Source organism: Dipodomys spectabilis, unplaced genomic scaffold (assembly GCF_019054845.1).
Source record: "Dipodomys spectabilis isolate Male_0828 unplaced genomic scaffold, ASM1905484v1 ptg000207l, whole genome shotgun sequence".
In the NCBI taxonomy this organism is placed as follows: Eukaryota; Metazoa; Chordata; class Mammalia; order Rodentia; family Heteromyidae; genus Dipodomys; species Dipodomys spectabilis.
In genome coordinates, this window is record NW_024870884.1 from 5592146 (window position 1) to 5857283 (window position 265138).

Here is a 265138-nt window from a genome sequence, read left to right on the forward strand (position 1 = left end):
GAGCTTTTATCATTAGTGTCACGTAGACTTTCACCGAAAAAAAAAATCAGTACTCATCATTATGTACAATTTCCATCTACATAGTAAATGTAATGCCTCCTCAATCTACTTTTTATGCTATAACAAAACACCCTAGAGTGAGTAGTTAACAAACAATAGAAATTTATTTTTCACTGTCCTGGTGGCTGAAAAAGCCAAGATCTATGTGCCAGTAGACCTACTAGTGAAGGTCCTCTTTTTAACTACAGATGATTCTCTCTAAAGAGGTAGAGTGATAAAGAATTCCCTCATGTCTTAAAGGGCTTAAGTGTCCTAAAGGTCTTAAAGGGCTCTACCCTCAGGACCTAATCTCTTCCCAAAGGACTAGAAACATCACCTAGGAGGTAAGGATTTCTACATAATGAATTTTGAAAGAATATAACCACTGTGGCTGCAGCATCTACAAAGGATACAATATCTGTCCATGCCCCACATATTGAATGTTTTGAATTGCTAGTTTTATTAATATAGCTGTGGGAGAGTGAAAAAGAGTACAGTCAACTGACATTTCTGCTCAGCCACTAATGAGATGTTAGATTTTTGGATGTTACTTAAGTTCTGTAACTCATAACTTCTATATTTACTAAATGAAGATAATGGAGATATATACTTCTAAAATTTTCTCTGGTCAGAGAAGCGGGGAACAACATATCTAGTATACCAAAAAAGGCATAAAGTCTAGCACATGGTTTAAAATTCCACAGTAAATCTATTTTTAATAGCAACTATGTAGCCATTAGAAATAACAAAATCAAAGCAATGGTGACTATAAAATTAACATCAAAAGATGCTTGAAATAATTTTAAAGTATTTAAAATATTCAAATATTCCAGTGTTTTTCTCTGTGTGCTTATCCAGGTGTATATTTATTCTGATTTCAAGTAAGAAAAATTATAAATATTTATGACCAAACAGTAACAACAATAACAAAAAAAACCTTAAACTTTGAAGGAATGAGTATTGAGAGGCACTTTGGAATAGAGGTTCAGAACATCAGTTCTGAAGTCCACTAAACTTTAATCCGTACTAAATCACTTCTAACTATCTGATCTAACTACATTCTCATAATTCCATGCCTCGGTTTCCTTTTCAGAAAAAAAAATGGTGATTTTAATAACACTATCAACCTCATTGGTTGGTTTAGCTACCTCTAATATTTAGCAAATTTGCAATAACTAGTACTGAGGTTCATGTAATAGGGGTATGAGTATTACTTTTACCCTTTAGGGAAGGATCTGTCTTTGTGCACCTATGAAGCTGTGAATAGTCAAATGAAAAGTACATTCACTAAGTATTTATTGTCTGGTTTCACTTACTGTACTGTGGGAACCATATAAAGCAAAGGTAGCATTACCACGAGGTTGCCCCGCCAATGCCCAGGCACACCTGGGCAGCTTTTAAGTGAACCAGGAGGACAAAGCTTCACCTCCCACCTGGCACAGTCGAATAGGACCTAATGATCCAAGTGCTTTTTTCTTACACAGAACAAATACATCTTAAATATCCCTGGGCTATGCATCTACTACTGCCACTTCCAATTCTACTTCACAGTTACATTGAAACCCTCTTCAATTTAGGCTGCTTTTATTTGCATTCAGACTAAGATAGAGTGTGTGCCAGGGGACAACTTGACCATTAAAAAAAATTCTATTTGACTACATATATTTTTATCAATTTGGGAAAGCAATCAAAGCAGGCATTTTCACTTAAAAGCTTGGAAATAAAGCTGATATTATCTGGTTGGGGAAGGGCTGGGGAAATCACTGGAGGGGGAACCATTTTTGTGTGTCCCATTTCATGTAGCTGTTGTCATGTACAGGATGTATATTCAAATGTGTCTGTGTATTTCTAAACTGATCATACATCAAAATTAGAGCCATATTGTTCCTTTTACAGTGAAACTGTTTATATAGGAAATATTGTACTGAACATTCTTGGTCTCCACCCTGGGTTGTGACTGATTGCAAAGCAAGATAAAAGCACTTATATCCACACACTCGACAGAAGTCTATCGAAAGAAATCGAAAGAAGGTGTGATTTTAGCACAAACACTATTATCAACCAAAAAAAAAGAAAGAAAGAAAGAAACAGAAAAGAAGCAAGATCACTGTAGTTTATGCAAATTCAGAGAAAGCAAAAAGCATATACTCACAGGCTGATAGATTGAAAATTAGGGGGTAGATTAGATCAAATGAATTTAGTTTGGTGTGGTTTAAAACAGCCCTTGGATGTTGTTAGTCCCATGTGATCAACTGAATTAGAGTCATTTACAAGAGACAGATATGGCCCACTAAGGAGAATTCATTTTCTAATTTACTAGAGGAAATAGTAATTTGAAGCCGGCTACTTGGTTCTTTGGTTATATTTTGGAAGGCTTGAGTTGATTTCAATAAGCTCAGTAGAATTTTCCCTCCATACTCAGCCTTTTTCTCCCTTCTGGTCTTTTTGCTCAAAAGCTTGGTCTAAGTACAAAGGGAAGCAGGAAGTTGACAATTATCCCATAAATCTGGGTCATGTTGTTAGGTCAACAAAATTGTAGATTTGATGGAGCTTAGACGAATTTTAGAGATTATCCTGGTCCAAGGCTTTCAAACTTGGAATATTTTGTTAATGAAATCCTATGTCGAACTCCAAAGTGTCATTTAGATTTGAACCATGGTCCACTAGTAGCTATTGGTCAAAAGTTGTAGAGGGAAAGAAATCAGGTGACAGTACAGTTATCAAAAGGTACAAGAAAGGTGGGAAGATGGAGTAGCGTGGGAATCCAGAGCAGGAAATGATTACTTCTGGCTTAGCTGATCTGGCAAGACCTCATTTTCCTGATATTAAAAGTTGACTATAATTTAAACCTTGTTTTTCCTCCACTCATCCACCCTTCCTTATCAGAGCTATCGGCTGAAATAATGATCTGCATCAAACTCCATCACAGGAGCAGCCCATGGGAATCTGATGTTATCATTAGCCCATAGAGTTGATCCTGACTTAGAATCCATTGACAAAGATTACTAGCCCATCCGTAAACATCTTTCCTCTTCTGAGCACAATTATGCTTCCAGCCTCCTTTATATTAGCTGTAGTCATGTGATTGGATTTTAACAATAAGTAGAAAGAAGTGTTCCAGGACTGGTCAACAAACTCCCTGAGTATCCTTTCTTCCCTTCCTTCTCTTTTTCAATGTTGATGTACAATATGACACATGTCCAATATGGACTGAGAAAATGACAAGTTGAGGATAAAGAGCCTCTATTAACTTGTATACCTGAATAGTTTCATGGAACTTACACACAGACACAGACACACACACACACACACACACACACACACATTACCAACAAAAAAAATCTACAATGGACTTTGCATGAGTGAGAAATAAAATTGTATGGTATGCAAGCTCTGGCATTTTAGGATTTACAGCAGCTATTACAACTTTAATACAGACTCTGTTCTGTATTATAGCCATTCCATTCTTCTCTTTCTTGAATATCTTTGAATTGTTCCTGAGTACTTTTTGCACATTTCTAATTTTTTGTGCATTAGAAATTGTATGATCTCCAGAGGACAGTTGTTCATAAAATATAATCCAAGTCTCTGTGGAGGAAGAGATCATGTTTCCTTGTAGATGTTTGATTGAAACTCCTCTGGGCCACAATTCTTTACAGCATAAAACGAAACAGTCAAGTCCCTTTGTAGTATAAAGAATCTACTTCTATGATGTGAAGACAAAGTTGTCTGAGCCAGAGCAGACACTGAACACAAAAGGATACCAGCTTCAGAAAGAGAAGCCCTCATTCCAATAGCACAATCTCAGACACACCCTAGAAGCTCCCATTCTCCTTATTTGTAAAATAAGGATACCTGCTTAGGCATGTCTACTTTGCAGATGACATTGTTTATTCATTCAACTGTATTTTGGAAACACCAATTCCACTGCAGTGCTACATATGTGCATTGTAAACCAGCAAGAGTTAGAGTTGAGGAGAATGTTAGCTAACTAGTTCCCTGGAATAGTGGGCTCATGTGTAAAACCTGCAAAGAAAGGATGAATATACAGTATCATTTTATCCAAAGGATTGCAAACTAGCCTAAGGATTGCAAAATATCATTTTATAAAATTGGTCTCCTGTGTCTTTAATTTCTTAGATATGTCCTCAACTTAGAAATGCTAGGTTTTATTCTCTCTATAAGTTCCAGCATCACCAACACTAAGTCTCTTCCTCAGTTATAGACTCTATCACACTCTACTACATCAAACAAACAAGAAGTCGAATTTCCAACAGCGGTGGGCAAGGAGCAGCTCCCTGCAGCCTGCAGTACCATGCCAAATTACCTTCAAAGTCCATTTTTCACTCACCAAAGTAGTTTCATCAGCGTTAAGTGGGCAGATCTCATCTCTCCAATTCTCACTAGATTTTGAGGTCACAGAGAAACTTGAAACTAGAATGGTGTTCTGTCATGACCACCAGTCAGTGCTACCAGAGACATTTTACTAGAAGGCCATCATCTTTGCCTGTCTCTGACTTGGGACCAAGGAGAGTTAGGACAGGCTAGAAGAGTAAGGCTGCTTGGCTATTATTTGATTCATTTTGTTCTTTTCCAGAGAACATTTCAGCCTCAGAAAGAGCTCTACAATGAAATAGCTACATAAAAGTTTATAAACCTCAGAAACAAGTGTCATGAGACAAGTGACAAACCTCAATTTTCTCAACTGTAAAGTGTCAGTAATAATATGTGGGGTTTTATTTTTTGCCACATGGGGGATTGTTGTAAAGTCCAGATGAAAGCATTTACACCTTGAACAGGTGCAGGAAGTATTATTAGTAGCATTATTATATTTAGAATTATCTTATTGGAGACCAGCACCAAGACCTATATCTCAAAATCATGCCATGGAGAAGATATAATTTTAGTCAAAATCACTGGATGATACAACTACAGCATTTCAGGTTTAAAATACTAGGTACCTCTTTGAAATTAATACTCTGAATAATTAAGTCTTGGAAACCCAGATATAACAAATTCACAATTTATCACTCATTGGAGCTAAACTGAAATGTACCTTTATGTATTAATTATGAAATAAGGACTTGGTGTAAGGCTTTGCAGGGAATACTAAGCCTATGTTTGAGTAAGTCTTCAAAATGTCTTACTCAGAATATCAGGAAAAATTTTCAAAACACCCATTTCCTTGGGGTTCATTTTTCTTAGCATCATCTTATATAGCCATATTGTATATAGCTTTTGACCTTTTCTGCTTGTCCTAGACATATACTAGTTATTGCATATAAGGGAAACCATTGGACCTATGTTTCTTTGGGCCTGACTTACTTCACTTAATATATTTTTTCCAAGTCTTTCCATTTCCTTACAAATGGGGTGGTGTCATTCTTTCTGATAACACAAGTGGTTTTATCTTTCTTGCTGTTGTTTTTAATGTATTTATAATGTACCATGTGATTTTTTTTGTTTCTTTTGTATGTTCTTCCCCCATGTTATAACCCCTGTTTTCACTGTATTTGATTCCAGTACCCTGTATCTTGTGTATACATTTTTCTAATTTGGGGAGGGGAAAGGAAATAACAAAAGGCTGAAATAAGGTTACAAGCTAACCCATTGTAACAATGAGATGAACATGACACTATGTAGAAAACAAACCTTACAATTTTGGGGAGTGGGGAGGGAAATGTTGGGGAGGTGGGGAAGGAAAGGATGGTAGGAGAAAAACAAAGGAGGAGGTAACAATGCTCGATAGGAAATGTACTTATTATCTTAGTCATGTAACTGTAACCCCTCTGTACAATATTTTTACAATAAAAATATATACAATAAAACACCCTTTTTCTGTAAGTAAGTGATAAAACCATTCTGAAATATTCTTTTTTTTTGTGGGGGGGGGTCCAGTCGTGGGGCCTGAATTCTGGGCCTGGGTGCTGTCCCTCAGCTCTTCAGCTCAAGGCTAGCGCTCTACCACTTGAGCCACAGTGCCACTTCTGGCTTTTTTCTTTTTGCTTATGTGGTGCTGAGGAATCGATTCCAGGGTCTCATGCATGCAAGGCAAGCTCTCTACCACTGAGCCACCTTCCCAGCCCTGAAATATTCTTATATCTTTGTTATATGAGTACCATAAGTGTCTACTCATGAAGACTTTGTTAATGTAGTTTTCTTAATTTAAAAAAAATCCACAATTGCTTTAAATACTCTACAATCTAACTTTATACTACAAATAAAATTTCTTTCATTGAATGTTCACTGATGCCCATATACATTGTCTCACTCACCCTCATGACAAATCCATGATAACAAAGTTTCCTTGCTGAAAAGCTAGGCCTAGGGAAATTAAGTAACTCATTCAGATTCCTAGAGCTGGGAAGTGAAGTACAGATTTACAAGCCAAGATTTACTTAATTTCAAAACCCTTTTTCCTAAACATTCTTTCCACTTGTCTCTTAGCTTAAGATACTCATTTATCTAGTCCACCTGATTTAGTAGAACCGTTGCTGAGTGAACAATGCCATCTTCAAACTATCCACTGGCATAATCCTAAAAAAGCAGTAGCTAAATCTTTATTATGAGTCCATTTAGTTCCTCCAGATGCCACCATCTCTAGCTGTCATGAGAAGTTTGGTACTCAAGTCATGGTCAGAGAGCTGGTAAGCATCTTCCAGAAAATGAGAGTGGGAACGGAAAGATGAACTCAGTGGAACTACTGGACTCATCTACCTATTTCCTTTCATTGTCTTCTGACACTACTCCCTAGGGCAGCACTAGCTCTTAGAGAGATGGTAAAGAACAATAAGGATCAGTCTCTCTTGAAGGCTCCCAGGAAAGAACAGAGGAGCAGCTGGAAAATGCCAATGCAGTTGTCTCACACTAATACAGGCTTTAGAAGGAGTCAGCCCCAATGTCAGGAATGTGCAACTCTATCCGAGGCTGATTTTCTCCCCAAAGAGAGACCCTTGGAACGTAAGCTTCAACCAAGAATTGGATTTTTCTTACAATGTCAAGAATTACTGAGTTATTAAAGAAAAATTTGTGCTGGAGACAGCAGATGGGCACAACTGACGGGCTGAGAGGAGAGAGCGGTGTTCCAGGTAATGGAGAAATTGTTCAAGGACAATTTGTGTGTGAAAATATAAACCCCATAAATCTGCCAGAGTCAACAGAGCTGAAGACAAATCACTCACAGAAATGTGTCTCTCCCCAACAGAGCTGACCACAGACTTAATTTAGGTGCATGCCTCATGTATGCTGGCTTTAAGACTTTCTATTCGAAGGGAGAAATGAGCAATAATGATGTAAATTGATATCAGTCCTCCTACCTTGCCCTGTTAATAGTAATTTTTTTGCCTTCTGTTATATTTAGAGTTTTCCTTCAACATAATGAAAGCTATGCCATAATCCAGGCTGCTTTCCTGTTGATAGTAATTTTTTGCCTTCTGTTATATTTAGAGTTTTCCTTCAACATAGTGAAAGCTATGCCATAATCCAAGCTGCTAGGTTGCCTTGGCAGTACAATCCCAGCCTGGCAGTAACAGACCAACTTTCTACCCCCAGCACCACCATATACTTTCTTGTTCTTCTTGGTATGCTCAAAAGAAGTGGAAGACCTAAACTATCATTTAGCCAGTTGAGAATGGTCTATGTGGTGCTTTCAATCCATTCATAAATTGCATTAGGGCAAGGATTTGTTTGTTCTTGCTCCTTTTCAATCCTAAATACCTGAACCATAACTACTCCATAGTAAGAGGTCAGTCACGATTTAATGACTGAAACATCCATTCATTTGTGCACCCTCAAAGATTACTGTCAAATAGATAGAGAGGTTTTTTTTTTTCTTGTATCAAGTTGAAAATGATGCTCATCTCATTTAATTTCTGGGATGATGAGTAAACCACTGACATTTTTCCATATAAGAGTAAATGCTGGTGCTGGGAAGGTGGCTCAGTGGTAGAGTGCTTGTCTTGCATGCATGATGCCCTCGGTTCGATTCCTCAACACCACATAAGCAGAAAAAAAAAGCCGGAAGTAGGGCTGAGGGTCAAGTGGTAGAGGGCTAGTCTACAGCTGAAGAGCTCAGGGACAGCACCCAGGCCCAGAATTCAGGCCCAACAACCGACAAAAAAAAAAAAAAAAGATTAAGTGCTGACCCCCAACTTTGAACCAGTAATACATCACTAGAAATATCTACTACCTTATTATTACAGTAGTCCACTTTCTTAACTTCATGTGTTCACCAACTTGCATAAGATAGGTTATACACAATTAGACGAAGAGGTGTGCTCAGAATTATTGCTTTCTAAATTATCCACATTCTGGTGTTACTCCACCAAACTTTTCTAAAATCAAATATTCTGTTAACTTCTCAAAGGAGGTTTTGAGAATAAAAGCCTCTGGTGGGACCTTATTTAAGTCATTTCTTTTTCGTCTGAGACCATTTTCCCTCTAGATAGAATACAGCTAGAGCAGGTCAGAGACAGCAGTATGACTTTACTCAGAATGGATGGAAAATACCATGTTTTATTTGATTTGCAAGAGGGCTTTAGTTTGGCCCCCCAACCCCTGTTCCGTGGTATAAAGAGGGGAGTAGTTTTGAGATGAAATATAAAAGGGTGGTTTTTTTTGTTTTGGGGGGGGGGTCCGGTTGTGGGGCCTGAGCGCTGTCCCCTCAGCTCTTCAGCTCAAGGCTAGCACTCTACCACTTGAGCTACAGTGCCACTTCCGGCTTTTTACTTTTTTGCTTATGTGGTGCTGAGGAATCGAACCCAGGGCCTCATGCCTGCAAGGCAAGCGCTCTACCACTGAGCCACCTTCCCAGCCCCTAAAAGGGGTGTTTACTTACTGATCTATAAAGAAATTTTCATCTCAAAACTCCTCTATCAGTTCTTTTCTTGTTATTACAACTAAATATCCAAGACAGGCTAATTTTATAAAGACGAGAGATTTATTTAGCTTACAGTCTTAAAGATTTAAAGTCCCAATAGAAGGTCAGAGGCTCTTGGGAGGGGCCCACTTGACTAGATAACTTCATGAAAGATGGCAGTAGGTGCGGGTACATGTCAGAGAACAGCCATGTACCAAACACGAAGCCAAAAAGAAATTGGTGTCCTCAAATCCCTTCTTAGTGCAAACCCACATTACCCTGAAGAACCTTCCCCTAGATCCCACTTGTTAAATTTCCATCTCATCTCATCTCCTGGGCCTGTGGCCTGAGCTTCCATCACCAACCACATTGAAACCATAGAAAATTCAAACAGTCCAAACTTCTTCCTTCTTTTTACAAGTCAGGATGCTACCCTGGATCTGAAGTCTCTAATGGGAACATGGGGGAGTTGTCCCTGAGGAGAGCTCTGTCTCTGGTTCTGCCAGTGTCCCCAGGCCCACATCATGAGCTTATTCACAGGCCAGGTGGCCTGTGAATAAGCAAATGCTGCCTTCTCTTGTAAACTGAGCATTCTGTTATTCTAAAATTGCATCAAATACTGTCAACTGGTATTGAGTCACTAATAAGCATTTAATGAAGATGTGCACCAGGTGAAACTCTGATTTGTGGTGAAATAGCATTTTTTAATGTCATGGGGACATTAAATGCTCAGAATTTCAATTTCCTCAACAATAAAGAAGAGAATGAGCTGATAAATGAGAGACTACTGGGGCTCAAAGGTCCCAAGTCATCCATTGGCCTTACTTTGAATTTAAGGCTAACAGATTAGAATGTTATCTCTCTTACTGCTTCTGATATACACCCATATATTAACATTGAATGACTATAAACTGTGAGAATTTGATCATTGACATTCTTCTAGTCAATGAAGTAGATAATAGAAGACTTAAGAGGGTACATTTTCCCCAAGGGACTCCATAGAGCTATTTTTACTTCAAATGGAAAATAAATACAACCCAAAAATGTTGTTTGTTTATTTTTCTGAGTAATGCCTTTTAGTTCTCAAATTCTATGATTCTGTGTTTTAGTATGCCTTTCTCCACCCAGGACAAAAAATTTTCCAAAACCAGTGATTCTCTACAAACATCTTATTGGTTGAAAAGAATAAGAGAGAAATAGCCTAGGTGTGTACTAAATGTTTCCAATATTACTGTATTTTGGCCTCAAACAGCCTATGCATTAGATAACAGTCACTTTTACTGAGAGACCAGAAAGAGGAAGTGGCTCAAGTGGTAGAACACTAGCCTTGAGCACAAAGAGACTTGGGGACAGTGTCCAGGCCCTGAGTCAACCCCCATGACAAACAAAGAAAGAAGAGAGAAAGGGAGAGAAAGGGGAGGAGAGGGAGAGAGAGGGAGAGACAGAAAGATGGGGGGGGAGGCAGAGAGGAGGAGAGAGAGATCAAAAAGAGCTAAAAGTAGAAATGTTTTTTTTACCATACCACACCACTCCTTGAAAAGTGTTTCCAGTCAGCACTGGTGGCTCATACCTACAATCCTAGCTACATAGGAGGCTGAGAGCTCACTATTAAGAAACCAGCACAAGCCGAGATTCCTATCTCAAATTAACCAGCAAAAAATCAGGAATTAGAGTCAGGGCTCAAGTGGTAGAGCACTATCCATGAGCAAAAAAGCTGAACAAGAAGTCCTAAGATTTAAGACCTCCTCATCCAAAGTCAGTTTCCCAAACTGATTTTAGGTGAAACTAAGCACCAATGAGTTAAATTTCCTTCTATTACTGACAGTGAATAAATAGGTCCATTCTTCTCATTAAGGAATTTCTTAGAGGTATAGAAATTGGTTCATTTGTCGAGTCTATAATTAATTGCTTCTCGTTGTTGGAGTTTATTTTTTAAAAAAACTTATTTTGTTCTCATTGTGCTTACTTTTACAATTACTATTTACTACATATGGATATTGATTTTTCATTGATTCATCATTTCAAAAGTCATTTATTATAAATAAATAATAATGGGAGGAAAACAGTACAAGTGGTAAATTGATAAGGTAAGAAGTTCCTAGCAAGAAAAAGGAAGCCAGGAAAAGGAAGTATTTGGTCAGGATTCCTGGGCGGGTCTTACTTTATCTATCTGGTAATAAAAGGTAAGTAGCCATTTTGTTGGTTAAGTATGGGAAAATTTAAGAAATGAGAAAGTATAAACAGATAGATGTTAATGAAAAAGTCTCTTTGTCTTCTTGATGTTTTTCCTCAGTATACCCTCCTCCCATTCTCATCCTCTAACTCCTCCCAATCCAACATTGATTATTTTTCTGATATTCAGCTCATGCATTTTTAAGTACAACCTAATTACATACTGACATACCTGGCTTCTCTCTTAATCTCTTGATCCAATCAAGTAAAAACATTATTTCCTTCTCAGTACTGCAAATGCAAGGTATCTACATGCAAAATATAAGATAAATAAACAAAAATATCTTTAGGAAAGAGCATAAAGAGAAAACAGAGTCGAAAATGCCAAGTGTTGGGGAAGACAATATAAACTTCACTTTATTTAAATGGTCCAGTTTTTGTAATAAATTCTTAATAGCTTAGGAATCTATTTTTTTTCTGCTAGCAATTTTATTCTTGCCTACCTGGTAAATATTTATTTTTCTTCTTTATCATCTTCTTTTCTGCCTCTGTTACTCCAGTGAAAAATTTGGGGATTTGGATACAAGGGTCTTTAATTATGAACTACTACAATAAAAGCATCAGTTCTGTACTGGTAATAACACCAAGTATAAAGAGCTAGATTGCTATGAATTATTTTGGACAGATTATCCTTTTCATTCTCTCATAGAGCAAAAAATTCAGAGCACAGAAAACACACAAAGTCTGTGAGGATAGTTTGTCTATACTGACATCCTTTTATAATTTATAAGACCCAATTCCACTTACCTTTTATATGAACCACACATTACTCATTGCTTAATCGTTGAAGAATTGAAAATGTGTGACAAATGTGCTGTAAGTGCCCCTCAGCCCACATCCATGGAAGACATTACTAATCAACCATGAACACTTTCCTCCTAAGCACTAGTCAGACTCTCTTTTTAGGATTAGAGAGGTAGCAGAAAGGGCAAGAATCTCTCCCATTCATGATGTTTCCTTCCTGTGGAGGAAGTGCCATTGTCCTTCCTACTGTCACTCTATCTCCTCATTTTTTTCTTTTTGATGGGAAAAAAATACATAATCTGATTGATGAGTTAGAAAGTCAATGTTATTTAGGACATCTGCTAACCTCTAGATCAAACCCACTGAGTAACAGCTTTTTTATCACCGAGGCTCTCAGACTCCTCAGTGTTATCATCATTGCTACAGATATGATGATCTGTCCCAAGCAACTCACCCAACTAATCAAACTCATAAGCAACTCTTATATACTCCTGATAGAACTGAAAATTGGTACCATCTTTTAGGGAGCTAATTTGGCAGGACATAGCAAAATTATAAATTTGCTTAGATGTTGTCATGACAATTCCATTTCTATATATTTATCTCACAGAATATGCTCACAGAAAAATAAATGTCAAAAATTATTGTAACACCTATTGTAATGATGGAAAACTGAAGCAACCTCTCTATGCCTAGCCATAGAACGCTGGTTACATAGCTATGAATATTATGGACTGTCATCTAGTCATTTTGTTTTCCAAATGTAGTGGGTCTGTACTATATATCATTAATATAGGGAAGAAATAAACAGTTTTATTATTCTGTGTTTCTTCCATCTGAAGTGTTATATGAATATATATTAATTTTGCAATTAATTCATAGGAATGAACACTTCTATAAACATATTATGTGTGTGTGTGTGTGTGTGTGTGTGTGTGTGTGCGCGCGCACCACTCCAGGACCTGAGCACTGTCCCTGAGTTTTTGTGTTCAACTACTGGTGTTCTACTGCTTAAGCTCCACTTCTGGATTTTTATTGGTTTATTGGAGATAAGAGTCTCACAGGTTTTATTGCCTGGTCTGGCTTCAAATCATGATCCCCAAATCTCAGTGTCCTGAGTGGCTAGGATTACAGACGTGATCTACTGGTGCCTGGCTATAACCATTTTTAATTCCATAGTCATTTTCTTCTCATATGCAATTCATCTTTTAGGCTGTTGCTCATTGTCACTATCTGTGGAAGTTGAACAAGTAATTGGAAAGTGGTGGCTGAGCCTAAAATTGGGGCAAAGGTAGTGGTTCTCTGAAGTGGGGATGGGAGATCTTTCCTAGACCTACACATTCCTGATCAGTCCCCTCCTTTTGCTCCTGCCTTCATAACAGAGACCAACTTAATGGACACCAAAGTTCCATTCATTGTGCTAATCAGTCTGACAGTGCTGGATAAACACTGGATTCCCACTTCAGAAACTCTAAGCAAATCATGGACATGTATTTCAGCCTGATCTAACACAATGGGTTGAGTTTCAGCTTTGGTCAGGTTGCTGCCCTTGAGAAGATTAAAGCATGCTGTCTCTCTGCCTTTTGAAGAGTCATGTTGGCATTCTAAAGTCTGTGAGTGAAAATCTTATTTTTGCTCTGTCCCATTTTTCTTCTTAAGAATCTTGTTTTACAGATCAAACTTTAGATAGCACTATAGATAAAATTGCCAGAGTTCCATTTTCAGCAATATTAATAATTCTCCCTTGATTGAACACAGGCTGTCCTCCTCCTCCTGTGACCCCACAGCCACTCGGGCTTTTCATTTCCACAGATAGTTGGTCTCACTGATCACATGTAGATCCTAGGTCTAGACTACCCATCCTTATAATTACTATCACCTCTGCAACACAGGATTGGATTTGTTTTACAGTAAAGGCAGGTTATTCTTTAGTTTTACCTAGTACTTTTAACTATTACAGACTTTTTCATTTCTATTTATTTATTTTTCTAGCAAAAAAATATTACCTTTGCCCAAATGACAAATGATAGAACTGAGGTTCCAAGAAGTAAACTGAGAATATTTCTTATTGAGGACAGAACCAAGATGACAGCTAATGTCTCTTAGCTTTGGGGTTTGGTTTAGAAACCAACTAACTTCATGAACAGAAAAGGTTCTTAATGTACTGGACTTTTCTAAACACTGGAAGCCTCATGGACTAAAGGCTTAGTATGATAGATGTTGACTTTAAGCCAGCAGTCTTCTCTCTATTGCAATAAATAGACTAGTATCATGGTTGCTGTTGCTATTGTTTTGTCATTGTTTTTTTTAATAGAGCTCCTTTCCTGAATACAACTATAAATTTATTTTGAACATCACAGCCAAAGGAAGCAGTGCCAGCTTCCTATAGAGTTCCAGGTACACTGACATCATTCTCAGTTTGTAGCACCAGAAAGTTCTTTGTCAAACAAGGAACACTTGAGATGGGTTTCAATCAATGGTGAGGGAGAGGGAAGATAACTAAAGACATTAAAGTAATATAAATGTCATGAACAGAGGGAGATGCAGTCACACAGGTTTTTCTATCCTCTGAGATAAAATATTAGCTACCATCAAACACAACAGTGGAAGTTACTTTTCTGGGTCTGAAGATGCCCTAAAGTTAGTCAGAAACCCAAGTGTTAGAACACTGGGAAAATTTTCATTTTGGTAGCCTGGTTTCTGGTTTATTGTCTCTAGTGCTACATCACTTTCCAGTGGACATTCTTTGACATACACTATTGATGTTTCTCATTCTTATGCTAAGTACCATGAAAATACAACTTAGAGTGCCTAAGCGCCTCTCTCTAACTATCCTATCATCTTTAGGGCTCTACTGTTTCAAAGATCTAGAATTACCACCCCATTTAAGACTTGGAGGTTTGAATTTGCTAGCCAGTAAATGGTAAAGAACAGCAGATAGTAAAGATAGCGAACCCAAGGCTTTAGGAGGTGGTTGCTTACAGAGACAAATATTTGCAGGGGGGCGGGGGAGAAATAAATGGGGAGTGCTACCCCAAGCAAAATCTCTAACTTACCCAAATTGGATTGAATTGAGTTGCCTTATTTTTCAGGTTAGTCCCCAGATAGAATTTCCTTTGCATTGTATCCAATTAAAAGGGAAAAAAAATAGTAGTAAATCACTTTCTCTCTAGCACAGAATTTGACTGCTCTGTCAAAATCACGCAATAGAGTTATTTACTTATTCCAGTTTCCTCAGGCCTCAAACTGCATAATGAATAGCTTTATCTTTAACTGGATAAATTGACCCTCTATGATAAGGTAACTAGGTAATATTTCTTCCCCCAAAAAGCAGTGCCTTAATACCCAAGAATCTTTATTCATTCCTTTGTAAATCCTACAGATTATACACATCTCCTTAGAAACTGCCTCGTCGGTGAACTTGAACAAGTTATTAAATCTTTCTGTTCTTCAATTCCTTCAACTGTGAAAGGGAGGACAGGGAGTGCTTGCATCATAAGAGCGAAAAGTAAGTAACTCGAAGTATTTAGCAGTTTTTCTAACATATGATACGTGCTTGATAAATGTTGGTTATTAATTTTACTTTGAACTTACTCTAGTTGGAGTCACTGCTTATTTGTATACATGCAAAAAGCTTTCCAGTGACCAAGACAAGGAAGATCAACCATTTGTTTACACTTTATTTATGTAAAATATATTATATAATATATATGAAATTATATAGAATATATTATATATAATAAGTAAGACATTGTAGAGAAAAAATGGAAATTACCACCCAAATATCAAAGAAATTTTCAAGTTCCTTAATCCCATCAAAATTAAGATTTTATGTTTTAAAATCTTTCCTTTTTTAAACTTAACATTATTTTCAATGTGTGTCCATGACAACAGACATGTTTCTATTACATTCTTTATTATCTGCATATTTTCCATATTAGAGTAGTGTCAGTGATTTATTTACCCAGCCTTCCTATTGTTAATTATCTATGCTGTTTCCAACTTTCTACTATGGTAAACAATGTTTTGGTTTTACTTTTGTACATCATCATTTCTTTGTAAACCTAACCCAAAATTCTTTTAGGCATTTTACAAAGGTGAAATATCTTCTCTTCTGTAATGAAAAGACTTACTATATATCGAAGGGACTTACTTGCACTGCTAAATTGTCTTTCCAAAGGACTGTACAAATTGGCACTCCTACCAGCTGGGCAAATTCCATTTTCTCACTTCCTCCCCAACACTGGATCCTATTTAAAACCTTTGCCAAGTTGGTAAATCATAAATGTAATTATATATTTTAATTTATTTTTCTGCCAAAAGTAATGATGAAAAATGTTGATAATTCACTCATCAGACACTTGAATCTTTTCTTCTGTGGCATCCTCAGGAATGTCATCAAAGAGATGGGAAAGGCGTTTGTGAAGAAATTGCTTACCTAAGTTTGAATCCAGACTTTGCCTTTGGATTCAGTGGCTTTAGAAATTCCTCATCCTCAGGTCTCAGCATCTCCATTATAATAGGAACAGTATTATTGCTTACCACATAAAGCTAGACATGGATGAGTACTTAGCTACTGCTACCGCGTGCCCATTTTTCACTTGGCATGTTAGACATCTTTACGTGGATTTGGTAGAGAAGGCAAAGTGAAGGATATACAGAAGTAGTGCATACAGGGACACAAAGTATCATGCCATGTTATGGCCTTAAATTTGAACATTTTCATGTGTTTTTGAAGGATGAAGAACAACAATGCCTTCATGAAAATTTTTTTGGGGGGGGGGTTGGTCTGGTTGTGGGGCCTGAACTCTGGGCCTGGGCGCTGTCCCTCAGCTCTTCAGCTTAAGGCTAGCACTCTACCACTTGAGCCACAGCGCCACTTCTGGCTTTTTTCTTTTTTCTTATGTGGTGCTGAGGAATCGAACCCAGGGTTTCATGCATGCAAGGCAAGCGCTCTACCACTGAGCCACCTTCCCAGCCCTTCATGAAAATTTTCTACTTCATGAAACCTAATTGAAGCCATGACAAAGCATCAACATGGTTTTGTCACCTTTGCTCCTAGATTGTGCTTTTACCTCCAACAACCCATGATAATCAGACATGAAAAAGTATAACTGTATTTGTCCTAGAATCCCATGGAGATAAGTTCCTGTTTTCTCCAATGCAAATTACACAAGGATACTTTTCCATTATGAGCTCAGCAGAGGATTATTATAACCCAATATGATGCTTTAATGGTGTCCTTGGGTTTGGATGATAGTATCTAGAAATTATATAGCCCCATTAATTCCATATATGGTCAATAGGAGTTGTGGAGTCATCTAGAACACTCTCCTTTTCATAGAGAAAGTTCAAGATCATGACTGTCAAAATAGATCTGAAAATGGGAAATAGACTTTCTAATTTTTGGAACTTGGAACTCTTCTGTGTCATTTGTTTTAGCTCTTTCAAACCCAATTTTTGTGTTGATTTAGTCAAGTAAAGAGGGAGGATCTACAAATCTCCTACTCAGATCTGTCTACAATTCTATCCAAGAAGAGCTTGAGGCACTTTTGGAAAGTGAAATTCCACACCATTTATTTAAGAATGATTTGTCTAAAGGTAATCAACCTTCTCTTCCTTACCAAGCCAATGTCCCAAACCTTTCTTTTCTCAGCTTTGCCTTACATATTTTTGCTAACTTCACTTAGCATCTCAGTTTCCTCATAGCTAGCATGTTCTTAAAGGCCTTCCAGAATTAAACACTCCATGATTCCATTTGCGGACCAATACATACTCTGAGAATATACTTCCCCCAAACTTTGTAACTACAAAGATGTGATCCCTCTTTCATAAGTACTATTGTAGAAAACTAACCAGAGACTCAGTAAAAAACACTCTTCCAGGCATAAGACCCCAAGTCAGGGCTCTTCTTCCCTGGTACTCCCAAAATGAATACTATCTCAAAACATCAAAACATGGCCACTAACAAGTGAAGGAGGATGTAAAAAATAAACTTGCCCTACTTTACAATTGAAACTCTTCAATACTTCCATATAAAAATATCAAAGCAGACTTTAACATCATCTTTTCTGGCTATAGTCTACTGATCTCTTTCTATGGGGTCACAGTTCTTAGTGGAGGAGGAAGATGGGTGAAAGACCCTCAGTATAGGAGCCTAAAAACTCTCAAATGAAATAGTCTAATCATCTAAATAAATTGCTTCCAAAGTGAGGTGAATAATTTATCAGCATTCCAGAAAAATATTTCAGAATGCCTTCATATATTTTTACCTCAGTCTTCTAAATTTATTTGTAATTAGGATCTTTGGGTACATTAATATATATTAGTATATTTGCAAAGTGCATTGGAAAGTCATAAATATATAATTTATAAATAAATGCATATTTATCTGATGTGTATTCAAAATCCAGGGTTTTGTGAAGGATGTCTATGCTTCAAAAGTTTAAACCTACACAATTCCCTGGGTAAGTACTGAGTTTACTATGTAGACCTTGCTTTCATTATGATGTTCTTTGTCTATTGTTAGCTAACTTCTATATCATTATTTGTATTTCATTGGTGACATGTACCTTGTCTTCCAAAGTAGATTATACAGAGTTTACATGAAAATCTCTGTCTCCTGATTTTTAACTCTCTTTTATAGCTTTGTCATGGTGTTAGAGCTATCTAGCTGGCTGTCAAACTTTGAACAATTCTTAGTTTCTTCACTCAAAAAATGTCAAAAATAATCATACCAGCTTCACACTATTATTATGATTAAAGCCAAAACAGTTCCCAATACATGTTATGGACTCAATGAATGAGAGCTCTTTTTACCACTCATTGAATTGAATTCTTACATTTCATCCATACAGAATACTAGATACCATGTTAGGACAGAAGGAAGAAATGTATAAGATATAGTTTTCTTTGAGAAATTCATAGTGCATTAACAACAAACAGACATTGAAACATATAATCATCGTTCCATGCAAAAAAAGGGGCTAAGAATATGACTAAGAGAGTATGAATAAGAGTTTTTCTGTAGATAAAGTAGGGGCATACTCTTGGAAGGATAGCATAAGCAAGCACATATAGACCTACTTCTCAGTGTGGTTGGGGCATCTGGGGTAATCCTTGAGACAATTGTAGGTGGACAATTGAGTCAGAACAATGATCATTATACTACTGAGACATTATTTGTTTTTCTCATTCTTAGTCTCTCACAAAAATACAATGGAGCTTTCCAGAAACTCCACAGTGCAGAATATATAGCAGATTGAATGCAGAGTGGCTATGAAAATCTAACTAACTAAATTGCAGTCAAGTGACTCATAAAAACGTAAAATAATGCTTCTCTTCTCTCCAAGTTTTATTATTTTGAAAAGTTATTTTTATTAAAAGAAATTCTTCTCAACATGTTATGGGAACTTATTATTTTAAATTAAATTAATAAACAACAATTTTAAATATTTGCATTCTAAATTATCATACAGGCTCTATCTGTACCTATATATATACATAGATAGAGATATGTCTCCACTATAAACAAAAGCATTTTAAGATACTCAATAATTTTTCACAGTGAAAAAGAGACCCGAAACCACTTGTATAAAGACATAAAATTGTACACTGTGTTCAAGGAATAAATGAATAAATGAATATGTGCAGTTACTACATTCAGGTTTTTTTGGAAGCAGACATAGTAAATTATATATATGTATATATATATATATATATATATCATGCATTCATATACAATGAATATGATTACTATGCCCTCTCAGACTATGAATAACAGATAAAATGCTGAGAGGGTTAATCTGAGTTTATTAGTGATTTATGAGCAAGGATGAGGGAGCAGATTTAGATAATCCAGTGGAAGTCATCACATATAAATTTGCAAACTAAAATATTCCCTGGGCTGAGGTCATGTGTTTAATTTTAGCAAGTAGCATGAATATGTTTGGTAGATATTTCTACTAAGCAGTGGACTGAGATAGAGATGGATTTGAGAGTGGAAACAGTGACACAAACCGTTATTATTTTCAATGCAAAAAAAATTGAACTATTAATGTGATGTTCTGGTTGAGAACTTAAACTCTCAGAAAATTCTGGAAATTCAAAGTCATGGTACCCATAGCAACCATAACTCTGCCCCCCTGCATGCCCAGTGTGGAGTATTTTGTATTGCAGTACATGCTGTGAAATCTATGCCTAAATGTGCTATATAGCAGAGTTACAGTTGCTGTGGGAACTGTAACTTTGAATTGCCTGCCTTTTGTGTCATTAAACTTTCAGCTGAAGTATTGCATTAAAGGAATTTTTTTCCTCCACTGCATTTCCTCATTTAAAAAAAATTGATTGGAGTTTTTTTTTTAAGAAAAGATATAAGTGATGTTAGTTCAAATGGCTGGATAATGCATTTAGTTCCTCAGATACACACATGGATATAGCGTTATTGAATTACCACATTTGCATATTTCAACCTGCAATAACAAGTTATAAAATAATCCTTTCTCTCTATATATAGCACCTTTAATCCTGAAGGGTCTCATCTCACACACACACACACACACAGACACATAGTAACCAAACCAGTTTGGACATGAAAGCTCAACACATATTTAACAATGCCCAACAAAATTATACAGTGCTTTAGGACAAGCAATAAGGAAGAAAGGCCTTGTCATCTAGTAGTTGGAACAAACCAAGGTGTGAGAAATCGGATGTTCCTTCTCTACTTTTCTGGCAGCATGGGCTCTCACCCTGATACTGGGTGAAAGATTTGATTCCCTCCCAATTTTATTTTCTCTTATTTCCTCATATTCTATTTTCTCTGATTACCAAGAAAGTATTTCCAAGGCTAATGGCAAGAAAAGTTTCAGGAGATAGCTTGGTTGAGTCTACTCCTCTTAGCCTAAGGAATGTACCTCCTTATTCTCAAACAGGAGTCAACAGTCCTCTACTACAAAGGGCAAGACAGTATTTTTGGCCTCAAAAGGTGTTCAGTCTCTGTCCTCACTGGTCAACTCTGCCATGGCGTGCAAAAACATGGCAATGCAAAGATAATACCTATAAACAAATGATCCTGGAGCTCATGCCAATAGCATTGACTTACAGACACTGAAATTTGAATCTCCTATAATTCCTATATGTCACAAAATATTCTTCTTTGAGGGAATCTTTAATTGTTTAAAAACATAAATCATGTCCATAGCCTATGCCCGTATAAGAACCAGTAGGAGGCTGTAGTTTGCAAATCCCTGTATCAGACATTTTGGCTACAGGAACTGTTTAATGCAGAGGGGCTATGAGAATCTAACTAATTAAATTCCAGTCAAGAGACTCATAAAAATGTAAAATAATGCTTCTCTTCTCCCTAAGTTTTATCATTTTGGAAAAGTTATTTTTATTAAAAGAAATTCTTCTCAACATGTTATGTTTCTTCTTCTGTATCTTCTATTTGTTTTTGTTTATATATTCATTTTTGGCAGAAATGGAGTTTGGACTCAGGCCCTCACACTTCCTAGCCTGGCATGATACCACGGAGCAATGCCTGGAGCCATCAAGGCTGCCTTTAGACAGTGATGGGCTTCTAAATATTTAACAGTATTCCCTCACTTCAAAAATGTGTTGTTTATAGATAGATAGATATGTAGATAGAGATGTAGATCTCTATATGTATATATGTAGATCTAGCTGAATAAATATATGAATATAGACAAATATACAATGTATGTGTTCATAAGTTTATTATACATTGTGTTTTTATATAAATATCATTTAAATAAAATATCATTTAAATTACACAAATAATAAAATATATATCCTTAATAAGATAAATACACTGTTCATTCTAAGTTACATATAGCTAATTGATCCTGGTGGGATGCTTTTGTTGCTATTAGCTGAAGTCTGGCATCTGTAGCTAATCTATAACACAATTAGCAGGAGTGTAGTCCAATATGAATATTGGTTGATACTTTCATTTTGAGGAAGGAATTCAAGACAAAAGTGAAAAACCAAAAAAAAAAGTGCCCGGAACTCCATTCTTTCTTCTATGACACAAGCAACTTCTTTGCTGGCATTCGATAATAACTTTCAAATATTTCCTCCATTTTTGTGGTACTCACAAAATAATTGACAAAGACTCCAGCACATTTTCAAGTTTAATCTACATAGTCAAGGTTCTCTGGTAAAAATAGAACCAATAAAACCTGCATATACATGTGAATCTATTTATGTTTGTGTTTATGTGTCTATCTGAGCGTTTGTGCATCTATGAGTGTATGCACGTTTGTGTGTAACATGTGTGCATATATACAGAGATCATGTGATTGATTACTAAAAACAAAACTGACTTGGGTGCATGATTGATGATAGATTCTAAAAAGTAAGCAATCACCAAACTGAAAACTCGGAGAGTGGATGTGTATTTCTAGTCTGAGTCCAAAGACCTCTTGAAAACTAGAGGAGCCAAATATTTCAGTGTGAGTCCAAAAGTCTTCCAAAAAACAAAAACAAAAAAACAAAAAATGAGTGCTCCAACTCAGTCAGGTAGAAACAGCTCCCTCAATCTGTTGGTCTAGTCGTATCTTCCACCATTTGGGTGAGGTCCAGCTCCATTAAGGAAAACAATGTGATTTACTTCGTTGGCTGAAACAAATGTGAATTTTATTGTAAAATCCCTTCAACCCATACCCAGAATAATGTTTGACCAAATATGTAGGCATCCCATGGCTCAATCATTATCACAATCTACAATAGTATCATTTTCCCATTGCATTCTGTGTTATTTTGTGTTCTGTCATTGTGACAAATACTCCAGAAGAACAACTTAAAGTAGGAGAGATTTATTGTGGCTCAAAGTTTCAGTCCATGGTCCATTGGCTCCATCACTCTGGGCCAAAAACCATGGCAAAGAGCATATGGAGGAAACAAAGCAACTCATCTCATGGCAACAGGGAAACAAAGTCCTGGAGGGGCCAGATTCAAGATATGCCCTTCAAAGACACACACCCCCAGGGACCCATTTCCTTTCTGTAGCCCTCACTTTTTAAGTCTCCACCACCTCCCAATAATGCCATCAAATTATGACTCCATCAATGGATTAATCCACTCTTCATCTAATCACTTCCATCAGCTGAAAAACAAGCCTTGACTAAATGAACCTGTGAGGGACATTTCAGATTCAAGTTAACATTTTCTTAAGTCAAAACTATAAACAAAACAATAAGTCATGCTCTGATTTGTATTATTTATTGAGTTCTATGGTCTCAAACCACCACTGCCACCAATTTCCAAGCTACCAATGTTATGTCAGCGAATACAGGAGTATGTACAGATGTAGTGTGTTGTTCTTTAGAAGCATTGTGAACACAAAAATATAAAAGCTATATATAACCTCAAGAGTATAGATAGCAGTAAATTATAAAATATTTAGAAAGTGATGAGGCTTTAGTATGCATTAACTTTGTTTTTAATATAATATATTGGTGAGCTTATATAATTTCATATTCAATAATGAATGTGTTTAATAGCCTGCTTGCAAAATTCTGAAAAATGCACTAATCAGCTCTGGGAAGTTCACAGGAACTAGTTCTAGCACACTCTTAGAATGGTATAATGTAAGTCCTGGGAAAGTCATGGTGGTCCCTTACCTTCCACACAGAAAGCCTAGCCTACTTTTCTTTTGATAAAAGGAAAGATAGAGAACAAACATAGAGAACGAAACAGCCTCATGATTTCTTCTTGGTATTACTATTTTGTTCTGAAATACATGCGTCTCTGTATGCCCTTAGTAATTGACCACATTTACATATTTCAACCTGCAATAACAGCTTAGAAAATGATCAGTCTGTAACATGGCTGGACATATGTGGAGGCAGCCAAGGGACTTGCTGGTGCTCCCATGGATTTGGTTGACAACCCATGACTAGAGGCTGCCAAAGGAAGCCTGGATAATTTTGCCATAATCATCTAAGAAACTCTTAACAAAGCTGGAATTAGGGTTTGAGTTTTGCAGATAATTATAGCTATAGACATAGACACAGAAAACCAGTGAGAAATGGTTCCCTTGACTTTCAGTCTAGTGATTTACCTACCATCCCCACACTGCTTCTAAATAATGAGTTACTTAATGCTTGTCAAGTAATTTTATGTTGTAAATCTTCCAATACAAGGCATCATTAACATCCATTTGAAACTGTACAGAGAAATCTTTAGTAGGCGATATTCAATACACAGTCCCTCAGCAAAGCCAAGACTTCATGTCTGTACACTTTCTTGGCTTCTTTTTTAAAATCCAGTATGGCAAGATATTTTAATAACCCCAGATGGCTAGGATCTCTGTTTTGTTTTGTTGTTGTTGATGTTATTACTGGTGGTGGTGGTGGTGGTGGTGGTGGTGTGTGTGTGTGTGTGTGTGTGTGTGTGTTATTATGGTTGGAGATATCTGTTTCCAGAAATTTCTTTAATACCAGTTTAATCCAATTATTTATTAATATGTGGGTCATAAATAGTTCTGTTTAAGAACAAGGAGCCTGTGAGTCACTACTTTCTGCTAGCACCCTGCCCTTTGAGATGAAATGGTGTAGAAATGCAGAATGAAAGACAAGGTCACAATTTATTTAAAAGTCACATATGTACTCCTGGAGTGCAGACTTTTTGTTAAAGGAGTTTAGTTATTTCTACACTAACTCATAGATGTCAGGGGCATTTACAAACAGCGAATTGTTCAAGGTTAGAGGTGTTTGGGTGTGTTTGTGACTGGGGTGAAGGAACAGGACACTTTTTTTTTTTGCAAGTCCTGGGGCTCAAACTCAGGGCCTGGGTGTGTCCCTGAGCCCTTTTGTGCTCAAGGCTAGCGCTCTACCATTTGAGCCACAGCGCCACTTACGGCTTTTTCTGAGCAGTTTATTGGAGATAAGGGTTACACGAACTCTCCTGCCTGGCCTGGCTTTGAACCCTGATCCTCACATCTCAGCTTCCTGAGTAGCTAGGATTACAGGCATGAACCACCAGCTCCCGGCTTGGGCTCCCTTTTAATTGACAAATGAGAAAAAGAAAATATAGACTCGGTATGGCTATTGTCACTGGAAATGACTTGGGCAAATTTGATCCAACTTCCCTGAGAATATTTGATGAATCTAAGACGGATGGAAATTTGAGATAAGACAGCAAGTTTCCAACAGTACTGGGGGCAGAGGACCAGTGCCCACAAAGGGCATCGCAAGTCCACTTCCTAGGCGATCGCTTTATTCAAGTTCCCTATTTCACCTAGCGTCTGCCTCCAAGTCCATGAGGACTCTATCCGCATCCTCAGCCCTTCAAGAAGCTGCCAGCCTTTACTGCTAAGACCTGGGTTTAGGGTTCCACCCCACCCCCACCACAGCCCAGGACAAACAGGCCCCAAATTTAAGGTGTAGCTCAACCTTTGACCACTAGAGGTCTCCTGGAAAGCAATGACCCGAATAACCCGGTTTATCCTCCTTCAAACCAATAGACTTGTTGCACTGAGACTAGGCAAGCCTGCTCTGCGGGAGGCCGCCTTCTTAACATCACCACCCACCCCACGGATCACGATGGCGCCAGGCCTGGGGTTGGGGGGCGGAGTGTGTGTGTGGGGGGGGAGCCTGGCGGTGGCTGACTCTCGTGGCTTTTTTATTCCACTTTTGATTCTGCGCACTCTAGGATGACCCCCCCCCCCCAGAACCCTACTTCTTCCCCAAGAAAGAGGGGAGAGTGATGCCAGGTGGGCAGTGCAGAGTCCCCTCGGACTTCCATCTAACCACAGGGCAGCCAAAGACCAAAGTCCAGCATCACCTAGCATCCAGACCACCAGGATACCCGCCAGGATCTTCCGTCCCCTCCCCCCCTCCCGCTTCACCCCCACTTATTTCCCGCGGCCCCACTCTCTCCCTTCCCTGGATTTGCCATGGGATCGTCGAAGTGGCCCTAGCTTTAGTCCGTGGACAGACGACCTAAGAGAACTATTTCCCATCCCTGTTTCGGATCCATGTAATATTTTCCAGAAAAATTAGCGTCTAGCTGGAAGAGGAAAGGGGGAGAGGGGAAAGGGGAGCGGCAATGAGGGCAACAAGAAAGGAAGCAGCCAGGTTGAATTCCCAGTCTTTATCAAGCAATTGGCTCACCAATGAAAGAAAGCTGCAGTGGCAGATTCGAGCCACATGCGGTAGTGTGTAGCAATTAGTAGATAAAATGCTGACTAAAGTGCTAAAACATGAAGTATTATTGTAGCCAAGGTCAAAAATGCTTCAGTTGTCTTTTGCAAATTGGGGGGAAGGGAGACCCAAGGATTCGCAGAGATTTGCATTTTCCAAATGGTGGCCTTCTTCCTTCAAACTGTACTTTTTTTTTATGATCCTTGTTTATTATAGTCCAAGCTGCCTAATTATGTCACTGCTGGTTTTTGCAACTAACTTAATCCTTCTGATCCTTTATGAAGCGATTCACAGACACTGAATAATGTGTCTCTGCTCCCCCACCCATTTGAGGAGTGAGAGTGATTTTTTTTTTTTTTACCTTGTAAATATATCAGATTACTTAAAACAGAGAGCTGGGTTTGGGGCTAATAAAGCAGCAGGAATATAGATGTGTGGATATAGGGTTACACTGTATTTCACAAGAAAGAACCCAGAAATAGTGGGTCGTATAAACAGATACTGCCCACTCCCCCCCCCCCCACAGCCACCTCCTCCTCTTTTATACACAGCTAGCCTCAGCTACAAGCTTGTTTTTTTATATAGATAAATAAAGCAGTTGGTTTCATGATTATAACTGTCTTGAATGGATTGTCTTCTTACAACATTCAATCTGTTTATGAGTATTTACTTTACATTAGCCCAGGGACCCTGCACTGCAGGAGTTTTGCCTCTATTCCCCCTGGGTGTCGGTGTCTCAAGTCTTACATCTGCTCTGTGATTGATGGAGCCTGAATCCACGTTATTACTCTCTCACAAGCAGAAATCAAACAGGCTATTAACTGCATTACTTCAAAGAACTGTTTCAATACAATCTCCTTATCTTAATTGAAACTTTCTTTGTATGGATATTTGCTACACAGATAATTTACCAGGTGCCTATCAAACATCACATTAAAGAAGAGGTAAAATAGATGTGTGTTTTTGTGGGGGGGGGGGGGAGTGTACCACTCTTGTTATCTGTAATTTTAAAAGCCATTCACAATATTGGAACAAGGTTTGATTGATTAGATTTATTATGTTTATGGGTGCTCATGGTGCTGTCAAAAGAGGGGAAAAGATACCCCCTTGTGATTCATTTTGAAATTTAACATTCATCTGATAACTAATATGTATATATTCAAAAAAATATTCAGACCTAGGTCCCCTGCAATTGTTACCATCTCTAAAAAACCTTATCGAAGAGATCAGGCAGCCTGGTGCAGTACCTATCTTAGAGAGACATGGAAAAAGATTTCTAATTAGATGAAGGCGGTTACAGACACAACTTACAGCACCAAAAAGCAGCAGAAGTTGCTTAAATGCTGTTAAGAGCTGTGTATTTTTAAAGAGAGAGATTTAATATATAATGGAGGGATACCCTCAGGCATTCTGTTGAGGTTTCCTGCATAAATGCTGCTGCGTTGGTCATACAGGAAACTGACTCAGTCGATCTCAAATAAGATCTTGTCAAAATACTGCCAACTCAAGTTTTTTAATATAGGATTTCTTGAACTGAATGGTATGTATTTACACTAACAGTACAGAGAGTAACAGAAGCCTGAGGCGTATCTCACGGATTTAAAAGAAAATATGTAAAATGTCCTTCAGCCAAGCCCATTCATATGTTAAAAAAATGAACAAAATGGGTTATTCTAATCAAAACGTCTGCAGTGTGCATCATAAAGTTAAAAGGAGAGCTGTAATTTCTCTTTGTAACCCATGTTTATAAAATAGGAAGATCAGATGAAATTTCAAGGAAGATAATTAAAGAGTGATGTGCAAGCCATAATTTGGCTAATGCAAAAGATGGGAGGCTGTGAATTGTTACATTGTCCTCCTTCATGGAGCAGAGTTATGATGGTACTTTAAATTATTAAAATAGTTTTCCACAGCTTTCAGAATACCTTCTCTTTGGCATGGGTTTTTTATTACTTATTGTAATTGAAGGATCTGCCATTTTCTTTCGTTTATCTCTGTGTATAGAAATGAGATAGATCCTGCCTTTTATGACTTCCCCATGTTCTGAATCAAAATGTGGTTTAGATAATGTTAAATGCCCTAATTCTTACTGCAGCGGGGGGACACAGACATTATGAAAAAAGCATAAATACACACACACACAGGGTCTTTCCACCTCAAGTCACTGATTTTGAAACATTTGTGCTTTTCCGGGTGTATTAACTTCAGCCATGTGAATATAATTTTCATTAAAGTAATCCTGTTTCAACTAGATGCTGTGACTAGAGGTGAAACGTTGCGAAAGCGTTAAAAATAGCTTACTAGTAATTTCAACATCCTGTAATTTTATCACAGATCAAGTTTCAACTGTCATACTATACAGACCTTATTCCCCATATAGTACATGTTTACTTTTTTAGCATGCCAGACCCACTTTGAAAGATTGGTGCCAATATAATAAAAATCGCGCGGGGTGGGGGTGTGCTGGAAGAGTGGGAGGAGAGCGGGGAAGGGGTGGGGGAACGTGGGGGAAGCGAGTACACCATTTTACATCAACACTGCGAAAATGCAATCTAGCCTGGCGGAGGACCGGCAGCTGGGTCGGAGCGAGCGAGAGAGAGAGAGAGAGAGAGAGAGAGAGAGAGAGAGAGAGAGAGAGAGAGAGAGAGAGAGAGAGAGAGAGAAAGAGAGAGAGAGGGAGAGAGAGGGAGAGAGAGGGAGAGGGAGGGAGGGAAGGAGGGAGGGAGGGAGGGAGAAAGAGAGAGAGAGAGAGAGAGAGAGCTTTGCAGTCTCTGCCTGTTCCTTGTTCTGTCGCTCTTAAGTTTCTCTGTGTTTGCATAATAGCCGTGCACGCAAACCTCGCAATGCTCCAGGGCTCCAGAACAATAAATATACACATTTAAAGCCTTTATTGTCTTACGGTTCGTGCCCCCGGTTTTCAACAGCTTAATTTCTGGTTGTATTTAACTAGTTTGCAAATGGATTTTTTTTTTCAAACTATTATTGAGGAAGCTCCCCCTCCCTTTTTTGGCCGGGGTGGGGGTGGGGTAGAAGTCGGTATATTATTCCTGTAGCGCTGGGTTATATAAACACATTATCATTTGAGAGCGCCCTTGGCGTCCATCAGCATTGTAAACACGTACTAGTGTATATACTTCAAAATTAAAGAATGCACACGCAGAACCGGGAGCCTGAATTCATATTCCGAGCAGACTCGCGGCTCGAATTTATTGATTTATCATGCATCGTTTATTGTTCCAGTCCCTAAATGCAGTCACTGTCCGTTCAATATTGTTTGTAAAATCCTGAGATGTGTGTGCACTGCTCACTTGTCTTTCTGTTCTTTTTTTTTTGCTGAGTATTTTTTGCGAAGCGAACAAATGCATTAATATTTATATGTTTATATAATCGATAACCCACTTTTCCCTTCCATGTAAATAGGCATCAAAAGATAATTTAACAGATTAGTTCTCGAAAACATGGCAGTGAGGAAGCGTAATTTGACTATCAAACAAATCTACATGTCTAATAACAGCAAATCTGCTAAGGAGCATTAGAAAGAGGAGCAGCGCCCCGGAATCTCTGCAGGAAATGTTCTTTATATTAGACATATACAAGCAGGTCCTGTCAGATACACAGCGGAGCTCGCTAGCCATAGGCTTCTCCAAAAATCTCTTCAGACGATACTGTTAGACAAGGGCAGCTAGAAGGAAAGAGATCTTATGTTTAGACAGTTTTATGGTGGATTTTATTTTTTATAGGTCTTCTTGTCTGTTTTATGCCTTGATCCATTCGCTTCCCGCCGAGATCGGACGGAGCCTTTCTCCCGATTATGAATTTGATCAACCCTTCTTTGGAAAGAAACCCACCTAGTTTTGACAGGAGCTAAAAATTGAGTCGTCAGAGAAATATTAGGACATATTTTCAATCATTTTCGTGCCGAAAGCGAGTCAAGAGGTCAGTTTTATATTGAGACCTTACGCTTGCTGAAAGCAGAGAATGTTTTTCCCTGCCAGGACCTGATGCAATCCATTCAAGCCAACAAGTTTGGAGAGAATGTTGAGTTCAATCAATTCAGAACGTCGAGATGGAGCCCAACTCACTCCAGGTATTTCGCTCTCCTCCGCTCCTCCGCTCCCAGCACCCCCCCGCGCCCCCCAGCCCCCCCCAACTCACCCACACCTTTACACCCACCCACACCCCCCACAAACTTTTCACCAAACTTTTACCCTCTACATCCCCCCCAAAAAAATTTTTATTGTTTAAAAAAAAAACAAACCCTGCACTGATCATACATACATAATGTAATTTTGCCGCCTCTGGAGGGGAGGTGGGGAGGGGGAGGTCTGGGAAGGGGAACCCGGAGTGGGTTTGTTTCTTAATATTATTTTATTTTATTTTAAGGGAGGCAGAAATGTTGTGAGCTCTTACGATTCCCCCCCCCCCACACACACACCCACCCACCCTGTGTTATATATCTGTGGGTTCGTCTGCATTGAGTGTGGATGTCTGTGTGTAAATCTGTCTGGGAAGAGATGTTTGTATTCTCCTGGCTACATTATTTATTTGGTGCCTTTTTTCCCCCCCTGCAGTGGGTCGGCTCACCGTGTGGCTTGCACGGACCTTACATTTTCTACAAGGCTTTTCAATTCCACCTTGAAGGCAGACCAAGAATTTTGTCCCTTGGCGACTTTTTCTTTGTAAGATGTACGCCAAAGGATCCGATTTGCATCGCGGAGCTCCAGCTGTTATGGGAAGAACGGACCAGCCGGCAACTTTTATCCAGCTCTAAACTTTATTTCCTTCCCGAAGACACTCCCCAGGGCAGAAATAGCGACCATGGCGAGGTGGTAAACCGGTCTCTCCCTTTCTTCTTTCTTTCTTCTTCTTATTTTTCTCCCCTAGTAATGCTTATTACTGGGCAAGCTTGAAAATACTGTATTCACTTCTGCAGGCGAGCTGGATCGACTCCTTTTTTTTTTTTTTTTTTTTTAAAGGGGTAGCGCCACTAGCTGGGGCTCGAGTATTTTGCCATTGTCAGAGTTTGGCTGTCAGCTTTACAAAGAGGATCCAACTGATTTTAGTCAAGATCAGATAACTTGTTCGAGAAGGATTTTGTTCAAGGGTGTGTGTGTGTGTGTGTGTGCGCGCGCGCGCGTGTGATCGGTCTCTTACTGCTGCTTGAACATCACATGCTATATGTGTGTGTGTGTGTGTGTGTGTGTGTGTGTGTGTGTGTGTGTGTGTGTGTGATTTTTTGCCTTTTGAAAATTCACCTTCATGTCTGGCTTGGTCGGGGCTGGCTAGGTTTTCTTTCGGTGGGTTTCGATATTGTTCACGTTTTTTTTTTTTTAAAGTAAGTATTTGATATGTTTAAAGAGGGCGGAAATTACGAAATGGAGGCAGAATGAGATCAAAAGCTATTGAGTTGGCAAAGACGTGTTGAATAAAGTGATAAATGACAGGTACTGGAATAATACATTCAAATAACTTGCAGATCTGCCCGGGCGGATTTCAAAGCGGTCGTGTAACCGGCACAAACACGTTAAGCATTAACAACTATCTCTCGCCCACTCCCCCTCCTTCCCGTCCCCCCTCCCCGCCCCACCAAGCCATTTGATGTTCTAGTTTTCAATTACTCCACGCAAAGTGGACGTCTCCCAGCGCGATCTTTTTTTTTAAGGGTGTGTGGGACGGGGTGGGGGGGTAAGGGACACGGGGGGAGGGCCGAGGGGTGTGTGTGAGCTCCCTCGCCCACTGTCCTGCGGGTCCGGGTCCCGGGTGCCCAGACTGCGCTCCGGGGGGAGGGCGGGGAGGGACCCAGCCTCCCGGCACGTTTCTGGGCGGCCGCGGGGGCGCTCGCCGCGCTCCGGGGGAGGACGCCGGAGGTGAGCCCGCTGTCACCGGGCTCCCGGACAGCCTCCTCCCTCGGGCTGTGTCGTTCTCTTGTGTGACCCTCAGTTCTGCGCGTACCCCATGTCAGCCGTCCGACCTCGGCGCCGTGGTACCCACTGTGGGTGGTGGTGGTTGAGAGGTGGAGGGTAGGGGCTGGTGGGGGGGGGGAACGGACTATTTTGGGGAGTCGGTGCCCAGGGCGCAGCGGAAGAGGGAGGGCGCCCCGCCGCCTGGTTAGGCTTTTGTGTTGCCAAGGCGAGAGCCGGGGAACCAAACTCAGACTTTTTGAGGGCAGCTAGCTCGGTGCCAGGCTCGCGAGCTTTCGAGGTAGGTCTGAGGATCTTTTTGTTAAATGAATGATCACCCCCCCTCCACCCCACCCTCCCCTTGAACTCATCCTGGTGCTAGGAGCTGCCAGTCTTTGCAGCATTTCTGGATCCGGCGGAGTTGAGGGCACTTTTGGCCTCCGCCAGCTCACTCCCTCTCCCCGGGATCCTATTACCCGTCAGGTTTCTGCCTGTTAATTACTGGAGTTCGTCAAAAATGCTCGCCCTCGAATCTGCCTTTTCGGAAATAAGCCCCTCCCACCTCCCCCGCACACACCCCTCCCCCGCCCTCCCTCCCTCCTTCCCTCCCTCCCTCCTTGCTTCCCCCCCCTCCACCTCCCGCTCCCTCCCTCACCGGGCAGCTTTGGGTTTTAAACATTCATATTTCCCAGCGACCGCCTGCGATTGTACAAAGGTGTTGTTTGGAAATACTGTGAAAAATCCTGCAGCCTACCAACAGGTTGAGCTCTTTCCCCTTCCCAAGGTCTCGCTGGGCCCCCTCCCCCCGACCCAACTTTCCTGCGCAGCTGTCTTCCTCCCCCCCACCTTCCCCTCCTCCTCCCGATTTCTTATTATTTGCTTTTCAAATTTATTACTTCAACATGGCCTGTGATCTGGAAAAGGGAAGGATTAAATATCCAGAAAAGAGCTGGTGCCTAATAGACTTCTGACTAAACCCAGGAGGAAATTATTCAGTATTTTATGGGATATTTTGTGGTCACTTTTTTTTTTTTTTGGAAAATTGAAATGGGAATATGGTTTTTTTTTTTTCCCTACAGACCTCGTGTTGACCCCCACTGGGTCCAGTTTAATTTTTGTTGCTCCCATTCTGATTTAAGAATAAAAGCTATGTTCGCCGGAGATTGTATCTACTAGAACTATGAACAGTGAATAGATATATTTTTAAATACACGATCTCTTTTTAATTGTTCATTACGGGGAATTGGAAGTGAACCATTGTAACGATCTGTATATTTCGTCACTGCTATGAGCCATACCTGGGAAAATTAATCTTGCCATTTAAAAGTAAACTCTAGGGCTTTGGGGGAGGGAGATAGCTCTATTTATAATCCTCAGCTGCATATACATCGTCTAATATTATGCATGATTTGTTTTTTAATGCTAACATGGCTGGTAATTAGCTGTATGATTATACTTGTATATTTCATTAGGACTTTGGCTGATGTCATTGTGAATTATTCAGCCATATTAAAACAATTTTCAATTGAGATAATGACACGCCTCAAAATTATGCAAATACAGGCTGCATTGTGCAAAATAATTATGACAAATGTAAAGCAGGTAGAAAGTTTCCCAATGCAGATCGGTTTTCCACTCTGGTGATGTCATTTTCCCCCTGGCCTAAGTTAGTCATTCATTAGCAGAAGAGCAGCAGCCCTCTCCTCTGGAGGTGAGGTACCAGAAACCAGCCTTTACCGTTGGCACCTACAGGGGGTGACAGGGCTCTCTCATTAAGAAATTTGCTTTGTTTTCACTCTCTCTGTTAACTTGTTTATGTGCATTGAAATGATTTTTATTATTGATTTTTGAAGAGTTCTGAATGATGCGTTTGCAATGTGGAACTGAAACAGAAAGGTTTCTCCGTGATATGCAGTGTTTCTTGGAGAAAATGTTCAGCATATTTAATCAGCCAATGCAGTGTATTTTAAGTAAGCAAATGGAGGTTAATAATTTCTTGATTGAGCTGACATCAGCATCCATTTCAAAAGGACAGCCAGGACTCAGTATGCTTTTTTTGGTTTTTATAAGACTCATTTTGCCCTTTTTTTTTTTTTTATGATTTCTTGAAATGTAAAAGACGTCAGTTCTAAAAGCAGGAAAATGATCATTGTCCAAGTTTAGAAATAGCGTCCCTGTGTGGTTTGCCATGATTTGCAGAAGGTTTTTTTTTTGAATTATTTTCTCATTGATCCTCGCAATCATTGGAGGAGGATGAGGAAGCAGGATTTTGTATACCCATCTCACAGATAGGGTCATAGACTTGGAAAGGTTATGTGGCTTGTCAAAGGTTGCTAGGAAGCCCCCATCCCTCTTTTAACTTTAAGGTTGTTTCTACCCCAAACCCAATGAAATCTATCTTGGAAATCAGAGTCTGAATTAATCACATTTTGATTCTAGAAGCATGAACTGAGGTGGACAGCCCCTTGTGTAATCCGCTTTGCCAAAGGTCAACAGATATTTAGGTAGTAAAATAACCATTCTTAGTCCATAAACTTCTAGGCAATTGTATACTAGTAATACTTTAATATTATTTTAATATTATTTAAATAATCATTAACCATGCATTAATGTTGATTAGTCTTAAATAGTCTTCATGCTCATGGTAGTGATTTGTATGCTTATATACACTACCAACATCATCTATTTCCTGTGCTGGCAAGGGCAACAAATGTTCCATAAAGAGGTTTATTATGAATGAGCTTACTTGACCTTAAACAATCCTAAATTATTTGAGCCTCAGTGTCTTCAGCTGTAAAATGGGAACAATCCTAAGCATGACTGAATTGTTGTGAATATCATATCAAGAGGCATTATATAGGTAAATGTGCGTTATAATGTAAAGTGCTTAAATAAATGTAAGGGAGTTATGATTATAGTAGTGGTTGTTCCACACCCTGTTATCTTTATAAACAATACTGAAGCATAACAACTTTTATGTCTATGTGGAAGTAGTTTATGTCTTAAAAGACCATGCAAGTGAGTAGCAGGTCCACGTGCAAGGAGTTAAGTGTCTGTAGTAATTACCCAGTTGCCACATGGAGCCAGTAGCTCTTCAGAGAAGGAAAATGGCAAAGTAGGCAAGTAATTGGTTCTGTTACTGGGTCACATCCGATTACATTCATTTTCAAATTGCCAACCGCTTAATCTATTGGCCATATACTCTCTTAAAATAGATGGATGAGCAAGCTTGGAATTTAGCCCAACCAGCAAGGGTCTGGCTTATACCCAGTGGTTTGCTGGTTATCTGGAACTGTGACTGGATGGCTGAGACTAATAATGTCAAGTAGTCAAGAGCCGACATTATTGGGTGTCACAGATTCTAGCATGCATTCAAGATTTCTAGTAACAGTTACTTATAACCACCTAAATCTACCATGATTTAACTTATCACCAGTATACCATCCATTATAAACCATAAATAAACATCCAGTTAAAGGTTGATTTTAAAAAACCATATTCTTGCAGTCATTGAGAGTAACTCAGTTGGAATCTCTGGGATTGGGCTCAGGATTCTAAGTTTTAAACATTTTGAACTAGTTGTATGATTTGGGGTAAGTCTGAAATCTTCCTCCAGACCTCAGTTTTCTCATCTGTAAAATGGAAATGCAATATTTTCTTGGATGAGTTTAAAGATTAAATGAGTTCATACATGAAAAGTGGACATAACAGAAGTTGACTCGCAGTATATACTTCATCAATGATGGATTGGCTTTACCATCATCATCATCATCATTATCATCATCATCATTATTATTGTGATTGTTTTCAGTGAAGTTGGAACTTACTGAAGAAAGCTTTCCCTGTGAGAGGATAGTGGCTGGCTTAGTTTGCTACAATATGCAGCCTTCCAGGTTCCTTCGACTCAGACTGTTGTTCCTCTGTATTTGGGGCTTATCTGTGTAACCAAAATAGCTTCTGAAGAATTTAAATTTTGCTGCTGAGGTATGTTGACAACTGGATCAGCAGGATATTTTTTTAAATTACTTGAGTTGATCATATCTAGGCTCAGCCAGACTGGTTTTGGACTCTAGGATGTGCTGGCTTAACCTTGCTTATCTCTTACATATAGTTGGTTTTTAGTTTGTATCCATAAGTTGAGGTTTTAGAGATTTTTGAGACACCTTAACTGACTTGCTGATTTTGGACTTGGCTTTAACTTTTCTGAACCTCAGTTTCTTTATCTGTACAATGGATTTAGTGATCTCTATTATATGGGGATAATGATTCATGCTAAGAATGAAAAAGCTTTGGCATCTAACCTAGTATCTGTAAGAACTCAACAGTTGCAATTGTATGCATGATTATGTCTTGGTAGTAAACATTTAAAACTCATTTTTACCCTCTGCCTGACAAGGTTTACAGAATAGGATAAGAATGAAAGAATGACACAGAATTCATTAAATGGTGACAAAGGTTAGCCAACTAAGGCCTTCAGGGCTAAATCTAGGCTGAAGTCTGTTTCTGTAAATAAAGTTTTATTGGAATGTAGCCACACTCATTTGTTTGTGCATTGTTTATAGCTCTTATGCTACAGCAGCAGAGTTAGTAGTTTTTGATCATTAACATATGACCAGTAAAGTGGCAATGATTACTGTGTGGACTGAATACAGAAAATGTTTGCTGACCTTTGGCCCACAGAGGTGATCTGAAAAAAGGTTCATGATTGTGTATCTGTTTCTTTCCTTCCCCCCTCCCACCTAACTCTTCTGGCTCTTTCTGTTCCTCCTCTTCATCCCCTTTTGGGGGAGGGATTGAACCCATGACACACATGCTGAGCACAAGCTCTACCATTGAACTGTAGCTTTCTACCTTGGGTTTAGAGCAGTATTAATAATAAAGAAAATATCCAGGCACCAGTGGCTATGCCCTGTAATACTAGCTACACAAGAAGCTGAGGAGGAAGATAAAGGTTTGATGTCATCAAAGGCAGGAAAGTCCATGAGGAATCTTATCTCCAGTTAACCAGCAAAAATCTAGAAATGGAATTGTGGCTCAAGTGGTAGAGCATCAGCCTTGAGTTATAAAGCTTAAGCCCTGAGTTTGAGATCCAGAACCTAAAAAAAATTAGAGGAAATACAAAATATTATGTCACTGGTATTTATATATACAAAGTATTATTTCAGTATGATATCTAGGATGTTAAAATTTGAGAATGAGCAAAATATATATTGAAATATATTTTGATGGCTAAATCCAAACACTAGTGAATACTAATGCTGCCTATCTTGAGTTAATAAAAACAAAAAAGCTACTTGTTGAGTGCTAATGGTGTGTTCAGCATGCTGCTAGGTAAAGAGATAGATGCAAAACAGTTGGTGATTTGGCCCTTTTTCTTAAGAAGTTTATCAATCTTAATAAAAGAGATGACATCAACACATGTTTAAAAGGGCAAAACAATATCAGATGCTATGTAATGTGTGTGTAAAGTGTGCTGACAATACAAGTGAGATATATGTGTGCATGTATATATATACATATATATGTATATATTCAAAGCTTACAATTGACATATTAGAACAAAATCCCATAATTCCTCAGAGGTTGATTCACAGCCTTGTATCCTGCCTTATAGTAAAGTTACCTGACTTCTTTTTGCTTTGCCTTGCTCTGTTTACCTATGGCCCCAGAGTAGTCAGTGAGTACTGAATGCCTTCCCAATATAGTTAGATATCTTTGTGCCCACAGTCTGTCTTCTTGAAGCTTAGCCCAGTTGCTTTCTGCCAGAGGGCAAATGATGAGTCACTTGCCTGTGGACTTGCCCTACTACCCCTCACATACTTTTCTTTCTCTTCAAAAATGCTTATCCTTTTTGTACCATGGAATGTGAAAACATGTGAACTAGTGCTTTTAGTACACCTCACCAAGCAAATGAACCAATTATTGGGGAGTGAGTGGGCAGGCACCATCTTTATAATTACTTTTCCATTTACTAGCAATCAGATTACTAACATGGGGGCTTTGGGGGTGGCAACCTGTGAAATGTAGACTTCTGCAAAGAAGAGTCACTACTAACCTGAATTTTGATTGGTTTATTCATAGACACCACAGTATATTTCAGCCTAACAGTCTTAGCTAGTTTAATAGACTCAAAATTGTAAGCAATTAAAACCTCTCTTGACATTTAGATTGTCAGGCACATGCTAAGGAAATGTTATTTTTTTATGAAGTACAAGAGTCCACACATGTAAATACTTAGCTATTAATTATTAATAAAGCACACCATTGTTCATAGTGGCACCTAGTGATACATGACTCCAGCTCATTTATCAAAGTCTAGTTTTAACCAATATCCAGAATATAATTGCTCAAATCAAATGCATTTGCTTGTCATTTTTTTTATAGCCAGAGTGTTTGGATATTTGCCATCTTCTCCTCAGAATAATATTGTAGCTAATGATTCCTTCGTTGGCTTGGCTTTTAAAGAAATTTAAAGCAAATTTATCGATTGCTGGCTTAAGGATGCATTCGCCTCTCAGAGGTGTAGTCATGGATTCCTGTGTTCCTAACAGAATCTGCTCCTGTGCCCTTGTGCAAGGATAAGTATTTCCAGGCCATTACTGTTATCGTTAGTTACCCTTTCTGTCTCACTGGAGATTAGAACTTGGGCTTTGGCCTTCAGAGTGCCTCACTCCCATGCAGGACTGGCAGCATCAGTATCGACAACACATTTCAAACATGCAGAGGATGATAATGATAGAAAGGGTGCTTTAGAATCATGCTAATGACATCCATCTCCAGCACACACTTTTGTAAATTAATTCTGCCTTTAAAATGAGATGCACTGTTAGCAGCGTTAAAGATGGATATTTGACATTTATCACGCAGACTAAGACGGCTGGTTTAATCATGTGAATTTTCTTTAGGCACTTTGGGGCTGTGTACAGACACAGGGGCAGATATCCTTGGGCACAAGACCCTCGACAACATAGTCCCATCTCCAATCCTTGTGCCCCAGTAAGAAAAATAGGTGGCAGAGGCCACATGTTGCTAGTTAATCTAGTGACCCCATAAACACTATCTCCCCTTTTTTCTCATGACTCCGAACACACAGGGCTGTGCAACACCCTCTTTTCTTTACATTGAGCTACAAAGCCTGATCAGTGGCACTAAACATTAAACTCTTGTCTTTGAGAATAATAGGCTTTGCTTTCTACACCCTCAAGCATGTTGAGCTACTGTGCAAGCTGGAAAATAAAAATGTTCTAATTGTGTCTTTTAAATAAGCATAGGAGTGAATTAATTAGACCATATTTTGTCTTTAGTTGCTTAGTTACACAATAGTATTCCTGAGCACGAGTAAGATAAATTGCCTCTTTTTTTGTGCTGCTTGTCCCTTAATCATAATTACTGTATTGCTTAGGAGAGTAAAGCATACATAGATTTTTGAATTTTTTATTAATAGTCAAAATATGCATATGATATATAAAGTATATGCTGTTCAACCTGTTTTATATGCTTTTATGTGGGAAGAAGTTTTATTGTGGTGGTAACATTTGCATTAGTTGCTCAAAGATGTAGTTCTGGGAAATACATAATTGAAATGTTTTTGAATTGCTTTTTCTGGCCTTTTCAATCTTATTCAAAATAATAGTGCCTCCAGTCCTAGAACAGTCATTCTCATTTGATTTAACATCTTTCTTTTACTGCATACGAGGAGCCCAGTTTTAACCCTACAGCGCCTAGAGGAGGCTCAGTGATTCATAGGTCTCAAAAATTGTGTTTTCGGGGTTTTCTTTTTAGCTTATGTTGTAGGGGTTTGGAGGCAAAGAAATGAGAAGAGTACCCACATTCTTGGCCAGCACGGTGATGCCCTTCGCCCTGAGCACACTCTCTTATTTCTGGGAGAAGGTGCCAGGGTTTGCAATGGCAAAAGTCGGTACGCAGACTTCTGTGCTTGCTTTCTGGGGGCTTGCAAAATGGGATGTTGTTACCAGAACTTTGAGCTTCCAGTTTCTCCTACCTCGTCCCCGTCCCCACCTCCCCCCATGCCCAAGCCTCCACCAAAGAGGGCAGTGAGAAGAAAGACAGCTTGATATAGTTATTGAACAATAGAAGAGTCTGGTTTAAGATCCAGGATGCATGCTTGGTGAACGTATGTGAAAACTGACCCCATTGTTCTGTTGTGTTTGAAAAGCAAGTAAATTATTTACAGATATTTGCTAATTAAAGCACATGTTGTTTCACCAGCACAAAAGAACACAGTATAACTGGAGACAAAGAACTGAGTGCACATAATTTAAGCTCAATAATTCCATGTCTTCTTTTTTTAGGAGGAAATACCTTTTAAAAATATGTTTATATAAGCTGTGGGGGCTATAGGGAGGGAGTGGATCACTCACTAACTTTCAGTTATAAGATCAAGTCTGGGATCTCACAGATGGATCATTGGTTAGTAAATTATACTGTATTATATGTTTGGAATTTGTTAAAGAATAGCTCTTATATGTTCTCATTGACCCCTCCCCTCCATGGTAACTATGTGAGGTCAGAGGTGTTACTGAACATTTCAAAATATATCAAATCATCACACTGTACATCTTACATACATATACATATATAATTTTATTTGCAATGTACCTCAAGTCTGGAGAAAATACAAAGATAATACATGTTCATATGCATATATACATACAGGCATTAAGTGTGTGTGTGTGTGTGTGTGTGTGTGTGTGTGTGTGTGTGTGTGTGTGTTGTTGCATTACCCCTCCTCAGGAGGCTTGGATGCTACAGAGATAACAGGCCAAGTCACCCCTGAGCTGGTTGTCACCAGGTTGCCTTAGGCTCTCTATGGAATGTTAGATGGAAGCAGTTTTGACAGAATATTGTTTTCCCTTTGCTTGCTATTATCCAGTTGGAGTTCTGTTCAGAATACCATTAGAAATAAAGCAAGCTGTAAGGGACATTCTAATGTGAGATGAAAAAGATATTTTTTATACTGAGTGTATTTAAAATGTAATTTTAATACACTTTACTATAACTTGATAAATATCCACGCTAAAAATTTAGAAGTTGAAACTAACATTTAAAAAAAAAAAAGAAAGAAAGCAAATTGGTAACATATTGTATCAGGGAATACAAATGTCCTCACTCACATAACATTTTTAGGCTTTTCTAAATGGTACTCATCCTAGGTGTAGAGTTAGTTAATTTGTTCTACTGTGACTACCCAACTTTAGCTGGTCAGAAATTTGCATTATGAGGTAAAGAGGCTGATGGTAGAAGACAAAGGTCAAGAAGTGAAAGTCACCAATAATGTTTCTCAGACCTGCTACTGTCTGAAGTAATGGCCTACTCTTGGTGAAATTGATCCCTCTGGCTGTGCTATCCATAGACATTTTTGGTTTAGGTGAACTTGTCTGCAGTCCTTTGGTATTGTTAGTAAACTAATCCAGAAGATTACCCTAAGTTTTTTTTTGTTTTGTTGAGGTTCAAGTCTAATTTGCATGGATATTTTGATAGATATAGAATAGAATAGAATAGAATAGAATAGAATAGAATAGAATAGAATAGAATAGAATAGAATAGAATATACAAGGTTGAACACAATGGTTCTATCTCCCTATATTTCACAGATGTACATCCTAAACCTAGAATGTTCACATCTTATATACATACTCAGAGCTAACAAGTGATTGATGTAGATCTAGATAGAACCCAAGGCCCCCTAATACAACAGTTTGGTCAACTACTTTGGGGAAGGGACTGCTCTCTTAAAATAGATAGTTGTATCACATTAGCATGTTCAGGGCAGGTCATATCAGTGTTATCTTACACCAATGATGGTGTCCCTAAAGAACAATACTTTAAAAAAATAATTATGAAATCACTAATGGAGAGTGTGGACTTTATTTAGATGAGAAGATAGGGATCAGAAGGCCAGTGGCTTTGCAGAAATGAGGCTTCATATTCAGGATTCCTAGCTGGACCTCACCTTCATTCCCACACTCTTTCCTGAAATTCAGAGAACCCTCTGGTAGGGATACTTATATTGGCCTAACATAAAGTTTATCCAAAGGTAGCAATCTTGGTGAAATGGGATTGTAATTTCTGCTAACATCTGGTGCTTATTGTGGCTTGCTCCATTCATCCAGAAGTGTTTATGGAATGCCTACTGTGTGTTCAGTTGTTTGTGCTAGAGATAAAATAATAAACAGTAACTAGTAGGGAGGCAGACATTTTCCGTTCCCATAGAGCTTAGCTTCTATTTCAAGGAACAAGAAGCAATTTGTGTGGGATGCCTGTGGCTCACACCTATAATCCTAGCTACTCAGGAGGCTGAGATGTGAAGAGGTTTGAAGCCAACTCCAGCAGGAACGTCTGTGATATTCTTATCTCCAGTTAGCCACCAGAAAACCAGAAGTGGTGCTGTGGCTCAAAGTGTCTCAGAGACAGAACCCAGGCTCTGAGTTCAAGCCCCATGACCAGCCAAAAATAATTTTAGAAAAAGGAAAAGAAGCAATTTGTTTGGTTTGTCTAAAATGGGTATTAAACTATCTCCATACATCTTAGTGTTGGAATCATGTTCATACTTCCTTCTAGAATATTCTCCTCTCCCTTCTCTATGTGTACACAAGCCAGAGAGAAACTTCAGTTTTCTCTTTTCCCAAACCATATAATTTCATCCACAGTGTTTTCAGTGAAGTCAATCTCAATACATTTTCCATTCTTAGAACTGTTATGGGTCAGGCATTGTATGTGTACTAATATGTAAATTAAATATAATAGAATACATAGTCCTTGAAGATATTCTGTAAGGATAAATCCATCTCTTATAATGATGGGGCTGAACCAGGAGGCTAAGTAGCTCACCTGAGTCACATGTAAGTGAGACTCAGACAGGATTGAAATGAAGCTCTCCCCAATTTCATCAACAGGTGCTGTTCATGGGTGCCTCCTGATAACTTTCTTTTTTTTTTTGGTCGGCTGTGGGGCTTGAACTCTGGGCCTGCTCCTGATAACTTTCTATAACTGTAGAATATACTTGGCTTGAAATTTGGGACTTTGATTATACCCTGACCTACTCTTTATGTGAGCCTCTAGTAACTTAGAGCCAAATTACTAGTTGACTATTACATGTCAATGGTAATACGGTGCACCTGTGTCATAAAATTAAAAGGACTCCTTGGAGCCCAGTAGGGGTGTCTTTCTCACATTTCAGAGGCCAGGAGTCTTTACCTCAACACCTCTAAAGTAACATAGCCTTATATGTCAAAGCCCAGTGATGGGCCCTGGAAGAACCAAGTGGAAATCCAAGCAGATCCTGCCCCGGAGCTTGGAGAGAACGCATATTTAATCAAATTATTTTCTTAAAGGATCTGTTCTGTGGTAAGGTCAGAGTGATGAAAGGAAAACACAGGTATCGATGACAGAGTATCTGGTCATCTTGGGAAGGTCTGGGAAGTCACTTTGAAAGAAATAACATTTGAGTTAATGTCTCAATGCATTATGGATTATAGATTGGGAAGAGCCTTCTATACAAGACATGATGGCTTTTGGTCTGGGACTGACCTTATGAATCCCATGATCAGGTGCCTCCTGGTGCCCTTTGAAGACATCTATTGTTGTGAATATCATTACATTGTTTGGCTATGAAAACAGTAGAAGACTAGGAAAATCAAGGCCCCTGTACCAGATGTAGCTTGTGGCCTGTCTTTGCAAATAGTTTTATTAGCCACACCCAGTTGTTTACAAATAGAGTTGTTGCAAATAATGTTTTCTTTGCCATACTCGGTTGTTTACAAAGGTTTCTTGCCATTTTCACACTGTATGGCGACAGAGACTAGCTGACACACAGACCCTAAAATACTTGCTATCTGGTCTTCTATAGAAAATGTTTGCCGATTCCTGGTTTAAAACAGTGCTATTAAAGTTAATTGTAACACTAGGTGCTGACAACTTTCTACGTGGCCTTTTATTCCTCACAACTCTAAGCCATGTGGAAAGTTCTGCTGTCAACTCCTTTTTGCAGAAGCATCAGCTGAGCAGGGAGGTAAATTGTCCAGCTCTCCAGCTTTATTCCTCAGGTGAATGGCAAAGAGAGGCTAAATGGGAACTCAAAGTGTCTCAATTCCAAAGAACAGAAAATGCCGATGGCAGAAATGTTATGCTGGCCTGGTTCCAAGTACAGGAAGCAGGTGACATCAGAAAAAGGGGATCAAATTAGTTGAAGTTCCACTCTAGGAAGTGAGGCAGCCCAACAGCAGTATCCATCTCTCAAGGGCCTATTCAAAACTGCTTCCTTACCAAACACCATGGTTCACTCCTGTATTCCTGGCACTCGAGTTTGGGGTAAGAGGATTGCAACCTGGACTCTGTGGGAGTGCCAGGCTTGCCTGGAGTACGCAGAGAGACTCTGTCTCAAAATAAAACAAAAAACTTTTTTTTTCCTTTAAAAATCTACCTCCTCACATGAGGTGAGGAAGGGGCAGGACTCTGGAGAATTGACTAGGCTGTGCTGGTAAGACCAGTGATGAAGGCATCCAGTTCTGGGAGACAATATGATGTTTGCGGGGAATCTGGGAACTGAATGCCTTTTTTGAGGTGCATCTTACAGCGTATTATTCTTGAAGTCTTATCATTGCCAGGCAGGAATGTCTACCAATATAAGCTGTCAAATCTTTTCCGTTTTTTGAGAGAATCCAGGAATCCAGGTTTTTGTGTCATTTTAGTTGGCTACTTGATCCAATTCTTAAAATACTCTACATAGGCCAAAGAAAATGTCTTCAGTCCAGATGTAGCCCACAGGCTACCACCTTGCAAAACTTTGGACTATTACACTTTTTTATAATGTTCTCATATTTGGCCCAGTTTATGTAATTAAAGCAAGAGTGCCAGGTCTGCACACCTGTAATATTCACACTCAGGAGGCAAAAGCAGGAGGATTGAGAGTACTAGGCCCACTTTTGAGCTACACAACCAGCACTTATCTCAGAAATTCAAGGGTTAGAGACATAACTCAATGGAAGAACCTTTGCACAAGATCCTGGGTTCCATCCCTAGTACTGAAGGTGGGGGAGGAACCAACTAAAACAACAACAGAAAACACAGAAGGAACCGCTTAGTCTTTTTTTGTGTGTGTGTGAAAATACTGTGCAGAGGGTTTACAATTACATGGGCAAGATAATGAGTACATTTCTTATCAAGCATTGTAGCCTCCTCCTTTGTTTCCCCTTCCCATCCTCCACGCCCCCACCGAATCCTCCTCTTCCCCCCTCCCCCACAAAAGTTGGAAAGTTCATTTTTTGACATAATGACTTGTACATATCATTGTTGCAATGGGTCCCCCTGTATCCCTGTTTTAATGATTTGTTTTTTCCCTTCCCCTCCACAAATTATACCAACATCATATACAGTGAAAGCAGGGGGGATACCGTGGGGGAGGGACATACAAAGCAACAAAGAAATCATCTTATAAATATGTTAGAAACAATCGCATGAAAGAAAAAAAAAACATTTGAATACTTCTCTTAGGGTTCATTTCCCTAACATCAACTTATCTGACCATTTCTGCTTGACTCAGACATTTACTAGTTATTCCAAATAAGGGAAACCATGGGACCTATGTTTCTTTGGGCCTGGCTTACTTCACTTAATATAATTTTTTCCAAGTCTTTCCATTTACTAACAAATGGGGCAATGTCATTCTTTCTGATGGAGGCATATATATATATATATATATATATATATATATATATAACACATTTTCTTGATCCATTCATCTACTGAGGGGCAACTGGGTTGGGAACCTGTTAGTCTTAAAGAAGCAACTGAGAAAGGGTGGGATCAGCACAAAATTTAAAGCATCATGCTATTCTCAGTAGGCAAGTTCCAGTGTTTAGAAAGATGGTAGGAACAGATGCTCAAAAGAGCTTGAGACCCACATTTAGGTGTAAGGAAGGGTCCAGAAACTGGGATGTGAAGGAATATATGCGTGTACAGCTGGCCACAGCTGAAATCTGGAAAAGTATCTGGAAAAGAAGAGCATGTGGTAAAAGGGGCCATAAAATACAAGAGCTTTCATGGGTAGAAACATCTAATTCATTGAGTGAGATGGGAAAATCCTTGACAGAAAGCCAGTCATGGCCAAGTAGGAAGGAATCATAGTAATGTATATGGGTTGATTTGGTAAGAGAACATAGATTTAGAGAAAAGCAAGACTATGCTGACAAATAATTTCACATCTGTGTAATTGTAATTCTCTTTCTAGCTATAATATATATGCTTATTGTGGAAGTCTGGTGGAATAAAGTGTGATTATTTATTCTGCCAGTCAGTACCTGTGGGTCATCTTGACCAACTTGCTTCCTCTTCTTGGACTCTTAGTTTCTTATCTGTGAAATGGGTTAATATGGCTGGATGAATGAGATATACAGTGTATTGGGATCCAAGCCAGGAACTGGCTTATCCCAGGCCCCTAGTCTATGTCACTTAACCACACTGCTCTTTTTAGTTAAGGACCAAATCCTAGCTTTTGAAGTCTGCCATGGTGCTAGGCAACATGTTACTAGCTCCTTTATAAGTAATTTATTAGTTGAGTCATTGGGCCATTGTTTGAAAAAGAATAACTAAGAAAACCACCATTTTAAATAAGACTTAAGCTTCCTGGTTTTTGGTCTCTCTCAAGAGTTTTATTAAGTACAAAGTTTTTGATCCATGGTTGAGGTTTTCGGTGACAGTGAAGGGGACACGTTCAAACCCATTCTGTTCTGGCCCATTGAACTCTTAAAGGATCTGCCCTGGGCATCTGTGCCATCAGCCACAACAAAATAAAATGAGATGGGAAGATGATGGACTTAAGGGACAAAACCTGCATTCCAGATGTTCTTCCTCAATATGGCAAATGCAATTCAGACCTGTTGCTCCTCCCTATCCCTAACAGATGATACAACCACCAGAAAGCCTGGTGCTGATGTGCTGAATGTACATACATTGAATTTACTTTAAATTTGCCCTCTTTTTCCTCCCTTAAAAAAAAGAGAAGTCTCTCCTGTTTTTTACCCTTAAAACATTCCTAATTTCAAAATTGGTTGCATTTCCTAAGTGCTTCCTCTTCCTCCTCCTCTATGGCGGTAGTGGTGGCGTGGGGGAAGACGTATATTCCAGTTTTCAGTCTTTCCAAGATAACAAACACATCCAGCAAAAGGATGTAAAGGGAAGGGTCCCAGCCAAATGTCTGGGAGATCTTAGAAAATGAATCTTCAAAATAGAGACTGCCTGCTGGGCCATTAAATCCTTTTGCTTTGGGTTAATCCCATAGTGTATATCAGTTTACTAGAATTCAGATGGAAACATTGCTGCAGTACTGTCTCCTCACCAGATCCTTCCAAAATACATGGCTTATGAATACAGAACCTAATTGAATTTTCTATGTCTTAAGTGAAGTAATCTGTTCCATCCTTGTTTCTTGTGAATATTCTCCATAATAGTCTAATTGTGTTTTGTGCTCCTAAGGGCTGAATATGTGTTCAGCAACAATGGATTGGGTTGTAAAATAAGCATCTCTGACTCAGGGCAGGCCAAAAGAAGGTTCTAGTAAACCCACCAAGGATATTTTCTAATGCAAATTGTATGACTCACAGAAAATGGTAGTGCCTTTTAAAATTATCAACAGGCTCTGCTTTTTAAAATAAGTATTATTCTTCCTTTTCAGTATAGATCCTTTCTTCCATATTTTTGATGTTATTAGATCAGTAATTCAATAGACAGCCAAGCAGGTGTTCAGATCATGCCTGACCCTAGCATTCTTTAGGTGACCTCTTAAAGTAACAGACTGAAAGCATTCTTACTGTGTCAAATACTGAGATTTCTCAGTTGTCTTAATTTTTTTTTGTTGGGAGGAGGATTTAAAAGCTTTTTTTTTTGTCTTTTCCCCTGTTCTTTTCTTTTTAGCAAAAAGAAACCTTGCTTGAACTTTGGCCATGATTATTGTACAGTTGTGTGTTTGTAGAAATTGTAGATTGTGTATTCTGGCTGGTCAGCCGTGCCCGGAGTTCTTAGAAAATGATTCTTGAGGGTGGAAAGAGGAAAAGAGACATGAGGTTTATGAAGTTTGGAATTATTCTGAGGTAGCCTAGGGCAACATAGTACAGTATTGCCATTGAAAATGGTAACTTCCTTCCTTCCTTCCTTCCTTCCTTCCTTCCTTCCTTCCTTCCTTTCTTTCCTTTTTTCTTTCTTTCTTTCTTCCTTTCATTCTTTCTTTCTGTGATGGTGGTTTGAACTCAGTGCCTCATGCTTGCAGAAAGGCACTCTGCCATTGGAGCTATACCCTTTCTGCTTATAGAAAATGTTTCCTGAAGGCTGATTTCTGACCACCATCCTATCTCTTGCATGGATTACAGTTGCAAACTCTCACATCCAGTTTGTGTTTTGAAATACTAACTTTATTGCCTAGAATGGCATCACACCTCTATCCTCTTATTTCTCCCTCTAGCATAGCTGGGATTACAGGCTTGATTCACCTCCTGGCTCTAATTTAACTAGAGGGGTGTTTTGTGGGGTTTTTTTGGTTTTGTTTTGTTGTTTGACTCCAACCTTTTATTAAATTAAGTCCATTCACTATTTATTAGTATACACAAAGAAAAGAATAAGATTATTCCCTTTCTCTCTAGTTGCTTGTAAAACATGCAAGTTAGTTGTACTTGACAATATTATATTTTACTTTGCCCTTTTCATCTTGAAAGGCATATTTACATTGGTAAATAGTTCCTGGAAGTGCCTGTGAATGTCCCCAAAATAAAACATCTCTTGAACATGCAGCTGATTTGAGACTTAGGAAGTTGCATGAAGCATTTTTCTATTGGCTTGTCACCCTCTCGGCAGAAAGTAATCTACTTTCCAGGCATAGCTGAAAGTAGTCGTTAGCATCTTATTTCATAGATGTTATTTCCTTGTTGTACAATGGTGTGTAAGTAAATGGGTCCCATGCTGAAGTTTGGTGTATTAGTGATCTATTAGTGTTGCATAACAAATGGCTCCTATTGTAGTATCTTAGAGCAGTTTTTATTCTCTGTAACTCTGGGTCATGGTTCTGAAAGTGGCTGAGTTCTGGTGTCTTGGGGTTGTCTCTCAAAGCTGTAATTAAAGTTTCAGCCTGGGCTGCTGTCACCTCAAAGCTCTGTTGGGGAGGGACTCTTCCCAAGCTCATGCCCCTACTTGATGACAGGTCTCAGGCCTGTGGAGCTATTGGTACTGGTGTACCTCAATCCCTTGGTGTGACACACCAGCTCCTCAATGAGGCAGTCTCTCTCAGAATGTAGAGCCAAGTGAGAGCCATAGTCTAACCTAACCTGAGAAGTAGTATCTGATTCTGCCTTATTCTGTTTGTTAGAAGTGAGACATTGTTTCTAATCTGTCACCAAGAAGAAGTTATGGCAGACTGTGGATAGAAGAACTTGAGGAATCTTTGGGGGCCATCTTACAGGGGGGCCTACTACAATCAACAATAGAGCCCATCAATGTAGTGGAAAGCTCATCTAATGAACATTGACTGTATTCTTATTCTGTCTTTCTTTTCTTGTTTTTTCTTTCTCCCCTTTTATTATTATGCAGTCTCCTTGGGCAGTTCTTCCAAAGCACCTCCTCTCTCTTCTGGGCATATAATTACAGATGACATACACAGTAGACAGCAGATTGCTTTAATCTTTTAAGGATTTGTTAGTCTTACAGCATGTCAACAAGCCATATTGAGCCTTTTTAAACCTAATGTCTTGATCAATGAATTTGGAGAGTTTTGCCAGAAAGGCCATTGTGTCTGGGATGATGATAAATCCGCAGAAAGAAAGAGTGGGAGGGACCTGTAGCTAGTCCAAACAGGCTTCTTACTGCATACGAAAACAAAAATGTTTCGTGCATACATAGCTCAGGTGGGGCATTAAATCAAGTTGTCTTTTAAAGAAAATCTTAAGAACCTGATTTGTCTTTTCACTGAGCCTTTCCTAGCTGCCCTTGGACCTTAGTCATATGTCAGGAGAGCAGCTGGCCTGCCAACTTTTAAATTCTGTGGAAATGAGCTGTTTCATGGGCAAACCGATCTATTTCTCTTTTCGGAAGGAGACAGCGTGGTGTTCAACAAAGTGCTCAAAAGACATATATAGGTAAAGGCTTGAGGAAAAGTGCTTGTGGTCGGTTTGGAATAATGGAAATGGATTCATGACATAGTGTTCATGTTAAACCTAATATGAATTTAGAGAAAAAGGGCTGGGACTCAAATTGAAGTGTGTACCTCAACTACAAAATGTATTGTGGATGGGGCATGTTGTCTGCTTTAGCTTTTGTGTGTGTGTGTGTGTCTTTGAATTGGACAGTGTACCACATGCCTTTGTATGCTGAATTGCCTTTGCCAAGAATTTTCCCTGACCATTCAACTATCCTTCATTCTATTCTTGTATCTCTTCTAGTTCCTTTGCTTCCAATTTTGTTTACCATCTGGTACTTTTCTCCTCTTTCTCTCCCCCAATTTATACATACGAACCTAACCATGGCCATCAGTAAAATAGGAAGTCTTTTTGGTCTCCTTTATTCCTAGCTGTAATACCAGTGCTTAGCACCTAGTTGATGCTCAGTATTTGTTGGATGAATACAATTGTTCACAACTACTTCCCCTTATATAAATGATATTTAGCTAAGGCCTGACTGTTTACTGTCCATCTTCCCCATTAGACTGGTATTGCATGACTCAGAGACTTGCTCTGTAACGCTTCCTCTTGCTAAGCATAGCTAAGGGTAGATGTTTAGAGCATAGTAGAAGAGCACTGCAAAGTAAGTAATATTCATTTCCCAAGTAAGACTCAGTTCAGTGCCTGGTACATAGCAAAGAGTCCAGACTAGTTAACTGGATCAGATTGAATTGAGTTGGAGAAAGGACTAGAACAAAATCTCTCCTGACAGGGTTGGATGAAGCTTGGCTTGTGAATGTCTTAAGGGTACAAGGATGGCATCTTCAGGATTTCATTCTGTGACTGTTTTGTCAGAGTGGCCAGTAGCATTCATTCACTCCTTCGTTCATTTATTCCCAAGCTCTACCATGAAGATATTGGGCATGGAAAGCCAAATATGTTTTCCACCCCACCTTTAGGAAGTTTATTTTGGGAAACCTAGGCTTTATTCTTTGGTTTTTAAACCTTCCTGAGGTTGCAAAAGAGTTGGAATTAGATGGTTACAGTTGCTTGAGTCCACCCTCTGTTGCTTCTCCCTCACACACAGTCTTTGAACAGGAGTAGAAAGGTCACCAACTGTGGTTGCAAATTGGCTCTTGCGTTAATCCTGGCTCATTCAAAAAAACACTCAATATTTTTCCAAACGGAGTGTTGGGCTTTTGATTGAAGCCTGAATCATTTGCAATGGCAGAATATCTCACTAGTAGAGGAAAAGCTAAAACTTAAAAATACAAAGCCCCTTGAAGTAATCCAATATAGGATAATTACATTATTAAATAAAGCTGTGGGTCTCAAATTATTCCACTGCCATTGTACATGTGACGATAATAATGTGAACTGTGCTAAGTGAACAGAGGAAAAGAAAAGTTTAACAGAGGGAGCATGGCTAAAATCAGATGTTTATGTTTAAATGGGCTACACAAAAGAGGAAGATTTCCTTAGTTTCTGCATGAAGGTGTTGTGAATGGTATTTCAGTGATGTGAATTCTGTTTTCCTTATTAATGACAATAGTATATGAAAACTCATGACAGATGACCAATATAAGCTTTAGTAATTTGGCTGTCTTATACCATGATCATAGGCCAACAAGGACAAGACTTTTTGTTTTGTGAGTCGTTATACAGCATTGACCCAGCTGAACTGGGTACCTGAGTATGAGGGTCCAGTGCTTGCAAATTGTACTTTAAAAAAACAAAACCAGGAGTTGTAAAAGTAATAGTTTAGAGTCATTAGTGTGATAGAACAGCTGGATTGTGTGGTGATTGAGTCTGGGTTTATTGTTATTGTTTTTGTTTGTAGAGAGTGTCCTTACAGGTAGTTAAATTGAGTTGTAACACTGGAATTGGGTTCATTTATTTTGTGTGTGTGTGTGCGTGTGTGTGTGTGTGTGTGTTGGTCCTGGAGATTAAACCCAGGGCCTGGGCATTGTGCCTAAGCTTTTTTGCTCAAGGCTAGTGATCTACCACTTAAGCCACAGCTCCCCTTCTGGCTTTGTAATGGTTAATTGGAGTTAAACCTGTCCAGGCTGGCTTTGAGAGATGATCCCCAGATCTCAGCCTCTTGAGTAGCTAGGATTACAGGCGTGAGCCACCAGCACTTAGCCTTCATTTATCATCTTTTGTTCATGTTTTAGTGGCCAGAGCTAAGTATTTGAGTGCCAAGCTAGCTCTTCCTATGACAACCTGAAACTAGTTTTAAAGCATAGACTGTGGAGTGAACACCCAATTAATCTGGCCAAATGTAGCCAAATCTTCTTTATGTATCAAATGCTTTCCTGTTTAGAGAGCAAATATCTAGGACACTGCAACATAATTTCTTGTTCTGGGTGTACATTGTCTTTAATTTTAGGAAAGTAAAAAGGATTGTGTATGTTCTGTTTAAGAGAAAACAAAAAGATCTGGGTGTTAATGAGAGGATATTTTGGGGGCTTTTTTTTGGAAATGGTTTCTTGGTCCAGGAAGCAGGCTATAGCCTAACAGGTTTTAGATTAGCATGTATTAAAAATGTATTTAGGAACATAAAATATTTAGGATTTTTGAATGACTTGTTTGAGACACAAACGCTGTTGGCCATCCCATGAAGGATGGTCACATTACATCTGACAACTCATGCCTTAGAGCTGTCTTCTGTTTGCTTACTCCCTCTAATTGTGCCAGGATAGATTTCCAGAATTTATTAGGCCATGGGCTTCACCCAAATGTCTAACAACATGGACGGGAAAGGTTGGAAGAGGAGGGGCTAGCTAAGGAAATTGGAACTCAATGCACTTATGAACCTCCATGGCAAAAGTGTTTTATCACATTAAATCTTAGTATACTTAATAAATGATCTTTTCTGGTTCAACAGAAATTTCTTCATTTTTTAAACTAGCAGACAAATGTATATTCTGAGTCTGACTAGTAGAATTTGTTTTCATAATGATGAACTTAAATTATGAAAGCTAGCAATGAAAATCACTTTTGTTGTTAAATGAGTGTAAATCCAAACCATCTTACAGAATTGGCAGATGGAGAAAGTTCAGTTATCATAGGGTAATGAGTAGAGTAGTGTATGAATATTGACCAAAAGGACTTAAGAGGCTATTCCCTCAGAAAAAGATGGAGTTATAAAGCTTGTATCCAGATCCACTTCAGTTTTCTCATTTTTGAAAGGGGCATAAGAACACATACCTACTTAAGAGTCCTTTTTAGGGACTTGAAATACTGTCTGCTACTTCCATAGATTACTTCTGAATCAAGTCTAACATCTCAGTGTAGCTTTAAGAATGGAAGGGAACGTGAAGCTGAGAGATTCTTAATGGTCTCCAGCTCAACTTTCCTGCTGGATACCCAGAAGCTACACATTTGTTCCCAAAGAATTAAGAAGAGATAAGGTCACCTCCAGTTCAGAGGAGACAATTGAACACCACTCTCCCATGAGCCTTTAGTCCCTCATTTACCATAGAAGAGATACTATATGATCATGAAAATAGCTATTAGTATATAATCATAGAAATAGCCATCATTTCTTGGATGCCTATTCTGTGTTGATTATTGTACCATAGCCATTGCAATATCCTAACTATGCCATTCATTTTTTTAGATGAAAACGTGGAAATTCTCAAAGTTCACATGGACATTAAATGCAGTAGAGCTACAATTGGCACTTGGGTCCATGAGACCGTTATGTCTTAGTCTCCCCTAACATGGAACAGCAGAGTTGGTGCACCATGACTGTTGTATGCTTTAGCCCCAGCATGATCCTGCCTTGAGACCATTAGTGGCTCACACCTATAATCCTGTGTAGTCAGGAAGTTGAGATGTAGATTGTGGGTTGAAGCCAGCCCAAGCAGGAAAGTCTCTGTGATTCTTATCTCTATATAAGGAGCAAAAAGCCACAAGTGGAACTTTCGCTCAAGAGGTAGAGCACTAGCCCTGAGTGAAAAAGTCAAAGGACAGTGCCTAGGCTCTGAATTCAAGCCCCAGTACTGCACTTCCTCTTCCCCACTTCCCATAAAAGTTTTTCAATCTAGGTGTTCACTATGGAAGGCCAAATTCTGCAATAAAGATTTAACTACAAGCCACAAGTAATAAAAACAGTAATTCCCAGTGTAGGAACCAACATAGCATTGATAACTTTTTCTTTTGCTTCTTAAGGACATTAAAAACAATGACTATTACTAGCATCCTCATTTCCGAGGAGGAAGAGGATACTGTAATGCCAGAGGAAAGGAACAAGGAGAAAGTCTTGAAAGGAGACTATGCAAGGTCTTTCCATGTGAGCCCTGGTCATTTTTTCTCTCTGCTCTCTGTTCTGGAAGGAGAGTGATGTGGCCTCTTGTGATTTCCAGTAGGATTTAGCCATAGAAGGAAGGAAAAGAGGGAAAAGGCAGGTGTTCCTTTCCTGAGAAGTCCTTCCAGGCCACTGGTGGTGGGTGCTCCTGACCCATCCTGGTAACTACCTATGCCCCTTTTTAAGCTGTCTGGCCTCAAAGGTGTCCGCTGAGCTGCTGCTAGCCCAGGTTCCTGTACTGTCCATCTTTTAGGCTTCTTTAATGTCCCACCCCAACTTTGTCCTCAGTCCTTTTGTAAGCATGCCCTCCTTGGTTATCATTGCTCAAGTCCTCTGACTGCTTCTTACTGGGATCCTGACGGATTCATGTGGAGACTTTTAAAATAGTAAATATACCCTTAGAAACCCTCATTTTTCTCATTTCTTCACTGACGGGTGACAGCTTCACCTTGGTCGTCTTCATCCCGGATCCTGAGGTTCCTGGGGTTTTTAGTGATAACCCTATACCCATGTAGAGAAACCTTTATAGAGCACACTAATTTTAAAAGCGAGAATGCCTGGGCCCTTACAGGTGCCTCACGTTCCAGTGTGTCTGAGAGAGGTTTGGAATCAAGGGGACGGCCCAGTATTGCCAGACTTGGAAGCCACATGGTCCTTCTGCTGCCCTGAATCCACCAAGACACATCATAGGCCTAGCCACGATGCTTCTGTTCCAATGCAAGGTCAAGTGATTGCAGTTAGTTATTCTAAAATTTGGTACAACACTTTTTCTTCCTTATTATTAGTTTCCTTATTATTAGTTTCCATCTTGATGAAAGTTTCCGACTCTTGGGGAACCAATTCAACTGTTATTTTGGTTTCAAAATTTATTTATCTAGCCTGCTGTATTATTGTGTTATGGGTTCCCAACATATATCATCTTTCTGATGCTACAAATCAAAGCATTTCTAAACACGTTCATGCAAGATTGAGGTGAAATGCTATCCTTTCCTGTTTCCATCCCTTCTCCTTCCTGCTAGTGTTCCAGATACTGTACATGTGTGTTCAACATCCCTGGGACCCAACCAATTGTAACTCTGCTTATCCATGTTCTGTTGTTGGGCAGGACAAAGTGTATAGATTCTATTCATGCTCTTTTTCCTGAGGGCTAGTGCACTACATAAACATAGATTTGGCTGTGGGTAAAAGAAACTATAGTTCATATTTGTTTCAACAGTTTCAGAATAAAAAATCTCTCTTCTGTCACAGCTTGTAGGTCAGTGGTCTCATGCTAGAATGATTGTTAGGGACCAGGTCTCTTGTATCTATTTCTCTCTCTCTCTTTTTTATGGCCCAAAGCCTTATGTGTTCCCTTTGAGGTTATGTTCTGCAAGGTGTATCTTTCACTAATGTGCATAAGTTAGATTACAAGCTGGCTATGCCTGGATGTTTATTCTGTTCACAGCAGATTAGCAGTTTACCATTAAAAGAAAAGAAGACTAGATACTAAAAAAAACTAACCAGCAGTTTCAGGAATTCTAGGTCAAGTAAGATAGTTCCTTGCAAATGGAATGTATAGTTCCACTGAGCTTGTGTTGACTCTGAGACAATCTAATTGATAAGAGACTGGGTTCTGGATGAATTTTTGGAACTAAGCTTCAAAACATAAAGGTGAGGGGCTGGGAAGGTGGCTCAGTGGTAGAGTGTTTGCCTTGCATGCATCAGGCCCTGGATTCAATTCCTCAGCACCACATAAGCAGAAAAAGTGGGAAGTGGCTCTATGGCTCAACTGGTAGGGCACTAGCCTTGAGCTGAGGAGCTGAGGGACAGCGCTCAGGCCCAGAGTTCAGGCCCATAACCAACAAATAAAAAAACAAAACTAAACAAACACATAAAGGTGAGCATGGAACTCTCTAAGAAGGATGATTTTGATTTCTTCAAGCAGTGAAATGTAGAACAAGATCTGGATCCAGACTACACCTAATTATACCTGTTTCCTGTATCCTCCCCATTGGGAAATGGAATGAAGAAGAGGAAATGGCCAATGTATAAGTGATAGATATCAAGCAGGTGTTCTCCCGTCACCTCTTGCTTATGTGAGCATCCTATGAGCAAAGGCACTGATCCCCATCGCTCTGAACCATCATTCCAAACACATTTAGGTAGTGAACAGCCTTGAAGCAGGTATATGTTGTCTAGTATTAAAGATTTGGTTCTGTAATGCACTGCAGCTGTTATATAACTCCCTTTATGTGTCCTTTTAGGATCTGGCTATGGAAAAAAACTAGCTTAAATGATGGATTATTAAGTGCTATTATTGTTATGAGCAATAAACCATCCTGTCCCTGTCCAGGAGTCTCATGGCTTCTAGAAACACACATGAAAGTTAAATAGTGCAGTGAAATCACAGACCTATCTCAGTTTTCTAATACAAAGGAGAGTTTCAAGCCCAACTCAACCAAGATGTTAAGGGAAATAAAGAAAATAACCTTGATTTAGTCAAAGAGTACAGTGGTCTTAAACTATGGGATTCAGGATCCTATACTGAAATTACTGAGGGTTAAAAAATGCTTGTTTCATAATTTGTATCTATGGATATTTGTATCTATGGATAATTTGTATCTATGAGGTATTTAATTCACTCAAAGTCACACGTCTTCTTATGACATCCACATAAAAAATGAATATTCAGCTAAACCTCATTACCTGCCACAAAACTGAATAAAAATGGATCGTATTTCTAAATGTAAAATGTTAGAGTTATACAACTCTTAGATGAAGACAGAGAAATTCTTTTTGACCTGAAAATAGCCAAAGAGCCCAAAGGTATGAAAGCAAGAGCATATCCATAAAAGAAAAAAGGCTGACTAGTGGGACTTAATCAAATTCACAACCTGTGTGAGACACACTGTTAGAAGAATGCTCCCAAGTAGAAGAAGATAGATTTTCAAGCTATATATTAAAGACTTGAATCCATAAGTTACAAGACCTCTTAAAGGTTAACAGTAAGAAAACAGTCCCGATTTTTAAAAAAAGATTTAAACATGCAATTCATCAGAGAAGAGGCACCTGAATATATTTCCAATATCATTAGCTATTAAGGCTATGAAAACAACACGATCAGAAACCACCAGGTTCACATGAGACTACTCATCACTAACTAGCACTGACAGTATCAAGGGTTGGCAAGAACAAGGAGCACCTGGAACTCCTATACATTGCTAATGGGAATGATATACCCACTTGAAAAATAGTTGGGCAGTTTTTGAAACACTGCCATATTGGTCCCTCTCCTGGGTATTTAGAGAACTGAAAGTTATGTGTTTACACAAAAACTTGTGGGAGTTTATAGGAATTGGGTTTGTAATCACTCAAATGGAAACAGAACAGATGTTCCTGAGTCCACAAATGATGAACAGAGTGTGATAGCCACGCATATCTTGGAATATTACTTAGCAATAAGTGAACAAACAGAAAACAAAGCTGCTAATACATGTGGCAATATGAGTGGATCTTAAAGGCACTGTGCTAAGTTGAAAGGAGCTGTCCCTAAAGGTTTCATATGGTTTGTTTCGGCATATGATATTTTTAAGAAAGAAAACCATAGCAGGAGTGGATCAGCCATTGTGGGAAGGTGGTGAGGGATGAGAAAATATGATAACTTAGAAATGAATGATAGAAGGGACTTTGGGGGAATGATAGACTAGTTTGTATCTGATGATCATGGTAATGGTAGTAATATGAATCTATCCTCACATTGAAACTCCTGGAAATGTGCTGGGCCTAGTAGTACATACCTGTAACCCTAGCACAGGAGAGGCTAAACCATGAGGATCATGATTTATAGACAGCTTGAACTATATAATGAGATGCTGCTTTGAAAAAATTATTTCTCTTAAACAATTTATAACAAGCTTATTTTTAAAAAACTCATACACCAAAAATTTTTATTCTATGTGAATATTTAAAAAATAAAAAATAGCAAGAAAAGGACATTATTGACATGAAACATAATTCTATGAAAATTAAGTATATTCTTAAAACCAAAAAAAAGATTAATGAAAGTAAAACATGCGTGTTGTTTTGTAAATTTCTTCATAGTCCAACTTCATAAAGAGTTAGAGTCTCACATGTACTTCTGCATTTGCTGTGGTGTAGTATCACATGTATCAATCTCTGGAAAATCCCACTGTACACTGGCCAGAGAATTGCTGTGACAAACAGCCAATAATGTCTTAGGGTCCCTATGGTCACCACATGGACCCTGGGGACCACCTGAAATTGTCCTGGGAATTTCCCAGGGTTCCTGGACTCTTGCCACTATGAGAACCTCAGATACAAAAAACATGACTCCAAATTTTAGTTGTTTTCATAGTAACTTGGCATCCTCGCCCCTTCCCCTGTATCTTCATCCTCTTCCTCAGTGTTTACTTAATGGCTTTGTTCAAAGTGATCTGTTGTAAATATATTTACAAAGGAAACTTTTCCCCCTGCTACAAACAGAAAACCAGGATTTCTTTCCCACAAATATGTTTACCTATGGCCCAGCGGACACATGGCTCCCTGACACACTTCGGAAAACACCAGCATCAAAAGTGATGACAGATAGCTAAGTGTTGACAGGTTGAATCACTTCTGTCTACCTCTGAATACTAGGCAGTACTAGATAGGTTTATTATCCTTTATTTTCTTTTGTAGTTCCATAAAAAAAATTGAAGCACAGAGAGACTCAAGAAGTTGCTCAGTATTATGTGGCAAGAAAATTTAGGGCTGGGGATTTAAACAAAACAAAATAAAAAAAAAACAACTCTGGTACTCCAGGACACAGAATCCAAGATGTCATGCTAGCAGATAGAAGATCCTCATAGAAGTCCTGACATTAAGTGGCAATAAGACTCACCACTGAACTTCACTGCCCCCATCAATAACACAGGGGAGGTGGAATAAATCAGTGTCTATAAATATAAATGTCTGGTTAAGTTTGCAGGGCCAAGGCTGTTCAGGAAAATGTGAACTGAAAATAAGGTAGGAGACAGTGGTAAGGAGTTCACATATTACCTAAAAAAATTTGCTGCTCAGTTTCAAGTGGTTTTTATTGTTGGTTTTGGTTTTGGTTGTTCCTTCTTTTGACTTACTTTTATTTTGTTTAATAAAAGATTGAAGTCTGGATATTTTGGGGATAAAAATGCCCATTTTTATACTCGCAGGGGTAGACTACACCCATGTGCTCTCTGGTTGGTGCTTTTTCTCTGACTTACAGGATTCATGGTTAACTAGGCAGCTCCTGTGCAGAGGTAGAAACAAAATCCAAATTGCAGAAATAGTTTCCAGCCTGGTGAAAGAATAAAGATTTAGTGTCTTAACACAGCCTACATAAATATTGATTAAAAAGCTGGGCTAATTGAAAAGTCAAGGTACATTAATAGAGTAACAAAGTGTTATTTCTTTGGGCTCCTTTTGTGTTGTATTAGAGTGAATCAGCAATATTTATCCAGTACTAATTCTCAGTTTGCAGAGAGCTAATGTAATCATGAGATGAGCTTATTGAAATTCTTTTCTTAGACATAGAGAAGAGAGACTTGCCCAAGATTGGTACATATTAGGAATTTTAGTCAGCACTTGCCTAGAATAGTAAGAACATGTGATTTATGCCATTGTGTGTACAAAATAATGTTTCCTGAGACATTTTCTCTGTGTGTGTGTGTGTGTGTGTGTGTGTGTGTGTGTGTGTGTTGGCTGTTTTCTTTAAGGGGTTTAGTTTGTTGTTTTCCCTCTTCTGCTTATCAGATTTCCTTTTAAATCCTGGCATCTGACAATGTTGCAGGGCCAGTTTCTCTCTGAATCCACAGCAAAATGCGCTGGTGGTTTCACAATTAATCCAAACTTGGGCTTTTGGTTAACATGTTTATGTGAATTCCTGCCTTTGTGCATGCATGCCTCTGTGTGTGTGTGTGTGTGTGTGTGTGTGTGTGTGTGTGTGTGTGTGGTGAGGGGGGGAAGTGAGAGAGAGAGAAAGAGAGAAGTCTGGATGCTATCTATAGACTAAATCTTGAAAGATGAGATTATTCATCAATGACATCATAAGGATTGTATTTTCTCTTGGTTAATAAACTATTTGTTTGGCGGGTGTTGAAAGCCAGCCAGAGCTAGTCATGCTATTTCTTGGAAAAGATCTGAAGCAACTGGTAGTTGAAATGATAATCATTTGATCATAGAGCTATTTGAAAATAACACTCATCTCCAAACTTGTCTATTCTAGGAAACCTTATTTGGTCAAAATGTTGCCAAATTCCATCTTCACTAATTTTCAGGCTAGTTTCTTATGCTACTTAATTACTTTTCAGTACATCCTAAACTTTATTTTTGATCTGCCCTGTGCAGAAGCTGTTACCATGTACTTTGACACAATATCCAGCCTCACATTTAATAATCACCATGGAATAGCTACCCAATGCATGACAACTCCAGATCTTTTATTCCGAGGAGATGGCGTGGTGAATCTGGGTGAAGTCATCTGTTGAAATAGTACTTTGTAATATGCCCCATTGTTTATAAAGTATTGAAATTTTTTTCTGAGTAAAGGATAGAAACACAGTTTCCACTTTGTCTCCCTTTTACTGAAATTCATATTTGATCACAATAAAGGAAAGGATTTTATTACCAAAGCTTTACTTTTCATTTTTGATTGTTATTTATTACTTTACTTCTGCCTAAGGAATTTTTTTTCTCAGAAGCACTTGGAACTAGATGAAAACTGAAATTTTAGATCCTACTTTTTAAAACATTAAAAAAAATACAAAATCCAGGGCTTCTGATTGCATGAGAATGATTTTAATAAACTCTTTTTTTGTTTATAGTAGTGGGTGGAGGATTGCCTGAGTGGGGTGTGTAGGTGGAGGAAGGAGGAAAGAATCATGTTTAACAGCAAAATTAGCCCAAAACAGTTGTGAATGCCTTTTGTTTAATAGCTTAGAGACATTTTCCTGTTGTTGTTTTATCAAAAAAAATTGAAGATTTTGTAAATTTAGGGGTTTTCACAGCTAAGCTTTCTACAGAAATGTGAAGTAAAACAAATGAAAGAAATCAGTTCAAGTTAAAATGTCAAATGCTTCAAATAATTTAACTTAAAGCTCAGAGAGATGAGCTTCCTAAGTGTTTCCCAAAGAATCTATGAATACAAGCCCTCGCTTTGTTCCATGTATGGCTATCTAGTTAATATCTTGTTGGCTTCATTCTGAGGCAGGAAAGTTGGTTGCTTCCTGGAAGTCATTAGAGATGCTTAAAATTCAGATTTATGATCCATAGGAGAAATTTAAGTTTTTCTTAGATTCAAAGACTTTCTCCTCAGTCACCCTCTCAACCCTTTACCCCGTATGTATTAAGAGAGAAAAAAAAATTCAGCTCATTTCTCAACTTACAAAGTTTTGGAGAAACATGAGAACGTGTAAGTTTCTTTCAGTGGGAAACACATAACATTTATGAAGTATTTCTTTTGGGATTACATCACAGTTTTATTTAATTTTTAGGACAAAAGTTAAATTCAATATTTGTGTATAAGCCAAGGGAAAATGTACCATAAACATAGGAATTTTAGGGGTGAGTCAGAGTTCCAAGAATCCTAGATTTACTTAGACCATTTATATGGAGACAGGCTAACCATTAGTCATCTAGCCTTACTTTTACATTTGCAATTAATTGCACCTTAAAATTAGCTTTCACCCAAATGGTTGGCTAGGCAGAATGAGCTTTGTAACTAGCAGTCAAAATGGCTGTTGGAATTACTGCTCTATTTTTGGATACTTTCTAACTGTATAACAAATATGTCCTATAAATTATTCTTTAAGTAACTCGCAGTGAAGTGCAGTGAGTTGCTAGTAATTTTCTGGTACTCAAAGCCACATGCTGTCTGTTTGCCTAACATGAAACCGCTCACTTGGCTTTCCAGGTGGGCTTTGCTAGGAATGCCATTTACCTCCAAGCCCTAAATCATGTTTTTGTTCATCCCATATCTTGTAGGATGAAGTCATTGCTGTTTCCGAAAAGGTGATTGTGAAGCTTGAAGACCTTGTCAAGTGGGTACATTCTGATTTTTCCAAGTGGAGATGTGGCCTCCGTGCTGGGCCAGTAAAAGCTATGGCTTTGGGGAAAAATGGACAGAAGGAAGCTCTGCTGAAGTACAGACAGTCAACTCTCAACAGCGGACTCAACTTCAAAGATGTGCTCAAGGAAAAGGCTGACCTTGGTAAATATGATTTATGCTTTGAAATCTAATGGGGTGGGCTCAGGGAATAACTACCCATTTTCTTTAGCTGCAGGTTTTTAGGGAAACCCTGACATTCATATGAAAATTTCATAAGAACTTAAAAGACTTGTATATTATTCATATCTACTATGTTATAATATGAATTGTATGTTATATTAATTCGTATTTGACTATATTATTACATAATATAGAATTATTCATAAAAGTATTATACATGTATATATGATACCCTTTTTTTTTCTTTTGGTGCTGATACTGGGGCTTGAACTCAGAGCCTGGGTACTGTCTCGTAGCTTTTGCCACTGAAGGCTGGAATGCTGTCACTTGAGGTGCAGCTCCATTTTTGGCTATTTGCTGGTTAATTGAGCATAGAATTTCAAAGACTTTCCTACCCAGGTTAGCTTTAAACCTCAATGCTCAGATCTCATCCTCCTGAGTAGCTAGGATTACAGGTACGAGTCATCAACACCCAGCGTCTCTATATAATTTCTTCTCCCTCAAAGAATATGATTGGTGCTATGCCTGGTAGAGGTTGGAATGGATGTTACAGGGATGGATTACAGGGTCTTCTATGTAGAGTCTTGGGGTGGCTAATAAAACACATGGTCTTACATAATTTCTAGTGTGCTAGCAAGATATGAGGAGACATGATTTAATTAATTGAATTAATGAAGAGATCCGTATTTTTAAATAAGTGCTTCACATTTTACACTGAGTAGAAAGAAAAGTTAGGAAGAAGCTGAGTCTCTTCATGTGAAGGAAGAGAACTAGCTCAAAGCCAGGAAACTGCTGGTTGGCAACTTATGTCAGATTTCCTTAAGCTTTTAAGCATTCCATGATCACTATCAACTACGTATTTTTTTCTTTCCTTCCATACACTCTGAAGTTTATAGAACTTGGGGTTTTGGACTCACTCATTCATGGTTTTGGAGTAGTTTGGTTAGTGTGTGAAAACTAACTCTGACGCTTAGCTGTATAATCTTCCTGACTCAGTTTTACCTTATGAAAATTAGGATTAATATTTGCTGAAAGATCTTAAAGGCCTAACCCAGTGAAGACAGGCATAAGAGTTTCCAAAAGTAATTCTTTTGCTTTAACACTTTTTCCTCCACTGATTTTTACCCCCTCCTAGTCTTGCTTTTTTGTTTCTGGGTCCTGTGGCTTTCCCTGACTGGCTCTTTTCACATAGCTCAAAACTGAAGTTGTTGACCTCGAACTTAGAGGAGTTACTTCCTCTTTAGGTAAAGAGGAACTTCACTTTTAACATATTAAGACATCTTTTTTATTCTAGCACAGTGCTGATTTTCATAGCCTTATTTTATGTCTTAGTGTGACAACTTCCTGTTTTTTTTTTAAAAAAATAAAACTAGAACTTTACAATTACAAGAAACCTAGACAATTTATTTTAATTGGCATAGAGACTGAATAACACCAGGAACTGACTGTGTCTTTCATGTGATTCTGGTTTGTGATGAGTTATGCTGTGTTTGGGGACTCATATTAATGTTTTCTTGCAGTTAAACAGTCAACAGTTTCCTGGCATCTTTTGGTAGATGCCTGACAGTAATATTTTGGACACATTAGCCTGATTGTCATGTACACAATTAAAGAAAATTATTAAACCAGTGGCTTTCCTTTTAAAGCCAGAAAATTTGTTAATAGCCTTCTTAGATATTCTGTTTCACAGACAGATTTTGTGAACACACAATGGCTACTTTTTATGATGTGTGAAAAAGTGTGGCGTTTCTGACTTCTGATCTCAGTTATATCACCATCGTCTTCTGTTTGTCTTAACATGAAACTCTTTCTTTGTTTGATTTTTTTGAGTTATAGAATATACTGTTACTAGTTAAAAAAAAAATAAACAGGAAACCCACAGGGGACAAAAGGATGTGTAGATGGTTAAGCTTCATGTCACACATGTAAACAAGAGTATTTATAGCAGGGTTGTTTTGTATTTAAACGGATAACTAATCAATGAGCACAGGAAGAAACCCAATTTCTTAATTCCTTCTGAGTTTGATCTTGGATTTAAAGACTGTTTGATCTTGGATTTTAAAAAATGTCTATAATCTACCTCTTTAAAAAAAATTGATTTCAGAAGAAATAGGTTTAGAGTGAGTAATCAAATAATTGATAGGTGGCTTGGCAAATCTACATATAAGTCCCTTCTAAATCTAGTGGCACTTTCAATTTCCTAGGGGAATTTACAAAACAATACTGATTGCCCAGTCCAGTTTACCCAGATTCTTATCAGACTGACTGAGGCTAGGCCAAAGAATGTTTACTAATAAATGTCTTCCTGAATGATTCAGATTATTATTCTTAGTAGTAGTTTTTATTTTATTTTATTTTATGATGGAGAGCTTTCAGGTCTCATTTAGGTGACTTCTCTACCATTAGTGCTAAGGAAAGGATGACTACAGAAGTCCTGAATCCTATGCTCTCCAGGACAAGAAACACCTAGTACCTTTTCTTTTCCTTTCTTTTAATGTAAAATACCCCTTTAAGGATAGAATTTAGAGCCTTGAAATTCTACTCAGCTGGTATGAACTGTGGGGAATTTGAGACAAATAGCTTTTGTAATTGGAATGCACACTGTGTTGTAATAATGTGGAAAGAGAAACAAAAACTTTCCTTAATGTAATGAGTTTCCATTATCTGCCTGATCTAAGGTTTGCAAGTTGCCTTTGTCAGGATTTCTACTGGGCAGACAGGGAGTTTCTTTTGCAGTGTACAATCCTGTCCCAGCAACTTTTTCTTCAGGGTCTTCCTTTCTCTGTGTGGAACATCATCATTTTTGTTGTCTGTACTTTTTTTTTTCTATCCAATGTTTTTCTTATCTCTTTCCCTTGGCCACGCTGAAACCACCTCCAATACCACATTGTTAATGGAAGTTCACACACTTATTAGGTTTATCCTTCTCTAGATCCCTTCCAACTCCTCATTGTTTTTTTCCCAAAGAAAGATGAACTGTGATTACCTAAGACCTTCCTCTTCCCCTGCCCCCACCTTGGTTGAAGAGTGGCAAGATCTCACCTTTCTATGGATAAAATAAAACTTCTACATCCTATTACTTGTTAACTGAGCCCTTAAAAACACTGTAATAATGAAAGAATTAAGTTGTTTCTTAGAGAAGGAATTTGATAATATAAGAGCTAATTAAAGAATTAAATAATTAAATAAATGCCCTTAAATTCCAATTTCTGTCACTTCCTGTCTCTGAATAGTGAAAGAAAAAAAAGAAAGAAAGAAAGAAAGAGAGAAAGAGAGAGAGAGAGAAAAAGGGAGGAAGGAAGGAAGGAAGGAAGGAAGGAAGGAAGGAAGGAAGGAAGGAAGGAAGGAAGGAAGGAAGGAAGGAAGGAAGGAAGGAAGAAAGGAAGGAAGGAAGGAAGGAAGGAAGATCTCACCAATGTATATCTGCTAATAAATTACTCCACAAAGAGAAACTCTGCCCCAAATGGTAGCGTCCAATAACTACAAACTCAAATCACAACTCTTTCGTTTTTAAAAAAAATTCCCAATCCCACCCTGAAAGAATACTCTGAATACTATTTGAGGATGTCCTGAAAGATTCTAAATGACTTCTGACTGAAACTATAGACTTGGACAGTGGAAAACTATTAATCTCTTTAAAAGCAAACAACAACAACAAAAAACCTTGTGAAATGTGATAATATACATGCATTATATTCTCTCTCCTTTATCCTTTTCAAAGAAAGTCTCATATGAACCCAATGCAGATTGTGACTTTTATTGAGTGAGATGTTTTATTTGACCTTTTTTATGCTAAAGTTTATTTTTTTTAATGAAGAAAAGTAACTATGTTAAAACAGAAGGGTTAAGGAATGTATTATTCATAAGCATAATGAACACAAGAACCTGTTTTTCCAGAAGAATCGGGTTGATTAAATCATTCACAATGCCAGCCTCTAGTTATTTATTTTTGTCTGTTGAATTACCGTACTTGAAGTGGACCTGATAACCATATTTGGTATGCTGTTGGAGCTAGTCAAATGAAGAATTCTTTCATTTTACAAGATTTTTAGCAACTAATGATATAAATAATATCAGTTAAACATCTTGAAGTTATGGGTGTGTGTGTTTTTTATTCTTTGGGCAATAGTTTGAAAAAAATCAAATTATTTTATAGAACACTGCTCCTTACAGTGTTTCTTTAAGTGAAGTATGAAAGCTACAGTGTAAGCTTTATTGGCCTATAAATATGTCATTATAGTTGGACTACATTTATATGTTTTGGATTGTTGTTTAAGCCAAGAAAATATGTCTCTACAGGTTGACTTTTTATTGAAACCCTTTGAGGCATACAACAAAATGTATTTTAGGCCAAGGTTATTAAAACAGCATTTTCATATTTTTGCAGTAGACTTGTTGTCAATTTCTCTGCCACAAACTGTCTGTGGATAGGCAGCTATGAATGGTTTTATCTCAAAGCATGTCTTTAGAAACAGGAATAAAGAAGAGAGGAGACTGAGCTGAAACCAAGAAAAAAGACTAAAAGAGGGTGGAAGGTGTGCAGGAATTTAGTAAAAAGAGGTTCCCTTCGCCCAATTTCTGTTCCTAAATCCCACCAATCAGACAAAGCGACCTCTTCTCTCCCTTCTTCTGCTGGGGCTTGCCTGGGTACTGTGGTGAGGAGACAGCAGTCTGGGCTCCAAAAGCAGTGGATGGGAATATCAGCAGAACCTCGGCTCCTTAGAGGCAATTACTAGAAGTCACTTTAGACTTAGACTTTCAAGTTCCTTGTGTGTGAAATAGACAGTCATACAGACCTCACTTTTACTTCATTGGATTTTTTTCAGAACATTAATGGAAAACAAATGGCCTAATACCTATGGAAACACTTTTGGTTTAGAAATCTAAGGTAGCATTTTATCATCATATTATTATAAGGAAAACATTCTATGATAGGGAACTGTGTGATACAATGTTAGCTTGTTCATTTTAAATGCCCCTAGTCACATACTCTTAGTGATTATTTAGGTCAGGGTTTGCTCTCAATACTGTCTATTACCTCACTAGAAGACTACTATTAAGGTCTTGTGGTTCTTGTTTATCTTTCTAGCAACTTATCTATTATATGCAATTAATAACTGCATTATTTGCATGCTTTCAAGTAATGTGCCTATGTTACATATTATTTGTATAATACACAATTGACATATTTGATTATATATTTTACCTTATGTAACTTTTTTCTTCTTGAAAAAAAATCTGTCAGAATCAGATGGGCCCTATGTAGCCAGTTGGGTATATAACTTCTCAGGTACTGTTTGTTACAAATAGACTGTAGTCTCTTACTTGGAAAAGTTTGAGGCTTTGCATTTAAAATGATTATTTCAGATCACTTCTGAGTTTGATATATCAAGCAGCTTCTCAGGGAATCACCATGGAAAGGATTCTCATTCTTTGTTGAATAAAATGTGTAAGTGTTTTCAACAGTAGCATGTTATCATTTTGAGATAATTTATTTAGGATTGAAAGCTAGTTGTTCTTTCCCTCCCTTCCCCTCAAATCCCCTCCCTGTACATAAAAGAATGTTGAGCAAGGGTGTGGTAGTAAATTGCTTGTAATCCAGCACTTGAGAGTCTGAGGCAGGAAGATCCAGAGTTTGAGGCTAACTTGGGATACATAGTGAGACACTGTTTCAAAAACAAAAACAAAAACAAAACTCACACTCAAGCAAACAGATTATTTCGAAAAGATTTGTTGTTTGTATTTTGCCTTCAGTTGCTGGACCAGCTAAGCCATTGTTAAAACACTGAAACTTGAGAAGTTTCTTGGATGATATAATTTTTCCAGTATTCATGATTATTTTGAGAAGTCTCTATAGAACAGTCTCCTTACTAAAACAAATCTAGCGTTTATAATATCATTAAGTTTAAAATAGAAATCAATTACATGTGAGTCTTATCAAAAACTTGTAAAGATACTTTCCAAAAGATTTTCTCACAGGGTCCTCTGGCAATATTTACCCTGATTCTTTAAAGAATCTGAGCATAGCACAATTAGCATTGGAGAAGCATGCTGTCCAAGTGCCAGCATTGCTATTCGAGAACAATTTAAACCAGCAGCCCAGAGGACCTTTAAGAGAAACAAGTTCATAGAGTTTTCATCCAAGACATCAAAGTTTTAGCATTTTTTTTGGTAGCAGGATAATTAAGAATCTGGGAACTTCTGGGTGCTGATGGCTTTGGTTTTCTTAGCTACTGAAGAGGCTGAGATTTTAGGACTGAGGTTTGAAGCCAGCCCAGGCAGACAAATCTTATAGGCTAAAAAGGCTGGAAGTGGAAGTATGACTCAAGTGGTAGAGTGTCATTCTTGAATGGAGAAGCCGAACATGAGCTAAGGCCCTGACAGTACTGACATGCACACATGTGTACATACACATGCACACATGTGCCTGAGTGCGTGCGTGCGCGCGTGCGCACACACACACACACACACATACACACACACACAGAAAACCTAGAAACCCATAAGCTTTTAACATATAAAGAAAAAATAGTTATTTAAAGATAAAATGAATAATTTTACCAAATTACTTAAAATTGAAGTAAAAATTAAACTCAGGTATCTAATCAAGCACTTAAATATTGTCCTGATAAAATCATTGAACAAATAGTCTGTATCTGGCTTGTCTTCTGGAAAGGAAGTCTGCAAAATCTAACCCTCACTGAACCAGTCAACAGTAGGTCATTGACACCATTTCCCAGATACTTTAGTCATCTATCATTAAGGCTCATTCCAGAATAATACCCTTCAATTTGAAAGCTCTGTGGACTTGAATATTTCCCAATATTTTCTACAATGATGAATGCTTTTAAGAATTGTAGATTTATTTGCTCTTTTAGTTATTAATAAAAGATGGACAATCAACTAAAGAGAAATTAGTAGAATTTAGAAATGAAAAAGTAGAAAAACAGTAGTAGTAGAACTTTCCATGCTATGTAAGGTATCCAGGTAACCAGTATTCACCTCTAGAATAAATTCATGGACAGAGAAAGAAACCCATTTTTTTTTTGCAAGCCCTATATAGAGTTTTTAAGCTGGAAGGGATGTCAGGGATTTGGGTCCAGTTGATGTCTCCTTCCTGCTTTCCTTGAAACAGTCTTTGGTTCTGTCTTTGTTTGACTAAATGACCCAGTGTTTTCAATTCTTCTCAGGATGTGGTTTTAAAATCCCTCAACCATCCTGATTACTCATCTTAAGATACACTGTGGATGTTTTTACTATACCACTTTACTCATTTATATTATAGGGTCTCCGTTTTCGCTAAGAATCCTAGAGCCAATGTAGGAGTGGCCTTCAGAAGAAGAGAGGCCATAGTGTATCCACCCATCCATCCATCCATCCATCCATCCGTCCATCCATCCATCCATCCATCCATCCATCCATCACACATGGTCAGAATGCTAAGGAGCTGGCTTGGGACATCCTCTAGATGTGATGTGACATGAGCAACATTATTAGATTTGTTTTTAGAGCTGGCCATGGCTTTTCTTTATCTCATGCCAGAAGGAAATGTTACTTTACTATGATATCTCTCTGGAGTATACTTATCTGGCTTTGTATGGGTTTCTTTTTCAGCATTATCAAGTACAAATGATTATCTCATGAATAGAATTGTTAATTAATATGGTAACTACTGTTAATATCAGTGCTGCTGTGCTTTTAAAGCTCTACAGCCCCTGTAATTGTATAAATCAGCATTTAAGAGTTAACTAGTACAAAAATGGGTTTTGGCAGTAATGACCCATGATTGAAGAATAACTTAGGGTCCTACTTGTTTAGCCCACTGGTTTAAGCAAATGAGATGAAGACAGAAATACTAATTACCGTCTCTAATATGGTAGTTTAATCCATCTCATCCTTCTGGACTTCATGTATCATTGTGTCTCCCCATCCAAACTCTGTCCTGGATCAGGCACTTTATGGTCATTTCTGTGGGAAGACCACAATGGAGATGCCAAATTCTACTTTCTTAGTGAGGTGTGTGCTGGTCCAGGGGCATAAGCTCAGAGCCTACAGGCTGTCCTTGAGCTTTTTTTCCCACAAGGCTAGCACTCTACCCCTTGAGCCCCAGTATTACTTCCATGCACACACATGCACGCATGAACGTGTGTGTGTGTGTGTGTGTGTGTGTGTGTGTGTCCCAGACTTTCCTGCCTGGGCTGGCTTTGAACTTCAATCTTTAGATCTCAGCCTCCTGAGTACCTAGGATTATAGATGTAAGTCACCATTGATGAGAAGTGTTAATTTCACAATGAATGGTCTTCCATAATCACCGCCTAAATGGGAAAATAATCAAAGATGAGTGAATGCATTCGCTTGTGGAATTTCCTTGCTACACATGCCTTTGGTCTTATGCTGCATAACTTAGGAAAATGCATTGGCTTCATTCAAATTCAGAAATTTCCAATATCATAGACAAATCACCAGACTTAGGGTCAGTGACTCAAACTTGCCGTTGGTGATATGACTAGTTCTACTACTGTAAAGAACAAATTTATTTGGTCCACCATGGTTTGTTAAATTTTATCTCTTGAAAAAAAATGCAAGGTGGCCTGTTCTTCAGGTATGCATTTTCAATGAGATTTGATCATCAGGTGCCCCTTTCCACTGGAGTACCTGATGTTTTCCTTATTTAGACTCTGCATTATTTTTCGTTTGTTTTCTCAGCTCCATCTGAGATGTAATCTCCATGATTACTTAACCTTGGCCATGATTCTAGCTGTGGTCATGATAGTACCACCTTAAAACTCAAACACATATATCCCACATGTGAACTGATGTAGCTTTTTCAGAGGGTTTTTTCATTAGCAGATTTGATTTGAGCATTTAGTCTTAATCCTCCTCAGTATTGATACTCATTCTCCTAAACAGCCTATTCATCTTAGAGTAGTTTAAATGTGAGGTTTCATTGTAAAACATTAATTTCCCTGTATGTCAAAGATTCACTCCCTTTCTCTCCAATAACATTACGGGTTTAAGTCACTAGTTTATACAGGTCATTGTGGAGGAAAGCTGAGCTTTAGACTTTCAGCCCATTTTAATAAATATATTTATTTAGGACAGGCTAGAATAATAGTGGGTTTTTCAAAGGCTTTGCAAAGTACTTCACGCACAGTAGGGGCTAAGCAAATAGTGCTGCTGATTGGGGTTTTCCTGGTTACCTAGCTCTGTGTGTTTTCCTTTGGTTTGCAGGCCAGGCTTGATAGTATGCAGTATGCTTGCTTTCTTCCCTGGCTACCCCAGGACTGGGCCTTGCCTGGTACTCTTCCTTTGGACCTTCTCCCTTGCTCTTTAAAACTTTTAATCACTTCTACTACTTTTTACACTTCTGACCCACTTTAAATACTGGCTTCCAGCTTAAAGCAAACCTCCATTTCTTTGGTAATTGATAAAAGACAAATGTGGTAAACAAGCACGCAGCCAAACGTTGAGTCAATTCCAGCCTCCATTTCTTTCCTTTTAGATTAAGAATGTTCATTTTTATATTAAGAAATGTCATTTTCTTCTTACAAATATTAGGCTCACTTTGGGAAATGTAGGCAATATAGGGAAACAAAACAAAAAGATATAAGTTGCTTACTTTCCTTCAGCCTACACATAAGGGATATTGGCCTTGATACATGCGCCAGTATATAAATAAGCAGGAATTCATATTCATCACTTCCCCCTCCCTTCTCCCATAAAAGTAAAATCTTCTGTTTGGAAACCCACCTCATACTTAATTTTATATACCTATATTGTGACTCTGCCCTTTATTTTGCAAAAGACTCTTTTCTGGCTGCAGAGTATTTCACAGTTGAGGTGTTTCATCCTTTAATTTTTGTTGGACTTTTCAATCATTTCTGATTCCCACAAAAATCTATGCTTGTAGCTCTGCGCAGATCCACCACTATTTCTACGATTGTGGGGACTTGTGGGGGATCGTTAGGTCCAAGAATGTATAGAATTTGAAGGCAGCCTATTATTCTCTCTGATCTCTGTTCCTCACGTAGGCTCTCTGTCTTAGCCCAACTAGCTGATCTGCTTGGTCTCTCTCTCTCTCTCTCTCTCTCTCTCTCTCTCCTCCACAAATTCCTACTCCACTGCTTTCCCAACTCTCCAGCGTTGGCTGAGTGGCTCAAAACCTTTCCACTCTTGGAATGTTTCTTCCAGGACCCTCACCTGTGGGAATTCTCCCCCAACTTTAACACTCAATTTAAGTTGCTGAAATCGTTCCTAGCCATGAAGCTCACAGGATTTTTCGGCTTTATTGCTTGTTTATCTTATCACACTTAGTGTTCCTCCTACTTTGTTACTGCTGCTCTACTCTCTAACTACCAGTATTATACAGTATCTTTTTAAAAAAATGTGTTGGTCTTATCTTCCCAATAGCAATCTTCGTTCTGTAGTATGGGCTGTCTAACTTCAAAGCTGTCCCTAGTAGGCTAAGTAAACACATGCTTTTATGATCAGCTTTCTCTGAAATCTTTCAAGTTTTATGTTCTTAGTCTGAGATAGCCATGTGTCTTTGCAGGTAAGTTTGACTTCATTATAGCACTTTATCCTACGTTTCCCCCCCCCCGCCCCACCTTGAGGATAGGCTGTCTCATTAGTAACTGATGGAAGAGGGAACATACTTGGGGTATTTGGTTGCCAACAAATCTTATCCTAGTTAGTGGTCAAGCATCTGTCATTCACTCTGCAAAACTTTTTCCATACATTTTTTTTGGGGTGGGTCGGTCATAGGGCCTGAACTCTGGGCCTGGGCGCTGTCCCTCAGCTCTTCAGCTCAAGGCTTCCACTCTACCACTTGAGCCACAGCACCACTTGCGGCTTTTTCTGCTTATGTGGTGCTGAGGATTCGAACCCAGGGCATCATGCATGCAAGGTAAGCACGCTATCACTGAGCCACCTTCCCAGCCCTCAATACATTTCTTGAAGGTACTTAATACTAGCCTGATAGCCAGAGAGGATTGGTGGTGGTGCTATAGTTGTTATTTTTGTTTTGTTTTATTTGGTTGTGGTTGTGCATGTGTGTGAACATATTAATCTTGGCACTTGTTAATGGTCTCTCTTTCTCAATGGAATACTTTTTTCATGCTTCAGGATTATAGCTGAGGAAAAAATGTGCAGGCAAATAAATCTAGACTGGACTTGTTCTTCCTTATCTTTTAAAAAAAATTATTATCAGTTTGTTTGCAATCTGTCTCTTTGTAGGTGACAGGTTATTAAGGAAATAGTATTAGCTCAACATCTAATGATTCTTTTTTTCTAGGCAGTTGTGCTATTGTAATCCTTTCTTCCCTTAAAATGGTTACTTGCTAATAGTGGGGGAAGGCTTTCTCCACCTTCCCACTACTCCCTTGGTTCACAAAGAAAGGGTTCTGTTAGGCACTGCCAAAACAAAGCTTCATGCCCGGCCTGTTCTCTCAATAAGAAACAAAACATTGTTTTCATAGTAGTGCTGATAATAAGGCAGAGTTCAAAGCATGATGAAACATATACTTTTCCAGAAGAGAAAAACCTATAGTTACCTGGCTAATTATTCATCACATGGTGGCTCTGTGTATAAATACAGGCTTTTCACATGTGCAGCCTCTGTGTGGGTTTCTTCTCATCCTTTTTTTGTAATTTAGAATGTTCATTTAATTCTCATTGTTCTCTATTAGTGTTTTCAATCAAAGGTTTAGGAGACTGAGCAAAGTAACTTCTTCTTGACAACTGTCCTAAGCCTTGCTAATCACTTTGTTGTAATAGGACGACTGTGAACTTTAAAATAAGACAGAATTGGATTCAAATCCTTGTACTGTAAACTATGTGATCTTATCATTTTAATTCTGTTCTGGTGGCTTAACTGGAAACAGTAGTAACAACACGTGACTCAAAACTGGGAAAGATTTCGTTAGGTCATGTGGAGTGGGCACCCAACACAAGTGGGAGCACTGGGTTAACGACTTGAGTTTGTTTCTTTTTCTTTTTCACTCCAGGCTAGTACCACTTGAGCTACAGCTCCACTTCAGCTTTTTGCTAGATCATTGGAAATAAGTGTTATACAGGCTTTCTTGCTTAGGTTAGCTTCAAATCACGATCTTCAGATCTCAGCCTTCTAAGATTACTGTTGTGAGCCACTGGTGCTGGACATGTTTCCTTGTATCTTTCCTTTGGGAAAGTAAACCTACAATGCTGTTTTACCCCCCTTCCCCAAAATAAAGCTGATAATTATAAATGAAAAGAGTACAAAGAGATAGCTAATCATAGTGTGTGATCTCATTTTATTTAAGTCACACATACTCAAATGATCTATTATAAGGCATTAGGCATTGAAATTGGTTCAAGAGTAACTAAGCTATGATCTCACTTCTCTCTAAGGCTTTGAGAAAACACACACACACACACACACACACACATTTTTAAAGCATATGGAGGTAAGAATCCTACTTTACCTCCTTTCCAATTCCACAGCTCCCAAAAGAGCACAGTGCTAACAGTTGGTGCTATTATTCCTCTAGTTGTGGTGTATATGTGTGTATGCATACATATGTGTGTGTGTGTGCTTGTGGGTGTGTGTGATCTGTTTTCCTAAGAAAGCAAGATCTTACTTTGTGCATGAGTTTGAACTTGCTTTTGCCGGTGTTTATCAGGAGCCCAGCACTTGGCTATGCAGCATGGAAACCACCTGCCACAAGTATCTGCAGTGCCCTTGAAATGTAGCTATGGTGACGGAGAGTCTGAATTTTAAACTTTATTGAATTCTAATTCATGTCAATGTAAAACTAAACACTGCAGCAGTGTAAAAGTATTTTATCATATATAACTTTATTATTTTTGTATGACTAGATATCAATTTAATTATTGAATATTTAGTATGCAGTTTGGACATACCAGCAGTATAAAATACACTCTGAATTTTAAAAGTGTAGCATAAAAAGAATATAGATCTAATAATTTTTAGGTTGGCCTTACATTGCAATAACATCTTTTTTGGATTAAGTATAACATATTATTTCAACTAATTCAACCTCTTCATTCTGTTTTAATATAACTGAGAAAACATGTGGCTCACTTTGTGTGTGTATGTAAATATCTAGCTAGCTAGCTAGCTATTTAGCTCTCTATCTACATACATTGGATATCACTGAGCTGAAGAAATTTGGACAGGTGCTATATTCAACTCAATCTTTTATTTTAAAGTGGTGTCACTACTTTATACAATAGCTGCTAGAACATTGAATTTGGAGTAGAATGAATTCAATTTTTGCCTGGTAGGTGCTCATGATGTATAGGTAGACAGATACAACTAGGCTATGAGGTAGAGTTCAGCCAGTATATGGATGAAGGCATAAGTAAAGTGCATGAACATGGATGAAAGTTCTAGAGACCTTGTCATGCCTGTGATCAAACTTCTAACTTGCTTGAAGCCATTTTGGGGCAGAAGTCTCAGGTACATGACTGTGGCATAAAAGAGGAGATTTCTGTGGCCTGTGCTCTTTGTATTCTACTAGAATATTACTAGAATGTCTACATCTCAGCTCTCAGTAATATCCTCATAGTCAGCTCTTAGGTATTGCTGAAGGGTTTCTTCATCCTACTAGAAACTTGAACTTAGATCAAACTTGGCTTTTCAAAGAGAAATGCTGTGCCTGATGTCCAATAATAATATTGTCTCATAAATACATGAGTGGTAATCAACACTTCTTTGAATTAGCAGAAGAAATTATATATTATGTATTCTTATTGAAATGATTAGTATTCATATTCCTGGAGCCAAAGCTGTTCACCTAGAAGGTATTCTTAGATGTCAAAGGGTCCATCCTTAAGCATAAGGCTCTTTCTTGATTTATTTGGACTTAATGAGTTTCATTTGTTTCAAAACTCTGAGGAGTCTTCATGCCAACCAGTGTGGGCTCACACAATGAAAGATAATCAGTTGAATTGCAATATAAATCTTTCATCTTTTCCTTATGTGTCAGTGATTCATTGCAGAAATATTTTCTTTTTTTTCTTTTTTTTTTGTCGGTCGTGGGGCTTGAACTCTGGGCCTGGGCGCTGTCCCTCAGCTCTTCAGCTCAAGGCAAGCACTCTACCACTTGAGCTACAGCGCCACTTCCGGTTTTCTGGTGGTTTATTGGAGATAAGAGTCTCACGGTCTCTCCTGCCCGGGCTGGCTTTGAACCGCGATCCTCAGATCTCAGCCTCCTGAGTAGCTAGGATTACAGGCGTGAGCCACCAGCGCCCGGCTAGAAATATTTTCATATCATATTCTTAGGGTATAACCTACAAGATAAGAACAAAAAGTTCAAACTTTGAGATCACAAATGATAGAATTGTTGCATGAAAATGTCAACTTTCTGCCTAGCTGCATTATCCATAGTTGCAAATAGGGCTAGTGTGGTTAATCAAGTCAATTCATATATAAGCATTTCTCCTGATGGCAGCATTAGTGATAAAGCTTATAAAATTCACCTTGGGCAGAACTTTGGGGCTGAATAGGATTTCTGTCATATCTTTATCTTGGCAGTGAAGGTACTAGGAATGGCAGATAGTGGATTCAGGGGTTAGCAAGTAGCATACTGGAAATTGCTATGATTTTTCCTCATGTCCAATAAAAAGCCTACTAACTTAGGCCTTAAGTCAAGTGCCTGCAAGTTCCTCTGGGAAATAACCTGAGTCATGTGGTTCTTAATTAAGAGCTGATAGTTCAATTTTCATGGGGATGCCATCTTTTCCTAAACCTACATGCAGAATTTAGTATGATATGTGTGAATGAATATACATTTCCTATGTCCTAGCCTTCATCTGATTGTTAGAAGGGTCTGTCATGATGCAATGACTCTGAAATAGTTATAAATGTCTAAAATCAATTGGTTTTCTCCCTAAAAACCACTCAGGTATTTCAACTAGTTTATTTTATTCTATATTTCTAGTTTTCTATGCACACGTGATGGTGTGGACAGACAGCTAGGTTCCTCTGTCCTAGTGATACTTTATATTTGAAGAGTGGCATAGATTTCAGAAAGCTAAAGAACCGTAGAAAATATTGATATTTTGAATCTGAATGGCACTTGATTTGATTCATGTTTCACCTCCTTGATTAAAGATGGCTGGGTTGACTCCTTTTAAGAGTACAGCCAGATGCCCTACCACTGTTGAATGGAGGAAGCCAATATGGTATACCATATATATTACACAGTGAAGTATTATTCAGCCATAAATAAGAATGGATAGGGAAATGGACAGCCTAAATAAACTCTTCCTCCTCTCGTATCTGTCAGGTGTTTTGATCACCAGTATGCAAAAATAACTAATTTACTACCCCTGAGTAAAACTGAGTTCTGTAGAAAATTGCCTAGCCAAAAGTGATTTTCTGAGCTTAGTTTATTTGGATTGGATTAGAACCAGTCCTTGTTTAAGTATGGAGCTCTAAGCTAAACATAAAGAAATAAAGACTGCTTTAAAAAAGAGTATACTTGGGCTGGGAATGTAGTTTAGTGGTAGAGTGCTTGCCTAGCATGCATGAAGCCCTAGATTCGATTCCTCAGTACCACATACGCAGAAAAATCCAGAAGTGACACTGTGGCTCAAGTGGTAGAGTATTAGTCTTGAGTAAAAAGAAGCTCAGGGACAGTGCTCAAGCCCTGAGTTCAAATCCCAGGACTGGCAAAAAAAAAAGAGTCTACTTTAACAGCATACATTAAACAAAGGTGAAAGCTCATATCTGTGTTGTGCTGAATAATTGATAAAAAACTGAAGCCCTCCACAGATCCTCATGATCCACGCTGTTCTTAATCATCAGACACATACACCTTGCTTTAGGAGACTTGTCCATGACTCCATGGGTATATTAGTAGTCCAAGCATTGCATGGTGGTTTGAGAAATGGGACTGGACGGAATTGCCAGATAATCTGATTCCAACTGTGTTCTGAAGGCTGCCTTCGATTTGACTGTGCTCTGCTCTGTTATGCTGTGAAGAAAAAAGATGATTCAGCCAAGCATTCTGCCATGGGCTAGAAACACCACCGCTCTGAATACAAATGTAATAAAGATAAATGAATCATTAAAAGAACAGTAGCATAAAATACCTGACAGCTCCTCGTTTGTACTAGAATACATTTTTCCCATCCATGAGCAATACATTAATCCATTGACTAATAGTATTAATTGTCCATTTAAGTCACTGAAAAACATTTATGATCTTAGAATAAGTGATTGGTAATTATGACTTTCAAAGCTATAAATACCTGGAGAGGGGATTTGACGATATCATCATTAAGCACAAGAGATACTTAACTGGTTTCTTTTTACTTTTTCTTTTTTCTTTCTTCCCTCCTTCCCCGCCCCTACCCAGTCCTGGGGCTTGACCTCAGGGCCTGGGCTCTGTCCTTGAGCTCTCTCTGTGCTCAGGGCTAGTACTCTACCACTTGAGCCACAGCACCACTTCTGGCTTTTTCTGTTTATGTGGTACTGAGGAATCAAACCTAGGGCTTCATGCATGCTAGGCAAGGACCCTAAAGCCACATTTCATCCCTCAAGTAGTTTCTAATGTAAATAGAACTTTGAAAAATATTTAGAACCTTTTTTGTAGCACCACAGTTGGATTGTTTTTTAATTGAAGGGAGTATGGAATTGGCATTTTACAAATGTGTGTGTGTTTGTGTGTATGTGCACAAGTCTTTTTCCATTAAAATCACTGGGAGTATCCTGACTGAGATTAGGCCTTTGATTTATATAATACATAACCTTTTTAGCAAATAGAAAATATACTTATGAAAAATTCCCTCCCAGGTCCCTTTTAGTTTAATTTGTAGTTTCTTTCCTTTGAATGAGCTTTTCTGTAAGTGAAAAAATACAACATCAAAGGATTTCAGGCCTCACTCTTCCTTGTCCCTGGATTGACTGGCTTATCTTCTAGTTCATAGTCTAAAAAGTAAAGTATTAAATATTCTAGCTGGCACTTAGTTCCCCTCCCTGTTGCATCTTGGCCTGCTTACTGAAAGGGGAACTCACTCACACAGGCCTAGTGGCTAGGCCACAACCAAGAGCAGCCTGTGAATCAGGCAGCAAGATGGTACCAAAACAGAACCTTGGGACATCACAGTCACATCCTAAATGAAGAGCCAGACTGACCGCTGATCTCCAGACCAACGTCCCTGCCTTGTAGGACCAGCGTTATAGAGCATCCTATATTTAAGTAAGGAACAAAATAATTCCTTATGAAGACCATTTTAATGCCAGAGTTCGTTCACAGAAAATAATGCATGTCAAGCGTCGTCAAATATTGAGAACTGTTCTGTCTGTACTCCATTTTCAGGAGATTGGGCTCATCTTTGACCTATGGCAGTTTTTTGAGCACCTTCTGTGTGTTTACTACTACTTGGTATTTAATATGTACAGGTCTCTGGAAAAGAGACACCTTGTGCAGTCAGCACACCTATAAGCTTTGTGGCAGTAGAATCAGACAGTTAAAGGAGCCGCCCTTCAAGAACCCTTGTGCCCAGTGCAGAAAAAGTGTGGCCATGATCTGCCCTACAGTAATTTGATTTTTGCACATTTCTATAGCCTTCAAATCCCTTTTAGATTTGCACCTTTCCTGATTTGGTGGTTAAATACAAAGTCCAATTTATGGGATAATCAGATGGGGGTTAGAAGACTGTGGGACCAGCACATTAACAGCTGGAAATCAGAGGTAGGCACTAGTCAGAAGGAACCCAGACCTCAGGGCTCCCACAGCAAATAGGGATCCCTAGTATGTGCCTGGAATTAACACCTTAGTGCCTGGACAGTGGGGTATCTTCTATTTCTCAAGGAAGAACCCAGGGATAAGAAGAGAGGCAGGGAGCCTGGAAGAAAGAAGGTGGGAACAGTGGCTATTTCCTAACCTGCATTTTAACCTGACGGGTCCCTAAGTAGAAAGGAACCAATTCAGGACATCCCGCTCTGTAGTCCTGGGGTCAGCAAGTGAACACGAGTTAATTTTGCCTGGGTTCTGTTCATAGCTTACTGAAATCCACCCTACAATGCTTAACTGAATAGTGCTCTTCAAAATGCACTGACTAAAAATAGTTTCATCTGCAGTGTGAACATAGTTTCATATTTATACTAGCATCTGGCCTAAGGAATTGAATACTCAATTCTTTAAATAGCTTCACTCCAGTTCTGGATTACTCTGAGATGAAAATCTCCCCCAGTCAAACACCTTGTTTACATAGCCATGTTTAAATACAAACAAGCTCCCTTTCTTAAAATGCAGAAGAATATTCATTTGAAAGTTAATGGTGTTTTGGAATCATCTTTTGGGAGAAGGTAGAAGAAGGGGAGTTAAATAGAGGATGGAAGATTTCTGAGACATGTACTCTGTTTGAATTTTTATATTTTCCAAAATTGATTCACAGACATGGAATTATGTGTGTGAAGATGGAGTACAGTACATAGTATCATCTGTGAAGCCAGTTAGAATAAAAAGCTCTTGGGCTGAAAAATTTATGCTGGTGCTAATGCCCAACAATAATAGAAATATAAGCCTAGATATACTTTAACTTTCTCTACCAGAAAATGCTTTGGGGCCGGAAATCATTTCTAGCAGGCAATGAATGTAGTTTTGTTAGTCTTAAGGGGGTACTAATGGTTAGTCCCCATGAAGAAAAATGTGAAAATAACACACTAAAAGGTAAACATTACGAATGGATGGCTAATGATTAGCTGTTATAGTCCAAAGGGGCAGGGTTGTTGTTGTTGTGGTTTTTTTTTTTTATAGTTTTATGACCCTTGCCCTGCCTTTATTGAAAGAACATGGTATATTCAACCATATATTTCAAAACCTGTATGTTCTTTCAACATCCTTCTTTAAAGATAATGGAAAATATTCTCCACATTACATTATGCATAACACACACACACACACACACACACACACACACACACACACACACACACACACACACACTACAGAGACAAGAGACCAAATGAATATTTTAACTATATACTGGTTTTAATTATATTAAAGAAGAGGAACAGAAAACTGCCTTAAAAAATCCAATTCAAGAGCCTATACCGTAAGATATGACAATACATCTTTAACCTCCAGCCACCTCAGCCATCCTGAAAATTAGCAATTTTTCAGCACATTTTGATTGTTCTGTCAAGTAGAGGAGTTTGTATTCAGTACCTTACTGCTACAACATAGTTAAGATATGTCTTTTTTCGGAGTGAATGGCTTTTGTGCATTGTAGACTAATTCACATTAAAAATATTTTTTTTCCTATTGAAAACAAAATTGGCTTTTTGGAATCCCTCGGGGCTCTAGGTTTACAACTTAGATTAACTACTTTAGTAAATAAAGGAATGTCAGTAGATCATTGGCCACTAAAATGTTAACATATGGGTATATATTTGAGGAGTAGAAGCATAAAGGCAATTTTTTAGTCATTGATGTTAAAATTAGATTTTGAGGCCAAAATCTCAAAGAGGTAGGCCATGGGTTATTTTTCACGGTCCACAGAAGTAGCGCTTTGGCTGAACTAAAATTATGTATATTCTCTTGGCAACACTGAAAGTCTTAATTTAAACATTACTTTCATTTTTCACCAGTGGGACTTTTTTAGATAAAAATCTAATCTCATTCTAAATCATCCTTTCAAAATGTTTTTCCCCATTACAAATTTTATTGCAGAAAATAGAGATATGCATAAAGAAGAAATAAAAATCATTCAGAGTCCCACTACCCAGAAGCTACCAGTGTTATTTTTTTCGAGACTGGAAGGCCCCTGGTTATCCGGATGCATCATTGAGTTTCACAACACCTTTTGGGAAAGAGGCAATAATTTTATTCCAAGGACATAGAGAGTTTCATACCGATTTCAGAAAATTAAAAAGTAGCAAAGAGAAGCCTGGGAATTTTATTTTCAAAGGCCAGTCCCTACCTTCCTTCCTCATAAGCCATAGTTTTTCCTCAGTTCTCAGTTTGCCTAGCAGAATCATAAAGAATCATAAAGAATAATTCATTCTAATCCCATTGTACATCCACTCCAGCAATCCTATCTTTGTTCCCCACAGTGATATGGAGCTTCCTTACCTTCTGCAACTATAGATTTTTCTTTCATGCTCTGAATCTTAGAATATTGTTGCTTTATGCTAGACTAAATACTTCGGCCCACTGGGACCAGTTCCTTTAAGGTACCTTATAAGTAAAAGATGTAAACTCCTTCTACACAAAAATCTTCCTGTTACCTGAAGGGAAGTCTCTCTTGCTGACATCTCTGTTCCTAACATTTTCCTGGTTCTTCTGAATTCTTTAGATTACTTGATTACTATCACTTCCTCTCAAGTCTTCCTTATCCTCCCTTTCTGTCTGAGTGTTTCAGTTGACCAATACCCATTAAACAGTTTTTGTCTTTAGACCGTATGTGTGATCTAACCAATGTGGAATATAAGGTTATTATATTCTTTATGGAATATGTTATATATTATATGGAATATATATTCTTTATGGGCCTGTATTTCTATGAATTCTGACCAGATTTTATAATTTGTTACTTACTAGCAATACTCTCAAACAGAAATTATAGCTAGGCCTTTTTTGTTTGTTTCAAACAAACAAAGTGTAAGACTAAGTAGAAGACTATATTTTCTCTTATTAGATTTAGTATTAATAATTTCAGGTAATTTTTCAGCCTTCTAAGAGCTTTTTGCCCTCAACTGACAAACATTTGGATCATATCTATCAACTGTGCTATTTGCATGTTTGAGAAGTTCTATATCTTTTTTTTTTTTGTTAGTCCTGGGGCTTGAACTCAGGGCCTGGGCACTGTCCCTGAGCTTCTTTTGTTTAACCCTAGCACTCTACCACTTGAGCCACACCACCACTTCTGGCTTTTACTCAGTACTTTATTGGAGATAAAGTATCACAGACTTTCTTACCCAGGCTGGCTTCTAACTGTGATCCTCTGATTTCAGCCTCTTGAGCAGCTAGGATTACAGGCATGAGCCACCAGCACCCAGCTCAAGTTTTATACCTTTATTCAAATAAAGCAGATTAAAATAAGCAACCACCAATCAAACACTGACCACTCCTATCCATGTGACTGCTACTACATTTCCACTTAAAATTTTTTGAAGGTATAGATTCCTAAACCAGTTAGGACTTCCAAGTTAGGAATTCTAATACAATCTTATAGGAGATAATTTATCTTATTGGTCAGTGTTTATATTACCCAAAATTTTGAGTTCAGAGTAAATCTTTAATTGAAAATCAATGGTTAGTGGATCATGTGTCTACCTTGCTCAACCACACCAAATGTTGTATGTTAACAAAGAGGAAGTAAGTCATGTAAAACAGCACAGTGAATCCAGCTGGAACTGCTTCACCATGCCAGGTACCTTAAAGCAAAGAAGTCTTTTTCTTTCTTACACATGAGTTTTGTTATTCAATGACAAGCAGAACTAGTTGATGGATAAACGCTCATCTTTCATCTAGATGATTTATACTGTGTACACAAACTGCCCAAACATTTAACTCAATTTTTCCCTTTCCAAGCAGATGTTTTCCTATAATATAGACACAGCCTCCATAGATATATTTCTGGCCTGAGATGTTAATGTCTCTGTTAATGTGTGCCATTTACAATAGAAAGAATAATGCTGGCATTTTATTTCAACAGAATACACAATGTATAGCTGAATATTATGAAGTCCATTTGACCATGCCTAGGGAGTACTTCATGTAACCTTTTGGTTTAGACAGACAGGCTTGACACATTCGTGCAGACTGACTGTTTATACAGTTATATTTATTTATTCATTCATGGGATTATTCTGTAAACATGAGCCTATGATATCCAGGCTTCTTTAGACTTTAAGCCTTCTTTTAAAAAAAATTAGTGAAAATGCTAATTTTTCTTAGAACATAGCAGCTTGGGGTTGGCTCATTTCGAGAAAATTTCTTAAGTAAGAATTAGTATAGCTCTATAAATATACTTAATCTAGTGTTCTAAGCAATAATGAATTTAACATGGCAAGGCAATACAGAAACATTTATATAGATGAATGGATGTAAGTATGTACATGTATATGTGTAAGTAGTGTATATATATGTATATATAGGGGTATGTATGTATGTTTGTGTTTATAACACAAACAATAACCTCACCAAGAAATATTTACTCTATAACTGATGATGTTGACATTTTCTTTTTATTCCATTTTTTTAATGGCTTGTTGCTACTCACCTAATTGGTATTATAATCCTTGTAATGGGCTGCAAACTTCAATTTGGGAAACACTGACTTAGAAGTAATCATTTTGCATGATGTCTTCTTTCTGTTTAGACACACAATTTCCAATTTTAACTGTTTATGGATCTGAATTTGGCTAAGTGTTACTTAGATTCTCCTCAACCCTATAACAATTCCAGCTGACTTCTCATTTCTTTTCCAAAGTCTAAAAGTGATCCTTTCAAGGTGTCTTATTTCTAAAGTACCATAACTAGTACAGTTTTGTGTTCTTTTCAGTAATCTCAAATCAAATATTTTTATATGTTCTTAAGCTCATGTACAAAATATAAGGAACATCCCACATTGCAAGTCCATTTATGATACAGTGCCCTGGATTTTTCAAAATATGTGCCCAGGTTGGCCACTCATTTCATGTACAGTGTTCTTAAAGGAATCCATCTTTTAAGGCATTGTCTGAGTTTGTATATTACTCCATGGTGGAGAAAGAGCAATAATTTCCTGCCTTTTTGCCTGGACCTAAGAGAAACTGCTTTTCAACATCCCAAAGACAAAGAAAAGCTGCTATTTATAGGCTTCTTGTGGTTTCTAAAGTTTTAACCAAAGTGAATAGAACAATAATAAATTGCTTTCACATTTCTGCCCATAGAATTGTTTATTTAGCATTTTCTGTAAAACAAGAGACCTTCCATCCGCATGAAAAGACTGTATTTTGATTGCCTAGGAGATTCAAAATGATTTCTAATCTTGCCACAACTGTCTTCTGCTGTATAAATGAAATGTTTCATTTTCAAAGAGACTGTCAGGATTTTCTGAAGACAGTTCCCTTCACTGCTCTGCATCCCCCACCCCTTTAAAAATAAAGTGCTTTGCTTTGTATTTTCCAGGAGAACAATGGCATTATTTCTTACGTTGGGAGATATGATTTTCAGCAGCTCCGAAAATGCTTATTTGCTAGAATTTTCTTTGTTTCATAAAGTTGCACATAGGAATATCTCCTCTGATTCATTTACTACGGAGAGTTGCCAATTTTGTGGGATAATCAAACAGGATTGTAGCTCTGCATATGGTGGAAAAAAATAGAGCCTAAACTATGCTGAAAATTTATTTTTTTCAAGGTCAGATTGATACAAGTCTACCAACAACAACAGCCACAAATCAACTCCTTTCCTTTGTTGATATAGAGAACTTTTTTTCCTCTTGGCAGGTGGACAAGCCATACCAAAGGACCTACCATGTCATCAAGGTGTTCAAGAGTGAGGATAAAGCTGAGGTTATTAATTGGCTTTTCTTGACCCTTGCGCATTTTCAAATTATTTATCTTCTCATATACCTATATGGCTTATCTCCAGGCCTACCATGACTGTGAAAGTGGCATATCTTTTCTGGTTGTGGTTGGGGCAGTGCTAGGGAGAGAACCCAGAGCATTGCAATGCTAGGCAAGTGTGCTCTGTCACTAAGCTACATATGTAATGTTGAAACTTACAAAATGACAGTTGACCTAACCAATTTTCACATAGGAATAACACATCCTGTTTTTTCACAATCAGAACAAATTTAGGTGTTTTACTTTAGCTTAGAATGGCCTGATATTTTATTACTTAACTCAGTTCTTCCTCTTCCTCCTCCTCCTCCTCCTTCCCCCCTCCTCCCCCCTCCTCCCCCTCCTCCTCCCTCCTCCCCCCCCCAGCTTCCTCCCCCTCCCCCCTCCTCCTCCCTCCTCTTCCTCCTCCTTGCTTTGTTTTGTTTGTGAGGCACAGTCTCACTGTATGGCCCAGGCTCTCCTCAAACTCATGATCCTTCTACCTCAGTCTCTCAAATGCTGTGTCCTGTCACTCTTGGCTTAGAAATACCTTTATGTTTCTTTGTTTTTCTTTTGTGTCTGTTGTGGGACTTGAACTCAGAGCCTGGGCACTGTCTCTGAAGGTTTTTCCACTAAAGGTTAGTGCTCTACACTTGAAACCACGGAGACACTTCTGTTTTTCTGGGTGTTAATTGGAGCCTCACAGAGTTCCCTGTTCCAGCTGGCTTCGAACTGTGATCTTCAGATCTCAGCCTCTGAGTAGCAAGGATTACAGGCATGAGCCACCAGAACCTGGCTAAGCATATTATTTTTATAATTGTTTTTAAAGCATTGAAGAGTCAAAAATTTAAGCATAGGGTAGCTTTCCATTACTAGACATGTGACCAGCATCCAAAAGTAAAAACAGCCAGTTCATTAATTATGTTCAGATGATCAAGTCTCTAAGATACATTTAATCAATATATTCTGCCTTGATCAGCCCTACTGGAATACTTGAAACCCTGAATTATAATAGGAAATTGCAACATACTTATAAATGCCAATAGCTTTCATTTAGAGTCAACAGTTGATGAAAAAGCTCTTACTTAAATAAATTGACTTTGAGTACAAGGATACAAAAAGAAACATAGTTCATTCATTTTATAATTGTTCCTCCTGCTGTGGGCATTAGCCTCTGGCATCTGGTCTTTAACCATAATCTATGGCTAGATATAGCCAGGGTCGTGGAGGAATGTTAAGGTGAATTCCAATTCAATAACATTTGAGAATTCCTGTTAGACTACAGTTGACTGCCATCTAAAACCCTCAAATATAGACAAAGGAATTGTTATTATAGATTAAATGTATATAGAAGATAGAGAAGGATTATTGTGTCTGTTTCAGAAGTAATTTCATGACTGAGAATTTACATTGAAGGAAAAATGGTCTGGATCCCATTAGCCAAAGCTCTGTTTTGCTGTCAGTTTAATTAAATGGAAACTGTTGGCAAGAGAGCTAGGGAGGTTGATAGAAGCAATACTATTTTGTATGTTGGAACAGGAAACTGTTAGGTCTTCCAGTTTGAAAAGGATATAGAAATGAAACCTGTGATTCATTCTTGTTTACAAACTCCCTCCTAGTTTACAATGACCTTAGTGATAAATTAACCACAGTAAGTTATGTGTAGTACATAGGACAATGGCTTGATCCCAAGATATGAAATGCTAATCTCTAATAAGGAGGTAGAACTTATTTTTATGTGACTTTCCTCCTAAACAATGGATTCTCCAACAAAAGTAATTGTTTCCTTTAGTTTATTTTTCTGTAAGTAGATTGAGAAGGAGGGGGATGTTATTTGGCTTTTAAAGTAAGTATGTGTGTGTATGTGTGTGTGTGTGTGTGTGTGTGTGTGTGTGTGTGTGTGTGTGTGTAGAAGAAAGAGAAAGAAAAGAAAAAGAAAAGGGAAAAAGAGTAAAATAGAGACCATGGAATAGTGATTTATCTGTTAAGTGTGTTTGGCACCCTGCCTTTTGGCTGGAGATTTTGAGAGAAACATATTTGGTTTACTTTAATGGGCAAAAGCTCTGAACTTAATTTGTAGGAGAAAAAAAGAGCATGCTTTCTTTTCCCTTTTTCAGTTCAAGTTTGTTATATCTTGACATTCTTTCTGTCTTGTAATTGAATAGTAATTCTAGATTTACAATGGAGAAGAAAGAAATTTAAGTCATTTTTTCTCCTCTTCTTCCTCCTCTTCTTCCTTCTCTCCTTCCTACTAAAGTTTCAGAGAAGATTAGGTGATATCAAGTTTTATCTCTTTTCACAAACATCCTTTGAACTGGCACCAAAAAATATTGAATGTTTAATTTTTCCAAAGCTCTGTAAATATCTTTGTACTTTGTGCTGAGGGCTGTTAAGACATTTGTGCTTATTCTAATAATGCAAATTCAGATGTGTTATTGGAAGAAAATTTTCAATCCCAGTTGAAATATAGTTAATCATGAATGTATCCTGTATGCTACTATACAGTTTTATCTGTGACATGATGCATTTGGCAAGACCTATAAAACTGTACAATACGGAAAATGAACCTAGCATAAATTATAGGCACCATGAGTAATGTGCCAATATTGTTTTACCAATTATAAGCAGTGTACCACACTACTAACATGTTATTTTCAGTGAATGTTTTCTAAGAAAGATTGAACAGAGGGAGATTAGCTTACTTTTAGTGTGTGAGTGTAAGGTAAACAAAAGAAAGAGAAGGAAAAATAAAGAAGAAAAATAAAATGAAGATATCAGTCAGTGGCATGTAAACACAATCTAATTTTTTTCTCTTAATTTGGTGAAGCTATTTTATCATTAATTAAATATATTTATTGGATTGTCATCTCATTAGGAAATCTCTTTTTATTTCAGTATTCAGAACACAAGACCTTGGGGCTTGCTAGGCAAGTGCTCTACCATTTGAACTACAACTCTTGAGTCATTTTTTTCTTAATTATTTTCAAGGTTGGGTCTTATTTTATGCTTAAATTGGCTTAGACTGTGATTCTCTTACTTCTGCTTCCCTAACTGGCTGGAGATGAAGGGTATGTGGTGCTGTATCCAGCCCTGTAACTGAAATCACAGGCACATAGCACCTTGCCCACACATTGGTTGAAATGGAGTGAAACAAACCTTCCCCTCCCTCCCCCGCTGGTCTCAGGGATCCCCCAATCTATGCCTCTGTAGCTAGGATTACAGGCTTGAGACACAGTCCTGGCTTGTGAGGTCTTTTGAAGGAGGTTTAAATTTAATCCAAGTTAAAAACAAACACAAAAATTGCATGTTTTAACAAATATTCAACTCATCTAACATTGGCATATTTATGTGGGGCTTTCTTCTCTGGCTATTTTTTTAAAAATAATTTCTTTTGATTGTGCTAGTTTTATTACATGGGTAATCCATATGTAATTACTAAGACAAATACAATTAAAAAGAAGAATTTAAGAATTCTATCATACTGAAATATGATGCATTATATGTTTATGGTTTAGCATTGCCTTTTTCTTGCCTAGATATAAGCTTTAATTTTTTAATTATATGATATCTCCATTTTGTATCATGCTTTTAATAACAATGTTCTGTTTTACACAATAATCAGTCATTTGCAGCATAATTTTTGTTGATGTATTTTATTATGTGTAAAGTGTCACAATATAACAGATTATTCCCGTTTGTGTTTTTCCCCAGCTTTGGGTTGCATAAACTTCAGGGACATCCTTGAAATTATATCATTACTTTTACCCTTGATTCTTTCCTTTCAATAAATTCCTATAAGTAAAGTCAAAGCAGAATTCTGAGGTCTCTACTAGGTTCTGGTCATAATAGAATTTTCAGTACATGTTGGAAATCCTTCATTGCTTAGAATTTAAAATGAGTATCATCTAGTTTCAAAAGAAGTTGACCAAACTTGCAATAGAGCCAGTCTTGGATTGACTTGTCCTTTATGTCAAAAACACAGACACACTGGGCGCTGGTAGCTCACGCCTATAATCCTAGCTACTCAGGAAGCTGAGATCAGAGGATCACGGTTCAAAGCCCGGGCAGGAAAGTCTGTGAGACTCATATTTCCAATTAACCACTAGAAAACCGGAAGTGGCACTGTGGCTCAAGTGGTAGAGCGCTTGCCTTGAGCTGAAGAGCGCAGGGACAGCGCCCAGGCTCAGAGTTCAAGCCCCACGACCGACAAAACAAAAAACAGAAAAACCCCAAAACAACAACAACCAAAACACAGTCACAGATACTCAGAATTCCATCCCAGCCCTCAGATGATGCAGAAAGACAAACCAGCTCCAACAGAGCCTCTACCATTCCTATATTTACCTGGTAGAACCTACCATGAAGTCCCTTAGTGCCTGTATTTGCACGGACATTTTGGTGGAAGACACACCCCTAACCCTTTAGAATGTTCTGGCTGTGTACTAGGTGGATAGGGGGCTGAGCATTCACAGGTGAATATAGGGAATTCATATTTAGAGAACCTGTAAAAAGGTTGGCATAAAAGGCCTTTGCAGCCAATGAGAGCTCATCCTGATGACATCATAATGATGCTATCAGGGGGCTGAGGGGCTTCAGAAAACCTCACAGAGCTGAAAACTTTCATCCTGCTCTTAGTGGTTTTGGAGAGGCAAAACAAGAATAAACTGAAGTATTAATAAAATAGGGCTTCATTTGTTACTTTGGGTTACTGAAGATCATTATTTTTAGTTACAGTTAAATTAACACACACACACACGCGCACACGCACACACACACACACACACACACACACACACACACACACTTCAGAAGCCAGCATGAAAAATGAGCATGGGGAGGAGGGAGAGCTAATGTTTCCTATTGGTTTTCTACATGTACAATTTTATCTAAAAAGTATGATTTACCAGCTCTTGTGGGGCTAAGTTTTAAGGCCAATAAAAAGCTTTGGTTTGGTTCTTAGAAAATAAAATGAGATATTCGAGCAGCTAGTTTATTTTAATTTCTTTTCTTTTCTACTTCATGACAGTATTTTAAATAATTAGGTTGATTTATGATTACAGATAGCTTTAAGATGTAGGATGCTTTAACAGTGCAGGGCTGGTTTATTGTATCTGGCCTTATCCAATTATAAAATTGAGTTTAGTCATGTAATGATTCTCTAACTAAAATATCCATCACGGTGAATGGACTTTGGCGATGTATATAGTGTAGGCTATTTCGAGCATCTCCCTGCCAGGCTCCTACATCTGAATATGCTTAGTTGGCTTTACTCCTTAGCATGTAAGAACACATGAAACTTGAGGCTAAATTTAGCCTCCCGAGTCAAATGCACATGCTTGGTGACAGCAAAGAGGGGGGTTTGATGACGAGCAGGATATGATAGACTAGAGTAATTATTTCCGCCAGAAAATGAGCATCCTACATTATTTGTACAAATAACACAAGTGATTATTTGGCTGTGCCATTGTAATGAAACAATAAAGATCATATTTAATTTAAAACAGTATCCCCAGGGTCTTCCTTTTTATTCATAGCATTTTTTTGGCTACTAAAACAAACTTGAGTTGCTGCTACAGTTAACAACAGAATTTTAAAGGAGGGAAAGAGGAAGAAAGGGAAAGAGGGAGGGAGGACGTGAGGGAGGAGAGGAGGGGGAGGGTATGTCAGATCTTTTTCTTTCTTTCCATTAAATCTAGCATTGCAGAAATCACGATAAGGGCATGTAGGACAGGGATGTTGAAATAAGTCGAGTATTTTTCTATTCTTTCCATATTGTTCACATAACCATTTATTTACAATAATTTGAGTAATCTCAGAGTTCCTCTTAAAGGCTTTTTTTGGCCCGGATAAAAAGTGCAGCTTTAAGATATTTCTCCTAAAATAAATTTGAGACGGTCTCATTTATAGTCAGCAGTGCCTTGATTACTTGCAGACACACTGGAAATTTACATGCGCTTTTCTCCTTTATAAAACACGGATCTGTTCATATCATTAGTTCCCTCATGACTAGTGCTTGGCTGCTTGCCAAGAGGTCTAAATCTGTAGTTGTAAATCGTGAGTTGAAATAGCAGAAAGTGGATTTGTAACTTAAAAAGTGTAAACAGTTTGGAAAATGAAGTAATTTTGGAGTATGATTGATTGCCTTGTGATTGTACTTTAAATTAGCCTGGGGTCTCAGGGGCAGATATGTGCTGTAACTGCTTATTATACATTTTCAGTTTTCGAAGGAATAATAGCATTGTTGGTAGGCTTTTAAACAATGTATGCATCTCCTGGAGTGACCTTTTAGGAAATGAATAGTTTTATTGTGTGTCCATTACTTTGCCTGAAACAACATTTTTGAGTTATTAATTTGACTTGTTCTATAAATAAAGAATTCAAAATGCAAAGCAGCTGTGTGACCCAGAGCGCCGTATATCATTCTCGTGCTCCACGACCACTGCTTGAGATGGATAATCCACAGAACAAATGGTTTCGTGGGTGATAAATTAATAATGTTTCTGGAGCCTATGGTTACCCAAGATTTAACCCTTCAATATGGCAGAGGCTAAAATTTATTATGAGGGAGGATAATCGATTAGTAGGTCTCCTGAGGTACTTGAAGTGATCTCAATGCACTAGACAACACAGATAGACTGAAGGAACAGCCCAGTGAGAGGTTCCTAGATATAATGAAGCTGACAGGAGAGAAGAAAGACTTAGAAAGCCTAAGGCCAGAAGGCCTTTCCTCTGATTTGGCCAGCTAAGTCATCCTGGGCAAGTCATTTAAGTCTCTTATCCTTTATTTTCCCTGTCAGTAAAATGGGTATAACAATTACAATCACACAAAATGTTTTGAGATTCAAATGAGAGAAGGTGCGAAAGGATTTCAGAAATGTAAAAGGCTCCAGTCTCCTTCCCATCTACCAAATCATTAATTCATCATGAATACTACTTCGGTGATTGTATGTTGTTATAACATGGACTTTGGTAGCTTTGTCTGCCTGTGAATATTATGAATGTCTCATGGTGGTATATTTTGAGCAGCAGTCTCATTTATTCATCCTTTGCTTTCAGAGAGAGAGGTGTAGAAATATTTTTTTGTTCTAAAACTAGAATAGCAGTCTTTATTCATGGAAGTAATTTGCCCAATATAGCCCCTTTGTTACTTCTTTCTTGCCTAGTACAACATTTTGAGAGGATCATATTTTGTCTCTGTATTTACAGATGATAATTTTAATTCGCTTATTAGGGGTGTTTACTACATGTCAAGTAGTTCCTGTGTAGGCATCAGGGATAGCAAAGAAAAAGAGATCTAAATATTAGTCTTGCCTTTCCTAAACTTTCAGACAGCACTTACTTGCCATTGTAAGGGTTTTGTTGTTTGTTTGCTTATTTTGTGCTGGTATTGGAGCTTGAACTCAGGGTCTGGGCATTGTCCTTAGCTCTTTCACTCAAGGATGGCGGTCGACTATCTGAGTCACCCTCTACTTCTAGCTTTTTGGTGGTTAATTGGAGATAAGAGTCTCATGGATTTTTCTGCCTGAGCGAGATTTGAACCATGATCTTCAGATCTTGGCTTCCTGAGTAGCTAAGATTATAGGTCTTAGTCACTGATGCCCAGCTATAGTAATGTTCTTATATAGAAATGTCTTATCTCTAATAAGACACACATACATGTGGCTATTGACCATTTGAAGTGTGGCTAAGGTGACAAACTGAAATGTTCACTTTTAGATTTTTAATTTTAGTTAATTCAACTTGAAATAGCCATAGGCAACTAGCAACTATTGTACTGGGCAGCCCCGTTGCAGAGTAAAATTTGCTGCCTTAATGACTAGGTTGTTAGGTAAAGGTAGTTATTTTGAAAGCACATGAAAACTAAATTACCCATGTCAATTCTTCTTAATGAAGCACAATGCCAAAGCTCAAAAAAAAAAAAAAGAAACAACCTAATGTTTGAGAATGCCAATGGAAAGAAAAATCCTGGATAGATTACTTTTTAGTGTATATGTAGTCCAAACAAGGAATTAGTGCATACTGCTGGGAAATTAATGAAATATTCAAACTGCTTAAACCCTGGCAAAGATGGTCATCTTGTTAAAATACCACTGCTGGCTGGAAGGAAACCCTGGCCAAGCCAGCTTCATTACGTTCATTTGGTGAGTGGGCAGAAACTTGGGGGCATCAGGACATATTTGTAAGATTCACAAAAGTTGAGTCAGAGTAAAATAACTCCCTTGTCACCCCCCCATTCCTAAATGAAGTCTCTGAACATTTTCCATTTAAGTTATCCTGATTCTTTCATGTCTATGGGACAGACACTTGCAAAAGTACTAGGTCTGAAGTGTGGCCATCTAATATTTAACCTATAGAACATGCCTGGCTTGTTCCTACTAGGTGTGGCACCCAAACTCATGCAGCATTGGGCAGTTATGTGCCTTTGCAAGCCACCAAGTTCCTCAAAGACCTTTCTTAGTTCCTTATATTATTGAGTTTTTCCTTTGGGAGAGGAAGCAGCTTTTGGCATTGTTAGTTAAATATTTGTGGTGAAAAGTCTAATATTAGAGTGGGAAGAGAAGGACTTCAGACATCATGGAATCCAATCTCCTTACTTTTTTTTTTTTTTATTCCACATTCCTGGTAAGCAATGTTGCTCCTAGGATTTCACAAGAGGAGACAGGAAAGATGGAGGAAGGGGGGGTTTACACCTCCCCACCACTTATGTTTACTGTCTGTCTAACTGATGCCCAATTGGAGGTCTCACCTCCAACCTTCTTCCCCACAGAGCCCTTCTTTTGTAGAACACCTCTGGGTCTGGCAAATAAAGGATCCACTTTGGTACCTGACAGTCACAGCAGGTTCACTGCTTAGGATCCACAGTATTTTTAAAGCGTCCCCTCACCCCCGACAAAAATTTTCTTTTCTGGTAGAACTGGGGTGGAGAGTTCAGCTCTAGGTCCTGTGTTGGCATGTAGGTGTTCTACCACTTGAGCCACACCTCCAGCCCCTTTCACTTTAATTATTTTTTAGTAGTGTCTGCATATTTTTTTCTCAGGTCTGACTGTGATCTTCCTGTCTATAGCCTCCCAGGCAGCTAGAATTACTGGCTTAAGCCACCAGCCCTGACCCCCAAAATACTTTTATATTTTTAAAAATCAAACCAAATTTTAAGATAAGATTCAATGACTATTTTTGACACTGGAAGTGTTTTAATAGACAGCATATAATATATAATATATAATCTTGCAATGTATAATATATGGTGTATATTATATATAATCTTGAAACATTCATTTTGTTGTAGTTTTTAGTCTGTAATTTATCTATTTGTTTACTTATCACTAGTACAGGATGTGAACTTAGCACCTTACACTTGCTCAGCTGATGCTCCACCAGTTAAGCTAAGCTGTTAGCCTTTTGCTGGTTAATTTACAGATGAAGTCCTGCAGACCTTACTGCTCACTCTGGCTTTGAACTATGATCCTTAGAATTCAGGTTCCTAGTTCCCTAGGATTACAGGTATTAACCAGCTAGTCCTGTTGTTAATTCATACACTGTTACTTTTCTGCTGGCTTGTTGAAGAGAAAGTCTGACAACACGTACCACATTCCTGTCTGTTCAAGAGGCTGGCCATAGAAACTCTAGTTTCTGCTCACCTGAAGGGTATGCCCTAAGAGGTGATCACATTACGATGTTCATGACAGCCAATGCTAGCTTCTCTCTCCGATGCTTGACATCTTTCTGCTCTTGGCTCCACCATAGATCTCAACACAAGAACAGTGGTTTCCCACTGAATGCTATAGTCAAGGCTGTCCAGGCTTCAGTACTTGCTGATCAACCATTGCTATTCAAGAAGACTCTTTTCATATCCTGGTTCTTGGCCTTAGCAGTTTGTATTGGGTCCATTTTCTTCCTGGAAGGTTTTATATGAGAGATTTGCATCTTGATGGTGGTTACAGGGCAGATGATGGGAAAGAAAGAGCCTCACACTTGATGTTAGGTTTACTGACATCGCTGATGCCTACGTGTCTTATGTGACCACACAAAACACCTGGCTAGGTATTTATCTTTCTACCCAGGCAGTCCTAAAATATAAATTTTACTATTTTTTAAAAAACATTATTCTATGGAGGAAGGGGCCGGGGGTGTGGCAAAGGAGCCTCTGGTCCACTTAAAGTCACAATGTAGGCAACCCTTATTTGGTTCGATCTTTCTAGAAGGTTTAACAAAGCAGGAGACCTGAAACCCAGATACCCCCCAGTGAGAGCTGGCACCTGCAAACACATTGCCTGCTTCTCAGTCTCCTTCCCTAGGCTGCTGCTTCTAGGACATGATGGTAATTTCTTCTTAAAACGATTTATTCTAGGGCTGATTCTTTTCCCCAGTGGTAATACAATTGTACTCTAATCAATAAAAGAAAATTTTCCTGTGGAACAATGGGCGGGGTAGGGAGGAGAGAAGGCTAGCAAATGTAAATTGTTGTTTATTTGTCTCTCTTAACCAATGTTTCACTTTAAACCAGCTGCAAATGAAATGAATTGTATTATAACCATCTTGGAAAATACAGCTCCTGAAAAAAAATAGCTCCTGATCAAGTAAGTTTGTTGAGATTCTGGCTTCCAAAGGCTTCTCTTAGAGTCATAATAAGTGTTGCTCCGCTCAGTAAATACCTGCCTTCACTTAGCGGGCAGAGGAGAAATTACAGTTGCAAAACCAGAATGAACCATTTCCTGCCTTCTCTGAAGGTAAAGGTTTTTGTGATGACTTTAAAGAACAGAAGGGTGATGCATCCCAGGACAGTTTCTCCAGATCTTGTTGCCATATAGTGCCCAAACGTCATTGCACAACCAATATGTTATTCCACGAGGCATCTAGCCAAGCACACAACTCTATTTTCAGCTTGCTTCAGTGCTCTCTGCCTTGACATCAGTTGTTTACCTAGGCAAAGTTCTCTAGATTCTGTAAGCAGTTGCTATGTTCTTCATCTTTGGAATCAAACAGATTTCTGACACTAGACATACGATATCCCTAAGCTTCTGTTTCCTCATCGATAAAATGGAAGCAATAAGCATATCCCTCACAGGTTACTGCAATGAAGGTCCTAACACTTGCCTGTCTAGAGTATATGTTTAGAAAAGGGGCAGGAGAGTTAACTGAATCCTGGGACAGGTACCCTGAAGGCTTCCACTTGTGGCCGTTATTATTATTTTCTCTAGTTTGGTATCAAGAATTGTGATGACGGCAGTGTTAATAAACATCAGAAAGTGTGTCTGGCATGTTGCAAACTGGACCATATCTTACCTGTCCAGTGGTGTGAGATCTTAGAAAATATTTCCCAGACAGTTGCACGCGAGTGTTGTCAGAAGTGAAGCAAGTTCGTCAAGTTTAAGATCTTGAAGCCTGCAGCATCTTTCTCTCAATACAGGTCTCTTAACACCTGTCGGTTACATTATGTTGGACATGGGAGGATGCATTAAACAGAAAAGAAACACCTGACCCTGAGTGTTACTAAATTCCATTATCCTTCTGTCAGAGGCCCACAGAATAAGGGACTTTGGTCCCCACTAATCTGAATTTCTGAAGGGTTTCACTACCTGTCTTTTTATAGTCTTGTTGGAAACAAATGTTTTTTTTTTCTTTTTGCAGGTTTAGAAATCTTATTTAAATCAGTGTAATGAGACACTTTCAACAAAATGTAATCATTCTCACTTCTCCATGTGTTGGAAGAAGCAGTGTCACAGTTGGAGAGGGGGGTGGTTATATTGAGCTGGTTATTTTCACACACACTCTCATCCTGGCTGTGTGTTCTGACTTGTCACAGTGTACCTATTAGGTGGGATGCATTTGTGTCTGTAGTAAGCAAATTATATTTTAGAAGAATTTAGAGGGCTGTTATTTCATGGAAATTTTTGAAAGAGGCAGAAATCTCCGATGGAGCAACTCTTACCCCTTGTTTGAGAAAGACAGTCTTCAGTCTCACAACTTGAGAAAGATGGATCTCTATGGCTTGAGAGTCTGGATTCTGTTCATTGGGAACACTCTATTGATGAGGAAGTGGAGGTTCCATTAAAGTATGAGGATTAGCACAGTTCAAAGTATAAGCCGGGTGCTAGTGACTCATGCCTATAATCCTAGCTACTCAGAAGGCTGAGATCTGAAGATTGCAGTTCAAAGCCAGCCCAGAGAAGGAAAGTCCATGAGACTCTTATCTCCAATCAATCACCAAAAAACTGGAAGTGGAGCTATAACTCAAAGTGGTAGAGTACTAGTCTCAAGCACAAAATCCCAGGGACAGTGCCCAGGGCCTGAGTTCAAGCCCCTGGACGACCACCACCAACAACAAAGTGTCATCATTTTATCCTTTTACAACAAAGATGCATTTATACTTCAGTTCTGATTTGGTTTTGTGCTGATACTGGAGCTCAAACTCAGGGCCTAGGCACTAATCCTTAGTTTTTTCACTCAAGGCCAGCTCTCTACCACTTGAGTTACAACTCTACTTCCAGCTTTTTGGTGTTCCATTGGAGACAATAGACTCATGGATTTTCCTGTACTGGTTTTTAAGGGTGATCTTGAGCTTCTCAAGTATGTAGGATTACAGGCATAAGATACTAGCACCTGGCATTTGTTCTGATTTTTTTAGAAGTTAGTTTTGAGAACACTTAAGCAAAGACAAAAGAATTATCTCAGTTCTTCTAGCAAAAGAAACATAGTCACTTCTTAGCTGCCCATGAGAGAGTAATGCATTGATACTTACAAAAAGAGCATTAACACACTGATACTTACAAAAAAGAGTGTTCTAACCCAAGATACCAGGCAGAGGGGAATGTTTCTGGAGGAGTCTTTTCCAATGATAATGTGAATGAGAGCATTGTCCCAGCTTTAAAGACCCCTGTGTAAAAGAAAGGGAAGAGATTTGATGAGCCGTTGGAAATGATAGCATTAGAAATCCCTTGCTTTTGTATTCCTTACTGTACAAAATAGAAGAAGAATTATTTTCAGATTTCAAAGCATGAGCATGACTTTAAGGAAAAAAACTATCTATGGTAGCAAATGGTATCATTTAGTAATGTAGACATGGACCCGCTTAATGGAAAGAGCAAAAGAAGAATTGAAGTAATCAGATCAATTGAGAAATGGTGGGATCCAATTAACTTGGAACTTCTTTCCTGGGTGTATTCACATTGAGGCTTCTTCAGGTACTATTGGTGTGGGCCTCTGATTGAATCCCTAGAAAGTCCTTTAAGTTGTTGTTGAAAGTTCTCAAAGTTATTAGATTTGGTTACTAGAGCAGTGGCATCCCAGTTGGTTTGAAATAAAAATAGGAAATCTTAACAGTCAATAAAAAGGAAAGGTAGGGAAGGCGATGTTAATTTTTTTGAAGGCTCTGAGCTCAAAGTCTCTATCCAAACCCTTTCCTTACTGCTCTCATTTAGAATTGAAGAATTGTAAGGCTTTGCCTTATAAGGAGGGCTGGCATTCCTGTTAGAGGAAAAGTGAAAGATGAAAGTTTTATAACATGTCGTATTCATTGGTATTTAAGAATACTTTGGTGGTATCTTGGCTGACATTCAAAGACTGCTGAAATCATCTTGATTGTGAAGCATGGCTAAATGGGGCTGTTAAATTGTGCCTCAGGATTTGCATTTAGTGACAGCATCTCAGCTCATCTTGGCCTTGTGAGTGATCACAACTATCATCTAGATGTTCTCTGTCCACAGCCCACCTGAGGGAAGAAGTCAAATCGGATTTGAATTTTAGTTAAGGCAAACTACATTAGCAATATCTTTCATCATTAAGAGACCTCAGCTGAACACATGGTCCAAAAATACAGTTTGCCCCTTCAAAGATGAGGTGAGCTGAGTATGAGAAATATTTTTTTTAAAAAAAGAAACATTTAAATTTGGATGTGACATAGTTCATGTAGTTTATCTTCTGCATGAACCTGGTCTTGATCCAAGTTGCAGGTTTTTAGGTCAATCCCCCATCCCTAGTGTTCCAAACATTGCACTGACCATCATTTTTAAAAGTCCACACTGAAAGATGAAATGTAAAATGTATTTTTTTCAGAGCTGGGAGATAAACACTTTCAAATCTCCGAGCAGTAGGGAGAAGGGGCATTTTAATTCTTCATCCCTGGACTCTGGAGCCCCTTTTGGAGCCATTGCTCTCATCTTCCCCTGGAGTCCCATTGCTACATTTTCCATCATTGCCACACAAGCTGAGAATGCCTTGAATGTGAGCCTTGCCATGTTCAGGATCTGGCCCTGAGTAGAAGTCAAGGACAACTGCTTGAATGAACAACAGAAACATGCCCATCATTCTTGTATATCTGGTTCCTCAGACCTGTGTCACCTTCCTGAGATCTGACCCTTGAACTCTGGACTGCCTTCATTCTCTGTTGAAGAGACTTGGTTGGGACAGTGACCCTGGTTCCTCTTGAACGTGGGCCAGTGCAGATTATTCATGCTCAGGGACAGGAGAGAAAGGCACATCCATCAACTGAGATGAAAGGGAAATGAAGGCCAGGGTTGCAATCTGGCTGGCCTTCAATATATCCTCCACTCTTACTCCTTTCTGGATTCCGTGGAAACCTGACAGTATGGCCCCTGATGTCCATTTTCAGCTCCCAGAGGGCCACTCTGCACTGCCACTGCATCACTTTAATCCCATTGTCCTCTAGGGTTCATTCTGGCTATAGTCCTAGAGACTAGGGATGTTCTCTCTGCTCATAAAGTAGCAGTCATGGGCTCCAGAGAGGCAGCTATTCTCCAGGCTTCTACAGAACTAGGACAAGTCAGTTAATTTCTTGGCATCAGTTTTTCCATCTGAAAAATAGGCTAATGGCACTAATTTCTTATAGCATTGTCTAAAGCAGAGGATGGGAGGTGCTGGGGGAGAGTGTGTGTTCAGTGACTGACACTGGAAAGACTAGTGAATGGTTGCATTTTTACCGTCTTTTTTCCCCTGGGGAGGCTTTCTTTGATGCTTATTGGTTCTAAGACCATCTCTCTTGCTGTCACACCTTGTCAGGATCCTAATTTGTTTATTTATTCTCAGGTCCCAACCTCCCTCCCCCATCCCTCTGCTAAGATTTATTTACATCCTTGAAGGAAAGAGTGGTGGTATTTTGGTCTTCATCCTGCCTTCACCTGCTGCCTTCCTCTCCCACAGGAAGTGCTCCTTTAAGATCTGAGCAGTCAGTGAATGGATAGACATTTTGGCATTGGCTGTTGTTATTTTGTTGGTGTAGATGGGGCAGTGGTGTGAGCTGTGTATGATGAGAGTTGAGTAGTTTGTATATCTTTGTTCTGCACCATGTCCAAAGAGGCTAAGAGTCGAGAGGTTGCTGGTGAAGGTATATTATTCCATGATTGCTTCTGTTTGAGATTCCATGCAAGGCAAAGCAAGTTTTCTTGGGGGATTGTTTTGAACATGAGGCTTGAAGGGATCCTTTAATAGTGTAACATGAAATTAGAAGTTTGCCTCTCATTAATTCATAAAAACACAGGGATTCTTAAAGCCACCAGTACTGGGGTTTGAAAGAGTTGACTGTACATCATGCAAACCTACCAGAGCTGCTTTCGGAGGTTTGGGCTCAGACAGATAGCAGCTGGACTGAGATGGGAACAAATGAGACTTGGAGCCAGATGACCTATCCTTGCTCCTAGCTGGGTGACCTTGGGCAAGTCATTTGCTTCATTGAATTTTTTGGTGGCCTTCTGGAAAGTATTCTTGAGAGAACTCAAGGGGGTTCTGGGAGGAGCATGTAAACTTAAGCATACAAAGGTTTTTGTTTTTGTTTTTAAATAAATTCTGAAGTCTTCATGTAGATGAGTGATTATACTGGTCACCATAAACTACTGCAATCATGCAGTGTTAAGCAGAGTGTGTAGGAAGGGGGAGAGGGTGGAGGGCCAGGGACAATGGTCAGAATCAACATTTAGGTAATATTACATCCCTAAGATGTAATCAGAGAAACTCACTAGCTTGTTGGGTGAGCAATTAAATGACCAAAAAAAAAAAAAAAGGCAGGAGGTGGGGCAGTGGAAAAGGGAAAAAGAGGATTTCATGGTAAAATAAATTTAGGAAAAGCAGCACTCCATCTTATGTAGATTAAAATTTCTATTTGCATGTTAAAGGTTCCAAAAAGGCCTTCTCTATAATGATCTGTTAAACTCAGTGCTGATCCTACCTTGCCTAGGTAATGACCCTCACTTTCTCCCCCAGGAATCTGTGTTCTTTGAAATCCTTTGTGAGCAACCTGTAAAGTGTGATTATAGGGAAGATCTCCTGAAGAGTAGACCCTACATTAGCCTAAATACTTTTCACCTCTTAACGCAAGAATCCTTCCAGCAAGTCACCGTTTTTCATCCCATGTGACAGGCGGAGGAGCCCAAAGCACTAAGTGGTTATCTTTTCTCAGATCACACAACTGGCGGTAGATCAGCATAGGACTCTACTGCTGTGTCATTCACATGTGATATCTTGCTACACATGTTGGACTATGGGCACTCAAATGAATTGACTTTCAGGCCCGCTGTAATAGTGGGACTGATAGATGATTGACACCAAAATTGTAGACATGCAATATTTAAATGTAGAGCCTGCTTTAGGGTGACCAAAAGAAATGATTAATTTCTGGTAAGCCTTCAGCACCTCCTGTCTCCCTGTTTTTAGAGGTGACCTCCTTCTCCAGCTCATCTGTATTAATACATGTTACTTCAGTACCTGTAAGATTCTCTTCAGAGAGAATATGTTCCCTGCTTTCTCATTTTCACTATGCCCCCAAATTTCACTATCTGTTCCAGGAAGTACATTGGAAACACCTAACGGCCTTGTAAAGTACAAATCCAGAGACCCAGATATCTTTATGAGCATGGCAGGAAAGAGTCCCAATAATCTTCTTAGAGAAGCTCCTCAATGGTTCTGATGTTCCTGGTTCTCAGAACACATCCTCTCTTGGGTTTCCTTTGACAAACTCTGAGAGTGGGGACCAGACACTTTACTGAAGTACACGAGTAGAGTTCAAGATGGAGGCAGGAAACAAATTTCTATTCAATTCAACTGAACAGAGTTTAATCCTGGAAAGATTCATAGAGCTGGGGTGAGAGTGAAAAGAATCAAGAAGGCCAGTTGAGGCAAGCACAGACTGGTGACAACAGAAAACCAGTGGAAGAAATAGACTAGCTGGTTAAACCCAGGGTTATAGAGTTGCGGCATCTGTAGAGGTGGAGCCTGAAGGGTGGAAGCTGAGGAGAGCGGAGGAGACAACCATACCTCAAGTTCTCTCCTCTTACATCTTAGTCCCTGCTGGCTGCACCTAACTGAAGGCAGCCTGTAAGGGAGCCCACTGATACAAATTCCAGAAGTCACAGCAAGAGAAAATGAGGTATGGATCTTGGACAGACACCTGACAATGAAAATCCAGACCAAAAAAAAAAAAAAAAGACTAACATTAATTGAAAATCTGTCATGTGTTCCCCTGTTATCAGGGAAAACCTGGTTTCTGCTCTTCTAAGAACTAATAGTCTGAAAAAGAGAGCCCACCATGAATAAGTACTTACAATCAAACGTTACAGGATAACTATGTCTTAGAACTTAAGATTCTAACAGTGGTCCAAATAGCAGGTTTCTGTGAGCAATAATGTCATCAGAGCAAGAGCAAGCAGAGCTGGATATTAAGTATTTTAAACGTGTGGTTCATAAGGTATACAACATGGCAGCTATATAGCTGTGCCATCAGAGTGCAAAAGCGGTCATAGAAAGAATGCACGTGGCTGTGTTGCAATAAAACTTTATCTACAAAAACACACCTCAGCTTGGCTTTACCAGCCTTGCAAATGTAAACCATCTCATGGAAATATCTACATCATACTAGAACTGATTGCACTGATGGTATGAAGCTACAGAATTGTAACTGGAATTCAGATATTAGTCACCAGCATATTGTATCTTTATGAGAAAAGTTAAGTCAGTTTGGATATTAGAGATTGGGGCAAAGAGAACATTGACGGTGAAAATGATTTTCAGAGGCTGACAGGTATTCTGGGAAATGTGAATCACATTTCTGATGTAAGGCAGAAGGTTTATCACCTTATTCAGTGCCACAGTATATGGATGGAAGGAAAACAGAACACCGTTCTAATCATCAGGCACCTCCGGGGTGCCTTAGAAGAGCATATTAGAAAGTTCTGGAGTTTTTATATGACTGCATTGTCGTGAGATTAAGTTGTGGTTTCAGTTTTCAGTAGGTTTTATGTGTATGTTCTTTCTATGTTAAACTGATGTTATTCTTGCATACACTACAGCAAAGAGAGCTAGGGAAACCATTCTGAATGACTGATACTCTCCTGGAATCATGAGAACAAACAGAGCAGATGGTTTGTGGGAATATCACCGCTAACCTTATAGCTAGTTACAGCGGAACAGGCACAAGCAGAGGAAAGGGCTCTGATCACATTTTATGGTGGAGGCTTTATTTTTTAAGATATATTTTATTATTGTAGAGGTGATGCACAGAGGGGTCACAGTTATGCAAGTCAGTGTGAAGGTTATTTTTTTTAAGTATGATTTTACTTTAACTTGATTTTGCCCTGTCAAGAATCTCTAATTAACAGCCACATATTGCTGTTTTGACCTTTCTTAAGGCCTTGAGTATCAAACAACATCCTAGGGGGGTTTCCTCCTGTTCTAGACTCTTTTCCCACTTGGAATTCTGAATCTCTTTCCTAGACTCACTAAGTTAGTGAAAAGTTAGGGGCCCGGCCATATACCAAGGAGAGCCCACTTTCTCCAAGGTGCTCTTCCAACACAGGTTGTCTAACACAGTGGTCTTTAAATTCCTTCTCTGATGGACATCCTTAAACTTTGTTGTCTAGGATGGTAGCCACACATTACATGTACCTGTTAGGTCCTCAAATATGGGTGAGCTGTAAGTGTGAAATGCATATCTCAAAGACCTAGTATAGAAATTATAATGTGAACTAAACCATTACTTTCTTTTTGTTGGTCACCTGTTGAGATACTATTTTGAGTATTTCAGTCTAGATAAAATAGATGATTAAAATCAATTTTACATTTTTACCCATTAAATGGGTAAAGTTACATATTTGACTACATTACATAATGTAATCGATATACATTATATAATGTAATCAATAAAATAATTATATATTTGATTCACATTATGTTATTATTCAATAGTGCTACTCTGAAAGACTTTTGCAAAATTCTATATTCATTTGCCCAATTTTAAATGAATTTGTCACTTTTTAATCATGAGTTTGAATGTTTTTGGTTAATAGGTAAAAATATGTTAAACATGATAGAGAATAAAATAAAGTGGTGATAGAATTTAATTAGAATAAATATTACATATGATTTGATATGTTTTAAAGTTTTATAAAATGTGTACTTAATAAAACATTAAATATTGTAAAACAAACATGTAAAATTGTTATCCATCAGCTTATCTAATCTATGTCACAGAAAATCTGGTAGCTCTGCAGAGTACTCTAGCTACATTTTAAGGGATCAGCATCATTAACCTTTATTGCTCTGGCTCTTCTGAATTCAGAACATGTGAACACAGGCCCAAGTAGTACTCTATTTCTACTGTCACACATTGAGAGAAGCATGTAGAAGAAAGGAAAGCTCAGAAGCCTGTGCCTTCACCTGCAATCCTAGATACTCTGGAGGCTGAGCAGGATAGTCTGAGATTCTTATCTCTGATTAACTACCAAAAAGCCAGAAGTGGAGCTGTGGTTCCAAGTGGCAGAGCATCAGCCTGGAGTGAAAAAAGCTCAAGGTCAGCACCCAGGCTCTGAGTTCAAGCCCCAGTATTGGCACACAAAAGAGAAAACACTGTGACTTGAGCTTCCTGATATACCCATAAAGGAAGCTTCTCCAAATCCAATGTTCATTTTGCCTTTTAGTTAAATCTGGTAAGACTAGGGATAGATGGTGGGTAAGGGAGAATGGCTATATTGCATTTGAACGCATCCCTATGTAGATCCTCCTCAGAGAGGAGAGTTTCCTCTGGGTAAGATTCACCAGTTTGAACACTAATTTAAGATGAGTCATTGGAAAAAGAAAGAGGCCTTTGCCCTCCCTTCCTGGTTGAGCCACTCCAAGAGTCCTATGATAAGATAAAAGGAAATAATGTGATCATGCAGCTCTCCTGTTACCTTAGGGTATGAGCTCCCAGAAGGCAGTACAGTTGTTTGGACACAGCTCTGAAGTTTGATGGTGAGATTTAAAAATCTCAAGGACTGAAATGATGAAACAGAGAATTAAATGACTGCCTATATTCCATGACCCTTCATCTGAGAAGGTCTGCCAGCTGATATCAGGGTGACTGTTGGGTAGATATCTTTTTTTTTTTTTTTCAGATTCCTCTACTGTTTTAGGAAGGGTTGTTGGTCCAGAGGCTATAGTCAACTCTGAAATGACTGCTTTTACTCTTTGATAGAAGGGTCAGATATTTATTGCAACACTATCTGTAGGCTACTATACCAGGAATGAGGGCCCCAGATTCTGTGGCCTCCAGTAGTTTAAATTCTCATTACTGGTTGCAGAGACAACTCTTTTGGTCTCCAGAAGCAACAAAGAATATATACACATGGAAAAATATAACCCTCGTCAGATGTCCTCTCTTTCTGTATGAAACATAAAATAGGTTATTGGAGCCATTTTTGAGTGTACAGTTCAGTAGCATTCACAATATTGTGTAACTCTCACCGCTACCTATTTACAGAACTTTTTCATCTTTCCAAACAGAACTTTGCACCTGTGAAGCAATAACTCCCCATTTCATCCAACAGCTCCCACCACTCTCCTCACCAGCACCTAGCAACCACCAGTCAACTATTTTGTCTCTATGAATTAGCTCTCAATATATACTTTTCTCTCTGTGCATTCACACTCAACGTAGCATTTTCTAGATTCCTCTGTATAGTAATGTATATCAGAACTTCTTCTTTTCAGAACTGAATAATACTCCATTGTGTGCATAGGCTACGTTTTATTTATATGTTCATCTGTTTATGAACAACTGGCTTGTGTCTGGTTTGGGGCTATTGTGATGATTCTGATAATGCCATTCATTAGTGCTACTTGGTGTGTAAGTATCTACCTTTGTTTGCAAAACCTTTGGATATATGCCTAGGAGTAGAGTGAATTACTGACTTGTATAGTAATTCAGTAATTAACTTTGAAGACTTCCAGACTCTTTTTAACTATTACACCAATCACATTCTCACTAGTGGCATGTAAGGGTTGCATTTCCCGACATCCTCGCCAACACTTTTTTTTGGTTGTTTTTTTTTTGTTTTTTTTTTTTTTTTTGGTCGGTCATGGGGCTTGAACTCTGGGCCTTGGCGCTGTCCCTCAGCTCTTAGCTCAAGGCGAGTGCTCTACTGCTTTAGCCACAGTGCCACTTCTGGTTTTATGGTGGTTTATTGGAGATAAGAGTCTCACGGACTTTTCTGCCTGGACTGGCTTTGAACCATGATCCTCAGATCTCAGCCTCCTGAGTAGCTAGGATTACAGGCATGAGCCACCGGCACCCAGCTTACCTCGCCAACACTCAGTGTTTGTGTTTGTGGTTTTTTTGTTTTGTTTGGTTTGGTTTTTAATAATTGATAATCTATTACAGGTGGACTAGATTTTTAATTGTAGTTTTGATGTTAATTTCCCTAATAACTAATATGTTGACCTTCATGTGCTCTTGGTGTATATTCTTTAGGAAAATAGCTAGTTTGGTCCTTAACAATTTTTTAATTAGACTGTCTTTTTGTTGTTGAGTAACTAGACTTCTTTATATATTCACAATATGAATTTCTCATCAAGTACATGATTTGTGGATATTTTCAATTATTCTGTGTCTCTACTTTTTTAAATTTTATTTTATTTGCCAGTTGTAGGGCTTGAACTCAGGCCTGGGCACTGTCTCTGAGTTTCTTTTGCTCAAGGCTAGCTCTCTAGCCACAATGCAACTCTGGCTTTTTCTGTTTATGTGGTACTGAGAAATTGAGTCCAGGGCTTCATGCATACTAGGCAAGCACGTTATCACTAAGCCACATTCCCAGCCCACTTAATTTATTTTATTTGGTGGTTTTAGGGTTTGAACTAGGGTGCAGTTACTTTGGAAAAGAGTATGGCAGCACCTCAGAAGGGTGCACATAGGTGGGTGTGATGTTTCACAACTGTAATCCTGGCTACTCTGAAAGCAGAGCACATTAGAGCTTGCAGGAAGCACAAATAGGAGGCCTGTGGTGCAGGCTCACCTGGGCATAAATGAAAGACATTATTTGAAAAGTAACAAACTTATAAAGGGATAAAGTGCACGTTAGAAATGGTAAAACACACGTGTAGCAAGCACAAGGCCCCAAGTGCAAACCACATTACTGCTAAATGTATGCATGAATGAAAGAATTAATGAACAAATGAATGAAAATAATAAACAAGGATTTCCTATATATCCCAGAAATTCTACTCCTGAATGCTTACATAAAGGGAAGTATATACTCACTCATGTGATGTTTTTCACAAGTGCTAAGATTGTTCATAACAGCTACAATGTGCAAACAACTTAGGTGTCCATCAATAACCAAACAGATAAATAACATGTGATTGATCCATACATTTGGGATATTAGTCACTGTAGAAAAGAATAAGGTTTTGATGTATGCTGGAACACATGGTTGAGCCTTCAAAATACCATTCTCGGTGAACTAAGCCAGTCCAAAACAATGCATATGTGATAATATGTGATTATTTTGTACAGTTAACATATTCTAAATAAAAATTAATGCTATATAATATACTATTTCATTCATAATAAATGTCCAGAAAAGGCAAATCTATAGAGACAGAATGAAAATGCTGACCTGTGAGGGCTGGGGGGCAAAGATCTCTGGAGGTATTAGAAATGTTCTAAGTTCTGTTATGGTGGGGGATACGCGGCTCCACGAAGGGACTGAATGCTCACACACTTAATGGATGAATTGTTACCTCGGTAACACTGAAACAAAACACAATGAGGCTGAACATTTCATTTCATATCTTACTTACCTTTTAAAACTTAATATGACAAAAGCATTTTTGCAAGACCTGAAGTGTTATTGAACATGATTTAATTATTTTGGTTCTGTTTAGTTTTAATGCAAGTAGAAGTACCATGAAAAATGATACACACAACACACGTGATATATGTGTATATGTATATGAATATGTATATACATGCCAAAGGACATATGTGGGACATATGTGTATGCACACATACATGTACAGAAGGTTCTTTGACAGCTAGGTGTTTTTTTTTTACATATTAGTCAGCCTATATTGTGCGGTGATCAGTCCTTTATACATACTCTGATATGTTGCCAATGATTAGATTTCGCCTAATTAGTGTTGAGTATTTGTGAAATAACCATGACTAAGAAAATCATGACAAATAGAGATGTGTTAGTTTGTTAATGCCTGAGTTTGGACCTCACATGAGGAGAACTGATATGCGGAAGTTAATCATTCAGCTATTGATCTGTCCAGTGTGGAACTTTAATTAAGTTTATTCATGAGTCGGGGTTCAGGGGAGTATCTCAAATGTCAAGGGTTTACACAGCTGCTACAGTAACGGAATTGCTGTCCTTGCAATGATAGCAAGGCACAAAGTACAACATGAAAAATAAAAAACCACATAGATATTCCTCTGGGAAAAGGTACCAGAAGTTGTGTTAATTTTGAAGTCTAGTTCTGCTTGTGATAATGCAATTCCTTCCTCTTACAACACATTTGTCCTGGTGACCACAGGGCCTGGTTGGTCTTAATGATAGCTGCCCTTCCCACAAACCAAGAAAGTATTGAGAATAAAAACTAAGTTCGGGGTCATTAGTACATTAAAAAGAGTTGAACTCCTAGAAAACTTTGGTCATGATTTGGTAGGTCCTGGCTCTCTGGTTTTTATTTGTTTGTATGTTTTTTGTGTGTGTGCCAGTCCTGGGACTTGAACTTAGAGCCTGGACCTAAGCTTTTGTGATCAAGGCAACAGCTCTACTTTTTGATGCTTAATTGGAGGGAATTTTACAAGTCCCATAACTTCCCAGGTTGGCTTTGAACCTCAGTTCTTAGCTCTCAACCTCCTGAGTGAGCTACTAGTACCCTGCACTATATTTTCCTTCTTATCATGGTAAAACTAATTTATACTGAAAATGTAGGACTATCAGCTTTGAAGTTAGCCTGTGTAAAGAGGAGGCAGGTTAAGGTAGATCAGGCCTCTGGAATCATAACTCAGCTGCAGTCACAACTTTATGAATCAGTCTGATCATGAGGTCTCACCCATGTATTTGCATAGTTCTTGACTTGGGTGCCATTTAGATTTGGCTGAGAGTGAGCTAGAAGGCAATAAGATGCAGAATTGTAAAGATGGAATCCTAAGTCGCTTCTGGATATGGCCTTCAGGGAGAACCATGGAGGTGGAGCTGGCCGCCTTCCCACTTGCTTCATTTGTTACTCAGAGCAATAGCAGTGTTTGGTTTTAATTTAGCTTTGTGTTGTTTTCTTTTTTTGAGTGGTGAAGCAACAGCAAGGGCATAGGCTGATATGAACATGTTAATATAGAATTTGACATTTGTGCGTGTAGCTCTTTAAGTGGCTGGCTTTGGGAAACATCGGCCTGAAACCCTTGGTTTTGGATTTGAAATATTCCATTTGCAGCCATGTATTTTCCCACATTCATATTCTCCCTCCCTCCCTCTCTCCCTCTCTCTCTCTCTCCCTCTTTTTCTTCCCTCTCTCCCTCTCTTTCCCTCTCTCTCTCCCTCCCTTCCTCTCTTTCTCTCTCTGTCTCCCTCCCTCCCTCCCCTGCCTCTCTCTCCAAGTAAGGTTTTTGTTGCATATCCTGGTAAGAAAGATCTGTGTTTCCATTTATCAAAACAAATGCAAGCTTGGGACCATTTAAAGTAATTTTGTTTGTTTGTTTGTTTTTAGTTAATAAAGCCAATCTCCTTGTTCTGCTATGTTAAAAGTACATTATCGTTTTATTGTTAGTGCTGTATGGCTAGGTCTGTTTTCTGTTGTAGCAATCTCAAGGCTGCCCTACTTGCTTACTGTGTAGAGAATTACAAAATCATTAAGGGTGGGGCCAAACCAGCTGACTTACAGTACAAACCATTTCTCAAAATAACCACAACAGTGCAAGACTGATGTGTAATTTACGTCACCATGTGTTTTTATGAAATAGTTTGTGGCATTTTCATTTCTATTCCGGATGGAATCTTGTTCTTTCTCCCTTTTAATCAGGCATTTAATTTATTTTTATTATTAATATTTTCCCACTCTGTGTCTTGGCATGCCTCCAATTTAACAGCTTTGATGGAGGAAACACACACACACACACACACATAACTGATCTTCCCTCACCCAATTCTGTAACATCAGTTTAACTGAAAATGACTTTTCTCCTTTGATATGGACTAACTTTGAGTACTAAGTTTACTGCCTTTAGAGAGATTTAGAAATAGAGTGGAACACATTACCCATTTGTGCAGAGCTATAACCACGAATTGATAAAGTTGATGTACAACTTTGGAATTTTAAATACTTTTCAACCAATTCAAGCTATTTAGTCATATACTCTGCTGCATTTTCCCTTTCACAAATGTCTTTCTGTATAATGTCCTGTAATTAGAACAGGAAATCATTGAGTAACTGCAAGATGATTAAGAGCACTTAGACTGAAAGGAAAATTACCTTCCGAGAAATTATATTCTTTTTTTTTTTACATGTTACAATGTTGATAATGATGGTAACAGCTGTAGCTACTCTTATCTGTAGAATTTTCATGCTTAGGTTTTGTGAAATTAAAAAAATTTTCAGTAATAATCAAAGATGAATGGACAGAAAATAGGAAATGCCTAATTATGACAAATATTCAGTGTCACAACAGAGCAACAATTAAATGGAAACTTCAATGTAATTGTCAATAGCACTAAGAGCTGGAATAGTGCCAGGTAGATAAAGTTGATGCTTTGCCTTTGGTTGGTTGCTAGGAGCTCAACCAAAAGTCTAAAGCTTTGAGGAAGGAATGTCTACTGTAATAAAGTAACAGAAAGAAGCATAAATCATTGTGAGAGCCTCTCCTATTGACATTATTTTATTTAAATCGTTTCAAAACTAGAATCAAGTTTTACATCAGGAGCAAAATTATATTTTCCTGGGGGAGAAGAAAGAAAGCAAAATGTATTCTATCTGAAATATGAGAGATCTTGTGTTTCAAACTTAGCCTTCATACATATTTAGAAACTTTTAAGTGAAAATCTTTAAATGTTTGTTTCTATTGGCATTCACATGCATTTGCCCTAATACGATTAAGGAACTAAAAGGGCGAAATACTTGCCAGATTTTTCAGTTGAGGTAATTAGGTGCAGGAAGAAACACGCATATTTTTTTCCACCAGGCTTTGTAAAAATCCTGGTGTGTAGGGTTTTTTAAAGATTTTTCTTTTAAGCTTACTGATGTTAGAAGTAGATTACAGTGGTTTTCAGTAAGCATAATAGTGTGATGTTTCGGAAACAAGCCTCCCTTCCTCCCCTCTAACCCCCAGAATCAAAAAGAAAGTTACATTTCTAAATTGTGTAACAGATAAAAGGAAAATTCTTCTCCAGCATTTATGTTTTCAGTCTTCAGTGCATTTGGCCATCATTAACTATTTAAAAAAATAGCATTATGGATATTTGAAAGTCAATGCTCCATTAATTCATTGTGTTCGCTATTTCATGCGTCTCTTTTTGTACAAAGACAACTTGAGCAATGTGCTATTCAGAGTGAATGCCTGCTCTTACCCTCTCCCCCACACCGCACACACAACCCTTCCCCCACCCCCAGCCCCACTCAGGATTAAAGCAATGGTATACAGTTACTGTTTGACAAGCCTGGGTGGAGCCTCACAATATAATTACAGTTTCTCTGTGGAATTCTGTTTGGGACTTAGAAAATATATAAATAAGTGAAAAATTGACATTGAGGGAGGTTAACAAAACGTGTAATTATGATATAAGCACAGGATTAGAGTCATTTTGGTTGAGCATTACAAGTAGTGTACTTTAAGTATTAACTTTTAATAGGCAAAGTTCTTTTTATTGGAGTTGAAATGAAGCTTAATAATATGGGGTCTCTTATTCCTATTGAATATTTCATTTTCAAACAAGCATGTTCATAGCTTTTTGGGGGGGTTAGAGGGTAGGAAGGGGGAATTGAGGAATGAAATAGCATTTTTTAATATAGTATCATAATTGTGGTTTAAAATTCCAGTCATGAGTACTAGCAATTTATTGCTAACCATGTTCTGTTGATAGAAAACAAGTGAAGTATATATAACTTGACCAACTCCAGCCAACTAGAGTATGTTAGAGTACTCCTTAGGACAGGATTTCTATTTCTTTTCCTGTGTGGGTGTGGTTGAAAGAAAATCTTTGTTCCAGGAACTCTTTGTTTGTCTTTTGCTAAACAAATGTGCAATTTATCCATTCTTTACTCATTCTTAGATTTATCTGCTAAGCCTCTTATGAATTAGAGAGAGGGAAATGTCTGACAGAACATTTATGGCACCCCTGGTTCCAGGCATAACTTTGAGAAGGAATATGTGCTTATGGATATGTAATGTATAAGAAAGAGAAGAGTAGCTGATGAATTTAAGTAAGTTTTTTTAAAAAAAAAAAGTTGTTTGGTTTTATTTGTGTCTCAGGGTACTATGGCAAAATAAAATAGCCAGTCATTGAACAATGTAGTATTTGTGTAGCTGTATAAGGAGGAAATTAAGCTAATGGAGAAGCTAGGGAAATATATTTATAGGATCATAGAATTTTAGGTGGGGTGGCAGGGTAGGAATCTCTTAAATTCATATTTTGATGCTCTGTTATACAAACCTATGGATCTAAAGGGACTACACTTGGTCTTGTAGGGAGAAAATGTCACTGTAATAAAGTAAATGTAACTGGCACAACTACAAAAAAGAGACTCAGAATGTTTTTACTCAGTGGAATTGTGGCTCATGACTTGGTTTTTCTAGGCCTTACCTTTCTTCTGGCTTTTCTCTTTACTTTCATCTAGTATTCTTTAACTTCTATAAGAGTCTCGTAGATCTCATGGGCTTTCTCTAGTTTTGTAAATATGAGAGACAGTTCCCCTGGGTCTGTCTAATTATAAGGTTGGAAATTTGCCTCTGTTCAAACAATGCTAAAATCCTGGTCCAAATGAGTGGTTCTGGTCATAATCAACAAAGTTAGACAAGATCCCAACTGGCCATGGAAGCTTTTGTGTGGTAAGTTTGAGAGTCAGCAGTAGAAAACTTGCAAAATATATTATTGATACTGTTTTCTATCATATGAGTAGAAAGTCAATATACATGGCAAATGAATTAATAATGTCAAATCTTTACCAGTGCAGTACTCTCAAATAATAAGGTAACCTAAGTATAGTAGAACAATGCTTGCTTATAACTGGTTGAGTTCCACAGAAATCTCCTATTTTATTTGATCAAAAGACATTATTGCCATCTTTACTCTGCAGATTAAACATTACTACTACTGCTACTACTGCTACTATTACTACTACTGCTACTACTACTACTGTTACTACTGCTACTACTACTACTACTACTACTACTACATTTTGTTATAGTAAAAAGTTCATCAGACTTAAAGGATTGGGCTAGCATCTCACCTCTATCACTTTCTTGCTCTCAGAGATCCAAGACTGTCATTTGGGTGTCTCAAACTTCAGTTTTCCCATCTAATAATATACTGGAGAATATATATATATATATATATTTTTTTTTTTTTTGGGGGGGGGTCCGGTCGTGGGGCCTGAACTCTGGGCCTGGGCACTGTCCCTCAGCTCTTCAGCTCAAGGCTAGCGCTCTACCACTTGAGCCACAGCACCACTTCCGGCTTTTTTCGTTTTGCTTATGTGGTGCTGAGGAATCGAACCCAGGGCCTCATTCATGCAAGGCAAGCGCTCTACCACTGAGCCACCTTCCCAGCCCATATACTGGAGAATATTAATACATATTAATGCTACTCATAGAGTTGTTGTAAGGAGAAAAAGGTCACTATGAGAAAAGTCTTTGTACATTTTAGTGTTTTGGTATCGGTTCCAGAAAGTATATTAAAACTCATTTTGCTACTGAATCACAGAAATAACCCCTCATTCTTTCATATGTTTCGTTGTGTGGAGATTTTTTTTCTTTCATTAGTTGTTGTTTTGTTCTTCCATTTGATATCTTGTGTGAGATCTGCAATAATCCTGCAATAATCCTACATTTTGTTCCAGGTACTAGAGGGGTAGAAGAGAAATAAGACTAAAAAGCACATATCTAACAACTGTGTATATATAACAACTGTATCTAAAAACAATATATACATATACAAAAACTATATACACATTTATATGTTTATAGATATCATATATAATATAGTATACAATGCACATTATGTAATATGTGCTATATATGATATAAATATGTATTTTATAATATAAATATGTTTGTAAATGGTACAAAATAAACATGTTTAATATTATAGATATCAAAACCCAAACTAACTAAGTTGTTATAAGCTTATGGACAAAGCTAAACTAAGACCTAGAATTACAGGTTTCCAAGATTAGTATGCATGAACTATCTGGAATGCTTATTAAAGGGTAAATTGCTGGGCCCAACCTTACAAATTCTGAGTCAAGCATCCTTGAAGGCACCCCAAATCCACAGGTGACCACAGTCACAGAATGGATATATATAAAAAAGAATGAATGGACAGAGGTCAAACTCATTTCTACGATTGAAAGTAAGGGGGACTTGCTTCTTATTCTTCCAACAGAAAGAGAGGTTCATGACTTGGCTGGTGTTTCAGAAACTGAATAAGGGAAAGGGGAGTAAATGTTGTGAGCTAAAGTGAGGTGAAGGGAGAAAAAAAGAAGCCAATCTGAGCCATGGGACTGACGCCAGATAGGTAGGAACAGGTTAGAGTCGATATCATCATGAAAAAAATGGTCAGAGACAAACAGAATGAAAGGACAGCAAGGAAATAAAGTGGGCCCAGGAGTCCAGTGGTAGCTTCTGTCATAACACCAACTTTCTTTTCCTCATTCAACCTAAAAAGCACCACTTCCATTATTATATTCTAAGAACCCTGGGAGCAACTGACACCACTTCTCCACTTTAGAAAAAACCAATGGGACTACCAAAGTAGAAGTCTGGAATCTTCAGGTATTTGCCGTGGTCTTTAGATGCTGACATGCTAAAAGTAGTATGTTCTCGCAGTTCATTCAGAGTGTCTTGCGCAAAATAATACAGGGTATAATACCAATGACACACTGAAAACTACTTCTTAAAGTTTTACTCAGATATGGTAGAGTTTTGACAACATTTGGTGAACATTTCCATGAAAACTTTTTGGGATTTTAATTATAACAAGCACAGATCTGAACCCACAGTTTAAACTTAGTGTCTTGATATGCTCTAAGATTCTCATATGGATAAGCATTGAAACATATGTCAGCATCTCAAAGCAAGTTTTTATTTGAGGACTTGCCTTCCATGTAAACATACTTCCTTATCGTTAAATGTGCCAGCTGATCAAGTGGCTGCCCGCAAGCCAGGCAGGAGTCTAAGCAATGGAAGCCATTAAATGATGTCAACTTACAAGCAGCTAAACATCTCCATTCATGGAGAAGCCTCCAGCCTGAAGAACTAAGTGAACATAATTAGGAATGCATCTGAGTATCGGCCTCCTGTCTGCAAAGGTCACTTAGCCACCTTCCACTAGTACTGCTTGTGTTCCATTTCTGTTTTGTGCTTACTCATTTGTCTCCCACTGGTTACCAGATGGCCACGATAATGTCGCTCTCCTTAACAACTGTCTTGTGTGATTCCCTGCAGCATGGGAAAGGCTCAAAACATTGAGTGTTTTTACCCTTGGATAAGCAAATGACAAGTCGAGGGGTTGCTGATCGTGTGGTTATGGACAGTGATGGGAGACTGGGGCATGGAGCCTAAATTCAGTGTGATGTTACGCAGGTGACAGGTGGCCTAAAGAGACATTTGCCATTTCTCAAACTTAAGATGAAGGAAAGATTTGTCCGCGCTTCATCTGGCTTTAATAAATGAGTAGAAACTATAGTGGGGGTATAAATAAGCATTGTGGTCATAATAAGAGGAAGAGTCGCTGATTGTGCTGACATGTTCTCCTGAGCTAAGTTGGTTCTGATGGAAATCTCTCACAAGAATGCTTGGGGAGCTCTCTCAGCATGGGCTTCTGAAGTGTGCCAAGTTACCAGATGGGTCTGAGGAACATTAATAGATAAGAGGTAGGGGTGTGAGGAGTATACAGAAGTAGATGGATCAATTGAGTTGGGTTAGATCATGCTGCAATAACCAATAACCCCCATATCCTAGTCATGAAAAAAAGGGTTTATTTTTTGATGTATGTGATACCTCTACTTTTGATGAACCAGGGACTCTGTTATTTTTACTCTAGTCCCAGACTGGCAAAGTAGTTGCTATCAGCGCATTACAGATGGCCAGAGCAAACCGTGAGAGAGACTATGGTTGGTGGTACACTGGCTCTTTAAAGTAGCTACTGCTTCTGTCAGATTTCATTGGCTCAAACAAGTCACAGGGCATCTGGATTCCTGGGAGAGTAGTAGAAGCATCACTTTTCCCCCAGACACAAGAGAACAGGAAATATTTGCTGAACAGCACTATTGACCCCCCCAAGCAGCTGACAATGCTATTTGGAGTCATCTCTCCAGACATCTCTCCAGAAGCAGATGCCCTTTTGGGGGCTCCAAACACTTTAAAAAAATCCTAAAATCTTACTCCAATACAAAAGCACTGCCAAACTGTGAGAAAGAAACTCCACAAATCTTTTCTTTAGCCCGTTGTGATGGCTTTAGTGCTTAAAAACAAGTCAGATTTTCTTGAAATCGTTTTTTTGGGAAGGAATGGAGTTGTTGTTCTGCTCACTGGGAACCAAGCATTGCTTAATATGTCATCAGGGTCATCCTAGGCTTCTTTTTTCCATGATACAGTCACTCTGGGCTGATAGCAGTGAAGGAGGCTGATAGCCTGAGGCTATCCTGGGGAGCAGATCTGGAAATGGGACAGGGAGAAGGCTTGGTATTGACAGATTGGGTTAAAGGCAAACTTTGATAAGGGCTTTACTAACAAAATGATTATGGAAATATGCCATTTCCAAGCCATTCACTCTAGCTACCTCAGAAGGCTGAGATCTGAGAATCTGGAGTCAAAACCAGCCTGGGCAGACAAATCTGAGAGATCCTTATCTCCAATTAACTAACAAGCACCCCCACCCCCCACCCCCCACTCCCACGCATGCACAAGTGCACGCGCGCGCGCGCGCGCACACACACACACACACACACACACACACATACACACACACACACACACGAAAAAAAATCCAGAAGAGGAGCTGTGGATCATGGTCTCATGTGGTAGAGCAGTAGCCTTGAGTGAAAGAGCTCAGGTTGAGGCCCTGAGTTCAGCTCTAGGACTGGCAAAAGAGAGAGGGGTGGGAAGGAGGGAAGGAAGAAAAGGAAGGAAGGCAGGAAGGCAGGCAGGAAGGAAGGAAGGAAGGAAGAAGGAAGGAAGGGAGGGAGGGAGGGAGGGAGGGAGGGAAGAAGAAAGAAAGAAAGAAAGAAAGAAAGAAAGAAAGAAAGAAAGAAAGAAAGAAAGAAAGAAAGAAAGAAAGAAAGAAAGAAAGAAAGAAAGAAAGAAAGAAAGGGGGGCTGGGAAGATGGCTCAGTTGTAGAGCGCTTGCCTTACATGCATGAGGCCCTGGGTTCGATTCCTCAGCACCACATAAGCAAAAAAAGAAAAAAGGCCCAAGTGGCTCTGTGGCTCAAGTGGTAGAGCGCTAGCCTTGAGCTGAAGAGCTGAGGGACAGCACCCAGGCCCAGAGTTCAGGCCCCACGACCGGACCCCCTAAAAAAAAGAAAGAAAGAGAGAGAGAGAAAGAAAGAAAAAAAGAAAGAAAGAAAGAGAGAGAGAGGGAGAGAAGATAAAGAAGAGAGAAAGAGAAAAGAGAGGGAGGGAAGGAAGGAAATAAGGGAAGGGAAGAAAGAAGGCTAGAAATATTTTCACTGATACTGTCTTTGTTGGAGGGAAGAAGGCAATGAAAGTGTTTTCTCATTTTTCTAGGGGAGGACGAGGAGGAAACGAACGTGATCGTTCTCAGCTACCCTCAATACTGCCGGTACCCGCTCTATGCTGAAGCGCATCCAAGATAAGCCATCTTCCATTTTAACGGACCAGTTCGCCTTGGCCCTGGGGGGTATCGCCGTGGTCAGCAGGAACCCCCAGATCCTGTACTGTCGAGACACCTTTGATCACCCCACTCTAATAGAAAATGAGAGTATATGCGATGAGTTTGGTAAGTCTTTGTTCCTATGTGAAACTTGTGCATCTGAACCGTTGTTTTTCAGTTCTTGTGAAGAGCAGTGATGGAGAACGGGGCTCATTTTCACAGCCCCATGTGCTACAGCACCCTTCCCATCCCTGGCCTGATTGCAGCATAGCCTTCTTGCCAGCCTCCATTCACCATGGGTAAAAGATTATTATTTAGAATTTGTTGTTTGATATAGTCTGAAGTCGCCTGGTCAACCTTGAAATTGGATGGGAAGTATTTATGTTTTTTCTTAAAGAGCTTAGGCTATATGAATGATTATTTAAAAAAAAAAACTAACTCTTTTATAAGGTGCTGTAAAAATGCTCAAATTATAATCACTTGGGCACCATAATGTGGATAGATGGATGGTGGGTGACTGGATGATGATGATGGATAGATGGGTAGATGGATACATGATAGAACTTTTTTTCATATATACATATATACACACATACTTGTAATCAAATTTACACAATGCCCACAAAATGTGTATGTGTGCACACATATCTTTACATCTCTATCTAGCTGGCTTGTCACATGTCACTCTACACCAAAGGCCTGGGGCAGCAAAGATACCACATCTCAGTTTGGGAAACCTTGCATGGTTGCAGTCAGTAACTGATGAGGAGCAAGTCCAGACAGCTTCTCTCACGTCTTCATTTCTCATCCTTTTGTTAAAGAGATTAGATTATACCAGAGGTTCTCCACAATCAGAACTCTTACATTAACAGAGGTTTGCAGCCCCCACCCTTATGCTGCCCCTTCTCTGGGAGTGGCTGCCATATATATATATATGATCCTTGTGGAATCCCTAATAGACCTGGGTAGAGATAATCTTAGGTAGAACATCCAGCATAGCTTCCCTCTGAGCTAGACCATTTCCCTGATGCTATTGGCTTCTGTTTCCCCAGCAATCCCCAGTTTGTAGATATCCAAACTCAAGTTATTCTGCTCAGTTATTATAGACCTCAATGCGGTTCAGAGAGTCTACTGTAGACTCTCTGATTTCATTTGTCATGACTCCAGCAACCCAGTTAGAGGGACTTAGTAAATACATGTGTTTGTACAGGAGAAGCCAGGATAAAAGGGTGAGGTAGGATGATCTAGAAGGGGGAAAGCAGAAATATATATATATATATATATATATATTTCAACTCATCATAGTCCAAGGGCCATGACTTTTTTATGTAAATTGTTTTTTCAGATTTTTTTTTAAACAACTCTGACTTATTAAATGGCTCAATTCGAGAGGGTAATCATGTGTGTACAAGTATGTTTTCTTTCTTTAAAGTAATGCTTATTGCCATCTTTTTAATATTCACATAATTTTTATTTAAGCCAAACAAATGTATCTACTACATTTTAAAATCCACTCCTTTTAAGTCACCACTTAAAAATGTCCCCCTTTTCAGTGTTTGAGAAGTTTTCTTCTTTATCCCCTACCCCCAAATCCTGTGTTCTGTTTGTCTCTCAAGAGATCTCTAAATTCCTGACAGGAATAAAGCTGAAAGAAAGTGCTCTCTCTCTCTGTGTCTCTCTGTCTCTCTGTCTCTCTCTCCTTTAAGAGTATTCAGAATTAGAATTTCACAATGTAATATAATGAAAAAAAAGTTTTAACCTTTTGGCTAATTTAAGAGTTATTAGTCATTGAGTTGCAAAGCTGTTATATCTAGAATTGGTAATAGAAAGAGGTTCCAATTCAACAGCAATCATAATGGCTGTTAAGAGTTACTAAATTAGTTTTAAATGTTCTCACAAACACAAGCATCTGACTTTTGAATGTTTTCCTGAACTTTCTTCTGGTGTAGTTAATTTTAATACTGTCTTTCTTCTTCAGCCTCTTCAAGTGGAAGTTCTTTGGGAAGTTCATGGAAGAACTTCTAGAGGCTAGCTTACTAATTTTTAAAGGTTTTTTCAAGGTTCAGTTTGTACTTCAAATAGTTTGTGCTTCTTGAAGTAGTTCACATAGCAATAATGACTTATTTCCAGTCCGTCTAAGGCCATCCAAAAATGCTTTCCCCATCTCCCACTCTCAGTTTAGCATCTAAAATTCCAGAAAACACTCTTTTCAACCTCCAACTGGTTGTATTTGGAAATGACATGCTTTTAAAGTATTTGTTAAAAAATGTGGCACTGGGTTTCTCCAACCAACTAACAGTTGGTGGAAGAACATAAATTTAATTAGTGACTAGCATTAAACAAATGTTCCTAATATTAAACACTGCCAGATGACTGAAACACTTCTGTCAGATTACTGAGAGTGCCAGGGGGCCCACAGATGAATTTTCTACACAGTATATATTCTGTGCTGCACGTTTGGTGACTTCAGTAATTGGTCAAATGTAATTTAGGTAACAGTATGGCTAGGCTGTAAAAATCAAATTTTATTGGCCATATCACCAGGTGGATGAATGGCAGAACTGATGGCAAAGACTTTATAGCATTTAGCAGCTACACCTTTGACACATGAAATTCATAAATTGCTATAAAATACCTCCAACGTCCTTTTCAAAAAAGGACAGTGTCTGTTTGCTTATGCTTGAATAATGTTTATTTTATTAACTAATATAGCTTTTGCTTTCTTCTTTGAAATGGCATTATGGAGAGGGACTGAGAGAGAAGTACATAAAAGATTAAAAAAAAATTTTAAATAGCCCTTGATTGTTTGGGAAGATTTAAGGTCACATTTATGAAGAAAGGATTATTGTACCTGAAAGGTTAAATCATGTATTGTAAGTACATCACTTAAGTGGGGATCTGGTGAGTGGCACAGGAAGCACGTGGAATAGAAGTAATTTAGCAATGCAATTGAGGTTTCTAGAGATGGCAGTCAGGGTGAAGGGTCATGAAAATTTTCACAGGAAGGGAGAGCTCAGACTGGTTTTGTTTATTTTATGAGGTACTGGGGTTTGAACTCAGGGTCTTGCACTTGCTAAGCAGATACCCCATGGCTAAGCCATGCCCCAGCTCTTTTCACAGTGGTTATTTTGAGATAGGGTCTCTCTCTCTCTCTCTCTCTCTCTCTCTCTCTCTCTCTCTCTCTCTCTCTCTCTCTCTCTCTATCTATCTATCTATCTATCTATCTATCTATCTTATGCACACACATACACACACACACACCTTCAACCCATATCTGGACTATAATACTATATCTAGAATGATAGGTACATGCCACTATGCCCAGTTTTGTTTGATTTTTTAACTTTTTGCCTAGTGTGGTCTTGGCACCATGATCCTTCTGATCTCAGCTCAGTCATTCCTGGAAATGACAAGGATACTTCACCTCTCCCAACTATCATTTGAAAAGGCGTCTCACAAATGTTTTGCTCAAACTGATCTTGATTCTTTTCTTTTGGTCTGAGACTAGGACTCAAACTCAGCTCTTAATACCTTTTTCTCATTGGCTAGTGTTCTACCAACCAAGCCACATGCATCCAACCTCTGGTCTTGACTCTTGATCATCCTGATTTCAGCTTTCTAACTAGCTAGATTACAGGCGTGAATCACTGTTCCAAGAGAAAGAGACAGAGAGAGAGAGAGAGAGAGAGAGAGAGAGAGAGAGAGAGAGAGAGAGAGAATATACCAGAACTAGGGATTACACACAGAGCCTCATGCTTGTTCAGCTAGTACTCTACCTCTTAAGCCACACATCTAGCCTAGCTTTTTTTGTAGTTAAAATTGGAGTCTCTCTCAAACATTTCTACCCACACTAGCTTCAAATACCAATCCCTGGAATCTCAGCCTCCTGAGTAGCTAGGATTATATATGTGAACCACCCATGCCTAAAGATAGGGATGAGGGTTTGAGAAATCTGTTGGAAGTGTTGATTCTTAAAACCTGTCTTAACTCTCAGCATTGCAACTGGCTGCATTCATCCTGGTTCAACTATTGATCTCTCTTGGATGTGTTATGCCTTGAGTCAACTTCACTTAAAGGTTTGTAAATGGTCTAATATCCTCTCTACCAGTGAGTTGTGGATGGAGTCAGTCGACCAGGCCCAGGGAAGACCCAGGCTTTTGAATGTGGAACAAGCTTTCTCTCTTGAATAGGAATGATTCCACATTTTCTTCCAGCGACATCTCTATAGCTTACTTTCATTCCCAGAATCCATCCCTGGAAGAGATTTTCCTCGATGGAACAAACTTACTCAGTTACACAGACAGCTACCTCTGCCCCTGCTGTTTAATGTTGTCCACTGAATAACAAGTTTAATTGAACAATAAAATAAGGCTTTTAAATCTACAATGAGCCCCTGTAAATAAATTCTCTGTGGAATTTTATGAAGCTGTTTAATGAAAAGTTTGATTAGAAACTATTAAAGAAAAATAGAATAGATGAAATTTCATCATTTAATCCAACATTACTGTGGTGTCATTTTCATTTTTTTATTTACATTGAGATATTCAGAATAGAGTAAACATATCCTGGTTTTAATTAACTATCCTCCTTACTTGGGAAAGGTTATTTTAGGCTTGAAGGGTTTTGATAGCACACCATCTGCTTTCTTCACTGCATTTTATTCAAATCCCTTCCTTATAGCACTGTGCAATGTCTAAACTTATGACATAAGCATAAATCTAGTCATATTAATAGTAGGTGATTGAAAAGCTTCAGCCCTACCACCCTGTCCTCTTTCTTCTATCATGTTGGTTACACTGCTTCATTGACAACATACTGTATCTTAGCATCCAGAAAATTGACTATTTTTAAGACGAAAGCATTGGTCTTCCCATGAAAGCATTAGGCAAACTCATTGTATTGAACATGCAGTTAGGAAATGAGATTATAATATCAATGAGGGAAAAGTGACATGAATGGTAGGTGTGTTTCTTCATAAAAATCCTTCCTATCTACATAATTCCTGCCTCTACTATCGTAACAGAAGCTTCGGACATCCAGCATTCTCTAACAACCCCCTACCTTGCTGTCACGTCTTTTTTCTAATGACTTCTCTTTTCTAAAATGCATGCTGTCATTCATATGTGTTACTGTTCTTGCTGTAGAGAAAACACATGCAGACAAATATTTTGTCTAGTTTTGTTTTTGGAGCAATTCAGTGTCCACCCTTTGTAATACATGGTGTTTACTTTAATATCTAACAGATAGATTTCACATTTTGGAAGTGTTGACAGCTAAATTCAAACAGAGACACATGAGGTACGGTAGATAAATGGATAACTTTAAGGTATTAGTTCTTATCAGAGAAATGCAAAGCAACCCAGTCTACATAAATGAGATGGAATCAGTTCTTAAAAGTAAGTGAAACAAATTAGTTTAAGGAATCATTTGCCTTGAAAAAAAAAACAGGTTTTTTGTTTTTTTTTTTTGGTCTGAGTTTGGGATTTGCAAAGAAGAGATTTAAGAAGTTGAAGTCATACTTCTCTATGGGGTGGGGGTTATGTTTTTTTGATCTGGGAATGGATTGGGTAAGAGACAGGCTATGGTCATTCACATGCACAGAGGTAGCTGTCTGTGTAACTGAGTAAGTTTGTCCCATCGAGGAAAATCTCTTCCAGGGATGGATTCTGGGAATGAAAGTAAGCTGTAGAGATGTCACTGGAAGAAAATGTGGAATCATTCCTATTCAAGAGAGAAAGCTTTTTCCACATGAGCTGGACTGTCATCTGGGTTAGCCCCTGTGGAGCCATCATGAGTTGTAATCTTCAGGGAGAGAGATTTGGCTGTGTCAGTATCAAGACATATTCTGTTGTTGAGGCTGGGTGTACTGAAGAGCTCACAGTCAAATAGGCCTTGTTTAACTCAGGGTTCATAGCTATTCTCCAGCCTATGGGCAAGTGTCAAGAGGTCTTGCATTATTTACCCTGTCTGTGAGACCAACTAGCCAGGATCAGATTAATTCTCTATTCCTTTGATATATGTGTGTGTGTGAATATACATATATATACACATATATATAAACTCAGTATTGTATATTATATAATGCATATATATCAAGATAATATATGGATCATCTCAATTATATGTATGTATGTGAGTGTATATATATATATATATATATATATGTGTGTGTGTGTGTGTGTAATCTTGATAAATGAAGATTCTTTACTTCTACTAAAGTCTTAGAAAACTTGCATTCATAGGAAATGATATTCTTTAAATAATAAAGAAACCTCTCCCCAAAGGTTTCTGGAGCCTTACTGAATGAGAAAAGTTGTCTGTTTTTTGATTGTAGATTTTAAAGAAGCTCTTCTGACTGCATTGAGCTTTCTCTTTCCATTTTTCCTGTTGGCTGAAATAATGGCATTATAGCCCAAAGAGGGTGGGGAGGCAAAAGGAAAAACCAGACCAGAAATTCAAAGAGCAAGACCTTGAATTCTTATAAAAGGAAACAGAAGGCATATAAAATTATTTTGAACCATGATGGGTGAGCAAGATTCTGCCTCATCCCCTGTAAACCTCACAGTTTGCTGGAAATGAAAGAGGAGGCAGTGATTTTGTAGAGGATCATGGGAATTTGTAAGTGAGTAAACACTTCTTTTTTCTTTGCCAAAGTAGGTTTCATGGTCACAGTGGATTTCGATGATCAAATGGCTTTGTGCCTGTCCTCTGTCCACATTCAGGCTTTTACTGGCTGCGTATGGTGCACGCCGATGTACCAAATGACAGTGAGGCACTTGGGTTATTTTCCCCCCCTTTAATTGAAAGTGAGCGGGAAAGGAGCTGGGCTTTTTGTACATTGCCATGTGTGTAGAGGAGATCACCTTCAGAGATCTCCCTGGTTTGTCATAAATGTATTCTACAGTATTGAGAGAGCTATCTCAGCCAGTCACTCTTGGTAGCACATCCTTGTCACATGTGCCACCAAACACAGGGATAAAGAGAATGTTAAGGTCATCATACAAAATAGTGAGCCAAAGCCAAATAAATCTGTGGGTAGAGGTAGATCACATGTACTCCATGGTACACATAGAGACACAGAAAGACTAACTTGGTTTCCAGAACAGTAAACAAAAGAAGGGCTTTGACAGCCAGGGCTGGGAGGACGGAGCCCAGCGAAGCTTGGAGACCATCTCTTTTGGGGAGGAATGAAAAGAATTTTTATGTTGCTACTGTAAATTCACTTATGGAGTCATAATATATGGAATGGATAAGATTAGGGGACTTTTTCTATTTGGGGAACTTAAGAGGAAAATTTAAAACAACTCTGGACTCCTTTTTCTTTGTAGTGGAGTGGACTCAATGGTTATAAAACAGTATTTGGACTCACGGGTACAGTAAACTCTTATTCACCTCAAATAAAGGATTTGTGTGTATATTGGCTAATATTTACCTAGCATCTTATCTAGAAAAGCAAGAAAGTTATAACCTATTACAATAACACGATCAACATATTCCTCTCTAGGGTGAAACAGATCTCTTTTTTTTTTAACCAATTAAACAACAAATGTATATACTACAAGAAAGAACCAGGTCATGAAAAAAAAAATCACAAGTAAATGTACTAGTTGGGGTAAAAGCTGTTGGAATGAAGTTCAGAATAAGTCTATGTTGGTTCTGTCTAAAGATCTTCATAGGTGGAAATGTTCTGGTTCCCTTTATTCTATCAGATCAGTGACACTGGATTGATTTAACTTCCTTTGACTATAGGTGAGACTGCCTGGAGCTGCTTAGAGTCTAGCACAGTGCCTGACCCACAGTATATCCTCATCCATTTATTTGTTCACTCGTTCATTCATTTATTACACACTTATGTGGGGTCAAGTACTCTTTTGGTCCTTGTGCACAATGGTAATGAAAACAAACTACTTACTGTAGTTTGGGAAACAGGGAGATGCCAAAATGTAAGCTAAATACAGACCACAGCTCAAAGGAGTAACTTCCCAAGATTATTGTGAGGATTACGTGAATAACTACTATTTAAGAACTCATTGTTAACTGAATTTTCTACTACCTTTTATATCACCCAACAAAAATCTACCCTATTGAGTCCATAATGCTTCCTCAAAAACATACTTACAAGAGGCTGGGCACCAGGGCACACACCAGCTATCACACTGCCCTGAGAAGCAGACATACAAAAAAATCAGTTTGAGGCCACACCAAATGAAAGTTAGCAAGACCCTATTCCTAAAACAAGCTGAGTGTGGTGATATATGCTTGTAACCCCAGCTACTCAGGAGGCAGAAGTAGGAGGATCCCAATCCAAAGCTGGCCAGAGTAAAAACATAAGACCCTATCTGATAAACAAACTAAAAATAGCTAGAGGCTATGGATCAAGTAGTAGAGTGCTTGCTTGGCCAACACAAGGCTCCAAGTTTAATCCCTAGTACTCTCACTCTCTTCCCCCCCAAAACATACCCCACAAAATTGTTTCATACCTATTCTGACCATTGGAGAAAATGGTATATAATGTGGTACTAAAAATCTTTCAACATCTGTTCAGCCCAGAAATATGTGTCTATTTCTCTGCATGGAATGTGTTTCCCCAGGCATCATGAGTCTGGCTCTTTCTGATGAGTTGGACCTCAGCTGAAATGTCAACTCCCCAGAGAAATCTCTGACATCCCTGTTCCACAAGTCCCACTCTACCTCATTACCCAGTGTGTTATTATCTTCTCATACCTCAACATTATCTGAAAGAATCTGCTGTAATTGTTTATTTACATCTGTCTCCATCATTCTCCACCCTCCCCCTCACCATCCCTTCACTCTGTCAGCTCTTGATAATGTAGGCAGTGACACTTCTGTTTTCACAGTTTTGTGTCCAGGGATCAGGAAACTACTTGGCACATAGTAGATGTGCAATAAATGTTGGTTGGATGTATGAATGGGTATCTGTGCCTTTCAGTTTACGATTCTCACCCATGATCCAGGTAAGGACATTGAAAAGCAGGAACAGTACACAGACAGCAAGTGGTCAAACCTAGATCTGAACCTAGCTTGCTTGTCTCAACCACTGTAGACTTCTACCTTCTTCTCATGTGCCTCTAGCTCAGACTCACCCTGCTCAGAAAGAACATTCAGACATCCTGACATTGAGCCAACTGGAAATAGATTACTAGCTTTCTAGATAAGGAAATATACAGTAGATTATCTGGGTTTAAGGGGACAGATAGGCTTATGTAGGAATAGTTAGCAAAGGAATGAGGAAGATTCTGAATCTAAAAACAATCTAGCACCCCAACTAGGATGATCTCTTCTCTGCCCAACCTTATGGCTCCCTCCTCATCCAAGAAGCAGATATGAGGAGAGGGCTCTTTAAGAGCTGGGACTGTTTAAGGATTGAGGGAGGAGGGGGTCTAGTCAACAGCCCTGTGTTCCTTCTCATGGCCTCTGCAAGACATAGAGTTTGGATGCCGACAGGACTTTCATTATGTACCTCTCTATAATTTTCTGCTTAGAATGCACGGGCTTTCCCAACTTTGGCATCCTTCTTTAATGAAAAAATTATAGGCCTAATTTCAAAAAATGAAATGTATGCAAGCTTTCCTGCTTCTGTCACTTCTTTATTCCTGTAGCACATAAATCATTTCCCTTTATAAAATTAAATTTTGCTTGCCACGATTTGGTAATGGGTTTTCAAAAGAGGTAGAGTAGCCAAGTTCTTGGCACAAGAGCCAGCTGTACTGCCTGCTCAGGAAATCTTCTCATTGCTGGCTTGATGTGAATGGTGACTCCGTCATATTGGCTTTATACTCCCTTTGGAAATTGTCTTAGGAGTTCTCTCCCTAACAATCTCAGAATGATGGTTTGAGATTGTCCAGTCGCCATCTTGGAAGACCCACAGGACAGATGGGACTTGGGCAGGAAAAGATGAGTCGTTGTACTGCTTCATGGGTGCTGGCCTAGCCCTTTGTCAAGTCCTTAGGTTTTAAGGTAGAAGTCCAGACCTTGTTGGGATTCTTGAGGCTCTTGAAAATCCAGTTGGTAAAACTTGGAGCAGTGGTCCATCACAAGTGGTGGCTCCTTCTAACTATCCCACCATGTACCTGAGCAATCTCAGAGAGGTAAAGCATTTCCACAGTGTTGCAAACCTATCATGAAGGAGCTTTGCTGATTTCCCCTCCCGCACGGTACACAGACTCAAACCTACTGACCCTAGTGGTCACACTTGACTACTCCAACATGAAAAGTGAATGGAGCTAAAACACAGGTGTTATTCTGAAGTCCAATGCTTGGGAAAAGGAAAGATTTTACCAGATATGGGTTCCTGCAACACCTGCTAAGGGGTAAGGGAGGCAGTCAGAGTCGAGTTCAGAGATGCCTAGAAGAGAGCCCAGATATCCAGGGAAGGCTTCTCACAGGAAGTGGATCTCCAACTAGACCTGGAAAAATTTAAGGAGGAGGAAGTTTTTATAGGTGAGGAGATGGAAACTGCTCTAGACTATAAGTCTCAAAGAAAGAGTATTTCCTCTGCTACTTGTAGCTTTTGGCATAGGCAATAAAAACAGCCTCTACAACCATAGTTGTCCTCCCCGCCTTCCTAGAAGACAGTTACATTTCCTTGAGGGAGGAAGTGTTCCTGAGTCCTTCTCAGGGACTCCATGGTTGGAACTCAGGGGAGACCTCATGCAAAGAAAATCATCTTGCCTGCTATTAAATTGGATCTTTTCCGTGGATTTCTAAGGAAGCAAAGTGTGTGGGGTGGGGGGGAGAAGGGTAAACTCATCATTTTAGCAGTAGGGGGTTAGGGTGGGATGCTTGTTTTGTTTCTTGGCTCCTTGATACTCAGTACTTCACTAAAGTTGTGTGCATGATATTATCCCTACTGCTTTTATTAAAATTAACAGCTTGCCAGGCAGTGATGGCTTATACCTGTAAACTTAGTTACTCCGGAGGATGAGATCAGGAGATGGAGATACAAATCCAGCCTGAGCAGAAAAGTGTGTGGGATGCCTATCTCCAATTAACAAGCAGAAAGCTGGAAGTGGATATGTGGCTCAAGAGATAGAGAAGCATGCTTGAGTAAAAAAAAACTAGGAAGAGTTCTAGCTCTAGTACTATTGCATGTGCACACGTGCGCGCACACACACGAAAAAGGAAATGAACAGCTTTGTTGCTTTTATTTTCCTTCACTAAATTCTTAGTTCCTTAAGGGGTAAGAATCGTGCCTTACTCATGTTTACAACAGTTGATGTTTGTTGAAATGATATAACAACTTTCCTGGATTCCAGAGCTCTTCAAACCAACATCTTCTTATCTCTTTTCACAGATAAGTCAAGTATTTATTGACCTCAGTCTTTCCACTTTTAGCTCAATATGGATTTACTTCTCAAGGCAAAATATCTTGCTCAAAAGGACCTCCCCCAACATTTCAAACCCCAGGAGCATTCATCATAAGTTGGTGAACTGCCTTGGTGAAGATTGTTCATTTGTTAGAAAACTTAAAAGACTCTCTGGTCTTCTCAACCTAAAAGGATGTTTGTTCTGGGCAAGTTGAGGGACATTTTTATTTTAGTTTGATTTTCTGGCTTTGGTTTTTGAGACTGCCTAGACTAGCCTCAAACCTAAGATCTTCTTCCTACCTTAGCCTCCTGAATACTTCAATTACAGGTGTTTACCACCACCATTCTTGACATAGAATTAATGATGATCCAGCAGTCACTGTGCTGACCTTGCTGACCTTCTAATTCACAAACATTAGACTCATCATAGAAGCCAAATTGTAGTGGCCAGTCCACAGGCATCAGGGAACTGATGTGGAGAAAGTTGAGAGAAAGAAAAGGCTTAGCAGGTATTGAATGTTCCTAACGTAGAAAAATACTTAGTGGTTGTATGCTTTGTGGATCATTGGCTCAATTTACATCATCGAAAGGTAAAGATGAGAGCTTTTGTCTCTAAAGAGACTTCCACAGAAGATCATGGTGGGCAGGCCCACTATGCACAGGGTTCAGCAGGCCACGCTGTCTTCCTCTCAATCACTTATGCCCTTGAAATAAGAGATTCAATACTTTAACCCATCCAGCACCATAAACAGTCCACTTACTCCAGGAGTAGATTCCTGTCTATTCCCAGGATGTAATCTTTCCAGAAAAAAAGAAGATGTTGACACTAATTGGTTCTATCGAGATGGGAGTACACATAGCGACAGACCGTGATGTAAACCTCATTATGTTCCATCTCTGGCCCCCAGGGGCAGTGGCAGTTTGCTCTTCCTGCATGGGAAGAGGGCTCCTTGTACTTTTCAAAGTGCGTTTACCCAGTCTTACCACCTTCTGTACAAGTGTATCTTCTGAGGGAACAAGTGTCATAAACCACATTAGACAATCAGTCAGTTCTGTAGTTATGTGTCACTGCAGTAATGGACAGACCACCCTGGGGCATGGGCACTAACCCACCTTCTCAGCCTGAACTCTTAATGCCACCCCCCCACACACACAATGTAGCCCAGTACTGAAGGGTTTAGCACCATAGCTGCAAGATCTTGTAAAGCAAACCCTAATAAGCTATCTGCTCGCCTCACCCCATCTCATAGTCTAGAACAACTCATATGTTTTTCAAAATATTTTTCTCATTATGAAATTATTTCCATTATGGAAAGTACTGGTATAATAATAATTATTGCCTCGCTTCTCTGAGCATGCACCATATGCCAGTTCTTATGCTCAGCCCTTTACATACATTAGCTTATTTAATTGTTACCGTCTTAAAATAAGGAAGCTCATATTAACCACTTCACACAGAAAGAAATACCAGCAGAGAAAGAGAAACAGGCCTGAAGTCACATTACTAGAAAGTGACCAAGCTGGATTCCAGTTTGGGTGTCTCTGGTTTTAAAGCTGGTATGCTTTTCCCCTGCGAAATGGTCTCCCTTAACTCTAGGGATCATCTCCTCAGTAGCTGATCATCTCCTCCCTGTGTTCTCCTCCCATCCAGTCCTTTCCCAAAGGATTTTTTTGTTTTCTGCAGGGGAGGGCATTTGTATATCTTAAATTTTGAGTTATTGTAAAATAAACATTTCTCCACATATTAAATGATTGCATGTATGATTGGTTGTATATGATTGGATAAAATGAATATATCACAATTTATGCCATCTCTGTTCATTTAGATCACTTTCACCCTCACATGCTTTTGTTTTGCTACTAATGTCTTGAGTAATTAGCACTCTCATCAACCTCTTTATTTATTAAAGATAATCACTGTTTTGATGTTTTCTGTAGGAGGAATTATAGGAATCTTTTAGAATGACTGCTCTTCTTAGCAATAGCACAATAGCAATAGCACAGATTCCAAATAGTTGAAGAACCTTGGCCAGCTGTAGTTCTGAATGAAGTTCAGAGCTTAGCTTGGAAACACATAATAAGGAAAAGCTTTTTTAGTGAGTGTTGGTCTTAGGCAAGTAAGAGAGCTTATGCATAACTCTATCTCCTGAAGATCTCACTAAAAATTGGTTCTTGAAGTCTGCCTCAGATCTCTTGAATTTGAATGGATAATGGCTTGTTACTGATACTTTTAACTGACAAAAATGAATTTGTCTTTCTATGGCTGGCTTATTTCACTTAACATAATACCTTCCAAGGTCATTCATGTGATTGATAGGATTTCCTTTTCTTAAAAGGATGAATAGTATTCTATTGTGTATTTATACCACTTGTTCATGATCTGTTTATTCCTAGAAGGTAACTTCCATAATTTGGTTATTGTGAATAATGTAGCAATGAAGTACAGATGACCTCTTCATCATAGTGATTCCATTTTCTTTGGATATATACCTACTATTGAGCTTGATGGATCACATAATAGTTCCATTTTTAACTCTTCGATGAAGTAGAGTGGTTTGAACTTGTGAGGCAGACCCTCTAGATGGTAGAGATGAGGTCTTCTGAACTTGTCCACCCAGGTTGCCCTGAAACTACATTCCTCCAGACCTCACTCAACCTCTCACATAGTTGAGGTGACAGATATATACCACCCAGTCTAGCTATTGGCTGGGATGTGGCTTTTCACAAACTTTTGTTTTAAACCTGGACTGATCTTGAACCATCATCCTTCCAGAGTCTTTACCTCCTGAGTAGCTAGTATTATGTGTGTGAGCCACTGGTGCCCACTGATATAATTTTTGCCACCAGCTCCTCCTTTCTTAGTTGTCTCTGCACAGGTGCATAGAGAAATTGTGGTCTTGCAGTGAGTCCAGACATGAGTTAGAATACGGTGGAAAGCAGCCAAAGAAGGTAAGAGTTCCTTGAATGATCAAAGCTCGGGTTAAAGGCTTTGCCTCGGTCAAACCACAGATCTGTAATTCTGCAGGGGACTAAGAAAAAGCATGGTTTACCCCAAAGGACACTTGTTGGAAAATCAGGAGGACTAGGTTCACATTCAGAATAGGATGTTTTAGAAGCTCCTGTAACCTCTGTGAGTCTCTGCATGCCATATGTGAAATGAAATATTGGACCATGATTTCAAGCTTTTTTTTTATCTCAGGTTTCTGAGAATCTGATGAAAGCTGTGAATCTTCTCATAAAAATGTGCATGCAGACACAATTATTATAATAATGCCTTTGAACTATGTTATTGGCTAGAATTAACATATCAAGCAAATGTAGACTGTCCTGTATGTAATTTTCAGAGTGTTTGAAACCTTTGATTAAGAACCCCTGGACAGGGTGAGCTTTAAAATCCCTTTTCATTCTCACACACTTGCAAGTTATCAGTGAAACAACAACAACAAAAATCATTTCTAATAGTTCTGCATTAACTTTCCGCTTCATTAACTAGCGTGGCTCATTTCCTGAGAATTTTGATGAATTAAACTATAATAATATGGATGGTAGCTCATACCTTTTATTGACAATTTACCAAGCGTCATTGTGTTAGGTTCTTAAATATAGCTTGTGTCTCTAATTGACATGTTTTATGAATTGTGAGTATTTAAGGTGATTAATCACTTCACTGAAAAGCTTAGTGGGGACAACTTTCACATCTACACTGTATACAGCTACGTATATATCATCCTATTAATTCTCCCAGTAGTACACAGAGAGGTCTGGTTACCTTGCTTTGAGAAAGAGAAGGCCAGAGCACAGAGCTGTTGAAGGAGATCATCTGACTCACTGAGTTCAGGAGGAAAGCTGAGGTTCGGACCCTGCCCATTGAACTTCAAAGTAATACTTTCTGAGGTTGTACGCCGTGTTCTTTTTAGTAGCCAGTTTACTATGCTAATTTGTTCCAAAAATGATTGCAAGAATTTGACTTGCATTCAAAATACCTAGGATTTTTGTCAAATACATAAAGCAAAACACATCTGCATGAGGAGCTAAGATACATTCTTCAAATTCACCTACAGAATCTATACTTCTTCTTCCCTGAAGATGACTGAATGGCCCGCCATTTGCATATTACCCCATCAGGACTGGAGTTTTATTGCTGTGCATTTCTGGATCTGTTCTCGTAGGCCAGTGCTCTGTTTGTGATTTAGTTTACAATCACAGGTACACTGCAGCAGACAGGACACATCTAGCTATTGTCTTACTGGGACACTGCCACACTCGAGTGCTGCCATAACTTTACCTCCGGCTGTTTTTGTGCCATGATGACAGCCTCAGGTGTGAACCATAGAGCTGAAACTCATTCTTCTCAGACTCTATAGAAAATGGCTCTGACCTCTGATGTAGACTAGGTAGTTCAGTTCATCAACTCTCAAGTGTGATTTCTAAGACACAGCATTGTCATACATACCAGCTTGCTGACAGTGAAAGCACTTCTGATTATAACAATAAAGCGCCATCCCAATCCCATTCCAATTATAAAATGGCTCCCACTCCCAATTCTGGAGACACTGGATTTGGGGCTAGAGGTATGGGCTAACTGGCAGAAAACTGTTCTAGCAAGCCTCAAGGTCCTGAGTTCAAACCCTGTGTCACCAAAAGAGAGAGAAGACAGAGAGGGAGGAAAAGGAAAAGAAGAAGAAAGAAAGAAAGAAAGAAAGAAAGAAAGAAAGAAAGAAAGAAAGAAAGAAAGAAAGAAAGAGGGAAGGAAGGAAGGAAGGAGAAAGAAAGAAAGAAAGAAAGAAAGAAAGGAAGAAAGAAAGAAAGGAAGGAAGGAAGGAAGGAAGGAAGGAAGGAAGGAAGGAAGGAAGGAAGGAAGGAAGGAAGGTAGGAAGGAAGGAAGGAAGGAAGGAAGGAAGGAAGGAAGGAAGGAAAGGAAGGAAGGAAGGAAGGAAGGAAGGAAGGAAGGAAGGAAGGAAAGAAAGGAAGGAAGGAAGGAAAGGAGAGAGGGAGAGAGAGAGAGGGAGAGGGAGGGAGGGAAGGAAAGAAAGGAAGGGAAGAAAGGAAGGAAGGAAGAAAGGAGGGAGGGAAGGAGGAAGGGAGGGAGGAAGGAAGGAAGGAAGGAAAGAATTCAGTCTTTTTGAGAGTGATCATTAAGAGGCATAAAGATAAGGAAACTATAGATTGTTCTGCAGTCAATCTACTCAGCCCATAAAAGCCACCAGCCTGTTGACTCATCACAAAGCCTAGAACAAGGGGTCTTGTGCTGGGATCCAATGAATTAGAAAAGCATTCACTTTTTGGCATCTGTCTTCCCCAAGACTGTTGCTAATAACGTGTGGAAGAAATATTTTGGCATTGCCCTCTGATACTATTTTCAACTCCTGCTAGTATAAATATTTAGGGTGTTTCAGAACAGTGGGTTGTATGGCAGTAAAATTGTTCTTTTATCTTAAGGCTGGAATCGTTGAACAGTATGCCTGCTCTTAAAATGTGTTACAAGGCTGTGTACAAAAGGCTTTGTAGTCGTTTGGAATGGAAATCTTCTCAGATGTTACTTATGGTCAGATTCTCACCAGTCTGAAAAATATGTTAATTATATACAAGATTCTGAGCAGGGAGAGTGAACTTGATATTACAGCTGTAAACTTCCTCAAGACAAAAACAGGACACCAAATAAAGAGAAGTAGGAATTAATGTATAAATAGCATGTGTCTCATTGGTATACACAAATTGGTTTTTTAGTGTACACACATTCGTAGACACTTGCAAACATTCCAGGGAGTGTCCAGATGTGCAAAAATAAGTCATGGTCTTAGATTTTTGTGCTCTCTCTTAAGTTTCTCCCCCCTTCAAAAATAGAAATTTAGGAATTCTGAGTCAGGCCACATTTTATGTAGCTAATTCAGCTGCAGAGTAAGTTATTAATGACCCCCAGATGTTGTTTATAGTGATTGAGTATTTTCAGTTGTGAAATGGTATTTTCTTTTGTGTGCATGCAAGTGATATTTCCTAATATATCCTCCATAATATGAATAAAAGTTGGATGGTAGAGCAGTTTGTATGGTCAGTGTAACTGCTTCTGAGGTCCTCATTCACATTTTTAGCTTTAATTGCCCCCGCCCCATGTCTAAAAATAAATATTTGCAAGTTTTGTGTTCTGTTACTCATTGTAATACATAAAATATTTGTACACTGAGCAAAATTCACTGATAACGGTTACAGTGGTCTATTTAAAGAAAGTAAGGTTTGCATGATAAGAGGAGATAAAATGAATGTTTATTAGTGTAAATGCCAAAGAAAGCCATTTATGCTATTATGAAATATTTTTAAGAAGTGGCCAGATATTTGACTCTGGGATGATTTAAATAGATTTCAGTTGGAAGAAATGATCCAGTGTAAAAAAAATAATTTACTTGTGCTATGTGTGCTATGTGAAAGATAGTAATTACTTTGTTTATTATCAGGGACAGAGGCCCCACTATGCAGATTAACCAGGTTCCTGACTTCCTGGACAGGTCCCTTTTTCTTTCATTTGAGTTTATTCCAGCTCATTAGCACCTCTACCCCAAGGTTGGCAGAGACAAGGAGAGGGGGGAAAAAAAGAAATCATTTCTGTTGCTCCTAATGGTCCTTGGAAAGAAAAGATCATGAATGAAATAGAAACCAGTGGGAAAAAAATAAGCTGTTGGATTTTCTGTTTTCCTTTATCCTCCTCTTCCTTCATCAGCACAAATAATCCATAATTGGCTTAAAGACTTTTAAATGAACTCTCCATTGGAAAGCTCTGAGTTATAACAGCAGTATCATTTGTTCTCCTTACAACTCCTAATGACTGGGTAGATGCCAAAGATTGCCCAGTTGGCATGTTGGCATGAGCTATATTTCTGAGCCCACCCCCAACCTGTTCCCACTGGACTGTAAGGCACAGAAAAAAAAAACAATTTTTATTTTTATTTGCATTTGGATATAAACACCTGCTTTACTACCAAATCCTGTTATCATGTCTTAGAATTCTGACCTGGTGATATTTTGCATTAATGAACTTGGAAGGTTCCTCTTCCTGATAATATTGGCTTCTCCATTGTTTGCTCTATATATAGTTCACCCAGAACAATCTGTGAACCAAGTTTGCTTTTATCAGGACAGCTGCTGGATTGCAACTCCACCTCCAGGTTCTATTAGACATGACAATAAAAGTCACTCATCAAGTGTTTATGGTACTCAGCCATCTTTTTGATAGGTACACTCAAAGGCTTCCTGGCTTCAGGAATTCTCAAATTTCAATCTTCCTTTTGGACCACCGCGTAGCCCAGTGCTTTAGAACTTTTCTTGGAAGTTTCTTCCATGAATCAGAATATCTAATTTATATTGTTAGGGTCTCTGGAGGTGTTAGAGCCCTGGATTCAGCAATTATTGTGAATATGAACCTTGTAGCCAGAACGAGAAGCAACATTCCAAGCCCTAGCACAATGGAAAAGAGAAGTGGATTATGTTAGAATATGGTCACATTCTTCTGATTAAACCCACTCAAAAAAGACAACATTGTAATATTTTCCAATGACTGTTTATCATGAATTACGTCAGCCTTCGTTTAAATTGCTATTATTTCTCCTTAATGCTTCTCAGTGCCTGCATAATTTACAGTACTGGCAGCCTCGGGACTATGAAATAACCTTTCACAAGCACTATACAATAGTAAAGAACATGGCGTTTTTGTTGTTAATTATTATAGGACTCCTTTAACTTTTACAAAGTGACATAAAATATTGTTGAGGTATTTATGGTTCAAGCTACTTTTACATGGATCTATTTTGCTTCTGGCTAGTTCTTAACTAAAGCAATCATTTGTGGTTATTAGGCCGCCAGAGATATTATGTCAGAACTGGTTTAAGAGTATTATTATGTATCACATGTCATACACTACATGTCAGCACTTGAGGCTGCCTTTCAATAAAAACAAATGTAATTTCAGTTTGTGTTCTTTTAGGGATCGGCTGTTTGTAAGCTAACCTGAGTTCGTGTGAAGGTCTCCCAAATGGTTTGGGAGACTGTCTTATATACTTTTAGTCTCTTTCCTGTGGATTTTAAGACCTTTCCAAAACAAACTTTGGCAAAGGTTTAATTCAGAGTGAAGATTTTGTTTCTAGGGAGCTGCAGAATTAGCATTGACTGGTTAATTGCCCGTGGCTGAGCTGGTTCTGATTCCCTCATTTTGTGGTTTTTCCATGTAGGTTTCCTGGGCAGCCTGTCCTCTAGTTAGGATCCTCTAAACTGAAGACAGTTGAGCTCATAGGAGACCCTGCCACACATAGTCTCAGTGGTTGCCTCAACTCTCTGCAGCAAGTCTTGGATGAAGGGTGGTAGAAGAAACTAAAACTAAACTAAAAAACAAAAAGCTATGTACACACACACACACACACACACACACACACACACACACACACACACACACACACACACACACACACACACACACACACACACACACACACACACACACACACACACACCAGGAACACGTTTGAGGGTCTACAAAGCTACACTTCCAAGCAAACTTTGAATTAATATGTCACTCCCTGGGTTCCAAATACTGTGCATATTTTCCAGCCCTTGCTTATTTAAAGCAAGAAAGGAAGGGCGTGCCAGAAAGTTTTACAAAGAAGGAAAACACATTAATGACTCATGTGAACAATTACTGATTTTCTTAACATATAATTTCTTAATTACTGTCAACCAAAATAATTTGCATGATAATATTCCTCCCTCCACTATCCCTTCCCCATTTTGTGTTTAGAAACCATATCAGAGGGAGCCAAAAGCTTGTTTGATCAATACTGGATTTATTTAACTCCTTATGTCCTAGTGAATTGATAGCACTCTAAATGTGGGGCAATCACCTCCCGCACAATAGGCAAAATGAGATCTCCAGCGAAACAAACAGCTTTGGAAAGAGCTTAGGGGCATTTGTTTGAGCTTGATTTCAAGGAGGAAATTGTGACTTTTATGAAACTTGCATAAATTTACATGTATCCTGTCAGAGTTTTAAAATTAGACAACATGCCTGAATGCCCTGGAAATGAGTCTGCCATCCAGATTTAGAGTGCTTTTTAGCTTCTTCTTTTTTTTTTTAATTAAAGACATTTCACAAGCCAACACCAGAGAAGAGAATTAAGCATTACATAAGAGCGCAGCAAAGTTCGCGATTTAATGAGTGAATATTATGAATTTATAAAGGAGATAAAAAAGGTGTGAAACAGGAGCAGTTATTGAGAGTTTTCTATGTTTTTTTTTAAAGTGTTAAAAAAAAAAAAAAAGGAAAAAGTGAAAAGGCCAAGCTGCCATTTGCTGTAGCCCTCATTCTGGAACTGGTTCAAAGCTCACAGAACTCACTGTGGGACTGTGATACTTGCTAATGAGCACTTGTGGCAGTGAACTGGGATCATGGGTTTGTCACGTGAGTAATATATGTATATATTTCATGTATAATAACTCATTAGAAGAGACAAGGATTGTTGCTGTAACATAATCATGAGAAAGAAGACAACCATCCTAATCACATACCTATACCACCCCATCCTAAGTTCTTAGGAACATTCATTTTGAATTTGTTAATAACTGCTGCTAGTTATTACAGAATAGTTATAGTTAATTATAGCATTGCACATACACTTCTTGAACATTGTTTCTAGCTGCACATGTTATACAATTTTAAAAACTTAGACTAAATACTGTCAGCTCATGTTTGCTTTCCTAGACTGTTATTCATTTATTGAGAAATTTGGAATGTAAAACATCTGGGAATAACTTGGTGTGCATAAAGGCATTTTTAATGTGTATATTTCAGAACTACTTTGGTGTATTTATTTAGAAATATGGAAGAAATTCTGTAAACATGTTCTAGAATATATGTAGCATTTGAATATGAAAGAGAAAGTTGGCATCGCTGAAAAACTCAAATTTCATTTTCTATAAATATTACTCCATCAGAGGAATGGATTTCTGAAACCCAGGGGATCCAGATGATAGTGAATGATATTTCCTGTGAAGCATCTCTCTTTGCTGTGGACCCAATGTGTGAACCAGAAAAGTCCATGTTGGCCCCTTCTGGAGTATGATGGGATGTGTTTGTGTCTACATAAAGGAGTTAACTGATTTCAGTATTGTAAGGCATGAGTTGGAACTGTACAAACTCAGTAGTGTAGACACACACCACCACAGTGTCAGAGGCATTTTGGTTCTCTTCAATGATTAGTTTGTATAGTTTTCAGTCCAGTCCTAAAGATACTGGCACCCTCAGCAAAATTACAGTCACTGAGAGTCGCTATAATATTGAGAGGAATCAGAGCAGGGAAGTTATTTGTGACGCAAATGTCTTCCTTTTGGAAAAAAGTTAGAAATGAGACCTAGAATGACATAGCTTTTTTTCAGGTCTTCTCTATTTTACATTTTGTAATCACTTCACAGTTTTTAGAGCCCTAGGGCTCCCTTGCTGACCCACATGCTAATACAATTTATCCTTTGTGATGTGAGCTGACTTTTACAACTTACTTTGCCAGTAGTTTGGGGGTCTGGACTAGAGGGGCTCTTAGATCCTCCCAAAGCTGCTTTCTTGAGAGGTGAAAGCCTGGATCCAGGGGAGCGGGGCTCTCTTGGGCCAATACGGGGTGGTCCTGCCCTGTTAGCTTATCCAGGCCATGGTAGCTGCTGAAACCCTCACCCCCTCTTTTGTGCCTCCAGATCCCATGATTCCTCACCTGTCAGTGGACTTCACGGGATTAGAGGGTCATCATTAAGAGAATATTAAAACTCATATGCTTTATTTGGACAGACATTCCCCGGGTCTCCTAAAGAACTAGAATGAAAGAAACGAACTGGGTGTGTATTTCCTGGGCAGGAAATTGACTCCAATATAAATTACAAACAAACCATAAAAATCCCCTCAATGTGAACAATCCATAGAGCTCTGTAACTGGAAGTTTGAATTGTTCATTGACCATGGCAGAAAAACCTATGGAGCCAGTGTTATTTCTCAGCTGTTTAATTTTCTTTCTTTCTTTCTATCTATCTATCTATCTATCTATCTATCTATCTATCTATCTATCTATCTAACTTTCTATCTATCACTTTATTTGAGTTTTGATGAGGCCTGTAGATTAAGGAAGTACTAGAAACCTGGACATAAACCAGAGACATGCCTCTGTCTCATTTCCCTGCAATGGACTTTCCATTCAGTGAGACAAGACCCCCTGCCTCTCCCACACACTTCAGAGTACATAATTCTTTTCTTTGCCACTTCTCTTGGGACATGATTTGTTAGCAGATAGCAAATGTTCGAAAGTAGCAAAATGCTTATTAGAACATTCAGTGATGCAGACCTGCCATAGATTTTCTCCTTGAATTTAAGTTAGGGAGCTCTTCCCTATATTGGCTTCTGCAGCCATCATTCATAGTGTAGAATTGATCATCCCCAAAGAAGTATTACTCTCTCCAGAGTTTCTTGTATGCATGCATGTATGTGTATATATGTAAGTACATACATATGTGTGTATGTATGTATGTATGAATATATATATATATGTGTGTGTATGGTATAGAGTCCTTTCCAATCGCCACATAACAACTCAACCAAATAATATGTTATTTTCCAGATGGGTAGGTAATTGCCACATTTTGAGTCACATTCTTATACTGGAAGAATAACATGCTGCAGAGCTGCAAGGACTGTACAGTTTAAGGTTGCTTTGAAAAGACACACACATTAAAGATTTGAGCAGATGAGTCATAGGTCAGAAATATCAGACTCAGAATAAACAAGGACAAGGAAAGACAACAGCATATGGTGTCTTCAAATAGAAAAATAAGCCATAACATGGAATAGTAATCAAGGGAAGCTTCATTTATAAAATGTTTAATGATTCTTTTGGACAACATTAAAGAGGCTACTTCTGATCTTTCTGTCAACATACACATACTTAATCAGTGGTGTCTCTTCTACCTGAGCTTTGCCTTCAACACATTAAAGAATTCAGCCTATTTGGGCGGCTAAGGAAATCTAAATCAGAGTCGTTAGGGCAGCTCCCTGAAGGGTCATTAACTTTGAGGCAGCTAAAGTCTATCTGCACTTTGGCACACTTGTCCTATCTGTTAGTAGCTTCGAACCTGCTGAGACTTGAGGGGCCAGTGAATTTCTGAGTACAGTCAGTGCAGCTATGGGATTAATAAACTATGGGGAAAATGGGTCTGTAGACATAAGGGGTTTGTGGGTTAATTTTCCACACGAGTATCTCACTTCCTGTTCCAATCAAAACATTATTTAACTGCAAAGGTGATCTTCTTTGTTCTTACAAGGTTCCTTTGAGTGGCCAGAGTAATGTAAGTGGAGTCCATTATCACAGATGCAGCAGTGTGGTTGTAACTCAATGGGGTTAAAAAGGAAGGAGGAATCTGGAATACAGAAGCCATGGCTAGTGTATTCAGCCCCTACTATTCTTCCTGTGCCCTAGTGGAGGGGGGCTAAGCTAGAGCCATTGTTGTGGTAGGCTATTTGTATAATTCACTCCAACTTTTCCTAACATTTGCTTTCCTTTCTTGTTCATTCCATTGTTGGTATTTAAGTCACTTCTTTCTTTGTGAGTCTTCTCATCTTCAGTACAACAATATTAACACTTTCTTTCCATGGTTATTCTAGGATTGGCCAAGACTATGTGTGGGAAACGTTTTACCCTGAGCCCCCAAAACCAGTAATGTTGTAGCAGTAGTAGTTACAATCACAGGAGTCTGGTGCTGTCCCCTTTCCTACTTCTCATCTTTTGAGTCTTCAAGATAAGAAGGTTCTTTGTATCTTGAACAACATCCACACAAAGATACAGGAGACACAAACTTAAATGCCCACCCTGACTGCACAAGCAGCATCAAGTTGAAGCTTTGGAGGCCTTAGCTTTACAATGTGGATAATGATCTCCTCAGCACAGAATGCTCTATTGATTTATCCACCTAGTTTTCTTCTGGCCAGGCCACCATCATTCGTCAGCTCAACATGTACTTAGGGAGAAATTATATATCAGTGCTACATGAGGTCCTGAATGAAGTAGACCTAACTCCTGCCTTCATGAATTCTACAATCTATTAATAACCATTCAGAAAGAGAAATATAAAACTGAGGTTTAATTTAACTAAGTCAGCCTCTGGTATTGGTGGTAGTATTTGTACATGCCCCAGGTTTAATAGGACACCTTCATTTCTTTTGCTCTGAGGCTTATTTCAGAAAAAGAGTGGAAGAGAACCTTTCTGTTGAGTTTATAATAGCAATTACAAGCTGATAAGGGCAAACCATTCATCAAACGCTCATACCTCCGGACTTTTATCTCTTTGGGTCAAATGTTTCCTGATTGATATTGACTACCATATCTTAAGCAGCCTCTGAACAGATAAGAAGCTAGAAAAGAAATTCCTTTGAAGGAGATTTGACAAAATTATGTTTTCTGATTTCTTTTCTTTTGAGAGGGAGATTAACTTCCCATTGTTCTCATTAAAGAGTAGAAAAGCTACCAAACCAAGTCCAGAAAAGTTTCCATAGGTTGATGCCCATTGCATTCCCACTTAGGAAAATTAGCATATGCATTGCTTATTAGTTCCTGTTCAAAAATTGTTTAGAAATAATTCTCAAAATACTGAGATACTTAGGAATAGACAATTATCTTAAGAACAGAGAACTTGCCATGTAGTAGCTGCATATCAATTCACTGCTGGAAACCATGCTGTAAATGAAAGTCTTGTAAGTATAATTCATTTTCACAGGACATTTGTAGAAGCAATGTTTTAAAAGTAGGGAGGGTTGATTTCTGACCAAGGACCCAATATCCAGCTTCCTATTGAAATAGCCATAAACATAGTAATTAATCAACTATGTACTCAATTATAAAGTGTATAATTAGATTCTGAACAGTAAAAAGCTTCCCAAAGTGTAAATAAATCAATTAAACGGGCAATACAGTAACCGATCACATAAAATTGTATTTAACGAGATGTGTCATCTATCATAGTGTTTTCCACACAGAGTTCTTATCTTCCATCTTTGTGATTCATTCCTGCCTTTTTGTTTATTGCAACAAATTCCACACTAAAGGAACCTCTTTGTCTTAAGCCATAGAATTAAGTGATATTATTTTGGGCAGATTCACTTGGGTATTTTTTTAAAGTGAGTTTGGAGAAGGGAGATCGGAGATGCTTCTTAATGGCTTTTTGGGAAGGAAATCTAGATTTGCCTGTCTGCTTTTCTTAGTTGTAAATTTCCCTACAACAAGCTTGGGCATTTTTACTTATGTTCTAGTCTTGCTGCTGTATCCACAGTTATCAACTCTTGCCTCAAAAAGTAGCTAGATGACCTCTACTTGCTTGTGTGCTTCCTGTAATAGCTGCTAGCTGTTACAACAGAGATGTAATTAGAAAAACATGCTAAATACAAATCACGCTTGATCAAGTCACTGCATGTTAAGAAGCATTGGTATAACTTGTGGCCATATTGTAGCTCCTGCATTTATACAAATCCTTCAAGTTTTATAAGCATAATCAAGGCAGCCATTCCAGGCAGGCTGACCCAAGCAGGTGGAGCTTGAAGCAAAGAGTAAGCTCTTTTGCATTTTTGATTCTAGAAGCTTGGAAGGAATTCTGAAATACTTAATAGATATATTTCAAAATGGTATAATTTTCACTGAATGAAAGCCCAAGAAGTATTTGTGCCTGGTAAAGATAGATCAAAGACTCTGGCCTTACAAATTTTCTCATGTTCCCAGGTATAGTTACGCTGAGAACTGGCTTTCTAATAAAGTGGCAATGCTATTTTGTACCTTCTTGTTACTTCAGTTGGGCTTAGATTCCCAGTGGCTTTTCTGTAAATGAAGTAAGATATATGCTGAGCACTTGTTTCTAACCCCTAACAGTACCCCATGGAACAACTGGCTGGGGACAGAACTGCCAATGGGCGGGACACAAAGACCTTCTCCATTATCACTGGGCTTCCTGTGGTTCTTTTGATCTTTTAGTTTCAGTGTTACCTATTATTGGATGTATTTGATGGGAACAGTTTGTTCATTTACTTATGTGTTCAATGGCATTTACTGATGACCAACTACGTAATTGTGTGTAACCTGACATAAGGAAATAGAATTAGTACAGTAAAGAATACAGCCTCAGGCTGCAGACCCTAAGATCACATAATCACAATAGTGAATAAGTAGCATGAGGCCTTCCTGCCAGATTCAGTAGACAGGGAAGATATACTTTTTAAAAATGCTTTTTGATTGTTTTTGTTTTTGCTTTTTTTTTGTTCCCCTTGAACAAGGTACTGTAACTAATGTCATTGAGGGACTGGCACATTTTACAAATGACTAATATATTAATCCCACTCTTCCCTTCTGTCTCATGAGATTGTCAGTTGAGTCACAGCTTAAAAATGGAGCTTGATGAGATTTGCTCTATATATATGTTGACTAATACCAATTAAACCCCTAAACATCACACACAGATGGATTATGTCTCTTTTACGCCTTTTAAAGACCCAAAGATGCACCTAGTTAATAACCTGTTCCGTATCCTTAATAAAGAGCAGGCTAATTAAAAAATGTTTCCTCGCTGAAATGCATAAATGAAGAATCAAATATTAAAACAGACAACTTCAGCCTGCAGAACAAAAGAAAAATGAACTTGGGTTAGTGGGAATGAAAATAATAATTGTGAGTCTTTTATCACCAAGAATGACACATGCAAATGTAGTCAAGTGCCAGGGACAAGGTTCTGGGGTAAGGAGGCTCTTAGTAGACTGAGCAGCTGGAGTTAATGTCCAAAACACCAAAAGCAAGGAGGCTTGGGCACTGGTGACTCACACCTGCAATCCTAGCTACTCTGGAGGCTCAGATATAAGGATCGTGATTCAATACAGTAAAGAAAAACAACGCAAAAATAGCCTCGGGCACTGTGGTTCCAAGCCAGCCCAGGCAGGAAAGTCCATGAGATTGTTATCCCCAGTTAACGACTAAAAAGCCAGAGGTAGAGCTGTGACTCAAGTGGTAGAGTGTCCACCTTGAGTGAAAAATCTAGTGGAGAGTGCCCAAACTCTGAGTTCAAGTCCCAGAAACACACACACACACACACACACACACACACACACACACACACACACACACAACCACTCAGACATCTTCCCTTATGTCTCAGTGAGGTCAGCATCCTGATAGTGTCCATAGAGCTCTTATACTTGATAGCTGCTTTTGATAACTGCCTGTCCAGCACCCCTCACTCTGTAAGAATAAAGACATGGACATCCTTGAAACCAGCGAGAGCCCTATGTATAGCCTGTTTATCCCAGGTAATAGAGAATCTTGATGGTTATGTCAGTTCAGACTCCCAGAAAACAAGTTGGTTCTGCACCCCCTGAAAAACAAGTATTTTGTTTCTTTGGAGACCTAAGAAATATTTGGTCATAAAGCAAATTGGTATCCAAGAAATACTTGAAAATAATTCTTCACGATGCTAGTATATTTACCCTTAGTTAAGAACAAGATGAGTCTTCTTTAGTTATATGGAGAGAATAGACAAGCTTGGTCTTCTTTAGTGATACGGAGAGAATAGACAAGCTTGGGCTTGTGTCTTTCTTGGTTTAAGGGGTTGACGAAAGCACAGAATGTGAGCTTTCCTGTTGAGTGGGCCATGTCGTATGAAGTATATTTTGGGTGTTCCTGCAGTCCACTTCCAGCCCAGATCTTTTTTGACCACCGTGGCTCAGGAAACAGAGACTACTTCAAGGCAGGACATTGAGGCAGGCAGCACTCTGGAGTCAAGAAGATGAGCTATGATGACGCATGGGTCTGTATCTCAATATCACTCACTGTAACCGTGTGCACGGCAGAACAAGGAAATTACGTCTCTGTGTCTCAGTTTCTTCATTTTAAATTGGAGATAATGATACTACCCATCTCCAGGAAATGTTCTATGAGGGCTGAATGAAAGCTTTAGCACAGTGTCTGGCATAAAATACTCACAAAATGTTTATAACATATACAACTAGCTTAACCCAAAAGGGTTCTGCTACACCTCATATAGTCTCTCAGATTGTTTGTGGGGCAGTTTAGGATGGAAGTCGGAATACAGTGAGGTCTAGGGTTTACTGCTCAGAATATTCAAGAGCCTCCATTTTCCCTCTCTTTCTTCCTCCCTTCCTCCCTCTTACACCCATCACACAAACTGTTCTCAGCTCCAGATAGGTCATGGACTTTCTGATCTCAGCTTCAACATTGAGAACCACATTTATTTATTTAGTGTAGTTTCATTTCTGATCACTATGGTATTCTTCTTATTTTGTGTGTGTGTGGCAGATCCAAATATCCTCACTATTTTCCCAGACTATTTTCACCGGGAAGACCTATGATTGTTTGCAGTTAAGTAAAATCCAGCTACGAAATAGTGGGAATACAAATGTGGAATGTGAGGCCCAGGAGTAAAAATAATAACAGTAATAATAGTGTCTGGTGCTTATGCTCTAGTTTTTTATGTGTCAGACACTAATCTGAGTCCTGAATCATTTTCCCCCAGTGTACAAATGAGGAAACAGATTGTCCACATGAACTAGGTAGTGGAAAGTGTATAAAATTAGTCTCATTTACACTTAGATTTTTATCCTGATGGAAATTTATGGCTCTCTGCCTCACAGTAACAAAAGAGGGAGAACACCTTGAGACTATTTCTGCCTCTGTTTAGTTTAGATATTTGATTCAGGATATTAAAGCTTTTGTTTTTGTAGCTCATCATGACATTGGAATGTCACTTCCCCACTAAAAAAGAAAAAACAAGGTAAACACACTATACAATGTGGTGATGTACATTTACCGGTAAGAAGTAGAGAACATTTGGCATCAGCGGAAAGCGTAGTTTTTGATGTGGAAAATAGAAAAGTTTCTGTTGTTTCCATTTGGGTCAGAGTAAGAGATGATGGGTCTGCGATAAGTTTAGTGGGTTCTGAAGCTCGATGTGATCATTGATGAGGCGCACACTGTCCGAAGCTAAGAATATGAAAGTAGAAAATAAACAAGTTTAGGGCTGGGAAGGTGGCTCAGTGGTAGAGTGCTTGCCTACCATGCATGAGGTCCTGGGTTCGATCCCTCAGAACTACATAAATAAACAAAAATTCTAAATAAAATAAACAAGTCGAGAAAAATGTGAGGAAAGAGGACACAGAGAAAATATTTAATAAGAGGTGTCCTAGTTATCTTGGCTGTGAGTCTTTGTTACACAACGAGACTGCTTCATGTTTGACTGGGGGCTAAAAGGGGGAAGATAGAAGACAAAGAATTGCAGATGATTAATTTGTGGTGAATCATCACACTGTGACATACAGAAGCTAGCAGTCTATAGCCACCTTATTCTGGATGGTGACCTAAGAAGGAAATACTTTATTTAAGGCATGGCAGGGTTCTCAGGCTTAAACATTTTCCCCTTGTTTTTAAAAATGTTCACACAATTCATGCCTCTTGCATGTATTCAACAATAGTTGCCTAGCAACCATCAAGAAGCATTTTTGGAGTGCAGAGGGTCTAAAAATGAATGAACAGCAAATACAGTTCGAATTGCAGCTATGATGACCGAGTTTCTGATGCCAGTTTCAAAGCATTTAAACCAGGAACCAGGCAGGGATTGTGCAGCTTTTAGAGTGAAGAGACCTGGTGGAGAGACACTGAAATGTCCCGTTCATCTTAAGACATTTGCAAAGAGAGAAAATGTTAGCCACAAGAGGGACCTCTATGTAGTTTAGTCCACTTTTCTGCCTTCCAGCAAGATTGCTTCCTGCACAGTCCCAGATGAATGTGTAGCTATGTATCATGACTCCTCTAGGACTGTAGTTTAGGATCTTGCAGCCCTTGGATGGAGCCCACTAGGTAAGGAACATAGGTTAATCAGAGAATTAACCTCGTCCCTGCAGGTCAGTGATTTACAACATTGTTGGCTTTCATGATCACTCTTTATTTGAAATGAAAAGAACCCAAGAGCTCTTCCGGAGTAGAGGTCACAAGATCAGCTTCTACAGGGAATCTAGGAAGAAAAGGGCAGGTGGAGACCGTGAGACGTCAGAAAACAAGAGTCATCTACATGCTGGCTCAAGAGGCAAATGCTGTTCAGCTCTAGTCTTTTGTTATGTTAAAGGAATATGAGCTCAGAATAATCAAGACTCTCAACTTGAAAAAAAAATCCAGACATCCTTATTTTATGTGAAAATGACTTTTAGTTGATATATATATATATATATACATATATATACATTCATACATACACACACATATAATTGTACAAACTCAATACACCATGCCACTTAGATACAACCCATGAACTGCTCAGCTGTGTCTTCTTTTCTTGTCCAAAGAAACCATTATTTCACAGGTAGGGAAACGAAAGTCTTGGGAGTACGGATATTTAGACAAATTTGATCCAAATATTAACTCCTTAAACTGTGTTGTTTAATTATAGTTGGACTAGCCCAGAATCATACCTACAATGTCAATTCAGTGAATATTCATTGAATCAACAAATACTGGAAGTGAGAAACAAAGTCAAAACTTAGGTTGGTCAAGTTTCTCATTACTCCTTTTGTTTCCCCTCCCCCTTTTCCTATGTGACCTGTCCTAACTGCTCTTCTCTTTCGCTGCATATAAGGGGATTGCTACAGCGTGTGTGATTTGATTAATAAAATGTTCTAGTGAGAATCTCTGAAGAAGACCCTGGAACCCTAATTGAGGCTCAAATTTCCTGAAGTGTAGATTTGTCTGTTTGGGGAGTCCCAACAATCAGCAAGTTGCTATTCTTCTTGGCCTATGTCTTCTCAGTTCTATTCAATTTGTTGCCTGTTTATCGAGCTCCTACAATGTAGAGTCTTCTGTATAATGATCCTTAGATATAAGAGATCCAAATGACCTTGACATGAGTACCGAGGGGTGCTTTCCAGTGACATTTCAGAAATTAATTAATTTCTGAAGTTGATTAATTGATTAATTCAGAGGACAAGGATTCTTGGTGTTTCTTCTCTCCCCAATCCCTTCCCCCCTCAACACTTTACCATGTCACTACCATTCTGCACACGACAAACATTCCATCCCCTTTTGCCAAGCTAGTTATTGTATTGGAAAAGCTGCCAGAACAGACAGCATTTCAGCCTCCAGAAAGATATGCCAGCTTCTTGGGTCAAGTGATACTGAGTTCTCATGCACTTTATCCTTTCTTCTTGGATCTATAAAAAAAATACTTACCTCTGTATTGAAGAACTAGAAGTTTCCAGAGTATCTACATCTCTTCTGCCAGCCAACTACTGGCTCCTTGAAATGTTGCAAGTGTTGTATTATTTGCTTTATTTCTGTGCATATATATAGTGATAATAATGGCTTTCACCAGTCATTCGTGTCTTTTGTCTGCTGAACAGTGCACTCGGCCTGCTGTTTGATGTTGCTTTATTCATATCCTTTCTACATCATAATCTTTCAAGATAGAGATCTCATCCCCTTTTGGCAAGTGGGTAAATTTAACCCCAGAGGGAGATGCTGACTCGCCCAGGATCATATAGTTGCCTGATCTATAAAGTGAATTCAGAGCCGCTTGCTCTCAAAGCCTCTGCCCTCTGCTTCCTTGTGGAACTTAGGTAGCCAACAGCAATTTTACCAATGTCACCAGTGTTGTGGAGATGAAAGAAAAGATGACGTATGTCTTTTTTTCAGAAGCTAACTCCAGGGGCCATTTTAAGAGATGTGGATGGTTTTGTATGAGGCTACGTTTAACTTCAGGATAGTGTCCTTTGCTGATGAACATAATCAGAGCTAATGTCATCTGCAACTCTCTGCATGTGTGATTTCGTAAAATCCAGCGTAGCAGTTTATTATTATAAAATTAGTATGGCATAGAACAAACCTGGGATGCAAGCCAGATGAAGGAGACAATGAATAGTTATATAAGGTTTTGGAAGCGCATGTAGTAGAACACAAGCTTACTGTCTTTTCTTCTCAATTGTCTGCTGTTTGTTAATGCTTTCTTTTCAACATGATTGCATCTCAGTTTAATAGCACTAGCCATCTCAGGCTTTATGGTGCCAGGCCTGACATAGTTACATCCCTTCGATGCTAAAAATATTACAAGTATATATTCAACCACAGCCCGACATGTTTAGCTAATGGGTTACTCAGGAGCTATGCGCTTATATAATTAAGTGATGTATGTAATTTTGTGTTAACACATTTGCAATGTGTGTTTCCTTGGTGATTGCAATGCTTTATTCTGTGTTACGTGTGACATTTTAATTCCCCAGGAACAATTTCCTACCTTGATTCGCCTTGTTTTTTGTGGCAGGGGATTATTTTGCAATCAAGATAAAAGCATTATTTATGAAATTTCTAGACTATCCCATTACTAGGAACTTTTAACTGCAGATCAATCTCCTATTTTATTGATCTTTGTTGAAAATCTTTATTGGAATTTAAATTTCATCTCTGTATTATAGATTTGCCTAGCATTTTATGGGCAAGCACTTTTTTTTTGAGGCAGATTGGTAGAGATAGGGTTCCTTTAGGGGGAAAAATCATTTTCACTAGGCAGTATGGCATCATCTCGAGGGAGCTTTATTTTCCTTTTAGATTTTGATGATTTCTTCTGGGCAGTGGGTTCAGTGGAATAGCCCGTATAACTATAGTTATGAGGGGTTTAGCAAAACAAGTCAGAATGCCTATCCACAGACAAACCAGATTTCTGTTAATTATTTAATTGGTTATTAATAGGCCAATAGCCAAGTCTCAGGGTTCTACAATAAAAATTAAAATATGGGTGTAAATGTATCCCCATTATTAATAGCAGTGGTGACCTAGGGAAGTTATTTGTAGGTAGAGTGATGAGCCACCATGATTATTTAGCCAGCCACTTTATCTTCTTCAGAGCTATTTTCTCAGCCAGACCAACATCAGTGCAAAGTTACCCAATATTTGCTATATCCTTACTAAGTGCCAGGCATTTATTTCAAAGTACAGTCCAGTGGCTGGGAATGTGGCTTAGTGGTAGAGTGCTTGCCTAGCATGTATGAAGCCCTAGGTTTGATTCCTCAGTACCACATACATAGAAAAAACCAGAAGTGGTGCTGTGGATCACGTGGGTAGAGTGCTGACCTTAAGCAAAAGTGGCTCAGAGACTGTGCCCAGGCCCTGAGTTCAAGCCCCAAGACTGTCAAAAAGAAAAAGGAAAAGAAGAGTACAGTCTGGGTCTGTATTGATTGTTCATGAACCATTTAATAAGCATCTACTGCAAAGATGTTCCCACTGCCTGTGATCTCTTTAGCAATGATAAAGGCAACAGCATTACTTTCTACCGAAGTTACAACATTCAGATGGAGATGAGGGAAACTAAAGAAGCTTTTTAGGGGATGTGCTGCTCAGTGCAAATCTAGAACTAGTAGGTGCTGGCACAGGAGGGAGAGAATGCTGAAAGGGGAAGGATATTTTCAGAGGAAGCCTAGTTGCAAAGGTCTACAGGGGTAAAGCCGCGTAATGAGCTTCAACCCTCCAAAGCTTTACTGTTAGCCTGTGAAAAGGATATTCTCCATGCTGGTGGCTCACGCCTATAATCCTAGCTACTCAGGAAGCTGAGATCTGAGGACTCTGGCTGGAAGCCAGCCCAAATAGGAAAGTCCATGCCACTTTTATCTCCAATAAACCACCAAAAAAGCCAGAAGTGGAGCTGTGGCTTAAGTGATAGAGTGGGAAAAGCTAAGACACAGCTCCCAGGCCCTGAGTTCAAGTCCAGAGTTCCTGGATTCCCAGAGCCTAGACTTCTCACAAGGAGGTTGTTTGGGAAGTTTTGGTTTTCTTTTTCTGTTGTTATTGTTGCTGTTGTTGTTGGTTCAGCCCAGCCAAAGAAAAGCAGGTAGGTGGCAATTGTTCGACCCGAAGTACTGTCGCTGTCCTGATGGCTTCCCAAGTGCTTTCCTCTCAGTCCTTCCCATTCAGGGTACAGCAAACAGCTGGGGTGTGCAGGGCCTGGGTGTCCGAGTCAGCTTTCTGGGTTGTATGTCTTGGCATTTGAACACAGCGGAAAGGTTCTTGTCTGTTCCCCATGACCATATTTGTTGCAGCTCAGTGTGTCTCAGTAACATGGTCTTGCCATGAAAGTGCTCTTGCCCCACAGAGACCCAAGGGAGGGATTCAAAACCCATTGCAAAGCCATCTGCTACCAAGACAAATGCTGCTCCTGGCCCAAAAGGCCAGGAGAAACAAAAGCCACAAAGCCCCGCTGCCAGCTGGGTGACTTTGGGACAGTCACCAACTCTTGGGCGCTTGCTTGCCTTCTTTCATGTGTGTAGAGTGAGAATCTGGAAGACACAGCGGGCCCAAGGTTCTTTTGAAGCTGTGAAATGCCATCGTTCCATAAATGAGTCAAGTGAAGAATCTCACTGCCTTCTCATCTTGGATTCACAAGCTCCTAGCAATAGCCTTGCTTCCCATCCATTTGAAAAGGGCTCATGTCTTGTCAGGGCTCCCTGGTTCTGTGTCTTAGAAAGCCATCTACAATAGACTTCAAATCTAGGTTCTCTTTCTTGTTTTGAAGATACCAAAGGAATCCTTAAGCCTCTGAATATTCCTAGAGTATATGGCAGCAGGGATCAAGTAATCCATACTAGCCATGTCTCTAGAGGCTGTCACCTAGCAGCCTCAGCATTGTTTCCAAGCCACGCCCCCACATCCCTCCCACCCCCTTCTCTGATCCCTCAGGCTATGGTTAATAATGTCAAAAGAATGTTTTAAAATTGCTCTTTGGTTGATTCTGAAGAGTCACAACCCCTCACGTGGTTAGCGCACTGGGCTAGGAGTCAAATTCTAAATTTAATTCCAGCCTCTGTGAATATTTTAGCTAAGGTCTTCCTCCTCCTTTAGCCATGTTTCAGTTTTCCCATCTGCAAAATAGGCAGAAAGTAGTTTGGTCCCTGGAAATACAGCTTTATTCTACATAGCATTGGCATTGTATTATCTATAATATCATTTTTCATTCCATAATAGGAATTAAACAAAAGCCCTTTCTCTACCGTACCTTGTGTAAATGCCCGTGCTTAAAAGCAGATGAAATTCAGAGGTCAGCAAATACTGCCCCCTTTATTTTATCTTATTTTTTTTTAAAGCTAAACAAGGCTAACTGGGGAATTCTTTTCAGAATAAAAATACATGAAAGGAAGGATATTTCATCTTGCGCAATAGTACAAAGGACAACGAGACCCGTCATGTTTTGCTAAAGTGCTCACAGCTGTTTAATTTTATAGTAAAATTACTTTAAGAACTTTGCTAATTCAAAGACAAAAAAAAAAATCAAACAACTGTTCTTGCAAAACTGAACTTCCACGTGTGAGTGGAAAAGCCAAGAGAAGATGAATCTGCCTGTAAGATCACACTGAACAGGCTGAGCTTTTGTTCATGCTAAATGGAGTGGCCTTTACTTACAGACACATGAAAGAGAGAAACAGTAACTTCACTGGTAATTAGATAAAAAAATAGTTTATACTCTTGTGTACTTTCCTTGACTTCTCCCCTAGCCTCTTCTTAAACTGCACAGTTCGTTTTACTACAAAGTTTGTTTGCTTTTCGGGGATGGGCTTGTTAGACAGGAAATTGTCCCAAAGCATACAGCAGACATTTTTAAATGGTGTTTAACAAAATAAAATCAAATACCAAATTGCGTAACTGATGATTAAGTTTGGGGAAAAAAAAAACAAATTGTGTAACTGATTATTAACTTCAGAGTTCAGAATTTACATAGTTTGTGTTTTTTAGAGCATATAGAAAGATAAATTCTGTACATACACTTGGTCATATAAATTCCAAGTTTCCCTATGTCACCTATAGTGTGAAACAAATAAACTGTTCTTTTTTTTCTTTTTAATGCTTTTTTTTCTTCCATATTAGGAAATTATTCAGACTTCTTTCCTCAGTTCTTATAATTCCAAACCAGTTGGAACATCCGTCTATTTTTAGTTTTGAAGGAACTTTTTAAAATATGAGCATGAGTTTTTTAAGTTTTAAATCTCATAAAACAATTTGCTACGTATATAAGAACTATGCTTGTAAATATAGTGAAGTCATTGTACTCCAGAAAGACAAAGTTCTGATTTCCATATTAAAGCCCCACCCACTCCCACCCCACCACCATCCATCACCAACTTGGAGGGCTGTTAAGTATAAATTCAAAAACATATAAAACAGCATATGGTTGTGATTTATGGCTGTTTCTCTCCAAGACAAATCTTACCTGTACTTGATTAAATGCTCTTGTACTTTTCTGAGTTTTTATGGTTGTCCCAGAGCATCACACAGATTAGCCACGAGAGGGCGATGGAGAGTTTGCTTACAGCTAACAAAGCTAGAAATGGTTTTAATAACAGCTAAGTGTTTTAACTTGCAAAGGATTTATTTCTCTGCCTTTCAGTTGCCACACATGCAGCCTCTGAGTTTCCACTAACAGGGAATAATAATCTAAATAAAGTTCTTCGGGGGAAAATATAGACAGACTGGTGCAGACAAGAGCTTTTGCCCAAATAAGGATCCTTTTTGTTTGAGACCCCATGAGTTAGATAACCATCAACTGACAGTTGGTCATGAGTTAATAACGTTGGATGCCGAAATATGCATACCATGTGCTATAAAAGAGTTTGGAGGACAAAGACAAATACTTCCATAGTTAGCCATCAGAAACATACCGGAGGTGTACAGACTGCTTCACATTTGGACCACTTCACTAAATGTGGATTGAACCTGCCAAATAATTTTGTTAAAAATGTTACCTTATTAAGTATTATACAAAAGAATGTATTCTATTCGTTGCATGTTTTGTTGATGTTACAAGAGATTTTGGTCTTAATCGCTGAGAATATTAGCTTCCTTAGATACTATGGCAACTCTTCCAAGCAAAGAAAATATTTCCTAAGCTTATTTTACTGCTTCGTTACCATTCCTTTATTTTTTGCAATCAGAACTAGCTTAAGGAGACAAACCTGGATAGGAAGCTCCATATTCCAATCCAAGAAGGAGTGTGGCCTGTTGACTGCTGCATGCACTTTAGAGGGTTTTTAGATCTATTTATGGAATCCAAGGTGAAGCAGTGAAATAGAAGGTCTGGTTTCAGCTCTTGTAACCCGGTATTGTGGAAGGATGGGATGTTGAGTCAGCTAGACAGTGGCCTTCATTTTATGTCTTTTTGAAAGGGCTAAAAACAATTAGGAGATAAAAACAGTTCTCCCTTCTTATTCCAGAGTTCATGTCTTTTTGTTCTCTTCAGTTTTTCTGGACCTACCAAATGCCTGCCTCCACGGTGTAAGCTCCCTGTCAGATAAAACCGTGGGACATGAGGCTGCTTGGCCAAGGCAAATAAACTATGCTCTAGCCTTTAGGCTTGACTGTATCTGACCTCTCTACTTACTTTCAAATGAAATTTCCAAAAGGCAAACACAGTGTACTGTGAACTTGTTCAACAATTTGTGGTCAGGAAGTTTCTACTTAAAATGAGCCCCAAACACTCAAGTTCCATTTCCCTTATTCCATTACACTGAAGGATGAAAATGGCTTGTATGATACTTTTATTCACAACAGAAGAGAATAAGTCAGGAAATAAATAATCTCTCTATTCTCTCCAGTCTGTTGTCAAGGCTTAGCAGTAGCTTTGACATCTTACTTAAGGAACTTAATGAAATAACATCCTCATCAGGACTACTTAGTAGCCTTAGTCCCTAACTGCCAGATCAGAATTTTACAGAGAGAAATCAGCTTCCACAGAGTTGTCATATACTAACTTCTCTACATGAACATTCTCCATAACTGTGAATGGAATTCTAGATGGTATTAAAACTTTGAATCATGGTGGTTGGTTTTTTTTAAATTAGGCTAGCATCAGATGTTAAAACTTGTTCTGTCTGCCCTTTAACACACATTTCCAAGGACATAGCTATAATTATAACAATGAATGTTGACCAAAACAGCATCACCCAAGAGAAAGCTAATATAAGACACATGTAATTTAAAATACATAGTAAAAGGAGGAGGTAACAATGCTTGATAGGAAATGTACTCATGACCTTGCTCACAAAAATGTAACCCCTCTGTACAGTATTTTTACAATAAAAATGTATTTAAAATAAAATACACTAGTAACCACATTGTAAAAGGTAAAAGAGAAACATATGGAACTCATTTAAATGACAGATTATATTTAATCCACTATCTTCAAAAAATCATACCAGTTCAATATGCAATCGATATAAAATGTCATTAATGGGATATTTTCTTTTGGTGGTTCTAAGTCTTGAAAATCCCATGTATGTTTTACATGTATATCAGCTCTCAATTTGGACTTCACATTTCAAAGTACCCAGTAGTGGTGACTCTCATGGACAGAGTACCTCTAAATAGTGAGCAAAATATTGCATCTTACATTGAAAGGAATGTGAATTGTTCTGTGTTCATTGTGAGATTTATGTTAGGGTTCCCAACAGTATCTGCCTGATGTTCCTCTACAGAGACAAAGCTGTTCTTCCTGTTAGCTGAACACTGTAGCTGGCCCCTCTGAGATACACCTATTCAGTCCTTAGCAAATATTCAGTCTTTAGCGACTGTACCCTGAGCAGCTAGCGTGCCTGTGGTTATTTCTCTATGCCACACCCCAGGGATATTTTACTTCTCATTTTGGACCCTCACATTCCCTGGTGTGAAGTCCCTCTCTCCGGTGTAATCGGTGAGACCCTTTCCGCCACTTACAGAAGTTTCCAAGTTGCTTTCTAAGTTGTGGCTCCTGTCCTTCTACCGGAGAGGTAAATCTCAGAGACACATAAGGGGCTCTGCCCTCTGGCAGAGGGTGGTAAAGGAGGAAGGCTGAGAGGGATTTTCCTGAACAAAGACAGATGTCTCAGAGGCTCTGACAACCCAAAACCATCCTCTCTATTTTAAAGTAAGAGATAATCCTACTTTCTGAAAGGTAGCAAAGTAATAAGAAAGTTTTTGTTTTTTTTTTTAAGTCACCTTTTTGGGTACAAATTCCTTTTGGATGCTTTAAAACCAAATTAGCATCTATATTCACTTGACAACCTTTTACTTTTTGATAACTGTATGTGTTTTAAAATTTCAACTATGGCTAAAGTGGTAGAGCGCTCGCCTTGAGCTGAAGAGTTCAGGGACAGAGCCCAGGCCCAGAGTTCAAGCCCCACAACCGACCAAAAAAAAATTTCAATTGTCTCTCATAATATATTCATATAAGCCTGTGATAAGTTAAATATTTCAATGTTAATCCACATATATAACCAAAAGAAATCACAAAAAACCTTCTCTTACTTAGTTCCAAGAGAGGAATGTTTTCTTTAGAGATTTAGCAAATCAATCATCCTCCATGTTGAAAAAGGAATATCTCATTTTCAAACATGGAGAAATAGCTGAACAAGAATGCTGTGTTTATATATGAGTTCAAATGTTACTCTGATATTTACTCTTTCATGCGAAGCTATTCGATACAAAAATGTACTTTTCGGCTCTGCGCTGTCTTGTGCAATGCTAACACCGCAGAACACATCCATGGCAGGCTGGAATGAGCAGGTTTATTGATTGTAACAGAAAAGAAAAGGAGACAAAAGTTAATTTCTTTACATTTAAGAGCTTCTCTCTTTATAACCTTAGAAGTTGTGGAAATGAATAGATCTTTCAAAAAGCATTTCCAGAGTACATTCTTAAACAGCCTTTGACAACAACAAGAAGTTACTATTAAGATGTTCTATTCTTTCCAGTAGTAGACTAAGAAATGCTAAACCTATGTTTAGTTGTTGGTTTTCAAAATGATGGAAACAGGAGTTATTTCAAACCTTTAAGAAAAATCCCATAGTGTAGCATGGAAGAAAATACACTTATGGCAACTGTAGAAATGCAGGTGCCTGATTTTCTCCATTGAGAGAGCTCAGGCTGGGGGTAAAGGGATGGGGTGGGGAAGGGGGTTGTATGCTGGAAGTGGCTTGTGTATTCCTGCCATCTAGAGAGACAAAACGTGGGAGAGAAGAGTTGCCAAGAATATGCGAGGGTGGAAGTTTGGGCCACTGTGACATTGTGAGAGGCAGCTTTTGGTTGTGTTGGGCTGAGATATAAAGACAAGGCCAGAAGAGAGAGATAGGTTGAAGGAGTAGACCTTTCAGAGTACCTAGATAGTGCTGCCTCCTTCCTGGGGCTCTTAAGGCCCCAGCTAATTCTGCAGGTATCTTGTCTACTTGATGTCTTTTGACAGAGTGTGTGGTGGGGAATCTTTCTGGTGCACTAGACAGGGGATGTGGTAGGTTGCTAACATCCTTCATTCCCATGGGCTCATGAGCCTCAAGAATATCAAGGCTATAGTTCCATCTAAGCCATGATATATGGACCCTAGTTTCCCAACGTTTAATGTTTTTTTCCACAACAGCTCATCTTCACTCATCTTCACTCTGGGGGAGATCCTGGTGGGAGGAGCCCCATTATATACTGTGGTGGCCAAAAACAGTCTTCTATGGAGAAGGAAAGTCTGGCAAGGTCTGGCAGAAACTTTCCTCTCCTTTCCTACTTCCAGAATTCTCCCCTCAGAGTCTTTCTATCCTCATTCCACACCTAGATGCAGCTCACTTTCTTAGCGGTCCTCAAATGACAGTAACATTTTTTCTTTGCCAGTGTCCTGGTGAACAGCTCTTCTTGGTTTCTAGCTTATTTCTCTAGCACCTTGGAATCCACTGTGTAACTTTGTATTGTTATCTAGATAAGATTTTGATCATTGTGTTTGTTTCCCCCCTCAACTACAAGAGGAAATCAGGAGAGCAATTCTGCCTCTCTCAGAGGCTGATCAAACCTGACTACAAAAGAGGTTTGCTTGTCTCCAGAGCAGGAATGCTTGCAGTCACATGCTTTCAACCCAATTAGCAACACAGATGAGCTAGCCAGTCTTGTTCCATTTATGGGATGGGGGAAGGGCAGAAGTGAAATAATCTGTGTTTTTAAGTGTTTCTGAGAAATGAAGACCTCCAGGGCAGAGAGAGAGAGAGGGTGGATCAGGAAATAGCTATGCAAATCACATGCCTATGAAATTACTAAAACTTTGATCAGGAACATTAACAATGCTTCTTTGGCATTCGTAAGTATGAAACAGGCGTGAGTAAGACTGGGCATGTTGTGGAAGAGATGACAAAAGTGTTTACTTACATGGTTTGTTGAGCAGTCAATGAAGTCCATGGCTGTTTTGAAGTGAAACTTCCCAAAGAATCCAGGTATGACCCAAGTGGTAGTACATTCCACTCTCAGTAGTGACCCTTGGGGATCTCAGTGTTAGGGACAAAGAGCCAAAAGCAGACCTCAGATCAAGCCAGGTTCATTTTTTTCCCCTACCTTCTTTCTAACAACACAACTGCTTACTCTTTGGTTCAGGAGTTAGATTAGGAATGTGGGTTCTGGGAGCAAATAACTTACTAGAAATGCTAAATTATAGTGAGTGATCCAAACAAGTTTTGAGGATAGCTTGGAGGCCGAGAACCAGTGGTTCCTGTCTGTAATCCTAGCTATTCAGGAGGCTAAAATCTGAGGATCAAGGTTTGAAACTAGCCCTAGCAGGAAAGTCCTTGAGACTCTTATCTCCAACTAACCAATAAAATGTCAGAAATGAAGATAGAAACCAAACCGTGGAGTATTAGCCTTGAACAGAAAAATCTCAAGGGCAGCACTCAGGTCCTGACTTCAAGCCCCAGTACACAAACAAACACACACACACACACACACACACACACACACACACACACACACACACACACACACCATTATGTGTCCCATGATAACCAATGGGAGAAGTATGGTAGGTGGACTGGATGGGACACATCCTCAGAGCTGTCTTAGGGACATTTTCAAAGCAACTGCATTGAAGGCTGGCAAGAGAATCTGGACTCACAACTTTAGGCTTGTCTTTTTAATGTCTTTGTTTGAGAAATAAAAGAATTGGAAGGGAACTGTAAGAATGATTACCAAGTAATACTCTCCCTCTCCCCGCATTGTTTCTCACAATCATTGCTTAAAATTCATGGTCCACAAGATCAAGCTGTGCCTGTTAATGGCTCAGATCTCAGAAAAGGCAGTTGCTTCTCAAGTATTTCTGGAAGGTGTGGAAGACTGTTTATAGGAAAACAATAAAAATAAACTTGAATATTCTTAACTCTATGGGACATTAATATTTTATGACTTCACAGAAAGGTTCAACCATGTGAACAGACAGTACCAACAGACACTGAATGGAATAAAACTTGGCTTGAAATAAAAATTTCATGGAATCACTTTATGAATTTGAAGTTAAAATGTGAGCTTTAAATTAAAGTCAAAAATGGAGAGCTGAGGGCTTTTACTTGTCTTCCCTCCCCTCCCCCAAGTATTTGAAAACTGAAATTCTGTAAGAGATTATCTGTGAAATGCCTTTCTTTTATTACACCCATAAATTTTAGCAGTGCCTTTGATCAAGCATTCTGCCATTCTTGGTTTCTAAATCTTTTACTCATACGTTAATAACTTTAAAAACCTTCATCCTATTTTTGTTGTAGTGAAAGAGGAAGTTTCTAAATACTCAAAAGGGAAACATTGAAAATAGAGCACATAAATGATAACTAAATCACGGTAGGTCCTTTTCCCCCCACTAAGAGCAGTCTTCCATGCTGAAACTTGCCAGAGTATTTTAAGATTATTGTCTGTAAAGAAAATGTACTAGAGAATTGCGATTCTCAGAGGAAAGGCATTACAGAAATGCAAAGTATTATCAAGAACACAGACTATACATAGAACAATGTTTGTCAGTACTTAATACTTCAATCAGTAGAGTTCTGATTCCTGGCTGATATTTAAAACACACACATATGCACATATTTGTGTACAGAGCACCCCTCCCCATACACACAACTTGCAAATTAAATGAGTTAACGCTCTGCCAACTTCCTCTAGACATTGACCCTGGGGGTCAAACTCTTAAGAAAATTATGCCTGCTTTTCCATTCCTGATTCCTACCTACAAGCAAGCCCTATTTCTTCATAGCAACTCACAAAGAATTTCTCCAGAGAATAGATAGCAACATTAGCAACAAAATCCTCTCTGCGCCATGGGAAGAAAGAGTTGTTAACTGATGAGTCAATCCAGCTTTTATAGCAGTTTATCTTCCCAGTATTTCCAAGAGTATAAATGCTATTTTAAAAGGGAGGGGGGAGGGGGAGAAAGAGAGAGAGTTTGAGAGTCATGACAGGAAGAACACAGTAGGAAAAAAAAAAAAACAGGAGCATTTCAGCCAAAAACAATTTACTTTGCCAGTAACTGGTTACATTTCCATTGTTTTTTTATTATTATTCATATTATTGCAAGAGTTAAGGTTAAGATGAAATTTCCCACACCTGCACTGCTGGGACACAACTTGTGCAAACCCATATAGATGCCTGTGTGTTTGAGCTTAATCGACCTTAAAGACTAAACAGTGACAACAAACTGTTTTGCTGTGTTGTCAGGAAAACAGACTGTGATTCATTAATATTTGAAAGAGTTAATAAAAAAAGAGAAGGGGGTGGAATAATAGCACAAACATGGATTAGATGTCAGAGTAGCCAGGAACACGAGGTCTCTTGCTCCTCTAGGGATTAGCACATGTAGAAATAGCAGTAACTTCACAAAGGTGGATACTTGGTAATTTCTTGGCACAGAGTAAGAGGAACAGATGGTCAGTCAGAGGAAAAAAATGTCTCCAAAACCACAGAGAGGGTTCACTGATTAGACAGAAGAGACAGAGGGAGGCCACTGGAGAGGGATAATCTGCATGTGCATAGGGGAAGTTTTATTGGCCCTGGTGGCTTTAGTGGAGTTTCTGTCACCTTCAGCTAAGTTAGGACTAAATGGGACTCTCCTCTTTGTCAGGTTTGTGGGATGTTGGATGCTTGCTAGGCTAAGCACTATGTGATGTTTGAAAGTATTTTCAGTTGGAGAAAGCTCCCTGGTGCCTGGCAATGTGAGTTAATATGAATCCTTCATTGTGAGGCAAAGAGGGAGTATTAGAGTATTGGTTAAAGCAGGGGCTCTGGATAAATTCCCGGTTGCCTGCGTTGCAATCCTGCTGAAAATGACCAATTTTATGATCTGAGATCTGTCATTTCATCTTCTACTTCTGTTGAATGGATAGAAAAAATGGTGCTATCTCATTGGTGGGTAGTGAATTTTAGGTGAGTTATTTTGTAAGGCAAAGCCCTCACAATAATGGACAGGCCCAGAGAAAGCACCTAATCAATATTAGCTGCTATTGCTATGCAAGTGTTGTTCTGAAAATGTTAATGGAATGAGAGCCTATGGAACTCTGATGAGCCCTGCCAAGGCTGGGCAGTGAGAGATTGTATGTGTCTAAATGTATGTGAATATAGGTACATTCTATATACATTATACACACAGATGTGTGTAAAGGTAACTGCACGGACTGTTTGAAGTAGAAGTGGCTGGAGTGGGAATGCCTCAATGAGTGTACCTCTGGCCTCTGAGCAGAGCTTTGTCAGGAGGGATCAGTCCTATGAGAGGACCCCAGATGCTCTAATCTGGAGTACAGATTTGGGTTTTCTCCATGTACAGCCTTTGGTTTTTGAGAAGAAAACAGGACTAAGTCCATCAAGGTGTGAAGCTATTGTGCCAATGCATTAAAACCCAGGGGCCTTCCCTACCCCTGACTACCACCAGCACACCACAGTCCACTCATTTGTAGTAAACGATTCTTTTCCCTACCATGTAGGAAAACAGATATGGCCTGGGAACCTGCCTTTTTACTATCTCCTAAAGCCAGTCTATCGATCCCCAAACTTTACATGGGGTGTTATGAACCAATGGACCCTGGAACACTGAACAATGGGGTGCTCTTCGGGGAATCTGTGCCGTGCATGGGGGACAAAGTTAATGTTCTATCATAATATCAAAAGCAATGGCTGAATGGCAATCAAGAATCAAAGGCCTTAGGCTGCCAATCTCGATCCTCAGTACCTCCTCAGTCACCAGCTTGTGTCCCAGAGCACACAAGTAAGTTGTGAAAGAGAAGGCAGTTTTACAGGTGCCCCGGATGATAATTATACCACATGGTTAAGTTGGCAGGCCCCACTCAAGAGGATGCAAAGAATACGTGGGCATCTTTCCATTAGTCACTGTTCATTCAATAAATTCATGTTACCCAATACTGCCTCCTGAGTGCTGTGCTGGGGCCGAAGAAAGATGAATCATTATGGCCCTGCCCTGAAGATCTGGTCCAATCCAAATAATAATAAGGAAAAAAAGCCACATTTCAAGTGCAAGAAATATTGGTCCTTAAGAGAATAACAGAAGAAATTGGGTGTAGTGGCACATCCCTGTAATCCCAGCTACTTAGATGGCAGAGGAAGATCACAAGTTCTAGACCAGCCTGGGCAGTAGTTAGTAAAAACCTTCTCTCAGAAACAAAACACATAAACAAAAGAGCTGGGGGCCAGGCTCGAGTGGTAGGGCACTTGTCTAGCATGTTCAAACCTGGGTCCCATCCTTAATACTGGGGAGTGGGCAGTGGGGGGTGGAGGACAGAAAGAGCAGTTCTGAGAGCAGACTAAGCATGTGATCTGAATTGAGCCTTGAACATGCAATTGGTAGGATTTACATAGCCACACCTGAAATATCTATGTGCTTCTCCTATAGGGAAACAAAGGCTTTCTTTCACTAAATCTCGTTTAGAGTTATATGACCAGAATAATAGGTGCAAATCGATTCTAAATGTGTAATTCTCAGAATCTGCTGGGTAAGGAGCTGTGCTTCTCTGGGTTTTGAAAATGCTCAAAGAATAGCAAAAATCCACCCAGTGTGCAGATGACTTGTACGTGGCTGAGACCTCTGGTTTCGTATTTAAAACAGTATGTTCGGTGTGAGGTTTGTCTTCTGTGAAGGTCTTTGGGGATTTGGAAGCTTTCCTGGAAATAAATTCCTTTTGGATGTAAGTGCTTTTTCACCCAAATGCTGGGAGGGAAAGATCAGAGTGATGGGTCTTGAAACAGAGGCCAGCTTGCGGTACCTCTTGCAAGGAAATGTCTCAGACCTACCTCTCCCAAGTTCTGTGTGTTTCTGTCAGCTTTCTGCTTTGGCTTTTATTTTGATAAGGGACATGAAAGTCCATCCTTCCCACACGGGTCATTAAAGTCTTAGCGCTTGGGTCACTTGTGGAAACACTTCTGTGCTACACAAAGTCTTCTAAACAACCCAAGTCCCCGCCCTGGCTCCAGGCTGGGGACCGTGTCAGATTCATGGAACGCTGGCCCTCACGTTCAGATGGAGGAGCAAGAGGTCAGGATCCACTAAACAGGCCGGATGAAATCACCAGCCCTGTGCAAGGGAGGGGGGACAGCTGAGCCCTGCCAGTCTGGCAGCTCCTGCAAAGTGCTCAGAGCTAGCTCATCCCACACGGGTGCTAGTCACTGCCGTGTGTTTACATGAGTAATGGAGCTGCGGGGGAGGGGAGTTGTAAGCCGAGCGCTGAGTCTTGCAGCTCGCATTCGCTGGGTTGGGAGGGAAGCTGACATCCACACCGAATCCGGACTTCCAGGGATGTGGCCGGAGAGCAGTCACATGCTGTAGCTTTCATAAGCATAGACATCAATCAGGCAGATGTTTGTCGACTGGAATGGGTAATGGCTACTTTCTCTTTGCTTGAGTTTTGTTTGTGAGCTTGTTTACCTTTGCTTAATATCAGACTGGCTTTTCTGGGATGGACTTTAAATCCTGTGTTTGGAGGAATGAAATGATGGCCGAGGCCTTGGGGAAGGCGAGCTTGAGTCTCTCCTCTCCCCTGGCCAGCTGCTTTTTCAACTTTTTCTTCTTTTTGCCTCTCGAGCTGTAAAGGCAGCTCTTCCCCCCTCCCTCCCCCGCCCCCTGTCTCTCTCTCTCTCTCTCTCTCTCTCTCTCTCTCTCTCTCTCTCCTCCCCACCCCCACAAGAAAACTCTTATCCCTGGCACAAAATCAAATGAGTAGGATTAATTGTGTCTTTAAAAGGAGTCCAATGTCCTAAAACCATCGGTTAAAACAGTGTGTCATGAGTTAAGATTAGCAACCATTAAGAGTGTTTGCCTTGTTCAGATTTGATTTTTTCATAATCATCTCTTAAAAGTAATGAAAAGAGGAGGGCACCTTGAAAGGTCTGGAAGGGCTTGTTGGGAAGAGGAGTCATTGGTTTGGAATTGTTAAGGGCTGCTTGGTTGATGGCTGGTTTTAATTTTACTGGACTTGAGTGACTGATGAAGTTGAATGTAAAAGCTGAGCCGGACAGTCACAGCACTCAATAAACAGCAGTCTTTGCCTTTGACTTTCTGTCCAGATCTTAAAAAGGAACTGAGTGGAACATCATGTATGAAATAAGAGCTTTGATTTGTATCATTTGTAACTGTGGCTTTAAAGAAAAAAAAAAGTTACCTTCCCTTCCAGCTCACCCCCCAATGGAATCACGATAAACTCAGAGTAATCTTTTGGATTTATTTTAAAATAATAACCCTCCAGATCTTTATCAAAATATATTGAGAAGGAAAAGAGAACTGACTTAAATGCATCTGCCAGATTTGTTGAGATTTGAAACATGCCGGTCACAATATTATTAGGAAATAGATGTAATAATACTTTGCAGCTTGTAACTGCAAATGCCTCTGCTGATAGCTTTCTCTGTCTTTAATATCTTGATAATTTGAGAAGACGTTCATGTCTCCAAACCTTTTTTGAAGGGAGATGTTTTCAAATGTTACATTGCTATGATACCAGAAAGTGCTGGCTTCAACTTAGGTTTGTGAAAACAAGATACAAAATAAAATAACAGAGAATGATCTGGAAACCTGGTTTAGAGTTGTCTTTCAGCTGAACATGTGTCTTTTCTAACAGCAAGGAGGAACATATTGCTTATCATTATTCTTTAGGTATAGCTTATTTGTAATAACTAGATTTGATACAGTGTGATAGCTTAGCTTTGGGAAAGTTGTATAGAAAATATGAATCTGCCAAGGTGCCACTGATTGAGAGAAAAAAGCATTTAAGGACAGTGGGAAGCTAATCTGCACATTTCTCTGAACAATTAGAGGGAACCAGGGTGGTAAGATTCTGGGGTTTTACTTAAGGAGACTCATGCAATTGGAAATGTCTATCAATTCTTCTCCATTTGTTTTCAGCGCCAAACCTTAAAGGCAGACCACGCAAAAAGAAACCTTGCCCCCAAAGAAGAGACTCATTCAGTGGAGCTAAGGATTCCAACAATAATTCCGATGGTAAAGCTGTTGCCAAGGTACAATCATTCACCGCATGGTATTATTTCCTCTTTATCTCTCTGTTCTTGTATCCCGGTGGCAGTTTTCAGTTCAATATCTGACTCTGGAATTCAGAGCCTTTGAAGTGGTGTGCCATGTCTGTTCCTGCCACCCCTCCTCCCCCATGGCTGGGGGGGGGGGGGGGAAGGGCGGAGGGAGAGGGGAGTGGTAGCAGGCAAGCATTCTGCTTAGTCAACAGAAAGAACTTCCCACCTCCCCAGTTTGGCTTGTTGGGTAAAGGACAGATGATTGAGTGCCCACGTCATTGAGGCTGGGATTTCATAGTTGGTGACACAATGACATAGTTTACTCTGCTCCTATCAAAAATAGACCAGCTGAGCCATACTCTTTCTGAATGTGTTCATCTGAATATATTTTAGAGATTAACAGAGGGTGAAATTAGAAATGGATAGAATGAATTCACCTTTAGTTATGTACTTTTTCAAAGTCACTTTTAATCCATATTAGAGTAAAATTAAAGATACATTTAAAATGTTTATAAGTATACATGTACTTATATTACACTTATGATTTAAAAGATCATTATTAGTGACAAATGAAAGCTTTAATTCTAGACTACTTTTGGCCCAGGCCCATGTGACCTAAGCAATTTTTTAAAAATGTTTGAAGTATAACTCTAATGTATTTAGTACTATAAAAGGTGATGTAACACTATGTTTCTAGAGTTATCTTTTTGACTTTTGTAGACTTGGGTCAAATTTCCACATTCTGATTACTGAGTGTTTGTGTGTTGGTGTTGTTTCTGAGCCAAAGACAACAGTAGTCCATTCAGGAGCAGAGTCAAGACCAGATTTGAATTGATACCCACAAAAGTTAGATCCAAGGGCTGGGAAGGTGGCTCAGTGGTAGAGCGCTTGCCTTGTATGCATGAGGCCCTGGGTTCGATTCCTCAGCACCACATAAGCAAAAAAAAAAAAAAAGCCAAAGTGGCACTGTGGCTCAAGTGGTAGAGTGCTAGCCTTGAGGTGAAGAGCTGAGGGACAGCGCCCAGGTCCAGAGTTCAGGCCCCACGACCAGACCCCCCCCCCAAAAAAAAAATTGGATCCAAGAGCTAAACTTCTGGTGATGGGAGCCTTGCTATTATAACTGCATTTAGAAGATTCTGATAGAGAAAGAAAAGTCAATTCTGCATCCACAGTCTACTGTTCGTCTTTCATGAATTCGAATCTCACTTTGTGGCATAATCCTAGGCATTTACATTTTATAAATCTTATCTTCAAGTATTATTGTTTTGTCAAGAAGTTCAAAGGATAGTTTTGGTTAGGATTTCTCTTTGTCTCCAAGATTCTAAAGGGTTTAAAACTGACCAGTGAGGAGAAATGTGTGCTTTCCATTTTATAGCCAAAAACTCACCTCTCCTTCTCGGAAGTTCTGCTCATTCCATGTTCTATGAAGGAATGTGCATGGGTACTGTTAAGGACATGTTCCTGTGAGCTGGACCTCTTCAGCTCATCTAGAACCACCTACCTAGAGCTTCACCTTCTATAGTATGCAAGGATATGAGTAGGAATAGTTCCTCTACTGTGACGTCAGAAAATACTACAAATGGAACCGGAAGGTTTTAGGACTGCCACATTCAACAGAGACTGTGCTCTACATATCATGTCTGCAGCAGTGCCAGTATATACATCTAGGGTGACATCTGTGTATTCCACCATATTCTATGCCTTAGCCCAGCAAGACAATACTCCTGCCGGTTGTCATTGGAAATCACTACTAACTTAAGCATCTGGGAATTTTGTAAAACTCAGACAACTCATGTCAAAGAACATGACTGATGTTTCTCTTCATGGAAATCAGCTCCAGACTCACACTGGGCTCACAGTATTGGAGAAACTGAAGTCTGTTCTGAAGCTCGACCATATTGTATACCCACTCATTGATGCCCTTACAGAGATGGAAGTCTAGCCACTCTGCACCTGCTGCTGCCATTCAGACTTTTCACAAGGAGACAGGACCATCCTGCTCATATCCAATGGTGAATGCTTGAGTGACATGCTGCCATTCACGCCTGGGGACTGATCTGCTGGTTGGACTCTGTTTTGGGTCTTGGATTATAGTCCTACTGTGGACACCTGTCTGGGAAAACCTCTTCAATCAGGTGCTAAAGATGGCTGGGTTTGATGTATGTCGAGCTTATCTGTTGGCACCTGTCTGCAAAACTCTACAGAATTGAAGAAGCCACATCTCTGAAAAGGATAGCCATTAAGAAGGCCTTTGTATTTTAAAGTGATCTTTTTCCCTCATATGGAGACAGTAGTGGTTATAAGCCTGTGGTCTTCCATCATTTGCTGAACTAGAAGCAACATTTTAGGTGACAACAGGGAGCTGTTTAACATTAGGACCTGTGTGATTGGTTTTCTTCAAAAAGAAACCTGTAGATAAATACCAGCCTCCTGTGCTCCACACAGCAAAGCACCTAAAGTGGGACCTACCGGGGTTTGTTGTATTGTGACTTGTAATTTGTCTGGTACCAACGAAGGTCACCCTCTCTCAATGACAACAACTTTGTAACAAACACTTCCATTGTCCCAGGGAGAGAGAATTCCATGGATTCCCAAAGACAGCAGAAATTACATGGGGAACTAACTACTGAAATTACATGAGAAACTAACTACTGAAGACATGGTGAATGTGTTTGGCAAAGCCTGCCATTTTCCTGGGACCATCTTAAAATGGCAAATGTGCAGGCCAGGTTTGATTATAAGGTGAACTAAGGCATCTCCTTAGCTTAGGTCTCTCGTCAACAGCTTTAATTGGTAGAAGGCAAATGATTTCTCCTTTATCCTGTAAGCATTTTTCAAAGACCAGAATTATATAACAGGTGGTTTATATGCTAAGAGGAAACTACAGTGTGCAATATGTTCTTCCATTTAAATCACAAACTGATATTTCACACATGTGATAATGTCATGATTTTTCGATATCTTTCAACTCATTTTGGTCCTCAGAATTATCTCCAGGGTGTTCCCTTCTTGCTTGACCAAGCAACAAACTACGATTAGAGCCCTAACTTGTTTATTGCTGGTTCAGTGCATCTGTCCACCCCAGTTGAAGGTTAGATTAGTTACAGCTCAATCCCATGGAAGGATGTGGTTAATAGCAAATAAGGTGCTGGTTCATTGAAAACATCAAGTGTTGATTCCCTAATTAGCACTTCCTCATACACTTGGGAAACCCCAATGCTCTTAGTAAACGCAACAGGTAGATAGTGTTCAGGTCAGGAGACACAGAACTAGTAATTAACTGTCGCCATCAAAAGATGAGACTTTCTCAAGGGCAACAAGAAAACATGGGACTTAATTTCTTTATAACACCTGTACTATAATAGTTCAGTAGATTAAAACACTGCAGTGTTTTGGGTAAATGTGGGAAAAAAGTAGAGAAGAACTTGACTCAGTTCTTCCAAATTAGGAGCACTGATATTAACAGCACTGATATTAACACTGATATTTAAACAAAGGCATCAAAGTCGTCTAAGACAGGGAGCTACTGCTCACCTTTTACTTTCTTACTCAGCCTTGGCCTCCCTGGGAGTACCTGCTGGGAAAAATGCTGAGTTCCAGGATGGAGTTCAGTAGTGGGTGAAGGCAATAGTCCTGGTTTCCTTTGGGGCCTTTGCCATGAAGGTGGTGCCAGAATTATTTGGTCTTGGTTTTGTGCATCCCCATGTGTTTTTCCTTCTGTTTCTGGGTGCATCTATACAGATGAGACAGAGGATTAAGCTACTATTTAGATGTTGAAAAGAAAACTTCATACTCCGTCACAGTGGTGCATCTGACCTAGTAATAGAGATAATTGGGTCCATCACTACTGCAAAAAATAAGCCTTAGCCTATTTAAGATAAAGCCCTTCCATAGCTCCACCCCTGATATGGGAGATTGGGGTTTGGAGTAAGAGAGGCAGAGCTGAGCTCCAAACTCCTGTACCTATCCCTCACTGGCCATATGACCAGATACATGATGTCAACAGACTTCTGTTTCCTCCACTGAAATATAGGACAAGATACCTTCCTTTTACAACTCTTACAAGACCTCACATGAGGACATAGGAGGTTCGCATTGGAGCGTTAGGTCCTCATTGGTTCTCGGTTGCTATCAGTTTCTCTCCCTTGCTTGGCTCAATGTACAATAGAAACACTGAAGCTCTTCTTTAGTTGGGAAACCACCTAGATTTTTATGTACCATTTGATAAATCACACTTCAGAGTGGTAGGTTTTGTAATGCCTAAAAGACGTTTTCAAGGGAAAGTTTGCCTTAACTACCAGCTTCACATTTTTATTAAGAATGTTAGGAAGTGTAGTGTTTAAAACTACAAGCTCTAGGATGAAGAGATCTAGGTTCAATCCTAGATGTGATATAAACTTGTCGTATAAATTTGTATGCATTGTGCATTCTAATTTACAGATTGCATAATGTATACAAATTTCCATTGTGACTCTAATAATCTCCTTCATTAGGATTCTGAACATGAAATGAAATAATATCTGTTTCCAGTAGAGCCTGACTACTAACTACACACTTTTAAAAGACTGCAAGACAGGACAGATTAAAACTGAGTGATTTTAGGATTTCACAGCATCATTATGTTTTGAATTTCATCAGAACTGTAGACTCAACCATCTAAAATTTGGCAGTGAGGAAAGATGGTAACAAAGTTCCACAAGGCTGTTCACCTTCATATAAAGTCGCAAAGTATTAACATTTGAGAATATTGTAAGTAAAAAAAAATTCTACATGGAAAAAAAATATTTTAATTCTGTTTTACCAGTCCCCTAAAAATGGAAATCTTATCTAGAGGCCCTGCTGATTGTGTTTCCCAGTAACTTTTATTTTTCCAAGGCCAGTCTAAAGATATTAAACAAGTGTGTTCACTTGAGAGAATCAGCCATAAAGAAGCCCTTGCAGGGGACATGCTTCCCTTTAATAAATAAGCAGTCTTTTATGTTCTCAGTGCTTGGAAGGGGGATCTGCAATGAAAGAAAAAGGATTCAGAAAATGTGAAATGGAGAACATGGTAGAATCTGTGGGACATTTTTATTCATAACATCTCTCCAGCACTTGCCCTCTTCCTGCTCGATTGGTAGACATGGAGATGTAAAGAATATTGGAATGTACACATTCCCCCTGGGTGCACTTGAACTCCAAGTCTGACCCTTTGTACTTCCCCTTTTACAATTAAAATAGCTCAGCAACTTAGTGTTATATTTAACAACCATCAAAGGCCTCTTGTAGAACATGGCAGCGAGGAGGGAACATTAGGTTAGCTGCTCATGATGCTCAGTTCCTTATCTGCCTGAAGTGAGAAAGGAAGAACATCTGGAGAATTTGCTTCCATGTATTTCTTAATTATGGGGATTTTCACTTACTTTTCTTGGGTTTTTAACTGACCTCTACACATTCTTTTGAAGCAAGTGAACATCTATTATATTCTCAGAGCTGGCAGAAATGCAAGAAGTTCTCATTTAAAAAAAAAAAAAATTGAAGCCCAGTGCCAGTGGCTCCACGCCTCTAAGTCCTAACCACTCAGAAGGCTGGGATCTGAGGGTCGTGGTTCAAAACCAGCCTGAGCAGGAATGTCCATGAGACTCTTATCTCCAATTAACCACTAGAAAACCGGAAGTGGCGCTGAGGCTCAAGTGGTAGACGCTCGCCTTGAGCTGAAGAGCTCAGGGACAGTACCCAGGCATAGAGTTCAAACCCCATGACCGACAAAAAAAACCACAAAAAAACAAAAAAAAAAACAATGGCTCACAACTGGGCTCATAGCTGGGTACTGGTGGCTCAAGACTGTAATCCCAGTTACTCAGGAGACAGATCTGAGGATCATGGTTTGGAGCCAGCCTGGCCAGACAAACCTAAGAGAGTCTTATTTCCAATTAGCTAGCAAAATGCCAGAGGAGGAAGTGTGGCTCAAGTGGTAGAGTGCCAACCTTGAGCAGAAAAAAAAAATCTAAAGGAGCTTGGAGGCCCTAAGTCCCAACACACACACACACACACACACACACACACACACACACACACACACACACACGCACACGCACACACACACAGAGTTGGCTGTTTGGTTTCCTAGCTGAGGGCCTATCTAGGCATTACCCTCAATGACTGATAGCAGAGACCTTGCTGGTATTCCTGGTGCCAGTGTCTTCTGGCATTCACATGCATTTCCAGGTTGCTGGCAAGTATAACAAGATAAGTTTACTATGAAGAAATAAACTTGCCTTTCATTTTGATACACAGTGTACAGTAGGGAACTGGTTGTTATTGAGAAGGTGTGGTTTGTTCAAGGATGGCAACTGATACTGCTTGTAGGAAAATAAAATGTATAAAGTACAGAACAATGTGCCTACCAGATGGATACACTATTTCTGGTTTCACATGGACATACTTGTGAGGACTATAAAAGAAGCTGGCATAGTGGAACAAACTATGGTCCAACTGTTTCTGTCAATAAAGTTTTATGGGAATATAGCCGCATCCATGTATTTACATAGTGCTCTTATGCCAGAGTTGAGTAATAGAGTAGAGACTATAAAGGTATGAAAGCCTACCTGTGGTTTTTACCATGGGGTCCTTTGTAGAAGTTTGCCATTCACTAGCCAAGGACCATTCAGAATCGGCGATGGTTCTAAAAAGTTGTCTCTGCCTAAGGAGAACTGACTGGCTTATTCTTGCCACTCAATGGGAAGTGCCACCAACTATGTCTTTGTAAGACTTCCACGAGTGGGCCTGATTTGATATGGCATATTTTCCATTTCCAGGTAAAATGTGAGGCCAGGTCAGCCTTGACCAAGCCGAAGAATAACCATAATAACTGTAAAAAAGTCTCCAATGAAGAAAAACCAAAGCTGGCCATTGGTGAAGAGTGCAGGGCAGATGAACAGGCCTTCCTGGTGGCACTTTATAAATACATGAAAGAAAGGAAAACACCCATAGAAAGAATACCCTATTTAGGTTTTAAACAGAGTAAGTATGCTTATTTTTATTTCTGAAATATCAAAATTGCTCAAATTCTTTGAATTGGAGAGTCATGGGGTTTTTTTTGTTTTTTGTTTTGTTGTTGTTTTTTTTTTTTTCTCTGACTAGGGATGATGTTGAAATCCTAATCTGGGGTGGGTGTTTTCTGTTTGTATGAAATCGACAAACTGTCCAAGCCAAGAATTTTTCCCTGCCTCTTTCCGCTACATTGTTCCCTTCTGGGACAGTTGCAGTGAGATATTTATAGGCTTGAATCCACCAGTCATTATGACTGGAAATAGACATGTTGAAAGTTTCTCATTTTCTGTTTTGTCAATCCTGAGTGTCTGTAACGCCTTTCTTGGGAGATAATAATATGACATAGCCTTATCAAGCACAGATGTTCCCAGAGAAAAGACAGCTTTTAAAAGGAAGCCATTAAAAGTGGACAAAACAACCACACCGGGGGGAAAAAAAACAACAAAAAACCCACACATTTCCTAAGCCCAAAATTTGTTAAAAGATAACAAAAATCTGAACTCAGAAGAAAACAAGAAATACATTTATCTGAATAGAAGTCCCAGTTTTGGACATTTTTGAGCTTCTATATTTAAGTATCAGTCTTCTTTTCTATCAAATAAAAGAAGAATCTCAGATCCTGCCCTGAGTTCACAACAGAATATATATTTTGCCTCTGTCTGGATTTAGTGATGCACAAAACGATGAGCCTCTGGCTTGAAATAGTATTTTCTCCAAATGCATCTTCCTAGATTAAAACCATGTGTCATTTTGATGAAGAATGTCAAACCTGTATGTTTTACATAACAATTTACATACCTAATAGCAATTGGCACTGATTGCAAGAGAACACTTGCAGCCATTATAAACTTATATAACTACGAATGATTACAATGTTTGTCTGAAAACTGGTTGCTTGAAATAGAAGTAAAATTAATGTACTATGAACAGCTTTGTTGCATTATGCATTGGTTCAGATTAAATCAAGGCTGAGGCAGGGCTCTTGATAGCTTTGAAATAGTGCAAGGTTCAATGAGGCTTTGCGAACATGTTGTGTCAAAGAGCCTTTTTAAATTTTTTTTTTCATTTTATTCATTTCCATTTACCAAGGAATTACTTGAATTTCAATTATCCTCTGTTCTAAAAGAATCAAATTCATTGCAGTTACATTCCATGGTACTTCCTACAAATGAACAAGGTTGCTGTCAGTTGGGCATAGTTGTTTAAAAGCCGAACCCTATAAGAGATAAATAAGTAAATGTACATTTGCAGTATCGCACAGGCAAGTAAGGGAACAAAGTGGGCTTGTGTCTCCACTTCTTTATCGATGAAGTCTTCTTTTTATGAATTTGCTAACTGGCACATGCAGCACATGTTTTCCCACTCATTGCAAGGCCCCATGAATTATGGCATGAGCCTTTCATACTATGTTGCCATCAGATAGCCTATTAAGAAGGTAATCATATTTTAAAGTGCCTGGTAGCTATTGATTATAGAGAGGTTTTATCTGAGGGAAGCATTAATCAATGGCTTCTTTCTAAGGGCTGAACAAGAGTAAACTCTTAATTTTAAATTCCCACACCTTTTCCCAAGGTCAGTCTAATTTAACTTTTCTTGTTCCGATGACAACAGGAATAAAACTATGCAGTCCTTTATCTAAAAGTAGAACTATTTCCATAGTTTTATGACTATTTCTTAAGAAATATTTTAAATGGTAAGAATAGATCCTGTTGTTGAATGCCCATGGCAAATTGTTTCCTAAGAATTCATCTCTCTGGGGTATGTTATTATTTCTTTTTTTTTCTTTTCTCTTTCACATTGAAATACAGAACAAAATGTTTTAATTGACATTTCTTGGAAATATGTTAATGCAATGCTTATCTAAATACTTATTGTCCCTCTAACAGTTAACCTTTGGACTATGTTTCAAGCTGCTCAAAAACTGGGAGGATATGAAACAGTAAGTGTTTAAGCAACTTAAATGAAATAATTTTGCAATCTAACTCCCCCACCCCCTTTGCCCCCATCCACCTCTCTTTGGCCAAAATGGAGGAGAAACAAGAGCAAACCACCATTGGCTGCCTTTGCAAATGGCTCTACACATTTGGGGGTGTATGGGGCTGCTTTTGGAAACCATCCCAATGAGTTCCAGGTTTGGCAAAATTGTAAACTTGTCGTAAAAACTACAAGTGGAAAACATATGTAACTCTCCCCTGTCAGGGAAATTAGTTGGGTCTGTAATTTTTTCCCATGTTGAGAAAGGGCTATTATTGTACAACAAGCCAAGATTGCATAAAAGAAATTTCCCTTGGCAACATACCTGACATCTGTTCATGTCTAATATGGGAAATGTATTAAGGGCTTTCAAAAGTAATCAGGATTGGCCATTAAGAAACAGAATGCAGCAAAATCTCCTCTTATTCTAGGGCAAACAAGCTTTATTAGACAAGGGTCAGTGCTGCATAAACAGGAAGTTATCAAACTTATTCAGAACAGGCTCTGAGACGCTTTATCAGCTAATTCTAACTGACAGGAATGGGTTATTTTTAGCCCACGGGAAAATTTGATGGCCACGGATTTTTACTGCATGTATTCTGAACCAATAAAACGTTAGAGCAACAAACTAAGATTAAGATCTTGAAAGAAGGAGGGAGAAGAAAGTGCTGCCATGAATGTAGCACACAGACATGACATTTATAATAAAATCAGTTGACAGAGGAAGATGGCGTCACCGGAAATAGTTTCTCATCCACACAATGATCAGATTAACTTGTGCAGTTTCTTTTGCAATTGAATAGGAAATTATTATTATTTTTTCCTTCCTTACGAAGAAATCTGAGATATCTTGGTACCACAGCAAAATGAGAGTAAAAGACACAAAGTCAAGAAAATGAAATTTGTTTGAGCCCAAATGCAATAACCAGAGTTTTCACCAGACAAAGCATACTGCTCCATAAACTAAGGTAATGGAGCCTGATATCGGTGGCTTATACCTGTAATCCTAGCTATTCAGGAAGCTGAGATGAGGATCATGGTTAGAAGACATCCTGGGCAGGAAAGGCTATGAGATTCTTATCTCCAACTAACCACCAAAAAGCTGAAATTAGAGCTGTGGCTCAAGTAGTAGAGTGCTAGCCTTGACTGAAGAAGCTAAAAAACAACACCCAGGCCCTTAATTCCAACCCTACACACAGACACACAGACACACACACACACACACACACACACACATACACAGTAATGAAGTGGTGTAAATGTCAGGGGCTTGGGATGCAAAATATATATCAAGTGTTGTATAAGTCAGATAATATAGTATTTACTATAGAGATGACTCCTGATGAAATATCCTTTGATGTGAATATATTTGTATAATGTTTATTTCATATATGGGGTGTGTGTGTGTGCTTATAAAGAAATATAATACAGGAACCACATATAAAATATACATTTCATAGACAAGAATTTATTTTAAATATTTGCTTTTACCAAGTGTCTGTGTAAAAATATATTCCATATTCTTTCACCTTATTGAGTCCTGGATATAGTCTCTTTTCCACTGTATCTCATGCTTTTGCAAAATCTTGAGCTAATTACAAGCATTTATCCTTGTGAAAAAGATGATATTTAGTTTCATAGAAGTAAACATAGAACTAAACCTCACAGCTTAGACTTTTAAGTCTTAACTTTGAATGCTAAGAATAGGAATACACATTTTTATGACTTGTGACTTCAGATAGTTACATGATATTGCACAATATTTTGAAATGTCTTTATAAACTCAGGAACTTTTTGTTATTCGCTGATAGGAAGAATGCCAGCAAATTTCACAGAATTGGTTTTTCCTGCTTTTGTATCTTCTGTATCTTGACAGAGATTTTTTTTTTCCATGCACCAACAAGTTGGTGTCAAATGTACAGAAGAAACTTTTGAGGAAGTTTCCAGGCATTTGTAGTTTTATGAACATGTAGTATTTATGATTTTGTTAAATTAACAAGTGAATGACCATATAAATAGCAGGTCACTTGACCATGTATTTATTAAATACTTCATGTAAATGAGGCATGTATTAGCAACAATGGGAAAAGCAAAACATCTGAGCTGGTAGTTCTAATTCTTCAGCTGATTACCATTCAGGAAAAGCAGTCACTAAAATTGTAAGTTGGAAAAGATCAGCACTCTATAAAGTACTTTCCTCTGTATGAGACAAAGAAGGTTTGATAGTGATAATGCCATGTGAGCAGATTTGGGGTGATGGATGGGGGATCTAAACTGATAGATCGTGGCCTTCCAGAAAGAGAGAATGAATCGAGATGATGAGGGAAGATGGGGATTAAGGGGTGGAATTCAGAGACGAAACAAAGTCGAGAAGAGAGAGTTATGGTAACTTAAAGTAGCCATTTACAGTGACTAAGCCACTGGGACAAACTTCCAGGAAGCGGAGTCTTAAGAGAGAGATGGAATGGATATGAAGACAGTGACAAAAGACCTAGGATGCAAGACCTTTGAGTTATTTCGTAGGCTGTTTGTTGGAGGGAGCAGGGAGCTTAAAAGATTGTCATCATCAGCTCTGGTGATGAGTCATGTACGTGTGTGTGTGTGTGTGTGTGTGTGTGTGTGTGTGCATGTGCGTGTTCAAAAGTAGAAATTTATGCTATATTTAGGGAGATAAAGAGAGGGCAGAAACTCTTCTTGAATTTGTTGGTTCTCAGTTGACTTCAATTCAAATAATCCTTATGTGTCAAGTCATGTATTTAGTAGATGACATGTCCTGTCCCCCTACCCTCTATGTGGCTATGAACAGGAACAGGTTGCTTATTTTGGGTTGTTTAGCCTTCCAAGTGCTGGGATTATATTTGTGCCACCACACATAGCCTTCCCTTGGGTCCTCCCCTCCCCTCCTCTCCCCTTCCCTCCCCTCCCTCCCCTCCCTCCCCTCCCTTCCCCTCCCCTCCCCTCCTCTCCTCTCCTCTCCTCTCTTCTCTTCTCTTTCTCTTCTCTTCCCTTCTTCTCTTCTCTTCTCTTCTCTTCTGCTTCTTTCCTTTCTATTTCCTATTGTCTTCCTGCTTCCTATTATCCTGTAGCTGCTTAAGTTTGCTACTACATTACATCTAAGCTATGGACCTGATAAGTATAGATTACATCATCCTGATAGCATATTTTGACTAATGAAATGGGAGGAGGGGAAGTTTAATGAGGATTAAAATTTGAGATCAGTCTAGGAAAGGCACAATAACATCCAGAGTCTGAGAATTTAAGTTGCCATCACAGACTTAGTGGAAGATACTTATCTTCCAGATTATCTAATACCAGAAACAAATGCAGACTTATTTGATGGAGAGCTAAAGAGAATTTAGAATCTTCTAGATCAGAGGATCCTCAAGGCTACTGTTTTTACCAGGAAACTCTGTGTGTAACCTGTCTATGTGTGTCCTTCTCTTTTATTTTACCCAGATGTAACAATGAATATTCACATTCAGCCTACTGTGCCCGTGGCACCTACTTTAAACTGGGACCTCCAGGGGTGTGTCAAAGTGGTAGTCCCAATTTGCAGCTATTTTTATTTGCAATAAGGACAAGTATAGGACTTAAATTAACCTTTGTACAAAACAGAATTCTTGCTCTGTTCCAATTCATGTCCTCATTTCACAAATGAGGAAACTGAGGCACAGGAGATGAAATGAGTTACACAGGTGTTCCTCAAATTCTAACTTACTGAGAATTTTGTGTACTATTTTCCCAGTCTGCACAACATCCCTGAGAGGAAAGAATTCACAAACGATCGTTTCTTGTGCCTTCCATTACCAGCAACTTCTTCGTCTATCTGGCATGTTGTCTGTATATATGCAGTGATGTTTTGGGATATGTATCTGATGGCCCGCCTTTATTAACCTCATTTTTCAAACCATACTTTGTACCTAACATGGGCTTTCTACCCGATATACTGGTTACAAGCTGGGATTTTATCTGTTGCTAAAGAAAAATGTGTGAATTTAGGAGATGGATTGAGAAATCTGGGTAATGTAAATATCCAGTAATAGTGAAAAAGAAAAAAGCGCAGTGAAAAATGTAGATATATTAACTTTTAACTTGTGATTGGATAAAGACATCTCTTTGGAATTCTTTTTTCTGGTTATAAAGAGAGGCCATGTTAATTGGCTTGTTTTTGTTTGTGGTTATAAACTATTCCAAACCTTCTGGTTTGAATTGTGAATTATGATTATTTCATTTTAGTCCTTTACAACCCTCAAATTGAATTTAAGAAAAAGAAAAAAGACAAGCAGAAGTTTAATTTTAGGTCTTTCTAGCATTTGACCAATAAGTATATCCCTTAGCCCTCTCTGCCTTTGTTGGAAATGTATACAGTGTCTCTTTATTTTTATAAATCTATTGAGCACATTCAACTTCCTTAAAAATTATATTCTGGTATTTTGATTAATTGGCAATGAGGTCTCTTCCTTCGTAGTTGTTTACCCCATTTTTCCTTCGAAATATATTAGAGTACAGTCACCCCCAATGGAAGAGGCAGAGCAAGATAAAAACTTCGCTCCTGAGTGAAAAAGCCACTCAATCTGAGCAAAGCAGATGCTTCTGGAGACTGGCCAGGATATTACCCGCTGTAGCTTATGGAGTTTGGTTTGCTCAAGTGATTTACATCTGGCTATTTGATGGTCCCTAGCTATAGTGTTTCCAGGAAAAATAGATTGGAGAAGTGGGTACTGAAGAAATCCTTATAGAAATGATGGCTGACATAGAGTAGCACCATCTAAAGTGTTGATTACCACCTCCTTCTCCTCCCACTAATGAAACAGGATCATGATTTTTGTTTCTAAAAGAGGAGGTCACTGGTCCCTGCTGGAAAGATTAGGTTTTTGACATTAAGTATTGGTTTTGACATCGTCTTCATACATTCTCCTGAATCTAACCATAGTTTACTGGACAGGCAAAGCCTCTGGCTTAATTCATAATTGTTGAGGCCAAAGATGATGTCATGTCGTTTTGAAAAGCTCCAGTTCCTGGAGTACTACCAGGAAAACAAAGTCATCTTCCTTGAATTCAGTCCACCCTCAAGGTGTCTTGAGAAAGAGGCTGTTTCTCAAGAGCAGCCCAGGCAACATCATGCACAGGAAATAAATGCTTCCCTTGATTTCATGTTTCTTTGTGAGCCATTGGATGAACTTACGTCCAAAATTTTCTGATTGCTCCTTCTTTACCTGTCTACCCCAAATGTCAGCATATGTCATCCCTATAGCCTTAAAGGTAGAGAAATTAAGATCTCCAAAGGTGTTGGATTCAAATAATGATTTTTCCATAAATGTTGTTAAACAATGGATTCTTTTCACCCAATAAAATTGTGGAAGGGACAATTTGCTTTTCTGGTCACCCCACTTGTTTAATCAGCTAGGTTAGGGACTGTGGGGACTTCATTTTAGGCTACCTTTAAAACACTGCCTAGATTCTAGTGTCAGTTTGTTTACTCAACCATTGCCTTGATAAACAATGAAAACTTTGTGATCATCACTGGGTGGAGTACTTTTTACACAGCTCCTTAGCTGGTAACCTATGCTAGGGAAAAAGGTAAATTCCAAGTCCCTTCAAAGTAAGATAAAGAGTTTCAATATCCAGATGGATTTATTTCACTTGCCTGTGTTTTTCAGCTCATTTTGTGTTGATCATGAAGGGGTATGCTTCCTTCAAGGGCATAAATATCACTTTCTTTTCATGATACCTTCAGAGCTCTACCTCCTCCTCTTCTTCCCACTTCAATGCTTCTCTGTACACAGCAGGTTGTCCTACAAAAGAAAGTAGCAATAGATAATGCTATCACAGTCCTTGTAATCCAAGTGAGGGCCTTGTAAGAGTTCTGGGGAAGCAACCTAAGAGAAATACTGTTAGCATGAATTCCACTATTTTTTCTTTCTTTTTTCCTTCCTTCCTTCTTTCCTTCCTTCCTTCTTTCCTTCCTTTCTCTTTCTTTCTTCCTCTCTCTTTCTTTCTTCCTTTCTTCTTTCCTTCCTTCCTTTCTTCCTTCCCTCCTTCCTTCCCTCCCTCCCTCCCTCCCTCCTTCCTTCCTTCCTTCCTTCCTTCCTTCCTTCCTTTCTTTCTTTCTTCCTTTCTTCCTTCCTTCCTTTCTTTCTTTCTTTCTCTTTTTCTTTTTGACAGCACTGCTTGAAGTAGTGCTTGTGCTTGTTTACTGTTATTTTTTGATTGGGGTCTTGCATTTTTGTTAGAGATGGTCATTTTTCTTTTCAAAATACAAAGGTGGATTTTTCTTAGTGCCCTTAAAAACCTATGATCATAAAGAAAAAAAATTAGGTTGAGTGTTGGATGCAGTAGCTTTACATTTGTAATCTCTGCTACTTGGAGAGTGAGATCAAGAGGGTCAAGGATCAGGACAAAAAAATTAACAAAATCTCATCTCAACCAATAAGCTATGAGGAATGAGTCAATAGAAGAGTCTCAGTCCAGGCTGGTCCAGGGGAAAATAAAACACAAGACCCCCCAATCACCAAATAACTAAAGCGAAATCAGTTGGGGAATATGGCACAAGTGGTAGAACGCTTGCTTAGCAAGTTCAGGGCCCTGAATCCAGTTTCCATACTGAAATAAAACAAATAAATAAATAGATCTGGAGATTAAAAATAAAAACTCCATGCTAAGAAGAGAGACCTGTATACTTGAAAGCACTCAGCAGTTAGGAAGAACATTTGATGACTCTCCAATTGAGGAAAATATCTCAAAATGGCCAGATTCAGTCAGATGACCCAGTGAAAGTTGCTGAACAGAAACACTTTCTGGAAGCAGCCCTATCTTCACTCTAGGTGAACCCTCACTGGCAAAAGCTGTATCAAAATGCCAGAACTTGCTAGCTGAGGTACTAACACAGATACTCAGCCAGCAGCACATGGTTTATTAATGCCCAGTGTTGCCAGCTACTGGCTTCTGGTTATCATGTTTTAGACCTAGAGCAAGGCACAGTTGTTTCATCAGATAATAATGTATTATTTATTCTTTTTGTGTGCTTGTGTGCTAGTCCTGGGGCTTGAACTCAGGGCCTAGGCTGTATCTCTGACCTTTTTTCTTAAAGCTAGCACTTTACCACTTGAACCACAACTTCACTTCCAGCTTTTTTGGTAGTTTAGTGGAGATAAGAGTCTCACAGACTTTCCTGCCAGGCTGGCTTCCAACCACAATCCTTGGATCTCAGCTTCCTGTGTAGCTAGGATTACAGGCATGATCTCCTCTCAGCCTCCTCTGCTGCATTATTTATTCTTAATGCATGTCTGTCATTTCTGCAACAGCAAGTGTTCCACAGAGCATCCCTCTTCTGGATGGCAGGTTGTGAGAGACTAGGTCCATTTTCACACAGATCAGCAATGGTCTTTCTTCATATATGTATGTATATATTAAAGATACTGTACAGAGGGGTTACAGTTAAATGAGTAAGGTAATGAGTACATTTCCTATCAAGCATTGTTAAGCAGTGGTCTTTTTTATCCGTTACCTTTTTTATGCTGGCTACAATTTTGCTTTGTACCTGACCGTTGGTTTGCTTTTGGTGTTCTGTGGCTGAATGCTGGAGGACATGCTTGTGTGCTGGGCCTGTTTCCATTGTTATAATCCAGCTGTTGGTCCAGAACCTGAGAAATGAAATCTGGCCTGTCAATGTTTGGTGAATGAATGCATCAGTGGATGGACTTTGCTAGAATCAGGACTTCTCTAGGACTCCATAGTGAACACAGTATAGACCTTGTCTGCTAACCAGAGAGATGAATACTTGGATACAGGAGAGGAAGAAACCTCGGTTTTAACTAAGCACATTGTTAACCCCACCCACCTGTTTCTATTCTTTCTTAACTCTTCCATACATTTCTTTATAGGAAAGGGGGTTCAACACTAGAGGTGGAGAACTCACAGTAAAAGCCTTGATTCCCAAAGTCATTGCCTCCCTTGAAGGAATAGGGCCCCAAAGACCTACCTGTGTTACCATCTTGCTACAGCATAGGCTATTTTTCATGTTGTTCTGATGTAGAAGTTGCTTTGATTCAGCAGAGGTCTTGTTTTGGTGTCCTAACACCATTGCATAGGTCTTGGTCTTGCTGCTCTTCTGCTGTGTGTCTCAATTCCATCAGAATCTGAATGAGAGTCCAATAATGTGGACCTGTCTTACAAGGTCCAGGCTCCATAGAGACACAAAGATGACCAGAGTGATGGTTTTTTCTGAGTGACTTATGGGACAGACACACCCTGTGGCTGTTCCCTGGCCCTGTGTGCTCCCCTGGGCTGCAATGTGTCATCTGACTGAGGGAAAGTAGAGTGTGGTGTAACGTAAACATTTAGGAGAGAATTGTGTTTCTCCTTCCTTGATAGATGGCTCTCAAATAGATCAGTCTGAGATTGTATCTTTTAAAGTTTGGATGGAGATTTAGTTTACAATATAATAACTATCCAAACAAGTATGTGAGTGTTTTGAAAAGGGTTAGAAACCAGTAGTTAGAATCTAAACCAAACCTGTAAATAAGTATGAATTTATTTCTGGTAATCCCTGCTAGTAGATATGAGAAGACAGCTGTGTCTAAAGAAAACCGTTGAAACCAATTGGTTCAAGACTATTTCATGGGAATGGGAACCATTTTAGCATTATTTCCAGGTCCTACTTGGGCCTGCTGAACAGGGTTTATGAAAAGGAAGGGGTTCTTTTATTTCTTTTTAATGATAATGGAAATTGTCCAGTTACCCTGTAATTTTTCATCCCCACATTTCCTCTTCTTAGATTATAATTGCAGAACTCCAGTGCAAGTTAAACTTCCACTACTTGCTGCCCTTATAGCCTCTTGGTGAACTCCGCTGGCCAGCTCTGTGGATATTTTTCAAAAGAAACTTTCTGCCCTCATTGTATTAAGTGACACTGTTACCTTTATCACGCCCTGTCCCCCACACATTCAGTAAGAGTTTTCCTTTCACCCTGTTTAGAAATGTTCACAATGATCTCATAACTTATATCCTGTCTTCCTAGTTCCAAGGAAACACTAGTCTTGCTTGTGTGTGATTAGTACATGGTTTGGTTTCCCCCAAAATAATCAATTACTAGATCTTGCATCTGATATTTTGTAGAATCTTAATTTATGTGCAAAAATAAAATTTAAGGAATAAACCAAGACCATAACACTCACTGAAGTATATTATATCTGCTATTTGGTTTTAGTTTCCCAACTCAATACTCTACATTGTTGAGCAAATTAGCTCTGGAATATGTTAGCTTTCATGGGATTTGATCACTATCTCACTTTCCTGACCTAAGTGCATAAAAATAAACAGCTTGTGACATACATAGTTTCTGATTTGGGTTTTGTTTTGGTGGTTAGAAAAATTGGCATTTAAAAAAATGTAGCTAGAGATGACTAAATTCCTCTACTGATTTAACATTTTCATTAATCTATGTGGTAATTTTAATTAGTGTTGTTAAAGTAGGCATTTGTTGTTTTTGTGAGTTTAAAATGAGAAGATACAAAAGCATGTTTGGCAAAGTCTTTTCTTTAACCTAGATACCCAACCTCGGGCAGCCAATGTGAATTTTTATTTTCTTTAAGCTGTAAACTAAAATGTAGTTTAGCTGAAATGTGATTTTATTTTGATACTTAATCAGGTAACAGAAAGGAGAAGGTTCTGGGTGACGAGAATAAAATAAGCTACACAAATAGCCAGAGAGATGCCTAAGATGAAATGTACCGTGGGTGACAAAATATAGAGCCAAAAGTTGGATTCCATTTTTATTGTAAAGTGAGATCTCACTATATAAAACCATAATCTCCCCTTAAACTCATCTGGACCTGTGTGTTTCTGGGTTTCCAGAACAGACTGTTCCCTTCTGATTGCTGCATATGTACCAAAGCCTGGCACTGCAAATGTCTCATGATGCTAGATTGAATTTCTCATTGCCATTCTTTTTCAGATAACAGCCCGCCGTCAGTGGAAGCATATTTATGACGAATTGGGGGGTAACCCTGGTAGCACCAGTGCCGCCACCTGTACCCGGAGACATTATGAAAGGTAAGAAGAAATTCCTTCTTGGAAAGCCTTAATTATTTAAAAGGATGTTAATTGGAAGATGAGGCAGAGGAAGCCTAAAGGACCTTTTAGGAAACAGAAAATATCCCTTTGATATTTTACTTGATACATTGCTTTGTGAATTTGTTTTGGACAATATGGCCTTTTGTAGTTACAGGGAATAAAATTACATGTTCTTAGAATGAACATAAGACACATCTAGGGAGCTGACAAATAGACTGGTTCACTCGCTATCTGAGAGTATGGAATTTATTGGTGGTTCTTATAGTCATTAGCATTCATTCCAGCTTCAGTCTGGACCCAGGACATCTACCCATCTTCCCATCTTATAGTCATACAAGCACATCTCAGGTTATGCGGCTTAAAGTCCAATTAGAGTTTTAGCTATGCTGAATTTAATCCAGAGCCTCAAGAATATGGTTATTCAACAAAAGTTAGGGTGCTTTTGTAGAAATAATCAGAATAAATTGTAATGGTTTTAGAACATCATAAAAAATTCCCACAAAGTATTTCCCAGAGATTATCTTGGCAATATTATGGTCCAGAACGATTTTTTAAAATTGATAATAGATGTTCAATTTACTGCTCTTTATAAGTATTGTTTTTCAATATGAAGCATCATTTTTTAAAATATGACATAGTTTGCTGAGTATCTAATACAAAGGCCCATGCATTCTCACACTGCTGCTGGTATCCTTGTACAGTGTCCTCTCAGGGGAATGTTCTGTAAATAATGCCGAAGTATACCATAGACTGCTTGGTTTTGAGTCAAGCCTTTAATCAAAACACTTTCACTATAAGTATTGTCTGCACAGTTGCTTTAATTAGAGTGACCATTTCTTTCTTCCTTTCCCTGAGCCACTGAGCTGATTGGACCTGATAACAAACAAAAATTGAAAAGGGAATGCATCTCACCAGTTAGGTAGCTCACCTAGTTAAATGGATAAGTGCATTAATGAGAGGAATTTCACAAAACATCTCATTGTGTTAAAAATAAACAGGTAAGGTTAGGAATGGAGATGACTGAATCTATCGTGTGTATGTGTGTGTGTCATTGTGTAAATTCCACTCAAGAATTTTGTGAATAAAATAGCCCCAGTCTTAAAGGAAAGGCCAACATACATTCTTTTGAAGGTGATAGATTTTGTTTCATAGTCTCCCTCTTTCTGGGAAAAAAAAAGTTTACCAAAAACCTTGAATCAGTAATTGAAAAATTTTAATAGAGATACCACAAACAAATGTTTAGGATCTACTAAACATTATTAGAGGATTATTAAAATCCTTCCCAGTTTCTTGGGATCATCTAGATATTTCACAAGATTTGGGTTTCAAAAAGTGGATTATTTTTCAAAATCTAGCATTTTGTTTGCTCAGTATATTTAGTCAGGAGACAATGAGTAAAATGGAAATGACAAGATATATTTAACAAAAAAAATTTACTATAGGGAATCAGGTGTTGGTGTAATGTACCTCATCTACCTGTAGGTAAAAATTCCAAGTTGCCCAGGATGAAAATGGAGAGAAGTGGTTAGGGTCTGACCACCTAGAAGCTGGAAGATTGTCCTTTACCAAACTGGAACTAAGCACTTAACTTTTAGGAGCTGAGAGGGAGGAGCTGTAAGGACTTGGTTTTACTGAGGTGGGGAGTTCTCGCTGGATACTGCTAGGTCTCAGAGGACTGGTTTTGCTGTCACTAAAAGAGGGACCAACTGCTGTGCTCCATGATTGTTGGGTTGGCACTGATAGGAACAGTAAGGGTGAGGTCCCTTCTTCCTTCACTCTGATTGCAGAACCTCATCAGAAAGACAACCGAATAAGAGGACATGTCATTAAAGAGTCCATCTTCTCCCATCACAAAACCTAGTGTAAAAGGGTGGATTTGGAGTTGAAAGGCAATAGACTAGTCTAGCTGCCATGTAGGAACCATCCTCCAGTCCCCTTTACCAGCAAGAGCCATCGTCATATAGAGCCTACAAAAGTCAGATTAGAGCACAGCTGCCCCAGGGTAATTTGTAAGTCTTTAGCATTTTTCCCTTTGCCATCTAGATCATTATCACCTTCTGATTAGAAGCAAGGGGTGCTGTGCAATTCATAATAATTAATTACCAAAAATATGAGGATCGCTGATTTACTTTTAAGACCGTAGTTACAATCATGTCATTCTTGATCTTTGAGGAATCACCCATAATCCCATGAGTGGTAGGGAGAAGTGGCTGGGAGTCACTGTTCTGGACAACTTCCTTTCAATTGATTCTCCTAGAGAAAGGCAGAGAACATTGAATTCCATCCAAGGCTTTTGACCAAAGAAGAGGCTGAACTTGTGACTCCAAAGACTTGATTATGGCAGATTTCATTCATTATTATTTTTTTTTTTTTGGTTGGTCATAGGGCCTGAACTCTGGGCCTGGGCACTGGCCCTCAGCACTTCAGCTCAAAGCTATTACTTGAGCCACAGCTCCACTTCTGGCTTTTTCTGCTTATGTGGTGCTAAGGAATTGAACCCAGGGCCTCATGCATGCAAGGCAAGCGCTCTACCACTGAGCCACCTTCCCAGCCCATTTTATTCATTCTTGTTAGTCACTGTCTTCACAAACACAGATCACACAGAGGTGACTTAGCTTAGTGAAAGACCATCATTTTCAAGAAGGCTTGAAAGGTGGGGATCAGAACTTTGTGGGCAAGTAACTCTGGAAATGCTTTTGGAAATCTGTAAAGCCATCCAAAACCAGATCAGAATGGCATCTTGCTCTTTTCGGTTGAATAGAAAGTCTCACTCCTTTTGCTAGTTCCCCCTCCACCTTTGCTTTCCTAGAAGCTGAACAACAACAACAAAAAAAAAAGAGTCATCTACTGTGCATTATCCACTGATGTATTTTTTTTATGCAGTGTGGTTCACAATTCCAGTAAATGTTTTCATTTTACTACAAGAAAAAAAAAAGCCAGTTCCTCAGTAAAATGTTACTTGTATATTAGTTGGGCACTTTGGGTTTATTAATGAGTGTAATAATGAAAGTGCGGGCTGTTGAAAAGAATCAATGGCTGTTTTTATTTAAGGCATAGCAGAAATGGTACAATGCCTATGAATGCATCTTTGTCGATGAAGGCCCGACTCGTCCAAACTTGCCTCTGATTGGTTTAAATCAAATAGGTCCAAGCACTTCATAAAAATGTCTTTGTCAGCCTGGTTTTGCTTCCAAACCTATTCATCTCTGTCAGTTTTTAATATTAGTACCAGGCTCCTGGCCATAGTCCATTAGTACTGTACTTAATTGCTCATGTTACAGATGATTACCAATATAAAAAGCATTAATGTTTTCCCATCGCAAGGCTGTTGCTACATACATGTCTGAAACTCAGCAAAGCTTATAAAATGTTATTCTGGTCATTTGCTTGGGATTTAAAGATAAAGTTACTATAGATTATAATGCAAACAAAAATGCTTATATCTTCCTGGACTGTCCTAGTAGAACATTTTCTCTTCTTGTCCAACTCTTTGCTTAAGATGCTCAAATCAATTTCTTTTATCAGTAAAGGAACAAAAAAAGCAAAATGGCTGCTTTTATGAAATTCTCTTAGCTTAATTTTCTGGAATAATAATTCATTTTAAAGGCTTTGTTTCACATGCACATTTCTTTTTTCTTAAAAAAAAATGTTTTGAAGCACAAGTAAAGGGGAGGGGAGGACCTTTACACAGAATACCAGATTACTGGTTTTAATTTTCCCGAATAAATTAAATGGTCTGTTTCTGTGGAGCCCATGAAGTTGTTATTAAGGATTTTAAAAGGAGCATTAAGGAAAAAAAGTACTTTGTGATGTGCTTTTCTGAGAATGTAGAAAATCAAAATCATAAACAAATGTATTTCTTTGTGAGGGAAATGAGCAATTACACTTCATCTTTTTGCATACATAATGCCCACTTTCAAATTCTAACCTTCTGCTTTCCTAGTAAGAAAGCAGCGCCCCTTGAACAAGATTGTGTGGTTCAGGCAGCTTCCTTCACAGTGATTTGGGGTGAGCCATACCAGGCCAGATGCACTTGGGCAGAAATAGAAAGCTAGAGGGTCTTCCTTCTAGCCTTCTCTTCTTTTTTTGCTAAAGGTGATAGGCAAGATGGGGGGGGGGGGGGGCTTCATATTCTGACTAAATAAGTATGTGCTGAAAATGAAGGCCAAAGATTAATCAGATTCTAAAGACTACTCAGCTAATCATACTAAGGCAAAAGGCCAAGGTCTAGTCAAAGTGAGTTACAAGGTGACTTACAGTTCTGTTCATGTCCAGGGCACAATTCCATGTATTCTTGCTCATTTGCTGATTTTGACATGAGTGAGTTGGGGGGTGGGGGGGGGGGATATGTTTCAATGGCTTGAACTCAAGGCCTGTGCGTTCTTCTGTAGCTTTTGTTCGCTCAGGGTTCACCCTACCAGTTGAGCCACGCTCTTCTTCTGACTTTGTGGTAGTAATTGGAGATAAGTCTCACAAACTTTCCTGTCTGTGCTGTTTTCACACCACAATCTTCGGATCTCAGCCTCCAGAGTAGCTAGGATTATAGGCATGAGTCACTGGCACCCAGCTCATTTTGATACTCTTGGAGCTAATAAATGCATGATTGAGAAATTCACAGGCAATATCTTGTAATGTTATATTTGAGAGATCCCTTAACACCCCTCTTCAGACCAGCACAACTCAAATGAGGTTTCCTGACCTGCCCATGAACTATTTTCTACTAGCCTATGAAGTACTTAATAAGCACAACAATTACAAGTAAGCTTTGATACCCTTACATGGAATTTACCAGACTTGTTTTTTTTTTTTTTTTTTGCCCTGTCTTTTTCCTTGAAATTCCCTTAATTTTTTCTTGGGGGGGGGGGTCTGGTCATGGGGCCTGAACTCTAGGCCTGGGCGCTGTCCCTCAGTTCTTCAACTCAAGGCTAGCGCTCTACCACTTGAGCCACAGCACCACTTCTGGCGTTTTTCTTTTTGCTTATGTGGTGCTGAGGAATCCAACCCAGGGCCTCATGCATGAAAGGCAAGCACTCTACCACTGAGCCACCTTCCCAGCCCTACCAGACTTGTTTTATGTCCACTAATCTAGTAAGAAATACGAGATCACATTTTGTATGCCTCTTTTTTTAATTCCATTTTTCTAGTAACTCATTTTGATGATATTTTACAATATATATGTGTATATATATATATACATATATAAATAAAGAGTGTTGCTCACTGATATATATCATATATATGATTATAACTCTAGTTATATAATATATGATACATCATACATATGACATATATGTATATGATATATATATATGTATATATATATATATATATGTCAATGAGCAACAGATAGGAAATATATGATATGTCAATGAGCAACAGATAGGAAATATATGTCAATTAGTCCTTCAGTCAGGCCCTTAGTGGGTTGCTGCTTTACATGGTAGGCACAAAGTCAGGTGTTTATCAGGGCAGAAGACATAGGTAGAAGCAAGGTAGAAGAGTGGAGACTAGTCCACTTAGCCCTGGCTAGGGCAGCCCAGTGTGACCTGACAACACTGTTGCTGTCATCAGATACAAACTCTGTGGTTCTTGGATCTTCCAGGTCCTCAAGATTTCTTTTACACGACACCACCTAGCTTTACACATATTGCCTCCCATATTCCTGAAAGTATTTTTCATATGTGAAACCAACCAGGTCCATCTATAGTTTACAGCCTGTCAGATGCCCGATGACTGTGCTTGACACAAGGCTCCCACTCTCTGCTTATTGTGGGAGATCTTAGAAGGAACATCCACTGTCCAAGGCTCTCTTCCACCAAGCCCTTCTACGTGCTTCTGTGGCTGCCTATTGGCCCCACCTTGCCTTTGGAGGATGACTTAAGTGTTGGTCTTTCAGATGCTTCCAGATGCTTGGCAAAGCTTCTCTCTCACTCCAAGTCTTCCTATTCCATTCAGCCAAGCCTCAGAGCACAATTTATGGGCCTTTCTCAGCTTGGCTTGCCTCTACTTTGTGTCACTCAGAATACCCAGAGCTACTTGGAATGTAACATAGTACTTCTCTAAATGGGGGCAGCATCATTCTCTCAACACAGGCTAAGATTGCATTGAAATTGGTGAGGAAGCCTTCTCCCCAAGGCCTCTTCCTTTTACTTGGGAATAATAGATTAGCCACTCAATTTTCCTTCACTACTATCGTTTTTGAGCATCTACTTCATGCAAAGCACTCTTAGAGTGACAGCAAAGTATTTAGAACAGGACTTGAGGACTGAAAGAACAGGACTGAGAGATGCCTGTGCTACCAACATCATGGCAAAGATTGCTAGAAAAACCAATGCTGCTTCCTTTCAGACCAGGTTCAGCCTCAAATTCTTTCTCTACCTGGCAGCCCCAGGGAGCCAACTCTCCCCCCCACCCCACCCCCATTAGAACTGGAAAACAAAGACAACTATGACTCCTAGTTTATCTAACTTACCAGATATGACACATAGGTCCTACACACATGGAAGAGAGGTAAATAGTTAAGGTTATTAAAAGCAGCTTGTAATTGATAGAAGTAACAGGTTCAACAGAGATCAAAGAAGGAAAAGAGACTTCCCATCTGAAATGGGAAGAATCTCCCTGGAGGATCTAGAATTTGAACTGGATCTTAAAGAGGTTAGAACTTGGGACTGGGAAGGTGGCTCAGTGGTAGAGTGCTTGCCTTGCATGCATGAAGCCTTGGGTTCGATTCCTCAGCACCACATAAGCAGAAAAAGCCAGAAGTGGTGCTGTGGCTCAAGTGGTAAAGTGCTAGCCTTGAGCTGAAGAGCTGAAGGCCAGTGCCCAGGCCCAGAGTTCAGGCCCCCAAATCATCACCACCACCACCAACAACAAAGAGGTTAGAACATAGGTTGACATCATTCATTCCCAAAAAATAAAAATAAAAATTTCTGATCACATTAAAGAACAATAAAGACCATGTATCCCAGATCAAGGACCATGTGGTGATACTTTTCTTGAAAGTTCTCTAGGAGCCTCAGTGCATCACAGTGAGCATGCCAGGAAATAAGACCTGACTGAGCTAAATTCAGTGAGCTAAACAGAAAGGGCAATCCCCTCTAAGGTGGTAGGGAGCGGTTAGCTTCCTAAGGTGAAATTTCCAAATCGTTAAAATACCAAAGGCAGATGTTGCATCCTCTCTCACTGCCTATTTCCACTCCTGAGGTCCCATGGGTGGATATGTCCATCGTTGCATCTCCTTTCCAAACACTGTCTTGTTGGTAGGGTCAGCTCTCTTTGTTTCTCCCTCTTGTACCCAGTCACCAGACACTCTTTCTCTTTCCCCAAATCCACAGAAGTCCTGCTGGCTTTTGGTAAAAAGCCAGGGTGCCAGATAAAATTTGCTCAGTCTGGAAAGTGTTCACTGCATCCCACCAAGCTTATGCTGCTGAACTTGGTCCTGGAAGCCCCCCTGGCCACCAGCATACTCCTTAGCCTCTGTAAAGCACCCCCCACCCCAGCCACCTCCAGGATGAGCAAGCACATTCATACACAAGGGCTTCACACACTGTCAGTGCGCATGCCTCAAATGCTCTGATAACTTTCCAATGCCCCAATATTTCCAGAAACTTGGAAAAAGGAAAACAAAGCTCTAGCCAGGCCTTGGAGTAGAAAAACTGGTTTCTGTTTTTTTTTTAAAAGAAAAAAAGCAAAACCACTTTATTTAAAAATTCTTAAATTTGCCTCTAAATGCAACATGTAATTAATAGAAGTTGGAGTTTACACTGTCGAGTGTAAAAACACCCTCAAGGCACAAACTAATCAAGTATGTCTGTCATGCTGTAAACTACAGCAAGTTCTTTGTTTGACCCTCCTTAAAAAAAAAAATGCTTGCCAAACAGCAGTTTTTTGCTTGTCAAGGTCCTTTTATTGTCCTGTATTTATCCCCACCCCACCTCCCCCTATCCCTTTGGGGCTCACTATAACTATTTAAGAAACTTTACAGGTCCCTGTATTTGATTGATAGTTTACATCAAGCATGGATTTAAATTTGAGAGTACAGTGAGGTATCATAGCCCTTTTTCTTTGTGATAAATAACAAGAGGTTTCTACGTATGATTTTCTGTCCTCGGGGCTTTATCATTAAGATTAAATAACTACTCTCAAGCATACCACTGCACAAACATCTTTTCAATTATGTGAGTAACAGATGCCTCCACAAAGGAGCTATTGAAAATTCAGAAAGCATGTTTCCAAAAAAGAAAGGCAGGGGAAAAAAAAAAGGATCAGATGACAGAAGAATGTAATTGTTTACCATTAAAATATATCTTTAACTCATCCACTGAAAACCCTCTTGGAACATTTTGTTTTTGTACATGTTCTTACAAAGTTTGGCTAAAGTCATAAATGTTGTGGGAAGTTGGTGAGCACTTCAGAAGCTTTGGAACCAGTGGTTTCTAACATGCATAGATTCTAACTTAAGTGCAATAGCTGTTGGCCTTTTTTTCCCCTCCTTACATATAGACACGCATGCCTTCATCTGTGTGGCCCACAGCCCATTGAAAACACTATAGTTCTGTTTGTTTATAATTTTTGAAATAATGTTCATCTGCTCTTGAAATGGATCCATGTGACTCCATTATGAGTTAGGATTTTCTCATTGAGAAGAATAAATTGCTGCCATGTTTTGCTGGCTGGCCCTGTGGAGGACTAGGTGCTGTTTATGGTTTGTTTTCTCTGTCATGAGCACGTATTTTAATCCTTAGAGTACAAACTCAGCTTCTTTAAGCCCATTCCAGCTGTCTCCAATGTGGTCTTCATTTGAAAGGCCAGAGAATAACATCATTCTACACACCCTTGGAAATGGAAGGGAGACACCATTGAAGCAAAGCCAATGAAGTCTGTTAGGGGGATCATGGGAAACTCACACGTGGCATGATGAACCCCTAGATGGAGTTCATGCAGGATCTAATTCTTGAGCAGCTCTTACCATTACAATATTAAGCAGGGCTTGATACAACTAGATCTTACCTCTTGAAGAGTTGCGGCATGGTGATTGAGGAAGATTATAAGATAGGTCAGGTGCACAGTCCTCACGCCATGCTGCTGCTTCTGCTGTAGTGATCTCTTTGTAGAGTGACCACCAATATTTCATGGGTCTACTGCCTGTGAGAGATGGAGAACATTCACACTGATCTCTTAGACAATTCCTTGGGAGCTGCAAATTCCCCCAACCTGAAGTGAGGTGATCATTAGTGTCTTCCCTATGTTAATATTTCTCAGATAATATATGATGGTAAACAGTTGTGTGCTGAGCTGAAAAGCAGCTTGGAATAGAAGTGGCTGGAAGAGTTGTGCTTGAACTCAAACTTGGGGACTTCATAGCTGTGGTCAATTGTCTAGGCACTTAATCATTTAGCTCTGAAAGTTAATTTTTATCATCCATAAAATAATATAGTTATATAAATGTGTTTTTATTTATTTATTTGTTTTGTTGGCCGTGGGGCTTGAACTCTGGGCTTGGGTGCTTTCCCTCAGCTCTTCAGCTCAAGGCAAGTGCTCTACCGTTTGAGCCACAGCGCCACTTCCGGTTTTCTAGTGGTTTATTGGAGATTAGAGTCTTACGGACTTTCCTGCCCGGGCTGGCTTTGAACCATGATCCTCAGTTCTCAGCCTCCTGAGTAGCGAGGATTAAAGGCGTAAGCCACCAGCACCCGGCTAATATAGTAATATATTTTTAAAATAAAGTTTCTAGCCCCTCACTCACCTTTGACTCTTTTCTAAAACCCTATAGTCCATGTAACTCCAGTTTAGAGGAAGTCATCCTTGAGCTACCTCTCCCAAGCCACCAATCTTGCTGAGTCCCAGCATATTATACCTTTCTCTTCACTTAGGATCATAGTAATTCCAAGATCATGGAAGGAGATGTCAGAATTCTTATCACTGGGAAGTGGTGCTGTGGCTCAAGCGGTAGAGCGCTCGCCTTGATCTGAAGAGCACAAGGACAGCACAGCGCCCAAGCCCAGAGTTCAAGCCCCATGACCGACCAAAAAATAAAAAAAAAAAAAGAATTCTTATCACTGGACCTAAGATAAAACTCTTTTCTCTCTCCAGTTCCAAAAGGAGTAGGTGGGGGTTATTGAACTTCTCAAAAGTTTTCTTCATGTGTGGGGGATGTTTTTGGTAGTGGTGACACTGGAGTATGAAATCAAAGCCTCATACTTAATACTATTTGAGCCATGCCCCTGCCCTTTCCTGTTTTAGCTACTTTTCAGAAGGGGTCTCATGGTTTTTCCCCTCAGGCAGGGCTCAGAGCACCACCTTCCTGGTTACATTTCCACATAGCTGGGATTGTAGACATGAGTCATTCAACAACCCTTCTCATTCAACTTCTCCTGTCATTACAGTAGGTAACAGAGCCCCCTGGTAAACAGATCATTTTCCCAGGGAAGAGAGTTTTCTGACAAGTGCTTATTTTTTGGTTCTTGATAATAATGGACCCTGTACCCTTACGGTATGTTGGCACAGAATACAAATGATTCATACTTCTTTAAAAAAAAAAAAAAAAAAAAACGTGTGGAGGGAGGGTAAAGTTAAAGTGGGGGATGATGAATGGAAGGAGGAAGGATGGACAAATACAGTCATAATATTCAGTGACGATATGTGAAAATGGAAGCAGGAAAATTGAGAGGATGGGTAGAGTTGGGAGATATGGGGAGGGGTTGAAATGATAAAAGGAGTGACATATCGATCACGATTCATAATACTCTGAAACTGACATCTGATATATTGAATTGAAACCCCTTTGTACAACTACTTCATTAAAGTAAAAATAAGGATTCATACAGACCCAGGCTGTACTCTCCTGACATTTTCTTAGCTCAGATGGCTCTTGCCAGGCATATCAGCATGTCTCTTACTCCATGATTTGAAGCTGAGTCCAAACTCAGAACTTTCATTTCCCATCCTGCTCCTTTAAACAGTGACACTGGAGGCCTCTTTGGCAGCTTTCTTGGTGTCTGATATTTCACTTCTCACATTCCACACATTATTTTTCTTTTCCACTAAAGTTTATATCATAAAATGGAGGGCATTAGGAGGGACCCATCTCCTGTCCAATGGAACCTGGCTTATAAAAAGAACAGGAACAAAGCAACCCAATTGCTATTGTGTCCCAGTGTTGTACCTACTGAGGAAACATTCTGGTCTCTCCACACATTGACATTATTCATTGGTGTATTTGGCTTTTGATTGGGTACCCTACTACCCAAACGTTCTTCTACCATTTTTTATAGTCATGGTCTAGCACCTTGAGAAGTGAGCACTATGTGAGATTGGAAAGTTTTTGTACTTCATCTTCAGGAAGGAAAAATATACCTTCTATTGGCTCCATATTTGGCGAAAGATTGCTTCCCACACTTCACAGTGAAGTTATATTTTCAATTTCTGGCTGTGAAGGAAAATGTCTGGCCAAGCCTTAGAATTTATCAACTCTGGAATCAACTCAGAGATGTAATGAGTCCATTTGGGATCAGATCAGGTCCGAAGCCCCAGTGGAACCAAAATGTCATTTATTTTCTACACACACACACACACACACACACACACACACACACATCTCTAATAGTGTAATAGTAGTAGTAGCATTTTTGACCTACCATGTATATCAATTTCCCTTTGCCATTGAAATATTCTGCTCCAATGAAACCATCAAAATATCCAAATCTGGAATTTTTCACTGGTTTAAAGTGCCATAAAAGTACCTATAAAGTAATTGAGGTAAACTCGTGATTCAAGTACAACCCTAAAGATTTCTTACTTCTTTTTTTCCCTTTCTGAATTGAATTGGTTCCAGACATTATTATAATATCATTTTTCAGAGTTCTATAAATAGATGGATTCTCATTTCTCTGCTTAAGCACTGTTTGCTAAATGTTTTGGCCCAAAAGTTCAGTCATTCCATGCAAGCATTAATCAATACAGGAGACATTAGTGGTTATTCGCTCATATGAGATTTGACATCATTTTTCCTCAGCTTATAGGGAAGGGTAGGGAGTGGTACCTAAAAAAGATGAAGGGTCTTTTCTTCTTTTGTATAAGATGCAAATGATAAAAACATGTGTGATATACATTTCTCTAATGTCAGCCTGCTGCTTTGTGTTGAGAAAGAGAGGCAAAGCCCTGGAGGATTTTAGACTTTGTAAATATAAAATTATCTGCCTTGGTGTTTAAAAAAATAATAAAAGGGAGAAAGAGTTGGCAGGTTGCCAGATTACTTACATTACTGTAATAGATTTGCTGACCTCTGACTTGTGCTGTAGAGAAATGTATTGAATTTTTTATAATATCAGATGAGGCAGATCTAAAAAGCTAGTATACCGAGCACCATTATTTAACTTGAGATTTAGCAAAGCTGAAATCTTTTCAAACCAGCAATTTCATATATGATGATAATTTACCAGCTCAAACACTAATAAATCAAGGGTTATAATGCCATTGATTGGTTAATTTTAACTTGGGTTGATTTTTAAGTCTTCTTTATTTAAAAAGGAGGAGAAGAATGAGAAGGAGAAAAAAAAAATCTTGCTTTTCACAGTGACTGAATTTAATAAGAATCTCCGTGATAGCAAAAGGCTCCCCTACTGTTTCTGCTTTGGGGTGGAAAATGTTATTCTTGTATTATTCCAAGGGAAAAATAAAATCTCATGCTGCTACAAATCTTGTGCCTATGAAAAGATGTTATTTTTTAATACATGATGGCTTACCTATTTCAGATCCATTTAATGGCATCATAAATAAGCATTTTGCTAATCTGAAATGTGAAATCTGGATAATAATAAAGACCCATTTATCTACCCAGCTTTCACTTGCTCAGACTAGATGTAAATCAGGAGAGGAGGGAAAAAAACACTCTCTAGATTTCCTAATAAATATATTGCTTAGCTTGTTCAATACTTCCAGCCTAATACCTAATACCCAGCCTGCATTCCCAAGACATGCAAGCTCTCCAGTGTAATGACTTCTTTGGAAGCTGGGTGCATTTTTTGTTTTTTATCTATACAATTTGGAAACTGATTAAATCTTTGTGGTATTACAAATATTTGAAGAATCATCATTCATGAGGCATATGCATATTGCATTATACTGGATTCTTGATTGAATTCAAACCTACACAGCATCCTGCATTAGGCAATGCTGACCTTTTATTGGCTAATGGTACTATGTGTACATGGAATGTTGAAATGTTCAGAAACCTTTCATAGCTTTCGTCCTCTTGTACTGTAAAAAATTCTAATAATCAAATGATAAGATCATATCCTGTGGGGTAATTGTGTTGTACCATGACAGGATAACTGAAAAAAAACATTCAGTGAAAATTATACCAAACGGAAATCGCTCTATGAAACAGTGATTGTTTGTGTGCTGTGCAAAACCCAGCCCCGTTCTTCAGGGCTTAGCTGGTCATATTTCTACTTGTTTCCTTTTAACTGCTGCCTTTCTTGTTTTATTTTGGGAGCCTTTTTTCCCTGAGCCACTATAATTATCTTTCAATGATTTAGCAGGGGAAGAAAAACATTAAGTTGACCTTTAAACTAGCATATTCTCTCTCTCTCTCTCCCTCCCTCCCTCCCTCCCTCCCTCTCTCTTTCTCCCTTTCTCTCTCTCCTTCTGCAAGCCTTGAACAAGCAGAGCTAGTGTTGGGATTCAGTTTTACCTTAGTCATGCCTCTTTCTAGATACAAGAAACATTTAATTCCAGATTTCCTGCTTCTGGCTTTAGGCCTTTGACCAGCAAACTGAAATGTATTTTTTTTCTTTACTGCTGTCAGCCTGCCAGCTGCTGAGCTGAGCGAAAAGAAGGAGAAAAAAATAGTAAAGAAAACTAAAATGATCCAAAACAAAAATGTTGCTCTGCCTCATGAACTTGCAAAATTGTAATATAAAATTAAAGACTCCTTGGTCATCATCTGGAGAGCTGAGTTGGCCCAATACAATCAGAGCCTATCAGGGGGCCTCTAGGGCTCTCTACTTTTTCCCTCATACCCCTCCCTACACTCTATTGCATCCTTCCCCAGAATGCAGGTTCCCTCAATTAGAGAATGGAGGTGGGGGAAGGGTGGGAAGGGTGGTGTCCACAAATGGTAACTGTTGGAATACCCAGGCTTCTGAGCTCCTTGGGTTTCTATGACAACAAAACAAAAGTAAAACAAACCTATCTGCCCAACAATAAAATATGTTTTCATTAAATTCAATTTAAACTATTTTTCCAGTTTTCAAATATTCAATGCATTTTGCTCCTGGACAAAAAAAAAAGAACCTGTCCCTGCCAATATTAGAAGGAACAAAGTCCTTGGCAGAACAAGGCAGAGAGAAAAAGAATTAGAGGAAAAAGAATTGGGGAGAAGGTCAGGGACTGTACAGATGAGACAGAGTCAATTCAAGTATGAACAAGATTGCTTTTTCCTCTCTTCTGCTTAGTTATGCTTTTTATTATATAAACATTAACTGCAATATTACAGTGGGAAGCAGGTATCTGGCAGCCATATATTATTTTAGTGTGTCTGCATAGAGAGAGCAGTTTCCAGTTTGAGCAGCTGTAACATGTTTAAACTCAGTTTGTAATGGGATCTGAAGATAACTATTCCCCATGGGCTGTGTTGATCTTCATGGCTGGCCCACTGCCAGTTATGAGGCTCCAAAGTATTATTCATGACTCCATGTCCGAGCATGCTCAGTAAATGGATTTTGTTTCTAATATACTATAAATTTGGATTTGATTTTCCCACAGTTTACTTGATATGTTATCAAACAATGAAATATTTAGGTTTGCTTCCAAACCTGAACAGTTGTATGTGATTAGGTAGCTGAGATCCAGAATATGTAGTTAGAAATCCATTTTAAAATAGCTAACAACTATTCTAAATTTAGGGAAGTTTTTGCCTGGGTTTAAAATATAAATAAATAAAAACTAGGATTCCCAATATTTAAACAGCTTTCTTGTTGTCTATAAGCCAAGTACATTTTCTTCATTGAGTCAACTTGTCTTATTTAAAACAAATTATGTTGCCGTATTAAAGTTCATATTTTAAAGGCTGAGTCTTGTATTAATCCCACAGTGAGTCATTAATCATACCAAATGCATTATAAAAACTTTAATCACTGAAGTTGAAACTGAGATTGTAATGCAATCCGTGCCTTTTAATTACATCAGCTCTTTTTCCCGTTCAGATCAAGAGCTGGTCGCAAAGGGAAAACAGATTAAAACCAGAGCTGTTTGATGTTTCTCTTTTTAGAGCAATTTTATGCACTTTGTTTAAAAAGTTATGTAATTAAAATGCTTGAATTTTTCAGCCCTCTGATTTTTGTGGCTTCAGTGGTTGGTCTGCTTCCTTTTTGCTGGGACCCTCTTTTATTTGGTACCCCCTAAACAGACCTCGCAGGGCTGGCATAACCTCCTTTTAATTGTGGCCATCTTGGCCACACCCGGCTTGTCTCTACTTGACCTTCTAATCTCAGGTGTTAGGTCTATATTTCAAGCTAAATAAAAATTAAAAATTTGAAGGTATGCAAAATAGATTGCAAATTTGAGCTCTGAGTGATGTAACCCTTGGGCAAATTATTTAACCATTTCAGTTATATCCTCTGTTATAAAGATAATAATAATAATATTCCATAGCGATTTGATGGAGATTGTGCAAATGCTCTACATAATATACGTGGGCCTGTACTAGTCTCTCCCAGAATACAATCTTTGAGTATGTGATCCACTGCTGAGTCCTGGTGCTTAGAGCACTTCTTGTCACATAGTAGGTGATTGATAAATAATGGTTTGATTGTTGAGATGCTGTTGGCATTTGGCCATGGGCTGTGATGATGCTTCTATTACTGTCCTTGGTATACAGATCCACAAAACCAAAAGGAAGTCTGTCTTGCTGAGAAATGTTTAAGAGATCAAATACTGCCAAACTGTACAACTTTCTAGAATGCATCCATATGACAGAGTCACTCAACAAGTTAATCATACTATATAGCCCCTCTCACCTCTACTTTTCCTTTCTGGTGCTTCAGTTACCCAGGCCACAGTTAAAAAATATTATGTTAGGTCATTCAAGAAAGGAAGGCCTCGTCTATATAACTTTTACTTTTGTGTATAGCTACAATTGCTATATTTTATTATTAGTTATGGTTATTAATCTCTTAGTACGTCTGATTCATAAATTAAATGATTTCAGGCCTACACTGTGGGACTTGGCACACGTCCCCTGAAGATACAAAGAACTGTTCTACTGAAAAAAAATAAAGCAAAGTTTCAGTGTTGATGTTCCTGAACTGGTCAACTGATTTGTCATCTGTTCTGTTCTTCATTTAGATTAATCCTCCCATATGAAAGGTTTATTAAGGGAGAGGAAGATAAGCCCTTGCCTCCAATCAAACCTCGGAAACAGGAGAACAGTTCACAGGAAAATGAGAATAAAACAAAAGTATCAGGAGCCAAACGCATCAAACATGAAATTTCAAAGAGCAAGAAAGAAAAAGAGAATGCCCCAAAGCCCCAGGATACGTTGGAGGTAAGTAGCTATGTTCCAAAGAAGACCCATCTCTGAGACACATCAGAACTCCAGGTTTTCTAGAATCCAAATCTGTAGCTGGACTCTTCCTACCTGGCTGATGACTAAGCTACAAAATCACCAAGTCTGACCCTTATAGTTCCTAAAAGACCTCCCTAATCCATACAAACTCTTTTTTTTTTAGTTGAAAACTGAAATATCATGCATAATATGGAATGGGATAGGCCAAGTATAGAGTCTAGAAAGAGGAAAACATTCTGGACAAAACTGACAGGAATTGCTCAGACTTTGAGATAGAAGTAAACATTATAGCTTCTCCGAAACCAAGGCATTCCATCCTGAAGATGTGGTTCCTTGACTATTCCACAGCTTGTTTATCTGTGGAGACTGTATGATTTTGTAGGGTCCGGGGAGGAGGGCTGTAGAAATTGCTGTGCTGTGTCTCTGCAGGACTCTCATGAAAACTTGAGAGGTGTGTTTCCCTCCCATAATTGACCTCCATGCTCCAGTCCTTGGTTGAGACCAATTTAGCAAGATCTGAAGTACATATTGTTTATAGGGGAATTTTGAAGTGGTTTCTCTGAAGCCATTATTATCTCTCATATTAACAGGTAGTTTCTGAACCTTTTAAACAAGCCTTAGCTATCCACAACCCCCAACAGCTCTTTAGTAGAAAACCCATTACTGTCAGTGCTGAGCCAGCCATAGAGGCTGATCTGGGCTCTGTTTCAACATGAATTTAAAAAAAGAAAAGAAAGGAGAAGAAGAAGGAGGGGGGAGGGGGAGGGGGAGGAGGAGGAGGAGGAGGAGGAGGAGGAGGAGGAGGAGGAGGAGGAGGAGGAGGAGGAGGAGGAGGAGGAAGAGGAGGCGGAGGAGGCGGAGGAGGAGGAAGAAGAAGAGGAAGAAGAAGAAGAAGAAGAGGAAGACAGCTGCCCATTAAAAACAACAACAACAACAACTTAGCAGCCACATTTGGAGACAGCATGTTCTAGGATTCTACCCCCAAGGGAATTTTGGTGCTGATATTAAACACCCTCTAAAAATCAGGTTTATAATGAACACATAAGAGACTCCCTAATTAAACACCATTTCTCTCTCTCTCTCTCTCTCTCTCTCTCTCTCTCTCTCTCTCTCTCATACACACACACACACACACACACCCCAAACTAGATTTTAACTTTCTCAACTGACTTCTTCCTTGTTAGAAAATAATACTAATACTAAGAGGAGAAATTTGGTTTTTGTGTATATCTTTACATTTATAATTATTTTAAGTTCTAGTCACTTAAAAAGGAAGGGGATGGAAAAAAGGCAATGCAGACTTCTGAACATCTGCAAGTTTGCAACATAAATGGCCAAAAGCAAGGAAATTCCAAGTTAAGGCTTACATTCCATTCTTCCTTTATCCTGTTGGCCTGGTGATTTATTATAGGGCTCTGGATCAGTGAGTTCTATTAGATACCATATGCAAAATGCTGCCAAAGCATCAGTGGACAAACTGAAGGCTTAGGGGCCAGCTGAAGTCTGAATGCTCCATTTGCCGAAGTTTGAAACAATTGATTTGTTAGCCTTAGAAGGATCCTTAGCTCATATGTGGAGCCATCAGTTATAGAAAAAGACCATTCCTAAGAGAGGAGCTTTGCTCCCCAGAGTCAAGAAAAGCTGTCAGCTCCCAGGGTCCCTGTTTCTTAGAGAGCAGTTGTCCCTTTTCAGGGAGTGGGCTGTAAGTATATGGAGTTTCAAAGATTGTCATGTGGGGTTATCTAAAGTGCCCAGAATATCCTACCACGTTCAAGATTCTAATAAAAGTCACTCATCACCTCCAAGAGAGACACATGTGATTGACTAGATATATTTCTTGTTAGTGGCTGCATTTAGAGATTGAGGTTTAGATTTAATTGTCATTTGTTGTTTTTAACTTTTGTTATTGTGCTTTTATTTGTTGTTTTGTGTCAGTCCTGGGGGCTTGAACTCAATACCTAGACCATAAACCTGAGGGTTTGTTTGTTTGTTTCTCAAAGCTAGTGCTCAGCCAATTGAGCTACAGCTTTCCTTCCAGCTTTTTGGTAGGTTATAATAAATAGTCTCATGTACTTCCCTGCCCTGTCTGGCTTTGAACCAAGATACTTAGATCTCAGCCTCTTGAGTAGCTAGTATTACAGGCATAAGCCAATTGTGCCTGACCTATTGGCTATCATTTATTTTATATGAGGTGCTGAACTTAACGGAGATTGGAGGGGTGATAAATCTTTCTTAGTCAAATCTCCAATCTTTAGATATTTAGATTGCAAACTGCATAGTACAAAGCTATCATTTCATACTTAACACGCCGAAGCAGCTCATAAAATACTACCTTATAAAAAAGCCTCTTGCCCTTTTCTGCCTATCTTCCAAAGCCCCCAAACCTATTTTGTAACCAGAAGTGTGAGACTTCAGTGTAGCTGAAGGCCAAGGTCACAGAAATGTCAATGGAGCTGAGTATCTCCCAGCCATACTTCAAACTATAGCCCCACCAGGCTAACAATTAAATGTAATTTGCTTTTGCACTTACTCATTTTTTTTCTGTATTTTTATGTAACAAGAAGCTCAAGAGACCAATGGTGATTACTAATGTAGGACAAGCCATGATATTTGTACTAGGAAAGGCAGCTATTAATGAACAAAGTAGAAGAGGACATGTACTTTGCTACAAGGCTGGGACACACTTCAGTCGGTTTGAGGAAAAATATTTATGAAGTGGGTGTGGCTTTTGTTCCTAAATATCCCCAAACCAGCACTTTCAGCCTCACTCAGAGATGCAAATATGGATAAATATGGATAGTATTTCTCTTCTTGAGAGGAACAAACTTGGAGGGGTGAGATTAGGGCAGGGGAGGGGAGACCAACTCAGTACCATTTCTTCAGTGACTATCCCACCAAGCTATGTCAAGGCAGAATGATGGTCATTTAGAAAAGGCTTGGCAGCAGCCCACTTGATCACAGATGGAAAGTTAAAATGACCTTTTAAGGTCAAAGCTTACGCAGCCACATAATGCAATTAAAAAAGAGGGGGTAGAATTTTGCCTCCAACTTCTGTGAATAGAGACACAGATAAAGAATCCTTATTATTGACTAAAACTTTTTATGGGAATGAACAGCAAAGCAATACTTGCGGTGGCATACAATATGTGCATTTTGACAATTCTGATTTAATAGCAATGGAGTTTTCTATACTGTAGAAGGACTTAGCCTATCCTCTATGCAGATTCCATCTGCATGCTTCCTTCATGTCTTAGCATTTGCTTGTGCCATGTGATGCTGAGTAGGAATTATTAACACCTCGCCACCACTAATTTTCAGTGCATCTGTCCTAGTCAACCCCTTAGGAAGGAATTTGCTCTTTCAAAGAGAAGCAAAGAGTCAGTTTGTTAGTTGTTGTTGACGTGGGGTTGGTTAGATTTTTTTGAAAGAAAGATGCTTAAAAAAAAATCTTTCTCAGAAGTGTCATAAAACACAACATGTAATTTAAAACCCATTTGGATAATTGACTGATTTGACAAGAAGACAACCTTAGAATTAAAGTATATATTAGAATCAAGGAGTGACAGGATGGTATACCACCAGCACATAGCACTTTGCTATTTTGATAGGTGTCTCATAAGGTACTGGAGTGAATATGCATATTTGCCTAATGTTTCTGTAATTTAGATTTCTTTGTTTAGAGCCATGATTGGGGAGTAATAAAGCCTTACAGAAACTCAGGGAGCTGATTGACAACCTGTTTTCAAGGGAAACTGCTGTGTGTGGTATTTTATTTCAAAGCAGAGCATGTTGGTGTAGTTGGTTTTCTTCTGACTATCTTCTGAAATATTTTATTAGGTGTCATCAGAACAAGAGAAAGAACATGAGACTTTAAACCTGAAAAGTGTCACCGAGCCTCTCCCGGTAGCAGACATAAAGAAAAAAACGGAGGGGTTCCAGGATTTTACACCAAGACCCCTGGTGGCCCGAGCAGACCCAGGGAAAGAAGGTGAAGCTGACCAAGGATCCAGCAGTGAGAAGGAAGCCGAGGAGGTGGGCGAGAAGGGCTCTGCACCCCAGCTCCCCAGCACATCCCTCGCCCCTGAAAGGGATCCACCCCCAGCGCCTGTGGTCGGCAAACCACCCCTCTCCTCTGCCAGTGCCCTGGTGGACTCAAAGCAAGAAGCCAAACCTTGCTGTTTGGCAGAGAACCCCGACAGTGACCTCCAAGACACATCCTTTTCCAGCTTCCCTGCCACGCAGCCATCACTGGCAAGCCAGAATGAGGTAGAAGATGACAAGCTTCCCGCCATGGCCGATTACATTGCCAACTGCACTGTGAAAGTAGACCAGCTGGGCAGTGACGACATCCACAATGCACTGAAGCAAACCCCCAAGGTCCTTGTGGTCCAGTCATTTGACATGTTCAAGGACAAAGACCTGACCGGACCCATGAATGAGAACCATGGACTCAATTACACACCCCTGCTCTACTCCAGGGGCAACCCCGGCATTATGTCCCCATTGGCCAAGAAAAAGCTTTTGTCTCAAGTGAGCGGGGCTAGCCTCTCCAGCAGCTATCCCTATGGCTCCCCACCTCCTCTGATCAGCAAAAAGAAGCTGATCCCCAGGGATGACTTATGTTCTGGTTTGTCCCCGGCCCACCACAGCCAAAGCACTGACCACATGGCGGTCAGCCGGCCATCCGTGATTCAGCACGTCCAGAGCTTCAAAAGCAAGCCCTCAGAGGACAGAAAGAGCATCAACGACATCTTTAAGCACGACAAACTGAGTCGATCAGATGCCCACCGCTGCAGCTTCTCCAAGCATCACCTGAGCTCCTTGGCTGACTCCTATGTCCTGAAGCAAGAAATTCAGGAGGGCAAGGAGAAACTGTTAGACAAAAGGGCACTCCCTCATTCCCACATGCCTAGCTTCCTGGCAGACTTCTACTCGTCTCCACACCTCCACAGCCTCTACCGCCACACTGAGCACCATCTTCATAACGAGCAGGCATCCAAGTACCCCTCTTCCAGGGACATGTACAGGGAATCGGAGAATGGTTCTTTTCCTTCTCATAAACACCAGGAAAAGCTCCATGTAAATTATCTCGCTTCTCTACATCTGCAAGACAAGAAGTTGACCTCTGCAGAAGCCCCTACAGATGATCAGCCCACGGATTTGAGCCTTCCCAAGAACCCACACAAACCAACTGGCAAAGTCCTGGGCCTCGCTCACTCGGCCACAGGACCCCAGGATAACAAAGGCAGCTCCCAGTTCCAAGTCATCAGCAGTCAGAGCCGAGACTGTCACCCTAAAGCCTGCAGGGTATCTCCCATGACCATGTCAGCCCCTAAAAAATACGCTGAATCGCTTTCAAGATCGGGCAAACCTCACCACGTGAGACTGGAGAATTTCCGAAAGATGGAAGGTATGGTCCATCCTATCCTGCATCGGAAAATGAGTCCTCAGAACATAGGGGCTGCACGTCCCATCAAGCGCAGCTTGGAGGATTTGGACCTGGTGATTGCTGGGAAAAAGGCCCGGGCTGTGTCTCCTCTGGACCCGTCCAAGGAAATGTCCGGGAAAGAGAAGGCCTCTGAGCAGGAGAGTGAGGGCAGCAAGGCAGCCTATGGTGGGCATTCAGGGGGTGGATCGGAAGGCCACAAGCTTCCCCTCTCTTCCCCTATCTTCCCAGGTCTGTATTCTGGGAACCTGTGCAGCTCAAGCCTCAATTCCCGGCTTCCAGCTGGATATTCTCATTCTCTGCAGTACTTGAAAAACCAGACTGTGCTTTCTCCACTCATGCAGCCCCTGGCTTTCCACTCACTTGTGATGCAAAGAGGAATTTTTACATCGCCCACAAATTCTCAGCAGCTCTATAGACACTTGGCTGCAGCCACACCTGTGGGAAGTTCATACGGGGACCTTTTGCACAACAGCATCTACCCTTTAGCTGCTATCAATCCTCAAGCTGCCTTTCCATCTTCCCAGCTGTCATCCGTACATCCTAGTACAAAACTGTAAGGCCTGCTCTGCCCAGAATCTCCAAATGGCCAGCCTAGTGGTGTAGCTTCACACCTAATCCTGGGGTGATGGCTTGCAGAGTTAGAAGTTAGTATTCCTTCTAATCTAGGTGGGGGCATATGATTAGTTCCCAGCCATAGAGGCTAAGAGGGGACGTGAACCTGCCTGATTTTTCTGGGACGACAGCAGCCTGGCTGATCAGTCTTGATCCCCACCCAACACGGATGCCCTGGTACCTCTAGATCATTTGTTTTTTTTTTTTTTTTTTGCATCTGGGTCTTTCTGAGGGGATTTATATATATCCAGAAAGAAATTAAGGGACCCCCCCCCATCTGAGTTTGGATGATCAGGAAACAACCTGGGCAAAAACAGAAGAGCAGGCTTTTCAAAGGGAGGGGCGGGAAAAAGACTGGCAGAACATAGCCAGGGTTGCCCCTCTTTCCATAAACCTCTCCACGTTCAATCAATGCAATGTATAGAGAAACTTCAGTAGATCTTTCATTTTGACACTATTAAACAATCCAGAGAAGTAAACACTGTTAAATTAACTGTATATATTTGCTTCTTCAATCCACCAATATCATTGTTTGCTCACCTAATTTATATACAGGTAGTTCCATTTTTCTCCCTGTTCCTCTTGTTCCCCCTTCACCACTCCTTTACCCTATTTTTCCCCCTTTTTTTAATTAAACAGTATCACCTTTGTTTTAAGGTCCTTTGTTTTTGTTTTAGCTTTAGATTTTTGTTTGTTTGTTTGTTTTAAAAGCTGACTGACTTTCCAAGTTGTTGATGTGTGTTTATAATTTTTTCACATCTTACCATTTTGAGCAGCTTTGGGTGGTCAAGTTATTGTTTACAAATTGAAGCAACTGAGTCTAGTGGAACAAATGAAAACGAAACAATCGGGCACGCAGTGGTGCAAAGAAGGTTCTGTTTTTGCAAACCTGCAACTGGCGGGTTTTGGTCCTCATAAACGGCAGAGTTGAAAGAGTGTACACACTGCTTACCCAGCCAAATGCTTTGCTTTGAAGTATTGGGTTATGTGAAAATATCAAGCATTGTACTAACCTTATCTAGGCTGTGAAACTGTCCTGCATACCAGAGGAATCATAAAAAACCAAAACCTTACTGGCAGCAAACTACCGAATAACAACAGAATCTAGAAGACATACTTATGGGCTGCACAGATATTTTAGGAATTTCAGCAATTAGAACAGGAGCCAGAATGACTTACATTGGTGTTGGCACTGCTCCCATCAAATGATCTGGGAAATGGGGTTGGAAAGAGGATGAAACTCAACTGTCCAGCAGGAGGAGGAGCAACTGAAGGTCTGATCACCGGCCAGCTTTCCTAGACCATGGCCTGTTGAGTTCTAGGCAGTTACTGTTTCATCAACTGGCTTTTGACATTCCCAAGAAGGCTCTCCCTTCTTTGGGAATTATTGGCATACTGGATTCCATTTCCAAAAAGTCATCCTCTTTGGGTGCATGGGGTGTGAGTTTGGTGTGCGTGCACACACATATAAGGTGGTTCGCATAGGTTTTTTAGCCACCTGGAAGTTCCATCCACTGAACTTTTTTTTATTGTTGGAAGTGAGTGGTCAAGCTGTTCGTGCAATCCAAAGATGGGGAGAATACATATTGCAGTTCTCACCACTTTATTCCATTTGCTCCTGAGATGTAACAGCACGGTGAACACCTTTCCTAACTATCTTGAAAAATGGATCGATAGTGGATTTTCTTTCCCATCCCACCCACCCCTGCTGAAAAATGCTTTGACCAAGTCCCCAGCCCACTCTCCCCCTCCCAACACTACCAGTAGACTTTAGAACCATAGTTAACCAAGTCTTTTACCTCTGAGATATTTAAGTCTATGAAAATTGATGACAATTTTCAACTTCTAAATAGGTAACAAATAGGTAACTCGACTGCAAAACTAAGCAAAACCAATAACAGAGAAACTGCGGCTCTTACACAAAGCCATGCATGCCGTGCTTTTGTATTGAAAATGTCTCCATGATATGAAGCCAAATATTCCATGTAACATACTTACTATCCAAAGGTGGAAACAAAAGAATGTAGAGATCCAGTGTTAAGAGTTCCATTTGCTTCAATTAATTATTTACCTTCCTGTGGAATAATATATATATATATGCATATATATATTTAATAGAACCATAGATAGACTAGTAGAATTTAGATTATAAATGTGTGAATGCAGATTATCCTGCTATTGCACAAGTATGAGGGGGGAGGGGGGGAAATCTCAATTCCAGCTGGTATCATGCTGGCCAGGACAGGACACATTTAAAAAAAGAAAAAGAAAAAGTTGCACTAGATTGAAAGGTCACAGAATCAGAGGACATGGAAGAAAAGTGAACTCTGGTGACTCTGCAGTTGACATGGGCTAGATCTGATGTGGTTTCTATGAGCTCATTTCTCAAAAGAGAAGGGGGCCGATTGTCCCCGGTAGAGCTCACCTATCTATTTGGAATATAGGGTGTGTTGTTTTCCCCTCTACAGTGATTTCAGTGTGGTTTCATCATGTTGGAATTCGATCACACCATTTTCAAACAATGTTAACATAGTCCAGCTTTTGTTTTTCTCATCTCTTCTGAGAGGAGACTCACTGTTTCTGTCTGAGGAAGCCCATGGCCTCGCCAAAACATCAGGATAAATAAAGAGAGATGTGGGGTATATGTTCCCAACAGAAGCTGTATGCTATTTGTTTTAAAACTCTGAACAGAGATCTTGGAAATCTTTCAAAAAGAAAAAAAAAACAACACTGAATTCTTCATTGGCTAAGAACCACATTTTAAAAAGTCTTAAATAGGGCTTTGTTTGCATTGTTTGAGTTCAAGGGGCCTTATTATTGAATGGAATTGCACAAGTCTGCTTTTGTGCAATCAAACCATTGTTATTGGTGGTTCTATAAAGGAAACTGGAATCTAATTGGCATTGGAGTCATAAATCTATTTACTGAGTGTGGCTTCCAAGAAATGTTGCAATTCAGAATGCACAAAGTCCATGATTTATTGGAGATTCAGAGATTCCAAATAATATTTTTTAAAAACCTTACCATATGAACTTCTGGTCCAGCTTTTGGCAACTCAATATTTTTTTCTTCAAAAACTTTACTTTTAATTTTAAAAAAAAACCCAACCCAACCAAGTTCTAGAACTAAGTATTATTCTATGAATGATTTGAACTTGGAATATTTGCCACAGGACTGACTTTATTTATTTACTAGCTAGAAGCTCTTTTAAGTTCACTTGCTTATCAGGGCATATACAGAAGGGTTTCTCCAAACTCAAATGCTGACTGTACAACTTTCTGACCTGGTGCATGAATTCTCAAGTACTGTATTTCACTGTGTTCGTGTGTCTGATGGACAATTTAAGGTGATCCCACAAAAGAAAAATATTTTGTGTCGTGTGCCTTCAAAGAGAACCATTTATTTCTCTTCACTTGTCCCACAAAGTCACATTTGGTGGTGGTTGGCCAAGTCCCCTCTGGTCCGGTTTTACTCTTGTCCCAATTTTAGAGAGAAATAAGAATGATTTTGCCCTGGTGAGACCCACACATTACAATCATGATCCTGAGCACTTAAACTCCAGTGCTGACTATTGATGTATTTGATATTTCTGCTTGTCTCCCCATGGTTGAAATATGTCTGAAGAATAGCAGCATAATCTCTTGGCTGTTTATACTTTTTTAAACTTGACTGTGTTGTAAATATTGTATACTTTTGGTGATTCCAGCTATGTAACCTCTATGCTCTGTAAGGTGATGATTTGTATATAGTACCATGGCCCAGTGATATTATATAGTTTCCCAATGGAGAGGTTACTGAGTAACCTTTGCATTAGTTTAAACACTACCAGATGAATGCTGAGCCAACTATAAACACTCAATTTTGTATGTTTTCCAAATTGTACTTATTACTGCTTTTGATACTGTATTACGTGCCAATAGTTTCCCAATCACATAGCAGGCAAGAGATATTTTGTACTTTTTGATCCACTGTAATATTTAATAAAAAATGTTACTATCTGTTTCCTTTTGCCTGTCTGTCACTTCTTCCTAAGGAGCCCTGTGGGACTGTCTACCTTCTGGTCTCTAAATTGCATGATGATGATATGATGATGACAATGATGATGATGATGATGATGATGAAGGAAAGGACGTCTGAAGGATATTAGTCAGTTACCATATATTATCTCTAATCTTCACAACCTCACGTGTGTCCATTTTACTGATGAGAAAGCCAAAACAGCAACTTGCCCATGAGTAACAAATGACAAGGTCAGGACTTGAACCCAGGGCTTCCACAAAAGTTCCTGTTTATTAGATCAGTCAACAAAGATATACTCATGTCTCAATTGCTAGGTAATACTGGTGAGAGGTCTAAATACAATGACAAGCAAAAGATTAACATCTCTGGAACTTAAATCTCATGGGAAAGAGTTCATCTAGTAGTCCCCCCTGTATATGTGAAACCTCAACCTGACCTAGTTCTGGGGTAGAAGAGTTCCATATCTGAAGTGACACATGTAGAGGAAGTGGTGACTAACGTGATACATGGAAGATGAGCATGAGCTGAGTAGGTAAGAAAGAATTGGGAAAGAAGTCATTCAAGCACAAGGTAAGATGTGTGCAAAGGCCCCGAGGCGGGAACCTGTTTGTCTTCTTATAGGAATAGAGGGGAAAAGGCCTTTGTGGCATAATCATGATGCTGAGGGAATGAAGTTAGGTGAGATTAGAATGCCCCAAGGAACACAGCTCATTGGTCTTTATCCAAAACAAGACGAGAGATGAAGTGGGGAGGTGACGCGTGAAGATTTGTCTTTTCCAACACCATTCTCCAGAGGGCTACCGCCCGCAGGCCTGGCTAGCAGCCTGACATCAAGGCAGTGGTCATTTTTGACTAAGCTGGTGGAACAAAATAGTGGGCACATTTCAAAGTTAGTTGGGAAGAAAAATGAAAAGGCTTAGTGATGATGAAGGGAGACAATTGAATATTGTGGAATATTCAGGAAGGTGAAAACTCTGGGAAAAATACTCTAGAGGCTGAATTCTATGTCTTTTATTTCTAAACCTAGAGGTGATGGACAAAGATGTCTAATTTTTCCCTTGATCCTCTACCTCTAACGATTCCATTGGCTTGGCTTAGCTTACTGTTAGTTGAAATGAGGTATTTATAAAATAATATGCTGTGCTTTCTCTGTATAGTGAGACCCAGAGGTGAGGAAGAAAGGACATGGATCAGGACATGACTTTGTGAACAGCCTTGGCTTATGACTCCACCACCTGATCAGGCCTTTGAATAAAGAGAAGCGAAAGCATAGCAATCACGTTATCTGAACTCTGGAGGAGAAAGAAACCTACATTTTAGGCTGAGCACAGGTGGCTCACACCTGTTATCCTGGCTATTCAGGAGGCTGAGCTCTAAACATCATGATTCAAAGTCCAGCACAGGCAAGAAAGTCCATGAGACTCTTCAATTCATCACCTAAAAGTCAGGTGTGAAGCTTCTGACTCAAGTCGTAGAGCACTGGCCTTGAGAAAACCAATCAAGTGAAAACAGGAGGCCTTGGGTTCAAGCAATGCCGGTAATAAACAAAAAATAGAAGCCTACCTTCTGATTGAAAGGTACAGAACCCTTTTGCTCATTTTGGCTGAGTCTGAAGGCCTGCCCATCCCTCTAGGTTCAGAAGGAACTGCTAGGGGAGGATGTTCACACTGCCCTCCTCTTTCAGAATATCATCCACTTGCTAACGCAGCACCCTAAAATTATGAAGGAACCAGCCCCTTGATTCCCTGGCCCTCATTCTAACACACGTGGACCTCACCATCTCATCAAAGGTGAATTACCCTGAGTACATCAAAGGACCACTGTTCCATCTCCGACACATTCGGACTTGTGCTTGTGGCTTCCATTCTTGATTCATACACAACAGGAAACATCATGACTTATCTATTATTACCAGGCCTGGTTAGCAAATATTGTTGGGAAGGGATGGTGCTTTTGCTAAAGATGTCCCTCATAGAGCAAAAGCAATGAAATTGACCAGTGATACATTCCAGGAAAGTGGCCAAAGTGGACAGATGTTTTAGGTCTGATAGTGATAAGGAAATAGACAATTTTTTTTATATATATCAACAAGTACATGAGGGGCAGAGATGTTAAAGAAAGTATAACCTTCTTGGATTGACCTAAAGAGCACACTAAATCACATTCATTTAGGCTTCCTTCATTAAAATTCCTGAAGTTTTCATTTTCCAGGCCGAGGATTAAGAACATTGTGAAGCATTTAACCTGCTTCAAAGAATAAAGAACATTTAATCACTCTGGCCATGACCACAGCCTGTCTCCTGTGTGTGAGTAGTTTGCTGGTTCCCTGAGTAGTTAAACACTACTACATGGATTAATCTTAAAACTCTCTCTAGAGCACAGATGTCTAAATAAATTTCCTGGGATGGAAAGATTGAAAAATTCAGTAGCCAATAGGTTGGTGTGGCTACTGAACCACTAAAATGTGCTTAGTAGAGGCTGGGAAGGTGGCTCGGTGGTAGAGCACTGCCTTGCATGCATGAGACCCTACTTTAGATTCCTCAGCACCACGTAAGCAAAAAAAGCCGGAAGTGGCGCTGTGGCTCAAGTGGTAGAGTGCTAGCCTTGAGCCAAAGAGCTGAGGGACAGCGCCCAGGCCTAGAGTTCAGGCCCCACAACCACCAACAACAACAACAAAGAAATGTGCTTTGTATCACAAAGGAACTTACTTTCATTCTATTTTGTTCTCTTTAGTATGAATTTAAATATCCACAGATTGCTAGTGGATATTTCCTAGGACAATACAGATCTAGAAGCCCCAGCTGGCCAGTGCACATATAGAGTTAGCCCCACTTACAGAGAGGTCGTTAGGTGCTTATTAACACAGCAAAGCAGGTGACATGGTGCCTTTTCTTAGACAAAACTGTTCATTAGGATTGACAGTGAACCTTACACTATCTTTCACTCAGGATTTATACCTAGATGCTTAAATACTTACTAAACGATAAAGTAAATTATTGAGCAAGCATTACAAGATATCTACCATTACAGCACCTTGGCACTCACCACAACCTTCTATATTAAATTTGCTTGGTGATATTTGAATGCAACTCAAAGGAAGTCTGGGAAAGGCTATATGTGACTAGTAGGGCACTCAGTGAGAGAGAGAGAGAACCAGGTAGGAAGAGGAAGAACTAGAGACCATGGAATGGATCCATGGTAAACCTATCTTCAGTGCTCTAGAGCCAGTTCTTCAAATCTGAGTCTGTTGCTTCATGTCTCTTTTACACAGCAGACCAATGACAGCTAATGAGTTTGATTGGCTAGGCCACCTGGGATTGTTTAAATGTTTTATTTGGTATTAATTCACCTGATCCTCATTACTTTCCGTGGGTGTGAATATGATATCAATTCCTACTTTACAGTTGAGGAAAACAAGGTATAATTAGCTTCTAATATCCAGTCAAAATGAGCAGAGCTTACCCTTTGCACTAGAAAATTCCCTTTTGCCTTCAGTTTGTTCTTATTCTGTGCATCTCCTTCCATAGTCCCTATTCCAATCCTGAAATTCCAGTGAGTAGCCAAAAGCAATGAGTCACAGAAGCCTAAGGTTGTTTGTCAAATGAATGGGACCGAAAAAAAGAGAGTGAGAGAAAAGAAAGATCAATTAGTAATATTAAGAAAGAAAAAAGTAGTAGACTTTCTAATTGGAAAATAGTACTAGTTTTAAAATTAAAAGTTGGTAAACATGAACAAAAGAGATTGTTTATTAAAAGAGGTAGAAATGAGCAAAGTTTTCTCAAGAAGAAATAGAAAACTTATATAATTACAAATCTATAAGAAGGCAAGGGGTAGGAGGCATAGCTCAGTTTGTAGAGTGCTAGCCAATGAGCCAAAGCATCAGGTACCAAGGTCAAGTCCTAGTGTCAGACTAAAAAAACAGAAAAGAAGGCAAATGTTTGTCATCAATATAAATACCACAGCCATGGTGCTGGGAAGGTGGCTCAATGGTAGAGTGCTTGTCCTGCATGCATGAGGCCCTGGGTTTGATCCTTCAGTACCACATATGCAGAAAAAGCCAGAAGTGGCACTGTGGCTCAAGTGGTAGAGCTGAGGGACAGCGCCCAGGCCCAGAGTGCAGGCCCCACAACTGACAAAAAAAAAAAAACAAAAACACAAAACAAAACAAAAAAAACATAGCCAGATTATTTTAGGACTGCTTTAGACAAATGAAAAAGAGGAAAAGATTGCCAATTCTTTTCATGACTTTGTAACTTAATTACCAAAAACTTAAAATGGACAGTGAAAGATGGTAAACATAGAGACCAATCAATACTTACTACCAGATACAGAAATCATGAGTAAAATACTAGCTATAAATCATATGTTTATATAAGTATGTATGCACAAACACATACATACATGTACATATGTGCATATGCTAAAACAACATTTTAAGCATATTGTAATAACCTTACATCCTAATGGACAGTTTATTCTAGAAATACAAAATGATGTATTTTAAACAGTATACTAATCAACTAAGCAAGATGTTAAACTATTGGAATAAAATTAAGTTGGATCCTTTCCTTAAACGTACCAATGAATTCCAGTGGATTAAGGATTACAATATATAATATGAAACCATAAAACTGTTATCTTGAAGAGAAAATTGGATAATCTTTTATATGGCCTTGAGATAAGAAAAGCCATTCTATCCATGACTTGAAATTGCTCTGCTAACCATTGAAAACAGATCGATCATTTTACCTACATAAAAATAAATCTTCCACGTGCAAAAAATAAACAAATTCAAAACATTTAGTTTATTTTGTGAATAAATATTTGCAACTCAATACAAAGGGATCATTTCTTTAATAGATAAAGGGTTTCTAGAAGTCATGAGAAAGGGAAAATGACAATAATATGTGAACGGTTGAATTATTATTATTTTTGTTCAGTGAATTTTGATAAATGGATTCAGCCACATAGCTGTCTAGCAATATCGCTGGGGAATTGGGTCCAGGACTCCTAGATGCTGAAATCAATGGATGCTTAAGTCTCTAATACGATGGCATTTGCCTATTATTTACACACATTCTCTTATATACCCTAAACTGTTTCTAAATTACTTCTGTTACCAAATGCAACACAATGCTGTTCAAATGATTGTTAGACTATATCTCTTAGGGAAAAATGACAAGAAAAGAAAGCGCATGTGCAATTAAAACATTTTCAACCCTATTTGTTGAGCCTGTATTATAACATCCATGAATGTGGGCAAAGCAATTGGCTTTATATCCAAGAACAAAATATAGCACACCAAATGTTTCCTCACAACACTTCACAACCAATTATCTCGTACTGACCCAGAAGATAGTAACTTTTTCTACCATCAGAGATTAATTTCCTTGTTTTTAGTATTTTTTTAAAATTGGGGGCACTCTGATCTTTTACTATCACATTATTGCTTTTGCTATCATGTCCTGGGTTGGTTGCCATGTGATGTGAATATAATTAAATAAACAAATAAAAAGTGTGAGAGGACAAAACAACAAACAATGACTATTCATCTGGAGGATCCAAGAGAGTGTATGGATAAATCATTATAATAAATGAGAGCTCAGCATACCAGCTGGATATAGGATCAAAACACCAGCCAGATATGGATGGTTCATGCCTGTAATCCCAGCTACTCAGGAGACTGAGATCTGAGGATTAAGGTTCAAATCCAGCCTGGGTAGGCAACTTCAGAGACTTTTATCTTCAATTTGCTAGTAAAAAGCCATTAATGGAGGTGTGGTTCAACTGAGAAAGTGCCGGCCTTCAGCAAAAAAGCAAAGGGAGAGTTCAAAGCTCTGAGTTCAAGACTCTAGAGGTCCTGAGTTCAAACCTGAGGCTCTCAGTTCAAGCCCTAGTAGTAGCACAAAGAAAAAGACTAACAATCCAAAGTTTTTATCACCAGCAACAACTGGGTGATATTTTTAAAAATTCTATTAACAACAACAATAAATCCAAAATGAGCCTAGGAACTAAATCTAAGAAAATAATTTGGGAAATGGCGCTGTGGCTCAAGCGGTAGAGCACTCACCTTGAGCTGAAGAGCGCAGGGACAGCGCCCAAGTCCCATGACAGACAAAAAAAAAAAAAGAAAGAAAAGAAAAAGAAAATAATTTGGAAGGCAATTTAGCAAAATGTAGCAACACTGTAGATGTGCTCACATTTTTTTTTTTTACAATCTCAGTAACCCTCACACTCAAGTAAGGAGTGCATATGGAGCACCTAGTGCAGGATTCATTCCCAACACATCCCAATAAAACAACACCAAAGTTGGTCAACAACATCATGGATAATTAAATAAGCAGAATAAAATGCAGTCTTTTTTTTTTTTTTTGGTCAGTTGTGGGGCCTGAACTCTGGGTCTGGGCGCTGTCCTTCAGCTCTTCAGCTTAAGGCTAGTGCTCTACCACTTAAGCCACAGCACCACTTCCGGCTTTTTCTGCTTATGTGGTGCTGAGGAATCGAACGCAGAGCCTCATGCATGCAAGGCAAGCACTCTATGACTGAGCCACCTTCCCAGCCCTGCAGTCATTATTTTTTTAATCTCTACATATCAATGTAAAGAAGTATGAAAACTTAATAAAGAAAGGCTCACACAGTCTGAATTAAAGCCCTGGAACTAGCAAAAGAAGAAAAAAAGCCATTATTTTTATAACATAGACATATTATATAATAGAACATAATATTATTCCGAGTTTTAAGCTAAAGCCAAAGACTTGCATTTTTGTGTGGCAGACTGCTTTAAATCACAATCCAAAAATGTACACTGGTGATTCCAGTGTGAGAGGTCTAGCATGAGAGGTCTGTTTACAACATGGAGGAAATCAGGACCCCAAATCTGAGGCCTAGAGGGTGTATACAGTGTGAAAAAAAAGCCCACAGTCAATGTGTTACAAGAACAAACATAGGCATGTCAATTGGGACTCAGAGAAGGCTCTTAGAAGGAACTGACTATTGGGCAAAGATCTGAGTCCATTAAATTTCACAAGAGAGCATGACCTGTCCTAGGAACTGAGATGGAGGGAGAGAGGAAGGAGACAGAGATGCTTGTGCACACACACACACACACACACACACAGAGGAAAAAGGAAAAGAGAAGGAAGAGGAAGACGAAAAGGAAGAGCAGAAAGAGGAAGAGGAGGAATCATGGCTGGGAGGAGGAAACAGGACTTTCTCGGGAAAGTATCTGAGAAGCAAAATAATGAAATGTGGACTTAGAGATCTGACTTAAAACCAGAGCACAGACACCCATAAAATAGTCAAATATTGGTTGAATCAATGACTTACAAACCTGTGGAACAATTTACATTCAAAACAGAGTATCAGGCCCAGGAAACCAAGAGAACCAACTGAAAACTGTAAGAAATAAAGAATCCAGAGGAGAGATGTCTCTGTCTCTCTCCACTCTGTACCTCTCTGTGTCTCTGTATCTGTCTGCCTGTCTCTCTCTCTCTCTCTAAATATATATACATAATGGTTTTATATATATATATATATATATATATATATATATATATATATATAGTTACATATAGTTATGGTTATTTATTTATATAATAGCTCTTCCTAAACCACTACTTTTTTAGACATTGTTAAAAGATCCCATTTAAAATAGGAACCCAAAGGATCCAAGGGATAAATGTAAGGAGTAATTTTCAGGACTTTTTTTTTTATTAAAAATACTCTAATAATCTAGGAACTAATTCAAAAAGACTTAACATAGAAAGACAAACTATGGCCTTTGACAGAAAATTATCACTTCTTCCTAAATTATTTTAAAAATTGGAATAAATCCCAACTGAAATAGCAAATTTTGACATATTAGTCTAAGCTAAAATAATATTAGTTCCTTTATTAAAAAAACTAATTACACAGATTAATCAGAAAAGTTCTTGAAAATGAAAAGCAGTATGAAAAATTAGCATATTCTGATAACTAAAACTATTATAAAATATAATAATGAAAATAGACTGGTATTAGGGAAAAAATAGACCAAGAAGTGAGAATAAAGTCTGGGTATGGTGGTACACTGTGGTGACTGGGTTTGAAGGGAGATTGGGCTACATAGCAAGACCCCGTTTTTCTCAAAGGAGAGAGACAGACAGAAACACTGAGAGAGACTGAGACATGGAAATAGACAGTGAGAGATAGAGAAGAGTAGGAGAGGAGAAGGAAGAGGAGGTGGAAAGAAGGGAAGAAGAGAGAGAGGAAAGAAGAGAAGGAAGAGGAGGGAAGAGAGGAAGAAGGAAGGAAATAAACCAAATTCCTATGAGAACAGAAGCAATGTTGACATTTCAAACAATAAGAAAAGGTGATTAGCAACCAATTCATGGTGTAGGATCAACAGCAACTGGAGGGAAAAGTAAATCTAGGTCCCTACTTAATTATTATATTACATTAATTTCTAGTGGATCAACAATTTAAACGCAAATCAAGAAACTTTAAACATTCTAAAAATCAATCCCCAACTTTATGAAAACATGTTTAAAATATGCAAGATTCTGAGAAAACTAAGTGGTTAAATTCATGCTTATGAAATAGGAAAGATCTTTCTTAGAAGGACTCAAACACAGAAGCCACAGCGAAAAAGATTGATATCTGATGATATAAAAGTTGTGATGGGGAAAGAGAAGTGACATCTGGGAACACGTGTATGTTACATGACAGGAAAAAGGCTCATTTGTTTCATTTTTAAAAATCAAAAACAAAAACAGGGGGAGGGGAACGGACAAAGTATTTAAAGAGGCAATTACAAAAAAGTGAAAATAAAAAGTAGTCCGTGAATACTAAACATGTGCTCAATATTACTCACAGAAATGTAAATTAAACAGCAATTTGAGATTATTTTTAATGCAGATTGTAAGAAGCTACAGAGATGACCGTCTGTTCTGAGAAGGCCAGAAAGGCTCAAGCATTGTGGTAGATTCATTCAGTGCTGAAAGGAAACTTGGCAGAATCAATCTAATTTTAAAACTACGTATTGTTTTACATGACAATTACTCTGCTAGGAGTTTTCCTATATAATTTACCTGCAGATGTTGCGTAAAAGCTATGTACAAATGTGTTCCCAATAGGATTGTTTGTGCTAGAGAAAAAGGAGAAGTAAACTACTGATAAAGGATTTAGCTGCATAATGTATAGAGTCCAAATATGGTGGAGTAGTTTGCAGCTTTGAAAAAGAATGAAGTATTTGTGAATTCTCAGGGAAAATGGCAGAAGATGGTGAGTACAGAATCATCCCTTTGCTGTCAATTTTATAGGAATTAGATATGCAATTATATACGTATAGACACATTTTCTTGAAACAATAAAAAAATCCTGGAGCTACCTTTGTGGCAGAGACTTAGAGATGAGGTATGAAGCTTTTATATCTTTTATACTTAACTATTTTTTTGTTTTGGGTTATTTCTATTTTTATTTTTTTAATACCAGTCCTGAGCTTAAACTCAGAGCCTGGACATTGTCCCTGAGCCTCTGTATACCCAAGGCTAGCGCTCTACCACTTGAGCCACAGTGCCATTGCTGGCTTTTTCTGACTAGGTTATTGGAGATAAGAGTCTCACAGACTTTCCTGCCCAGGCTGGCTTCAAACTATGATCCTCAGATCTCACCCTCCTAAGCAGCTAGGATTACAGATACGAGTCACCCGCGCCCAGCTGACAACTGGGTTTTTAAATTATCAAAATACACAAAAATGATTACCTAAATAGTGAGATAATAGGTTTTTTTCTTCTTTAAATGTATGAAATAAAAAATATAAAAAGGGGGGCTGGGAAGGTGTTTCAGAGGTAGAGTACTTGCCTCTCATGAATGAGGTCCTGGGTTCGATTCCTCAGCACGACATAAACAGAAAAAGCCAGAAGTGGCGCTGTGGCTCAAGTGGTAGAGTGCTAGCCTTGAGCTGAAGAGCTGAGGGACAGAGCCCAGGCCTAGAATTCAAGCCCCACAACCGACCAAAACAATATATATACATATATATATAAACAATATACATATATATACATATATAAATAAAAGGCAAGGAGAATAGAGTGATAAGGAAAAAGACACTAGGAGGTGCTTAACAAAAGGAAAAACTAAAGCCCCAAACTGTAGCCATGGCACAGCACTAGGGTTCTGGGGGTTTCCAGAGCAGGAGACTTCCCAGCATCTTCCAGACAGCCTTGCTTGCTCCCATATGTAACTATCAGGGAACTCAGCTTTAACACCACCAGGGTTAAAATAAATGAAAGGAAATCAGACATTAGAAAGAATATCATTATGATTTGTGCAAGCATTTCCTCTCTATAGATAAAATTGAGTAAGATGACAAAAACAGATACAGGTTCACCCCCGGCCTTTCAGTTACTTCCCCTGTTCTTTGTTGGGCAGACTAAGACAGCTGACACCCTTCCCACCTCCTTTGGGCTCGACCTGCTCCCATAGCTCGGGATCTTGGCTTCCCTCTTCCACCATGCACTACCCTCCCCCTCCACACCCCGGTCATTGGGCCTGAACTCTGGGCCTGGACACTGTCCCTCAGCTATTCAGCTCAAGGATAGCGCTCTGCCACATTAACCACAGCACCATTTCCGGCTTTTTCTGCTTATGTGGTGCTGAGGAATCGAACCCAGGGCCTCATGCATGCAAGGCAAGCACTCTACCACTGAGCCACCTTCCCAGCCCCACCACTCACTTTTTTTTAAAGTTAAGTTTTTTATTGTGAAAATACTGTACAGAGGGGTTACGATCACATGAGCAAGGCAATGAGTACATTTGTTATCCAGCATTGTTGCCTCCTCCTTTGTTTTTCCCCTACCATCCCGTCCCTCCCACCTCCTCAACTACACTCCCCACCCCCCTCCCCATCCCCCCACTCCCACCCCCGCCTAAATTGTAAAATTCATTTTTCTAAATAGCATCTTGTACATCTCATTGTTGCAATGGGTCAATCTGTATCCCTATTCAAACATTTTGTTTTTTCCCTTCCCCTCTCCAAATTATACCAACATCAAATACAGTGAAAACAGGGGTTATATGGCCGCCACTAATCACTTTTGAGGCTCTTCCTTTGTTATGAAATTCTGGGGAAGACAGTTCTGTCCATCCATCCATACTGGTGAGACTCTGAGACCAGCACTGTATTCCCTGTAGGATGCAAGCAAGGTTAAATATGGTCTTTAGATGTGAACAACTACTGGATGCTTCTAAGGAGCCTCAGAAAATAACGAGGCGGCTTTATGAAGGAGAGGACCAAAGAAAGAATTCCAGCCAAGAATCTGAAAAGTGCCAGGAGCTGGTGGCTCACACTTGAAATCCCAACCACTCAGGAGGCTGAGATCTGAGAAGGCAGGTTTGAAGACAGCCTGGGCAGGAAAGCCCACGAGACTCTTTAATCTCCAATTAACCACCAAAAAACTGCAAGTGGAGATGTGGCTCATGTGGTAGAGTACCAGCCTTGAGTGAAAAAGCTAAGGGACTGCACCCAGGCCCCTATGTTCAAACACCTAAACCTACCACCTAACTTTCTCTTTATTTTTATGCCTGGGACCATCCCTGTTAACCATTTAGCCAGAGACAGAAGCAGAAATCTCAGAGTGAGCCTCCTATGCAAGATTCAGTACCCATCTTAGCTGAGGTCTTTGGGTGCAGATAATCCACACACAGAGTTTTTCATTATGTGAGAAAAATGAGCCTATCATGCGCTTGAGCCACATGTGTTCTGAGGTTCTTATTTGCAGCCAAATCCATTTAAAAGCAATTCACCTGGCCTTTAGTGGCGGTAGCTCTGCTACAGTGGAAAGTACGTTTGCTGGGATTTGGCCCTGGAATTGGCACTAAAGTAGAAGGATTTGGCTTCAGATTCCAGCACTGGGGTTTACTCATATGCCAGTACTTCACTCTTCTGAGTGTCTGTCTCCACCTTTAAAAAGTGGGCTCAATAAAGCTTCTCACACACATGTTTCTTCTCCACAGAAAGAGGAAGTGAAAATACAATAAAGCTTCAGCCCAATATGTACCTGATAAATCTTCATTGAGAATGTAGAAGGATAGGGAGGAAGTGAGGCCTACTTGGAATGCAAATTGAGCAAATTGAGCAAAACAAGAAGGAATGTCCTATAAAAATAGAAATGGAAAACATCAAGAGATACTAACAGAAGGGAGTAGTGGCAAATCACCAGGACTCTTGAAATGGAGCTGAACCATACTCTCCCCTGGAAACCTCAGAACAAATGGACTTGTGGCCTCAGAGAATTCTGGAAGAAAGGATCCCTTACCCTAGGATTGCAGACCTTTCCGATACTTCCATAAAGAAAATTTCCTCCTTGTCCCTTTCTTTCCCATGGAGGAAAGAGTACCAGAATAGAGCCACTGGATATCACTTAAGAGTCAGGAGCCCTCAGTCCTGTGCTGGGCATGTTCTTGGATATTCTACTAAGCTGTCTTGAGCGTCTGTGGGTGTGTGTGGAGAGGTCAAAATGTAATTTACAATCTTCAGGCTGACAAGCAACTGCCATCCCATTCAGACTCCATGCCAGTGTAAGTATTAGGAGCTGGGGCCCAGTAAGAAAGAGGGGTCAGTGGTCCCCATTGTGTGCAGCAAGTAAACAATAGTCTGTGGTCTTCAAAGAACCCCAGAACAAGCTTAGCCATAAATCAGCTTTTCAAATAACTTTAGGGCATCCGGCAAGTACCAGTGAATAAATGAATATGTATATAAAAAATCAACATGAACCTGCTTTCCCGTGCAGTCTGTAAAAGATTATAGAAAGTAGGATTTCAGGAAGAAAATGAGCCCTGAAAGTCTGTGCTGTGTGTTAATGTGAGCCTTCTTTGCTAAGTTGTTTTTTTTTTTTCTAAAGCTAAAACTCAGAAGACCGAATATCCTTCCTCACTGATATTGAATTCTATGTCTCTTCCAGTCTGGTCTGAAGGCTACATCACCTTTTCTTTTTCTAGCCTCTTTCCCACCTCTGATCCGTCTAGAATGATCACCCTGTCTGTCCTTTGCTTCCTTGTGCCTCTAATTTTTCAGTTTCCCTGGTTCTCCTCATTGTGGTAGGAGCCTCTCTAGGCAGATAGGCCTGGGAAGACACTGGCCTTCAAATCATTCACAGCTCGCTCCCACCTCCTCATCCCTACACCTTGAGTTTGGAACAGGCAGGCACATGTAAAAAAATTTTTTTTAATTAAAAAAATATATGTGTGTGTGAAGGCCCCTTTCTCCTCCCCTGCTAAGCACTTTAGAAACGTAATCCTATTCACCATCTTCCTAATTGTATAAGGTGGTTATTATTATCCCTGACTTGCAAATGAAGAAATGGAACCTCAAAAATGCTAAGTATCTAACCCACATCACACAGCAAGCATAGGGCAGAGCTCTGTGGGCCCCTGACGCCTGTGCCCCTCAGGAGATGGCCCCTTAAACCTTCCACAGGACTCCTGCCTGGACTCCCTCTGCGCCGCGGCCCAACTGACTCCTGTGATCTTTCAAAAGTCTCTGACTTAAAGGAATCAAAGTCTAATAATGGGGTTTCTGGCAGTGAAGGAGATATTTGAGGGCACACTGCTCTTACCTAATTAGAAGATCTTTCCCTAGAAGATGCATGGATTCCTTCTTTCTCAGCTAGGTCAGCACATGCCAGAGAGTCTTTAGAAGGAAGCTAAAAAAAAAAAAAAAAACCTCCAGCTGGGGGGTAGGGGGAGAAGAGGCAAGGGACCCAGAATAGCTAAAACAATCTTGCAAAATAAGAACAAAGTTCGAAGAATCATAGAGCCAAAATCAAAACTTACTATGAAGTAATAATAGTATCCACAGAGCGTGGTACTGGCATAGACATGCTACATAGCTCAATAGAATAGAATTGAGAGCTCAGAAATTAACTCAGGCTCTATAGTCAATTGATTGTTTGCTAAGATACTGAAAATATTCAATGAGGCTAAATAACAATCTTCTAAACACATGTTGTAGGAATTTAGCCATAGCCAAAACAGTGATGTTTGACCCTTCACCTCACACCATATGCAAAAGTTAACACGAAATAGATGTGGAGCAATAACAGTAAAACTCCTAGAAGAAAATCTAAGACAACAAATATAAGAAACCACCAAGAAAGTAAAAGACCAACTCAAAGAATGGGAGAAGATTTTGCCAAATCAAAACATCTAAGTGTCTAGTATCCAGAATATGAAAAATACTCTTATAGCTCAACAATAAACAGAAGACTCCATTTAAAATGTGAGCAAAAGTATGTAGAGACATTTCTTCAAAGAAGACACCCAAATAGGTCAAAAACACTTGGGAAAATGCTTAACCTCATTAGTCATTAAGTAAATGTAAATCAAAACCACAATGGAGTATCACTTCACACCCACTAGGATGGCTGTAACTTTATAAAACAAAAAGAAAATATTGAAAATAATGTTTGGCAAGGACATGGAAATATGGTGACACTATACACTGATGATGTGTGTATCCACTTTTAAACAGTTTGTCAGTTCCTGAAGAAGCTAACCAGAGAGTTACTATATAACCCCCACAGCCCACTCTTAAGTAAACACATTAGAGAAAAGAAAGCAGATGTGCAAACAGGAATTCGTATGCTGGTGTTTGTATTAAGTATTCAAAATAGCCAAAACAGCCGATTGTACATCAAATGATGAATGGACAAATACAATATCGTATGTTTTGGAATATTATTGCGGGAATAATATTGGAATTTATCAAAAGGAAACAAGTGCTGACGTGCTACACATTTAATGTTTTCAAACATTACCCACAATGAAAGAAGCCTGGTAGTAAAGACCATCTTTTATATGATTTTATTTATATAAACTGCGCAGAGGGAAAATCCAGATTGATTGTTGCCAGTGGTAGGAGCAGGAGGAATGGGGGTAACTGTAACATGGATGGGTTTTCTTTTGAAGTGATGAATGTTTTGGAATTACATAGTGGTGAGGGTTTCCCAACTCTGTCAATAAGATCACAGAACTATACATCTTAAATCAGTGACTTTTGTAGTAGGATAGTTATAAAAAATACTGTCTAACAAAGAAAGCTAAACAAAAGGTAAAACTTTATCCTTTTTTCTTTTAAAAAAAAAATGTGTGCCTTGCAGACAAGAGAAAAATCAGTACTACGATCCCACCCAATGACTAACCCAACAATAATAAAGAGTGCTAAGAAGTTCAGGAAATATGATTTCCAAGCAACATGATTGTCTTGGAGTTCCCCCAGAATAGAGCCCAGGGTCAGTACTGAAGCACTAAAGAACTCTATTTGGAAGATGAAGGAAATGCCAGGAGACAAACTGGAAAGTGAGTCATGGAAGAGCAATCAGACAATTAAGTGTGCATCATCAGACATTTCCAGTGAGGACCACTGGCACTTGAGACTTCCAAAACCAGAGGACAATGCACTGTCTGCCCTCTCCCACAGGGGCAAGAAAATGGGCTATTGGCACGACTATTGCTGCATGAGTTGAGTGCAAGCTCTTGCAGCCACAAGAAAAAGTGAAGAGATGATCAGAGTTCAAAGCTGGAAATGGGAAGACCCAATGAGGGCTGAGTGGCCCCGAGAATTGACATCTATTTCTTTTTAGATGGTCATGGGGCTTGAACTCAACCTGAGCGCTGTCCTTGAGCTCTTCAGCTCAAGGAGAGTGCTCTACCTCTTGAGCCACAGCGCCACTTCCCAGTTGACATCTATTGATGAGAATGCTCTGTAGTCAGTAAGACAGCATGGATTTTTAACATCAAAGATCTGGATTTAAGTTTTAGCTTCACTGTATGAGTCAAGCTATGCATCTTGCTCTTTCCCTTGTCTTTTTCATAGGCAATCAAGCTACTCGAAAGAGACTTGGATCTAAAAAGTCACACCACCAAGGAAATGGTAGATGCTCCAACAAAAGTGTATGCTACTGGTTTTCCCCAATGTTTTTACTTAATACTTAATGTATGACTAACTTCCAAGGCTTGAAAATAGCAAAAGGTGAGAATAATTCATTTCACTGCTAACTCTATTCAAGAAAACTTGCCTGAATATTTATTCTGAAGTTAAAGATTTTTCTAGCCCTCATTTCTCAGTCTTGAGAAACTATCTGCCAGGACCTTCATTCAGGTCCAGATGCTACAGGCATCTCTCCTCCTGTCTAAGTAAAGCTTACTTGTCTAAGTAAAGCTTACTTGTAGCAAACGATTAAACTAGTAAGTGGCTGAATTCCAGTCTCTCCTTCTCTCCGTAGGAGATGGGGAAGGTGTGGGTACAGGCATCTCAGGGACCAGAACACAGGGAAGAGAATTTTGGAGCATATGGTCCCTCACAGTTACCACGTGTCCTTTGTCCCTGGTAAATAGCAGTTGGTTGTAGGTATCTGCTCACTTTCAAAGTTGGTGGATTGATCAGAATGGAAGGAACATGTACTACCTTCTCTCCTCATCTCAATACTACAGGTGTAGAGCTCAGCCCACAGGTAGACAGCAGAGGTCTAAATATTTTCAGGGCCAAGGCATTCTGTTTAACAGAACACAGTCTTGGTTTCATGCTGAATGTGGTAGTTCATGCCTGTAATACAAGCTACTTTGGAAGTGAAGATAGGAAGATTGAGGTCTGCGGCCAGCTATGGCAAAATAATAATAATAATAATAATCCCCTATCTCAAATACAATGATGAGTGTCATACCACATGCCCATCCCAACTGCAAGGATCCTGGTCTCATGCTGGCCTGAGCATATCCTATCTGAAAAATAACAAGTCAAACGCATTGGAAGTACGTATGGTTTATGTGGTAGAGAGCTTGCTTAACAAGCACAAGGACCTGAGCTTAAATCCTAATACTGCTAAAAAAAGAGACAATTTTGGTTCAAATTTTGGCTCTATACTTGCTTGCTATGTGGTCTTAATCACACCCTCTCCTAAGAACGTGATTCCTATTCTAAAGCACAGGACTAAAATCAATACATACAACACTTGGCACCAAGTAAACACCTGAGAAGTTGGAATCTCTATTTATTCTAAGGAGCAGCTCCACCCTCTAGGATTGCTAGATGGAGACTGACCAGATTTAGAAAAGAAAATTAAAAACCCACAGACACGTAGTTAGATTTGAATTTCATAGAACAGTAAATATCTTTTAGTGTCTAAGGTATCAGATGTGACACAGCAGGGCATACTTTTAAAAATGTGTCACATCTGAAATTTAAATTGAGCAGGGAGGGCATCACGTGTTTTATCTGGAAAACTCTCCCACCTGCACCACCCTCCAACAGGGAAGTGACATTTTAAAATACAATTCTAATATATAGATATATATATATAGATATATGTATATATTCATGGCCAAAAAGGTAGAGATGTATGGAAAATAACAATAAAGCCCATCCACAATTTTGCCATCCAGAATTTGACAGCCTCTGTATGTGTGTACATGTATGTGTGCACATATATGCATTCATGTATGTGATTTTTTTGTGAATCATGTATTTATAAAATTTGGATTAGTTGAACATTAGTAGATCACTCCTCTAATCTTGGCTACCCAAGAGGCTGAGATCTAACAATCATGATTTAAATAAAGCCAGGGTGGACAGAAAAGTATGGGAGATTATCTCGTTAACCAGCAATAAAAGCCAGATTGGAGGCATGTCTCAAGAGATAAAGCCTCAGTCTCATCCATGAGCATGTAAGCTGAATGAGATTAGGAGGCCTTGAGTTCAAGCCCCGGTACTGGCACACACAAATAACACTAGTTACTATTGATTAAGCTAAGCAATTTGTGCTGTCAGAAGGTTATTTCAGTAGTGGGTGTGGAATTCAGCAGTCAACCTGGGCTGAGCAGTTGTGAAGTCAAAGATGTTGAGCCATTGGATCCCTAATGAAGAGGCAGGGCTGATAATAACAGTACGTCCAATTAGATGGTAGCCTACTGAAAGGTGACATTGGAGACCTGAATGAAGACAGGAAGTTTAGGCCTTGCCATATCCCAAAGAACAGAAGGGGTGGCGATCGAGACACATTGCACACGTAAATGCATATGTTCATTGAAACAACTTTGTACAACTATTTGAAGGTAATTTTTTGTTTCCAGTTGTGGGGCTTGAACTCTGAGCCTGGGTGCTGTCCCTGAGTTCTTCAGCTCAAGACAAGTGCTCTACCACTTGAACCACAGCGCCACTTCCAATATTCTGGTGCTTAATTGGAAATAAGAGTCTCACAGACTTTCCTGTCCTGGCTTTGAACCTTGATCCTCAGATTTCAGCCTCCTGAGTAGCTAGGATGACAGGCGTGAGCCACTGGTGCCCAGCTTAAAGTATATATATTGTGGGCCTGAACTCTGGGCCTGAGCACTGTCCCTCAGCACTTCAGCTCAAGACTAGTACTCTACCACTTGAGTCACAGCACCACTTCTGGCTTTTATTTCTGCTTATGTGGTGCTAAGGATTCGAACCCAGGGCCTCATGCATGCAAGGCAAGCGCTCTACCACTGAGCCACCTTCCCAGCCCTGAAGATATTTTTTTTAAAAGAGCAATAATTAAAATTCTTCTGCCTGTCATTTGTGGGTATTAACTGGCTGGAGGAGCAGCATTCCAGAGGAACAACACACACAGACACACAGAATACAGAAGCAGAAAACCAATTGCCACAATTCCCACATGTGGCAGGTATGTGGGAAAGGAAAGAAAAATGTCTCATAAGCTGCACAACCATGGTTTTAGCTAACACACCTCCCGGGGTTCAGGTAAAAGCAGTCTACTGATGTCCACTGGGTATGACTACACACTCAGCCTTTAGAATCCTCCAGAACAGCCTTCTGCTTTTTGTTTCTGTAAGATCCTCAGTACCAAACCCAGTGTCTGGAAGAAAGTAAGTGCTTAATTTATATTAGAATAGATGCTCTTTAAGTATTTATGCATCCACTAGTTCCAAACTTTTTCTTATACAGGCATCAAAGTCATGGCCTCACACTTGCTAAGCAAGTGCTCTATCTCTTGAGCCATTCGCCTAGTCCTTATGTTTTAACTTTGATTTTTCAGATAGGGTCTAATGCTAACTTCTCTAGGCTACCTCTGACAATGATCCTCCTATCTCCTCTTCCTGAGAAGTTGCATTGAATAGCTACATATTGTATCTGCACTACTATACTTAGCCACTTTGAAAACATTTTGAAATTGAGTAGGGAGCTATATGCCTTATTAAGTCACAAAATCACAACTGGGCACGGATAGCTCATGCCTGTAATCCTAACTCAGGAAGCTGAGATTGGATGGTCAAGGTTCGAAGCTAGCCAGGAAAGTCTGTGAGACCCTTATCTCCGATTAACTACCAAAAAGCCAGAAGTAGAGCTGTGATTCAAGTAGTAGAGTGCTAGCCTGAGCACAAAAGTTTGAGGACACCCAGACCCTGAGTTCAAGACTGGCACAAAAAAATAAATAAGTAAATGATGAGATCTGATCAAGGGAATGTTACGCTAGAGAAATAAGACAAAATCTAGGGTTAAAGTTAGTGGTTAAGCATCCTTGCTGAACAATTTTGAGTTAAGGTGAATTACAGAAAGTCTTCTAGCAGCTGGTGAAAAAAGAAAGAAAGGTCACTTTCTGGGTCCCCAGGAAGAAAATGTCAAGAATAGAAAACCAGTGATTGAAGAAAAGCTTTAGCTCTTTCTAGTATGGGATCAAAGAAATTTTTTATGGTCCTCATGAAAGGATTTTCTGTGAGATAGTAAATAACAACAGATAGAGTTGTGGGTTTCGAGTGGCTTTCTTGAATCCTCTCCCACCCCACACCTCCCCAGAGCCTTTTCCAGGCATATCTGAGCATAACTCAATCAAGGTGACCGGGCTGAGGAGGAAGGTGATTACACAGTTCTAAAGTTCTGATCACCAGCTTGCTGGTGACTACCATGTAGAGTAGTGGAGGGAGTAGGTTGGATCCTGGAAGGATGGAGTTGAGCATGGTGAAGCTAGGTGCATGCCTGCATGCTTTGTTAAAAAGCAACTTGGGATGCTGGAGATACCATCTCCTCATACCACATATGGAGCAACAATAGGCCTTCCTGCAGCAAAATGCAGGGGGCGGGTCATTTTCAGAGGAGGCATTGTGGAGGGAGATTCTTCATGAAGTGCTATAGTAAACACTTAATATTTTAAATCTGTGGAGAAAGTATCTCCCAGCAAGTAGGCTTATAAAATGTGAACAGTTTAGTGGTGGGGTCATCCAGGGCTTGTCTGCAGCTTCATTGGGGTGGGGCTCCATTGGGACACCCCATTTCCTGGCTGTACAATAGCACCACAGAATCCTTCTCTTCACTGATGGCTGACAGATGAAGTGACAGGGAAAGAAACAGCTTTCTCAAACTGCATGTGTGTGTGTGCCCCAATTTACAGCTCTGCTGGAATTAGCAAGGGTCAGAGGACTCTGTTGCTTTTGGATAATTATGAACACCTTGGCTGATTCATGGAGAACATTTGCTTTTGAAAAGAAGATGAATTCAGTGCACAAATAACATTTTTCTATCACTGTGATTAATTGTGAATAATTTGAAGCATTTTGTTGGTGTTTCCTAGATTCCTACCCAGATCTATGTATGCCAACCTAGCCTGTGCTAGGCTCTAAAGATGCTAAGGACTGTAGATGTGACACCTTTCTCTCCTGCCAAGTACAATGTTATATTAGACATTGCTCACAAATAAGAATGGATACCCAGAGAAACTTAGGGGACTTCCTAATCCCTTGTTTCTTAGCTACTAGTTGATACCTCTTTAAATGAGCTATGTGGAACCTAGTCTCAGTGCCTAATGCTGGCAACACTAATAAATTTTCCCTAACCCTTAGCTTTAACTTTTCCACATACTAAAAAAAAACAAAAAAAAAAAAAAAACCTTCTCTTATTTTAAGGAATAAGGGTGCAGCTGCTCCCATAATCCTAAACCCTATTCCTATTTTGCCCAGAAAATTACTTTTCCATGGATCTCTAAACATGTTCTTCATTAAATGTCTCTGACACCAACCAGGATGATGGGAGTCCATAGACCATCAGACGTACAACCTCCCAGGGTGAGAATTAACATTCCCTCCCTGCCTTCTAACTCAAGCTGATCTCTAACTCTGTGGCTCCAGACCCGTCACCATATTTCCCTTTTCCACAAATACAACATTACCAACACACAGACAGTCTACGAGGGCTCACATCTGAACTGAGACATGAGGAGAAACACGAAGCAGGCTGGAGTTATGAGTACCCAGGAGAAGATTTGAAAGAGTATGAAGGTGAAAGTGCAAACCCAAGCTGCACCTGCTGGTGAAGAGTGGGAGGTCAGAAAGAAAATCCATAAATTCTCAAACAGTACTGTGAGGGCAGGACATTCTTTGCCTAGTAATGGACAATGATGGAACTGACTAATATGATTATAGTGATAGGTTTGCTCGTAGTGCTAGATTTCAACGTACAACAGGCAGTCAGCAACATACACTGCTTGGGGATATTCTCTGACCCTTGTCTTTCCATTAGCTATACCAATTGTATTTCTGGGTTTCAGAATATATGCTGACTTCATATTATGCAGGTGTTTGTTTCAGATGCTGTTTGGGGTATGGAGGAGCAGTAGAAGGTGCATTATTCTCTAAGGAAATGGCTTCTGAGGAACTAAGAAACTTGAGGAGACAGGTAGGGATGGGGTAAAATGGCGGGAGGGGGAAAGAATGCTGGAAGTGGTGACATATGCATCGTGAAAATAAATAAATAAATGGACTTGTTAACTTGAAATTCCATGTACAACCACTTGAAGATAATCATAACGATATGCTAATGAACAAATTTTTAAAATGAAAGCCTTTTGAAGGCCTACCTGCAGAATGGATAAACATAGTTTGGGGAGAGTTGCCTAGTGCTGCAAAGGATTATGGATGGCATGCTTATTGCATTTTTTTTTTTTTGGTCGGTTGTGGGGTTTGAACTCAGGGTCTGGGACCTGTCCTTGAACTCTTCTGCCACTTTGAGCCACAGCGCCACTTCCAGTTTTTGAATAGTTAATGAGAGGTAAGAGTCTCACGGGGACTGTTTTGACCCTGGCTGGCTTTGAACTGTGATGCTCAGATCTCAGCCTCATGAGATAGGCATGAGCCACTGGCACCTGACACATGTAGCCATTTTCTAATGAGAATGAAAAAAATTATATCCATATATGGGAACTGACATACACAAGAAAGGACAATAAGTGCAAATTGATCATTGTCCCAAGAATAGGAAAGAACACTGTGGTACTTTCAAAGGATTTTGACATCAAATGTCAGAACAAAGGCTTTTGCCTTCTAATGTTAGTATACCCAGACTCTACTCTCTATGTCTTCTTTCAGTCAGCAAGTTTCCTAACTATGATTACCTCCAATATATGAGCTCATTTCTCTGCACTTACTCTCAAATGGTTGACATCGATTTGCGACATTAATGAAGTAAGTACCCAACTATCCTTGTTCATGAGCTATTACCTCGGTATTGATTGTAGCCTTAATTGACAATTACTTGAATGGGCTGGGCTACACTGAGCTTTTATTAATTTTCCATTGTGATGCTCATTACTAAACTTCATTGCAATTGTGTTACAATGTAAACTCCCCACTGTGGCTAACTGAAGTGGAAAATTCCACTGGCCATTTCCCAAACCTATTTACTCTGGAAAATAAAGAATTAGGGATTGTTAAAAATGATATCAGAATTCTAAGCCTTGATTTGGTGAGAAGAAAATCATGACTTTAGCTGTGAAAAGTAATAGCATTTGCTAAATTATTTTTCTTCACTGCTATTTCAGAAGACACGTGGTACCCAGAGATTTGATTTTTTTTTCTCCCTCCCTGCCTAGAGACACAGGAAACTCTGTGGTACTGCTAAATTACATTCATTCTCTCCCCCTCCTCTCTGCTTATTGGTTAACTTTCATTAGGGGTGGAAAGGGGACAGAGTGGAGGAAGGGAGAATATCATGGTTTTAGGAATTTTCCTTTCCTTCAGCTAAGCACTGTAAATAGACAACAATTTTCTAAAGTTAACTTATAGATAAAGCAAAAACTTTTAAAATAAAATTAATGTTGTGCTTATTATCTGAAGAGATAATAAGCAACACATATGCGAAATGTTAAGACCCTGGTGGAAAAGAAACCTGGAGCTTTTGTCACAGAGGATCATTGAAGAAGAAATAGGACTTGCTCACCAATCTGCCTCCCAGATTTACCAAGCTGGAACAGACTTCCCTCTGCCCTCTAGTCTCCAGTGGCAACCCTGGCTGCCTTGCTTGGCCAACTTCATACTGGCCTCTCTTTATGACGGTTGGGATTTAGATGTTCAAGTGAAGCTTCCCCACAGCTTTATTAGGAAGATAGGAAAATGTTATTCCTTAGTAGCCATGGCGGGAAGGGCTGAGTGAAGTAACTGATGGCTGAAGCTGATCTGGAAGAGTGACTTCTGAGATCTGAATGAGCCAGCACAGTGGGTGTGATGTGATATGAGACAGATTAGGGGCAATTAATTCACTGCAATCTCAGCTACTAAAATGGAGCTGCCCTTGGCATCTTCTGAGAGAACCATGACGGTAGGAGAAAGGGCGAGGCAACAAGCTTATCTTTAGACAAACTGCTGGAGTTGTAGTCTTGCTGTGGAAACAGAGCCAGTATCTAGCCACAAAATGACATTCCGAAACCACATTGATCGGGACTTAAGTAATTCAGCTTTCACATAATCATATTGGTTTTATTTATGTTTTGTTGGCCATTCCATAGTCCTGGAGGTCAAGGATAATGAATTTGCCTCTAGGAGAGAAGATATCTTGAAGAATCCAAACAATAACACAGCACAGCTGGAGTACAATCATCTGTGCCTTACATGAAAACAATGCATGGTGGTGGGCAATGTCCTTAACCAAGAACACAATTCTCATGGCTTAATGTCTCTAGACCTTATTGTCAAATGAAGAAGTTGCTCTAAGGCATCATGATTTGGGCTTTAAGACTTGGAGTTGCATGAGGAACCGCAGAGGAATTCATAATTGCACTGGGAGGCTTCTATTTCTCCTGGCCAGCTCTATGATCTGTGCCTTAGCCAGTTTTCTCCTGGCTACAGTGAGGTGCTTTTGAGCCTAGTAACCTACCTTGTTTCTTCCATGTCTCAACTGAGAAGGTGAGGAGTGTCTTTTATGGTAGTTGCCTGGATGTGGCTGGTGGTGTGGTAGCCAGTTGTTTCATTGAACACCTACCTAGGTGTTGCTATGAAGATGCTGCTGCAGGTGTAGTTAACATCAACAATCAGTTTGACTTTAACTCAAGGAGGTCGCTCTTGAAAATTTGGGCACACTTTGTCCAATAACTTGAAAGCTCTTGAGAATGCAGAGATTCCTAACGGAAATTCATTCCCAAGACATTAATTCCTGCCAGTTTCTAGCTTCTCAGATATCCCTACAGATATTAATAGACCTGCCAGCCAATTCCTTCAGTCCCTTTCTGTACAGCCTACTGGCTGTGCTTTTGGGGAACCTTGGCAGGAAGCTCCCCAGTTGACCTGTAAATCTGTGACTTATTTTTACTTATTAAAGTTAATATTATGAACCACAAATTATCTTAGTGGCCTGATCATCCAAAACATGGTTTTTCTTGAGTCTACCTTGAAGGTTGTTTAGCTTCAACATACAAAAATAAGGTGATATTAAAGTACGATTTTAAAGTTCTCTGAAATAACTGGAGGTGTAGGAAACTGATTTAGCTTGAACTATATTCTCAAACTGAATTATTTGTCCCCATTGGGGTACTCAAAGGCTTCTACAAACAGAAGTTTCCATCGGTTCTCACTTCTAAAGTTCATCCTCTTGGGGATCTTGCCTGTCTTCTGAGCCTCAACATGTTTCCTGTGTTTCTTCAGCTTGGTGTTTACAATCACCCCGTTGTACTTCACAAAAAGTATAGGTGCTGCCCAGCTAGCCCTTTTACAAAGGGTTTGCTGCCTGTCCTGGAGAGACTATGAAGTCTGGTCAGAATCAGGGGCTTTGTAGATGTTATTAAGGATCTTCAGTTCATCCTTGATGATGGAGGCCCTAAATCTGATCATGAGTTTTCTCATAGGGGACTGGGAAGGAGAGAACAGTATATGCTAAACGGACACTCTTCAAGAAGGAGAAAGCCGCAGGAAGGCAGAGGCAGAGATGGGATAATCTGTCAATACTGCTGAAAGCCAAGGACTCCTGGGAGTCACCAGAAAAGCCTAGAACAGTTTCTCCCTGAACACCTGCTCCTTCCTGGGAACCAATGCTGCCTACACCTTGACTTTAGGCTTCCAGATTCCAGAATCATGGGAGCAGATATTGCGGTTTACTTGTACTACAGAAGTTATAATAATTGGTTACGGCAGCCCTAGGCAACTTACTTCAGAGCTGCCTGGCAGGTGAGTCAAATCTTTGCCAATATTACCCAGGCTTCTTCCTCCTCTTGTCTTTCACACTTGGTGGTGGTGGTGGTGGTAGTGTACTGGGTTAGAACTTAGGGCCTTATACTTGCTAGGCTGACGCAATACTGCTAAGCCATGCTTTCAGCCCTGTTTTTTATTTCATATATATATGCCTGAGTTTGTCCTTCACACTAGTTTTAGCTTCTAATCACATCTTTCTCACCTTCTGCTTCCCAATTACCTACCCCAGCATGTAATGAAAATGCACACTCCAATGTGGTACATTGCCTTAGGGTGGGACAACTTTGTGGGTGACAATAGGCAAATCAGATATCGATGCTAGCATGGTGATACATTTCTGTAATCACAGTATTTGGAAGGCAGACACAGACGGATTGAGCTGAAGGGCCAGCAAACTAGAGGGCCAGCTTGAACTATGCAAAATATGACATTGACAAAACAGTTTCTATTCAGTCCTATTCTTGGACTCGTGCTTGCTAGATAAGTACTATACTACTTGAGCCACGGTACTCTATTACTTGAGCCATGACCCCAGTCCTTTTTTTCTGTAGGTTACTTTGCAGATAAGATCTTGCACTTTTTGTCCAGTCAGACTCCAACCATAATCTTCCTATATTTGTCCTCCAAGTAGTTAGGATTACAGTTGTCCACCCCTGTTCCCAGCTTGTTTGCCTCAAACCATGATTCTCTGATCAGAAATAGTTGGGAATACACCCAGCCCGATATAGTTATTTTTATAAACCAGTGTTTTTTTTTAACTTTTAGATGTATAAATGCTAAAAATAGGATAGAATTTGTGCCAAACCTCATCTTACCAAGCAGTAAGTAATATCCACCCATGTACATACCACCTCATTGAAAAAATAAAAACCCATCCATCTCATACAGTCAAGCAGTTTAATATAGTTTTAATTTTAGGTTTAATTATTATTCATAAAAATATTTGAAGTTTATTTAGAATGTCAATCTATTTTTCCTGAAGATAAATTTTGTGCATACCTACAGCCTTGTGGTCACAGGAAATAAACTTTCAATTTGTATTTTTTATTTATATCAGCAAGAAGTCTGACAGGGTGATGAAAAGCCACTTGAAAACAAGCACATTATGCTAAAATAAAATGCTGTGGGGTAAAGGCAATTAAAGCACAAGTTCACAGACCAAAAGGAAGTCAAACTTCTGAGTGTCAAGAAAACCCTGTTTTTGAATGGCTGAGGCTGATATCAAATTCTATTTGTCTATTTTACTGGATTGAGGTAAACCTTTTATCTTTAAAAGTCACCATTTAACGTATACCTCTAATTAGCTTCGTGTTAAAATTATTTGGTGATCAATTAATTGATTTGTGCTGGTATTGGGGCTTGAACTCACAGCTTGGGTGCTGTCCCTTAGCTTTTTCTCTTAAGGCTGGTGCTTTATCATTCAAGGCTGGCACTCTACTACTTGAGCCACACTTCTATTTCCAGCTTTTTGCTGATTAATCTGAGATAATTATCTCATAGACTTTCCTGCCTGGGCTCTATCATCAGATCTCGGCCTCCTGAGTAGCTAGGATTCTAGGTGCAAGCCACTGACATCTGGCTCTTGTTCACTCTTTTTGGGGGGGAGGGCAGGGGAAGCGGTGCTGGTATTGGGGCTTGAACTCAGGATTCAGGTACTGTCGTTTAGTTGTTGGTGGTGATTTTTCCCCCACACAAGGATAGTGCTCTACCACTTGAGCCACAGCTTCATTTCCAGCCTTTTATTGGTTAATTGTGTCTCATGTTCCTTCCCCGGGCTGGCTTTGAACTGGGATCCCCTCAGATGTCAGCCTCCTGAGTAGCTAGGATTACTGGCATGATCCCCTGGCACTTGCCTTCTAATTATCTTTGAAAGAACCATTATTAAGCCCATGATTAAAAATGTTTGGGGGATCCCAAACACATAGAGGTTCTCCTTATTGCACACCAGGATGCAAAGCCATTCCCAGGGGAGGGGGAGGGATTGAGACCATGATGAAAGCGCCAGACCTTTGAAAATGCTCCCTCTGTGTGCAAAGCACTGCCTTATCCACATTGTCGTAGAAATCCATTACATTTGCAATCACTATGTTATCAACCCATTGAAAAGATGGGGAAAGTGAGATGATGTAGGGTTAAGCTATGGATCTCAGAGGCAGAAAGGTGACCTGCAGCCTGGCTGGAGTCTCAGTGTTTCTTCCACTGTGCCTTAAGTGTACCTAGCAGTTAACAAACCATTGTGCTATGCTGCATTAGGCTTTTAAAAGGTAGTATAATGATGAAGCCAATGTGCAATCATAGTGTAAGGAAATAGGGACTAAAACCAACCCATATATAGAAAGATTAACGTATGGTAATTGGGCATTTCAAATCAGTAGCAAAAATGAAAATAAATTTCTACTTCACACCTAAACCAAATTATATTCCAGATGGATCAAATGCATGTAAATATGTAACTGTACCCAAAATCATAAATGCTAGGATAAAATATTGGAATTTTATTTTATAATTTTGGCATTTCCTTCCCAGGCAGATGAAGGCTAGAATTTGTACCTTAAGCTTTACACATCTGAAGAATTTTAATATGACAAAAACAACAACTCCAAGTTACATGAGAAACAATACTATGAAAAAATGAAATCATAAGGTAGAGAGGAACCCTACTATATATATATATATATATATATATATATATATAAATGTGTATATATAATATATACTTTCTGTGAATTAACAAAAAACAAGGATTAAGTATGATAAGTCACTCTTGTAATCCCAGCTACTTCAGAAGCAGAGATCAGAAGGATTCAAGTTCAAAATAAGCAGGGGCAAAAAGTAAGCAAACAACTTGAGTTTGATAATCCTAGGTATATGGGAAGCATGAGGTAGGAGAGTCAAGTTTTGAGGCAAAAGCATAAGAGCCTACCTGATAAAATAAATAAAAAGTTCTTAAAGAAGTCTACCAACTAGAATAAGAAAAGATGCAAATGTGTAATTTACTGAAAAATAAATACAAATGGATCAGGATCACTTAGGTAGCCAGAAAATCTGGGGGGTGCCAGTGGCTCACACCTGTAAGACTAGCTACTCAGGAGACTGAGATCTGAGGATCATGGGTCAAAGCCAGCTGCGCAAGAAAATACATGAGACTCATCTCCAGTTAACCATCAGAAAACCGGAAGTGGTGCTGGGATTCAAAGTGGTAGAGCTCCAACTTTGAGTGAAAAGGCTTAGGAACAGCACCCATCCCTTAAGTCCAAGCCCCACAACTGACCAAAGGAAAAAAAAAGTCAACAAACCTGGGATGCAGGGCCCTCTGCCATCCCAAGCTGGTCATTTCCCATACAGCATCTCTCCGCTCCCTATCCCTCAAAAGACTTGGAGTACTTGCTTCCTTTTTTGCCCCACCTTTAAGGCCCTGCTCAAGCTCCATCTCCTTCAGGATGCTAAGGTGTTAGCATAGCTCTTGCTACCAAGGAAAGGCACAGCAACAAACACAAGATTTTGTTACTTTACTTTTATTGATACTCATTCCTGTTTTCAGGCAGCTCCCTGGTTCTATTGGGTATGTCTTCTTTACAATTAGGAGGGAAGTTTCTTAAAGACAAAATTTTCATTGGACTTTCCATTGAAAGGATGTAAAGTTTAGAGAATTTTGACATGAGAAACCTGAGTCGGATCTTATTCTGCTATATTCTTCCTGAGTTATTTCACCTGTTGGCATTGGTCTATAACACCTACTAAATCCAACATTACTATAATGACTGGATCTATCCACCTTGTGTTTGTCATTATGTTTATCCAGCCCATCAAAGTCAAATCAGAAGCAAATCACGGAAGATATTCAGCAAATTCCCTGTAAGTTGATTAGGAAAAAATGCAAGTAGTTATTTTGTGTGTGCTGCATTCATTCACTCATTCATTCATTCCTCCATGCAAGAAATCGTGGACTGCTTTTAAATGAGCCATAGCTCTTCCTATTTTAGAACTAGACAAAGAATCTGTCTTGACCCAGTTGCTAGGATACTGTGTCTTTGGAGTTGAAGTTAAGAATCAATTTCCCTGTGCTTTAAAGAACACATATTTAAGTAAATTACTTCCTCAGAAATATTGATTCATTCCAAAAGCATTTAAATAACATAGAAAACAAGAGGATTCTGATGTGGAAGCTGTGTCTTGGCAGTGAGGTAGATGTGCACTTAAGAAAAATATATTTACACAGATAATCTGCATCTTGTTGACGAGAGAAAATAGGCTTTAATGTAGTAATAGAACTGTTTATGTAATGAGGTCTCATGGGCTGCTGCTTAAATAATCGCTCTTGAATTGTAAGGATGTTTTCACAAGAATGCTGGCTTTTGTGAACTTCCCCAAGAATTTGTTCTGTGATTACACCAGAGGGTGAATTTGTTAGCAAGTGAAGCTTTGTGAAGACATGAAGACATTTTCTAACAGAAACGTCATAACTAGAAGCACGTTGTCTTAAGAGCTGTGCTTTGACGATGATGTGATGTATCTTAATGGTGTTAAAGACTTACAATGGACTGAGTTGGTCAATCTCTAGTTTTGCAGCCATGCTCGGACTTCAGTGAACCTGCTCCAGGGATGCATCTCAGCCAGGCTGGGAAATGTGTCTGTAAGAACTTTTGGCTGCCTTAACTGCCTAAAGCAAATGTTTGTTTGCTAAAGTGCGTGAATCAAATGCTTTTGTGTGAAAACACTTGCCAGAGAAACAAATGTTTGTTTTTGTAATCGACATTTGGGACTGTTGGAACATTACCACTTAAGATATTGGTTTGAGAAATGTATACATTGAATTAGGAAAATATCAGTTAAGATCAAACACTGGTTACAGGACAAACATAGATGCTGTAAGGTAATGGGGTTGAAACTGGACCCCACATTTTCCCTTCCCTTTGTCAGAACTGGCTAGGGAAATGGTGGCCTGGTTTACATGTTGCTGTACTAATGTTGTTGAGCAACAATCTAAAAGAAAACAGTGACTCACTTCCTTCTAGAAGTGTATGACTTATAAATTATCAAAGATAGCATCAAGAGCATATTTATCTAGTATTAATATTTAAATGCCATTTTCCTTTCGAATGTGCTACATACTCCATATTAATCTTTTAGATTAGACTTAGTCCAAATTGATGTTTCTTAAGTGGAAGATTTCTTCTTGCAGTTCACTTCTGATTATCCACACTAACTGGCAGAAAGGGAGGTACATATACTCCAAAACAGCAGGAAACATAGAAATAAGCTTTGGCTTCCTAGAACATTGAATTTTTTAGTAGCAGAATGAAACTAATTACATTTTAAGAGGTATTTAGAAAAGGATCTTGAATGGTAAGAAAGTCATTTATATATTAAATATGCTATAGCTGGCCACAAATAATCCATAAGTAGAAAGCTAAATTATACTATACTGAGTTCGAGATTGAAGGGTTTTCTTTTTTAATGTACTGATAATTGGACTTGACCTCAAGGCCTGGGCACTGGTCCCTTGGTTCTTTTGCCTAAGAGAAGCACTACCACTTGAGCCACAGCTATATACTTATAGTCTTTTGGTGGTTATAATTGGAGATTTCCTGCACAGGTTGGCATTGAATCTCAATCCTCAGATCTCAGTCTCCTGAGTAGCTTGGGTTATAGGCATGAGTCACTGGCGCCTGGATGACTGAGGTTTTAAAACAATAAATAAATAAATAAATAGAATTAAGACATTTAATATTTTCTGTATATTTTAAACTCTATTTTAGTTGGATAAAAGCCAGGAGTATATGTAAATACCTTTGATTTTATATCATTGTTAGAGTTTCCCATTGTTATAAAAATATAAATGCAAGGCCCAAGTTGTATTTAATAATACAGTAAAGTTTGAGCCCAGATTCTATTGTGCTAGCCCCAGTCCTATTTGATCTTAGCTAAATGTTGTGTCTTGCAATAGATACAAGCCCATATCCATCTGCAGTAGCCAAAAGGAAGAATTATTCATTAGAACTTCAAGAAACATGGCTTTGGCTCCCGAGTCCTCTCATTGCTAACTGCTTCCATTTGTAAATTTCATGAGAAAGATAAGTGATATAATGCATGTATATTTGAAGTACTTTGAGCTCCCCAGAACTTAATAATTCAAAGTATTACAGTAAATTCACATTTATTCTAAATCCAAACTCCCAGAAAGCTGAAATAATGAGAATTTTTGTGTGCAATTTATAAAATGGAAATGTCCCCGGAGCATTACAAGATTCTAAATTCTTTTGAACAGTCACAGAAAGATTAAATTTTGTTCAGCATAATTTTTGTGGTAAGAATGTTTGATAGAGTTCTAATTCTTTGAAGATAGTAATTAATCCAAGTGTGGACCGTAGTAAGTCTTCTTTTTAACTTCAATAAAGAAAAAAAATATCTTTGCATTTCCAGGAAATGCTGGCTTAATATTTCTAGCCTAATCAAACTCTAAAATGTCCAGCACATCATAGTCCTTACCAAGAATGATGATGGATCACATATGTCTTCCTTTATTAGCTATAAATGATTCAATGTGGCTGCAAGTAAAAGAGAGGCAATTGAGCAGGTTAAAGGAAAAACAGTACTTAGTATTCTTCATTCTGGGTCTCTCGGGCTAACACTGGAGCCAAGAACTGGAAGCCTGGGGATGCTGGAAATGGATGCTTTCCCTTCATTTCTCATCAATTCCTTTCTTTGAAAATCTACTTTTTTTGTCACTCTGCAAACCAACTTCCCTCCTGCTATATGCACAGGTGGAAAGTTAGGCCCCTTATGCTAATGGACATCATCCATGATGAGGTCTAGCATTAGAGACAACTCTCTTTTGGCCCTTTGTGAGTTGTAAGAGGGGAATTAAACAGCACCCTCTCTCCCGCACATCAATTAATCTTTCCACCAGTGCTCTGATCCAAAGAGGAAGGCTGGAACCAGATCCTAGGTAAAACAACAGCCATCATGGACAAAAGGAAGGAATATTAATCAAGAAATCAGGTCCAGTGTGAGCTGCAAAGTCAGTAGCAACAATGATTAAACTTAACTGTTCTATGAATTTCTTTGTAGTCTCAAAAAAACATTGAGGACCCCCGAAGAGCATTTGTTTTTCTGGGTTATACTTATCAATATTTACTGTATTAGAAATTAAAACTGAAAAATCTTGAGCAATTTAATTTTTCATGCACTAAAAAATAAGCCCATTGTACATCAATACATGAGACACTTGGCATCCTGGAGTACAGGGTTCTAAGGAGACTTCTGTTGAGGAAAAACTATGTATGCTCAGAATGCATGGAATTTAAACCCAACTGAAGATAATGCAGGGTTGACTGAAAGCTTCTCCTTTTCAACTGAGTTGTGTAATGTGTGTATAGGAATTTTGTTTTGAGTCTGTCTGGTTAAATATCCTCAAATATGGTGTGCTTGCTGTATTGATAGTATTTTTAACTAAAAACTACTCTGTTTTCTGAAAGAATAGTGAGAAAAGACAATATTCTCCAAAAGAAAAAGAAATTAATAGCATTGTTTTACATGTTTTGCAAATCTCTTTAATGTCTAGCTTGATCAAAAACAGCTGGTTTCTCAGTATCTGCTTTTGCACTTAATCCTCTCTGATGTTATTTTGGCTGCAGATTGTGCAGAAATACAGGCCTTACACATATGTCTTTAGGAAAGGAAGGCTTATTTTAGCAGTTTTTTAAAATAGAAACGTAGATGCTGTTGTTTGATCTGACACCAAAACCTGACAGGTGATAGTTGCAATGCAGAATATGAAAGCATGTCAGTGAGCATATTTTACTTAGCTACCATGGTAGTAGTCATTTTGCACTTTTACACATGCAAAATTTTGTGATATCATGCATGGACCATTTGGAAAATATCGGTTGAGTTATACGGGTATTCTAAAATGTTGATACATTTCATTGTGCTATATAAAGATCACTCTAATATTGCCACCTCATCAAAAGGGTTTTCAAGCCTTGGAAAGCTGTCGCATTCATCACAAGAGATACAAACATTCCAAAGTTCTGATTTTCACTGGAAAGCTTAAATTTTAATGCTGGCAACAAGTGTGAAGTCTATAATATGTCTTGCAGTGACAGACTGGCTTGGTTCATTTTTATGAGAAAGTTTGATAAACATACAAGACTTAAATCTCCTTTATTTATTTGTCAGTTGTTCTTTTAAATTGGTTTGTTTTTAAATAATAGAGGCTGGTTGGGCTTACAACTCAAGCAACCACATAAATGCTTTCCCTCTAGACAGTCATCCTACTTTGATATTCTTATCCCATATACCATTTCAAGTACATGACATCAAAGGTCAATGTTTAATAAAATGTAAAATCGTTAACTGCTCCATCAAGGCTGTTAAATAAACTGTCTTTAAAATGTTCCCTTTCTCTTGGCGCTGATAGATACAATGTCCACTACTACATCTTGCTGTTCCTGCCATGCCACCAGTGGTTTTACCAACAGTGAACATGTCAATATCATGAGGAAGACAAATGTCTTCTTTAGTTATTATTACAATAACTTCTCAAACTGTTGAAAGGGTCTCAGAGACAACACTACAATTGCCAGAGATCAGTGAACCACACTTTGATAACCACAGTCATTCACATTAACTGAAATCATTCAACAACAGCATCTTATTATTTGGGTGTAGAATCTTAACCAAAAGTGTGCATCCATCTTAAATGGAAAATATAAGCAAATTACAATCTCTTAGTAATGAGTTCAGGGAGAGATTTTTAGAATTTAGAGACTAGTAAAGTTGAGAAAGAAGCTCAAAGTTGATGGAATTAAACATAGTAATCAGTAGAAGAGTGAAGAATATTTAGAATAATGAATGGTTCATTTGATGGATTACTGTGTAGGAACTAGCAGGGCCATGCAACAAGCCAAGGTGTTATGGCCATTTTTCAAATCACATAAAATTAAAAATGCAAGAAAATTCTTAATGCTGACACTACCACTAACAGGTTTGTGAGTTAACAGACATAAAATAATGCAAAACTATCTTTTCAAGGGGGATATTGTTAGCATATCATATTGATTTGAGATTACCACTATGAATTTACTGAATGGCAGATAGAAAGCTACAGAAAGGTTTAATCCATGTTTAAGTGTTAGCTGTGCATCTTGAATGTCAAGCATCAGTTTTCACATATGTTAAAATGGAAGGGATGGTCATATTCATAGTATTGTCTCATTATATGAGATAATGTTTTTGTTTGTTTTGTTTTTGTGTGGTCCTGGGGCTTGAACTTAGGGCCTACGCACTGTCCTTGAGCTTCTTTTAGCCCACTTGAACAAAACATCACTTCTGGCTTTTTCTGAGTAGTTTATTGGAGATAAAGAGTCTCACAAACTTTGCTGCCCACACTGGCTTCAATCAAAAATCTTCAGATCTCAGCCTCCAGAGTAGGTAGGATTAGAGCCTTGAACCACCAGTGCTGTTTTAAGTGTTAGAAAGTACCCAGAAAATAATAGTTACGTAAAAAGTGTTATTTCTATAAAAGTTTAGGAGGCAGTAGTATCAGAGAGAAATCTTATTGCTGACCTAACAAAATTGCCTTTATTATATATCCTAAATGGGTCATTAAAACAACAAAAAGCTCTGGCTTAAAAGTCAATAAAGGTGACAAGTGGAATAACTAAAACTTAATTTAAAAAGCATAGATAGAGGAAAGGAGGAATAAGAAACTGATGCATGGAAGATAAATTTGAATCTAGTCATAAATTATCACACCAAATATAAATGATCTAAAAGGTAGAGATTTTAGATTGGATTAAAAAGCAAGAGCTCAACTCTATACTACCTACAAAAAAAACTGCTATAAATATAAAGAACAAATGGGGTTACATGAAAAAGGGATGAAAAGATATATACCATACTAACACTAATCAAAAGAAAGTCAGACAGGCTATGCTAATACCATATAGCAGGCACAGTGCCAGGGAGAGAGAAGGTAATCTCACAGTAACAAAGCAATCAATTCATCCAGAGGACATAAAAATCCTACACATTTATGGACTTAATAAAATTAAAAATATGTAAAGTAAAAACTAGTAGAACTGTAAGGAAAAATGCACATATCAAAAATCATTGAGATTTTAATAATCCTTTTCAATAATGACTAAATGATTTTTTAAATAACACAGTCTCCCACCTGGACTTAACTGACATTTAAAGAAAACTTTCCCAGTAACAGTAGAACAGACATTCTTTTCCAAGTGAACTATGGGATATTTACCAAGAGGGACTATATCCTGAGCAATAAAACAAATTTGAATGTATTTAGAATAATTCAAGTTATAAAAAGTATACTCTTTTGACACAATAGTAGTAAATTAGAAATTAACAAAAAATATAGAATTAATCTTCTAAATAACACAAAATCAAAGATGGAATAAAAGGGAAGTGACAAAACACTTTAAGCTGAATGAAAAATAAATGCTGCTAAGGCTGTACTTAGAGGGAAATTGATGTGCTGAATGTCTTTAATAGGTAAGAAGAGTAGTCTCAAGTCAGCGACTTCAGCTGACACCTTAAGAAACTACAAAATGAAACCCCAAATAAACAGAAGAAAGGATCAGGCAGAATCAAAGAAAACAAAGAAGCAAAAAAAAATACCAGTGAAACAGAACAAAATTTTCTTAGATCAGTAAAATCAATAAACTTGTAAGCAGAGAAAAGTGAAAAAAAGAAATCACAACATCATAAATATGGATGACACTGCTAATGTCTATACATACTAAAAACTAAATAATACTATATATATTTGAAAATCTAATAAAGTCTTCTCTGCTAAACATTCTCAAGAAGGAATAGACAATCTGAACAGCCTTATGTTTATTAAAGAAATTATTTTTTTATTTAAAAATCCCAGAGAAAGGCCAGGCAGACCTAGCCTTCCTAAGCTCAAGGACATGAGCTTAGGACATGAACCTGTAATCCTAGCTATTCTGGAGGTTCAGATCTGAGGATTACAGTTCAAAGCCAGCTCAGGCAATTATCAACAAAAAGCTGGAAGTGGAGCAGTGGCTCAAGTGGTAGAGCTCCAGCATTGAGGAAGATGGTTTTATTGGTGAATTGTGAGACATAGTAACAAGTTCATACAAGCTCTTCCAAAGAACTGAAGCGAATGAAATACTGCTTGAGTCAGTTTTTGAGGTTATCATTACTCTGATATTAAAATTTGATGGAGATATTCAGTGAAAACAAAATCTGCAAGACCAATATGAATACAGAAGCAAAAAATTCTGAAAAGAATACCATTAACAAATCAATTCTATCAACATACTGAATGGATGATCACTAAGTGGTCATTTATCTTAGGAAGGTAAATTTGGCTTACCATTAAAAATTACCATAGTGCCCAGGCCCTGAGTTCAAGCTCCAATACTGGCACAAAAGAATTCCCATATGTAAATCCACTGAGATTGAGTCTCATGGGCTTTTCTGCTTAGTGGTGTCTTGGAACCTTGATTCGCACAATCTCAGCCTCCCCCTAAAGATAGAATGACAGGTGCATGCCTCTGTGCTATCAGTTGAGAAGGAAGAGAATCTCATGAAACTTTTTCTGCCTACACTGGCCTTAAACCATGACCATCCCAGTCTCAATCTCAGCTTCCCAAATAGCTAGGATTACAGATGTAAACTGACTAGAACCTGGCCAATGCACATTTTTAAATGCATAGAAAAAATTTGAAAATGCATTGAAACCTTAATAGTGGTTACCTCTGTGAAATGAGGATCTTTGAAAGGTTGTCCTGGGATGTGAGTTGAAGGAGTAAGATATGTATGTTTTCGCTTTTCAATAGTCTTCTGTGTTATGTATGCATGTATGAATGATGCATGTATGTATAACCTTACAACAAAGATAATTTAAAATCTGTGTGGGTGGTGAAGTGGGTGGAATGATCGTTAGTCTTGTTGTGATATCCTGGGCTGGACACGGGGCTTACAATGTTCTTTCAAGTTCTGATGCTGATTTCCTCAAATAGGAGTTAACTGCTAATGCTGACCCTCGTTTCCTCCCACAGACTTCTGTGAAATTTGGAGTGTGTGAACAGCCTCTCTAATTCATTTGCCTCATCTTGAAAACAGCACTGAGAGCTCTCAGTGAGTACCTCCTTCACAGGAAGTTTGAGGTTGAATAAGATAAGGTGATCAAATAATCAGAGTTACCACAAAGGCAGGTGCTCGCCTAGGCAGAATACCGAGTCCTAGAATAGGAACTCTTGCAGTAGAAAGAAGCTGTTTCTGTCTTTTGATCACACAGGCATTTTGATACTCTTGAACCGTTACTCTTCATCTAGTCTGCTGTGAAATGAGTGTTTCTCCCCCAACAGTATTAATTTTAGCATTCTTGCTCATGCCTTCTGTCAAACAAGATTTCCACAGCCTTTGATTTTTATCAAGGTTTACTCGACTTTAGTCTTCAAAGCATTTAATTCAAAGTTCACTCTATCAGTGGGTGGATTAGTTGAGTAACTGAAATATCAGTGTAGAATGCCGTAATAGTTTGTTATAATATTTCTCTCCACGGGAGATATACTTTACCACAGTTATGTACTGCTACCAAATAATGAAATAACTGTCCAAATAGCAGATACATTTAGAATTGTTGCTGGTAAACCCTGAATGGGAAATAAATGCTCTACAAAAGGTTCACTGGATACTCCTGCATCATCTAGAGCTTTGTGACAGGTTCTATACTGGGGTCAAGGGATCCAGGAAGAAAGGCTGCCATTTCCCTCACCACTCCAGAGGAGTGACATATTGTATCTTCAGTGTTGGGTAGCTGTTCTAATGAAGTATTTGAGATGCTATGTGAGGAGGAGTTTGGAGGTTGCTGGCAATATCCGTTTCTGGAGATGATGTTTGTGTAACTATGATTTTGAATTAATCACTGGTAAGATCCACAAAGGTAGGTAAGGAGAAAACCAGAAAGGCACCACCAGTCAGACTTACAAAGGGTTGAGTGGAAAATGTTGCAGGTTTCAGGAAAAATCTTAGTATGCAAGAAAACCCTTTTTTTTTTTTTTTTTAGAACTGAACATTTCTAAAAACAAAATCTTGACTATATATAAAAATATAATCTCATGTAAAACAGAGTCTGGATATTCATGAATACTATGGGTTAGAGCAGTAGCTTCTGCCTGTAGATACCTTTGAGGTTCCTTCCTTGCCTAAAGAGCTTAAAATATGTACTATGATTATGAAATAAGGTTTTTCTCTAGAGAAGGATTTCTCATCCACCAAATACACCCAAGATGCTAATATTCTATTTATATTTTATAATTACTTAACAGTGAGTCTAAAGAAGAGATGAATAAGAACAGGCCTTTTTTTCATGTAGCAGGATTTGTATTTTTTTCAATTTTTAATACATTTTTAGCCAGGCGCCAGTGGCTCACGCCTGTAATTCTAGCTACTTAGGAGGCCAAGATCTGAGGATCGCGATTCAAAGCCAGCCCAGGCAGGAAAGTCCGTGAGACTCTTATCTCCAATAAACCACTAGAAAACCGGAAGTGGCTCAAGCGGTAGAGTGCTCGCCTTGAGCTGAAGAGCTGAGGGGAGAGTGTCCAGGCCCAGAGTTCAAGTCCCAGGACCGACAAAAATAAATAAAATACATTTTTATTGTAAAATACTGTACAGAGGGGTTACAGTTACATGAGCAAGGTAATGAGTACATTTCCTATGGAGCATTGTTGTCTCCTTCTTTGTTTTTCCCCTACCATCCCTGCTCTCCCACCTCCACAACTACACTATCCCGCCACCATCTAAATTGTAAAGTTCGTTTTTCAACATAGTGTCTTGTGCATCTCATTGTTACAATGGGTCAACCTGTATCCCTATTTAAGCATTTTGTTTTTTCCTTTCCCCTCCCCAAATTAGAAAAATGTATATACAAGATGCAGGGCACCAACAGCAAATACAGTGAAAACAGGGGTTATAGGGTGAGAGAGGAACATACAAAGAAACAAAAAATAAAAAATCACATGGTACATTATAAGAACATTAGAAGCAACAGCAAGAAAGAAAAAAAAACCACTTGTGTCCCTATCTTGGGGTTCATTTCGCTTAACATCATCTTATCTGGCCACATGTACCTAGCTTTTGACCTTTTCTGCTTGTCCCAGACATATACTAGTTATTACAATTAAGGGAACCATGGGATCTATATTTCTTTGGGCCAGAAGAGGCCTTTTTATTACAGAAAAATTAATGTATAAATTTGTTTAAAAAAACAGATTTTTGTTTGTTTGTTTGAAGTTCAGCTCACTAACATAATAGCTCACCATTAGCAGGTTATGTGGCCACTCTAGGGCCCCTGCCACCATTTTGGTCTTCCCTGCTGTTTTCACCTCCTTGATTTCCCACCATTTCCAATGTAGGCACCAAGTTCAGAAGACTCTCCTCTTGTCTTATAATTTGACTTGCCACTCCTCACTTGCATAATTTATCAAAATAAGACCTTCCTTGTTAAAAAAAAAAAACTCACCGTTTTGATCGGCAACTCCTCCAAGTTGACTGGAATACAGGTAGGCCGTGAGTCACCCTAAGCTAAGAAGCACTTGATGGTATCAATCAGACTTTGTAGGCTACAGCTGATTCAAAGACATTGGCAAAGGCCTTGAGACGTGCTTTCGAATTGGGATGAGACTCTACAGAACAATGCTGTACTTAGAACAATGACTGGGCTTGAGACATGGTAAGAACCACAGTAGCTAACACCAAACATTTACTTACTGTTTTCTTGGGACTTGCAGATAATTTTAAACACAAACTCCTGCTAGGGTTGGGGGGGCACCTGTTTTACTTTTTCTCATATATACTTTATCTCATATTGTTTTGTTTTACAGTAGGGAATTTTAAAAAATGATTCTGCTAATGTGTTCCCTTAATGCATTCTTTTATATTTATCTATAGTTAGCTTTTGCTATCGCATGATGGCATGGGAACAACAAAGGAACCTTCTCTTGATTTAAAAAAAGGAAGCAAATGTGGACTTTGACACCCTGGAAGAAAACAAGACACAGTCAACATCTTTGCCTTCTTCCAATCTTAATTGGAAAGTAGCTCCCAGCCCCCCAAGAGAAGAAGAAATACAAATAAGAGGGCATGTTTTCTCCATGATTCATGGTCCCAGAAATCTGTTGAGGGCTGATTAGTAGAGAATTAAGCCTTTGGGAGACCCTAAGCACTGAAGAAATGGGTTCCTTCTCCTCTCCTTACTATATAATTAAAAGCAGTACAATACCAAACCACAAAATACAAATCTTACATATATTGAAATAAAATGATTTATTTGTTAATGTTTAGTGTTTATGCTGCAGATTGAACCCAGGGCCTTGTGCATGGTATGAAGGTACTATGTCACTTGAGCTATGCCCTCAGCACTTTAGTCCTAATTATTATTATTTTTGTCCGTCATGGGGCTTTACCTCCAGGTCTGAATGCTGTGCTCTTTAGCTCAAAGCTAGTGCTCTACCATTTGAGCCACTGTGCCACTTCCAGTTTTCTGAGTGGTTTATTGGAGATAAGAGTCTCACTTTCCTGCCTGGGCTGGCTTTGAACCTAGATCCTCAGACCTCAGCCTCCTGAGTAGCTAGGATTATAAGTGCCCGGCCTTATTTTGTTTTTGAGATAGAGTCTTGCTATTCTTTTTGCCCCAGGCTGGTCTTGAACTGGAATTGGAATTGCAGGCATGTGCCAGGCTCGGCATTAGTTTTTTCCTACTTAAAATTATGTTCACTTGGATGTGCCATATTTTACTGAGTTGGGTATTGCTTAATTGTCTACTTACTAATCCAGAACTGGATTCTTGAAAGTTCGAAGGCCAGTTCATGACAACAAGGAAAGTTAATAAGCAGTTAGTCTGAAGCTTATCTAAATTGGATGACTAACAGTACTTCATTAAGGCTAATCAAGCAGTAAACTGACAGTTTTCAAACTGTTCTGGGAAATGTTCAGGTCCTACAGAGAAGCTTCTGGGAGCTGTGGAGGGGTGGGGAGGGGTGGGGTGGGGAAATACTATGAACAGGCCAAGTGCGGCTCCTACCCTTTTCCCTCCTGTGCAGGTCCACACCTGTCTTGTCTGGATTAGAATTTTTTGTTTGGAAAAGTGGTTCTGTGGGTAGGACAAAAATACCTTGTCATCTTTCTTTCTTCTGAGACTGGAACTGAATCTTGCAAATAAGTCTAACTTGCAACCTCCCTGGGGACAGAGACTAGCCATTGTCGTCTATTTCCAAATGTCCAGGCAGTTAGTGGAGTCCAACATCCTGCTTACTATGGGGACCAATGCAGACTGGCTGAATCCATCTCCCCACCCCTCCTGCCAGATGTTATTCATAGTATGAGTTACCGACTGCTTCCCAGCAAATTCATGGCAGAAAATCTAAAAAAAACATTATTTTCATTGGTGTGAGTTAAGACTGTAGTACATTTAGTCCAACACTTTCTGGCTGCTTCGATGTTAACATTTTATTTTAGTAGTTTTATTTGGGTTGAAATCAGTCTAAAGTGGAAGTGTATCTCCAAAGTTTTATTGAATTTGATTTCTTGGGCTGTTTGGTTGAATGATAGAGCCAAGTTATTGAAGTATATACTAGGCACGCTGTTCTAATTTGTCAAAAAAATGTCTGAGTGATTTGGGGATGATAACAGCTTTGTTCACATAGAGGACTACTGAAGAAACATTTCTGGTGTTATAAATTATGAGCGGGGGAAAGGAGGGAAGGGAGGTTGAATTTCCCTCAGAAGGAAGCAGGAATCAAGGGCTGTATTCAAAGCCTGTGGGTACATACGCTCCAGACCTCCTCTCTCTTGAATCTGTTCACTACCTTGGGTGGATCTCCACCATCCTTCACGTCTCTCCTTTCCTGTTTTTACAAAGCTAATTTGATAAACTCAACGTCATGCTATGACGTTGCAGATGGATGCAATTTAATGTGTCAGCCTCCCCTTTGCAAAAAAAAAGCTGGCAGGTAAGAAGTCAAACCAGCAGAGTAACATCAGTGACTTGGATGTAAGTTCAACGTTTCTTATAAAGACAGTAGAAGGCTTGATGATCTTCTTTATATTAACAGAGCATGCCTTAAAAATGAACTTTATGCATAGTGATAGCATTTAAGGGCTGCTTTTTCTTCTTCTATTGGAGAAAATTGAATAATAAACTTGCTCTTCAATATTATTTGAAGGTTCCTCTGTCCTTAGTACTTTAATTGAGAATCAGCCAGACATTTAATCTGGATGGACAAAACCCCACACAGTAGATCTCTTTAGCCTAAGACTTAAAAAGCAGACACAAAGACACCACCTGGCATTCAAGGTCCTCCATCATCGGACCCCATCAGCCTGCTCAGCCTTTTTATTGGCCCTTCATCTGTAGCCATAGACAAACCATTTCAAGTTCTCCACTGTACACTCAATCTTCATGCCTTTAAAACGATCCATTGCAGTGAAAACAAACCACTTAAAATTTAGTGGTTAAAACAGTATTAATTGCCCTATTATCATTTACTGTAGAACAAGAATTTAGGAGCAGATTCGCCACTTCGGAATAGCTTAGAATTTCTTATGCCTAAACTTGAGCATGTGCGTCCAAGGTGACTCACTAGCAAGCTGGGGCTGTCACTGGTGGGAGGGCTTAGCTCCTGTCCATCTAGATCTCTTCTGGGAAGCTGCTGGCTTTCCCCAAAGTCAGTGATAAAAGACAGAGAGGTAGGAGAAACTTTATGTTCTAACTTGTTACATGCTGTCATTTCACCATATTCTATTAGACGAAAACCACTAAATCCAGCCCATATTCAAGAAGGGAATTAAGCTCCATCTTTGAAGGAAAATGTCAAATAATTTGTGGACACATTTTAAACTACCACACTGTTCCTGACCCCTTACTTAATTTGCTCCTTCTGTTCAGTATGTCATTTCTCCTATCAGCATAGACCAATCCTACATGCCTTTCAATTCTGCTATGTCCTTCTAAAGAGTTTTATTTCTTCATACTCCTTTTATATTTTTTCTCCTTATTCCCACAATAGTTCAGGCTGGATCCATTTGTGAATGTAAAAGACTTTTATTAGGGATTTTTAATGTAGATATACTAGGTGACATTACTAGGGGAAAGAGTATGGAGGCTAGTCAGACAGGATTTGCTTTTGATCGTTTGCTATTTCACATCAAGCATGAGGGCAGTCACTCTGGATCATGACTGAAGAGATCTGCATCCTGTCTTGTCTTCTTACAATCAGACCTTAGGAAAGTTACTCAGTTTGTACTCACACTATGGCTCTGTAAAATACGGACTGTTGTAACACTACCATTTGGGATTCAAACATAAGGCATTTAGAAGCTTCAGAGAAAAAAGCACACACCAACATCTCTTCTAGATGGTTTGTTCATAAGGAAATTGAATAGGATAATACATAGGCTATCCAAAGTAACAAGGCTAATTAGTAACTAGGAACTAGAATCCAATTTCCTCAGATCATAAGCTGAGTATTTTCCCAGTGTTAGATCAGCTTTATTTTCCTGAATTGGTCTGTAAGATGCTAAACAGTGTTCAACCTACCCTTCCCTTATCACCACAGTGAATGCAGTCACGCCTGCTCATTTCACGTGCTAGCCTCAAAAATATGTTTATTCTATTTCTGTCCAGCCAATTACCTTACTAACTCTCTTTTCTACTAACCTCCATATCTACAAATCTCCCTTTGCTGTAAAATTAAACCCCTCCAGGAACTGTCTCCTATTCTGAGCCCTCCAAGATTTGAGTCTTGACATCATTCCAAGATATTCAGAATACATGTAATTTTGTATCACTTAATTCATTAGTTTAATAGTAAAAAGATATAAGGCTTTTTGCATTTTCTTAAAAATTGCATTGTAAAATGTCTTATCCCTCGTTGATATCTCATAGCGCTTACAATTAGATACTTAATTATATTATATTGCTCCCTCCTTCATACTGACCACATTGTTTCATGCACTCTTTAATCTTTACAACTTGTTTTCTAATAGTAGAGATTATTTTAAATGTCTGTATTCAAATAGATTTATATGAGGGAGGTCAAGCAGAAATTAATCTCATTATCTTCTACTGTGGTTGGTCCCATCTATTTGAATATGAGTTTCAAAATTGGTATTCCTTTAATTTGTATGTTCTGGTAATAAAGACTTTGAGAAAGGGGATGATAAGATTTAGAGGGGCTTTTTTTTCTTTAGTATTCTCTAAATCTTTGTGCACTATATGTCTGACATATGAACCAAGGTGGTACATGTCTGAAATCCAGCTACTCAGGAGATAAAGAGAGAGAGGATAGTGGTTTGAGGCCAGCATGGACAAGAAGTTGTCAAGATCCTATCTCAACCAACAAAAACTGGGTGAAGTAACATGTAACCATTATCCCAGTTATAGTACCAACGGTAAATAAGATCTCAGTCCAGGCTGGTCTGGGCAAAAAACCAGATCTTATCTCAAAAATAACCACAGCAGAAAGGGCTGGATGCCTGGTTCAAACTGTCAAACAAGTATGAGGACCTCAGTTCAAATCCTAACCTCTACCTTAGAAACAAACTAACACATTCACAATAAGAAAAAAAAAAAAGGAAAATGGGAGAGGAGTTATAAGAGACAAGTCATTGTATATATGTATATAGGAAGTATCTACATCCTCTTAACAGTTGCAATACAGTTTTTACACACTACTAATATTACAGAAACAAGCTGAGGACTTAACTACCAGAAACCAAGCTGTATGTTACGGGCATTATTTTACTTAATCATCATAGCTATTCTATGAGGTAAATACTATTTTTATCCTAAAGAGTCTAATAATAAAACGAAGAAGCTACCCAGCCTCAAATCACACTGCTAGCTTATGACAGAACTAGATTTGATGCCATCTATCAGAATCCATACTCAACACTATAAAGTATGACCAGGTCAAGTCTTCTGCTCTTCTACATCTTTTAAGTGGGGCTAATAGGAAGTTGTAATAATGATTAACTAAACTAATCCATATAAATTCTTCATATATCATGTAATGCAATAAATACTCAATAATCTCTACTGTCATTACAATATTACAGGGGTTGAACAGTAAGAAAGATGTGCTCTTTGCCTTTGAAAAATCTGTCAGGGTGCAGCAGAGAGAACTCTGAAAGGACACCTTACCATGTCCTCCCCTATAAAAATGATGGGATATCAAATGTAGGATATTATAAGCAAAAGGAAATTTCCACATCAAATTAAGACTACCAATCAGTGAACCTTGAATTAGTCCAAAGGGATCAGATCCTCATTTAATCACATGGACCCTCTTAAATGCAAAGCATTTTCTTAAATTGGTGGCTGATACAAAAGCCAGAGTTTGAAGCACCAGGTGGATTATATATTCTATTGCTGGCATTGAAGACGGAAAGAGGCACAGGCAAGGACAGAATGGATTCAGCAGATAAAAGGGACCCTAGCCAACAGTGAGTCCTACAAACATAAGGAACTGAATTCCAGCTGCGAATGCACTGGGAAGTGGTCTATTCCCATAGCCTTCCAAGAGAAGCCAACCTGGTAGTTTGGAACTGGGTTGCAGTGGTTTGTGTAAACCATGGAAACTTGTTTGGATCTTTCAGTGGGTAATTCAATATCTTGATTTCAGCCTCATGAGATCTAAGCAGAAATACAATTAGAGCACACCAAGACTCTTTTTTTAAAATTAGTGTAATTGAATTACGCAAAGGGGTTTCATTGTAACACATCTATACACACATATTAAATACTTTGATCAAATCTGGCTCTCCGTTACTCTTTATCCCTTCTTTCTAAAGTTTTTAATGGGTTTCATTATGCTATTTTCACTTCTATTCACGCAGAATTCTGATCTGGAGAAATGTGAGATAATAAGTGAGTATTGTGTTAAGCAGCTTAGCGTATGGTAATCTGTGATGACACAAATGGGACAGACCCTCCCCCCTCCCCCCGCAAAAACACAGAAGAATTAAAAAATATAACAAGGACTTCAGATATTAATAGATACACATTAAGTACAAAAGAAGGAATATAACGCTACCGACGTTGAAGGTGGAATTCAAGCTTGAAAAGTTTAGATACACAAAGAGTTTGAAGAATGATCATTTTGCTGGTTGTGGCTGAGGGGAGGTTTGCCTAAGGAGAGAGGAGGAAGTTTTCCTAGGCTTATAAAATGCAATGTAAGAAAATTACCAGAGCAGAACCGATAAAGACTGCAGGTCCTGTCTAAAAGAGGGTCGGAAGGTAAAGAGCCCAAGAGGGTGGGGCGAGGTTACAGCTGAGTTGCAAGGATTTCTGCAAATCATGAAGAGTGGCTCAGATCTTTACTTTGCTACCCTTAAAGCACTTGAAAAGAATCTTTAAAAACTAACTGAGGGCTGGGAAGGTGGCTCAGTGGTAGAGTGCTTGCTTTGCATGCATGAGGCCCTGGGTTCCATTCCTCAGCACCACGTAAACAAAAAGAAAAAAGCCGGAAGTGGTGCTGTGGCTCAAGTGGTAGAGCGCTAGCCTTGAGCTGAAGAGCTGAGGGACAGCGCCCAGGCCCAGAGTTCAGGCCCCACGACCAGACCCCCCCCCCAAAAAAAAACTAATTGAAAATATCTGAAAAGAAAAACCTAACAAAATGTATGTAACATGTATGTACATAACATCTCTATACAGTTTTTAATCTTTCACATTTATAGGATGAATGTATTTTAATATTTAAGTGGATAATTCTTAATACTTTTCTTTATCATGTGCAAGCTGTAAACTTCCTGTGGCTAAGTTAAAATATGTTTATTAAGAGAGCTAAGTCAATAAAAAATAGACTCATTCACAAAGATAAAACTTTGTTTGGAGTACATAAACATAAATATTTTGATACAAATTTTCAACAAAATTGAGGTATCTTGAAACATGGCTGTGACATGGCATAATTACGTAAATGAGATCTTTGTAGTTTATCTCTCCCTCATAGGTACACTAACAGAATACCAGGACAACTGGAAACACAACTTCAGTAAAATTTGGCACAATCTTCCTTATCAAATGTCAATTTTAATATGTTTTCCTGTACTCCCCAAAAGAAAAACATTAAAAGAATTTTGTGCTAAGTTGCTTTATTGTTAACTCAACCTTAGTATTTTGTTTATCTAAGCACACTGATTTAGGCTTCTCTCCCTAGTGAAAAAGCAGTTTGTGTGTGCATGTGTATGTATGTGTGTGTGTGCGTGCGTGTGTGTGCATGTCTGTTTTCTGAATAGCTCTGGCAAATATTTATAATCACATTACTGCCTTAGAAATTGCATAATTGAGCCAAGAATACTCATTCTGTCCCCCACTCCTTCAAATACTCCATGGGAATAAATTAAGTATGGAAGGGTATGAATGAAAAATAAAGACTTCTTGTAATGTACTAGGTACATAATTTGTTATCAGGGATTTAATCACTGGGGAAATTCTCTATCACTAAGCTAAAAGCAAGGTAACATTGATGGATTTTGTTTTAAAAGGGTATATACATTTTAAGGAAGATTCTATGCAAACATTTAAATATGTTAGTTATACAAAGGCAATCTGAGTATAGTCTTGTAAGGACTAACACCAGCTACTGTATATGTCTTTCTGTGATTAAACCAACTCTATCACACTGTCCACCTCTATCAATCTAGACCAGAGGGAGGACGTAAGGAAAAATGGCAGGAAATGTTTTCAAGAATCACTAGAAGCCAGGTGCTGGTGGCTCAGACCTATAATCCTAGCTACACAGGAGGCTGAGATCTGAGGATTGTAGTTCAAAGCCAGCCTGGGCAAGAAAGTCCATGACACTCTTATTTCCAGTAAACCACTGGAAAACTGAAAGTAGCGTTGTGGCTCAAGTGGTACAACACTCGCCTTTAGCTGAAGAGCTCAGGGACAGTGGCCAGGCCCAGAGTTCAAGCCCCACAACCAACACAAAAAAAAGAATCACTAGGAGACTTAAGTTTCCTAACCAAATATCTTTGATTTTTAAGTCTGAGATCTAGTACTTTTTAATTAATAAATGTTACTGACTCTCTTAAAATTTCTTTATTATCCTTAAGTAGTTATACTAAGGAGTTTCAACATGTCACTTTGTGAGTATAATGCATCTTGATCAACGTCACACTATTAATTAAAAAATTATGAACAATGCCTGCCTGAAATGCCAAACAAAAAATCCTTAGGTTTAACTTAAAAAATGCATAATCCATAAAGCATTTTCACATATATTATTGTTAGCAATAAAGCAGTTAAACACATAGATGTTTTAGAATTTCAATGCATTGAAATCTAAGTATAAAACATCTACTCTATCTACATTACAGTTTAGAACTTGAACAGAGAAGGCAACTATTAAAATATAAATGGTCATCAATTAAAATTTAACTACTGTTCAATAATTCACTCTGAGTTTTGATAAATTCTGACACAGGGACAGATCATTTTTCTGCAAAGCATTTTTCTTCTCATCTGTGTTTCAGCATTCTCTATCTGATACGGTTGCTCCCCATTCCTGTGCAGATGATTACATTCAAATGGCATTTAACATAAACTGCACCAAACTGCCCTAGAATTTCATTTTGGACTGAATTAATTAACTTCACAGTAGGTGGCTGAGGTGCGGAACAGAAGCCTGAAGAAACACTTGACTACTTAACCCACCTTACATGTTGTCTCTAAATCAAGGCAGCTTCTATTTTTAATAAATAGTACCAGGTACAATACAATCTAAAGGGTAAAGATAAGGCATTTATAATAAATGGATTTAGTTTTTCACATACATTTGCATGCATTTTAAGGAAGTAAGGTGTTTGAGTGTTGGTGTGAGGGGTAGGGGGTGGGTGGGAGGGGGGGAGAAGCACTCCAGAGGGTTAAAGAGGATTTAGCAGCACTCAGCAAGAGCTGACATGCCTAATACTTTCTAAAGACTGCTTGTTTACCTTAGGAAGTATACATTTAGAATTTTAAAAATGTACTATGTTTTTGCAAGATGGTAGAATATAAAACCAACTACTTTGTAACAAGTAATACCACTTTAAATGCTGTTGTAATTTATATTCTAGACCTTGAAATGTAAATGTAATTGTCTAAGACATTATCTTCAGATCATCAACATTATCATGCTATCATAAAATATCTATTCTGTCAATTATGCTTCTCTAATTATAATATTATTATCAAGATCTGACAACTAACTCTGCGTTTCAAGTTTATGGTCTTCCTACATCAAGAGACAAATTAAAGGGCAAATAAGGAATGTGAAAAGCCAGATCATAAAACACTGCAACATCTTTCATATTACAAGAAATATTTCTCTATCATAAATTTCTGGTTTAGGAAATGAGAAAAACAAATGAAAACTTCTTGACAATTTTTAACTTAGTAGTTTTAAGGTTGTTTTTCTTGTGTGTGTGAGGGAAATAGGAGGAAGATAAAAGAGAGGGAAAGTGTGAAATTGCTGGTTAAGGAAGGCAGTGGTCAAAGAAAAGAGAGTGGAAGATTGCAGTCTGATTTAAGTGCTTTGTGACCTTTAGTAAGAAGGTGAAGAGGCCTTGGTCAGGCTTCACCTGAGTGGCTCTAGAAAGATTTCACTTTTTCACAGTTCCCTTTGAGAACACAACTTCTAGGGAAGTTCTCTACAAATAAATTTTCCCTCTTCTACAATGTGCTTCTTCCTGCTGTGATATGTATGATTAGAAATAATAATGGCAACATTTGGAAGTTTCGATCATGGTTTATAGTACAGGAAGAGGGGCAAAGGAATGCTCCACTGCCAGTATTAGCAGCAATTTTGCCTGCAGCATCTTCTAAATACAAAATTTAGTGGCAACAATTGCTACAAATGTGTCAAGAAGAACAGCTATGGTTGAAAATAAACTCAAACAGTAATATTCCTTAGCTTTTTTTTTTTAGCCTGTCATTTACTGAAATGGTAATCATAATAAGACATTTCTGAGAGCCTTCTATAGTTAGAAAAAATAAATTCATCTACGTTCTGTTTTCACACATGAGATAGTCTCTAAATTAATTCTACCAGGCTAAGCAAACAGCATTTTGTTCTCTCCAAGGGCTAGGTCTGTCCTTCTGTCCCCAATCACAAGAGTCCTTTTTATCATTACTCCCCTCCCTTTGGGTTCCAATTCTTACTAAGAGTCCTGGAAAAACACAAAGTAACCTTGTAGTTACATCATGCTCTAGAAATGAAAAAAGACTCTGCTATCTAAAAGTAATAAAAGGCTCCATTTAAATTAATGCTTATTTTTCATCAAGGGTTCATTTTGTTTTGTAATAATGTAGGTCTGGTCCAAATAGAGTTCTTAACACCTTTAAAAAAAGATCTCCAGAGATTATACACAGAGTAGTAATTTCATTCTTACATTTTTACTTCTGGCAATGGTGCTTAGGGTTCAGTGTGACTGGAGATGTTTAGTGCTGTTGCTGACACCTTATGGAAACTTTTATTTGGAAACTCTGATTTGATTTTTAAAACTGTTCAGCTCTTGTTTATAAGAAGAGTATTACAAAAATGTATTTTTTTGTTCCTTTAAGATATTCATTCCCTTGCTATTTATTTCTCACTTGATTTCATAATCCTGTTTGGGTCAGTATGATTAGTTACTATGGAAATTACCTCCTATGGAAATGATTCTAAGGTATTATTGTAAGAATATGACTTTATGAATAATATCTATAGCAGACAGCAACCTT

General features: G+C 39.0%; 1 protein-coding gene across 1 annotated transcript; it reads left to right on the forward strand.

Annotated features, from left to right (window-relative positions):
- Window positions 1–30061: 30061 nt before the first annotated feature.
- Arid5b (AT-rich interaction domain 5B) lies at window positions 30062–213897 on the forward strand. The gene is given in 11 exon segments (XM_042696278.1): window positions 30062–30127; window positions 30612–30866; window positions 62406–62631; window positions 119397–119455; window positions 119457–119628; window positions 168066–168178; window positions 174985–175189; window positions 177106–177158; window positions 187149–187246; window positions 203615–203813; window positions 207672–213897. Coding segments are annotated over 11 exon segments (3570 nt in total). The 5' UTR covers window positions 30062–30106; the 3' UTR covers window positions 209841–213897.
- Window positions 213898–265138: the final 51241 nt, after the last annotated feature.